The sequence below is a fragment of the Sminthopsis crassicaudata genome, chromosome 2 (genome assembly GCF_048593235.1).
Source record: "Sminthopsis crassicaudata isolate SCR6 chromosome 2, ASM4859323v1, whole genome shotgun sequence".
In the NCBI taxonomy this organism is placed as follows: Eukaryota; Metazoa; Chordata; class Mammalia; order Dasyuromorphia; family Dasyuridae; genus Sminthopsis; species Sminthopsis crassicaudata.
In genome coordinates this window covers 503,173,250-503,424,201 of record NC_133618.1, presented here as the reverse complement: position 1 = coordinate 503,424,201, position 250,952 = coordinate 503,173,250, and the positions used below count along the sequence as shown (strand labels likewise).

Sequence of the window (250,952 nt, the reverse complement as noted above, 5' to 3'; positions counted from 1 at the left end):
CCAAGAGAACATTGTACACAGCAACAAGAAGATTATATGATGATCTACTATGATGGACATGGCTCTTTAACAATGAAGTAATTCAGACCAATTCCAAAAGTGTTGTGATGGAGAGAGCCATCTACATTCATGTGGATCACAATATAATATTTTTACCTTTGGAAAAAACGTATAACAAAGACAAATTTCCACATTAGCTGTTTTTTTTTTAAAGTCTCAAAATCCTTCACCTCTTTATTAGGAGGAAGTCATTTGAAATCCTAATTACTCTGATCAGAGTTTCTAATTATTTCAAAAATCATTATCATATTGTCATTATATAAATTGTTCAGCTTTTGTTTGCTTCTTTCTACATAAATTCATATAAATTTCAGGTTTCTTTGAAACTATCTCCTATCATTTCTTATACCACAATATAGTATTCTTTACCATTTATTTAATATAATTTGTTGAGCCATTCCCCAATTGATTAGTACCCTTTCAGATGACTATTCTTTGCTTCCTGGAAAAAGTTAACAATATTTTTGTGTATCAGTTTTTTGCTTGCACTAATTCCTACTTTAATCTGTTATCATACTAATTACCCTCTCTCCTTTCCTTTTCTCTGTTTTCCTGTTTAGTGAATTGTTTTTATATTCTTAATTTTCTGTGCATGTGTATATTCAAACTTTTAACCACTTTAGATAAAAATGAGGTTGAAGTATCAGCTGCTTCCTCCATCTTGTTTGCAGAGATGTCTACCTGCTCATCCTGATTATGTGAGATAATTTATTTTAACCTTCCTTTCCCTTTTTTCCTTCCGCTTATTTCTCATTTCCTCTTCCAAGTGTTTTGCTCTTTCCATTCTTAATAAGATCATCAAGAAATACCAGATTCATTCACAGGCTTTCTGTCTAATTAGACCCTCTCTCTGATCCATGATGATAATGATGATTTCATTTCCCTATTAGAATATAAACAGTTTATCTTGGTTTAGTATTCCTTAAGATTGCTTGTTCATGGTTACCTTTTTATGTTTCTATTAGGTTGTTTTTGAACTTGAAAGTTTCTGTGCAGTTTCAATCTTTTTGTCAGGAATGCTTAGAAGTACTTTTATTTCATGAAAGATTCATTTTCCCCTCTATAACATACTCAGTTTTTCTGGATAAGTTATTTTTGATTATATGACTATTCCTTTTGAAATGCTGTATTTCAAGCCATCTGCTCCTTTTTGATAGTGATCGTTAAATCATGTGTGATTTTGACTCCTTAACTTCTTTCTAGCTGCTCACAGTGTATTTTCTCTTAGACCTAGAAGCTCTGGATTTTTACTGTAAATGATCCTGGAATTTTTTTTTTTTTTCAGGAGTAAACCAGTGAATTCTTTCCTTTTTGCACTTTATCCTCTACTTTCTCAGATGGGATAATTTTCTTTTCAAGATTTCTTGAAGTAAGATATCGAGGCTCATGTTTTGACCATGGAATGCAGGTTCTCATGATCCTTAAAAGTTTTTTTACTGCATCTTTTTTCCAGATCACTTGTTTTTGTTATGAAATAACCTCAGATTTTCTTCTTCTTCTGCCTTTTTTTTTTTTTTTTTTTCAGTCTTTTGACTTTGTTTTAATATTTCTTGTTTCATGGAGTCATTGATTTATGTTTGATCCATTCCAATTTTAAGGAGTTTGTTTGGGCAAAATTTTGTATCTCTTATACCAAGTTATTATCTCTCTAATTCTTCATTCCTTGGATCTTATTTTCCAATTTTTTCCCTCACTTTCTCTTTTTATTGACAAAAACTTTTTAAAAATTGTTCACTTTTTCCAGGAATTTTAGTTGAAATTTGGTGGCCGCACTGAGACTTTGCTTATAGATGTTTGAGTCATTATCTTCTGGATTTGTGTTTGGAGTATCCCATACCATAATTAGCTCTTTATGGTATAATTCTATTTTTTGTTTGCTCATAGTTCCAGTCTACTTCCTGACTTTGGACTTGATATTAGGAGTGGAATCTATATTTTTATAAATCATCACTTTTACTTCTCAATGTCATCCATGTGACAAAGCAAAACTGACGCTTCAAATAAATCTGAACATATAGTGTTTCATTTCTATAATTTCTTCTGTAAAAGGTAGAAAGGTACATTTTGCTTAACTATAGGACAAAGTTTGACCATTATAATAACATGATGGACCAGGGTTTTAAAAAATATTATTTCTACTTAAACATGAAGTCATTGTGCATAAACATAATTTGTTTAACCATTACCCATGTTGTAGGCCCCTATTTTATTTCCAGTTCTTTGCTATAATAAAATACCATAATACTAATGATGATGTTAATTAGATTTTATATAGCACTAATAGTACTGAAGTGCCTCACAAAATAATTTTTATCCTTACAGCAATCCAGGAGATAGGTACTTTATTATTATTATTATTTTACTTTTTTTGCTGAGGCAATTGGGGTTAAGTGACTTGCCCAGGGTCACACAGCTAGGAAGTGTTAAGTGTCTGAGACCAGCTTTGAACTCAGGTCCTCCTGACTTCAGGGCTCGTGCTCTATCCACTGTGCCACCTAGTTGCCCCAAGACAGGTATTTTATTTGGTTTATGTGCTCTTCCTTGACTATGTTCCAAGTATTTGAATTCCAAGGGTCATGTTTGAACCCTCCAGGTATGGACATTTCTCATTTTTTAAAAAGTACATTTCCAAATTTTTTCTGGACTGGTTGGACCACTTTAAAATTCCACCAGTAGTAATAGTGTTTGTTTTTCCATAGCCTTTCCAACATTATTTCTATATTTAGTCATCATAGTTTACTGGGTCTTGGAGTTGTTAGGATTTCCCTTGTTCATTATTAATTGTAATTTGGAAATCTTTAATATAATTGTTAATATTTTACAATTCTTTTGAGAATTTTTTGTAGATATCCTTTCATTCACTACTTTATTTGGTGGTGTTCTTGATCTTAATGTATTTGTGTTATTTTCCATATCTGTTCTTTACCGAGGTATTTGATATATACTTTTATTCATTATTGCTGCTTTTTTTTTAGTTTCATTGATTTTTGTCAGTGCAAAAGCTTTTCAATTTTATATAATTGAAATTGACTATCTTTTGTCATTACTTTTGCCCCTTTCTCCCTAACCATGGCTTTCATTTAAAAAAAAAAAAAAAAAAAAAAAAAAGTATTTATTTATTGGGTACGTTTTGAGTTCCAAGTTTTCTCCTTCCTTTTGTCCTCCAACCCTGCATTAGAGAAAAATCAATATTTTATAGAGTTATATATGTGAAACTACACTTTGATATTTCAGTTCTTTGTCTGGAGGTGTGGATAGCATTTTCCTTCATAAGTCCTTCCTAATTGCTTTGCCGCCTCATATTACTCAGAATAGCTTAATCATTCAGTTACTCTTTTAACAATATTACTATTACTTTATATACAATGTTCTCTTGGTGGTTCTTGTTTGATTCTACATTACTTCATGCAAGTCTTTCCATGTTTTTCTAAAAACAACTTCTTGCCATTTCTTACAGCTCAGTAATATTCCATCATAACATTGTGATTTTTTACCTAAAATTTTAATAATCAAGAGACTTGAACATTTCATCATACAAAGAAAAACAAAAAAATGGAATATAATATATGAAACTGAACTGTTACATGGTTAGTCTACCTTCTACATACAGCTTTATACATTTATTTTTTAAAAAAGATTAAAAAATATATTTATTTTTGCATTGCCTAAGTTTCCCTTGAATCCTTCTCCTTTCCCCTTTCCTCATCCTTTATAACAAATAATTTTTTTTTTAAAGAGGAAGAAGAGGAAAAAATCCAGCAAAACTGGTCAACACTTCCGAAAAAATCTAACATACGCAATGATTCACACCCTTGGACCACAACCTCTGCAGAGGAGCAGGGGGGCGGGGGAGAGGTATCTATTCATATCTCTTCATTGGAGCCAATCATATTTGTAGTTTCACAACATACATTTTTGATTGTTTTGTGGTTACTGATCTTTCCATTTACTTGGCTGTAGTCATTGTGTGTATTGTTTTTTGACTTTGCTTAATTCACATTATATCATTCAGTCATGAGTTCAGTGCTTCTCTATTATTGTTCATTGTTTCTTTTAGTGCATCTATATTCTGTTCATTCATATAGTGTGATTTGTTTATTCATTACCCAGTTTATAGATGTCCACTTTTTTCAGTTCTTTCCTTACCATGAAAAATTGCTAAATAGTTTCATATGTAAGGTGCCTTTCTTTGTTAATGACTTCCTTGGGACACATGCTTAACAATGGAATCTCTGGTTCTAAAGGTATGGACCTTTCCATCACTTTATCTGCATAATTTCAAATTGCTTTCCAAAGTTGTTGTACCAATTTACAAACTCTACCAGTTATATATAAGAGTACCTGGCTTTCCATAGCTCCTCCAACATTAATTTAGTCTTTTGTTATCTTAGCCAATTTTTTGGGCAGGAGATAAAAATTCGATCATTTTGGTTTTATATTTTTCTTAGAGATTTGAAATATTCTCTGTTATTGTTAATAGTTTGGATTTCTTTTGAGAACTATTTGTTCATTTCTTTTAACCATTTTTCTATAATAGCCTTTAAAACTCAGACATTTATCTTGGATTTAATATAACATAAGGTGTAAAATAGTAATCCAAGCTTAATTTCTGTCAATCTGTTCCTTAGTTTTCCCGGTAGTTTTTTATCAGCTAGGGGATTATTTCTCAAATAATTTGTATTCTTAGTTTATTAAAAATAGAATTATTTAGTCTGTTTCTACTTTTCTTTATCTAGGCTGGTCCTTTTTTTTTTTTTTTCTTTTTCTTTGTTTTTTTTTTTAAACCAATATCAGTTTAAGTTACTGTTTTATCATATAATTTGAGATCTGGAAATTAAACAGTGGAGAACATGAAATTTGCAGTATTGCCTTTAAAAGTAAAACTAGCTATTTTGGCTCCAAGTAGGCAGACTAAGGGATGAAATTTATTTAGAATATAAAATTACAAGTTGTTAATATGTTGATATGGATGAATTTTATGACACTGATTTTCCCTAACCTGCTTTATCATGCTTTTGAAATAGTTAGGAGTACATAAAAGTTTACATTTGTGCCCTAATGTAATTTTAGTCTTGTTAATAAGTCAGTTTCAGATTCTGTAGCTATATTTACCATTGTGGTACCTTCACTTTTTAATTTTTAATTTGTCTTTGAAATTAGTTTCTTTCTGAATTTAAACATCAACTAAGCATTTCCATATACATAGTAGAATTCCCAAACAGATTCCATATGAAATTTAATATATTCCCAATTGTTCCTTTTAAAAAAAAATATTATTCCATATTACATTACTTTCAAAACTGTTCTTAATTGTATTTATTTTCTTCTGTCCAATTAAAAAGAAATCTTACAATAACGTCCCCCCGCCCTTCTTTTTTTTTTTTTTTTTTGCATTATTGTTAATGATTAGTGTCTACCTTCCCTTCCCTATTAAAAACTGAGAAATGAAAGGGGGGAAAAGTTTTGTAACAGATCAGAATAAGTAAAACAAATCAAACCTACACACTTAACATATCCAAAAATCTGTCTCTGGACTTTGTGTCAGTCACCTCTCTATTAGGAAATAGATCATATACTTCATCATTGGTCCTCTAAAAACTGATTTAGTTATTACATTGAGTTCTTCATTATTTCCAACTTGTTTTTCTGTATAATGTTGCTTTCCTTGTAAAAATTATTCAAATTCTTATGTTACTCAGTTCATACAATCCAAGATTTAAAAAAAAATTTTCTCTTTCATCAGTTTCTGTATTCTCCAAAATTGTCTCTTTCATTATTTCTATTTGATGTATTCTAGTTTTAGGAAATTGCATTTATTTTCTTTTTTTTTAAGCTTTTTATTTTCAAAGCATATGCATAGTTTTCAGCATTCAGTCTTGAAAAACCTTGTGTTCCAAATTTTTTTTCTCCAGCCCCCATCCCTTCCCCTAGATAGTAAGTAATCCAATATATATTAAACATGTGAAATTCTTCTATACATATTTCCACAATTATGCTGCATGAGAAAAATCAGATCAAAAAGGAAAAAACATGAGAAGGAAAACAATGCAAGCGAATAACCAAAAAATAAAAATACTTATGTTGTGATCCACACTCGGTCCCCACAGTCCTCTGGGTGCTGGCTCTCTTCATCACAAGACCATTGGAACTGGACTGAATCACCTCATCATACCTAATGTCCATCAGAATTGATCATTGTAAAATCTTGTTGCTGTGTACAATTTCTCTTGGTTCTACTCACTTCACTTAGCATCAGTTCATGTACAGACTTACAGAGGTCTGGAGACCTCTCTGAAATCATCCTGCTGATTGTTTCTTACAAAACAATAATAATTCCATAACATTCATATGCCATAACTTATTCAGCCATTCTCCAACTGATGGGCATCTAGGAGTGTGTATTTCTTGAGTAAAGTTTGACACTTTCTCTTCTAAGCTATTTAGTCTCCTGACTCTTTCTTCCAGCTCTTTTATCTCATAAAAAAAGATTTACTAATTTCTCCTTTGTATTCTTTTCAGAAAATACATCTTTCCCCTTTAACTCTATGTAATGTTATGAAGTTGAGTTGCAGTAGTTTTTGATACTAGTTGATTTTTTATTTACTCACTTATCCACCTTTAGTTTCTGAATTGGTTCAGACTCTAATCCATGCTTCACTTTTGGATAGGGTGTTAATTGATTGATTTTTCTTTGAATTCTTGAATTGGCTTCCTGAATAAGGCTCCCTGAATTCTTGAGGTTCAGAGTGCTAAATCTTCAGGCCCTTTCTATTGTCTTTAAGGGCATTAGGATCATTGGATATAGAGTATCCAATTCTGGAGCAACATACTGGTCAATACTGTCATATTATCTGCTTCTATTCTGTAGGTTTCCAAGAGCCTCACCTTGGGCCTTTCTGGTTATCCCATTACCCAGGAATTTTAACTGGGGAGCCTACTACTCATTCTGTCTCTAACAAGGACTCCTTGCAGCTACATACATATCATTTCTGATTGTTAGAGGGAACTCCCTTTTTTATTCCTATTCCCTTTTTTTTTTTTTTTTTTTTGGCAGGCATGCAGTATTGGACTATAAATCACTATGTAGTTTCTAATTGGATTTTCTTGATCCTTATTCAGTTTGGTGTGAACATTTAGGTTTTGTTGTAGTAGGGAGGAATGGAGATATCTTGGCAGGAAGTTTTGAATTTTAAATAATTTAAACATTTTTGAATTTGAAAGATTAGCTGAATTGAACAATTTAACGTAAAGTAGAGAAAAAGGATTGCATAGGAAACTATAAATCATGCTCCTTCATTAGTCTTCTGGTGTAGTGTTTATTCTGTTCATCAATGAGAAATACTCAGTTGTTTTTATCAAAGTATTAGTCTATGAGTTTTAATTCTGTTTATTTTACTTTGTAGTCATTCATATAACTTCTGACGTTTCTTTATGTATACCTTTTGATATTTCTGATGGCACAATAGTGTTTCACAATTGTCTTTAGTGATAATGTGATTCACTATAACAAATATAAGCATTTATATCATCAATTAATTTAGCGATTGGTTTTGTAAATATATAAAAACCTTTATAGAATTTTTTTCTGATTTTTTTTTAATTAAACTTTTTATTTGTAAAACAATATGCATGGATAATTTTCAACATTCACCTTTGCAAAATCTTGTGTTCCAAAAAAAATCTCTTTTGAAAAAAATTTTTTTCCATGAACAGGGATTTTCTTTTCTTTCTACCTCACTCCCTAATTAGAAATAAAAAAGAAAAAGAAAAAATGGAACCCTCGTAATATGAATAGTTGGGAAAAATAAATTCCCACATTGTCCGTGACTAAAAATGTAATTCTCATTTTTTATCTTGGGTTCATCAAGGTTGTGAAATGAAATCTTAAAAGAATTCTTTTGACTTTTTTTTTCTCTTTTTAAATAATGATTGAGAACAGTATTTCAAATGTTTTAACTTTTTGTTGAGAATTTTTTCTTATCCTTTCCAAATTTGCTTATTCATATTTTTTATATATATCATCCCATTTTCTGATCCTCATTTCCTAGCAAGAATATTAAGAGTAAATTATTTTTATGGACTTCGGTCCCAGGATTCCCTTAAATGTGTATCCTTTTTGTAGCTGCCAAATTATATTTTTTAAAACACTGAAGTGGGAGTATCATGCCTCTGCTTAAGAAATATTTAGTGGATCCTTATTGTCTAAGGGATAAAATATATAATCTTTAACCAGGCATTTAAAAACACCTACAATCTGTCTAATGCATATCTTTCTAGTTTTTCATATTACTTATTTTCATGCATATTTTCAGTTATACTGGCCTGTTAGCTGTTCTGTCCATGAGATTCTATCTTTCAATTATGCCTTATCATTTTCCTTTTTTTCTGGAATGTGTATTACCTCCTATCTCCATCTTGTAAAATTACTAGCTTCATTTAAAGCACAGCTTTTGTTGCCCCTTCCTAAACAAAACTTCAGTCTTCTCTCCCAATCAATGCTTTTTCTTTCTTGAAATGACTTTGTATTTATTGTTTTATTCCCACCTCCATACATTTCTTAATGATATTAAATTAATATACCTTGCACATAGTGGCTTCTCAAGAAATATTTGTTTGAATTTGAGACCTTGTGAGAAAGTCGTTATTAGATAAAATGGCATTTGAAGTGTGCTTTTGAAAAAGTGGGTAGTAGTTTTGGGCTAGGGAGTATTTTCCAGACTCAGGATAGAAAAATATTTTATAGAATAGGGAGATTATAGGGAAGAGTAATTTGAGAAAGCTAAAAAAGTAAGAGTTATCAGTAGATTGAGTAGATCTTTGAATGCTAAATAATTTGAGCTTTATAGAGAATAGAGAACTACTGAAGATTAAAAAAAAGATTTGCATATAAAACTTAGTCACCATTTCCCTAATTTAGATCTAAATCCCTTGAAGGAAAAGATTATATATTGTTCCATGTTGCTTCTAATATTAGCTTTTAGATCAAATATGTAAAATTAAATTTCTTTGAAAGGGGAAAAATAAGCTGCTATATATGTGGTATATCTGTTGTGATGTTTAAAAAGTTCAGGCAACATAATTTGTATAAAATGGGTAATTAATCATTTAAACTTTTTTTATTTTAATAGTTTTTATTTACCAGATATATGCATGGGTAATTTTATAAAATTGACAATTGCCAAACCTTTGGTTCTAATTTTTCCCCTCCTTCTCCCCCCCCCCCCCATGGCAGGTTGACCAATACATGTTAAATATGTTAAAGTATAAATTAAATGCAATATATGTATACATGCCCAAACAGTTGTTTTGCTGTACAAAAAGAATCGGACTTTAAAATAGTGTCCAATTAGCCTGTGAAGGAAATCCAAAATGCAGGAGGACAAAATTAAAGGGATTGGGAATTCTATGTAGTAGTTCATAGTTATCTCCCAGAGTTCTTTCATTGGGTGTAGCTGGTTCAGTTCATTACTGCTCTATTGGAACTGATTTGATTCATCTCATTGTTGAAAATGGCCACATCCATCAGAATTGATCATCATATAGTATTGTTGTTGAGTTATATAATGAGCTCCTGGTCCTGCTCATTTCACTCAGCATCAGTTCATGTAAGTCTCTTCAGGCCTTTTTGAAATCATCCTGCTGGTCATTTCATACAGAACAATAATATTCCATAATATTAATACACCACAATTTAATCAGCATTCTCCAATTGATGGGTATCCACGTGTAATGCTGAAGAAACTGAGGCAAGATAGAGATTAGAGAGTTTTAAATATTTTATTAATTGGAGAGTTTAATTGACTGGACAGAACTCTCGTCTCAGAGCATCCAGTAATGAATGGGGGAATGATAAACCCTTTTATAGCTTTTCAGACAAAGGAAAGGAAGAAGAGCGGGAAAAGTTAGAAGCCTTGGTTCTGTCAGGATGGGAGGGAGGCTGTAAATTCTTGCTAAAAGCCATTGTCAGAATGTTTGAATAACAGAAGTAAAGATGTCAGTGGAGTATCCGAGATAGTCTTATCTTTTGGAATATTTTAGAGGGGCAGTGTCACAAATTCTTGAGGGCAGAAGGAGCTAGGAGCCAGAAAGTCTGACATGCTTCTCATCTCCCATTGACAATTTATAACCTTAGAGCAAATGGTCCTCAGTCTTAATGAACCAGGGGGGTTTTACAACTTAAGGGACTGAGGCAGAACAGTTAAGGAAACTGAAATAGAACAATTCAGGGAAACTCAGGACAATAAGGGAAACTAGTGCAGGGAAACTGAGGTAGAACAGCTCAAGGAGACTGCGGCATAATACATGTAGTTTCCAGTTTCTGGCCACAAAGAGGGCTGCCACAAACATTCTTGCACATACAGGTCCCTTTCCCTTCTTTAAGATCTCTTTGGGATATAAGCCCAGTATTAACACTGCTGGGTCATAGTTTGATAACTTCTTGAGCATAGTTGCAAATTGTTCTCCAGAATGGCTGGATGTAATTTAGTCATTTTATTAATAAAAGAGGTTATTGTCACTCTTAAATTCCCAAAGATCCCTCATCTCATGATGGTGGCCTCTTTGGAAGAGTGGGTGTTCCTGAAGTGGTAATCAACTTTGATTGCTAACAATAAGAAATGGGCTCATTCCGATGAGGGGCTGAGAGGGTGACATTTTGATAGTTTTGGGTAGTGACTGTCTTTATACTCAGCTTATTCCTAGCCTGGGGCAATCTAGACAAAGGAAATTCCCCTACCCAAACTTGCTTGCTTAAGAGGAACACTGTGGGCAAGAATTTACCTTAAATTAGAAATCTGATCTATTTTAGAGTAGCAACCATACCCAGAAATGAGGAGAATGGTGATCCTATCTTTCATAAGCTTTGTCCTTTCGATATTGGGTTTTGGACAAGAAAATAGGATAGGGTCACTCCAATTGTAATAATGGACTTTTAGTATGAGTGAGAAATAATCAGATCTCTCACTATTTGTCTATAAGTCTGTAAATAGATATCAAGAGAAAAAGAGAGCTATAAAGTGAAAAATACTTAATAATCTCATTGGCATAGGTACTGTATTCATGCAGATCATGATTTCTGTGTCTTTAAAAATATTTATAATGATTCCTATCTCCCTATTAGACTGAAGCCTCTCTTGTGGCTAAGAGACACAGTTAGCAATAAATATTCACTGCCAATACTGTGGCTGACAAACTTCACCCTCTTCCTGTCTTAGGAGCTTTGGGTGCTCCAGATTCTTTTCTGTTCTTTTTTCTTTCTGTTGTGCTGCATTGTAGGCTTCAGTTTGGTGAATCCAGAACCTCTCTACACTTCTGGCCCCAATGGGAGATTATTGGGTGGGAGAAGAAAGATAAAGACTTGAGTTAAAGTTTTAAAAAAAGAATTTTGAAGATATAGAGATTTACTCGAGTTTGGAATTGTGAATAAAGCCCAGGATTAAATTTAAGGTGGGGAAATTTGGCACTCTTCCAGGAGAACTGGACCTGAAAGAAAAGGACTTTTAAAGGAGAGAGTTTGGTGTTATTGTAAAATGTTGTTAATGAGGTAAGAATTCTTCAGTATGTAATTGGCTACAATAGTTGGTAGCAAGATCTGTCAGAAAAAAAGGAATAGGAATCTTGGTTTACAGAAAAGGAGAATAGGAGGAAATTCTGTGGTAATCTTCAAAGACTTTACAGTGTTGTCTTTCTGCTATATATTATTATGTGTTGTCAAGGTGCAAATTCATCTCTTTCCCAGAAAAAGGACTTTGAGAAAGGCTTCCCTACTTTTATTATTTATTATTGTTGATTCATTAAAAAAAACTGGAAGGAAAAGGATGTGAAGAGGTAAAAGAGTCCTAAACTGTCAGGGGTTTGAAAGGTGGAAAAATCTAACACAGAGGATTATTGAACATTTGGAGCTAAGTAAAAAAAATTAAAGAACTTCTCTAAGAGAAACAGCTGCTGTTTTATCAAGAGTGATCATGTGAATCCACAAATGCTGTGAAATACAACAATATACAGGTTCTTTGGTGTGAGATAGAAGAGAGTAGTAGTGTGGTGGTTGGTGATTCCCTCTTGAGAGATACTGAAATATAACTATGTTGACTTGATAATAGAAATAAGCTTACTGTCTTCCTGAGCTACATATGGCCTACACATGATGGAGAAATTTTTAGAATTTTTAGGATTTGACAAAGATGATTACTACTATTCATTTCTGATGGTAACCTGAACTCAAATTATATTGCTGAGAGGAATCTGAAAATCATTGCTAAGATTATGAAATTATGGACCAGAAGATCAAAGGAGGACAAAGATTTATCATTTCTGATAATAAGAGGACGAGTGACTCCGAAGATAGTCAGATTTGAAAATGAAAAGTTGATTTAGATGATTTTTTTTTTTTTTTTTAGTAATAGAATTAAAATTTACATTTCTTAAAATATAGAAATATTTTGGTTAGAATGGTAACCTGAAAGGTTGTAGAAAAGCTCAGTTCTCTCATAGAAACCCCATCAAACATATGAAAAGAGCCCCAGAAAAGCTAATGATAATACTTGTTTTTTTGCACAAGGCCATTGTGGGTATTTGTTTTGCTTGATTCTATATTTGTTTCAAGAGTTTTGATAATTCATTTTTAATTGGGGAGGGAACTGGGAGGTTGAGGGGTAGGTTTTTGTTATTTGAAAACAATAAAAGTTAATTTTTAAAACTTACCATAGACAAATTTGAAAAAGAAACAGAAATAAGCTTTACCATCATCTACAATTGTACACTCCGATAGTAGAAGCTGGTAGAAGAGTTAAATCAGAGAAGTCAATGCTAGCTCAGATAAATGTAGAAATAACATTGGCTGTGGGAGGGATCAATCCAGAGAAACCAGCTCAAATTTTGGTAATTGGGCCAAAAACTAACAGAAATGGGGAGAGAAGGTAAGTTAGCCAGACTGTGCTTTGGACAAGGAATCCTAAATCATTGTAGTCCTATTAACAGAGTATTTGGAACTAATCTTGGCTCTTCACTACAGAAGTAGGACAAACTTAGTCCTAGTAGGTCAGTATGCAGGGAGACAGGGCCTAGAAATAGTAGGAGGCAAGACTAACTTAGGTCCTGCACATCAACCCCCAGAGGACTGAGAATAGAAAACTAAGCCCAGTGTGATTTCCAACATTACACTGGTGGTGACTATTAGGGCCACAGCAAAGATGGAACCAATTTGTCATTAAGAAGCCAGGAGAGGAAAGAGGCCAATTGAAATAAATCTTCAGAGGTCCACAAAGAGATTGAGATACAAGTTAGAAATTAAGGCAGAAGATAAAGGCTAATCAAGTTGACTTGTACTTTAGAAAGATCCTAAGTGGGGAAGGACTTGAGTAGGCGACCATCCAGAAGACTATTTCAAGAGTCCCTATAATATGACAAGAATTTAGAAAAGATGTTATAAAGTAAGTTGGTAACTGATTGGGCTTGTAAGAAAATGAAGAGTTGAGAATAATGCCTATAGGGGCTATAATTCTGGGTGTCTAGATGGTGGGAGGTACTCTTTACAGTAAAATGAAAAGTAGGAAAAGAGCATTTTGAAAGAGGAAGAATTCAATTTGGGTTATGTTTAGTTTAAGATGTCTCAAGGACATCCTGTTTGAAATGTCCAATGGTTATTTGGTGACAGAAGGGAAAAAATTGTTGAATGACACAATATAAAATAAGATTAAGGATGCATAACCACCCATTCCAGGCCAGAAACAGCAGTGTCATGTAGAGATAGAACTAATAAGCATGATCTATCTCAGAGTGCCAGAGTGGGGGGATAACCTGAATGCAAAATCCCAATTTAAGATCTGAGGCAAAAAAAAAAGAATAAACAATATTGCAAACACAAGAAATACTGTGGGGTTGGAAAAATGCAAGATAGAAACTGGGAGAAGAAAGTAATTGCACAATTATAAGCTAAATCTCAGAGAAAAAACCGTGGCCACAAAAATTACAAAAGGCTGAAAGAATTGGAGCAAAGGGTAAAACATGCCATTAGGAATAAAGTGACAGCTTTAAATTACTAATAAAAATTAAAATGACAAGAATTCCCAGATTTGCTAAAATGTTAAAAGACAAGAATAGTCAATGTTAGTAGGGTTGTTAAAAATAGCTTCCTGTGAATTGGTACTACTGTTACTGGAAAGCAGTTTGGAATTATGTAAATAAGGTAAGTAAATTTCTATACTCTTTAACTCCGAGATTCTGCTGTTAGGCACAAATTCCAAGGAAGTCATTGATAAAAAAAAGAAAGGCTCTTTGTTCACCAAAATATTTATTGCAACATTTCATAGTATGAAAGAATTGGAAACAAAATACAAGTACATTCATTGGGGAAAGGGAGGTGGCTAAGTAAATGATGATATGTAAATATGTATTACTGTGCTGCAAGAAATATCAAATATGTCGAATTCAGAGATTAATGAAAAGATTTACATGAACTAAAATAATGAAATAAGCAAACCCACCCTCCTCCACCCCATATACAATAACTACAACAATATAACTGGAAAGAACAATAATCATAAACAATTTGAATGTTGCAGAATTGCAGAAAACAAGCATGATTCCAAAGAAGTGGCATTAGTAGATATTTCTTCTCTTTCAGGGAGATGGTGAAATATGTGAATGGAGAAGATTGCATTAATTGTCAGATTTTTTTTTTTTTAAGTTTTTGTTTTTGCTGATTTTTCCTCTCCTTTTTTCATTTTAAAAAAATTCTCTCATAAAAATATTTCTGTGGGAGTGGGAAAGGGGATGGACTTGGAAAAATGTACACAAAAGTTATCAAATTTTTTTGTAATGAATTCAAGAAGAAAAATCAAAAGAAGAGTTCAGAACAGAAGGTGGAAAACTTTGCCAAATAATGGACTCCCTGAAAAAGATAATGGAATAAAGAAAATTTAGATTCCATAAGACAAGAAATATTTGAACAAAGTCAAAGAATTAGGGGGGAATAAAAAAGGAAATATCAAATTTATTGATACCTAACTGTAATGTGTGAGCTAGCTTTCTAGAGAGCTTTGGAACCAGCAACAGAAACAAGTGACCTGGAAAATAGGCTAAGGAGAGGTAATTTAAAAATCATTTGATTCCCTAAAAATTGTGATCAAAAAACCTGAATACTATTTTAGCTAATTATAAAATTGCCCTGTGTTAATACACAGAGGACAGTTAAAATAGAACCTGCTTGTCACCCTCTTGAAAGAAACTCCAGACTGTAAATATTCAGAAATGTTATAGCCAAAATCTAGAGCTTCTAACTTACAACAAAAAAACAAAAACAAAAACCAGTGCTCTAAGCAGTCAGAAACCATAATAAAAAAATTTTGTAAGATGGCATATGATAAAGGATTATACCAAAGAATAATTTACTGCTGTAAAATTTGAGTACAATCCTATGGGGAAAAGACGTATAATAAAACATTTTAAAGCACTTCTAAAAGTGATATGCAAGTCATTTGAAAAAAAAATCTCCAAAAAAAAAAAAAAAATTACATTTGAATCATTGGGAGGAGCTATACAATGTTGAAGTACTTAATTCAAAAAAAATATTAAGTGACTTGCCCAGGGTCACACAGTAAGGAAGTGCTGTGTCTGAGGCCAAATTTGAATTCAGGTCCTCCTGACTTCAGGGCTGGTGCTCTATTCACTGCACTAACTAGCTGCCCCCTAAGTACTTATAGATTTTTTATCTCCAAGACTTGCTGGAACTCTTATCTTCCCAGAAATCAGCAGGAGTCAGGATCACTAAACATCTTTATTCAGGATCTTTACAGTCGCCTCCAACGCCAGGTCAGGAGTGCGAGTGAGCATGAGTTCCACCACCCAAGTTTCTCCTACTCCTCCCACACAAGTTGCTTCCCCCTCTTTGTCTCACCAATCAAGTCATCACAGAACAGCTGGGGAACCTTCAAACAAGTTAATAGGGAACCGTCCAATTGACAATTAGTCTCATGTGCTTCATTATCAAAGTGCATTGCTCAGTTCTAGCCCTTTACAAAGACTCACAAATATAGGGACTGATATGTATTTTTTTGTTGGTTTAAAGTAGAGAAAAGGAAGAGGTAAAGGAATGTACTATGGAAGAAATGAGTTAAGGGAAGGAATTTATTTCTCATAGACTATGAGGCAAAAGTATATACAAGCATGGAGAGGGGGTGAGGGAGAAATAGGAATATCTGGACTAACCAATTGGGATAAAGAATTGAATGAATATACATAGGAAATTAATCCTTTCTGCTCCCTCCTCTTTATTTGATAGTGATGAATCCTTCTCATGCTTTTTCTCTCTCCTTACTGGTGGGTGGTTTAAGGTGTGCTCTTGTCTCTTAGCAAGTCTTTTTTTTTTTTTTCCTCAGCCTCTTTATGGAGATTTAGTCAGGTACATCTTTGTACTGCTATTAATTGGATTTGTTTTTTAAGTTTAGGATAGTGTAATATCAAAGGCATAAAGGTCCTTATTCTCTTTCTCTGCGGATTTTATCAGATGAAAAAGTATTAATATTGCCACAGTAACTTGGAGCACTCAATTAAGAAAATTCTTATCAAGACAGAGGGTTGGTTCTATCCAATTTTTTTTTTTTTTTTTTTTTTTTATCTCTAGTCCAAGCATCAGGTTTTTTATGTTTGAAACAAATGGGTGATGCAGAAAATATTTAGGTTAAAAAAAAAAAAGCATGCAGCACATATTACAATATTGGATAGTTACAGGATTGGGAAGTTGAGGAAAGAATAGACTTTTGGGGTAAGTTCAGACACTAAAAGATTGCTTTCAAAACTAGCTTCAATCCAAAGCCTCTGTTCTAAGATGTATGCAGATGGCCCAACTTGATTTCTGTCATTGTGTTTCTTCTCTTTTCCCTGTTTTTTTTCCCTTCTTCCTCCATATGTCTCTGATTGTTTTTGTGTCAACTCATTAAGTCCAGAATGGGTTTTAGGAGTCCTTCCACAACTGCTGCTACTGCTCAGCTTTTGTTTCTTTTCTCTTCTTTCTTGTGAAGGCTGCAGCTGGGGAAGCTGATTACTATGGTAGTTCTTTGCAAGCTCACACCCAATTTAGGTTTAGTCTTATTCTTGTCTGTTAAGGTTTGTTCTAACTTAATCACATAATACTTCTTAGAAAAGTTAGGCAACCATTTAAGATGTAAAAATTAGTGTAAAAATAAATTTTTGGATTATGTAAGTCCCATAGTATAGATATTAAGGGAAGAGTCTTGTTCTATATTTCAGAATAATAGTAATATGTAATTTTGCATAGTAAAAGCCTTTTTGACTTTGTAAAGAGCAGCTAGGAGAGAGGGAAAAAGCATAGAAGGACATGAGGGAAGGAAATACACCCTTATACTTAAAGGCAGCATAAATGAAGTAATATCAGAACTAGATATGATAGCTCTAGTTAGTATCAGAATAGCTAAGACATTTTATAAAACTATTAAGATCTTTAACATCATACTTTTATCTTTGCTATATATGTTTATCTGAAAGAGGCTTATTGAGACAGCCAAGGATTAGTGTTATTTCTCCCTGTAATTTGATTAATTGTCCCTTCTAGTCTTTAGATACCATATCATTCAGTGCATTTATATGTAATATATACACAAAGTATTGATTCATTATGTTGTTTTTAAGCAAAATATAGTTAATCATACCTATTTTATTAATGCCTTGTCTGAGGTTATGATTACTTCTACTACAAAATAATTTTCACGAAGGATAATAAATTCTGCCCATCCTCTCACTTGAACTGTGTGAGAATGTTTATGCTGCTAGTGTATTTCTAATATATATTATTGGACAATGCATTCAAGTTCATTGTTATTTTCCTCTATTTTATGGATGAATTCATTCCAGTCAAATTGACCGATAGGATCTCTGTGTGTCCCTTTACCTTATCCTTTCTGTTTTAGCCAATGTTTTTGCACAGAATTCAGCATTTTTATTACAGAATATATAAAATATGAGGAAATCTACTTTCCAAGAGACACACAAGAATTGTATGACTAACACTACAAAATCCTCTTTATAGTGATAATTAGAAAATAATTTCTTACAATTTGTCCATGATAATGTAATAAAAACAATATCTTGAGTTAATTTACTGATTCAGTGCCATACCAAACAAACTACCAAAGGATTACATCATAGAATCAGATAGTTTAACAATTCTTCTGAAGAAATAAAAGATCGATTTTAAGGGATATAATGAAAAAGGGGAGAAGAAAAATCTAGGAGTAACTACTACAAAACAATAGTTATTTAAACAATTTGCTGCTGTTACAAGATAATGGTAGTTATAAGAAAATTGATCAGCAAAATTGATTAAGAACATAAGATCTAGATGCAAACAAATAGCTGTGTAGTTTCTATAAATTCAAGTACATATACTCATAAAAATTAAAAAAAACTTTAAAGAAAACAGTCTGGAAAAAATTAGATATAGATATAAATAACAGTCTGGAAAAAATTAGATATAGATATAAATAAAACTTAGATATAAAATGTTATATAAAAATTAGAGAAGACTGAAAGAAGGTATCTTTTACAGCTATAAATAGGCTAAATGTTCTTGGCCAAATAAGCTAGATGAGCATAAGAGACAAAATGGATAGTTTTGGTTACTTAAAATTAAAAGTTTGCATTACCAGAAACTGCAATTAGAATTGAAAGTGAAATGGTTAACGGGGTATGAGGAGGAGCTTTCAAATTTATTTTTTTATTTATTTTTTTTTTTTAATTTTTTATTTTATTTTATAATTATAACATTTTTTGACATCAAATTTATTTACCAAAGAGATGGTTTTCAGGATAGATATGGTAGATAGATTGGAAAAAAAAAGCCATTCCCTAATGGTTAAAATGGTCACCGGATACACATAGGAAGTTCTCAAGGGACGAATTTCAAGCCTTCAACCATATTAAAAAAAAAAAATCTCAATCATAAAAGAATTTCAAATAAAAAATTTTACTTCATAACCATCAAATTGACAATCACTAAAAAGGGAAAGTAATTATTGGAGGACTGTAAAACGACAAACCATTAAGAAATACATTTTTGAAACTGAACTGATCCAGTCACTTAGAATTATATGCAAGAAGTTACTAATTTAATACCCTTTCACCTAGTGGTACCACTACTAGTCGTATTTCTAAGAGATCAAGATAGGAAAATGATCCATACAATATAAAAATGTGTAACAATGTCTTTTGTTGTAGCAGAGATTTGGAAACGAAGTGGGGCATGACTGAAAAAATTATAACTGGATGTGAAATTATTTTTCTATAAGATATGATAAGACAGATTCAGAGAATCCTAGGAAAATGAAGTGAGCAGAACTAGGGAATTATTGGTACATTATTATAGCATTTGTAAAGGACAACAGCTTTGAAAATTTTAAGAATTCTGCTCAATCCACTGGCTAATAACAGCTTCAGAAGACTGATGATGAATATTCCTCTTGCTAGTGAAGTGATGAGCTACATAGGCACACTACAAGATATATGTTCCAGATGTGAGCAATACAACACATGGTTTGCTTGATTATACTTATATCAAAGAAGACCTTTTTTTGGAGTAGGAAACAGTTGGGAAGTATGCTGTAGTGATGTAAAAAAGCAAAGATAATCAGATGTTTTAAAAATATTCAGAGAGCAAAAGGAAGTTTAGAAGGGAACCTAGGCAAAAAGAATATTTCAATGCTATCACATTAAATTTTTATATAATAGATTCACAATTTCATAGGTAATTGTTCTCTGGCCTATGTATGTGGAAATATTCATGACTTTTGCTTTTCTAGGTTTTTTTTGTTTGTTTGCTTTTTTTTTTTTTTTTTTTTTTTTTTTTTTTTTTTAACTAAAACATAGGAATAATAGGTTTTTGGCTTGCACTGGTGTGCTACCAAACAGGCTAGATGATAATGTATTTGTCCAAAGTCCTGCAGATTCTAATCAAAAGAACTTTAAGCTGAAAATGGGAGAGAAAGAAAACTTCAGTCTGATCACCAACCAGAATAATTTGAGTAAATCTGATATAGGAAAAATAGGAGTAGAGATGCCCAGAAATCTAAAAAACAAAATCTAAAATCTAAGAAACAAGAAATATACCTATAAGCTCCAACAAATCTGTACAGAGTGATGATAACAGTGGCAAGCACACTAGATTCTAGGTTATATCATCTGGGTTTGAACCTCTTTTGATCCATAAAGTTAAAGGATCAGATTAGATTTTTTTTTTTTTTAGAGATGAGTACTCAAAAGTTATCTCAATCTATGCTTCCATATTTTTATTTTGTTGTATAAAGCAGACAAAGAACAAAGTGACAAGCAAAATGAACTACAAAACTAACTACAGAGAGGCAAATTTGACGTAATTATCACTGGAGGGTTTTTCACCAACCATGGATAAAATATGACATTGAAAAGATATAATTATTATGTGGGGTGGGATAGGTCTAAAAAAGATGAGGTAGGGAGAGATGATGTGACACAATCCTGTCATCCCTGCTAGTGGGGGAGGCTGAGGCTGATAAACCACTAGAGTCAATTAGATCTATTATCCATGTAAATCCCCAGACCTATGAGAGCCTGGGGAGGCAGGAAAGATAACAGACTGTGTAAATTGGGGTAAACCATTCTTCATTGGAGCCAACCAAACTTGGGACTAGGCTCCTGAGTAGCCACTGAATATCCAGCTAGGTTGAGAGAGGGAAACCCAGCTTTAAATAGGTCTTGAGTAGTAGTATGTGGGGAAGCATGATGAGTTTTTGAGTAAAGATAGGGGAAACTGAAGCGATACTGGATGCAAACAATCTGAATAAGAAAATGCAAAGTGGGGGACTAAAGGAACTTGATCACAAGCTTCATACAAATATATGATGATAGTGATCATTAATGGACTTAAATTTTCTAGAGAATTGTAGGAACTCCATGACTTTGTCTAGAGGTAGAAGAGCCTATGAGAGAAATTTCTATTCTGGAATTGATTCTAATCAAAGAGGAGGACCTACCAGGGTAAATAAATGAATTTACTCCTAAAGATAAAAAAGGAAAGGATCACTAAGCATATAGTTTGGCATCTCCAGTTAATAGTACTCAGCAAATAGTAAGTAGGAACTTTGCTTATTGAATGAACAAATTAATATATCCTAGATGTTGGGGAAGTACCTTTCGAAAAGTTGTAAGAATTAAAATTCTGTAAGGAAGGTCAGGAAAAATAAAAAGCTCTCAAGAATGAAATTCTGAAGAAAAAAAAAATTATTCCAATGAGGAGGAAAAAGAATAAATGAAAACTGCACATCAACTTATATTTTTGATATAGGAAATAAAAGGGCAAATAGAAGGTAAATATGAAAGTGTAGCATAGTCATCTTAGTATCAACAGCACTGATGCTCAGAATGTTGAAACTAATAAGGGAAAAAAAAAACAGGACACCAAAAAGCTCTTTTAGTTAATATTGTAGGAATTATTTTTAGTATGTAAAGAATAGCTAACAGCACCTACTATATAGCAGTGTTAGCCACTGTGCTAAATGCTTTATAATTATTCAATTCTCGCAGTCACCCTAGAAGATAGGTGGTGCTGTCCCTATTTTTGAAGCCAACAGGATTTACCAGGATCACACAGCTAGTAAGTATCTAAGGCTGACTTTGAACTCTTCTTAACTTAGGGCTCTATTCACTATGCCACTTAGAGACTGGTTCTAAGAGGTCTGAATTAAAATGTATAGCTCTTGTTTTAATCATGGTGTTCATAAAGTCTTGTACTTCTTAAATTTCTTCCCTCCATTTATTAGATTAGTTGTCTTTATGTCAGTTAACCAACTAATACACATTATTGTGCTAAGTGATAAATAAAAGTCTCTGTTCTCAAGGAGTTTATAACCAATTGGGGAAGATAAAGCATAAAAGGAAGGTGAAAGGGGAAGGAAAGAAGAAGAGAAGGTGCCTGGCTTGGAGAAGTCCAGAGAAGGGTATCAGGGTGAGACATGAAGTCTGAGTTGCCTTCTTATATGGAGATTCTGAAAGGAAAGGAAGAGGAGTAGAGAAAGTGTGAGTAACAGGGCTGATATGATCTTTCAGGATGAAGTTTCTGGGTGTGCATGATCAAAAAGTCTAATGGAATATAGTTGAGTGGCAAACTTATTATTTTTAGGCAGTTTACTTTGATATTTCCTGTTCAGTAAAATCATTGATTTGTGTTTGGTTTTTCAGGGAATTTGGTGTTTGGGCTAGATTTATTGATGCCTCTTGAGCCAAGTTATTCTGTTCTTTCATAGCTCTATTTCTTTGCCAATTTTTCCTTCAGACTTGCCTTTCACTGACAAACATTTTTTAAAAATTAAATCTTTTCCAGGAATTCTAGTTAAATTTTGGTAGCCACACTGTTTTTCTCTGAGACTTTGCTTATAAAGTTTTGTCATTCTCTTCTGGGTTTGTGTTTGGAGTATCCTTGCTGCCATAATTAGCTCTTTATGGTAGAATTCTTTTTTATTTTGCTCATAATTCTAGCCTACTTTCTGACTTTGCACTTGATATATTTGGAGTGGAATCTATGTACTTCTGGAGGGAAGATCTAGGCTGATCTTGTTGCTGCTTTCTGAGGGTATTAAGTGTTGTGGTATTTATGGATCTCAGGCAGAGGCTGGTGACTTCACCAGCTTTCAGTGCTCCCAAAGAGGTATGATCCACAGTAAAATTTTACAGTTCTCCCCCTGGTCTGAGTTCTGCAAGTTTCTGACTTGAGTTTGGGTTCAAGCAACAGTAGACCATTGCTAGACTCAACCACAATAAGCTCTGGTAGTCTAGAGTGATAGAATTATAGTGTTCCTTTTTTAGTCTGGAGTTCTTGGCCCTAATTATTTCTGTGCAGGCTTCAGATTGGGCTAGAACCTAGAACTGTGACTCTTGCTCTTCTCTTGGGAGTCAAGTTACATGAATGATGCTTGTTTCTGAACCTGCTCCTTTCTTGGTACATAACCAAGAGCTGTACTAGGGAGGGATATGGTGGGGGTAGGCACAGGTGCTCTTCTCACTCTGTCCTGAATTTGTGACTGGAATTGGATACTGGGTGACAAAGTTGCGAGTTGGTACTTGTCCTCTACAAGGTTCCCTCATAAGGGGCCTCTGTTTGATCCAGTATACAGTTTGTTCCTGATCCTCTACAGACCTCTCTGTCTCCTTATGTCAAAGTTGGCTAGAAAAATCACTCTTCGTGATTTTTTTTTCCTTGGATTTCCCTGAGAAATTTTGTTTTCTAAATCTGTTTTATTGGAGTTTTGGGGAGGAACTTTGTATTCCTTCCCTGCTATGTTGGCACTATCTTGGACTGACCTGCAAAAAGCATTTTGAGTACTAAGTTTTGTTTTTATATATCATCACTTTTACTTCTCAGTGTCATCCATGTGACAAAGCAAAAGTAACACTTCAAGAAAGTCTGTGCAATTATTTTAAGAAATTTGAATCGAATTTTGATTCTATTTTTGAATTGATTCTTTCTGTGTTACCATGAATGGATTGTATGACTACCTGAAGTCATGTTCCTTTTTCTTTTAAGTTCAAAAGTTCAAAAATTTAGCTTTCCCACAATGACCAGTTTTTTTCTGAGTTAAGTTTTAAAATTTAACTGTCCTATAAATCACTTTTCTTTTTTTTTAATGCTGAGGCAATTAGGGTTAAGTGACTCGCCCAGGGTCACACAGCTAATAAGTGTTGTGTCTGAGGTTAGATTTTAACTCAGGTCCTTCTGAGTTCAAGGCTGGTGCTCTATCCACTGCGCCACCTAGCTGCCCCCATAAATCACTTCATTTAAAAAACAACACAAAACATTATCTCTGTCACCTGCTTTCCTAGACCAATTATAGGAAATCTGTTCTCTTTTGACCACTAGATTTTTCTGGCATAAATAAAGGATAATGTTATATATCATTAATTGTTTTTATAAGGATCTACATGAACTCAAGTTAATCTGTAATTTCCCAGCAACAAAATAGGAGAGGTGGTTGTTAGCCTCATATTATTGATATCTATCCGATCATACTGGTCCTCACATCTGTGGTGTTTGACTTTGTAACCAATCATTATGTTTTCCATATCTATTATGCTACCTTCTAGTATTTGGATGTTCCACCTCTTGTCTATAAAAGTGGTTTATTAGCCCTCATTTGAAGTCTTTTGACTTGTTGATGTTATCTCTTTTATTGGTAATTACTAACCTTACCAATAAATTGATTGTGCTTAGAACTTTGTACCTCAGTCTATCTTATTTTCAGTTATGACAGTTTTATTTCCTTTATTCTCCACCTTTGCACCAAAAAAAGCTACATTTTCCAAAATTTAGACTTTTGAAGAATTTTCATTCAGGAACAGATTAGATTGTATTACATATGGCAAATGAGTTCCCTTTTTTTCTTCTGAGATTCTATGATTATTTTTCTATTACAGGTTTGAGGTTTTTGGTGGTTCTTTTTTCATGTCTTTTTGTAAATTTTCCAAAAATTTCCTTAGAAGATATATACAGTGGAAACTTTCTGATTCTCTTAATATTTCAGGCATTCTAGTTGGTAGGAGGGCTTCCCCCCCTCCTATCTTTTTACTGTATGATCAGCTTATATGCTTTCACAATCATATGTATCTTATATAAGAATTTCCAGCCAAATAAGTCTTGGGATCATAACAAGTGTTTAATTTCTAAAATCTGATCCAGCCCAATCTCGTCTCTTTTAAATTTGGACCTAACTAGATGAAAGTTGTCGTCTTGTTTGTCTGTTCGCCTGCCTGCTTGCCTTGCCTGCCTGCCTATGTCACTAATTGTGATAATAAATTAATTCATTTGCATGGTGAAAGCTAGAAAATATGCATTTATCATGTACTTTGTTTTTCTAATATGAATGATCTCTGTTAAATGTAGATTTAACTGGGGACGTTTTGGACTGTGTTAGAGTTTGAGGCAGTTTAAAAAGCAACATAGTACAGTCTAAAGAGTATTAGACCCTAAGATTTATGTGATCTGGATTCAAGTTCTGGCTCTACCACTTACTAGCCATATGACTTTGGACAAGCTATTTTACTTCTGAGCCAGTCTCCTCATCTGTAAAATAATAGTAATTTTAAAATCATATAAATATTTATTGTGAATTTCTTACATTTCATATTGACAGAATGCTTTCAATCTTCTATGGTTAGGATCAGGGTTTTCCTTTATGAAGGAATAATACAAGTGTGAAGTTGTAAGACAGGTTTGAATGAGGTTGTTTTTAGAAATGGGGGGAAAACATTTGAAATTAAAGAATTCATGGTGATGTACATTAATATTCACATAAGAAAATAGGTCCTGAATTTTATTTTGTGCTACTTTTTTCTTCAGTATTTATATTTTTTTATTTTTTCCTGAGTTTAGGTACAGAATGAGCACATGTCGCTGGTGTACACCAGGTGGTGAATCCACTGTTGACTTCTTAAAGAGCTACGCTTTGGGGACACTTCCCTGTGAAATTTTCACAGCTAATGAGGATCTCTGTTACTGCTTGGAGTGTGTGGCTGAATACCACAAAGCAAGAGATAAACTACCTTCTTTGCATGAGGTAATCAGAATAAGCTTAGAACATTAACTAAATAAGAACAAAAGCAGATTATTTAGAGCTTGATCATAGGGAAGAGATTGAGTGTGAATTTTATTCACAATTTCCAAACAATTACTAATGCATAATAATTTAGAATCTAAGAACTGGAAAGTCTGAATTTGAAGATTTCTCTGCAACCTATAGGAAAATAAATTAAAATCTGGAGGAGTTTCTTTATGTTTCATTAGTTTAGGATATTGGAATTAAAATCTTATTTAACAAATAAAAACTAACTTGTATTTGAGATATAATTATTTTCTTCTTAAATAATTCTTTTTAAAAAAATTTTGGAAAATCACTTAAACTTCCTAAGATAACAGCATTTTCTCATCAAAGAAAGCTAGTGTATATAATGTAATTTTCAATCCCTAACCTTAAAGTTTTAGATTTGCAGCCAAATGTGCTTAGTAAGAAATGGGAAACTGGCCTGTAAAACATTCAGGGGAGGACAGCAGTGGTAAGACCATCCTTAGAATACTTGTTCTTTATTTATGAAGGGTCCCAGTTTTGGAGCTAACCAACATTTTCAGCGTTAAGAATAATAGCTGACCCTTCTCTGGTGTTCTCCTTTCCCTACAACATGGTGAGTTAGTTAACAAGGATTATTTTCTTGTTTACAAATAAAGTGAGTTCAGAGAGCTGAAGTGCTTTTAAAGCTCAATGATGATACAATAATGTGTGTAAAATTACACACTGGGTTACCCATAAGAATTGAATAAATTCAAGCCAAAGATACAGAATGATTTCTATCAAACTGCAAAAGGGAATTCTGAGAAAAGGAAAAAAAAAAGTATTAATTTTAATTTCTTTTAGCCTTTTCCCAAGTTGACCCTTCTCTGTATAACTTATACTTTGAAACAAAACATCATTGTTTTCTGACCCAGAGATTTCTTTTAAATAGTATGGCAGTAGTCTATTACATAGTTTTTTTTTTTTTAACTTCCAAATTTCTAGTTATTGAAAAGTTCTCTTTAGATCACCATATACAGGATTTTTTTAGAATTAATATCTCTACCTTTTATTTTTTTGGATAGATCTTATGGGAGTTTGAAACCACCCGTCTCATAAATCATTTTGAAAAATCCATGAAAGGTGAAATTGAAGAAGACGATGAATTATTTATAGTGGATGACAATGGCGAAACACAACTATTTGGTTTTACTGGCCAAGACTTTGAAAACAAGCTTCGAGTTCCTCTTCTTGAAATATTGAAATATCCTTATTTGCTCTTACACGAGCATGTCAGTGAGTATCTTAACATCATAGAACCATAACCAGTGAGGGCCAAGAAATTTATTTTCAGTCCAGGAGTAGAAATTCACTCTCTTCTTTCCTTCCCTCCTTCATCCCTCTCTAGTGAAAATGAAACTATTATCCAAGCTAACACTTTAGTATGAGCTACCACGGGAAGATTCATTATCGAGAAGCTTATGGCATTGCATCATCTAGTGGTTTGCAAACAATTTTCTTCTGTGAATTCCAGTGATTCAGATCCAGATAAAGATTCTCTTTCCTTGTTTCTATTTCTTTATCTCGTTTATTTCATCTGTTTTAGCCCTACCCCTCTTGAATTCTGATCTTTTCACCATGCCCTCTGGAATCTCAATTTTATTTATTTAAAAACTACTTTTCAAATTTAAATTTTCTCTTCTCATATTCCTTCCTAAACTAAAACAATTCATATTTTCTTCAAATTCAATTCTCTTTCTTCCCTGTTTCTTTTATCAGTATAACCGTCTTTCAACTATAATCATTATTATCCTTGACTTTGTTTTTTCCCTCAACCATTTTCTCCCTGTTTCTTTCTCTATTCCCCTCATCTTATCAGTTTCCAATGTCAGTTCTACTTTTCATAGCATTTTTCCTATCCATTGGCTTGTCTCTGCTCACAGACCCACCATTTTAGTTCAAGACAGTCTTTTGCCTGGACTATTACAATAGTCTCTTAATTTTGTTTAGATGCTACCTGTGATACTTTCTGCATGGCCTAAGACCTTAGGCAAGTCACTTAACTTTCTTGGGCCTCATCTTAAAATGAGGGCATTGAATCCAGCCTTTCTTTCTAGACTTATTACATGTTATTTCCCTTCATATATATTATATATGTAGTATATATCAGTCAAACTGGCATCTTATTGCTTATGCATAAAAATCATCTTTTATCTAGCTCTTATTGCCTTTGCTGTGCCCTCAGATTACCTTGTACTTATTTTGTATATATTTTTTACATATACAAGAAAGTGTGGCAAAATAAAGAGCTAATCTTGAAGTTGGGAAGACTTGGATTTGAGGCCTGTGATTTAACACTTAGCTTATTACTCTGAGCAAGTTATTTAGTCTCTTGGTCCTTTAGACCATTGGGGTCAAACTTTAAAATGGCAATCATTAAACCATACATAAAAATTACATACTGACTTCGAAAACCACACATGCCATATATTTATTATTTAGTCATTTATTTTGTTAACTATTCCCTAACGACATTTGGGCCATATTTAGGAGTGTTGTGGGATATGTGTTCTATACTTCTGCTCTGGACATTTCTCTCATTCTAAAAGTCAAAAGGTGTCAACCTGCATTGGTAGAGGGGGTATTCTTTCTTTTTTCAATTTTATTTTTATTTTGTTTCAAATTCTTTCCCTTATTCCTCCTTTTCCCCTTCCCATTGAGAAGGCAAAAAATAAGATGCCCATTATATACATATGAAGTCATGCTAAACATATTTCCACATTAGCCTTGCTCCTAAAAATAATTAAACAAATAAATAGGAAAAACACTTTCATCTGTACTCAGTTTAGAGAGAGTTTTCTTGCCTAAGAGTTTTGAATACCAATGAAATCACAAATATAACCATTATTCTTTAATGCTGTGTTATTTATCTCATTATATGCCTGTTATTTTTCTTGACATAATTTAGTAAATCCCTTAAGTAGTTAAGGATTGTTTCATTTTTGTCTTTGTATTTTTAGCACCTCCATACAGTTAGTAGATTTTTACTTGTTTAAGTGTAGTTCTTTGTATTCATGGAAATGTGGCTCTTCTTAGAAGATGCTTTAATAACTTCCATATATAGTACATGTATCTCCTTTCTTGCCCTTCTTATTGGATCAGGATAAGAAATAAGTATGCCTTTTCCTTTCTACTTTTGCTGTCAGGCCCTCCATCTGCTACCATCATTCAGCAATATTCTTTCATTGTTGTACTTCAGAGTTCTTCAGATATCATGTCCTACTGTCTTTTCCTTTGTTTCAGTTTCTAAAGAGGTGGGGTTTTTTGTCTTTGCCAAAGATAATTCTTTTATTTACATATTTGATCTCATTTCTTCTTGTTTCTTCTGAGAGCTTACTCCTTTGATTTCCCCCTCCCCTCCTTAATCTTCATTCTCTTACTGTCATCATCCTCAAAATCTGATTTGTTTCACATCTTTAACCTTTGCTTTGTCTGCTATCCCCTCTAGGTGTCATTCTGCATCTTGCCTTCTCACAGACAAACTCTTGGAAAAATGCAATGTAGTTATTGTGTCTACTTCTCATTTCCCATTCACTTTTCAGACTTTTATAATCTAGCTTTCAAACCTATCATTTAACTGTTTTTCCCAGTGTTTCTAATAATCTTCTACTAAATTCAGTGATCCTTTTTCAGTTTGTCTTTTATCCCTCTTTACAATGTTTGATCTGTCACTTATTATACTCTCTTCTTTCTGGCTTTTCATGATTCTTTCCTGTTTTTCCTCCTACTTGATTATTATTTTTCAGTCTTCTTTGCTGGATTATTATATGTGACCTAGGTTCTATGTTATTGTTTTACCATAAAGTTGTGTTCTGGACTTTATTCTGTTTTCTGTCTTGAATTCTTTTCTCTTGGTGTTGCCATCTCCTCCTGTAAGTTCAGTTATCTTTATTATAGATGATTACCAAAGCTTTGTTTTCTTTCCCTAACTTTCTTCAAGGATAAAGCATCCATCACCTCCTATACAAAGCCTTTCTAGAGTCTCTCCAATTTTTTGTGTTCTATATGACTCAATTACTTATTTTTGTATATACATAACATCTTTATTTGAATACATGATTATTCCTTCCAATAAAATACAGGTTCTTTGAGGGTTTAGAGACTGTTACTTTTATTGTTGTAGCCTCTTGAGATTAGCACAAACTAGATGCTTAGTAACTGAATAAAAAATTACAATGCTAGGATTAGAAAGGATCTTTGACATCATCTGGTTCAGCCTTTTTTTTTTTTTTTTTTTATACAGATGAAGAAAAGTAGACACAGAATATTTAGATGATTTATCAGAGATCATGCACTTGAACTTAAGTCATCTTAGCCTATTTTTCTGTTATATCATGATGCTTTGGGTTGATTTTTCTATTAAAGTGAAAATTATTCATTTGAAGACTTGTTCCCTAAAGTTTTCATGGTAATCTAATGATTCCTTCAAGTTAGTTTTTATTTACCCTTAAAACTATTGAATTGGACAGAATAGGCTACTCGAATTTTAGCTGATATTTGTTTTCATTTTATATTTATTGTGTTTTTCTTTATATTTAGATGAATTATGCGTTGAAGCACTTTGTAGGATGGAGCAAGCTAACTGCTCCTTTCAGGTATTTGACAAACATCCAGGGATCTATTTGTTCTTGGTACATCCCAATGAAATGGTGAGTAATAAACATTATGACTGTACAATAACATTTTTTGCATATTTAGGCTCTTAAACTACATTATTTTTGTCATTGCTAAAGCCTTCTATTAATACTACCTATAATATTTAGTTGAATCAAATTGATATTTTTAGGATGTGATATATTGTTGTGTAAAGAAATTATGAGTCACAATTTACAGCTTACTTTGTGAGAACTGTTTGACTTTCATTTTAAAAATATATTTTACAATTTAAAATATTTTTTAAGATTCCTTCAATTTTAGACTTGAGTTTGCAGGTTTTTGTACAGGTATAAAAATAGGAACCTAGAACCACAGAACGCATTCATTATTATTATATTCCCCCCCCCCCCTTTTTTTTCCTTCTGAGGCTGGGGTTAAGTGACTTGCCCAGGGTTACACAGCTAGGAAGTGTTAAGTGTCTGAGATCAGATTTGAACTCGGGTCCTCCCGAATTCGAGGCTGGTGCTTTATCCACTGTTCCACCTAGCTGCCCCCCTATATTTCCCATTTAAAATAAAATTCATATTAAGCTTTTCTCTGATCTTATTTTAGCCAGGGGTGCTTTAATTTAGAATTAAACTTTGATTTAATTAAATATATCAAGACTCATCATAGTGGTTGTTCTTTTTAATATATTCTTTTTCTTTATTTCATATAGGTTCGACGATGGGCTATTCTGACAGCCAGAAATTTGGGAAAGGTAGACAGAGATGATTATTATGATTTACAGGAAGTATTGACTTGCTTGTTTAGAGTTATTGAATTGGGGCTTTTAGAAAGTCCAGATATTTATACTTCTTCAGAATTCGAGAAGGGTAAACTTGTCCTTTTGCCATCTCATATGTATGACACAAACAACTACAAAAACTACTGGTTAGGTAAGTTTTATTCTTACTATATTGTACAGTACAGGTGTCCTGCATGGGAATAATTCTCCATTTGTCATATGATTACAAGATTATTATCTAATATCTTCCAGGTGCTACATACTTACTATTCTGTCACCAAAATAACTTTGGAAAGCCCTAAATTTTCAACAGTGGTTAAGAGGAGACAAGAACTCTTAAAAGCTATTTCTAAAGTTCAAACCATACCATTACTAAAAGCTCAATTTTTGTAACTAAAATGTTGTCAAACACTAACCAATAGATCTCTTATTATTTAAATATTTGATGTAACAAAATTCTCTTGTCATAGAAGATTTTAAAAAACAGTGGATCTTTAATTTCTTTTTTCTTTTATGAATTTTCTTTTGGGAAAACAAAGGAAAATTATTTTTAAAATTTACATCTGAGATAGATTCATAGTCATTTGAGACATGATTATCTATTTTAACAAGTAGTTTCTCTCTTTTGTCATTAGATCATAGCCCTAAATTTTCAAGTGCCTTTGAAATATTTGAGAAGAATTATGTGGAAATGCCTTTACTTTAGACTTCCAAAAATACTTTTTTGATTGAATATTGTCTAAAGAACTCACAGCTACCATGCATTCATTATTCTTTTAGTCCCTGCTGAATCATTCCTCTGGCCAGCTGTAATGTTGTTATTCTTAATAATTTAGAAAAACATTAAATTACATGTCAGGAATCTATGTTGCCTATCATTTTTGAAGAGCTAATTATTTCAGGGAAATATGAAATTGTCTTTCAGGAATCTGTATGTTGCTAACTATTCTTGAGGAGCAAGCCATGGATTCTTTGTTACTGGGCTCAGACAAGCAAAATGACTTTATGCAGTCAATACTACACACCATGGAAAAACAATCAGATGGTAACAAATTACAACAAATAATGTGATACGGAAACTCTTAAATTGTTAATATCACTGCTAGGATTTGCTTAACTGTGAACAAGTCAAAGATTTGATGACAGTAATCTTGGATAATTGTTGGAAAGATGTTAAAACAATGCCTGATTGATGTGGGAACAGTTTGAGGAGGGTGGGGAAAGAAAAACTTTTATCTTCACTTTTTATTATCCGATACTTGACAAATATTCTTTATACAAAAATAAAACAGCAAGGTTGCACATAAGACACAATGTCCTGCTTAATTGCCTTTTTCTGAACCTCCTGTTCTTTTCAGTGCATCTTTACAATATTAAAATAGCATCAGTCTACTTTGTTGTAACAATTAAAAATAGCCAAGTAAAACATATCTGCACTGAATTATGTCCACAGATGTATGTCTTTCTCTTGAATCTCCCAAGAGAGAAACATTTATAAAAACCTTATTTGTATGCCATCTAGGGACTTTAACAGACCTTCCTTGATTATAAAAACATGGCATCTGTTTCTTTAAAGATGGCTGGTGGGGCAGCTAGGTGGCGCAGTGGATAGAGCACCAGCCTTGAAGTCAGGAGGAGCTGAGTTCAAATGTGGCCTCAGACACTTCCTAGCTGTGTGACCCTGGGCAAGTCACTTAACCCCAACTGTTGCAAAAAATATATATAAATAAATATGGCTGGTATGTTTTGTTTTAAATGTGTTGCTGAACTTTTAATTCTGTATACATTTAACAATGACATGTGGGATAAAAAATGTACCATTATCAGTAGCAATTTTTCTCTAATTCTTTTCTCATCGATCTATTATTAATTTATATTTCAGAGGATAGTGTAGATCCTTTTTGGCCAGCGTTACATTGCTTCATGGTAATTCTGGATCGCCTTGGCTCAAAAGTCTGGGGTCAACTTATTGATCCCATCGAAGCGTTCCAGACCATTATTAACAGTGTGAGCTACAACAAAGAAATTCAAAATATACGCAATAGTTCCACAAGGTTAGTTGCATTAACTTCTGTCCAATATGTAACATATAGGAGGTGTTTAATAAATTCTTGTTGACTGATTTAAAAATATTTTTGTGCTTAGTTTTTTGTGAGTACATAATTTCTTTTGAAGTATGTTTCTCCATTCAAAGTACTTTTATTTATTTCTTTATGTTTTAAGGACAAAGCTAGAACCTGAGTCAGATTTGGAGGAAATGGTGACTTGCAGCCAGATTGTATACAATTTTAATCCCGAAAAGACCAAAAAGGTATAAAAAAATTTATTATTTCTTTTGAAAAAGACTAAAGAAATTGTACTGTCTTTTTATGCTAAAGAAGTTAGGATTACAGTTGAATTATGTTTTTGCATAATAATTTTGCTTACTGCTTTTCTGACTTTACTAACATGCATGTGTGACTTTAAAAATTTGTTTTCAATGAACAAAATCTATTTTCTCTCCCATCTCCCTCCTTTCCCATTGAAAAAAAAAAAAAAAAAGAAAAACAAAACCCTCATAACAAATATGCATAGTCAAGGAAAACAAATCCCACACTGGCCATGTCCAAAAAAAACCTATATCTCATTCTGTACTCTGAGTCCATCACCTCCATCAGAAGGTGGGTAGCATGCTTCATCTGGAATTTTAGTTGGTTATTGTGTTAATCAGATTTAAGTCTTTAAGAATTGTTTGTTTTTGTAATGTTACAAATGTTTAAATTCTAATTCTGCTTATTTCTATACAAGTCTTTCCAGTTTTCTTTGAAAACTTCCCTTCCCTATTTCTTAACTGCATAGTAATATTCCATTTTACACCATAATTTCCAACTTTTTTGTAGAAAAAAATGTACAATTTTAAAATGTACAATTTTTTTGTAGAAAAAATTACAAAAAGGTATTATGAAATATTTTCACACATGCGTGAGTCTTTTTCTCTTTTTAATTTCTTTGCAATATTGGCTTAGAAATGGTGTCTCTGGGTCAAAGAATATGCACAATTTTTTTGAGTTTTTGGATATGATTCCAAATTGCTTCTCAAAATGTCTGGATTAGTTTCATAGATCCACTAACAGTGCATTCATCTATCTGTTTTGTCAGCTTTTGCTGTGTGTGAGATTGAACTTTAGAATTGCTTTAATATCGTATTTCTCTAGTTACTAATGATTTGGTGTATTTTTTTCCCCATATGATTATTAATAGCTTGGATTTCTGCCTTTTGAAGGTGCCTATTTAGATACTTTGACCATATATCATTGGGGAGTGGCTCTTATTCTTAGAAATTTAATTTCTTGTGTATCTTCATCAAAAGAAATTTGCTGCACTCCCTCCAAGAAATCTGCTTCCTTTATAATTTTACCTATTTGGGACTTTTTTGTGTGCAAACCTTTTAAATTTTAGGTAATTAAAGATGTACATTTTGTATTAGAAAATCTTCTTAATTCTGTGTTTTGTAATGAACTATTCCCCTGTCCATACATCTGAAAGTTAATTTCTTCTTTTGCTTCCTTGTTTATAATTTAACTGATGTCTAAATCTTTTCTCCATTTGGATTTTATCTTGCTATATAGGGTCCAATATTGGTTTAAACCTAGTTTCTAACAAACTTTCCAGTTTTCTTTGGAGTTTTTTGTCATCAAATGAATTTTTGCCCTAGATTTCTTTGTGGTGTATTAGTTTGTTTCTGAATGTCATGACCACAAGAGGCCAAGTGAGTGAGTGACCTTTTTTAAATGGTACCAGATGATTTTTCAAATTATTGTTTTGTTATATAGTTGGAAAGATGATGCTTTTAGGCCCCCTCTTTCACATTTTAAAATTTATTTCATTATTTTTTATATGAGATTCTTGACCTTTTATTCCTCAAATAAATTTTATAACTTTTTCTAACTGCAAAATAATCATTTGGTAGTGAGATATGGCACAGCATGAATACTCTAATTTAGCTAGTACTGCTATTTTTATTATATTCATTCATCCTGCTTATTAACAATGAATATTTCTTCAATTGTATAGATGTTTTGATTTGTGATTATGTAGTTCCTAGATGTGTTTTGACAGGTCACGTTTCAAGTAATTTCTATTCTCAAAGAGTTTTTTAAATGAAATTTCCTACCTATCTCTTTCTGCTGGATTTCTTTTTTTTCCCTTTTTTCTTTTTTTTTTTTCTTTTCTCCTTTTTTTTTTCTAATATAGAGAAATACTGATTTTTGTGGGGTTTTATTAATATTCTACAAATTTATTGTACTTAACTGTTTTAATTTTTTAGTTACTTTCTATTTTTAAAGGAAAGCATCATATTGTCCATAAAAAGTAATAATTTTTCTTCCTTTTTGTCTCTGCTTATTCCTTCAATTTCTTTTCCTTGTCTTACTGCTATATAGCTAACATTTCTAGTACTATATCAAGTAATAATGATGATAATTGACATCCTCACTTTAACCCTATCTATTTTATAATATATATTATAATGAAGCTATAATTTATCCTCTTATATAATGCTTATTCTCTTGGTTTTAGATAAATACTCTCCATATTAAGAAAAGATTCATTTATTCCTTTTGTTTTCTAGTGGTTTAGAAAGAAATGAGTGTTTCTTGTCAGGAGCTTTTTATATATTGGTTGCTATATTATTAATGTGGTCTATTATATTGATATTTTTCTAATTCTTTACTTCTGGCATAAATTCAACCTCTTGGAATGTAAAATCTTTTAAATATTGCTATAGTCTAGTTCTTAATCTTCTTTACTTCTTAAACTACTTTGGCAATCTGGTGAAGTTAATGTGCTCACTTTCTCAGAATAATGTTTTTAAAAGCTCAAAGTAAGATATATAGGCTTACAAAGGAAATTATTTGTTTCAGGATTCATTGGGGGTATTAGTATATCATTTTCTTTCTCTGTTTTGATTATCTTTGATTTAGATAGCAAGACAATATTTATATCATATCAGAATTGGGCTCTTCCAAATAGATTATGTAGTATTGTAATTAGTTGTTCTTAGAATATCTGATAACATTTGCTTATAAATCTGTTTCTGAGGTTTCCTCTTTTAGAAGCCTATTTATAACTAGCTTAGTGTTCTCCTCCCCCCCAAAAAATTTGTTTTTTTTAATTCTCTGTTTCCAAGTGTATTCATCTGGTCACTTTGTGTTTTTGTATTTATCTATTTCATTTAAGTTGTTCATTTTATTGGAATGGAAATGGGCCAAATTGTTTCTAATAATTTTCTTTATTTTTTAATTTTAGTAACTGGTAATTTGCTTTTCCTCTTTTTAAAAAATCAAATGAGCTAATGGTATATTTTCTTTGTTTGTTTTTTTTTTTTTCCCTTTACAAAGTCAACTTCTAGTTAGTTAAATTCAGTGGGGTTTTTGTTTTTTCTTTGAATTTTATTATTCTCTTCTTTAGAGTTTAAAATTTCTATTTTAGTTTTTAATTGTGGTTTTAAAAATTTATTAGTTTTCCAATTTTTTATTTGCATGTCCATTTCATTGATTTGTTTGTTCTTTTTTATTGATCAACGTATTTAGAGACATAAACTTTAAGAGACTGCTTATGTTTTATCCCAAATTTTGTTATGTTGTCTGTTTATCATCATGATCTTTAAAAAGAATTGTCTATTGTTTCTGATTTTCTCTTTGACTTAGTAATTCTTTATTATGTTATTTTGTATGCAATTAATGTTTAATCCTTTTTTCCAGCCTTTTGTTAAATATAAGTGAATATATATAATAAAATTTGTTTTGTATTTCTATTTTTATGCCTTTATTTATGAAGTTTTATGCCTTAATATATAGTTGAACTTTGTAAAGGTTCTGTGGATGGCTGAGAAACATGTACATTGCTTTTTTGTTTCCATTCAGTAATCACTAGATTATCAAATCTAACTTTTCTAAAATTCTCTTCAGAGAATTAACTTTATTCTTTTTTTTTTTTTTTGGTTTATTTATTTATTTATTTTCCCCCTGAGGCTGGGGTTAAGTGACTTGCCCAGGGTCACACACCTAGGAAGTATTAAGTGTCTGAGATCAGATTTGAACTCGGGTCCTTCTGAATTCAAAGCTGGTGCTCTATCCACTGTGCCACCTAGCTGCCCCTGGTTTATTTTTTTCATAGGTCTGAAATAGATCAATTTAAGTGTCCAATTATCATAATTTTCCTGATTGTTTCTCTGTCACTTAGTATTTCCTTTATTTCCTTATATGCTAAGCCATTTGGTATTTGTAATAATAAAGTATGATATTAACTTTTTTTGATACTTTTCAATTTAAAACAGTTTCCCCAGTTTTCTCTTTTAATTAAATCATTTTGCTGTTACCTTGCCTGAGATTATGATTGCTATCCCTTTTTTTTGAATTCAGCTAAATAAATAATAGGTTTTGCTGCATCCTTTTATTTTAACTCTAAAATTTTGGTTTTTTCCTCAATAATATTTTGTTTTTCCAAATACATATAAAGATAGTTTTCAACATTCAATTTTTGTAAGATTTTGCATTAGAAATTTTTTCTTCTTCCTTCCTTCCCTTTCCTTCCCCTTCCTCAATACTGTGAGTAATTTAATATAGGTTGGTTATACATGTACAATACTTTTAAACACATTTTCATATTTGTCATGTTGTGCAAGAAAAATCAGTCCAAAGTGGGGAAAAAAACACAAGAAAGAAAAAGCCAACCGAAAAAAAGGTGAAAATAGTATACTTTGATTTACATTCAGTCTTTTTGATATTCTCTCAGGATGCAAATGGCATTTTCTATCCCAAGTCTATTGCAGTTGTCTTGGATAATCACATGAGTAGAGCTAAGTCAGTCATAGGTAATCATCACATAATCTTGCTGTTACTGTGTGCAATGTTCTCCTAGTTCTGCTCATTTCACTCAGTATCAGTTCTTGTAAATCTTTCCAGGCCTCTTTGAAATCATTCTGCTGATCAATTTCTTACATGTTCAAATAGAACAATAATATTCTTTTACCTTTATATATCATAAACTTATTCAGTTTTTCCCAATTTATGGGCATCCACTCAATTTCCAATTACTTGTCACCATAAAAAGAGCCACTACGAACATTTTTGTACATGTGGATCCTTTTCCCTCTTTTATGATCCATTTGTGATACACACCCAGTAGTGAGACTGCTGGATCAAAGAGTATGCTCTTTGGAAATAGTTCCAAACTTACTCTCCAGAATGCATTGGTGTCTCAGCTTTCCCACATTCCCTCTCAACATCAGATGTTCCATATGTCAGTCACAAATTCTTATCCTTTTTTTCCTTTTAAATCCCTTTTTGAGATCCATTTGAAATTTGCCTTCTAGAATAAGCTTTTATGAGTCTCCCTTAATTCTAGTGCTTCCCAATTTATCCTGTATATATCTTGTTTATATATCACTGTTTGCATATTGACTCCCCTGTTACCTTATTTTTTGGGGTGGGGGTGGATATCTCTACTACTTAACACAGGTCCTGACAAACAAGTACTGACTGACTGAATTGAAAAGAGATCTAGAAGAGTCCTTGTGATAAATGGAATTGAGGATCATTTAGAGATTGTAAAACAAATTGCCTTGAGTCATTGAGGGGCCACTTGAAATTAAAATAACATAAATTAGTCATGGACCCAATTAGCAGGTTTCTGTAACTTTACCTATGTTCAGTTGTTTAATAATATCGTATTTTTAAAAATAAATCTTTTACAATTTACAATTCATTTCTCTTTATTTTATTTGATACTCACTACTACTCTTTAGGATATAATTATGATCCTTACTTTACAAATGAGACTACGAAAGTAAATGGAGGTTAAACGATTTGCTTAAGATCAAGCATCTAGTTAGTATCAAAGCCAGGACTAAATCCAGATTTTACAGTCTAATAAAATTTTTATACACCGTGCAGTATCACAAACTGAAGCATTTAGCAGTGCCCTGGCCATTTTTGAGCATACCAAATATACACATGTAGTTGCATGTGTGAACTTTCAGAAGACAAAGTATAGAGTTTTGGGGTGTGGCTAGAAGAAGAGAAGATAGAACCCGACTGAAGGGGAAGCATACACTGAAAAAATTCAGTAGTATTTAATATAGCTGAATTGGGTGCAGAAATGTATCTCTCTGTTACCATAGTACTAAATGGTAACTTGTTTCTACCTTTTTTTTTTTTTTTTTTTTTTTTTTTTTTTGAGGAGGTTGCGTTTTCTTTGGGTTTTGTTTGTGTTTTGTATTTTAAAATAATTTAACAACATAAATATTATAAAAGTTTAGCAATATATCTTGTGTTATACCTTCAGCTTTAATATGTATTTTAAAGCATTTAATCATAGACTAGAAAGGCTATATAAGAAGTAGTTCATTTTTAACGAAATGTTATTTTATTCTTTCACCTTAGGATTCAGGATGGAGATCAGCTATTTGCCCTGATTACTGCCCTAACATGTATGAAGAAATGGAAACATTAGCCAGTGTACTTCAGTCTGATATTGGACAAGACATGCGTGTTCATAACAGCACATTTCTTTGGTTTATTCCTTTTGTTCAGTCCCTCATGGATCTCAAGGATTTGGGTGTAGCTTACATTGTGGAGGTTATTCATCATCTATATTCAGAAGTCAAAGATGTCCTCAACCAAAAAGTAGCAGTGTGTGACACAGTTACAGAATTTTTCCTTCTGATATTGGTGTCAGTAATTGAACTGCATAGAAATAAGAACTGTTTGCATTTGCTATGGGTTAGTTCTCAGCAATGGGTAGAAGCTGTAGTGAAATGTGCTAAACTTCCTACCACAGCATTTGCACGCAGTGCTGAAAAGACATCTGGAAACTATTCAAAAGGGGCAACTGTAATAGCTGCTTTGCCTTTATACTCTGTTCCATCTAATTCTGTACAGTTTGCTTGTGTGCAGCTGATCCGAAGTCTTCTTAGAGAAGGTTGCCAGCTTGGACAACAGACTCTTTGTAAACAATTCTTAGACAAACTCAACTTGTGTCTGAGGGGAAATTTGTCCCTTGGTTGGCATTTAAATAGTCAGGAGACCTTAGAATTACAAACATGTTTGAAACAAATCATTAAAAACAAAAAAGTCAAAGGATTAACATGTAGCACTTTTGCCGATAGGACCGTAGCATGTAAAACTCCGCCTGCAATTTATATTAAAGAAGAAAGTGATGCAACTATGGAGAGATCAAAAAAGGATACATCTTCTCAGGACAGTCCTAGTCCATCATTTTCTAAAGAACCATTGAGAGCTGATGTCTTTCGAGGACAAGAGAGTCCATCTCTAAGAAGAAATTACATTTGGGAGGAAGAAAATAGGCAAACATACTTAAAGGAGTCAAAACTAGATGACCATTTTTCACATAAATCATGCTTAAAGCAGGAAAAAATCCCTGATGCTAATGGATCTCATAATCATGACATTTTAGATATGGAAGACCAGAAGTATACTGAAGAGAACAACTCCACAAATATACAACAGAATTTGGCTTCAAAAGATGATGCAATGGAAGGGCTATATGATAAAACAACAAATATTCAAACAAGTTTAATGACAATTGATTCTAGAGCTGATTCTCCCCAGAATGTATCAAGCTCAAGTGATGATTCCCGTTCAAAGAGTGATTCTGGCTTTAGGAACTCAAAGTTTAGGACAAAGGCACAGAAAGATGAATTATGTGCAAAGTTATTACAGGTAATGAAGGAACACAAAAAAACCACTATGGTCACCTGTGTTGTTAATTTAGAATCAAAACAGAGTTCATCCAATTTGGGGAGTCAGAATCCATGCAGTGATGTGGATGTTCAGAAAGAGTTTGCCTTAGTACAGAAAGCACAGTCAGAGTCTTGTATTACTCCAGAGAATACAACAAATGAAGAGCAAGAATCAAAAAATGATTATTCATTGCTTATTAAGAAAAAATCTGATGATAAACAGCTAGATCCCTTAACATTTCATAAAAAAGATGATCTATCACAGGAAAGTGATAGTAGTGATGATGATGATATGGTTTCACTTAAAACAATTAGAAATACCTTACTGAAAAAGAAATGTCAGCTAATGCATCACACAGACAGACATGAATCAAAGGACAGTAATTGTGAGGAAATTAGTAATGATCATGTTCCACATAATTTGGCAAGAGAGGATGTTCCTCCTCAGAATTTTAAATTTAGCACCTTAACGGATTCTCAAGTAGATAAAGACCTCGATGCAGTCTCTCCCATAGTCCATAGTAGTAGTCTTAATTTCCCTTCAGATTCAGCTCAAGAAAGTTCTTATCAGCTACAGAGAAAAGTGAAAAATGTTATGGATCATTCTGCAGTTAACCAGATTAGTGAATCAACCTCTGTTGTGGAGACTACCAGAAACCAAATTATAATCATTTCAGATGATGATGATGATGATGATGATGATAAAAGATCACCAAATCTTCAGAAACAAATTAAAACAGATAAAGTAGGTATTAAGACAGAGTTTCCAGAAGAGTATCCTTCAACTTCTAATACCATTTTGGAAAAAAAATTAGAAAAAGAAAGAAAAACAAAATCCCCTTTGTTGGATGAGGGATCTGATTCACAGTTTTTTGAATTTGAAACTCCTCATGATGTATTTTCTGTTTGGCAAGATTCTGAATCAGAGTGTAAAAATTCTGTTCAGGATAGTGAAGCAGAACAAGACTCTATTTTGACTTCAACAGGTGAGAGTGCCTTAGATGACCAGACAAATGACTGGGGTTATGATACAGATTATATATCTGATGAAGTAATTCAGAAGGTAGCAGAAAGTCTTGAAGAACATTTAGACTCACAGAGTAGGGTTTCTCCTAATGAGAAATTTGGAATTGGATCAAAGAGTAAGAGCCAGCCATCTAAATCACCAGTGGCTCAAGATCTTTCATTTTGTTTAAAAAATGTAGATAAACCTTATACTTGTATTTCTGGGGATCTTATTGAAGAGCATACTAAAAATGTAAATAAGAGGGAAGATAAAGAATCTACATCTACTCTTTCAGCATCACCTAATTTAAATTTTGAAATTTCCGCTGGAGAATCAGATAAAGTGCGTTCTCCTCAGTCACATAAACGGTTTTCTCCTCAGTCTCTTTCTAGTCCAAAACTCAGCAGAACTTCACTTTCTAAAAATTTGAAGAAAACTGGAATTAATCCTCCCAAAAGGCAGAATAAAAAAATGAACCAAGCTAGTCCCAAAAAGATACTTTGTAGAACCATGCCTGCTGTGATTCCTCCAAAGAAATTTCGCCAGTGTCCTGAACCAACTTCAACTGCTGAAAAACTTGGTTTGAAAAAGGGGCCTCGGAAAGCATTTGACTTATCCCAGAGATCTTTAGATTTTGTGGTAAAGTTACGTGACCATGGAAAAACTGCAGGTGAAGTTGATACTCATCAAAAGAAAAAGACAAAGTTAATTACTCCTCAGGCTCTACTTGTAAAAAATAATAAGAAAATGTTGGCATGTCAAGATCTTCAATTTTTAAGACAGATAAGACCCAAGTCACACAAAAATCAACAAGGACTTAATACTACTCATAGTAAAGAAACTTCTCCAAAGGCAATTACAAAACCATCTCAGAGTTCAGGAGCTATTATTAAGGCATCTCCTGGACCCAGTGACAATTTTAAAGAAAAAAACAAGCTAGCCTCAGACAGTGATAAAAAGCATGCAAGAAAAAGCTCAATTTCTGAAACAGAAACAGTTAAAGTTAAAAGTATATCACAGGCTGCTAATAATAATCCTCTTTCTACCAAACATAGTTGTACAGAATTAAATGTGAGAGCAGAAACAAATGAAGCCATTGTCTCTACTTCAAAGAGTCACTTGTCCAACTCATCTTCTTTTGGAGGTAGCGTGACAGGGATTGTCCAACCCTTGCCTTCTTTTCATTCTGAGAGAACAACTTTCAAAGAGGCAGAATCTGATGTCAATAGTGATACAGAGGAAAATAATTTGTTTTTAACACAGAATGATCCTGTAGATATGGAATTAAGTTCACAGGTAGAGGATTTTCATGATTTTGAAATTTCAATTGGAACAGATACAGTCGAAATGAAGGAAGATCCTAAAAACCTCATTGGGGACAAGACTTTGAGTAATATAAAGTGTAAGCACAAAGATTGTACTGACACTGTGGAAAATCTGAATGAATATTGCTCTGTACATTCTGAAGCTAAAGTATCTGATGACTCTGTTTTTGTTAAACCAGGCTTGCCGCTTTCACTATCTAACAAAACTGTAAAGTCTACTACTAAGATTTTTAGTTCAAGTAGTACTTCACGAAATGCTCATCTTACTAGAGCTATAGAAAATAGTTTGAAACTCCCACCAGCATTAAAAAATCAAAGAAATTTGTTAGCCACACCACCACCAAAAGCAACGCAACTAGTATCTCCATTAGTTCAAAAGTCAGTATTGAATGATGAGGGGAAAAATTTGTCCAATATTCTTCAACCACAGAATATGCAGACCTCTCCAAATTACTTCAACAGACCTGCACCACCAAATCTCCTTGAAAAGAAAAGAACTTTTCAGGCTTCCTCTGCCTCAAATTTTCCTATGAGACAATCTGTATTTGACAGCTTTGTTAAGGAAATCTTAAAATGGAAGTATGAAATGTTTGTAAATTTTGATCAGTTTGGGCCTCCAGCAGATCTTTGCCAGGCCCTCTTAAGACCTGTTCCTGTCACATTTCAGGACTCTGAAGACTATCTAAGTGTTTTTTTCCCTTTGATGATATTGAATACTTTTGAAACAGTAAGTATTTGTCTTTGCCTTTATGAAATTTGCTGTTGTCTTTATTGATTGACATTTTAATGAATAAAAATAGATTTTTTTTTTCTCCTTTCACCCATCTCCAAACTGAGAATGGAAAAAACCAACAAAACTTTTATAACAAATATTCAGTCAGTCAAAATGAATTTCTGTAGTAGCCTTTAAAAAAGTCTTAATTTTGCAATTAGGGTATATTCTCTAGATTCAGATTTTAGATGTAAAATTTAAGATTTTCACCATACTTATTTCTAAGAGGATTCAGCCCTTTATAGATTAAAACATATGGGGCAAAACATGGCTATTTAAAGATAGAACAGACTTTTTGAAGGACAAGATAATTCAGTAGAGAATATAAAACTTTAAAGCTTCATCTAAATGTGAGCTATTTATATATTTTTAGGCACTTAAGTTGAGCAAATGACAGCATTAAGGAATTAATTATTCCTTCATTTTAATTTCATTGACAAATTTTGTTTTAACACAATATAACTTTCCTGTTAGCTTCTCAATAAAGTACATTTGTTATTAATGGAAATGAAAGGATATGTTCCTTCACATGAATAATGTGGTCCTGACTATAAATTTTGCTCTAATTCACTTGTGTTCAGATGTGGATTAAGAATTAATTATGAGGAGCAGCAAGGTGGTGCAGTGGATAGAGCACCAGCCCTGAAGTCAGGAGGACCCGAGTTCAAATCTGGTCTCAGACACTTTTAACATTTCCTAGCTGTGTGACCCTGGGCAAGTCACTTAATCCCAATTGCCTCAGCCCAAAAAAAAAAAAATTATTTATGAAATGTTGCTGAAATGTGATTTTTAAAATTAAGTTTTAAAGAATGACTTCCTAAAATGTTGTAGCTTTCTTAAATTGCCATTTTGTTGCGTGTAGATAGCTCAAGAATGGATTGACAACCCAAAGAAAGAGAATGCTTATGAGCTCCATTTACGAAGCTTCTCTCCTGGTGATATAAACTGTGGACAGTTTGTAGGTAATTAATTTTTTTTTTTAAGATTTTTTTAAAAATAGGTTCTGGTGCTATGGTTTTTTATTAAGAAAGTAAAAATATTTGTCAATTGGATGTGTCTTACTTAAAAGAAAACCTGTTAGGTTGAATTTGTATTTATTTTCAAAAGAATGTTTTTTCAGTACTAATGGCCATTAAGCTTTTTTTTTTTAATATGCCACTTTTTTTTACTTAATTTTTTTTTCTTAATTATAGCTTTTTATATACAAAGCATATGCATGGGTAATTTTTCAACATTGACCCTTGCAAAAACTTATGTTAACTTTTCCCCTCCTCTCCATTCACTCCCCTAGATGGCAGGTAATCTCATTCATGTTAAATATGTTAAATACAATATAAGTATACATATTTATACAGTTATCTTGTTGCACAAGCCATTCAGCTTTAAATAGCAAACATGCATTCACTTAAGGGTGTGATATTTTTATCTGAATAAATTGAGAAAAATCATAGCACAGAAGCTAGGAATGGGAAAAGGGACCAAAGAAAGAATTTTATTGGTTCAGAGCCTATTTAGAAGGACAAGAGATGATAACCACAGGGAAGCTTCCTGTGTTGTTTGTCTTCAGTACTAAGTACCTGAAAGGAGCCTGGTAGACTTTTTATAAAAATATAACATTAAGAATTCAGTGGAGTATCTACTTTTTAAACTGTTTCATTTAAGAAAGAATAAGATTCAATTGATTTTCTTCTTACTTAATAGGATTTATTTTTCCAATTACATGTAAAGATAGTTTTCACCATTCATTTTTGTAATTTTTTGAGTTCCAAATTCCTCCTGAAGATAGCAATCTAATAGGTTATATACAATCATTTTAAACATATTTCTATGTTAGTCATACTGTGAAAGAAAAATCAGAACAAAGGGAAAAATCACAAGAAAGAAAGAACAAACAAAAATAGGTGAAAATAGTATTCTTTGATCCACATTCAGTCTTCATAGTTCTTTCTTTGGATGCGGATGACATTTTCCATCCCAAATCTATTGGAATTGTTTTGGCTCATTGTATTGCTGAAAAGTGCTAAATCTATCAGCTGATGATCACATAATCTTGTTATTGTGTATAGAGTTCAGGTTCTACTTACTTCACTCAGCATCACTTCATGTAAATCTGCTTAGAGTTATCATCACTTTTTATAGAACAGTAGTATTCCATTACATTCATATATCATAACTTATTCAGCCATTCCCTAATTGATGGCCATCCACTCAATTTCTGATTCCTTGTCACTTCAAAAAAGAGCAGCTACATTTTTGCACATGTGAGTCCTTTTCTCTCTTAACTTGATTTTTAAAAAATATATTGAGTTCCCCAAATTAATACAATTATAAGCTAGTTTGCTAATAATACATTAGCATTAGACAATTACCACTCAGTTTTGTGGTATTGATATTCAGCAAAAAAAAAAAAATTTTTTTTTTAATGAAACTAATGATAATATTCAAGATTATACATTACTTCACTTGGTAATTATTAGTATGTTTTTACAATATGAGTGATTGAATATATATTCCATCTATCCTAGTAACAAGATTTGAATTTTGCTAATTTACAATCATTTAAAATATTTCTATTACTACTAGCCTTAGCTTTAGTAACCTTTTTTGGTAATAAATGTGTAATTTTTTTCTGATTTAATTTTTCTATAGTTTGTCTTCAGGAATCTGATATGGCTAAACAATTGCATCCAAAGGAAAATGATTTGGTATTTTTGGTTCCTAAAAAACTACTTGGAAAAAAGAAAGCTTCAGAAGAAAATGAGATAAAGAATCAGCAAGTGTATCATTGTGGTTATGTGTCTCAATTTCGACGCTCTTCAGTCAGTAAGTGAACCAAACACTGCAACCAAAGATAGAAGGAAGCCATAGCTTTTCATTGTTCTTTTAAAGAACTTGTTTCCCTAAACATATTGCTTTGTAGCTTTATCATTCTGTTTACTTGTCATTTTCTGGTTTTCATAGCTAGAAATAATTTCAAAGCTTGACTTTCCTTTTGTGATTCTCTTGTGCTGCTTATTGCTATCTGTCATCTGGAAATTTTTATTTTAAAAATAATAATAATTACATTGTAAATTGATTTCTAGCCTTTCATTAAGTCATATGACTTAGAATTAAGAGATTTCTAAATGCATAATTTAAAATCTGTAAAGTACTTAAAAGTATTTTTGTTTTCTAAATTAGATGTGGTGACACTGACTCCTAGTTATGTATGTTGCTTCCTTAGCTTCTTCTCTTTAAAGATAAGAATTTAGTTTATATCTTCCCATATGCCTTTTCATAGACATGTGGGGCTTTATTTCCTTGAAATGATTACAGGGCTCCATGGTGTAATGGAAAGAGCACTGGATTTGGAGTCAGAAGACCTAGGTTCGTATCCTGGCTCTGCTGCTTACTACCTGTGTAACTGTAGGCAAATCATTTTAATTTTCTGGGCCTCATTTTCCCTGTAAAACAAGGGATTTGGACTGGATGATTATTAAAGGTCCTCATCAATGCTCTAATCTGATCCAATATTTTATCATTTTATAGGTAGTGTGCATTATTAAAATGTATAGAACCTAGGTCCTTAATTCCTTTTTGTAAAAAGCATTTGAAAGAGTTGCAAGAGAAAATAACAAATTTAATTGAAACTGCAAAGCCTTAAGACTGTTTCATTTGATGATTTAAAAAAAAAAATTATTGATATCTTGAGTTTTTACATCATCCTCACTTCCAAATAATATCTTTCCCTGCTCTCTTGTCTGGAGAACTATCTCCAAAGAATACAAAGAATAAAAAACAAAAGAAAGAGGGGGGGAACAATTAAGTGAAATTAACCAGCACGTGAATTGAGTCCGATAGTACATGCAGTGTCCCACATCCATTGTCTCTCACCTCATCTCTTCTTTTGGGGCCAATCTTGATCATCATAATTACACAGCATTCACTTTCTTTTTGTTGTTTCTATTTACATTGCTATTTTCGTGTGTGTTTCTTTACTGGTTTTGCTTACTTCACTATATTATATTCATATAAATCTTCCTGTGCTTCTTTGAATTCCTAATATTCTTTATTTTTCATTTGCCTTTAGAAGCCAAATTAAATTTACTAAACAATATAGCGTTAAGGAATCAAGTCATTTTATTTACTTTTATGTAGAAAGTAAGACAGCATACAGAAAATAATTTCTGTTAAGTTGAATTCTGAAAGCCCCATTTAGTTAGAATGTATCCATTGGTAATACAATATACATTTTCTTTCTCCCAATAATAGGACATAATTCACAATTTGAGGGTTACCTTTCCATCCAGACTCAAGGCAATCTGTCATTCCACATAAATGAGTCAGTAGACTGTATTGTGATCAGTTCTTTGGTGACTACACAACGGAAGTTGAAAGCCTTGTCTCTTTTGGGGCGGAATTCACTGATTCCACTTACCAGGGTAATTCTGAACCCAAGTACTTCAGACTTTTGTCCTCGAGATTCACTGAACACGGCTCCTGAGAAGATTGTGAGTAATATTTATGTGTGTATGCCAAGGAAGGTCAGAATATTATATTTAAATATTCTAAAAACCAATATAAACTATTAAATTATTATTTTAATTAACTAAACTTTCTTGATTCTCTAAACATAAGACCAGGTTAATATCATCATAAACATGGTAGACTTGTTCCAGGGAAAAAAAATGTTTGAGTACAGTAAGGAGAGATGAAAGTAATTTTAAAATAGCAATAAAATATAGCATAATGAATATAGTATCAGACCTGTAGTTAAGATGATGGAGGTTTCAAGCACTGCCAAGTAATTTAATTTTTGGTCCTCATTTTCCTCATATGTAAAACAAGAGGGATAGGCTCAAATGACTTCTGAGATTCTTTGCAGCCCTAAATCTGTAATCCTATAATCATCCCTTTTAAATTTTAAAAAAGGATTAAATTCATCATGGTTTGATGTAAGAATTAGTATAAGATATAGAGTACAGATAGAGAAGAGTACAGTGCAAGTGCCTGAATTAGTACTTTTCTAAGCTATTTTATATCACCATTAATAATGCATCCAGTTTACATAATTATTTGAATGCTCTGAAGAATTAGAAAGAAGCAGTAAAAATTTAGATTATTTTTTGACTGCTTAGGTAATAAAGAGAAAGCCCAAGAATATAGGAAAAAACAAAGATAATTGAACTTTACTAAAAGTTTTGGGGGTTGGTAAAGTCAATAAAAAGTATTAAGAACAACCTAATGTAAGCTTTTCACTTGCCCCAACTTTGATAATAGTTAAACAATACAGAGGTGATGTTGGGATATGAAGCTGACTCATTGATTGAAGGAAATCTTGAAAGTTGCTACTTTCATGATTTTTCAGAACAAAGGGGGAAAGTCATGAGAGAAAAATAAGGAATGAGCATAGCATGTATTGATTTACATTTAATCTCCATAGTTTTCTTTTCTGGATGCAGATGGCATTTTTTATCCAGAGTTTATTGGGATTGCCTTTGATCAATGAATTACTGATAAAGAACCAAGTCTTTCGTAGTTGATCATCGCACATCCTTGCTGTTACTGTATTCCTGGTTTTGCTTGTTTCACTCAGCATCAGTTCATGTAAATCTTTCCAGGCCTTTCTAAAATTAGTTCATCATTTTTTATAGAACAATAATATTCTATTATCTTTATATATTTACTGTCATTTTAAAACTAAATTCTTATTTTCCTTGAACTTTCTTTAGTGCTGGCAGTCTCTTCTTTCTAGACACTCTTTTTTCTCTTATCTTCTGAGGCACTGCTGTTTTTTCTGGTTCTCTTACCTGCCTTTGCTGAATCATGATCCAAATATTCCTTTCTTACAATTGTAACTGTTCTCCATGGACCTCAATTCTAAGACTCCTTTCTGTATACTTTTAACCCTGATGAGTTTCAAATATTTCAGTGGATTTATTTATTACCTTTGCACAGATGACTTTCAAACCTCTACATCCAGTTCAGTTCCCTTTTCGCGAACTTTAAACCTGCTTTGCTAAATGCCTGCTTCATAACTCTACCTGGATGTCCCAAAGAAATCTCTATTTTGGCATGTCCAAAGTAAAATTAGGTATCATCTTTCTTATTTCTAACTCTCCTTCAAATTTCTTTTTTCCTGTTGAGAGTACCACTATCCTTCATTCTGAGTTAATCTGAGTCATAGTCAGAGTTTGCAGTTATCTTTGATTTTTCTTTCTTCTTCATCCTCTATTCTAGTTAGTTGCCAGCTTAGTTGACTAGATTGTTTGGATTTAAATACTCTACATCAGCATACATTATTAAATGGCAATTTTAGTTAATATGTTATCTTGCTTGTCTAATATTTGACCCAGAAGAAACATGATAGCTCTCTTCAAGTATTTGAAAGACTTTGAGATAGATGATGGATTAAATTTGTTCTATTTGACTTCATAAGGGTGGATACAAAAGCAGTGGGTACAAATCAAAAATAGACAAATGTAGGCTTAATATCAGGACAGTTTTCACTTAAGTGGACTGCTCTGTAAGCCACCTCTGCCCTCTGTAGTTCTGTCCTCTTATTCCTAATCCCCTACTCCCTAGCCAGAGTAGCTTCAAGTGCCTGAATTCCTGTAACTAGTGCTGCTTCAGTGCCTATAAGGGAGAACCCCTCACAGGGGGCTGAGGTGCAGTCTGTCATGAAGTGAAATTTGCATAATGTGAACTATATATATTTAGAGATGTCCAGAAGTGGAATGGTTTGTGTTAAGATTTTGTGGGTTCTTCCTCTTTGAAAGTCTTCAAGCTATAGCTGGATGACTACTTGTATATATTATAGAGAGATTCCTTTTCATTTATGAATTGGACCAGATGATCCCCAAATTCCCTTCTAACTCAAGTTCTGTTTCTGTGACTATCTCACAACAGGTTTTTATATCTTTTCCCCTTCTGTACTTATATGGCTACTACCTTGGTACAAGTTTGTTTCTTCTCTTGCTTGAACTATTGTAATAGTAATTGGTAATAGATTTAGTAATTAGTAAGTCCAGTATGTTCTCAACATAATTGCCAAATTGATATTTCCAAAACAAATGTCATTGTTCAGGTAAAAATAATTATTGACTTTCAGCTTGTTTCCTCTAGAATATAAATGCAGCCTCTTTAGCCCAGTGTTTAAGGCCCTGTACAATATGAGCCCTACTTTTTTTAACCTTATTTCACTTTACTTCCCTTTATGCATTTTGCAGCCATACCAGTTTTTCCCTAAATTCTTCATTCCATCTCCAGCAAACTACATGCATTTGTATAAGCTATTCCTCATGCCTATTCTAAATAATTCAACAAACATTTTTAAGTATTTATTATACATCAGGCACTGTGGGACGCTTCAGTGCTACAAAGACAAAAACAAAACAGACCATGATGTCAAATAGCTTACGTTGGTGTAGGGGAGAAGGGGAGAGGATAGAGATGACAAACAACATGTGTACAAAAAAGTGGTATAAAATCTATACAAAATAAATTCAGCTTTTAGTGGAACATAACAATTAGGCATATCAGTATAGGATTGGAGGTGGCACTTGAACTGAGTCTTGACTAGAAGTAGAGTTTGCATTATGAGACGAGAACACATTGTAAACCTGAGGGACAGCCTTTACAAAGGCCTAGAAACAGAAGATAGATTATTGTGTACAGAGAATAACAAGTAAGTCAAGACGTATATAGAGTGCATGAGCGGGAATAGTGAATAATCAAGACTGGAAAGATAAGTCAGAACCAGATTGTGAAGTTTTTTTTTTTGTTTGTTTTTTGTTTTAGTTTTTAATAGTATTTTATTTTCCAAATTCATGTAAAGATAGTTTAGAAACATTTATTTTTGTAAAAATTTTTATTCCAGATTTTTTTTCCCTCCGTTCCTTACCTCCTCCCCCCTCCCTAAGGCAGCAAACGATCTGATAGAGATTAAATACATGCAGTTCTTTTAAACATATTTCATATTTGTCTTGTTGTGCAAGAAAAATCAGACCAAAAGGGAAAAAAAACCATGAGAAAGAAAAAAACAAAAAAGGTAAAAATACTAAGTTTTGATCCACATTCAGTCTCCATAGTTCTTTCTCGCTGAGTGCAGATGTCATTTTCCATCTTGAGTCCATTGGAATTGCCTTGAGTCACTGCATTGCTAAGAAGTATCAAGTCCAACACAGTTGATCATTACAAAGTCTTGTTACTGTGTATAATGGCTTCTTGGTTCTTCTTTGTGAAGTACTTTAAATGCCAGGTAGAAAAATGTTTATTTTATCCAAAGTGTAATGAAATCCACTGAAATTTCTTAAGAAATTAAGAAAGACTTAAAAACTGAAGAAAGAAGTGTTAGGAATGTTACTTTTGCAGTTGTGTGAAGGATAGAGTGGAGAGAGGAGAGGTCAAATAGAATAAAACAAGTTATAAAACTATTACCAGTAGGCTGAATGAGAGTTAATGAGGACCCAAATCAGGATGCTGTTTGAGGTGAAGAGAAGAGAATATGAGAGATGTTGAGAAACTAACAAAACTTGGCAACTGATTAGAATTGGGTTGGAGAGAGGTATTGGAATGAAAAATCAAAGATAATTTCTGGATTGCAAACCTGAGTAATTGAAAGACTTGTGCATGGTGCTCTGACAAAGAGATAAATAAGAGATAAGTTAAAATAGAGATGGTTTAGATAGAAGATAATGAATGTTGAGTTTGAAATGCAGGTAGTTGCAGATACAGGAACAGAGTTCAGAGACATAATAGCTGAATATGTATCTTTGGAAGTTATCTTTATAAGCTATAGTTTAACCTATGTTACTTTATGAAATTATCAAGAAGGGGGGGAGGGAAGGGTTTACATCCACACAGAATATGTATCATGGATAATGATCCATCAGAGGAGATTAAAAGCTATCCAGCAGATAGGAGGAAGAACCATGAATAGAAAAAGTGTCACAAAAATCGAGAGAGGAAAATAGTAAACCTAAAAGGATGGGAGATGCTCTGGTCAGCTGGATCAGAAGTTATGAAAAGATCAAGAAAGGATGGGGAATGAAAAGGGCCATTATTTTATCAATTAAAAATTATTGCTGGCCTTGGAGAAAGCTTTTTCAAACAAGTTTTGAGAGTGGAAGTTAGCTTGTAAGAAGTGGAGAAGCAAGACATCAGAAAGAGAAAAAAAATCACTTTTTTTTTTTTTTTTCTGGAATATGCTCCCCATCTCTGTCCTTTAGAGTCCTTCTAGGTGTGCAGCTCATGTTACCTGGTACACAAACTTTTCCCTTTATCTTTCCCAAAAGACTTTTATCCCTTCTCGCTAACAGTTTTCTCTGTTCTCAATTTATACTCCTAATTATGTACATATAATATACTTTTTCATTTTTGTCTTCATATCTTCAGTGCTATACAGATACTAGGTTTGATAAATGAGTTGAATTGACCTGAAGGAAGTCAGCTAAAATCTAAACATTTATTGTATTTCTTTCAGTGTACTATAAAAGAAAAGGCAACTAACTTAATTTTCACTTTTACATAGCTTGCCTATTTGAAAGACTATAATGAAGATCAGAAAAAAGCAATTGAAGTTGCATATGCCATGGTAAAGCAACCACCATTAATTGCCAAAATTTGTCTGATTCATGGACCCCCTGGAACTGGCAAATCAAGAACTATTGTTGGTCTCTTGTACCGTATTCTGACAGAGGTAGGTTGTTTGTGTGTGATATGAGTTCTATTTTGTAGTATATAACCATTTCTTCTATTAACTTTATTTAGATTATCATCAAGAATTATGTGTTGAATATGTAACAAGCATTGTTCTATCTGCCATCTAGGGAAGGGGATGGGGGGGAAGGGTGGAAAAGTTGGAACAGAAGGTTTTGCAAGGGTCAATGCTGAAAAATTACCCATGCATATATGATGTAAATAAAAAGCTATTTAAAAAGAAAAAAAAAGAATTATGTGTTGACATAGTTTTCATACTTTTACTATATATTATCACAAATTCATATCACATAAAACTTATTGCACAATATTTATTAGAAGAATGGCCATGAAGAAAGGACACTGTTGAGTTGACAAGAATTAAGGTGTTTTTTTTTTTGTTATTGTTTTTGCTAAGGCAATTGGGGTTAAGTCATTTGCCAGGGTCACGCAGCTAGAAAGTGTTGAGTGTCTAAGTCCAGATTTGAACTCAAGTCTTCCTATCTTCAAGGCTGGTACTCTATCCACTGTGCCGCCTAGCTGCCCTAAGGATTGTTTTAATATATCTATGATAACCCCAAGTTTTAGGAACAAAACTGATTTCTCTTCATCTTTTCTGCCTATTTCAATAATTTCTGCCTCTCTCCTATCCTTCTTGGACCTCTTTTTTCATTTTCCCCACAAATAAATTTCTTAGAATATGGATCTGATTGGGTAACTCACCTAATAAACTCCCGAGGTTTCCTATTGTCTCTTGGATCAAATAATAAACTCTTCTATTTGGCTTTTTTTTTTTTTTTTTTTTTTTAATTTATTATAGCTTTTAATTTACAAGTTATATGCATGGGTAATTTTACAGCATTGACAATTGCCAAATCTTTTGTTCCAATTTTTCTCCTCCTTCACCCCACCACCTCCCTCAGATGGCAGGTTGACCAATACATGTTAAATATATTAAAGTATAAATTAAATACAATATTAGTATACATGTCCAAACAGTTATTTTGCTGTTCAAAAAGAATCAGACTTTGAAATAGCGTACCATTAGCCTGTGAAGGAAATAAAAAATGCAGCCGAAAAAGGTAAAGGGATTGGGAATTCTATGTAGTGGTTCAGAGTCATCTCCCAGAGTTCTTTTGCTGGGTGTAGCTAGTTCAGTTCATTACTGCTCTATTGGAGTTGATTTGGTTCATCTCATTGTTGAAGAGGGCCAGGTCTATCAAAATTGATTATCATATTGTATTGTTGTTGAAGTGTATAATGATCTCCTGGTCCTTCTCATTTCACTCAGCATCAGTTCATGTAAGTCTCTCCAGGCCTTTCTGAAATCTTCCTGCTGGTCATTTCTTACTGAACAATAATATTCCATAATATTCATATACCACAATTTATTCAGCCATTCTTCAATTGATGGGCATCCACTCAGTTTGCAGTTTCTGTCCACTACAAAGAGACCAATATCAGACTGAAAAATATTGTTGTTTGTGGCCTTTAATTATGAAATGATAAATGCAATTTGGGCTCAAAGTGGAGCTTAAGAGTTACATTGCAAAATAGAACTTATCTTTTCTTTGGGAATTCTGTAGAAACCAAAGAAAGGAGATTCAGATGAAAACTTGAATGCCAAATTCAAACGAAATCGTGTTCTTGTATGTGCACCTTCTAATGCAGCTGTTGATGAACTTATGAAAAAAATCATACTTGAATTTAAAGAAAAATGCCAAGACAAGAAGAACCCATTGGGTATGGTACTTTTATTATTTTAATTATCTAATGTGGGCACTTTTGAAGAAGAAATGTGAGAATATTTATCAAGTCAGAATTTCAAGTGGGAAAGGAAACAGAATTCTTAAATAATTTATATTTTGTGATCTCCTGTCACACTTCTAAGTGGCTTTCCCCAAATTTTTAATTAATAGCCTAGGAAAAAAAACATAAGAAGATCTCAGGGGAAACCAACCTGGGAGCAAAAATCTTGTTGTGATAATATTTATCCATACTCTTGATGTGGGGTTGCCAGATTAGCAATTAGGAGGTAAAATTATTTAAAAGTAGGAAGTTAACTCTGTATATTTGAGATTGGGAATTCAGTTTAATTTGTCAGATAGATTGGGTTATCTGATATGAATAAAAATATTTTTATAAATCATACTCCTTATAAGTTAAATATCAATCAGTAAGCATACAATTTGAGAATCTACAAAAATCATATTTTCTTTTAATTCTTATTAAAGAAGGGTAGATATTTTACTGTCAGAAATAGGAGAGAAATCAAGGGATTATCAGTTAACAGTTTTTCTCATTGACCTTCTTGTGCACTTTTTATGTACAGGAAATTGTGGAGATATAAATTTAGTGAGACTGGGCCCAGAAAAATCTATTAATAATGAAGTCCTAAAATTCAGCTTGGATAGCCAAGTTAACCACAGAATGAGTAAGTATGAGCTTAGGCTTATATGACTTTACCCACTCATTTTATTATACTCTGAATGATTGGTACTCTCTTGGAATTTTGAGATTACTAGTTAGAATTTTTTTGATTGTTATTTAAACTATAGTAGTTTTCATTGTCTAATTTTTTTCCCCTTGTTTTAGAAAAGGACTTCCCTAATCACATTCAAGAAATGCATGAGAGAAAGGAATATCTGGATGTTAAATTAGACAAGCTTTCTCGTCAGCGGGCTTTGGATCGGTGTGAAAAAGGGCAGAAGGTAGATAGAAATCAGAAAGACAAACTGGTTAAGTGACTGGCATTTCAGATTAGCAAAAATTAAAAGTGTTGGTTCTACTGTAATAAATGGAAAGTTCTGGATTAATTCTGTTAATATTGAATTAAAATTGTTCAATGAATAGAATTGTATTGCTAAAGGATGGGATAGGTTAATAGTGATTCTGATGTGTCTCCCACAGCTTTTACTATATTAAAGTTTAAAATCTGTAGGGAAAGAAAATCCAAATTTTTATCTCATAATCCTTAATTTTAATTTTCTGTTTTTCAGAGATCAAATTTAGATGAGGAAATTGCCCGAATTTCGAAAGAAAGACAGCAACTTGCTTCTAAAATTAAAGAGGTAAAGGACAACCTTCCCTCTGTCAGTTTCTTAATGTCCCCATAATTATAACCAATTTTTATCTTCTTTAAAATCTCTGAATGACTATCATTCCCCAACTAATAGTTCTAAGAAAGGTTAATGAATGTTATCTTTCTTCTTTGCTCTAGGTTTCTAAACTTCTTTGTTAAGTGGACTTTGGGTTCTGTTTAATTCCACAGAATGCTTATGTGAAACAAGTGTTAGTGAAAATAAATAAAATGTACCTATCTTTTTACATTGTAAATAATTTGAATTATATAGTGTGATGTATAGTCTTTTAAAAGTTTTAGTTTTTATTTGAATGCTTTTGTTGGTGATTATATTTTAGAATTTTTAAAACATAGAACAGTGGTTTCTTTTAGTATTTCACACATTTTGAGATATATGTAAGCAGGAATAAAGAAGCAGAAAAGAATAAAAAAAAGAGGGCTATATCCAGTCTTACTATATTGACATGCACTATTATCTGTTTATATGAATGCCTCCATGATGTTAGAGACGTTTTTAGTTTTCTTTGGAAATAAGAGTATTAGAGACTTAAAAGTTGGCAAAAATCATATTGCAGAGATTCTCTGTATAAATCTCTTGAAAGTTAGGTTTGTGACATGAGACAGTTCTAATCAAAGCCAAAAGAGGATTGTATAAATTTATCATAATAATAGGAATTCAAGACTGAGATTTTCTTTAATAAACTTTCAAGTTTTGATATGTTCCTAACATTCCATAGCGGGCACAATTAATAATATTAATTTAACTTAGCTTTCAGTTCTTGTCTATATTTTAATGTAACTGAGAAAAATTTAGATTAAAATTTAAGCTAATTGTGTTCTTGAGAAAAAACTGAATATATGCAGATAATAGTAAACATATCTACAAACATATACACTTAGACAAAGAAAATACAGATGATTGTAAAGATCAGTTCAACCTCTTCAACTTTAAAGTGTTTAATTCCAAACTTAAAAATTTAAACATTTTAATATCAAAAAAGTAGAAACTAAAGATTGTTTGAGACAAAAATGCCAATATTAACAGCTTATTTTTTTAAAGTATGTCATAAATTTAACAGTATAGTTATGCTATACTATTATCAGTTCTAAACTGATTTTACTCAGGCTCTTATCACAAATAGATAAGATCATTTTTAATCTCTAGTTATTTTGACAGAACTTACTCTGAATCAAGCTACAAAAAACGATCCCTTTGTAGTGATCATATTTATATTGCATTTTTGTACTTTGTGATAATCTTTTATTGTTTCTGCTACTTTCAAGATTGGAGATAGGGTTGAACTAAGTATTGGTCAAGGTTGCTGTTTTATTGTTAGGAACAGATACATCTGAAGACGGGAATTAATTGCAACTTTATATTGTCATTTCTCATTGTGATTCAAGGTTCGAGGACGCCCACAGGAAGCTCAGAGTAGCATTATTCTGGAGTCACATGTCATCTGCTGTACACTGAGCACAAGTGGTGGTTTGCTACTAGAATCTGCTTTTCGTAGGCAAGGATGTATCCCCTTCAGTTGTGTCATTGTTGATGAGGTTAGTGAAGCCTAATAAGGCTATACTATTATAACTGTTTTAGTGTCTTGATCAAGAAAACAAAAGATGAAAGAGACTTGCTGAAATGTGGCTAACATGTTTTTTGTCATGCTACTTTTGTGCAGAAAGATGAAAATAATGGTTGTCATGTCCCACACTTTAAATCACTTTCCCAGTAGTTGTGATGAACTTGTTCAGATCCTCCCACATTTTTTTTTTTTTCTGACCCACATTGTTATCAACAACATGTATTTGCATGTTGTTTGGCTAGGGTTGGTGTAGTCTATAGTCATGGAACTAATGAAGTCTTTAAACTAACTGCTTCAAGAGGGGCATTATTGTTTTAATGTCCTGATCTAACTAGACAAAGAGACTTCTTTTTCTTCTGCTCCATGCCAGTTTTTATATATTCCCACACTCTGTGTCTGTTAAGTAGTCCCTGGGTAAGGTAAGGAAGAATATGAATGCTTTTTAGTTCTGTCCAAATAGGCTCCAAGTTTCTAACCTGTAGATAAAGTTGTCTGTTTATCTTTTTGACTATAGTAGCTCTTATAGTTTTATGTTGTCTTCAGCGTAGTAGGCACTTAAATATTTGTTGATTTCAGCCCAGAGAATATTTGTTTTGCTAAATATTAGGCGCAGAAGTGTGAAATTTCTTTTTAGTTAGAATGTTTAGATTTTAAAAGTACATGTAAATAAATTCTTCCCTCTTGGTTGTTATCAAGGCTGGGCAATCTTGTGAGATTGAAACACTTACTCCATTTATCCATCGCTGCAACAAACTTATTCTTGTTGGAGATCCTAAACAGCTCCCTCCCACAGTTATTTCTGTGGTAAGTTTTTCTTATCCATTTGTTTGTTAACATAAAACAGAGTTTTTAAAATGACTATGATAAAATTTGTGGTTATAACTAATCTGATAATATTTCAAAACACTAATTTGGTGAGTGGGTATGGAAGTGATTGGCTTCTCATAGAGAGAAGCAGTATTTGAAAAGATTGGTTTGATTAATGCATCTTAATTAGCTAAAAAGTTGATTTTAATGTGCCTTTTGTGCTAACATTTTAAAATATGAACTTTAATAACTGCCAACTTTATATGCTTAATTTTACCTGGGAAATTAATGGCTTTTTTTCTATACCCCAAATTTCTTTTCTTCTAAAAACTGATATTGGGTTTTTAAAAAATTATTTAACTCTGATTTATTTTTAGTAGTTAAATTTATATAGAAATGTGCCAAGGATTTAAAGCAAAAGGGGTGGTGGTGGTTATATTGAACTCTTTTGAGACCATTTGTTTAACTTAAGACATTTGTGTTTGATAGCATGCCAACAAGGCAATTTTCCACCCTTATAAGAAATTTGCCTCTTTCCTTCCTCTTAAAAGTGAAGGTGATAGATTTTTTTTTAAAAAATAGCAACATTCATTTTGATTGTATACAGTTAGAAATTAATCTGCTCTATTTGTCCCTCACTTCAGAGCAAAATAAAGTTCAGATTCCATATTCTGAAATCAGTAATCATTTGATTTCCCCAGATGAGCTAACATGTCAGTTTCTTTAAGGGTGATTGTAACTTATAAACAGTAATAGTTGTAAGATTAAATTAGTATAGTTAATTTATTTAGTCATTAGTATTAAAGAATTTGTACTTTCAAGTGGGAGTTGAGGTTCACATAATCAATCCCAAATGGCAGAACGTAGCCATTCCTATTTTGTCTACAAATGTCATTAAGCTCTTTTGGTTTTGATTGTGGATTTTCTTTTCATATTCATATATGTCTCAGATTGAGAGTATTGGCATTTCAATGGTACATAACCAGTTTTATAAAGAAGAGGTCTGTAAATTTGCTCATTAGCTAGGGATACTTATGTATTTTTAAATATGTTTCAGGTATTCTTTTGATGAATAATTTCAAGCTTACAGTATTATACTTCCTGAGACTAAAAAAAAATTACATTTTTTGGTTTATCATAAATTTGGGAGAGTTTGTGATCTTTTAGTGCCTACAATTATGCCTTTCATTCCATGTTCCATAGGTATCTAAAACTTAATGGATTCAAAATTTATTTTAGATTCCCAATAAATATTTTTGATACTAGTGAAAAGATATAAACCAATTCTAATGAATTAACTTTTTTTCTCCCTGGCAGAAAGCACAGGAGTATGGCTATGACCAGTCAATGATGGCTCGATTATACAAACACCTGGAAGAACAGGTGAAACAGAATGTGATAAGTAGATCACCTGTTTTGCAGCTGACAGTTCAATATAGGATGCATCCTGATATATGTCTCTTCCCATCTAGTTACATTTATAACAGAACCTTGAAAACAAACAGGTTAGTTCAGTTTCTTAGTGTTGTGGTATTTAATTGTGAGTTTAGATGTTGTGAAAGATTAGAATATTTCAAGTATTTTACTCTTATTTCTGTACAATTTTAGGCCCTTATGAAATTCATAAATTATAAGAATTACCTAAATTGCTATTTTGAGCACTGGTGGAATATAAGGAGGGAGGGATTTTTAATATCTCATATTCCACATTTATAGGAGAAAATTAGTACCCTAAAATCAGTTTTTATAAATGCTAATAGAATGGCATTTTGATGATTATTGATAATGTTCACAGATTGACTGAAGAGAGTCGATGCACATCAGACTGGCCGTTCCAGCCTTACCTTGTATTTGATGTAGGAGATGGTTCAGAGAGACGGGAAAATGAGTAAGTCCTTTTCTTAATCCTCTGATTCAGGATGTGCCTTGAATTGTTTGTTTGTTTTTTTTACCTCAGATTTTATTATATTAAAAATGCCTCCCATAAATGTTATGCACTATGCTGAGACACATTGGGCTTTCAACTATCCCAGTTGATAGATTCTCCATTTTAACTAATATCACATTATGTAGCTTCCACTTCAACATTTTCTTTCCCTTAATTCTAACCACACTTTTAATCGGAATTATTTGCTTAGCTCATGTTAGAGCCTGAAAACAGAAGATTTTCCTGAAGGCCAGTAATAGTAGGAGTGTTGCAACAAGTAAAGTACAGGAAAAAGAGGTAGAAAATTCTTTTACTCAGAATTCCTTCCTCAGGTTGCTTCTTCATCTTTAAGAGGACCTTGTATCTCTGATGCTTTGTAGATAAACCTAGATGCACAACTTTGATAGATTCATTCTTGCTCATGAAACTTGAGGACTTTACACTTGTTCCTTATAAAATGTATATTAAATTTTCTTTTCCTTCTTCACCTCTCTGTACTATTTAACATTGTTTTTTTTGTTGAAGCAATTGAGGTTAATGATTTGCCTAGGGGTCACATAGCTAGGAAGTGCTAAGTGTCTGAGGTCGGATTTGAACTCAGGTCCTCCTGACTTCAGGGCTAGTACTCTATCTACTGCACCATCTATCTGCCCTCAGCATTTTCCATTGTCAAGCATATCTCCTTCCTGGGTTTTTGTGTTGTTGTTGTCTTGTGATTTTCTTCTACCTATGTAACAGATCCTTGTCAGTTCCCTTTGCAGAATCATCATCCATGTCCCTCTGTCTTGCCATGAATGTTACTCTGGGACTTTCAGGGAATTTGGTAGCTTCCATGGGCTCAGCTATTATCTCTCTACAAATGGATCCTAAACCTATTTATCTTGCTCTCTTCTCATTGTCACACAGGTATCTAATTTAACAAACCAAAACTCATTTTCTTTTTCCTAAATCCATTCTTCTTCCCTATTTTCTCCTACATATTACTATTTGACAAATTGTGTGGATTTTAATCTCTTCTGTCTCTTGCATTCATTTCCTTCTCTCCACTCAGACCACCCCTTTCTTTTTTTCTTCTTCTTCTTTTTTCTTTCTTTTTTTAAATTAATTTTATAATTATAATTTTTTTGACAGTACATATGCATGAGTAATTTTTTTATAACATTATCCCTTGTATTCATTTTTCCAAATTTTCCCCTCCCTCCCTTTACTCCCTCCCCTGATGACAGGCAATCCCATACATTTTACATGTGTTACAGTATAACCTAGATACAATATATGTGTGTAAATCCAATTTTCTTGTTGCATGTTAAGTATTGGATTCTGAAGGTATAAGTAACCTGGGTAGATAGACAGTAGTGCTAATATTTTACATTCAATTCCCAGTGTTCCTTCTCTGGGTGTAGTTGTTTCTGTCCATCATTGATCAGCTGGAAATGAGTTGGATCTTCTTTATGTTGAAGATATCCACTTCCATCAGAATACATCTTCATACAACATTGAAGTGTACAGTGATCTTCTGGTTCTGCTCATTTCACTCAGCATCGGTTCATGCATGTCTCTCCAAGCCTTTCTGAATTCATCCTGCTGGTCATTTCTTAAAGAGCAATAATATTCCATAGCCTTCATATACCATAATTTACCCAACCATTCTCCAATTGATGGACATCCATTCATCTTCCAGTTTCTAGCCACTACGAAAAGAGCTGCTACAAACATTTTGGCACATACAGGTCCCTTTCCCCTCTTTAGTATTTCTTTGGGATATAAGCCCAGTAGTAGCGCTGCTGGATCAAAGGGTACACAGTTTGATAACTTTTTGGGCATAGTTCCAAATTGCTCTCCAGAATGGCTGGATTCTTTCACAGCTGCACCAGCAATGTATTAGTGTCCCAGTTTTCCCACATCCCCTCCAACATTCATCATTATTTATTCCTATCATCTTAGCCAATCTGACAGGTGTGTAGTGATATCTCAGAGTTGTCTTAATTTGCATTTCTCTGATCAATAGTGATTTGGAACACTCTTTCATATGAGTGGATATAGTTTCAATTTCATCATCTGAGAATTGTCTGTTCATATTCTTTGACCATTTATCAATTGGAGAATCAGACCACACCTTTCTAATTCAGGTCCTTATTATTTCTCACCTGGACAATTACATTAAGTCTTAATTGATTTGCCTGTTAAATCCTTCTTCCAGGTCATCCTTCCACTGAAAAATTAGTTTTCTAACATTGCAAATGTTCCTTCCTTGCTTAAAAGGCTTCAGTGGCCTTCATTGCCTCTGTGATAAAACATAAACTCCTCTTATTTGGCACTTAAAGCCCTTCATATTCTAGCCACATTGCTACTATTTATACACCATGTTCTAGACAAATAAACCTACTTGTCTTTCTGAATATAGGATATCTATCTTTAGTATCTTTGCTTTTGCACAAGTATCCCCCTTGCTAATAATGCTCTCTTTATTGACTTTTACTTCTATATCTTATGACTTCCAACTGCCTTCAAGGTTCAGTTCAAGTGCCAATTACTATTAAGAAGCTTTTCTATTATCCTTGAAATTACTATGTATTGTATTTTGTATGCATCCTATATTCAGTTATTTGTATACATCATATATACCCATAGTAGAGGTTATACCTTGTAACAGAAACTGTTTCCTTTTTTATCTTTGGATTCTATGATTAGCATAGCAGCTGGCACAAAATAGGTACTTGATAAATACTACTCACTGTACTATTTAGCTGTCACATATGAGTGAAGACAAAACAAAAACTTGATAGTTCCTTGATAGTGCCTGTAATAGAAATATTAGCAATATATGCACATTTCTACTTTCTCACAATATTGTTTAATTATTTCTACTTTTTTTTCCTTCTTTATGACCTTATATTCATCATTATGTATGTCGTATCTCCAGTTCCAAGGTTTCATTGCCAAGGTTTTTTTTTTAAATGCTCTTAAGGAGAGCAGATAGTTTTCAGAAATATTTCTTTCCTAAATCCATAAACAACTCCAACTCAGATAAATCACCACTGATTTAACTGATTATTAGGAAGTCATTATTCAAAGAGCACTTGTGACTCAAGTTGAATTCAGCAAACATTTTTTAATAATCTTCTATATTTCTTACTATGCACCACATGAAGTAATAGGAATAGAAATTCAAAAACAAGAATAATTCCCATTTTCAGGGAGCTCAAATTATATATACCTTGTCCTGGCCTACTTTCCTGGCCTTTTAATTCCTAATAATGTAGAATACAGATATAGTGATGCAACTATAATCTTAATGGTAGGCAAAACTTTCATATTACCTACATAACTCCTCATGAGTAAATAGTTTTATTTTGACCAAGATATGTTTTATTTTATTTTATCTTTTTGAGTCATGTTCTGTCACTTGTAGTTAAATGACTTTTAGTAGACCTTTTTTGAAGAATCAGATTTTCATTAGTTACCTTTTTTTTTTTTAAATCTTATTTTTTTTTAATTTAAGCTTTTTATTTTTCAAAACATATGTGTAGACAATTCTTCAACATTAGCCATTGCAAAACCTTGTGTTCCACTTTTCTCATACACACACATATACACTCTCTCCCTTAGATGGCAAGTAGTTTAATATATGTTAAACAGGTAGAAATTTAATATACTTATCTTGCCACACAACAAAAGTCAAATCAAACCAGTTTAAAAAAGAGAGAAAGAGAAGCAAAATAAAATGTAAGTAAACAACAACAAAGAGTGAAAATGCAATGCTGTGAACCACACTCAATTCCCACAGTTCACTCTTTTGAGTGTAGATGGCTATCTTCATAGCTGAACAATGGTAACTGGTTTGAAACATCTCATTGTTGAAGAGAGCCACAGGACAAAGTTACTTTTTCTAGCTATGTGTTATAAGTTATCAGATTCTAAATGAATTCTGAGGTACATAAGAAATTAAGCATTTTAAAATGGCATTTTACTTAATTTTTATTGACCAAATAAAATTTTGTCCCTTTTTTTTTTTTTTGGGCATCATAGACAATTTTTTGTCAGAGAAGTTGCTGTTGCTATTCTTTAATTGGCTAGTGACTCAATGACTCTTCCATTGATAAATAAATCAGATTTGGTTATTGAATTTCTGTTTACTATTTAATTTCTCCAATACAAATTGATTTTTCATTGTCTTTCATTATATTGTATATATACTGTTATTGAGAAATTTTTGAGACTTTATACTGTCAATATTGAAAGCTTTCGAGATATTTTGCATTTGTAGATCTTAATTTGTACAGTTGAATCATATAACATGTTCAACCCTGGATGATAGCAGGAGACCTTCAAAGGGAAAGGACTGACTTTTATTTTGCATAATAATACTCAGTAATTCAGACTACTAGCACTAATGCTCAGTATTTGTGACTTTTATCAGTAATCATTTCAAACTCATCGAGATACTGGCCACAAGAATATGAAACTATATTAGTTATTATGTAAACTAAACTTAATTGACACTAATCCGTAATTTTTCTATATTATTTTTCTCATTTTATATAGCTCATATGTTAATATTCAAGAAATAAAACTAGTAATGGAATTAATTAAGCTGATCAAAGACAGAAGAAAGGACATCACTATACGTAACATTGGTATAATCACACATTACAAAGCACAAAAGATGATGATTCAGCAGGGAATTGGACAAAGAATTTGAAAAAAACCAGGTAAAGGGGACTTAAGGAGCCAGTAAATATGTACTATTCTTTTTGAGAAAAAATGGACAAAAGAGACAAAAAGGGAAGGCAAGAGAGAAAAAAGTATGGTATCTCAAGAAGGGGTAGTGTACCAGGGGGTTAAGTAGAAGACCCTTTAGAGTTTTTTGATTTTGTTTTTTGTTGTTGTTTGTAGTTTTGGTTGTTTTTAGAGAACTGAATATATAAAGCACAGGGAAGTATCTAAAAATAATTGATAGGACTAGAGGTCCCATATGTAGTGAGATATGGACAGAGTTAGGATCATAGGGAGCAGGATTAACTTTGGTCAGGAGAACAAGGAAACACTTTAGAGGACAAGAATGGAGGAAGAAAGTTGGTAAAAGTTCAGAAAAAATTTTTGAGGTGAAAAAGGAAAGAGTTTTGAAATTGGGACTTCCTGTCAGATGGGCATAATATTGCATAGGTGATGTCATTTGCTAAAACTCAGGGGGGTTGGATTGGACTTAAAGACTCAAGGATAGTGTAGAAGTTTTAGAATAGTAATTATGGGGAATGTAGTAGTTAGCTAGGAAAAAATTAATCCTGCCCCATTTAAACCCCTGAAGCTCTAAATTATTATTTAGGGACTTGTTAAATTTTCTTTACATATAAGCAGAATTGAATAAAAGCTACCTCTGAATTGAATTTAAGAGCTAATTCAACATTAATCTTTGTTAGTAAACTAATGTAATGCTCAGCACGTCATTAATTTTGTTTTTGTTTGGGATCAAAGTTAATGTTCCTAATCAAAAAAAAATTTTTTTTTTTTTTTTTTTTTTTTTTTTTTTTGCAAAATGTTCTAATGCTGATCTATAATGAGATTTTATGTATTTAATCTTTTAAAATGTCTTTTCACACAGATAGGAACTGCCAAATACTGATATCAGTCCATGAGCACATGATTTTAATTGAGCTAAAAGATTTGTTATAATCTTAACTTATTTTCTCTAGATACATTTTTTTGCCTACTGCAATCATATAGTGATTTAATTAGCTTTCTGTTGGTGAATGGTTTTTTTTTCTTTTAAATAATCAATTTGCAATATACTTTGATCACAATTTTATTTTTCTTTTTAATTTTTGTTAAGAAATGTTGTTTTCTTGTCTGTTTAGAATTTTTTGATTTTTCTGACCATTGCTTTCCTCTGAGTTGGGAATATTGCAATGAATACTTAATCTGGATAATGTTGATGTACCTTGTATTCTTTTAGTAAAGCTATGGTATTATTGTATAAAAAACACAATGATTTGCTGTTTGATTCTATAACAATATTTCATATCCCACTGTGCCTTAAAAACAAGACATTTCAAGTCCACTTTTCTCTTTTTGTTTTGATATTATTTAGGTATTTCCAGTGAATACTGGAAACAAATAGAATGTCACAAACAATATAAATACTGGAAATATATATATAAAATAAAATGTTACAATAATATGTAAGGCATTTTGCTCTAGGGTTATAACTGTATCACTACAATGTGTAATGCATTGAGTAGCAGTTTGAAAAGTTGAGAGCTCCATATGTATGGTCTCTGTCTCAACTCAGTTCTGCCTTTTAGTGTAAAAGCAACCAATATGTAAAGCAATGAACATGACAAATGAACAGGCCATACTGCCCAACTTCTACACCAAGAAAGTCAAAAGTCCAAACAAAAACCAAAATACATATATTATTTCATTTGTGCTTGCTTAACAGCATGCCTCAAGGGTAGGTAGAGCAGATCCTATTGTTCCTATCTTACAAATAAGAGAGTTGTTTCAGAGAGATTAAATAATTCATACAGAGCTAGGACTAGAACCCTAAACTTCTAACTTCCTAGTTCAGTGCCTTTCCCTTGTATACATGCTTCTCCATGATGAGATTTTTTTTCCTTCTTAAATAGACCAGGAGAAGTTGACACGGTGGATGCATTCCAAGGCCGTCAGAAGGATTGTATTATTGTTACATGTGTGCGAGCAAATGCTTCACAAGGCTCAATTGGGTATGTCTCCCTTTTATTTTTTTTTTTAATATGTTTTGAAGGTCAATCTTATTTCTGAGTATTAGACTATCATATTAAAAGTTTATCTATCAATGTGTTTAAAAGAAAAACTTGCAAGTACTAAAAATAATTTGTTTGCTTTTATATCATTCTGAAGCTTGTCATGAGAAATGAAAACTTCCTATATAGTATCTGTGTATATTATATGTATATCATATATATAACATATATGTATATATAATATACATCATATTATACTGCTTATTATATTACCTTTTATATTGACACATTTTTCATTATGGATCTGCTCTTTGTGCTTTATTAAGTAAATTTAATATAAACTAAAATAGATTAAGTATTTGCAGTAGAATTGTTACATTTGAGTTAATATGGTTGTTTTTTAACATGCAAGTTCTTTTCTCCTCATTTCTAATTGCCACATCTAGTCAAATGTGATATGTGTATATTTATTGTTAGTCCAGCTATTAAAATGACTTAAGGATTTGATGTGGTAGTGCTTTCTAACATAACTAGATGGTAGTTTTCAATCATCATGAAGACACTTTGATCTAAGGTGGTGGTGGGAAACAGATTTCCATTGCTTCCTTTTTTAGGATTAATAAAAACTGATAATAGAATACTCTTTTCTAGAATATTTGTATGTTATCTAAGCAGCTCCCAAATTATCATTAGAGAAAAGATTTTAAATATATTGGATTTAAAAGTGTATGAATTTTGTGTGTGTGTGTGTCTGTATATATATACACACAGACACTGTGGCTAAGACTCAGTATTCTTTGGTGAAAATATAGTCTCTGGTCTTCTGATTGACTTAGATTTAAGTGTTAGGTGAATTACAATCAGAATTAAGTTGAAAAGCAACAGTAAAAAGTAGAATCAAGTTTTTCTAGATATCTCTTTTATGACAGCAAGCCAAAATGCAGTTTGATCTTTATAGCAAAAAGAGCATCAAAAAAATGTTAATGTGTATTTCTGTGTCTTTGTTTAATAAAAGTTTGCTTCTTTAGAAAGAACATTCTAATTTTTGTGTTATTTATTAGGTTTCTGGCAAGTTTGCAAAGATTGAATGTAAACCATTACTCGAGCCAAGTATAGTCTGTTTTATCCTTGGGACATTTGAGGACATTGATGGTAGGTACATTACTTATATTTTTTTCTTTCTTGCAACTCTGCCAGAATTCTTTTGTATCTTGAGGGTCTGCACAGAATAAAAAGTATTACAGATTTTTTTTCCTTGTTAATTTTAACAAACTGTCATTTCATTTGTTCTTGAAACAAGAAGTGGAACCCCATATTTTAGTTGTATAACCCAAAGGATGCTTCTCTCCTTTGAAATTCCTTCCAGCTCCTGTGAACTTTCTACAAAGCTATCCATCTTTTTCTTTTTTCCACCTGTCCCAATACACATGTTCTATTTTTACTATTGATATTTCCAGCTCAGTCTAAGATAGGGAAGAAGAGGTATGGGGGAAGAAGGAGAAGGTTGTGTGTGTGTTTCTTTTCTTCCCTACTTCATTATTATATTATTATATAGCCTCACTCTGCTGGTGATATTTTTTTCTTAGTTTGAGGTGACAGTGGCAAACTTTCTTTTGATGGTTGTTTTATTTTCTAAATATAATGGCAAGTAGTTGCCTTCAGATAATCAAATCCTCTCATTTTCTTATAAGAATCTAAGTGAATTTGTAGAAATAGTAAAATCTTGGGTTCTAAGGTTTTTATTTCCACTAGAGGGCATCCAAGTACTATTATATTAATTCTTTAATTTAAAAATTGTAGAAAGATAGGATTCACAATTAAGAGACTCCTTTCTCTCTTCTTTTATGAAATCTCTTTTCTCTACCTCCTTTTCTCCTCCTTGTCTCTAATGTTTCTTAATGACCTAACTTTTTAGACTTTGTAGCCAAGTCAAGAAGTGAGAATACTGGGAAAAGAAATTTTTTTTTCTGAATTGGGAACACATTAAGTTCTCTAAAACATCACCTCTCAGCCAAATCATGATCAATCAACTTCATCAGAATTCTTAAACTTTCAAAGTTTTTTATTTACATTATTGTAGTCATTGCATATTATTACATTCTGGTAAAAATTAATTGTATTACAATACATAGCATTCATATTCAAAGATTTATTAAACCATTCCTCATTTGGTGGAATCTCTTTATTTTTTCAATCAGTAGACTTTTGTTTTCTCTTTTTCCTATCTCTTCCTTTCTTTCATGTGAAAAAATAATACTCTCATAACAGATAATATTTACATAGTGTTATATAGCTAACATTTATATAGTGTTTACTGTGTCAATCAATGTTAATAATCGGTTTACAATTATTATCTCATTTGATCTTCACAACAGTTTTGGGAAGTAGGTGCTTTATTATCCAAAAGATGAAGAAACAGAGTCAAATGGGGGTTAAGTGACTTGCCCAGAGTCACACAGCTTGTGAGCGTCTAAAGCCATATTTGAACTAAGGTCTTCCTGACCATAGTCCCTAACACTTTGTCCTCAAGCAAAACAAATTCCCACATTGGCCATGTCTAAATGTCTATCTTATTATGTGACTTAAATCTACTATCTCTTAAGGGGTGGGCAATATATTACCCATGTAATTAATGGGTAATGATTAACATAATCAATATTACATTGATTATATTTCCTAAGTCTTTCAGTTAGTTTTTTTAATGTTACTATTGTTAAAATCGTTCTCCTATTCTGCTCACTCCACTCTGCATTAGTTTATAGAAGCTTTTCAGTTTCTCTGAAACCATTCCTTCCATAATTTTTTATTCATAATAAGTATTCCTTTATATTTGCATATTATAATTTGTTCAGACATTTCCCATTTTATGGGCATGCTCTTTGGATTTTGTTCTTTGCCACTACAAAAATAGCTGCTCTAAATAATTCTGTACCTATAGATTCTGTTCCTTTCTCTTTGATCTCTTTGAAATTTAGATAGAGTATTACTATCACTGGGTCATAGAGTATGCCTAGTTGATAACTCTTAGGTAGTTTTGTTTTCCAGTATGACTGGAATTCACAGCTTAATCAACAGTTCATCAGATGTATCTATTCTCCCTTCAAATCTTCAAAAATTGTTGGAATTAGGTTTTGTTAGCCTAAGGAGGGTAAGGTGTAACCTCAACTGCTTAATTCACATTTTAAAAATTATTAGTGATTAGAATTTTTAATATGTTTTTTATTTTCAAAATACATGCAAAAGATAGTTTTCAACATTCACCCTTGCAAAACATTGTGTTCAAATTTTTCTCCCTCCCTTCCCTCCTCCCCCTCCTAGACAGCAAGTAATCCAATATAGGTTAAACATATGCAGTTCTTCTAAACATATTTCCACATTTATGCACAAGAAAGATCAGATCAAAAAGGGAAAAAATAAGAGGAAAAAGAAAACAAGCAACAACAAAAAAGGTGAAAATACTATGTTGTGATCCATATTCAATCCCCATAGTCCCCTCTCCAGGTGCAGATGGCTCTCTCCATATCAAGTCTATTGGAATTGGCCTAAAAGTGGCTAGAATTTATAGTGAATTTAGTGACTTAGAGAATTTTTTTCATATGATTATTAATTGCTTGCATTTCTTCCTTTGGAAGCTGTTATAGTGGATATCCTTTGGAGAATAACAATCTTAGAAATTTCAATTAGTTCCTTCTGTGTTTTGGAATTTAACTTTTATCAGAAACACTTGTTGCAAAAATGCTTTCACCATTAATTTTACCCGTATTGGGTTTATTTTGTGCAGAAATAAAAATGTGCATTTTATCTTCTGTCTTCTCTTATGTGTACCTCACTTGGCCATGAACTGTTTTCTATATCACTATATATATATATATATATATATATATATATATATATATATATATATATATATTCTCCCCCCCCCCCCCCAGGCTGGGGTTAAGTGACTTGCCCAGGGTCACACAGCTAGGAAGTGTTAAGTGTCTGAGACCAGATTTGAACTCGGGTCCTCCTGAATTCAGGGCTGGTGCTCTATCCACTGCGCCACCTAGCTGCCCCCTGAAAGGTATATTTTCCTTTTATTTATGATCTTTTATGTCTTATGTCACATATCCATTTGGAGTTTATCTTGGCATATATAGTGTGACATTTCCACAAGACTGCTTTCTAATTTTCCCAGTTTTTGATTTGTTATTGTGTGGAATCTTTGGGTTTCTCAAAACTTTTGGCTAATATTTCTTATTTCTTTATGTTCTAAACCTAATCTGTTCTACTATTTAATATCTTTTTCACTCTTTTAAAAAAATTATTAATCTCCATTGACTATACTAACTTTTTCCTTCAGATGAATTTTGCTGTGATTTGCCCCATCTCTACAAACTATCCTTTGGTGATTTGGTATGGCCATTAAATAAGTAAATTAATTTAGATAGCATTGTTATTCTTATATTGACTTGGCTTCTAGTTTATTTCTAATTTTTTGCTAAAGCAAAAAAGTGCTGGTATAAATATTTTTGTACACATGGTTGCTATCTTTGACCTCTTTGAGATATGGACCTAGTTATGGTATTGATAGGTCAAAAAATAGGCAGTTTGCTGACTTTGAAAGCAGAATTCCAAATTAACTTTTCAGGATAATTTATCCAGTGCACAGCCCCACTATTAATGCATTAGTGTGCCTGTCTTCCCACTACCCATCTATCCATTGCCATTTTTCTCTCTCTCTCTTTTTTTTTTTTTTTTTTTTGCTAATGTAATTGCTATGGAGTAAAAATCTCAGTTGTTTTAATTTGCATTTCTTTTACAAGTAATTTGAAGATTTTTTTCATTTAGTCATTGATAGTTTGTCTTTTTTCTTTTTGAGTATTATTTATTCATATCTTGCCCATTTGTCTAATGATTTCCTAGTAATTTTTGTCAAAAGGTAATTATTATCCTAGTATTTGATTTCCTTGGGTCTTTCACTTTGCTACTGTATTTGATTGCTTCTGGATCTTGTTTAATTGATCAGTTTTTCTGGGTTTTTTTTAAAGTGTTATTAAATGATTTTGACATTTATTGCTTTGTAAACAGTTTGAAATCTAATATTGTCCAACTCACAATGACTTGTAGATTTCTTGTTATGTTGTGACTTTATGGTATGCATCAATGGATCAAGAGAGACATGAGTGATAATTCAAGAGTTGCTTTACAATATTTTCTTTCATCCTTGCCTAAATAAAACTATTTTAGAAATATATTTAAATATCTTAAGAAATGGAAGATGTAATCATACACATAGACCATGTTTGGATAGTTTTATTTTATGATCATTGTTGTTCTTTTGTTTCAAGGAAAACCAACATTGGAACCATCTGATTCAAGATGCTCAGAAAAGAGGTGCCATTATTAGGACCTGTGACAAGAATTATAAGTATGATGCGATGAAAATTTTGAAACTCAAATCTATGCCACAACGAAGCCTATCGCACCCTCCCACTGCAGTGCCAGAAACCACTAGATCCCAGAACAGCTTACCATTACCACCCAGCAACAAGCCCAAAGACATGATGAACAAACTTGACAGTGGTATTTCTAAGACCATTTCTGTGGCTTCTCCACGGCGCAACAGCACTTCCTTGTTACCTGCTGAAGTTCAACCCATTAACTGCAGGGAAGCTGTGGTTGTGGCAAAAGCTGCTGAAGTACCTGTTGTTCGGGACCCAAGACTAGCAAAGAGAAATGAGCGTGACGCCACAGAGAAATTCTCAGGTGATACACAACCATCCAGTATCCAGCATCCAAGAGTGACAGTACCTACATATGAACCTAACCTTCCTTTAACTCCCCAGGACTCCAGTAATATCATACAACACCTTTTTCCAAAAGTAACATCCTCCAACAATTGCAACCTGACTGCACAACTTGAAGCTCCCTCTGCAAGTATCTCCATGCACATAAACAAAAGAAAAACCAGTGAAGAAGAAGGATCTGGCTACGGAAGAGAAGTGACGTCATCTGGAGAAGGACAAGAAGAAAAACATGAGTCTAATAAAGACTGTCACTTAGACAGGGACTATTGCTTGGACAGGAGGAGAAAAGAAAACCAAGACAGTCATTCAAAAAGAAGAAAACTTTCATAGCTAAGGTCTTGAGACTCAACGATAGGCAACATTTACCAAAAGGAATATTTATTGTAAGAAATGCAGCTTTGGGTGCTCAGTTAATAAGAATAGAGATGTTAAATTTATTTTTAAATTTGGGGCCATTAATTTCCCCTAGAACTTGGAAGATTGTATACTCTTATTTAAACTTATTTTCTATTGGTAATCTTTACAAATGAGTGTGTTTTTCTGTCTTGAATTTCAGAGGACCTTTGTGCATCAATGATAGTGTCTTTAGAGCCAGATAAATGAAATGTAGTTCTGTTATTCTTCCTTTTTAGAAAAGGAAGCCAGACTTGGACAAATTTTGTAAATGTAGAGATGTACATTTGTATAGCAAACAACAAAATCTTTTTAAGATTTAATCTAGTTGCTATTTTGCCTTTTCTTTCTCCCTGGCTCAAAATGTATGTTCATTTTTCAGCAGAGCAAAGTCATCTTTAAAAGTGGGGGGGGGGTCACTCTAGTGCTATTGTAAGCCTGTTTTCTTTCACAACATAAGTTGTTTGGAAAAAAGCTGAGTTGGTGATAGTGGGTCAGATGTCTGTAGTTCTATTTTAAAAGCTGACTGGCCTCATGGGGAAGCTTTGGTGAAAGCATTTGTTTTAGATAGAATTCTGCTTATCCTTGTACATTTTAAAACAAGGGTTTTTTGCACAAGATGGTTAATTTCTACAAAGGTTCATCTATCTATTTTTACTGAATTCTTAGTTCTCCACTCCAAATTCTCTTTCTTGGCAATATTGTACAACTATCCTAGAAGTAGTGAGATATTATAGATTGAAAGTAATGCTTTGAACAAATACTGAATAGTTGAAGTGGATGATCTCAAAACATCATTAAAAACCACAAGGAAATAAAAAGAAACAGAATACTTCTAATTGGAATAGTTTATAAGGTGATTAGGGTTTGGAAGAACTGGCAGATTTCTCACATTTTTTAGAAACTGTGTAACTTTGATAAAAGTATATTGCTATATTTTGGTAATTGGTACTACAAATAATAGCAAAGCAATAGCAAAGATTTAAATGGATTTCCTTTAAGTGGGTTGATAACTTTTTGCCCCCTCCTAATTTCATTTTCCTCTCTTTCTGCAATAGAAGTTTATTCTAAAGAAAGGCCTATTTATCAAAGTTATGTGAGGAAAAAAAAAATCTATGTTATTTTTATCAGAAGTGTAAAGAGGCACCTTTGTGGGGGGAAAGGCATGGTACAGGGGATGATTCTTTTAAGAAAGCTATCTGATTTTCGCCACAGGTTTACACACACACACACACACACACACGGAACAATTGTTTTAAGTGTTTTTTTTTCACAGAAGTATGTCTAAAAAGAGAGGGGGTATTGAGAGAATTTAGAAAAGAGAGGAATTTTTCAAATTTGTTACATTTGAAATTTTTTCTATTTCCTGTACTTTAAGCAAAAAGAATGAATTCTGTATTTGGGCTTTTTGAAAGATATTCCTGTATAGAATGTTTGCAGTCATCTCATGGGCCATTTAATTCTTAAGCCACTTTTAAATTTTTCCAAAAGTTGACAGTAAGTTTCCTCTAGACAACCATGCATCCTTAACATTGGTTTCCGAACATATAAGTGGCAGAATGAAAATATCTCTTAAAAGTAGCACCTTTTTTGATCTTATGGGGCCTACACATTCAGAATATGTCTTCTTTGTGGATCAAACGAAGAGTGGTAGTAAGTTAGATTTGGGGATTTCATTAGATCATCATTTCATTGTTAGATTTCACTAATTATAACCATTATGTGGGTTTCAAAAGATTAGGTGTCAGCTTTTATTACACATCTTTGTCAGGAAATTGCCCTTTTATGAATATAAATTGTTTTTTTCTAAATGTGAGTTAGTGCTTTCAATTTGGGCTTTTTTCTGCCAGTAAACTTGACTAAGAAAGGATGAAAAGAGGTAATACGAAAGATTTCAGATGAAATAGTTCGTCTTTGTTTTGAATATCTTTGAATCCTCCTCAGTCTATTATGTTCACATGTAGATCGTCAAAGAACTTTACCCTCAGATTTAGGATTTATTATCATATGCTAAATTGGTCTACAAATAGGTGTTTTCAGTTAAGTCTGGGACCCAAGCTCAAACTGATTTATGGTTCCTTTGTTTTCCTGTTAATAACTCCTTCCTAGAGACTAATGAAATAAATATCACAAAAATAATAAAGATATAAGGGGAGGGTTCCATGAGGATTAATGGGAGAACATTAGGAAAAGAGTGATATTAAACAAAAAGGATCCAAAAAATGAAAAATAAAAGTATAACGAGGACATTTGGCCTATAGGATAAATGGTATCTATACTTATTCAAGTAGACTGTTGTAGGTACCATGTTGTAAATCTTAGATCTGTTCTAACTGCTCCCGGTTCACCTGATTATGTTACTACTAGTAGGAGAGATGAAAATGAGCAGCTTGTGCATAATCCTAATGAACAAAATTTTTATACAAAAGCAAATACATCTAGCAAAATAGCACTGTATTAGCTAAGTGAATTAGAATCTTCGTTTGCCTTTCTATGCAGCAAAATGATTTTAAATCACTTTGGTTGGACGTGGCAAGCAGTGAATTATTTTGTTGGATGGTAGCTGGTGAGTTTTTATGTTTAGGTTCTCTTTGCCTTGACATTTATGCACAGTCTCTTCAAGTATCATTTTTGTATTTTTGATAATATTTTTTCATTACTTTTGACTTATCAAGCACAAATACAGTTCGCTAGAACTAGAAGGGAGTTTAAGGATCAAAAACTTTAATTTTCAGAGGATAAAATTGAAGCCGAGAAAGGTTAAATAACTTGCTCAAAGTCACATAATGGAGGCAGCATTTGAATCCAGGTCTCTTGGCTCCAAACCTCTTGTTCTTTCTTTTCTACTTCATTACCATCCTGTTTGTAGAGAAGAACAAAGAAAAAGTATACTTAGAGAAGTTAAATTTCTTTGCATGTACTAAATAGGAACTACACCAACTTAGAGGTATAAAAACAAATTACTCTTAATACTGTGTAAAATTATTGGATCATTTAGGCTTTTTAGCTCCTTTCCACCATTTTACAACAGATACAGTAGAAGATACTTTTCCCTAGGGCAGAAGACCATTTTGTATTTTAATTTGTTTCATGGGTTGTCCTAGTCAATCAACTAATTAGTAACCAGGCAACTTGTGGGAAGGCTTGTTTTTAGCTAGACTGGACAAAATGGACTCAGTGTTGCTAGTACCATATTCAAAGCATTTGTCCCTAGTGGTACAGCGTTTGAGAACTCAGGATACCATCAGCTCCATTCCACTGTGAGACTTTGGAGTTAGATTTTTGAGGATTTGGTTTCATTGAATGCTCAAAGTCAATAAATACTTCATGGGACACAAAATTATCTTGCCTTGTGCTCATGATAAATATACAAAAAAGGACCATCATAAAAGTCATTGCAACTTTTATATTGTTTTGTGCACTGGATGGTAGAGAGAAATTATAACGAATTCAGTAATATTCCCCAAGTCCTTATAACAATTTGAATTCAAAAAGGAATATTGGAAATGGTAGTTCCATATTAGGAAGTGTGAGTCCAAAGGCTATACGGTAACCTCAAGCCTGCTTATCATAAATGGTTTACAAAGAGAATTGGAAATACTAGACATGGTGAACACTAAACATCACAAAAATGTAATTTGGTAGCTTTAATAAGTGAGAGTCAGCAGCATAATTAAAAGAGAGCTGACCTCAAAGCCAGGAAGACATGGTTTTAAGTGTTATTTTACCATACTGACTGTGACTGGGCAAATCACTTAATCACCTGGTACTATAGGCAGATATCTAGGACTAACTTAAAAGGAAGATGCTAATTTTTATTGGTGGAGAAAATTTCTTCATCTGGAAGATTCCCAAACTAATAAAATTATAGAACCACACCCTAGATGTTATCCTTAAAAGACAGGAAATGATTGGTTACTAATATAAAAGTCAATTCCCAATCAGCTTTTTCTTGTGGTCAGACCCTTGTTATCCAGTAAAGATCGAAGTGGACCAAATTAGAAGAAAGGATAAAGATGAGAAGAAAATACTATGTGCCATTACAACATTTTCAACTTGGCCTATTCAAAACAAATCTATTGACTGGTAAAAATGGAAACTGGATAAAGGAAAAGACATTAAGATGAACTCTGACCATTTTCCACGTGAGTTTAACCAGTATCAATGAACTGCCACAACTATGAGGCTAAAAGCACAGAAAACCACCATGGTTAGTAAATACTCCATTTCCTTGCCAAGGAGAGGCATGGTAACTGAGAGAAACAGCAATTTAGGATGTGAATTTATTTTACATAATTTTAAGGAGGAGAGTGGGAGATTTTCAGTGGTATTGACTCAGTAGTATGAAAACACACTTGAAGAAAACTTGGAATGAGACCACATTAAACTAACATATACATATCGTTTCCCCTAATAGAATGTAAGCTCCTCCTGGGCAGGGACTTTTTTTTTTTTTTTTAATTTTTCCAAATACATCTAAAGATAGTGTTTCACATTCATTTTTATAAAACTTTCTCCCTTCTCCTTCCCACTTTCCAAAACAGCAAGCCATCTAATACAGATTAAATATGTGCTATCCTTTAAATATATTTACATATTTGTCATGTGCAAGAAAAATCAGACTACAGAGAGGAGGGAAAAACACGAGAAAAAAACAAAAAGGTGAAAATACTATGCTTTGATCCATATTCATTCTTCATGGTTCTCTGGATATGATTGGCATTTTCCATCCTAGATCTATTGAAATTGTCTTGGATGGCCACATGAATAGAGCTAAATCTGTTGATCATCACGTAATCTTGTTACTAGGTACAGTGTACTACTGATTCTGCTCATTTCACTCAGCATCAGTTCATCTAAGTCTTTCCAGACTTTTCTGAAATTGGCCTGCTTATCATTTCTTATAGAAAAATAATATTCCATAACATTACCATAACTTGTTCAGCCATTCCCCAACTGATGGGTATCCACTCAATTTCCAATTCTTGGCCACTACAAACATTTATGCCCACATGGGTCCTTTTCCCTTTTTTATTATCTCTTTCAGATACAGACCCAGTAGTGTGACTGCTGGATCAAAAGGTGTGTAGTTTTATAGCCCTTTGGTCAGAGTTCCAAATAATTATACAGAATAGTTGGATCATTTCACTACTCCAACAATGTATTTGTGTTCCATTTTTGCCATATCCTCTCCAACATTTTCCTGTCATCTTAACCAATCTGAGAGGTATACCATTGCACCTAATTGTCTTAATTTGCATTTCATCAATAGTGATTTAGAGCATTTTTTCATATGACTAAAATTAAATTTCTTCATCTGAAAATTGTATCCTTTGACTATTTACCAATTGAGGGATGATCTGTATTCTTTTTTTTTTTTTTTTTTTTTTCCCCTGAGGCTGGGGTTAAGTGACTTGTCCAGGCTCACACAGCTAGGAAGTGTTAAGTGTCTGAGACCAGATTTGAACTCGGGTCCTCCTGAATTCAAGGCTGGTGCTCTATCCACTGCACCATCTAGCTGCCCCCATGATCTGTATTCTTAAAAATTTGACTTAATTATTTTAAAATGAGGCCTTTATCAGAAACACTGGCTATAAATTTTTTTTTATCAGCTCTCTGCTTTCCTTCTAATCTTGGCTGTATTTACTTTGTGTAAAATCTTTTCATTTAATGTAATCAAAAGTATCCATTTCGCTTTTCATTTCTGATTCTTTGGCCATAAATTCTCCCTTCTCCACAGATCTGACAGTTTCTAGGCAGGTACTCTTTAATTTCGGTTGTGTTGCCTGTACCACCTTGTCTCATAGTAGTAGGTGCTTAATAAATACTTGATTTGATTTGATTTGATGATCTTGAAGTTATCAGTAGCAGTTACATAAACAGTACAGATATGCTTATCAAAAGTGTTTGCTTCTGGTTTTCCAGAGCAGAATTCAAATATGAAAGAATTTCTTTAAAATGATGAGTCCTCCAGATGTTCTTATAAGTGATATTGTGCTATTTATGCAATATTTTAGAATAGTTCAAAGGTTCATAATGAGATCTATTAAGTGTAAATCCACTAATACCTAAAAGTATTTAGTCTAGGAAAAGTCAAGAGAATAAAGCTTCCTAGCTAATACTACACCATGCTGCTTCTAGTCTTACTCTTTATCCTCTTCCCACTGGAAACCTTGCCTTGAATTCCACTCTTAGATGTTAGTCTCTAATAGATGAGCTTTTGACTAATCCTGCACTAGGTCTCTATCTCCACCATGAGACCAAGTGATAAGGATCTCCAGCTCTCTTGCTGTCTTCCCACTGGGAGCCTTGTCTCAGAACCAAGTATGCCAGACTACTGGGTTCTATTTTCTGCCCTCTAGAGCCTTCTCTGGAGCAACCAACAATGCATCTTATTTAGGAGGTACAGCTTTCATGGTCCTTAGGACAGGCAGACATCACTATCAAGCTGAATCTCCAGAAAGGACTTCAAATAATATAACCTTATACTTCCCTCAACAAAATTCCCTCCAATCGCTAATAATCTACCTGGAATTTATTCAATAGTAAACATTCCCATCTCCTTAATGCTTACTTTTATCTTGGTGGTTCTAAATTCTTATCTGCCCCATTCACCATCCTTGATTCATTCCTGCTTTAGAGCTGCTTACCTTTCCGCTGTGCCTTCTGGAATGCTTAGTCAATAATTAACAAATTTCCTTTTGACGACTACTGCCTATAAACATGCCCATAGCTCCCTCGTTCTAAAAACAAAAATCCATCTCTAACTTGATCCTACCAGCATCACTACTATAATCCTATCTCTCTCCTAGCCTTTTCAGCTGAACAAGAAAAAAATAATTTATATGCAATGCCCCCACCTCCTCAATCACTTCTAAACCTTTTAACTTCCCTTCAAGACTCAAATTACAATCCATTGAGTCTGGGCAACCAGCAAAGATAGTAACTCAATACCAGCTGATTATAAGTGAAGCCCAAGAAATGTAGAATATGAAGCTACTGTAGGTATAAAACATTTTCATCTAGTTTTTTTTTTTTTTTTGAACAGATATAGTTGAACTTAAGAAACTTATATGGGAGTATATGTATGTGTGTGTATATATATATATATTATATATATATATATATATATATATGTATTTGGGTATATACGCATATATTGCATATCTTGAAAAGTCAATGCAGATTGACAATGAAATAGGCCCATAATTAAAAGGAAAAAAAAGTAGATTGGAATTCATTTTGGAAATTGTGCAGTGTTTTTCAATGATTCTAAGCTACTCCTTAAAAAGAAACCTCTGTATTTTACACCAATATTCTTGTGGTGATACTGTGTAACTACAAATCTTGGAACATTATACTTTTCAAGAAATCATTGTTGCTTCTGGTTAAATATGTGCTATCCTTTAAACATATTTACATATTTGCCATGTGCAAGAAAAATCAGACTACAGAGAGGAGGGAAAAACACGAGAAAGAAAAAAACAAAAAGGTGAAAATACTATGCTTTGATCCATATTCATTCTTCATGGTTCTCTGGATGTGATTGGCATTTTCCATCCCAGATCTATTGAAATTGTCTTGGATGGCCACATGAATAGAGCTAAATCTGTTAGTTGATCATCACATAATCTTGTTACTAGGTATAATGCCCCACAAGGCAATGATAATGTATTTGTTGGTTATGAAGATGACAGTGAATAGTCAGAAAATGGCCTATTTATTTGGTAATATCAAAGAGGATTCAACACTACACTGGTTCTTACTTGCTAATTTAATGTTAAAAGACCTAGAGAAAAATCATTATATATTTTGGGTGGATTCTGTATGATATATCAGACTGTTGATAAGTTTTAGATAAGATGGGAAGGCATGAATGAATGGATCATGATCTTTATTGTTAGCACAAGTACTCACAAAGTTGTGATTATAGATCCATTTAAATATTGAAGTATTTAGAAATAACTTTTAAAAGCAAACTAAGAGTGTTCTAAATGATTTCCTTCAATCCTCTCATTTTACCAAATGAGGAAAAAAATTAAGTGACTGGTAAATGACTTGTACAGAGCCATGGATGTAACAAGTGGAAAAAAGGAATGCAAACCTAGCCATTTGACTTTCTTCCACTACATGATGGAGTTTTAAAATGGAAGCCACCCATGAAAATCATCTCTGAAATTATTACATATATGGTGTAGTTTTAACCATTCCTAAGCAAAGGACCATCTACTCTGATTTATGGATCATTTCGTATTAATAGGAAACAGAAAATACCTTTTTTCCCCAGATGGTATTTAAGGGAATTCAAAGAACATTTATGAAGTTCCTAAGAATACAGAGACAAGAAATAGCCTCTGTCTTCAGGGAACTTTTATTCTATTTGTGTAAAAAGAACAGAAACACAAAAATTAAAATATAGTATATACAAAATTAATTTGAGCAAAGGGCCCTAGCAACCAGGCAGAATAGGATAGTCTTTCTTGAGCTATGAGAAAGAAGTGCAGTGGAAACAATTCTTGGCATGTACAGTTTGTGTAAAGGCAAGGAGAAGGGAGAGTCCTATTGAAGAATAGCCTAGGACTTGAGTTGCTCAAAAGTCTGGAGTCAGATTGTAAAGGGCTTTAAAAGCCAAAAAGTGTATTTTGTGTTTTATTCTAGAGGCAATAGGGAACTAATGGAGTGATGGGTCAGACATGCAGTAGTCAGAAGTGTTAAAAGAGACTTGCTCTGTTGGATTTAAATCTTATTGAAGTAAAGCATAAGATGCCTACCAATTTATCTGCTTGATGGGCCATTGTTTTGTGTTTTATGATTTGTTACAAAGGAATATCTGTTTTTATATCTAATAAGGAAAATTCCTTATCCAACTGGTTCTGGTTATTCTCCCTCTTCCCAGTGGTTCTATCAACTATCACCTTTTGGAATTTAAATAAGATAATGAGACTTAGTTTTGGTCAACTATGTAGTATAATTATCCTGTTGAAGAAAATGAATCCTTTCCATTAAGGCTAAGTTAAGGTGGGATAGGAGTGAAAATGAATGGGAACTACTGAAAGAGGGTACTGAGTATAAATGTCCAAGTTGGAGCTAAATTGCCAGTGGTTACAGGAATGGAACGCATTTTATAAAAGCAATAACTTCAGGAAATATAGTCAGATATTGATGTCTGCACTTCTGCCTGTTAAAAGGCACTTGACCTCAGCTTTGGTTTCTCATAATGTACCCAGAGCATGTGCACAAAGTACATAACTTGGCTTGTCTTGCTCATTTGGTATGCACATGCAAATTGCTATGGAAGGGAAGATGATGTATTTATTTGGGAGCTGGAGAGAATAATATATTGAGCAGGTGACCTGACAGGAGTTGATTGCTCTGTTTGGGCCAATTTATTTGCAGGTTTCATTTATAGTAGCATTACACCACCAACCAGAGTCATGATTTTTAAAGTAACTAGACATCATCCCTCCTATCTTTACCAACCTTTCCCAACTCCACTACTCATTATCTGAAAAATGAATAATTCAGAGAGGTAACAAATTTGGCCTTGGCCTAAATTGAATTTATGGTGGCATGCTATAGAAAAGTCTTCTGTCCACAAGGGATTCCTTATCTCATGAAAGATCTCAGTTATGGTCAGACTTTTTGATTGCACCAAAAAAAACAAAAAAACAAAAACAAAAAAAAACCCACCCCAAAATCCATTTACTGCAAAATTAAGTTCTTAAGTGGAATGTGGCTCATGGATATGTTAAGTTCCCAAACTCAGGCTCTTGTACAAGTATAGAATCTCAGAGTTGCAAAAGACTTCAGAGCTCACATTGCCCTACCTGGATCCAAACAAGAGCCCTCTCTTTCTGTAGGTATTGTCACCTGCCAGAAATGAATATATAGGGAAGGGGGAATCTAATACTTCCTCAGGAATCCCATTAGGACAAGACAAATTCTTGGGAAAAAATTCTTTTTGATTCTAAAAAATACTAGAGTTCCCCATTTTCTTCTCCACCTCATTTTAGAGATTAGGAAATGAGGCAAACGGGGTTAAGTGATTTGTCCCATGTCACACAGTAAATTTGTCATTGCTCCTAATTTCCTGTCTTCTGGTGATACTCCCTTTTGCATAAGACAACTACTTGAAAACTGCTGTTAGCACCTCCTGAATCTCTTCTCCAGGATAAACATTCCCAGGCTTTTAACCTTTAAACTCTATAGCCCACATAGTGCATCTGATGAATATTTTCCTTTCACTTTATAACCTTTAGAATTATTTAGAAGTCAAGTCTACAAGAATCTACTCCCTACCATGCACTGTGCTAAGTGTGGGATAAAAGGGAAGATGAAAAATACAAACAAGTCCTTGCTGTCAAGGAGCTCACAGTCTACTGAAGGAGACAACTTGCAAACAAGCTATAGATAATAAGATGGAAGGTGCTAATATTTAAGAGGGACCTGAAAAGCTTTTTACAGAATGTGGGAACTTTATTGAAGCTAGTCAGGGAGGTCTGGAATCAGTGTTCAGTCCAGTGCAAATGCCCAGAGGTGGGAGATGGAGGGTCAGAAACAAAGAGTAGCAAAAGAAGTTCTTGGAGTGCCTGGAGGAGAGTAAGGCATAAGAAGCTTGTGAAGGGCTTTAAAAAGGAGGGGATTTTATAGTTGATTCTGGAGTTAACAGGGAGCTAATCAGTAGTGACTTTGGGGAGTAATCACTCCCCAAATTACCCTTGATGGATAAAGAATCAGCTCTTAAAGCTTGAAAGATGAGGTTCAAATTCTGCCCCGGGTTGTGTCATCTTAAACTATTTTTCAGTGCTTAAGGGCTAGGCAATTCTCTTTGGTTATAAAAAGTTCTAAAGAAGATCCTGACCAGCCTTGGTAGAGGGAATTCCCTCACCTATGACACTACAAAACTAATCTTTAACCCTATTTACAACCCTGTGAGACTAGTAGCATAAGGTATTTTACAGGTGAGGAAATTCATCTTCAACTCTCATGAAGCCTTGTTTACCCCAACCCACAGAAAAATCTTTTCTGAACAACTACTACTCCTTCACTTCCTCTGTATTATTTTATCTGGGTATGTATTCTATTTCTTCAGCCAGAATGAGAGGCAAACACTATTAAGCAACTTGTCTGGGGTCACAGTGTCTGAGGCCACATTTGAACTCAAGAAGATGACACCCTCCTGACTCTTGGCCTGGTACTCTATCCACTTTGCTACCTCACTGCCCACAGTGCATTATATCTGGTCAGTAAGTCAATAAACGATAAGATAAAACTCAATTCCTCTGTAGAAGCAGGGACCAAATTCAAAGCAAGGATACCATGATGGCTCTAATTTGAAGAGGGAGTCTCTGACTATACCTTGCAAAACCCCTCAAAGGGTTTTAGATTATTAGCTTATTTAAAAATAGTAGAAGGAATCAGGGCACCCAGTCTCCAGCACTGGCTTAGCAAGGCACTTCATCTTTTGGAACCTCTCTTTTCCTATGTGCAAAATGGGGGAGATGATCTAGGCAATCTTTTTTTTTAAACTGAGCTTTAAATTCTGTGATCTTAAGACTTTGTATTAGGACCATGCCCTAATCCAATTGTCTCAAGGGTCTGATTTCTGAGGATAATGCCACAGCTTTTTGACCACTTGTTTGAAGATCCTTCCACAGGTAAAATACCTTTCCTATGGTAGTTACAGATTCCAGAGCATGTTAGAAATGGAAGGGGCCCTTATAAATTCTTACAGATTGAAATTATAGTTCACATCTATATCATGCTTTAACTTCGGCAAAACACTTGCTACATTATCTTAACTAACCTGCATAGCAACCCAGATGAGGAAACTAAGACTGAGAAAGTTAAGTGAATAGCCCAGAGTCACACTGTTGCTGGTGTCTATGGAAGCATTTGAACCCACAACTCTCAGACTCCAAATCCAGAGCCCTAAACACTACAATGGTTAATCATTTTTTCAAAAATAACTGGCAGTTTTCTGATGGTTCATTATACTCCTGACTTGCCTCATATTTGCCCTCTGATGGTGGGGAGAAAGTACTGATTTTATCTAAGAGACATCAATGCTTCTTTGTCCCTTTGATGGTACTTAACTAGTATTCTAATGTAATCTGTGACTAATCAGGATAGTAACTGTTCAGCAGTGAAATGATCTGATGGTTGCCTCTCTCTCTCAGGCCCCCACCCTGTACCACCTGAAGCGTTTCACCTGAGGTACCACGAAACTGCCTCTCAGTGGCCATGATAGGCCCTTACCACGATGTGATGAAAAGACCTTCACTGAGCTAGAAAGACTGAACTAAATTGGGATTGCCCAGAGTCCCAAGCACCGGTTGGGGGAGCCTTGACCTGGCAGACAGAGTGTTATCAAAATCTTGACCATGGACAGCCTTAGTATGGTGTAGGGAGAGGACCTGCTGGGTTTAGTTTTAGGCCCTGGATTCCAATCCTGCTCTGTCATTTATTCATCTTGAGCAAAGTCTCTCATACCTTCAAATTCCTAGTCTACAAAAATGGGACTGATCCCATTTACCTTGCCCACATATTTGCATAGAGTGGTTGCTCTTTTTTGGGGGGGGATTGCAAGGCAATTGGAGTTGTGACTTGGCTAGGGTCCCGAAGCTAGTAAATAGTAGTTGCCTTAACACAATGAACACTTTGTAAATTTCGTCAGTGTTAAATCTATGACAACCCCCCCCAAATCTGAAGTAGAAAGGCAACCATATATTTCCCTCTTCACATTTCTTGTGACATTGTCCCCCCATGTCTCTCAGAGGCAGCTGGGTGATTTGCAGATAGGGCTGAGCCTGGGGGCAGGAAGACCTGAATTCAAATTTGGCCTCAGACATTTACTAGCTGTCTCTGCGCAAACTGATTTCTGTTTGCCCTAATCCACTGGAGAAGGAAAACAGCGAACCACTGCAATATTTTTGCCAAGAGGAGCCTACGGACAAAAAGGTACACAGGGTCATAAAGAGTCGGATACTACTGAATGACAGAACAACAACTGACATCTAGTAGGCGCTTAATAAATGCACGTTGACACCTGCAGATTCGGGACGTGGGGCTACTGAGAACTCCAAGCCCGAGGAATCCCGAGTTGAGAGAGCAGGTAATCAGGTTGGAGTCTGCAAGAAGGCGGGGGTGGGGGTGGGGGAAGAGAGGGAGAAATCCACTGTCCATCCGAAGGCATAGGAGCCAGGATCGGAGCTCAGGGCCGAGGAGATCTTGTGGCATAGAGGGACGTTCTCTTAAAAACGCGCCAATCTTTGATATTGTTTCCCCACCAGCAGTTTGGGATCTGAATTCTGGCATTCCTCCTTAGCCAGAAGTGGAGGTGGGGCGGGCTCACCGCTGGAGGGGCTGCAAGCAGAAACGGGGCAAATTCAGGCCCACCTGGCGCCGGGGCTGGTGCTCTGTCCACTGCTCCACACCTCAAAAGTGGCAATTTTCTGGAGAGCAGAACCACAGGTCTACCATAGAGACTCCTTCCACATAGCGGGTCAGTCTCGACAAGCCTTCCTTAACTGGCATTTACAATTCTGGACCCTCGTGGGGCAAGATTTGTCACTCCCTACGCAGAGAAATACTGAGCCCGGCTCACGCCACTACTAAGTGTCAATGGCAAGATGTGAACCGGGGGCCTTCCTGACCGCGACACCCTATATGTCCCACTGTGGATGTCTCCCCGTAGTGGGAAAAACAAAACTAAATAACATACTCTGTTCTAAAAGCAGGCAGGGTGTAGGGACATAATTCATGGCCACAAAAACCCACCAGAGACATCCCCACGAGATAAGAAGGACACTGTCTCTGATGATGTGGGGTGGGGGTCCAAATCCTGGCCTCTAACTGGGAGTAAGTCACACAACCCACCCCGCCTCAATTTTCTCCTAAGTAGAAGCTTGGTTTGGATTAGATGGCCTGAGGTTTGTTCTGTGATTTCTATCCTCTGTTTAGCAGTTACTGAGAAATCCTGCCACCTGCCCACTGACACACCCTGCCTTCAGGTGTGCTCATCCTCCTCTTCTTGTTGCCCAAGCTGTTATTGTACCAACTTGGAGCTCTTGGCAGCCTTCTTGTAGGAAAGGATCTCAGCAACTACACCCCCACTTCCACATCCCCCAGCAGGAGGCTAAGAGCTAGGGAAGAAAGGAAGATCAGCCCACTTCATCTTCTGTCCTCTGTTTTTCGAAAAAGCTCTGCTTTCCTGGTCTGTCTGTACATCCTGCTTCAGGACAGTCATCAAATCTTAGCTGCAGAGAGCTAGAACTGCCTCTTGTACTAGCTCATACAGAAAGCATTCTCTTGTTTTGAAATGTGTGGGGGGAAAAGTTGTGAGGAAAGGGAAACTGGAGCATTGTCACTGACAGGAATACAACTGTGCCTTTACAATGTGCCCAACCCCATGTTTGGTGCTCTGGAGGCTTCAGAGAGGGAAAAGACCCCTGACTGTCCTCTAGGAGCTCATGGTCCACTCAGGGAGAAATGACAGAGATAAAAAAATGAGCCACCAGCCAGATGACACTTAGAGACAACTAAGTTCTTTCGGTGCCTTAGGATGTGGTAGGGCAGCCAGGCAGTCCAATAGATAGAGCATAGGGTCTGAAGCTAGGACGACTCATCTTTCTGAGTTCAAATATGACCTCAGACACTTGCTAGCTTTACGAATCCAGAAAAGTCACTTCACCTTGTTTGCCTCAGTTGTAAACAAAATAACCTTGAGAAGGAAATGGCAAACTACTCCTATATTCTGCCCAAAAAATCCCACAAAACCAACCCAAATGAGGCCATGAAGAATTGAACACAACTGAAATGACTGAACAATACAGGGAACTGATGTGAAGCACCTAAGAGGAAGGGAAAGGAGGAAGGGGAACAGATTCCCCCCTAACCTCATTGTGGGGAAGGGGAATTCCTGTCTCTAGAGCTCAATGGCTAAGGATGAGTTTATCCCCTCTCCTCTTCAGATGAATCAGTCTCATTGCTGTTATTTAGACTCCCTTTTCTTTCCATGACCACCTGGCTGTGTTCCAAGTAACTAACAGTTGTCCAGAACCACAAGATCATAACTAAAGCTAGAAGAGACTGCAGAGGGAATACTAGTTCATACCCCACACCTTACTGATGAGGAAACTGAGGTGTAAGTAGGACAAGGGTGCCCACAGTCACATAGGGAGTAAGCATCAAAGGCACAATTGAACCCAAACAGGCTAGCTCCAAAGCCAGAATTCTTCCTATTGTCACTAGTACTTCCAGTCAGTCCCTAGACAAACTGTTGTGTAACTATTAGGTATTGTTATTTCTATGATTATTTTCAATATTATAACTAACATATTATTAAACTTTCTCTGGCAGGGGCAGAGATAAATGGAAGAAACTGCTCTCTAGAGTTTTATTCCTATACTCTCAAGCATTTTTAGTAGGAATGGATGTTGGATTTTGTCAAATGCTTTTTCTGCATCTATTGAGATGATCATATGGTTTTTGTTCATTTGATTATTAATATGGTCAATTATATGAATAGTTTTCCCAATATTAAACCAGCCCTGCATTCCTGGTATAAATCCCACTTGGTCATAGTGTATTATCCTGGGGATGATTTTCTGAAGTCTTTTTGCTAATATCTTATTTAAGATTTTAGCATCAATATTCATTAAGGAAATTGGTCTATAATTTTCTTTCTCAGTTTTTTATCTACTTGGTTTAGGTGTCAGTACCATGTCTGTGTCATAAAAGGAGTTTGGTAGGACTCCTTCATCCCCTATTTTTTCAAATAGTTTATATAGCATTGGGGCTAATTGTTCTTTAAATGTTTGGTAGAATTCACATGTAAATCCATCTGGTCCTGGGGATTTTTTCCTGGGGAGTTGATTAATAGCTTGTTCTATTTCTTTTTCTAAAATGGGACTATTTAAGCAATTTATCTTCTCCTCTGTTAATCTAGGAAGCCTATATTTTTGAAGGAAGTCATCCATTTCACTTAAGTTATCAAATTTTTTGGCATAAAGTTGGGCAAAGAAACTCCTTATTATTTTTCTAATTTCCTCTTCATTGGTGGAAAGATCCCCCTTTTCATTTGTAAGACTAACAATTTGATTTTCCTCTTTCTTTTTTTCTGATCAGATTTACCAAAGGTTTATCTATTTTATTGGCTTTTTCATAAAACCAACTCTTGGTTTTATTTATTAATTCAATAATTTTTTTTACTTTCAATATTATTGATTTCTCCTTTTAATTTTTGTATTTCAAGTTTGATTTTTGGTTGGGGGTTTTTAATTTGTTTTTTTTCTAGCTTTTTAAGTTGCAGGCCCAATACATTAATCTTCTCTTTCTCTATTTTGTTCAAATAAGCCTCTAAAGATATAAAATTTCTTCTTATTACTGCTTTAGCTGCATCCCACAGATTTTGGTATGATGTATCATCATTGTCATTCTCTTGGGTGAAATTATTAATTGTTTCTCTAATTTGCTGTTTCACCCAGTCATTCTTTAAGATGAGATTATTCAGTTTCCAATTACTTTTTGGTCTATTTACCCCTAACTTCTTATTGAATGTAGTTTTTATTGCATTGTGATCTGAGAAGAAGGCATTTATTAGTTCTGCCTTCCTGCATTTTATTTTGAGATCTTTATGTCCTAATATATGGTCAATTTTTGTATAGGTTCCATGAACTACTGAGAAGAAAGTATATTCCTTTCTATCACCATTCAGTTTTCTCCAAAGGTCTATCATACCTACTTTTTCTAATGTTCTATTTATCTTTTTAATTTCTTTATTTGTTTTGTGGTTTGATTTGTCTAAATCTGAGAGTGCAAGGTTGAGATCTCCCACTATTATAGTTTTACTGTCTATTTCTTCTTGCAATTCTCTTAACTTTTCCTTTAGGAAGTTAGATGCTATACCACTTGGTGCATATATGTTTAGTATTGATATGGCTTCATTGTTTATGCTACCTTTTAGCAGGATATAGTTTCCTTCCTTATCTCTTTTAATTAGATCAATTTCTGCTTTTGCTTGATCTGAGATAAGGATGGCAACCCCTGCTTTTTTGGCTTTACCTGAAGCATAATAGATTCTGCTCCAACCTTTTACCTTTACTCTGTATGTATCTCCCTGCTTTAATTGTGTTTCCTGTAAACAACATATTGTAGGGTTCTGACTCTTGATCCAGTCTGCTATCCGTCTCCGTTTGATGGGAGAGTTCATCCCATTCACATTTACAGTTAAAATTACTAATTCTGTATTTCCTGCCATCATATTATCCCCATATTATGCTTTTTTTCCCTTAAGCCCCCTGAACCCCTTCCCCAATATTAATTTATAGACCCCACTTGTGATGCGCAGCCCTCCTTTTTTAGTATCCATCCCCCCTTCTTTTAAGTCCCTTCCCTTTTCTTGTACCATTTCCTTATTCCTCTTTACCTTTTTCCATTTTCTTCTCCCCCATTTTAATGAGGTGAGAGAGAATTCTCTGAAAAACAAATATGTTAATTATTTACTCTTTGAGCCTACTCTGATGAGAGTAAGATTCACACAATGTTTCTCCCCCTCTCTAAATTCCCTCAGATATGGTAGATTTCCTATGCCTCTTCCTGGGATGTAGTTTCCCTCTTTTTATCACTCCTTCCCCTTTTTCTGATACTGCCCTCTTCACTTTACTACTTCCCTTTTTTAAAAAATATCAGTAAAATCAATTTATCCATGCGGACTTTCTATATATTCACAACAGAGATACAGTTCTCAAGCGTTCTTTTAAACTTTTTCTGCTTCTCTTCAGTCTTGTGGATGTAGAACAATTTTTTTGAAGTCTGGTTTTTTTCTTAGAAACAAATGGAATTCTTCTGTTTCATTAAATGACCATCTTCTTCCATGGAAGAAAATGCTAAACTTAGCTGGGTAGTTTATTCTTGGTTATAATCCTTGATCTTTAGCCTTTCGGAATATCAGGTTCCAGGCCCTTCAATCTTTTAATGTGGAGGCAGCCACATCAATGAGTTACCCTTATTATGGCACCTTGATATTTGAATTGTTTTTTTCTAGCTGCTTGCAATATTTTTTCCTTTGTTTGTTAATTCTGCAGCTTAGCCACAATATTCTGTGGAGTTCTTTTTTTAGGGTCTTTTTCAGAAGGTGTTCGATGAATTCTTTCACTGCCTATTTTCCCTTCTGTTTCTATTATCTCTGGACAGTTCTCTTTGATGATTTCCTATAAAATAGAATCTAGGCTCTTTTTTTTAATCATAGTTTTCGGGAAGTCCACTGATCCTCAGATTATCTCTCCTAGATCTATTTTCCAGGTCTATAGATTTTTCCAGTAAGTATTTGACGTTATTCTCCAGCTTTTCATTTTTTTTTTTTTGTTTTGTTTTGTTTGACTGATTCTTGGATTCTCAATGAATCATCCATTTCTATTTGTTCCATCCTGATTTTTAATGAAATATTTTCTTCATTCACATTTTTTAGTTCTTTTTGTATATGCCCAATTGAGTTTTTGCTCTATTGAATTTTTTTCCATTTCCCTAATTTATTTTTTAGAGAGTTATTTTCTTTTTCCAATTCAGAAATCCCACTTTCCTGTGATATTTTAACCTTTTCTAATTCACAAATTTTATTTCCCTGCACCTCCTGTGAATTCTTTATTTTTTTCCAACTCAAATTTCAGAACGTTGTTATTCTCTATCATAGCTTCTCTTTCCTTTCCCCAATTTTCTTCAAACTCTCAACTTTTTAATAGACTCTTCTAGGAGAGAGTTATGTGATGGGGGCAGGTATCATTCCCTTTTAGGCTGTTATCTGCTGACTCTCTGCAGTTAACTTCCTCAGAGTTGGATACCTGCCCTTTCTCTGTGTAGAAGGTATCAATCATTCTCTTCAGCTTCTTACTCATTGTCAAAAATCTGTTGGGGTCTGCCCTTGGGGTAAGAAGTTTATTTATTTATTTATTTACCAGCTTCCTCCCAGACTGGATGGATGCAGCAGCTCCTGTGCCTGAGCTAAGAGAGAGCTCTGGGAGACAGTTCCCCTGCCCCCTCCCCGTAAATGCCTCACAGGTATTTTGCATGGCTGCACTGTGAGGAGTGCCCAGTGAAGGACCCCGCCCTGAGGTTTAAGGCTGAACAGTGAAGTCACTAACCCCTGCTAATGCCTCCCGTGGGGCGTGGATATCACTAGCTGATGTGAAAAGCCCCTGTGATCAAACTGAAGTATCTGCCCGGAAACCGCAGTCCCTATTTCAAAGGTTCCACTTCTCTGGAAGTTCCCCCTTTCTGGGAATTCCTCAGCTGCTAGAGTTCCACTGCCTCAGGCTGAGCCTGGCACTATGTGGATTAAATGTTGCCTTCGGCTGTGTCCCAGCTGTTCAGGCTCTTAACTACCCCAAGGAGAAGCCCTGGACAACAGAAGGGGGCTACACAGCAGTGCTGAGATCTATTAGGTCACTTCTGGATTTGGGTGGATTAAGGATCTGGCTTTATATTTTAAAGTGGCTTGATTTCTCGTCTGAACTGCTGTTTTATAAGCAGAGAAGAGGTATCAGCCTGTGCCAAATTCCTCTATCTCAGTGGCTTCTCTGATCCCAGAGTTCTCCCCAGCCTGATCGGTGCAGTGTGTTCGCACCTAACCTTGTCTGTGCTGGCCTTTTTTTTTTTTTTTTTCCCCTCCTCTTGGAACCAACCTTTCTGTTGAAATTCCAGATTCTCTTCAGCTGATAAGTTGTGCTTCTAATCTTTGTGGTTTTTATCAGTCCAGCATTATTTTTGAGGCTGATTTAACTAATTGGTAATGAGGGAAGAAGGGAGCTTACAAATTCGTGTGTATCTTCTCCGCCATCTTGACTCCGCCCCCATTAACAATTATCAAATAGGACTTATGGAACAAAAATTTATGAAGTATTAAATAAGTACCTTCGATGTGTGATGAAATTTACAAAGTACTAGATATATCCTGGATCATAATTAAATATGGGAGCCAAAATTTAGGTCAGTGATGGGAGGTGGATGTATTTTTACCTTTTATTTGGCATAGTCCTTGATATTGCCCCCCCATTTCAATTTTCTTCTCTATGCAACCCCTCCTCCTATTTCACTTTAAATAACTATGCCTCTGCATAGACTCTTCTATATTGTAACTCCACACCCGGAATTGCACTAGTGATTTCATATACACTATTTCCCTCTTTGTACACTCAGTCTAGAGTCTAGTTTTGGCTCTCTCAGAATTTGAGGACATTTTATTATTAAGTAAAAACAAAAATATGTAGAATAAGAGATTTATTTTTGCTTCATAACTTGGTTTTGAATTACAAAAAAAATTCTCATCTAGAAGAATTAGCATTTTAAATATTGTAAATAACACTGACACACACGTGAAAGGGACTCAACAGGAATGCAAAGGTACAAGAGATTACTTTTAGACTTCATTCACTAGTCACACCAGGAAAATATATCCAGTGGAATAAAGGCAGCTACTAAAGAGGGCACTAAATAATGCATAATGCTGTCAGATAAGAACAGAAAATGAATGTTATATTCAATAAAATTGTAAAGGAGTTTGAGATAAGCAGAATGGAATTATCCAAATTAGATTTTTTTTTTTTTTTTGGTGGCTTCAGGGTCTTAGTTCTTACTACTTAGTTCCAGAGAACAATGAGAAGTATCTAAATTTAAAATCCTAGTCATCAGACCAGAATAAAATGGAAATTACTTTAGAATGAGGAAAATAGTGAATACTAAAATCATGTTAGTGACTTTTCATTATTAAGAAATAACATGAGGAGAGGCAGCCTTGTGCATTGAATAGAGAGTTATCTTGGACTCATGAAAACTTAGGTTCAGATCATGTCTTTCACACACATTAGTGATATAAACCTAAGAAAAGGCACTTAAATAGTCAATGATTTCAAGGTTCGAGATTGGTAGAGAGCAATTTATTAAAAGAAGTTCCCATCCATCAGAATAAAATAAGATATTAGCTACTTAACAAAAAAAAATCATTAGAATTTTTTGAAGTTAAATTTCTATTTAATTTATAAAGTTAGTGACATGATTATTGCAATTACATTTTACTGTTTATTAACTTATAAATGCATTTTTCTGTGTGATAATAAGGAGTTGCCTAGAAGGGTCTTAGTTCATAACCGTAATTCACCAGCCTTTTTATTTTAGCTAGATGATGCAAATGAGCTGGCCTAGATTTGAGTGAAATGACAAATCATGGTCTTTTAGAATCTTTTAAAATGTCTTCAAGTTTCTCTTTAAAGCAAAGACCTGAGGAGTAGTAAAGACAGTAGAGTGAAAAAATCACACTTTTTCAAGATTACCTCCAAGTCTTGTCCACAATGCCCTACAAAGCACACCAAACCTAATTCTTAATGGGAAGGCCAAAGAAAGTAACTTTCCTCCCAGTCTTGAAATATGAGGTTCAAGCTAGCCAGGAATACAGCACAAGAGCAAGAGTAGCAGAGGAGTAACACATAAAAGTATCACCAGTGTGACACTGGTAAGGAACAATTCAGTGCCTAGTAATGACAAAAATATTGATAACTTAAGCAGGAAAAAAAATCCCCAGAGAATTACTGGAGTAGTTTTTAGCAGCAAGAATGTATGCAACTGGAAGCTCTTTCACTTATTAGTTAGTTCCAGGTCACAGGTCCAGGTAGGAGAAAAGTCCCTGAAGTCATGAAGAAGCAGGAATCTACTTGTTTAATAAGAAGCAGCTTAGGAAGTTCCAGAAATATAGATATATGATTTTGCATTTGAGAGCAAAGAAAGACTCAGTCTTAACATTTAGTCCTATACATAAGCTTGCCTTGAAATAACCAGAGCGAGAAATCAAAATCAAGGAGAGGTACATTTCAGTCATTCTAAAACTGAAGTATATTACAGTGGGCTAATAGTGACTGAGTTCAGCAACGATCTATCGAAACATTGGACAAAAAATTGGACAAAATCAGTAAACTGCATTTTGCTAAAAAAAAAAAAAAAAAAAAAAAAAAAAAAAAGATACCTTAGATATTGAAAGAATTTCAATATTAAATATATTTGTAACAAATTACATATGATATAAATTCTGGAAGGAAAACTTAAATGATTTATAAGAGGAAATAGTCAAACTATAATATTAGGGTTTTAGATTTATAGATGTATTATTTATTTATTACATATTATTTATTTTTTTATTTATTATATATTAAATATAGATTATAGATTTACTATAAATCTAACCATAAGATAAATGGGAAAAACAGTAAGGTGATGAATAGAATTTTATAATCTTTAAACATTAAAGATCTCCAGATAATATTAATTGAAGATAGAAAAAGATTATTCTTATTTAAATTTCCCAGCTTTTGGGAAGGTCACCTTCACAAAAACTGATCATGTATTAAAAGTATTACAAATTCAGGAAAAAATATAAAAAAATATTTTATGATCATAATACATATACACCATGCACAACTTTCCCTGAACTAAAGAACTCTAACAATGAAATAAATAGAAAAGGAGTTAAAGATATGAAAATAATTTTTAAAATTTGACTATTATAGATCTCTGAAAAAAATAGAATGGGAATAAAAAGAGTATACCTTTCTTTTCTCAGGTGAATATGACATTTTCACAAAAATTAGCCATGTATTAAAGAACAAACTCGCAAGTAAATTCAAAAAATCATAAATAGTAAGTGCATCTTTTCCAGACTTGCTTGAAGAGAAATTATGTTTAAAAAAAACTGTCAATGTAGATTAAAATTTAATAGAAAACTATATAATAATATTAAGAATGGTTTGACAAAAAACAAATCATGGAAATAATTTCATTAAAGATGATGATAGCATTGAGATAGCATACCAGAAATTAGTAAGGGAAACTTCATATTTCTAAATGCTTTTATCAACAGAAGAGAAATAATAGATCAAAAATTGGGTATGCAACTAAAAAAAAAGACCTAGAAATATAATTTTAAAAATAACAATTAGATACCAAAATTAAAATCTTGAAAATTAAAGGAGATACTAATAAATTCCAAAGTAAGAAATGAGCTCTGTAATTTTAAAAGTAATAATCTTGGGGAGTAGGAACTAACATGACAGAGTTGTAGCAAGCAGTACTGTGAGATCTCCTCTAAAAGCTTACAATTTTTTTTTAGAAAAATGCAGTAGACCAGATCCTGGTGGGAAAAGACAAAAGTCACAATGAGTTATTTGTTTAGTCAAACTCAGCAGGCTAAGATAAAAAAAGAGAAATTCATGTACAAGAGGGTTGTATTAAAAGAATGAGCAGAGTATGTACAGGATTCCTGAGTAAGCAAGGAAATTCTGTACACCAGGATAACAGGAGATACAATACTCCAATGCAGTACCACTGAACTAATGCTGGTGATAGCTGGCACCTTTGTTTCTTGCTTCAGGTCACAGAAATAGGGCAGATTGAATGATGAGTAGCCTTCATTAATGGGGATATTGAACTATCTATGGAAAAATGAGTGAGTTGAGACGATGTACAGCCTAAGTGATATAATTCAGAACTCATGTTCAAAGTACAATATCACTTCTATCACCTAAGCTAGATTCCAAAGAAAATCCATAAAAATGGGAAAGTCTAGTATTTTTTTTTTTTTTTAGGATACAGTTTTTTTTTTTTTTTTCTTTTTCTGAGGCAATTGGGATTAAGTGACTTGCCCAGGGTCACAGCTAGGAAGTGTTAAGTGTCTGAGGCCACTGTGCCATCTAGCTGTCTGTTTCTTTCTTTCATTCTGAACTATCAGAGCTTTCCAACTGGCTGAGTCCAGTAGCAGCCTATTCTTGCATAGACCTACATGCAGAAAATCTGGAGAGTCTATACTTGAGATGATGAGTAGAGGCAACAGTCTTTGCCTGGATCAGGTGGTTTATGGTGTACTAAAAGCTGGAAGGACCTTAGTCTGTACTTTAGATTTTGGAATAACACGATTCTCAATTCTCTAACAAAGAAGTTTCAGGATTAGCTTAAATCTGATCTCTAGACATTTGGCAGAGCCCATCCATAAGGATCAAGTCTGAAGCTAGGAATTATACTGGAAGAATATGTAAACAAATAAACAAAAATGAACCGTACTATAAATGCTATTATGAAGGCAAATTAATTCTTCAAGTACCTGAAGGCAGGGAAGCTTGAGTTAAAAATATGAGTTCAATTAGTTAGTAGCTTGTAACTCTGGAGAATTCATCTATTCTTTATGTGTCTTAGTTTCCTTATATGTGAAATGGAGATAACAATAGTGCTTATTTCATAAGTTTGTTGTGAAAATTCAATGAGGTCATATTTGAAAAGTTCCTTGAAAACTATAAATCCACATACAAATATGTTGAATATAACTATAGCTAATTAAAAAAATTCTATTATAACAGTCAACTTGTGAAATCTAATTTTCTCCATGAGCACTATCCCTTGGCCATCATTATCAGATTATCACTGGCAGCATCTAAAGCTAATATCAAACTTTACTATGTCAGTGATAAAATCATGACAACAAGAGGAATACGGACCATAGTCCATAGTTAGTTGAAGCAAGATAAGAATTTTTGACTCATAATATATATTAAAGGAAGTTTTATGAAGGGATCCTTCTAGGGGGAAAAAAAGTTGTCTTGCAATAACATTTGTCTAGCTAAAGCCCTGACTCTAAGCCTAACGCCCTACGTCTAGCTAAGGCCCTGACTCTAAGCTTACGCCTAGGTCTATGTCTAGCTAAGCCTGGACTCTAAGCCTACGCCCTACGTCTAGCTAAGTCCGGACTCTAAGCTTACGCCTACGCCCTGCGTCTAGCTAAGCCCGGACTCTACTCCTACGCCTACGCCTACGCCTACGTCTAGCTAAGCCCGGACTCCACTCCTACGCCTACGCCTACGTCTAGCTAAGCCCGGACTCCACTCCTACGCCTACGTCTACGTCTAGCTAAGCCCGGACTCTACTCCTATGCCTACGCCTACGTCTAGCTAAGCCCGGACTCCACTCCTACGCCTACGTCTACGTCTAGCTAAGCCCGGACTCTACTCCTATGCCTACGCCTACGTCTAGCTAAGCCCGGACTCCACTCCTACGCCTACGTCTGCGTCTAGCTAAGCCCGGACTCCGCTCCTACGGCTACGTCTAGCTAAGCTCGGACTCCGCTCCTACGCCTACGTCTAGCTAAGCCCGGACTCCGCTCCTACGGCTACGTCTAGCTAAGCTCGGACTCCGCTCCTACGCCTACGTCTAGCTAAGCCCGGATTCCGCTCCTACGCCTACGTCTGCGTCTAGCTAAGCCCGGACTCTACTCCTACGCCTACGCCTACGTCTAGCTAAGCCCGGACTCCGCTCCTACGCCTACGTCTAGCTAAGCCCGGACTCCACTCCTACGCCTACGTCTAGCTAAGCCCGGACTGCACTCCTACACCTACGTCTAGCTAAGCCCGGACTGCACTCCTACGCCTACGCCTACGTCTAGCTAAGCCCGGACTGCACTCCTACGCCTACGTCTAGCTAAGCCCGGACTGCACTCCTACGCCTACGCCTACGTCTAGCTAAGCCCGGACTGCACTCCTACGCCTACGCCTACGTCTAGCTAAGCCCGGACTCCACTCCTATGCCTACGTCTACGTCTAGCTAAGCCCGGACTCTACGCCTACGCCTACGTCTAGCTAAGCCCGGACTCCACTCCTACGCCTACGTCTGCGTCTAGCTAAGCCCGGACTCCACTCCTACGCCTACGTCTAGCTAAGCCCGGACTCCGCTCCTACGCCTACGTCTAGCTAAGCCCGGACTGCACTCCTACGCCTACGCCTACATCTAGCTAAGCCCGGACTCCGCTCCTACGCCTACGTCTAGCTAAGCCCGGACTCCGCTCCTACGCCTACGTCTAGCTAAGCCCGGACTCCGCTCCTACGCCTACGTCTAGCTAAGCCCGGACTGCACTCCTACGCCTACGCCTACATCTAGCTAAGCCCGGACTCCGCTCCTACGCCTACGTCTAGCTAAGCCCGGACTCCGCTCCTACGCCTACGTCTAGCTAAGCCCGGACTCCGCTCCTACGCCTACGCCTACATCTAGCTAAGCCCGGACTCCGCTCCTACGCCTACGTCTAGCTAAGCCCGGACTCCGCTCCTACGCCTACGTCTAGCTAAGCCCGGACTCCGCTCCTACGCCTACGTCTAGCTAAGCCCGGACTGCACTCCTACGCCTACGCCTAGGTCTAGCTAAGCCCGGACTCCGCTCCTACGCCTACGTCTGCGTCTAGCTAAGCCCGGACTCTACTCCTACGCCTACGCCTAGGTCTAGCTAAGCCCGGACTCTACGCCTACGTCTGCGTCTAGCTAAGCCCGGACTCCACTCCTACGCCTACGTCTAGCTAAGCCCGGACTCCGCTCCTACGCCTACGTCTAGCTAAGCCCGGACTCCGCTCCTACGCCTACGTCTAGCTAAGCCCGGACTGCACTCCTACGCCTACGTCTGCGTCTAGCTAAGCCCGGACTCCGCTCCTACGCCTACGTCTAGCTAAGCCCGGACTCCGCTCCTACGCCTACGTCTAGCTAAGCCCGGACTGCACTCCTACGCCTACGCCTAGGTCTAGCTAAGCCCGGACTCCGCTCCTACGCCTACGTCTGCGTCTAGCTAAGCCCGGACTCTACTCCTACGCCTACGCCTAGGTCTAGCTAAGCCCGGACTCCGCTCCTACGCCTACGTCTGCGTCTAGCTAAGCCCGGACTCTACGCCTACGCCTACGTCTAGCTAAGCCCGGATTCCGCTCCTACGCCTACGTCTGCGTCTAGCTAAGCCCGGACTCTACTCCTACGCCTACGCCTACGTCTAGCTAAGCCCGGACTCCGCTCCTACGCCTACGTCTACGTCTAGCTAAGCCCGGACTCTACTCCTACGCCTACGTCTAGCTAAGCCCGGACTCTACTCCTACGCCTACGTCTAGCTAAGCCCGGACTCCACTCCTATGCCTACGCCTACGTCTAGCTAAGCCCGGACTCCGCTCCTACGCCTACGTCTAGCTAAGCCCGGACTCTACTCCTATGCCTACGCCTACGTCTAGCTAAGCCCAGACTGCACTCCTACGCCTACGTCTGCGTCTAGCTAAGCCCGGATTCCGCTCCTACGCCTACGTCTGCGTCTAGCTAAGCCCGGACTCTACTCCTACGCCTACGCCTACGTCTAGCTAAGCCCGGACTCCGCTCCTACGCCTACGTCTACGTCTAGCTAAGCCCGGACTCTACTCCTACGCCTACGTCTAGCTAAGCCCGGACTCTACTCCTACGCCTACGCCTACGTCTAGCTAAGCCTGGACTCCACTCCTACGCCTACGTCTAGCTAAGCCCGGACTCTACTCCTACGCCTACGCCTACGTCTAGCTAAGCCTGGACTCCACTCCTACGCCTACGTCTAGCTAAGCCCGGACTCCGCTCCTACGCCTACGTCTAGCTAAGCCCGGACTCTACTCCTATGCCTACGCCTACGTCTAGCTAAGCCCGGACTCCGCTCCTACGCCTACGTCTAGCTAAGCCCGGACTCCGCTCCTACGCCTACGTCTAGCTAAGCCCGGACTGCACTCCTACGCCTACGCCTAGGTCTAGCTAAGCCCGGACTCCACTCCTACGCCTACGTCTGCGTCTAGCTAAGCCCGGACTCCGCTCCTACGCCTACGTCTGCGTCTAGCTAAGCCCGGACTCTACTCCTACGCCTACGTCTAGCTAAGCCCGGACTCTACTCCTACCCCTACGCGTACGTCTAGCTAAGCCCGGACTCCACTCCTATGCCTACGTCTACGTCTAGCTAAGCCCGGACTCCACTCCTATGCCTACGTCTAGCTAAGCCCGGACTCTACTCCTACGCCTACGTCTAGCTAAGCCCGGACTGCACTCCTACGCCTACACCTACATCTAGCTAAGCCCGGATTCCGCTCCTACGCCTACGTCTGCGTCTAGCTAAGCCCGGACTCTACTCCTACGCCTACGTCTAGCTAAGCCCGGACTCCGCTCCTACGCCTACGTCTAGCTAAGCCCGGACTCTACTCCTACGCCTACGCCTACGTCTAGCTAAGCCCGGACTCCACTCCTATGCCTACGTCTACGTCTAGCTAAGCCCGGACTCCACTCCTATGCCTACGTCTACGTCTAGCTAAGCCCGGACTCTACTCCTACACCTACGTCTAGCTAAGCCCGGACTCTACTCCTACGCCTACGTCTAGCTAAGCCCGGACTCCGCTCCTACGGCTACGTCTAGCTAAGCCCGGACTCCGCTCCTACGCCTACGTCTAGCTAAGCCCGGACTCTACTCCTACACCTACGTCTAGCTAAGCCCGGACTCTACTCCTACGCCTACGTCTAGCTAAGCCCGGACTCTACTCCTACCCCTACGCGTACGTCTAGCTAAGCCCGGACTCCACTCCTATGCCTACGTCTACGTCTAGCTAAGCCCGGACTCCACTCCTATGCCTACGTCTAGCTAAGCCCGGACTCTACTCCTACGCCTACGTCTAGCTAAGCCCGGACTGCACTCCTACGCCTACACCTACATCTAGCTAAGCCCGGATTCCGCTCCTACGCCTACGTCTGCGTCTAGCTAAGCCCGGACTCTACTCCTACGCCTACGTCTAGCTAAGCCCGGACTCCGCTCCTACGCCTACGTCTAGCTAAGCCCGGACTCTACTCCTACGCCTACGCCTACGTCTAGCTAAGCCCGGACTCCACTCCTATGCCTACGTCTACGTCTAGCTAAGCCCGGACTCCACTCCTATGCCTACGTCTACGTCTAGCTAAGCCCGGACTCTACTCCTACACCTACGTCTAGCTAAGCCCGGACTCTACTCCTACGCCTACGTCTAGCTAAGCCCGGACTCCGCTCCTACGGCTACGTCTAGCTAAGCCCGGACTCCGCTCCTACGCCTACGTCTAGCTAAGCCCGGACTCCGCTCCTACGTCTACGTCTAGCTAAGCCCGGACTCTACTCCTACACCTACGTCTAGCTAAGCCCGGACTCTACTCCTACGCCTACGTCTAGCTAAGCCCGGACTCCGCTCCTACGGCTACGTCTAGCTAAGCTCAGACTCCGCTCCTACGCCTACGTCTAGCTAAGCCCGGACTCCGCTCCTACGCCTACGTCTAGCTAAGCCCGGACTCTACTCCTACGCCTACACCTACGTCTAGCTAAGCCCGGACTCTACTCCTACGCCTACACCTACGTCTAGCTAAGCCCGGACTCTACTCCTACGTCTACGTTTCGCTAAGCCTGACTCTAAACCTACGCCTACCTCTACCTAAGCCTGACTGTACTCCTACGCCTACTTCTAGCTAATTCGGGTTTGCCTGCCTTCATGGTTTAACTGTGCACATTCTGCTCAGAAATCCTTTCTGGATCTTTGAAGCAGTTCCTGATCTATCAGAGGGGACAAGTCGAGCTATGCCAGGCCCCACTCTTTCCCTCCTTTGGAATCCCTGACAGACTTGGAATGTCCCTTCTAGCATGGGGCTGTCTTGAGCACTGCTACTCCCTATATAAGCAGATGCTGAGTTAAGCACACAAATGACTGCAGACCACCTAACACAGTGAACTCTCCTTCTCAGACTGGATTCTCTGGCTGAGATGAGAGCCTTTGTACTGCTGATAACTCTGGGACTGTCAGGAAGAGACTTGCTCTTGCCATAAGTTCTTGCATTTTTTAGTTTTATTTTTGATTTATTTGCTTCACATTGGGTTGGTCAAAATCATAGTACTGAGACCTTCCAGGTATCCAGGGGGAGGTAATTCAATAATTGAAATATTCAGAAGAAGAATATGTAATGTTGTGCCTCATTATGATCTCATAATGAGATTAGAGGTGAAAATATTGTAGAGAGTAACAAGAGCATTTTAAGAGTTTCTTTGCATGAATTAACAATTTTGACTATAATTAATTATTAAGTAACCCAAAAGGACATATAAAATGTTTTCTGTATCAAATGAAATATTTACATACATATGGATATGGATATGGATATATATGTAGATAGATTTTATATATGTATATGTATGTATGTGTTTATGTCTCTTTGCATCTGTTGGCAGTGTAGTGTCTAGTGGGAGGGAAGAAAAAAAAGAAAAAGAAATAAATTCTGCTTGAGACCTTTATTATATATTTAAATGAAATTACAAGTTATTCTTAGGATATTTGCAGTTTCATGTACAATCATCTTTTTTTTCCTAATGCTATATTATGGAATTATTTCATAAATTAAAAACATAAGGTAATTCTGATACATTTTTCATAAATTCATGCTTACTATGTCTCTACTTAAAATTCAGGGAAAATATCAAAAAAATTATCTTGTGTCTTGTTTGCCATTAAGATTCTCATTTATTGATCAACCTCAAATAGAACAAAAAGAGAAATGACCTATTATAGACCAAAAATTATTTTCCTTCAAGAAATTAACATTTTAAAAGGAATAACTAAGAAACTCTAAGTAGTAGTAGTGCATTGTTCAAGTTCGATTAGCCATATTTATGATCATAATAAGGTATCATGTTAATAACCAAGTTCACCTCTTTACTTTTTTCAAATGCACACATATGCAACACAATTTTATCTCTCCCTTTCTCATCCTATGTCTTCTAGTAATGATCAAGGGCGGCAAATGCTTCTTATGTCCCCTATATTAAAAATATTTAGGAAAACGAGTGAAATTCATTTCACTGAAAGCCACATTCCAAGGGACCAAGAAATGAAAAGACCTTGACTTTGCTTTCAGACTGACTGGTCCAGTCCCCAACAGATCTTATGCTGATGTCTGATCTACGGATGACCCAGAATGAAATATGATGATGGATGATAGAGTTCCACCAAGCAAACTCTCCTCTTTGTACATTCTCCAGCTTGGGTCCCAAGTCAAAGTATCTCTATCTAATATGATGTGGTCAGATGTGGGTATCCCAATCCTGTTCTATTTTAAACCCTGTTCTCTTAATCAATTAACAATATTATTTCTTTTCTATTCTAAGGACTTCCACTCAACTTCCTTTTTTTTTCCAATTCCTGTATTATACAAGTTCAGGTAAAAAATCAGAATAATGTGGAGGAAAGATCTACCCTTAATAATGAGAGACTGTGGGTTTCATGATACTTGTTAGGGGTGATAGTTGACAGTTATCATGAATTATTGTTTATTTAGTTTGGGAATCAGCTACAGAAATAAATTTCTATTGGTAACATATTATAGTGTGATAGTCATATGCTTTGACTATATATTAATTATTGTATTGTAAAGAGGGAGATATTGTTTCTTCAAAATAAAGCATGAAAGGAAACAATCATTTATTAAGCAAATACTATGTCCTTAAACAGGACTTTAAAAATACAATCTTACTTGATTCTCACAAGAACTCTAGGAAATAGAAGTTTTTATTATTCCTATTTTACATTTACAAAACTCAGGTAGACAAAGGTTAAGTGACTTGTTTAGAGTTGTAATAGAACTATGTCCCCTGATCTTTGTGGAGGGTAGGCCATCTGGCTTGGGGAAATTCTTAAAAATGATCTCCACCTACTTGAATCTCCCTTGGGAAAGGTACCTGGTTTCCCACAGGAATCACCACCTTCAATTAATCTATGAATCACTTTGGTCTGGGAAACAATCATCACCCCTTATTGATTTGAAAATTAGCCATTAATTACTCCCTAGCCCCAAACCATAGAAGGCTAATAAAAAATTGATTTTCTATCCCAAACCTTTGCTAATTCCTATTTGTAACTAGCCCTCTGGGAAGTTTTTTTCTCAATGTAATAAACCCATTTTTTGCCCAAAACCTCATCGGCAGATCAGGACTGTGAATTCTTTCACAAAAACTTGCAACACTGGCCTGGGGACTCCATCGTTGTTAGGATATCTCTCATCCCTCATTTCTCATACCTCAACATTTGGTGGCCCATATAGGGATACCCAAAATTTTGGCCAAGGTAAGCCTTTTCTTGCTGCCCTTATCTATCTATCTATAGGTGGGACACCCAAATTCCCCGGGGAAGATTTGGGTGGTCAAGTGCTCTATGCTCAGCAGACTTCCTTGACTAGAGACACCTAGACTGGACATTCCTGTGTCTTTTAGCAGAAGTACCCTTAACCAAGGGAACTTCTGTCACTTCTCTCCCTCTCAGGGACGCCTGAGAGGATGGGGCATTATAGGACCCGGAAAATATAAGACTTGTGGCCAAAAAAATGGGACAATCCACCTCTGTCTCTATTCCTAAGGATTTTCCCTTAGACTGTCTCTTAAGAAACAAAGGCCAAATTTGGCCTCAAAGAAAAAAAAAAAAACTTAAATTAAAATAGCACTGCAGGATGCTGCTAAAATTTACTGGAGGGAAATCAAAATTAGATAACCCCCTCCTTTCCACTCCTCTAGGGCACAGGATCCCTCTTCTGTATCCCCATGCAGTACTTCTCTGGAGGCCTGTGAATCCCTTTCAGAACTACCTCCTTATCAAAGACAGACTTTATGTCCAACAATATTTCTTCAATTCTGTCCCCCTCACTTTTGGTATCAGATCCTGAGACTCTCACCTCCACTTCTCAGTTTCCCTTTTTCTCCTCCTCATGCTCCTGATTCAGGCACCCCTTCTAACCTCTGACACCTGAGAGAAGCAGCAAACTCAGGGAAGGACACTCAAAGCAAAGGTGCCTTTTTCAATGTCAAATCTCTCCAGCACTAAGGAAAAACCTGGCTGTTACTGAGGATCCTATCAAGTTTATTGAGGGGCTTAAGGCCAATGCCCTCCAATTTGATCTTCCCCGGGGAGATGTTAATATTAAACAATCTGCCCCAGATATATGGAGGAAGCTGCAGAAGTCAGCCTTTGGGCCCTCAAACTTCTCCATCTTAGCTTTTGGAGTCTTTGATAATAGGGACCAAACTGCAACAGAGGAAAAAGACCAGAGTTAAAGCAAGAAATGAAGAACAGACCCAAATTTTAGCTGCTGCCATATCTGGGGACCAAAGGAGGTAGTGCTTCAGATATAATGGACAAAGCCATTGGCCCGAAACTGTCCTCAGAGGAAACTCCCCAGGAGTTTCCAGGAAGGAACACTGCAACCAGGAGGGCCACTGGAGAGGAGACTGCCCAGAGGGAACAAGGTGCCCCCCAATGCTCTCCTCTCCAGAAGGAGTTTGGGGCTTAGTCAAATTCCCCCTCACTCCACCGCAACAGCTGAACCCCAGGTGGCCAGTAAGAACATTGAAATTCTTTTTCCTATGGGGCCTGTCTTTCTGTCTTGCTTCAATACTCTGGTCTCACCTGCCCTTCCCCCCATTGAAGGGAAACTTAAGAATTGTTTTGAGACTTTCCCTCTGCCTTGCCAGTTTTTTTCTCTCCTGTCCTGCTCCCTTATTGGGGTGTGACTTAATGATAAAATTGGGGACCCAATTTTCTGTTCTCAGATCTCTAAGTGACCTTTTTGTGCTTCTTTCAAAACCTTCTCATATTTCCTCTGAAATCTAGGAGAAAATAGATTCCTCTGTTGGGGACCAAGGAATCCTTTGGTGAGCCACCTACTCCATCCCAGCCTTAGTCAGGCTGCAGGATTCCAGGGTATTCCTCCATAAAAAGCTAGGGAGGGATTGCAACTTCTGATTCAGAAATTCCTTAAGCACAAAATTTTAGCACTGGCTAAAGATTTAAGAGATTTAACAATAGTCTCACCTGGTATGTGGGTGGTATCTTGATGTGCAGCCCCACTAAGAGGTTTCCTTAGATGCAGCCATAAGAACCCTTAATTTTCTGTCCCCTAGGGGTTACAGGATCTCCTTATCCAAAGCCCACATTGCCTGCCAGTCTGTCAAATATTTGGGCCATAACCTAACCCTCATTCAAGGCTCTGATCAGGCCAAGACCAAGCCTACCCTGGATCTGCCTAATTTAGAAAAGCCTTGCACTCTGTATGTAGATGAAAGGTGGGGCCAGGTCCTGGGGGTCTTAATGAGACTTTCATTTAGCAGCGAGAAAAAGATTTTGGTATAAGAAAGTACTATTTCACAAACATTTCTGGGAAAACTGAAAAGGAGTTTGGCAGAAACTAAATGTAGATCAACATCTTATTCCATATCAATATAATATCAAAGTGGGGATGTGATTTAGACATTAAAGGGTGACATCACAAACTAACTAGGGGAGTTTTACTCATTTTACTCATTAGGTTTCTGGATAAGGAAATTTATGACAAAACAAGAGATAGAAAACATTACAAGTTATAAAACAGATAATTGTGATTACATCAAATTATGATTTTGCACAAAACCCAATGAAGCCAAAATTAGAAGGAAGGCAGGAAACTGGGAAACCATTTTAGCAGCAAATTATTCTTGCTGCTAAATGAGGATCTCAGTTATCAAAAATAGAGAACTGAATCACATGTATAAGGATACAAGTCATTTTTCAATTAAGAAATAGTCAAAATATGAATAGACAATTTTCAAAAGCAGAAATCAAAGGTATCTATAGTAATGTAAAATGTTCTAAATCACTTGATTAAAGTAATACCAATTAAAACAACTTTGAGTACCACTTCACATCTTTCTAATTGGTTCACATGATACAAAACTAAAATAACACATGCTAGAAGGGATATGAAAAAGCTGGACACTAATATACTGTTGATGGAGTTATAAATTGATCCAAACATTCTGGAGAACAAATTGGACTATGTTCAAAGGGCTATAAAATTGTGCATGCATTTGTCCCAGAAATACCAAAGTTAGGTCTCTATGCCAAAGAGATTTTTAAAAGAGAAAAGGACCTATTTGTACAAAAAATATTCATAGAACTTTTTTGAGATGGCAAATAACTGGAAATCGTGGAGACATCAATTGATTGGGAGATGGCTGAACAAGTTGTACCATATGATTATGATAGAATTTATCTTCTTGGGCTAAACAAACCAAGCAGGATTCCAGGTATCACTCTTCTTTTTGTTCCTAGAAGTCAACTTAATCTCCATGCTGAGGAAATTAAACTTCATTTTATCCATCTGGATCATCCTCAGTTTCACACTCCCAAGTACTATTTCCACAGTAATATATCATTCCTAGATTTTCTGTAGTCTCCTTTACACATAAAACTTTGGAAAATTTTGTATCAGAAAATAACATTATTTCCTACCCAGGTTGGCTCGGTTCTCCCTCTCTCCTTCTCACTTCTTTGTGACTGCTGGATTCTCCATGCACACAACTGGTTTATGATCACTATATTGCTATTTGTAAACCTCTATAATGTTACCATAGTGCCATGATTTTGAGCCCTGCTGGTGGTAGGAGTGTCCACAATGTTGGAGGGAGGCATTGAGGTTATTAGTCATACAATTTCTCTAGCTAGACTGTTTTCCTGTGGGAAAATTTTTATCCATCATTCCTTCTGTGATGTTCTTCCCTTTTCAGAAGCTCTCCCGATCCAACACCTACATTTATGAGTTTGTTATTTATGAGATTGTTTTTAAAAAGCTGACATGTTCCTTGCTATTTTTAAAATAATAATTATCAGAATAAATAATTGGAGTTAGAGAGTTTGATCACCCTCCCAATATTAAATACTGAAATTCACATATTAAGTCCTTAAGATATACTTTTTGAATTAAATTCAAATTGAATGATATACAAAGTTTTGAAGTAATACAGATGACTTTATTTTCCCCTCTCTATGTTATTCAATATATACTTAAATCAATATGCTTTTTCCTCAAAAGAAAGCAAATTCCTTGAAGACAAGATTTATTTTGTTTTTGTTTTTATCCAGATGCTGGAATAGTAAATAGAGTGCTGAATATGAAATCAGGAAGACCTGACTTCAATTTTGGTCTCCGACGCTAGCTATATGACTTGGGATCTTAATTTTTTAACTTCTGCCCACTACACTTTCTTTAACATTATGGGAATAATAATGACACCTAACTCTCCAGACTGATATGAGGATTAAATAAAATAATATTTGAAAAAAGTTCATAGCACATTGCTTGGCACAGAATAAGTGCCAGAAAATGCTTATTATCTCACTCTTTATATCCTTATTGTCTTCATATATGATGAATATTTGAAAAATCATATTTAATTGAATAAGTTTATCTGAAAAGAAATAGAAGACTTTTTAGTCTTAATAGAAATGGGAGAAAAATACAGAGAGTGAACTTAATGTGAAGGAAAGAATGGAGAGTGTTTAAGGAACAGGAAATATTAAGCATTATAGGAAAACAACCTCAGTTTCTAAGGTGAAGGAAATAAGAACAGTAAAATGAAGAAAGAACCTACAGAAATGTCTAAGAGTATTGGTTTTTTTTTTTCCCCCCCGATTCTAGTCTATTTTCTTCAGGACACTTAACCATGTCCTTAAACCATGTTTAAACAATGCAACGAAGTCTTCTCCCAGTCCCCACCATTCAATAAAGTTTTCTTACAAGTGAGAAATTGGATCAAACTCGTCATTGACTAGACAAAGGACTCAGCTAGCTCCAGAATTGAATCATAATTCCATTCCCACTGCCACTTGTAGTTCTACTTCCTCAGTGTACCTTTTGTTCTTGCCACAGATCTGTCTAAGGAAAGCTCTCTTGGTTTTTGTGGCAAAAGTAAAATTCTTTTGTTATTTCTTTTTTTCTTTTTTTTTTTTTTCCCTGAGGCTGGGGTTAAGTGACTTGCTCAGGGTCACACAGCTAGGAAGTGTTAAGTGTCTGAGATCAGATTTGAATTCAGGTCCTCCTGACTGCAGGATTGGCGTTTTAATCACTATACCAACTAGCTGCCCCTCTTTTGTTTCAATCCATACAGCCTTGACTTGCAGGGATTCAAAAGAATGAATAAAAAAAATATTAAGTACTCGGAATGAATTAAGCCCTAGACTTGAGGATGTAAAGCACAAGTCATGTAATTACAAAGTTAAAACAGTCCTTACTTTCAGGCAGCTTACAATCTACCAGTAGAAGACAATGCATATATGGAAGCCAGTGTTTCAATGCAACAGCTAGCTAGAAATATGCAAGTAGAATGCTAAAATATCTTTTAATATTACATATTATAAATAAAATATTTAACTATATCCTAACTTATTAATTTATTGGATATTTTTAGCTCCTAAAAATTCTTGTCTGACAGCTTTTGGAAATCTCAATTTTTTGAGTTTTGTTAGCATAGTTTTGAGTATGATATTGAGTGGATGGAATTATGTGTTCAAGGAATCTTAAGGAGGCCCATAGTCATTGGATCAAAGAGTGTATGTTAAGACATATGTATAGGAATACTGGAGTTGAAGCATGTTATAAAATATTTTAAATACCAAAAAGAGAACTTTACATATGATTCTGGAAGTGATAGGGAACCAAAAGAATTCGCCTAGTGGGAGAATGATAGTCAGTATTACAAAGTTCACTTTGTCAGTGAGGTGATGGATAAAATGGAGTGGGGATACTTGTGACAGGCAAAACAATGAGCAATGAAGACCACATGAGATGTTAACAGTGTTGGAGAGAGAAAAAGGGATATGTGATAGATACAACAAATGAAAACTCAAAATACATTGACAGAATTTTGGATATATGGATTAAAAACAGAATGAGAATTCAAGGGTAAAACCTAAGTTGTGAGATAGCAGTACTCTTAACTGGAATTTTTTTTTTCCTTTTCATAAAATGGTTCGGAGAAAGGCAATGGATTAAGTTTTAGTCATATTGAATTAAAGATATGTTTTGGATACCAAGTTGAAGATGCATAATATGCAGTTGCAAAGGAAAGAGTGAAGTTCAACAGAAAAATTAGGGTAGATAAATCTTAAAATGATCGACAAAGAAATAATAAAAACTTTTATTTATTCCCCTGAATTCAGTGATTAAGTATTTACATTGAGTGTCAGGAATTATGTGTTTTAGTAGCTGGAGATAAAAGTACAAAAAATGAAATAATCCCTATCTGAAAGCATCTATCTTTGATGTCATAAGTTTCTACTCTAGTAGTGATGACAGTCAATGAGAAAACCTGGTATCTCAGAAAAGTCATGGACAGAGTAGCCAGATTCAAATTCTAATCCTGCTACTTACTACTTGTGTGAAGTCAAATGATTAATTAGCCTCTGGGGACTTCAGTTTCCTCATCTTAAAGATAAGACTGGACTAAATTAGCTTCAGTTTCCTTTCTAAGTCAAAATTTGTGATATTAAAGCCCAATGAAATAAAATTTTTTGAAAATTGTCATTTTCTAAGCCATAATTAATTTTAATGCCTTCTTATAGGAAAAGACTTCTCACACATTAGCACAAATATCTCAGCGTTACCGATCTCCTTCTTAACTTGATTATGTTGCATAAACACAGTCATAAAAACATTTAAGAACAATTAACTTCTCAAAACTCCACTTCCCTTTTTCCTTATTAATATGTGCCTCAATCATTCAGAAACTGTAATTCTGTCCCTCTAGATACCACCCAGTAACTTAGACCAGAGGTAAGTAAAGGTAGCAGCCTCAGAAAATGCAACATGCAGGTGGTATAAAAAACATTTTTTAGAACTACTTTTTATAAAACCAAAATATTTTGATGTCTTTATTTTCTTATTTCATTGGATATCTTCCCCTCCTAAAAACAATTCTATTTTTAAAGATTTTTGTACATCTCTTCTTTGGGTTATTATTCTTATTTTTATAACTTGAGTGTGATGCCAGGTAGATCCTTTCCTAATGTCCTCTTAATGCATCATAATAGTGTGGAGGTGACTGAATATAAGCAGATGTAATGCAAAGTCAGTAATGAGCAGAACTTTAAGCATGAGTCTAATAGCACATTACATATAGTACCTAAGCACCAATTTGTCTAAGTTCAGAGTAGCTCATCACTAAGTTAGAATAGCTACTTGGTACTGCAGATATAATGCTGAATTTGGAGTTAGACAATTGAGTTCAAATCCAGATTTAGATATTTATTATCTGAATGACCCTGCCTAAGTCAATTACCTTATGTCAACCTTGGTTTTATCATCTATAAACAGGGATAATAATAGTACTTGTCTCTGAAGGTTGTTGGGAGGATAAAATGAGAATTTTAAGCACCTTATAAAATACAAAATGATATATAAATGCTAGGTATAATTTTTATTTTTATTGTAAATTTGACAGAATGTATAATTTAATGTATAAAAATTTTAGTGTATAAAAAAACATTTGTGAAAATTATTTCTCAACATGTCAATTAGCCAAAACACATTTATTAAATGTCTGTTATCTGTCAGACACTGTGTTAAGAACTGAGGATACAAAGAAAGGTAAAATAAAGTCCCTGTTTTTGAGGAGTTTAAAAAGAAATGATCTAGACAACCAGCAAATAACTGTACTAACAGTTCATATACAGGAGAAATGCAAGCAGGGGAACCATCAGAGTAAAGGGAATAGAATTATGAAAGACCGGTAACAGCATCCTACAGATGGTGGTGTTTTATCTGAGAGTTGAAATAATTTAGGATATCCAGGAAGTAGAAATTAGGAAGGAGAGCATTTCAGGCATTGTAATACCATGAAAATCAGTCAAGACATGTAGTGTCTTGTTTGAGATACAGAAAGGAAACCAGTGTAGCTGGATCAAAAAGTATGTAGATCTTTGAATACCAAATGGTGAATTACATTTGATCCTGAAGATTACAGGGAATCACTGGAGCTTATGAAGGCCGAGTTATGTGATAAAATCTGTGTTTTCAGAAGCTCACTTTGACAACTGGTTGGACAATGGTCTAGGAGGAAGAAACGTTTAGCAAGCAGAACAAGTAAAGGGCATTTGTAAGAAAAGTTATAAAGTTGTGCTTTGGCAACATAATGGATATGGGAGAGATTGAGGAATCAAGGATAACATTAAGGTTGTCAACTTGGATGACTAGGAGGATAGTGATACCCTCAACAGGAAAAGATGTTCAAAAGAAATGTTGGAGGAAAAATTAATGAGTTCCATATTAGATTTGTTGAATCTAGTGAATATTTAGTTGAAGATGTCTAATTGGCAGTAGGAGATTAGAAGTTGAAAGTCAATAGAAAAATAAAGGCTAGATAAGTAAGTTTGAGAATGATATGTGTAAAGAAATAATTGAATACATTAGAACTGATGATATTAACAAATGAAAGAGTAGAGAGAAAAGTACAGGTTACTTAAAGATTTATAAAAGCGTCTATATCCTTTAATCCAGCAATATTACTGTTAGGTTTAATTACCAAGTTGACTAGGGAAAAAGGAAAATAACCTTTATGTTCTAAAATATTTATAACAGCTCTCATGGGGGCAAAGAAGGTAAAATCGAGAGGATGCCCATCCATAGGGAAATGGAAAAACAAGTTGTGGTTTATAGTTGTGGTGGAATACTACTCCGCTATAAGAAATAAAGAGTATAATGATTTTAGAAAAACATTGAAAGAACAGACTAAAATTAGCAGAAGCAAAAACAATAATATTGTTCAAAGTATAACTTCGAATGACTAAGGTATTCTGAGTATTTTAAATATGAAAAAAATGACAAAGGATTCATGAAGAAAGATGCTATCCAATTCCAGAAAAAAAAATCTGAAAAGTAGAAGCAAGTTTTAGTTTAAATGAACAAATATGTTTAAGTGTGTGCATATGAAATGGTGGCTTTTTCCATTGTGGGGTGGGGAAGAAGGGAAAAAGATTGTTATGTTTTATATGTATATTTTATATTTTTTCATATTTGTTCCATTTTCAGTTATGAACAATTTTTTTAAGATTAGGGGGAAAAGCAAATAAAAAACAGCTAATGACAGCAACAGCATTGATTGGCAATATTTTAGGAATAAATTTACTGTATATATTGAGGAAAATCTTCAATAAAAAAATACTTGGTTCTCAAAAGTTAAGTCATCCAACAGACTTGGGAAGTTTAAAAATTTTAAATTCAGATTCCAGGTTGAGTGTAGGAGCTCTGAGATGATAGTGGCGCAAAACAATAAAATAGTTGGTGATATGTTGATCCTGGCACTGTGGGATGACATATTCTATCACTGCCCTTAATCACTTTTGGAAGCATCAACAAAGAAATTATTAGTAGAATTGGTTCTGGAGGAGACTGTCAATCTGACAATAGCTTCTAGGATAGCTATATCAGGAGCTTCCAGGGGAGGAATGTTAGGCTTAACATTAGCTCAGGCAAAAATTGTCTTGCTGAGTCTCTGTTCTATCTCCTTTATATGCATTGACTGTTCTAGTTACATTGCAAGCTCCTTGGAAGAGACTATTTTACTTTTGTATTTGTATATCAGTGCATTGTGTCCTCTAAAGTAAGTGATTAGAACATGTTAAGTACTAAGTTTATTCTTTTAGTCATCTGCCAGAAATCCTAGAGTTCATTTACTATGAAAAATTGAAGTAGTAAAAGCCATAGGATGTTACATCTGCATTAGAAAAGCCAGGAGAGCTTTCCTGAACCTAGTTTGTGGCAAGAACAAAAGGCAGACAGTGAATGGGGACATATATCCGTCTATAATCCAGGATCATATAAGCTGTAAGCAAGATACGAATATTATATACACAGTTTTGTTTTGTTCTTCTCTTGATTTTAAGCCTTCACAATAAACACTTAACAAAATAAACATTAACACTAAGAGCTGAAATTTTGTCACTAAAATTTAGTTTAAAAACTGATATTGTAAAATATTTTTATTATGCTACCTCTATATTTTTCATGTTCTAAGTATTTATGAAAAGGAAGGTAGAAGCAATAAGTAAGCAGAGCCACTCTTCCATCATTTAAGCAAGGGTTGCAAAAGGAATTTGATTCTACTCTCATCTCTTCAACAAAGCATTAGTGTGTCTTGGGCATCCCTATGTCTCCTCAGTTAACTGCTTTTGAGTTAAAGTTTATGAAATCTGGTTACTCACCTTATTCCTGACAAGATTAGAAGAGTCAGAGACTGATGATGCTTTTCTTCAATTTCTTTTAGTGAGAGAAAATTATATAGGTTATTACTATAGCAGTGGTTAATTGATGGGATTTTGATGATAATGCTTTAAGGGTGGGATTATTTGAATGTTTTTGACAAAATTGTGGATTATTTTAAGACCATAAGAAGGAAAGAAGGTCTCTCTTCAATATCTCAAATGCTACCAGGAACAAGCAGGAATAACAACCTTTTCTCCAAGCTGCATAGTCTAGATGAGGGAGGATTTTTATTTGTCCAACAATTGTTTAAGGGGAAATTTCTCTATAGAAAAGAAAGAATAGATGCTTCTTCAGGATTTCTTCACTCTAGAGGTTGGTGCTTCTGGGAAAAAAGCAATTGCATGGAATATATTTGTTTCTAAATGATGTTATTCCCATGAGAACTTCTAGTAAAGAGAGAAAAACAGAACTTCTCTGATAGTGGGAAGAGGAGTCAAGCTTATTTGTGGTGGTGAAGTTGTGGACTGGTAACACACACACACACATACACACACACACACACAGTCTCTTCCTAGACAGTTTTAAGAGGTCTTCCTCATTGTTCATTGCTTTCCTGATTCTCTTAACTTTAGCATTTGAGAACTTTTTTTCTGCAGAATATATTATCTTCTGTTGCTTAAATCCTTTTCATTCTTTTCTTCACAAAGAAGTTTAACTGTTTGGGTTATAAAAACCTCTAGATAGGACCAATATTTTCTTTTAAATTTGTTCTTTAAATATAATTCAATAAGCATTTACTAAATGTCTACTATGCACCAAGGAATAGGGATATAAAGAAGAGGGTAATAAACATTTGAATAGTAACCACTATGTGCCAGGTGATGTGTTATGCATATTTAATAAATATTATCTTATTTGATTTTCACAACAAATCTGGGAGATAGTTTATGTTATTATTGTTCTTCTCATTTTTTAGCTGAAAAAAAAAAACTGAAGTAGGCAAAGGCTAAGTGATTTCCGCAGGTTGGATTGCTGGGACATGTGTTAGATCAAATTTTAATTTGGGTCTTCCTGATTCCAAACTTAGAATTGTAACTATTGTGCTACCAGCTACAAAGAGGGAAAAAAAAAAAAAAAAAAAAAAGCACTATCTTCAAGGACTTTACTATCTACTCAGAAAAAACTGTGGTCACAGATAAATATATATAAAAAAATTTCCAACAACAAGAACAAAAAAAATTATTCAACACATTGTGACTGTATCACTAAACTGAATTCAACAAACATTCTTAAAGGATTAATATAGGGGCAGCTAGGTGGTGCAGTGGATAGAGCACCAGCCCTGAATTCAGGAGGACCCGAGTTTAAATGTGGTCTCAGACACTTAACACTTCCTAGCTGTGTGACCCTGAGCAAGTCACTTAACCCCAGCCTCAGGGGGAAAAAAATTAATATGCATGAACATACTATTAAATATTATGGTGGGGAATATATTTTTGGTTCAAATAAGTAGAAAAATAGGGAATGGGTCTTTATTTTATAAATCAAATAAATAATTTTATAAATTTTATAAGTCAAATAAATAATTTAACATCATGGTAATGTAATCAGAGAACTTAGAAGGATTATTAAAAGTGATTTTACTATATCTCCAATTTGAAACCAAAGTAGTGATTACCATTTCTATGACAACGTTTGATAATTTGAAGTACAATATGCAAGCTCAATGGTTGCACAATAGGCTACAACTATAACAGTTCAATAGAAGTACAATATGGGCAGTGGAACATGTAGGGAAGAGAAAGTCTTTGGATCTTTTCTTTTGGCCAGAATGAGTAATAGAAATGGAGAATTTGGAAATCAGAGCTAATAAGCACAAATGGACTGATGGCTGAGTAACATGCATTCAAGAAAGCTGTGGTGGACATCAACCACTGATAATGTTTATCAAAATTAGAGAGAAAATGAGAAAAAGGACTTGACCGAGTAAAAAGTGACATAGGTGTTCACCAATACCAAGATGGGGTAAGTGGTTCTAGTCTCAGGGGAACTTCTGGATAATTTGCTTGAGCTGTGAATATCCTGAACTTGTCGATGGTGTTTTTGCGGGAGAAGCGCCAGGTAGCCAGTGGATATGGCCATAAATCCTACATACAGGAAATCAGGAATAGAGAACAAATAGAAGAAAAATGAGTTATGAAGAAAAAAAAAAAAAAAAAGATGAACAATGGAAAAATCATAAAGGTAATAGAAGAATTAGAACAGCTTGGGAATGAACAACTTGGGAACAGCTTTGTTTCCAAACAACAAAATCCCTGAAAATTAGAATGGACCAAATAGAAGCCAATGACTCCATTAAAACAAAGTCAAAAAGCCAAAAGAGAAAAATTAAAGAAAATGTAAGATTTTTTATAGAAAAAATACTGACCTGGAAATTTCCCAGATTTCATAGAACTAGAAGGCAAAGTGGTACTAGAAAAAAAGCAAAATTCACCTCTTAAAAAAAAAAAAAAAACCTCCCAGGAAGACCATAGCTAAAATTCAGTTTCCAGTTCAAAAGAAAGCATATTATATGTATTTGGGGGGAATGGAACCAAATACCAAGGAGCTATAGTCAGGATCACACATGATTTAGCTGTCATTACAAAGAGAACTTGGAGTATGATATTCCAGAAAGAACATGATCTAAACTTATGGTCAAGAATAACTTACCTAACAAAACTGAGCATAATGCTATAGGTGAATGGACCTTTAGTGGAATAGAGGCCTTCAATGCATTCCTGATGAAAAGACCAGAGTTGCATAGAAACCTTGAAGTTTTAAATATAGGAGTTAAGAAAAACATAAAAAAGGAAAAAAAAAGATTAAACAAGGATAACTTGTTTATATCATAATATAGGTAGAATAAATGTATCCTATATGATCTATAGTATCATCAGAGGGAATCTAATTAGACTAGGCCTTGGAGTAGTTCTAGTATGTCTTAGTGACCTTAAGAATGGAAAGATGGGAGAAATACACACATACATGTACATGCACACACAAACACAACTTAACAGTACATTTGGATGGATTTGACACAAATTACATAACAAAATCCAGTGACTGCTGATTAATGGATCAATATCCTTCTAATGGAAGGCCTTAATAAAGTGAAATAAGTCTTGTCCTTAACCCTTATTTTGTTCAATCATTTAAATTATTGACATAAAATGAAAGACTGTAAATATCATGCTTATCAGATTTGTAGATAAACAAGCTAGAATTTCTACTTTTGTTGAATAATAAAAATCAGGACTTTAAAATAATCTCATATTTGAAGAGTATTAGTTTCGAAACCTAGCTCTAACACACGTGTGGTCTTGGACAACCAACCAATGTAATCAATGAGCATTTATCAAGTGCTATGATATACCAGTGTTGTTAAGCCTTGGGCAACGCAGATACAAAGAATAAAATAATCCCTAGTATAAAAGAGTTCACATTTTAACAAATTTCATTCTCTTTAGATCAGTTTCCTTACATATAAAATAAAAAATTTGGACTACATGATGTCTAAGCCCTCTTTTAGCTCTAAATCTATGCTCCTACAGTATACTCAATTATATTATATTTATCCCTATTAAGCTTTAAGTCCTTCTTTTATGTTTTTAAAAAGCCAGAAAAGGACTACGAGATGCCCTTCTGTAATTCTTCATTAGTTTCATTGAAATCTCACTTGTCCTTGCTAAAAGGGGTCACATATAGGGTAGGTAGTTAAAATCCACAGATTATTCCCAAACCTCTAAACCAAGAATTTCAGTTTTCTTTCTCACCAACTTTTTTCCTCTAAAGATGCTGATAAAACACTGAATTTTTGCATTTTCTTCTCAGATTACTCAGGTTATATACTCAGGTTACCTCAGATTCTCAGGTAATATACTACTCAAAACTGACTTAGATAAAAGCCTATAGACACAAGAATGACAAGTAAGAAGTCTGGATAATTTACACAGTAGATAACCAACCTCTAAATAATGACTGCATTAGGCTGAAGTCACCTTGCTCTTCTTAGATGCATGAACAGCCCAGTATCTATTACTATGGTACATTGTCCCTGTAACTAAGCAATAGTTTTGTTTTGAATAATCAAATTCAAACAGATATTTCTTTTCTTAATGCTTTTCTATAAAGTAGGTTCAAATGTAATTGATGAACAATGTCATCCTAGGGAAGGTAAGATCAAAAGTAAAGCTTTTACAAAATTGTTTGCTAACAAAGCCCTTATCTTCTCTTTCTGGGCTCAAGAAGATATTTTTCTGCTTTCCTGTATAAATGGAAATCCAATTGATGGAGTTGTGGGAAAAGACTATATCAGCATAGTCCAAATTAGATGGGTAAAGTAGAGGAAACCTAAGAAAAAAATAATACCTTCAAGATTCAGAAAAGAGATGGAAATCAAAACAATGTTGATATCTAGAGTTTTAGGAAACTTTGAGTCAATTTTTGACATAAAAGGATATCTATGAATATATGATTAAGTAAATTAATTTTTAAAAAGCATCTATTAAGTGTCTAATTTGTATTGTACCAAGCACAATTAAATATCAAATACAATTAAATACAAATTTTAAAATTTAGACAATTTCTGTCTTCAAGGAGTTTATATTTCTAATGAATGAAGACAAGACATGTAATGTTCTGGTTAGCTTTGTGGAGGTCTTGGGACCTCTGTTTTAGCAGAGAAATCACCATGAGAATATCCAGGGATAAAGTCGAAATTCTTTATTATCTCCTTCACAGTCTCCCAGTCTTCAGTTTTCAGAAATCACCAAATTAGAGGGAACCTGACTCCTTGTGAATGGGTTTTTATGCCTGAGGTTTCTGAGGAAGCCTCATCAAGGGAGGCGGGGGCCAATCAGGTCCCCAGAACTTTGTTGCTTATCAGGGAAAATTAATTTGCAGGAAGCTAAAGCATCAAATAATCATCACACATATAAAGTTCCCATACATCCATAACAGCAATAATTGCACAATTTAACAATTTCCATCCCAAACCTTAAATACTCACTTTATCTCTCTATTCCACACAAACCAAAGCAGGGAAGTCCAATAGGAATAAAAAGCCTTACCTGTATGATTCCTTTCCAATGTGCTGGTTTTGTTTCCATCACTCTCTGATCTCAGGAAAGTTGTAGCCATCTCATTTCTAAATATTTGGAGAAATTTTAATTATGGTTCCAGGAAAAACAATGTAGAATCTCATCCATTAATTCAATCTCCTAACTGAAGTGAATAATTTCAGAGGTTAACTGAAAAGAAAACTGCACGTTATTTTAAACTACTTAGGATGTCCCTCACTAAGAAGTGACTTTCTGTTGGAATAGAGGGGAACCACCTGACAGTAACTACTGAAAATCCAACCCAGAATGGATCTCCTCTTGTGAAGGGATGAGACACAGAGACTGAGAGGCCATTGCTGTTCTCTGAACTCTCTTCTGAGAGACCATTGCCTTGTTTGACCTGAATCTCCTCCTCCCTCTGCCTCCAATTTATCTCACTCCCAAACTGCAACACCTGTGTCAGAAAAGGCTGCCTTGCAACTCCTTCAGATGCTATGATCTACAGCTGTGGAGGTTCTCGGAGAATTGACCTGTCTCTTAACAACTTTCCAATTCAAGAGTATCTTTCTTTTTTTTTTTTTTTTTAATTTTTTGACTCTTTTGCATTTTTATTCATTGCATAGTTTCACTATTTTTATTGATTGGTGATGATATACCTATCAAAAATTACTAATTAATAATGATTATGAATTCAAATAATTTTTAAAAATATAGCTGGGAGCTACTTGAGAAACTTTTGCAGGTTACCAAAAATAGAGGGATGTGAAATTTAAACAATATCCTTGGAGGATGGAGATAAGGAAGAACAGCTGAGCACACCATGAAGTTTTTTGTTTTTTTTTTTTTAATTTGGCCTGGATTTTCAAGCTTTGTTCTGGATTTTAACTAAAAAGAATATTTTCTCGTATTCATTTCTTTAGTTTAATCACTGATTAAATCACTTCCTGCATAAAGACAACATTGTTAAATATGTTATATTCTCATGTGTCCATACAACTTAGCAAATTTATAAGTTTTCAAAGCTTCCTCTTCCAATCTCTCTCTTTCTTCTCTCTCTCTCTATTTCTCTCTCCCTTTTTCTCTGTTTCTCACTGTGTTTCTCTCTGTGTCTCTGTCTCTCTCTCTCTCTTACACATACACATATATACACTCACAAAAACCATTAAATACCTACAACAAATTAAGGGGATGAATTGTAGTTGCAGAAGGGAAGAATAGATCCAATCCAACAATAACAAAATTTTTATGAAGAAGTCTTCAATGCAAAGATTCTTGAAATTGGAAGCACTATGTACTAATTCCAACTCTGAAACTTAGTAATTTCATGATCCTGTCTGAGGCAACAAATATGAATATCATTTTTCTTTTTTATAAAATTATTAAAAGAAGGTTGTCTGAGATAGGTCATAATAAAAGCATGGTGAGAAGGTATAAAGTGTTGTTTACAATGAGAATACCTAGGTTCAAATCCTTCTGTTATTTGTAACCTGTGTGACCATTTCTATAGAAGTCAAATTTCTTCATCAGCACACCTAACTCTCTAGATTTTTTCACTTTCTCTATAACTGTTTGGCTCACATTGGTCACCCTCTCCACTTCTTCTTCTAGGGCCTCTTTTATGTTTTGTATTCCTTATGAGAATGTAGTTATCTGAGGCCAGAAATTGCCTCAATGAGGTTTATATAAAAACCTCAGACAGGGCTTTGGCCATGTGATTCTCTTTTTTTTTTTTTTTTTATTTTATAATTATAACATTTTTTGACAGTACATATGCATGGGTAATTTTTTACAACATTATCCCTTGCACTTACTTCTATTCAGATTTTTTCCCTTCCTCCTCCAACCCCCTCCCCCAGATGGCAAGCAGTCTTATATATGTTAAATATATTACAGTATATTCTAGATACAATATATGTGTGTAGAACCGAATTTTTTGTTGCACAGGAAGAATTGGATTCAGAAGGTAAAAATAACAGTTTACATTCATTTCCCAGTGTTCCTTTTCTGGATGTAGCTGGTTCTGTCCATCATTAATAAGTTGGAATTGGATTAGCTCTTCTCTATGTTGAAGAAATCCACTTCCATCAGCATACATCCTCATACAGTATCATTGTTGAAGTGTATAATGATCTTCTGGTTCTGCTCGTTTCACTCAGCATCAGTTGATGTAAGTCTCTCCAAGCCTCTCTGTATTTCTCCTGTTGGTCATTTCTTATAGAACAATAATATTCCATAACATTCATATACCATAGTTTACCCAACCATTCTCTAATTGATGGACATCCATTCATTTTCCAGCTTCTAGCCACTATGAAAAGGGCTGCCACAAACATTTTGGCACATACAGGACCCTTTCCCTTCTCTAGTAGTTCCTTGGGGTATAAGCCCAGTAGTAGTATGGCTGGGTCAAAGGGTATGCACATTTTGATAACTTTTTGGGCATAATTCCAGATTGCTCTCCAGAATGGTTGGATTCTTTCACAACTCCACCAACAATGCATCAGTGTCCCAGTTTTCCCACAGCCCCTCCAACATTCATCGTTATTTGTTCCTGTCATCTTAGCCAATCTGACAGGTGTGTAATGATACCTCAGAGTTGTCTTAATTTGCATTTCGGCCATGTGATTCTCAAAAGTTAAAAACATCTTCCCAATTTGGAAATAAAAGAAACTAACACCAAATCAAATGAGAAAATATTTGCAAAGTACTTAGAATAGTGCTTGCCATATACTTAATGTTACATAAAATCCAATTGTTATTACTGTTCTTATTCTTTTGTGGTTATTAGATAAGTACTCAGGTGGGGAAACTGAAGTCTTGCCTGTTTTTTATAAGGCAGTTGATTTTTGAGGAACTCTCCAGAGAAAATAAAGAAAAGAAAGGGACAGGTAGCAACAGGTTAACTATTAGGCAGTGTCTGAAACATCTACAGTTTCTGTCTTCAAGTTTCTACTCCTAAATGATGAATTCTAGATGTATATGCTTGTAGTAGAAACATGAAAGAAAAAAGACAAGAAGAATGGGCAGCCTTTGTTGTGACCCTGACTTTTGTCTATTTAATTATGGGTGTTTTAATCCTGTTAATATCTGTTTGTAAATTTTCACAAGATCAACACCTGCTACAACCATCCAGAAGTGATAGTGCCTCTTGCGTTCCTCAGTGTGTGGACCATGCTGTGGCGGGCGAGAGGGGAATAACAGCAAAAAAAAAAAAAAAAAAAAAACAAAAAAAAAAACCGGTGAATTGTTAAGGGACAGGTCAATTCCCGAGAGCCTCCCCAGCTGTGGATCATAGCATCTGAAGGAGTTGCTGGGCAAACTTTTCTGACACAGGTGTTGGGGATTCGGAATGAGATAAATTAGAGACAGAGGGAAGAGGAAGGAGGCCTCTCAGTCAAAGATGTCGGAGAACAGCAACTGTCTCAGTCTCCTTGTGTCATCCTTTCACAAGAGGAGATCCATTCTGGGTTGAATCTTCAGCAGCCACTGTCAGGTGCTCCCATGTATTCCAACAGAAAGTCATTTCTTAGTGAGGGACATCCTAAGTAGTTTCAAATAAATGTATGGTTTTCTTTTCAGTTAACCTCTGAAATTATTCACTTCCATTTAGGAGATTGAATTAATGGATGAGATTCTACCTTGTTTCTCCTGGAACCATAATTAAAATTTCTCCAAATGTTTAGAAATGAGATGACTACAACTTTCCTGAGATCAGAGAGAGTGATGGAAACAAAACCAGCACATTGGAGTGGAATCATACAGGTAAGGTTTTTCATTCCTATTGGACTTCCCCGCTTTGGTTTGTGTGCAATAGAGAGATAAGGTGAGTGTTTTAAGATTTGGGATGGAAATTGTTAAATTGTGCAATTGTTGCTGTTATGGATGTATGGGAATTTTATATGTCATGATTATTTGATGCTTTAGCTTAGAAATACATGGCCAATGTGATAATTTGTTTAGTTTGAATGTGTTTATTCATATAAAATATGTGAATATATATTCATATAAATATATATTTATATATATATTCATCTAAAAGTTCTTTTGAAGCAAAGCAATCTTAAGAGTTAGTGATATAGAAAAGAATGTCAACACAACATCTAAAAAGGAAAAAAAAAATCTAACAACCACCAGTTATATTCTAATGCTTGCTTTCAAAACACAAATTTCTTTGCAACCCTTAAGCCACTTCTACAAGCATATTTTAGATTTTTAATCAAAATAAAATACTGTATTTACTGTGTAATTTCTGGTACAATAAAAGGTATAGAAAAAGGAAAGTTGGACCTTATCCATAAACCTCATCCTTCTCCCACTCTTTATTTCCAGCTGTTCTTATCTTTCTAACTTGAGCAGATATTGGGTAATTAAAACTTTGCTAGTTTAGGTCCTGGGTCAAGCAGCATGTAAGGTGACATATTCCCTAAGGTAGTCCCTTCCTGTTCCAAACCTTTAAGCCTATGATAAATTTGGCCAAGCTTCAGCTGTCTTCTCACTCATGATGAAAAATAATTAATTAAAAAATTATTTGTAAAACTGTTTTTATCATCCAATCCATAGTGCTTTTGTATAAGGAAAGCCCTTTTGTAAATTGAAGCATTATGTAATTTGATAGATTATGAATAAAAATAAGTTATTAAAATATAGGATAACATTTTCTGATAGTTTATTGAATAAGTTTTTACTAAGCACTTTACTATATCTTATGTGCAAGATCACCAGAGGTTTGTTGTTGTTTTTTTTTTTTTTTTGTTTTGTTTTTTTCCCTAGTGGAATTAGAGGTGGCATGGCAGGAGGGAAGGGGAGGGAATAATGAGAGAAGGGAATAAAGTAAAAGAAACACAATCTTCTATTTCTAATTTGGATTAAAATAAGCCTATACTGCTATGTCAGCTACTTTTGTGACAGACCCAAGACTGTATCTTTTTAAACTACTATTTTTTTAAGTCACTGAAAAAGTATTCATTGTTCTATGTAGTTGTCATCTATCACAACCTTGTTTTAACAATCACATGTGAAAGGTATGGAAGAAATCACTGAAATATACATTTTTTACAGTTAGAATATTTTTAAGTCACAAGCATTAATTCACTTTATTAGTGATGGGGATGGTACCATCAATGGATGATGTTTGTTCCTTTGTATTCAAAGAAAACCAAAGACATCATGATGTTGAGAAAAAGGTATAGTGTATTTGACAATTGGCCAATATGAGTTCTGAAGGCTCTATCACAAGATCATGTACAAATAGTCCATTTCAATATTTAAAATGGATTCTGAATATCCAGGTATGTATCTATATTTTCCTTGCTGTGTGGTTCTGTGCCATGTCTTCCATGTATCAAAATTGATACTAAAATACTTGAGATGTCTTGAGTGAATGGTTAATGTTGAACATTTTAATTAGCAGTTTTAGACACATAGTAGAATTCAAGAGGAACATTAGAAAAAGTAAACATTTTTTCTTATTTTAAAAAAGGTATTGAATTGCTGAATCTTTGTCAAATTGAAACAGGAGCAGTGCCCTTCATAATATAATTTTAGCACCGTTCATTGTAATTAAGAGTTTCTGGTTATATTGTATAATATTTTATGAAGAAAAAATGCCATTCAGTCAGTGCAGAATGTGCCACCTATTTTCTTGAGTGTGGCACTTCATTTTCACCACTTTCTCAAGTGGGACAGATCATAAATTATGGAGACTTATGCTTCCTATGCACTCTTTGTCTATGTCCTAATAGTTATCCACAGGGGAAATATCAGATATAGTTGATAAAGCTGGAACCAGAATGTAAAAGGCTGAACTTAAATTTCTCTGTTGGAAATTTAAATTTGATTTTAAAGGCAATAAAGAACCCCTGAAACTTCTTGAAAAGAGGAGTAATATAGTCAGACATATGCTGAATGTCAATTTGACTGCTATGTAGAAGATGCATGAGAGAAGAGAGAAAGTAGTAGGGAAACCAATTAGGAGGTTATTAAAATAGTTCAGGTAACTAGTGAATTAAGAATCTGAACAATAGTTTTATCACAACCGTGATAAAGAAAGGAAATTAGATTATGAAATGTAGGTGATTGGAAGGATGATGGTGTTAACAATTTAAGAACATACAGAAGGAGGGTGGGTTGGTAGAAACATATTGATATTGATATTTCTATTATGCATTCAGCTTGACATGTTCAAAAAGCTGTTGATATGTAATTGGCATTCATTTTAATCGGTGGACAAATATTTTAAGTGCTATGTGCCATGCGCTTTTTGGGCCTTGGGAATAGGTACCATTAATGAAATAATCCTTATTCACAAAGTACTAATTATTAGGGGAAGACAATTACACATAAATATTATCTTTAGATAATAAATACAAATACATATTATAGGCATATGCAAATATATATAAAGTAGTTAACTACGAGTCAATTTTTAGGAAGGAAGATGATAGTTTTAGGGTTCAGGAAAAATCTCATGATCTGAGATGCCCCTTTCCTCCTGGGCCTTAGTTTTATGGTGCTTGATACCCCATGAATACAGATAAAGCAAACTAAAAATACAGAATATCATTGGTTTATAAGCAGCTAGCAAGCAGAAAAGGGCCATTTGTTCAAGTGGTCATGGTTATTTTCCCTTGTTGGACAATTGAGGGATGACAAAGCATGACAAAAAATAGGGGATTTTCCATATAATTAAGTCACCTCTGCCATACTGGGTTTGATGAGCATAATAAGGAAAAACTAGGTTGGAGTGCTCTAGATATCTCCTAAATAATTTGCAATCTGTAGTTCATCTTTCTTAGGTCTAATAACAGAATTTATAGTCACTATCTTTTATTATTATTATTATTATTATTATTATTATTATAGCTTTTTATTTACATGTTATGCATGGGTAATTTTACAGCATTGAGAATTGCAAAACCATTTGTTCCAACTTTTCCCCTCCTTGCCCCCCCCCTCTCCCCCAGGTGGCAGGTTGACCAATACATGTTAAATATGTTAAAGCATAAATTAAATACAATATTCATATACATGTCCAAACAGGTATTTGCTGTTTAAAAAGAATCAGACTTTTCCATTAGCCTGTGAAGGAAATAGAAAATGCAGGCAGACAAAGGTAAAGGGATTGGGAATTCTATGTAGTGGTTCATAGTCATCACCCAAAGTTCTTTCACTGGGTGTACCTGGTTCAGTTCATTACTGCTCTATTGGAGCTGATTTGGCTCATCTCATTGTTGAGGGTCAGGTCCATCAGAATTGATCATCATATAATATTGTTGTTGAAGTGTTATAATCACTCTCCTTATGGAATCATTATCAAATTGATTAATACTTTAATTAATCAGCTATCACAGTTCACATTTTTCCCTCAGTTCATTATCTCCCTTTTTTTTTTGAGATCTTGAGAAGCTAGATTTCTAATCTCTAAAAAATATAATGATTGATTTATACATTTAAAACTAGATTATTAAGAAATTAATTGACACATAATGGTTTATAATTAAGCACTTCCATTCTTCTGATGTAGTCAGAACTTTACCAGATATTTCTATATTCCTATATTCTTCTGTATTCCTAGAAGATTAATTAATTGAACATTTTTGTGGGCTGTATCTTTGTCATTTTAAAATTTATATTATTGCCTCTGTTATGGTTAATTTTGTTATCTACATGTAAAAAATAATAGTACTTTCCAGAGAGTTTGATATTAGAGGTTTACTACTTAATAGATAATTCTTTGTCATACCTATAACTAGCATGTCTTATGTCCAGAAAATGTAGGAAATGAACCCTTAATTAAATTCTTAGAGACATTTATTTAGGTGTAATGGTGAAAGAGAACTGGGAAAAGAAAAAAAACTGTCAAAACACAGTTTCATGGGTGAAGGAGGAAGGAAACCCTTGTCATGGGAGGGAAAGGAGTACCAAGGCAGCGCGGCTGGGATGTTGGAAGGTCTTGGGATTTAGCTGGTGCGCATGGTATGTACTTTGTTCTGCTGTTAGTTAACCCCGTTAATTCAGGTTTGTTGTTGGGCTTCAATGAAGCATTCACAAATAATTGCACAATTAAGAACAGGAAGTTTAAATTATACTAACCATTGCAAAAATATACAACAACATTACAGTGGCCCCTCCTTTCCAGCCAATATGGAAACCTATCTGCTAAGCAGGACTGAGTATGATGACTCAGGTGGTTTTTAGAAATCACCAAATTGGAGGGAACCTGACTCCATGTGAATGGGTTTTTATGCCTGAGGTTTCTGAGGAAGCCTCATCAAGGGAGGCAGGGGCCAATCGGGTCCCCAGAACTTTGTTGCTTATCAGGGAAAATTAATTTTCAGGAAAATATGAACCCTGGTTCTATCACATGTGCTGTGGGAGAGCTCCTATTTTAATTTAGACTACTGGATCTGTGGATCAGGCGTTGCTTGGGTAGGTGTCATTGTCTGATACCAGTTACCTTTATCTTCTTTCTACTACTAACTGGGTTCTGCACAGTCAGGTGCAAGTGCACTAAAGGAGGGATGGCTTGTGCCTTTGGTATGCACTCAGTAGCACTTTAAACCACTCAGAGCACACCACAAGGGACCCAGCAGTGAGAAAAGGTGTAGTGATAGTAGTCTCACTCAACAGGTTGCAGCTACATCCTGTCAGACAGCTCATGGCATACTTGGAAAGTCCATAGTGTCACATAGAGTAAGTCAGTCATGACTTGAATGATAGAACAAAAAGCTCAGGAACTGAGGGGTATGGCAGTATGACAGATAAAGGGAGCTATGAGTTATTCATCAGGAGGATAAACAGGCTTACTAGAAGAAGGGAATCAACTCCCTTGGATGTTGATTGCCTACTTGACTTGTCATTTGTTTCTCTCCTGTACCTTTCATGGCCTAGGTAATCTCTAAGGTTCCTTTTAACTCTAATATTCTGGGATACTATTTGACCAGAATTTGTTGGTAATTAATTCCCTGACTGAAGAGTTTCAAGCATTTTATAATATTCAACTAAATAAATATCTGTAATTTTTATGAGAAATGGATTGATAGTCTTTTCTCTGGTTTATAATCTAAAATCTCTGGTAAATTATCTTGGTGGGTCAGAATATAGTAATGAGGAGGATAAAATCATAGATCTGATTCCTCTGCGAACCAGTTTTACACAGACTATACCTCTGACTTTTAGTAATTGTGAACAAATGCTAAGAATTTGTCTGGATCAGTGAAAGCTCTATTCTTATTGTTGCAAAGACTTCAAAGCTCATGCTATATGGATAATGAATAAATAATTCCTTATTTTGGAAGCAAAAGGGTAGTATGACCCAATGGTATTATGCATACACACACACACACACACACACACACACACACGCGCCCGCACACACATATATACAGTTTTTTTTTTTTTTTTCAGATGCTGTTAGTAACCTGGTCCTTTCTACCAACAGTACCAGTCATGACTAAAATGCTATACAGTGGTGTGATGGGATCAGATGCAGGATTACTTACTATGCTATCTTTTGTTGATTTCTTGTATAATAGAATGAAGCTAGCTTTCACTTCATTTGTATTTCAGATAATTTATTATTAAATTCAACTTGCCTAGAAGGATCAGGGAAAGTATGTTCCAATTCATCTTTTTATCTTCCTTTTGTATGTATTTATAACTGAATAGTGTAGATAGGAAGACATAGCATGAAGTCTCAATCACTGAAACACTTAAACCTTTCAGTTAGATTTTTTTTTTTTTGAGGTTGTAAGCATTCTGGTCCATCAGTACATATATCTTAGAAAGATTCTGTCAAAAGATGGAAGGAATATAGCAGGTTTGATTGCCATTGAGCTGAATGAAAAAGTTCCTACTATGTGCCAACTGAAATGGTAAACACTAGAGTTAGAAAGATAAAGACAATTCTTGCTCTCTAGGAACTTGCTCTAATTGGAAGAGAACATATTGTGCAGAATTGTGGCTAAGGAAGCACATTTTTAGTCTGAAAAACTTGGTAGGATGGCGTTAATGGGGCCACAGAAGGAGAGTTGACTTGAATATGGTTCTAGTATTAGAGAATAATAAAGGATACTATGATTAAGACAATGAGACCCCAGATCAGAAGTTGTGGAAATGAAAGGGTTGAAACAAAGCTCAGGTCTATTGGCAAGGTACTTGATGAAAATGAGTAAGTGGGCAGTGCAGTGGTGCAGAGAGTGCTGGACAGGAAGAACTCGAATCTGACCTGAGACATTTATTAGATTTGAGACCTGGGTGAGTGGGTGGGTGAGAGTCAGCCTCAGTTTCTTCATTTAATAACTGAGAATCATAGTATTTATCTCTGTTACATTTGAAAACTCAGGTAAACTGAGGTGTCATGCTATGAGTCTTAACCAATAATTTGGGTTAATGGCCTCTCTAATAGACCTGAGTGAGGACTGACAATCTTATTTTTAGGTGTCTTCTACTGATTAACTCTCCTTGCAAAGGTAAAACAATCCAGATTGGTAGATATTTTAATAAGGAGATGGGTTAAGTCACTTTAGCTGCTTCCCATTACTTCTTTGAAAGATGGGAGTAACCCCTCAAGTGATTGGATTAGTTTTAGACCTGAATAAACAGGTAATCTGTTTCCACTTTGAATCAACTTGAATTTGTATTAAGTGGGTATTGGATGAGACTACCCTAGTGGAGATATCAATTAAAATAATAGAATTGAGACTCAAAAGGACTGGAGGCTACCTTGATAAAGGATAAAAGTAATTACAAAAATAGGTTTGATCTTTAAGCAGTTTTCTCTAGAATATAAGTGAAGAATGCTGTTAAAAGGGTAAGAATTTAGACTGGAGGCATGAGAGAGATTTTAAATCTATGCCAGCTTCATTAAGTCTTAAGTTTTCAATTTTATCCTTTGCATGGTTGTTGTGGTGACAAAATGAGATATTTGCAGAGTGTATTTCAAACCTTAAAGTGCTATATAAATTTAGCTGCTGCTGTTAATCATTATTATATGTTAATCATTATTGTTATGATATAGATGATTAGTGAGAAACCTACTTTAGTGACCCTTGTCTTCTGAACAAGTCCCATCTCTTTAATTTAATAAAAAAATATTTTGTCAGTAATGCCTGTTTTTATGAATCTCTTAATAATACAGTTTTTGAAGAATTAAATATGCACTGGGAAAGTACAGTGGAAACACTCATGCATGAGTAAATTCTATTAAGAACTAGTTGTATAAACTGGTCATGTGTGTATATATACATACATACATATATATATATATATATATTGTATTTAACTTTATCATATTTAACATGTATTGGTCTACCCGCCATCTGGGCGGGTGAAGGAGGGGAAAAATTAGAACAAAAGGTTTGGCAATTGTCAATGTTGTAAAATTTACCCATGCATATATCTGGTAAACAAAAACTATTAAAATTAAAAAAAACTAGTTGTATAACTGTACTAAAGCGTTACAAAAGCTGTCATCAGTAGATGATCTGAAAAGGCAGTAGGCTGATAATGCAATGACAACTTCTGTGCTTCATTAGTATCAATGAAATGTCAGGAAATCTAGCAGAAGGCCCTTTGGATCTCCTTTGGAGCAGTTATTTCATAGACGAGAAGGTATGGATACATTTTTTCTTTATTGTTGGAGAGAGTATCCACATATACATGGAAGTCATCATTCTGGATCTGTATTATTTTTTTCAGGAAAAAATTTGTGTGGATTGTGGATGGTGTGTGAAAAGGTGAAGAATTTACAGATTAAGCACATTGATCAGAGACAGTTAACTAAAGTGAATCAGACCTATAGGCCCCATCACATGATTTTAGAAAAGGCCTAGGCTGTATTCCATTGTCCAAAAAAGGAGTGGCCAAAGAGGCTGTATATCACCTTCTCTACTCCATTCCACTGACCAAATAGGGGAATACAGACTGTGACCAATGACAACATATTGGATTTTGGAGGTTCTTTGTCTGAAATGAATAAAAGCTGTGAACACTTTCAAGGGAGTGGCTCTCTCCTGCTGTGAATTTGGCTCACAGACAAGGATGGGATCCGCTTCTCGAGATTCTAATAAATAATTCTGCTTTCTATGAGGGATCTCTTGAGTAGTCAATTTGGGTAGGTCTTTTTCTCCCAAACAATGGTATCCAGTCATACTTTTTGTTTTTAATCTGAAAAACATTTGACCCATTCCCTGTTAATATGTGATCTGTGGAGATGAATATGTATTTTGTATCTTAACCATTATTTCCCTAAAAGATTATGAATCACTTTTGTGAAACACTACACAGATAAAGAGCATTTGCTAGTCATTTAATGTTTTAATAAAAAATAATTTAAAATATATAATTTTAAAAAATCTGATCTTATGCTTTTCTCTAAGATATAATATTCTTCTGTAGGCGTTTGTATAGTTGCTTCCTTCTGTTTCACAGCTCTGTTACAGTCCTGCCCTCATTCCCATAAAAGATTCAAATAATAAGAATTAAAAAAACGCATTCTGTTGCTTAAACTGGGCCTTCACATCAGTTTCTTACTGACTTAAGACTGACTGCTTAGCTTTATTATTCCATAAGCACTAATTCTTTCCCCCATTATATCACTTCAAGTCAACCCTTAAGAATATTTTTTTTAAAAAATCTCACATGATGTTATTTTCATGTGCTTAGTATTTTCTTTTCTTTTCTTTCCTTTTTTTTTTTTTTTGAGGCTGGGGTTAAGTGACTTGCCCAGGGTCAAACATCTAGGAGGTGTTAAGTGTCTGAGACCAGATTTAAACTCTGGTCCTCCTGAGTGCAAGGCCGGTGCTCTATCAGCTGCATCACCTAGCTGCCACCAATGTGCTTAGTCTTTAAAGAATACTTGGAGATGTTTGGATGAAATCTAGTCTAGAATCATGTTTTTGTTTTCATCATCATGAAATTGAATATTGACTCAGCATGTTTTAGGAAACCCAATCAAAGCATAAAGCTTAGTTTGTATTACCTGTCTTTCAGGTATGGTAGCATTAGTAGAGTTCTACAGGCTAAAATTAAATTACAATTAGCTGACTATGCTCAAAATTACCAACTATAAACTGTAAGATGAAATTTAGCATACTGTCCTATTTCCTTTGAAACATAATTCAATATCTTAATCAAACTCCTTCTATAAAATAAATATCCCAAACTATGGAGGGAAGAAGCAAAATCCTTAGTAAAATTCTAAAAGAGTGAAGAATTAGCAGAGATCATAGTAATATGTTCCCAAGTACTAGGTTGAATTTATATCAGGAAAGAATATTAGGAAATAGGCCATATTTATATAAAAAACTATAACATTATGGCAATAGACTTGGAAACAGTATTTGACAAAAGGTACAGCTTATTTATGTTGTATTAAAAAGCTTAAGTATTAAGTATTTTTAAATATCAAAAAGCTGAAGAGTAAACATGGAAATACTAGAAACTTTTTGAATGAGATCAGAGGTAAACCAGGAGGTTCATTGTAATTAATATCCAAAAATCCTTATTATAGGAAAACAAGGAAAAAAACGGAGGCAATTAATTTGAGGCCAATCAGAAGTGAAGGTACATCACTGTGAATGATATTTTGGTTTGCTCAGAGCAGGAATTCCTAATCAAGACTATTTTGGCAGTTTTAGACAGGTCTCATAGGCTTTCAGTGTTTTATAATGAATGACATAAACAATTCACTTTATATAGTCCTTTAAAGTTTGAAAAATACTTTACATATTAAATGTCTCCATAACAACTCTGTAAGGTAGATGCTATTATTAGCTGTTTTTGCTAAATAAGGAAACTGAAGCAGACAAAGGTTGTCACTTGTCCAGAGTCACACAAATGGTAAATGTCTGAGGCAGGATTTGAATTCAGTTCTTTCAAGTTATAAACTTCTTGTTCTTCCAAATGTATGTATGTTCTAAGCAAAATGATAACATACATTTGGAAGAACAAGAAGTTTATAATGTGGGGGTGGAATGGGGAGAATAGTAATGAAGTAGGCATAGGACTTTCAGATCTCAAGCTCTATTATAAAGCAGTAATTATCCAAGTTATTTGGTTCTGATTAAGAGAATAACAAGTGGTATCCAAGAAATAGACTAAATAAACAAATCAGAATTTAAAGAAAATTCAGTTTTCACATAACCCAAGAACACAGATTATTTGGAGATGAAGTCCCTACATATTCTTATAACAAATTATCTTTTCCTGTTAGGTTGTATAGGAGAGAACTTTTCTTCAGGTCCAGATTTTGGCTTAAAAAATCAGGAGCTATGCATTTTTGTTTTTCTTTCTTTCCATCTTTCCATCTTTCCATCTTTCCATCTTTCCATCTTTCCATCTTTCCATCTTTCCATCTTTCCATCTTTCCATCTTTCCATCTTTCCATCTTTCCATCTTTCCATCTTTCCATCTTTCCATCTTTCCATCTTTCCATCTTTCCATCTTTCCATCTTTCCATCTTTCCATCTTTCCATCTTTCCATCTTTCCATCCTTCCATCCTTCCATCCTTCCATCCTTCCATCCTTCCATCCTTCCATCCTTCCATCCTTCCATCCTTCCATCCTTCCATCCTTCCATCCTTCCATCCTTCCATCCTTCCATCCTTCCATCCTTCCATCCTTCCATCCTTCCATCCTTCCATCCTTCCATCCTTCCATCCTTCCATCCTTCCATCCTTCCATCCTTCCATCCTTCCATCCTTCCATCCTTCCATCCTTCCATCCTTCCATCCTTCCATCCTTCCATCCTTCCATCCTTCCATCCTTCCATCCTTCCATCCTTCCATCCTTCCATCCTTCCATCCTTCCATCCTTCCATCCTTCCATCCTTCCATCCTTCCATCCTTCCATCCTTCCATCCTTCCATCCTTCCATCCTTCATCCTTCCATCCTTCCATCCTTCCATCCTTCCAATCCTTCCATCCTTCCGATTTTTGTTGTACAGCAAGATCATTGTATGGATATGTATACGTACATTGGATTTAACATAGATTTTTTTAACATGTGTTAGAACACCTGCCATCTGGGGGAGATGGGGGAAGGAGGGGAAAATTTGGAACAGGAGGTTTGGCAAGAGTCGTGTTGAAAAATTAGCCATGCACATATTTTGTAAATAAAAGCTATTTTAAAAAAAATAATTAGGAGCTATGGGGCAGCTAGGTGGCACAGTGGATAGAAATCCAGAACCTTAACACTTCCTAACCATGTGACCCTGGGCAAGTGACTCAATCCCAATTGCCTCAGGGGAAAAGTAGTAAGAAATCAGAAACTATGTGAACACACCCATAGAACATGATAAACTCTAAGAATTCTTCATATTACAAAAATAATTCTTAGGAAAACTGGCAACAGGTGAAAGAAAAAACCTATTTAGACTAGAATCTTACACTATATACTACAGTATCCTGATGGATATTCCAAAGATGATAAAAAACAAGGTCTTATATGTACCCAAGTACAGATAGAAGCATTTCTTATGATAGTAAAATAGGTGCCTATTAATTGGGGAGTAGCTAAAATTGTGGTATATGAAAGAAATGTCTTATTAAATTGTAAGACATGATGAATATGAAGAATTCAGAGAAACTTGGCAAGATTTATGAACTAATACAGTGAAGTGAGCAGATAATATATACAATAACTATACCAATGTAATTAAATATATACAATAGAGATAGCAATAAAAATATATATCTATATTTATATTGACCAAGTTTGAAACCAGAGAAGAGAAAGCATCATTTTCTTTTTAAAGGGTCAGAATATTTGGGTATGGGTTGGGAACTTAAATCTGGGCAGGGGACAAATCAAACCAAGGTTTGGGCCTATGGCGGCGAGAACCGAGCTCAAGCTGGGGCCGGTGCTACTCCAGAGGCCGACGTGCTTTGTCAGGGCCGCCCCGGCCTGACGGGCTGGCAGATGGAGTTAGAGGAGGGCAAAGCCGGGAGTGGGCTACGGCAGTATTACCTGTCCAAAATCGAGGAACTGCAGCTGATTGTGAATGACAAGAGCCAAAATCTCCGTCTGCAAGCACAAAGAAATGAGCTAAACGCAAAAGTGCGCCTGCTTCGGGAGGAGGTGCAACTGTTGCAGGAGCAGGGGTCCTATGTGGGGGAAGTGGTCCGGGCTATGGATAAAAAGAAAGTTTTGGTGAAGGTACATCCTGAGGGGAAGTTTGTGGTGGATGTAGATAAGAACATCGACATCAATGATGTGACCTCCAATTGCCGTGTGGCCCTTCGAAATGACAGCTATACCCTGCACAAAATTCTGCCCAACAAAGTAGATCCATTGGTATCTTTAATGATGGTGGGAAAAGTTCCTGATTCAACCTACGAGATGATTGGTGGCCTAGACAAGCAGATTAAGGAGATCAAAGAAGTGACTGAACTGCCTGTTAAGCATCCTGAGCTCTTTGAGGCACTAGGCATTGCACCGCCCAAGGGTGTATTGCTGTATGGACCTCCTGGTACAGGCAAAACTCTTTTGGCTCGGGCTGTGGCTCATCACACTGACTGCACCTTTATTCGTGTCTCGGGCTCAGAATTGGTACAAAAATTCATTGGTGAAGGAGCACGAATGGTACGGGAGTTGTTTGTCATGGCCCGAGAGCATGCCCCCTCCGTCATTTTTATGGATGAGATTGACTCCATTGGTTCCTCATGGCTAGAAGGTGGCTCTGGCCGGGACCGTGAAGTGCAGCGAACAATGCTAGAATTGCTTAACCAACTGGATGGCTTTGAAGCCACTAAGAATATCGAGGTTATCATGGCCACTAACAGAATTGACATCCTGGATTCTGCTCTACTTCGCCCTGGCAGAATTGACAGGAAGATGGAGTTTCCACCCCTAATGAGGAGGCACGATTGGATATTTTGAAGATTCACTCTCAGAAAATGAATCTGACCCGAGGCATCAACCTCCGGAAAATTGCAGAGCTCATGCCTGGGGCATCGGGGGCTGAAGTGAAGGCTGTGTGCACTGAAGCTGGAACGTATGCCCTTCGAGAACGGCGAGTCCATGTCACCCAGGAAGACTTTGAGATGGCAGTAGCCAAGGTCATGCAAAAAGATAGTGAGAAGAACGTGTCCATCAAGAAATTATGGAAGTGAAATGGTCATTTGGAAAGATACAGTTTCTCTGCTCTTAAGGCAAACAATGGAAAAAATAAAATTGAAGGCAGCCTAGCATATTGTAAACTACATGATCGTGCAGTAGTCATCAAAAACTAGTTAGTATTGGTTAAAAAATAGAAAATTGATCAATGGACCAAACTAAGTAAATAAGATCTAAAAGTAGTAGAAAATCTTAATCTAGTATTTGATAAACCCCAAGTATACTAGTCATATATGTTAACTATATACATAATCATATTAACCATAAATAGTAAAGATTTTATATTTGAGGGCTAACTAGCAAACAAGCTGCCAAAACTGGAAAGCAATACATGGCAGACATTATTTTTAAGCCAATACCTTATACTGTATAACATGATAGGCTCCAAATGGTTATTCCCATCTTGCATATGGCAAGGGAAAGAATCCTTAACTTTTGTTCTTTGTTTTTGTTTTGTTTTTTCCTGAGGCTGGGCTTAAATGACTTGCCCAGGGTCACACAGCTAGGAAATGTTAAGTGTCTGAGGCAGATTTGAACTCCGGTCCTCCTGAATTCAAGCCTGGTCCTCTATCCACAGCGCCCACCTAGCTGCCCCGAATCCTTAACTTTTAAAAAGAGAGGGAATCATAAAATTTAAATATACAATTTTGTTGGCATAAACACAATGTAGCTAGATAATTGGGGGAAAATCTCTGATAAATGTCCATGAAACTATATTTAAATGCACACATTTGTGTGTGTGTGTATATTTATATGTATATTTGAATTTTTACAATTAATATGAATAATAGTGTTCTCCAATATATTAGTCATCAAAGAACATGACTATTTTTGAACTAGAGAGGATGTGAGCACCCTTACCAATGGGGGAGTGGCTGAACAAATTATACTATATTAACGTAATGAGATGCTGTTGCATGTTTGAAATGATAAATACCAAAAACTCAAGAGACTTGAGAAGACTTACCAATTGATAATTGATAACATAACAGAACCAAAAGAACAATTTATTCATGATCATAATAATGTAAAATCAAATCAATTAGCATTAATCAAGTATCTGCTATGTGTCAGGCAGTCTGAAGCACTGGGAATAGTGTCTGCTCTCAAGATCTGTTACAATCTAATGAAAGAGATAACATGTAAACCACTATGTAAAAACAGAATAGGATAAATTGGGAATAATTTCAAAGGGAAGTTACTTAGATTAAGGAGGATTCTGAAAGGCTTCTTGTGTAAAATGGAACTTTAGCTGAGAATTGAAGGAAGTTAGAAGATAGAGTTGAAGAACATTCCAATTATTGGGGTAGCAATGAAAATCAGGGAGATAAGTCTCTGATCAAGGAATAGCAAGGAAATTAGTGCCACAGGATCAGAGTATGTGGAAGAAAGGACTGGAAAGATAGGGAGGGTTGAGCTTAGAAACTGTGACTAAAACAAGTGATCAGTTGTGACTTCAGTGAAATGATGGTGAAACATACCTCTTGGCAGAGAGATGGTGGACTACAAGTATAAAATGAAGTAAATATTTTTAATACATGGCCAATGTGATAATTTGTTTAGTTTGATTGTGTTTATTCATATAAAATATGTGAATATATATTCATGTAAATATATATTTATATATATATATATTCATCTAAAAGTTCTTTTGAAGCAAAACAATCTCAAAAGTTAGTGATATAGAAAAGAACATCAACAAAACATCTAAAAAGGAAAAAAAAAATCTAACAACCATCAGTTATATTCTAATGCTTGCTTTCAAAACACAAATGTTTTTGCAACCCTTATACTACTTCTACAAGCATATTTCAGATTTTTAATCAAAATAAAAAAATGTATTTACTGTGTATTTTCTGGTACAATAAATGGTATAGAAAAAGGAAAGTTGGAGCTTATCCATAAACCTCATCCTTCTCCCACTCTTTATTTTCAGCTGTTCTTATCTTTCTAACTTGAGCAGTTATTGGGTAGTTAAAACTTTGCTAGTTTAGGTCCTGGGCCAAGTAGTATGTGAGGTGATATATTCCCTAAGGTAGTCCCTTCCTGTTCCAAACCTTTAAGCCTATGATAAATTTGGCCAAGCTTCAGTTGTCTTCTCACTAATAATGAAAAATAACTAATTGGAAAATTATTTGTAAAACTCTGTTTTTATCATCTAATCCATAGTGCTTTTGTATAAGGAAAGACCTTTTGTAAATAGAAGCATTATGTAATTTGATAGATTATGAATAAAAATAATAATTGTTATTTAAAATATAGGATAACATTTTCTTATAGTTTATTCAATAAGTTTTTACTAAGCACTTTACAATATCTTATATGCAAGATCACCAGAGTTTTTTTTTTTTTTTCCTAGTAGAATTAGAGGTGGTGTGGCAGGAGGGAAGGGGGGGAGGGAGCATAGAGAAGGGAATAAAGTAAAAGAAACAAAATCTTCTATTTCTAAATTGGATTAAAATAAGCCTATACTGTTATGTCATCTACTTTTGTGATAGACCCAAGACTGTTAAAACAAGGTTGTTATAGATGACAAATATATAGAACAATGAATACTTTTTCAGTGACTTAAAAAATAGTAGTTTAAAAAAATGCAATCACATGTGAAAGGTATGGAAGAAAATCACTAAAATAGGCATTTTTTTTTTCATTTAGAATATTTTTTTTATTAAGTCACAAGCATTAATTCACTTGATTAGTGATGGGGATGGTACCATATAGTTTTGACTTTGTGGATGATGTTTGTTCCTTTGTATTCAAAGAAAACCAAGGCCATCATGATGTTGAGAACAAGGTATAGTGTATTTGACAATTGGCCAATATGAGTTCTGAAAGCTCTATCACAAGATCATGTACAAATAGTCCATTTCAATATTTAAAATGGAGTCTGATATTCAGGTGTATCTATATTTTCCTTGCTGTGTGGTTCTGTGCCATGTTTCCATGTCTCAAAATTGATACTAAAATACTTGAGATGTCTTGAGTGTCCTTGTAAGCTTCTGACTTTTGTGTGAACACTTGCCTTGTGTAAAATAATCTTTTAGGTAAACACTTGTTGGCATTCAGGTTATGCGGCCAACCCATTGGAGTTGTGCTCACTGCAGGAGAGTTTGAATGCTTGGCAGTTCAGATTGAGAGAGGCCCTCAAAGTTCTGGATTTTTTCTTGCTAAGTAATCTTCATAATAATAAGAAAATCCAAATGGAATTGGTTTAGATTTCTGGCATGATGCTGGTAGACTGTACAGGTTTCATAGGCATACAACAATGAAGTTGGTAATGTGTTGATTTTAAAATACCTAAGAAGAATGAGCAGCAAAGGCTAAATTTGTGAATTCTTGGGGAAAAATTGATATTAAAAAGCTAATTTTTGTTGGTACCTTTGGGGTATTAAGTGAGTTTTTGATAATGTTTTTAAAAACTCTGGAGTATGCAATCCTTTTACTTCACTGATTAATTCATCAAGAGGTACAATGTGTTCCAATACTGCCTGAGGAGATCGAGAAAATAATAAATTTTTTTCTGGAAGACTTTCTACAAAATAATGATAAAAGCTCTCTGTCACTGGCAACTTTGCAATTTCATTGAGAAGTTTTCTGTTGCATAAAGTGAGTTAGCTTTCCCCGAGGTGACAAACTGAAACAATTATAAAGTATTCCTGGTAGAAGAATATTTTGATTATATAGAATTTGACAGATTATCAATGCTTACAGAAATTCCTCCTTCTGTTGTATTCAATTTCTCACTTAACACTGCTAATTTGGAAGCTGCCAAAAAAAATACAGCAATCATACATTTGGAAAAAGTATTTTCATTTGAATGAAAGCCTTTTCACTTTGTAAGAAACATTTAGAAAGGAATATTGGTGCCTTTTTTGACTTTGAGGCAAATTAAGGATTAAGTAACTGAAATTTCACTTTCTGATTTCTTGTAATAGTATTTTGATATAAGTTGTATTTGTTGAAAAATTCAGTTAAATATATATAGGAAAAAGGAAAAATATAACTTTAATATTTCTGATTAAAACTTTTGATTTGGACATATATAAATTGTGTGTATGTGTGTGTTTGTGAAAAAGCCCAATTTGAACTTTGATTATGATATGTGGAAGAAAAAGATTTATACAATTGAACTATTAAAATAGTTACTTTATTTGATTAACTGGAAAGGAAGAAATGCATCCTGCGAGAAAGTTGTCTAAAATTTGTGATTTAAATAACAAGAGCATATTAGGAAATATCTATCCAAAACCTATAGGCAACTAAAAATTATTCAACTTGGTTTCCTTATTTTTGGTTCAATGCACTATAGTAATAGTATATTTTAAAAATATGATTTCTACAAAGAATAGATTGAGAAGTCACTGAAAATCGGAATTAGTATATTCACTTAAATTCAGGTACCTTGTTAAAAGAAAACATGGATAAGAATGGCTTATGTTTATCTATTAAGATTACTATTTAATGAAAATATAACTACCAAGTATATTTATTTAAGTAATAAATGTTTACATTTCTTAGGAAATAATGAATTATTTAGTCTTTCTGTTGTAGTAACTATTATACATAAAACCATATAAATTAATATCCACGTAGTTTGTATAACTTCCTGGCATTAATATATTAAAATTATGTAATTTCAGAAAACTATATCTTTAGAACTATTTTTGTAATATTCTAATCTTGTAAATAATTAACCTAGAAACTTCTGACTTTTTAGGAATAACTATAGTTAATGGGACCAGGACTTCTGCATTCTGAGAGGCTTTATAAGACAAAGATGCAAAACAACGTTGGCCTCAGATCAAACTTCAACTCTATTTTGTGCTGCTGTTTTTAGTGACTCCTGGACTTTTCCTTCCCTGATTGTTATTTCTAGGCATAGGACAAAAGACGGTATTTGCCCTCAAGAAGCCTCTAATCTAATGGGAGGGCATCAAGCAAACAAAGGAAGAAACAAACAGGTAAGAAAAAAAAATTAATTCAATTTTAATTCAATCCTTCTATTAAACTTGAATTAAAATGGTTGGGAAAGATTTTCTATAGAAGATGGATTATTAGAAGCTACTTGAAGGAATTCAGGGAATCCAGGAGGTAGAGATGAGAAAAGAGGAAATTCCAGGTATTGGGAATATCCAGGAAAAATTATTGGAGCCCAGAGATGAAACTTCTTTTATGGAATCTTCTTGGAGAGTCAAGATGGCATCTTATTCATGGAACTGCCACGAGGTTCACTGTTGATTGGAGGTGTTGCTGATGGAAGACTATATTGCACAACCTTCTTTGATTAACTTTGGAGAAGCACAACAAAGGAAGAGGGCAAGACTTTATGATGAGGTTAGTAGCAATGTGGAGTTGTGAGAATCCCCTTGTGGTCGGTGCATGAAGCCGAAAAAATTCACGAACTGGCAAAAGAAGTTTAATGGCATTGCTTTGCTAGGAGATGGACTTCCTCAGTGGCAAGGTCCTGGCAAGGAAATAAACAGAGGAGTTAACACTGAGAAGAAAATGTCTTCACAACTGGCAGGAATCCTGACAAAATCTATGCCAAGGAGACGTAGGCGTAGCTAGAAGGAGGCACAGGCATAGAAGGAGGCACAGGCATAGAAGGAGGCACAGGCATAGAAGGAGGCACAGGCATAGAAGGAGGCACAGGCATAGAAGGAGGCACAGGCATAGAAGGAGGCACAGGCATAGAAGGAGGCACAGGCATAGAAGGAGGCACAGGCATAGAAGGAGGCACAGGCATAGAAGGAGGCACAGGCATAGAAGGAGGCACAGGCATAGAAGGAGGCACAGGCATAGAAGGAGGCACAGGCATAGAAGGAGGCACAGGCATAGAAGGAGGCACAGGCATAGAAGGAGGCACAGGCATAGAAGGAGGCACAGGCATAGAAGGAGGCACAGGCATAGAAGGAGGCACAGGCATAGAAGGAGGCACAGGCATAGAAGGAGGCACAGGCATAGAAGGAGGCACAGGCATACATAGGGGAGAAGGCTAGCTTAGGTTTGGAGGTAGGGCTTACTTAACTAGACACAGTGCGGCAGGATAGCTTAGATTTAGAGACAGGGCCACAGCCTACCTTAGGTTTGGAGGAAGGGCTTACTTAACTAGACACAGAGCGGCAGGCTAGCTTAGGTATAGATTCAGGGCTTAGCTAGACGCAGGGCAGCAGGTTAGCTCAGGTTTAGAGGCAGGACTTACTTATCTAGACATAGTGCAGCAGGCTAGCTTAGGTTTAGATTCAGGGCTTAGCTAGACACAGGGCAGCAGGCTAGCCCAGGGTTAGAGGCAGGGCTTACTTAGCTAGACGCAGGGCGGCAGGCTAGCTCAGCTAGACGCAGGGCGGCAGGCTAGCTCAGCTAGACGCAGGGCGGCAGGCTAGCTCAGCTAGACGCAGGGCGGCAGGCTAGCTCAGCTAGACGCAGGGCGGCAGGCTAGCTCAGCTAGACGCAGGGCGGCAGGCTAGCTCAGCTAGACGCAGGGCGGCAGGCTAGCTCAGCTAGACGCAGGGCGGCAGGCTAGCTCAGCTAGACGCAGGGCGGCAGGCTAGCTCAGCTAGACGCAGGGCGGCAGGCTAGCTCAGCTAGACGCAGGGCGGCAGGCTAGCTCAGCTAGACGCAGGGCGGCAGGCTAGCTCAGCTAGACGCAGGGCGGCAGGCTAGCTCAGCTAGACGCAGGGCGGCAGGCTAGCTCAGCTAGACGCAGGGCGGCAGGCTAGCTCAGCTAGACGCAGGGCGGCAGGCTAGCTCAGCTAGACGCAGGGCGGCAGGCTAGCTCAGCTAGACGCAGGGCGGCAGGCTAGCTCAGCTAGACGCAGGGCGGCAGGCTAGCTCAGCTAGACGCAGGGCGGCAGGCTAGCTCAGCTAGACGCAGGGCGGCAGGCTAGCTCAGCTAGACGCAGGGCGGCAGGCTAGCTCAGCTAGACGCAGGGCGGCAGGCTAGCTCAGCTAGACGCAGGGCGGCAGGCTAGCTCAGCTAGACGCAGGGCGGCAGGCTAGCTCAGCTAGACGCAGGGCGGCAGGCTAGCTCAGCTAGACGCAGGGCGGCAGGCTAGCTCAGCTAGACGCAGGGCGGCAGGCTAGCTCAGCTAGACGCAGGGCGGCAGGCTAGCTCAGCTAGACGCAGGGCGGCAGGCTAGCTCAGCTAGACGCAGGGCGGCAGGCTAGCTCAGGTTTAGAGGTAGGGCTTAGCTAGAAGTAGGGTGTCTGCCTTGCTTAGGTTTAGAAGCAGGGCTTACTTAGCAAACACAGAGTGGCAGGCTAGCTTAGATATAGATTCAGGGCTTAGACGCAGGGCAGCATGTTAGCTCAGGTTTAGAGGCAGGACTTACTTAGCAAACACAGAGTGGCAGTCTAGATTAGGGATAGAAGCAGGGTTTAACTAGACATAGTGTGGCAGGCTACCTTAGGTTTAGATTCAGAAGTTGGCTAGACACAGGGCAGCAGGCTAGCTCAGGTTTAGAAGCAGGGCTTACTTACCTAGACATAGTGCAGCAGGCTGGCTTAGGTTTAGAGGCAGGGCTTACTTACCTAGACATAGTGCAGCAGGCTGGCTTAGGTTTAGAGGCAGGGCTTAGCTAGACACAGGGCAGCAGGCTAGCTCAGGTTTAGAGGCAGGACTTACTTAGCTAGACACAGAGTGGCAGGCTAGACACAGGGCAGCAGGGTAGCTTAGGTTTAGATTCAGGGTTTAGCTAGACACAGGGCAGCAGGTTAGCTCAGGTTTAGAGGTAGGGCTTACTTAGCTAGACATAGTGCGACAGGATAGATTAGGTTTAGAGGCAGGGCTTTCTTAGCTAGACATAATGCGACAGGATAACTAAGATTTAGAGGTAGGGCTTAGCTAGAAGTAGGGTGTCTGCCTTGCTTAGGTTTAGAAGCAGGGCTTACTTAGCTTGACACAGGGCTGCAGGCTAGCTTTGGTTTAGAGGCAGGGCTTAGCTAGATGCAGGGCAGCAGGATAGCTCAGGGTTAGAGGCAAGGCTCACTTAGGTAGATGTAGGTCGGCAGGCTAGCTTATGTTTAGAGGCAGGGCTTACTTGGCTAGACACAGGGCGGCAGGCTAGCTCAGGCTTAGATGCAGGACTTAGCTAGATTCAGAGTGACTAGACCTTGAATGGAGAGACTAGATGTGCTTCCTGAACAATGGGTTCATTTATATAATCTTCATACAAACTTTTTTAGATCCTAACTTCAGATGTGCTCCTCCTTCTATTTTGACATCCTGGCTTCTGATTTTCTGCTCCCCATTCACCGTTTTCAAGCCCACATCCTCTTCAACCTTCCCTATCTTCCTCCTTGTCACCCAGGCTGTAACTGCTAGACTAATTTCTAGATGCCTTCCTCTCTCTTACTCCTTAGTGTCAGGCAGTCAACAAGTATTTGTTAAGCGTCTATCATGTACCAAACACAATTCTTCACAATATTCATTTATTCATTATTATCATTCTTGCCCAGGAAGTTTATACTTCATCACAAAACTATTGTTGTAGTCCAGACCCTCTGCCTTCCACTAATCTCTTTGGCATACTAAGACTCTCTTTTTCTTTTAGGTTCAATCTCAATGTGTCCCTCTCCTGCCCAGAAAATTCTTGCAGCTTTCAACTTCCTAAAGGCAAAAGTAATGGAATCATAAATAGATTTAGAGAAGGAAAGGGCTTATTTCATAGGTGATGGAACTAAGACCCAGAGAGGTCAAATGCTTTGGTCAAGGTTGCATAGACAGAAAGTAGCAGAACCAGGATTCAAACCCAAGTTTTCAATCCAATTTCCTCTTCACCTGGCTATCTCTCATTCCTTAGCTTGACACTCAAGGCCCAGCAAAAACTTGTACTCTAACTGGACACACCTTATTCTCTGTGCTTATTCTGAATTTACCCCTAAAGTTCTTTTCATGTTGAAGACCTTCCCCCTCTTTTCTGTCTCCAAATCCTCCAAATCCATCTCAAGTCCCCATTCTTCCATGAAGCCTTCTCAAACCCATTCTAACCTATAGCAGCCTCAATCCCCTGGACTCTGGACTTCAACCTCCTTGAACCTCTAGAGCATTTTTTTAATGTAACTTCTGTAAATGGGAACACACAGCCACTCTCCCTGCCCCCTTCATCTGAGTGCAGAGAGAATACTGAGCCATCTGGTGTCCCTGCTTGCTATCATAAGCTCCTAAGAACCTTGCTCCTTGTAGTCACCTCTTCCAGAAGGTAGGGGACAGTGACAAGAAGGAATTGGATGGTGAGGCTTATTTGTGTAGGAGACAGGTGAGAGATAATGTTGGAGAGGTTGACAGGGGCCAAAATGTAGATGGTTTTGAATGCCAAGTTAAGGAATTTGAATTTTCCCTTAAATACTGTGGAGAAGTCACTGAAAAGTTTTGGAGAAGGAAGTGACATGCTAGAAATGATGTTTTATCTAAAAATGGTCCATAGGCTGTGTTGGAAAGGGTAGAATGGGGGCCTGAAGGGAGAGGGTTCACCTATGTTAAGATGATGATCAGACCTGTGTTAGCATAGAGAAAATGAAAGTAGAAAGGAAGATATGGGAGACCTTTGAGGGGGAGAATCTAAAAAAACTTGAAGACTAATTGGATGTGAAATATGAAGGACCCCTAAGGTTTTTTTTTTTTTTGTTTTTTTTTGTTTTTTTTTTTTTTTGCCTGGATGACTGGAAAGATATTGATTGGTGCAATCATCAGTCAAGCTGATGTAGTAGGGACAACAAGGAGTTTCATTTTGGGTATGTCGAGTTTGTGAGGTGTTAGAGGGACACCCAGGAGGGGAAGTGCTGTCCAACCAGCAGTTGGAAATGCATGACTAGTTTATAGGATAGTAAGATTATAGATTTAGAGCTAGGAAGGACTTTCTTATTTGTCATTTATTCATGACCTCTCATTTTACCGATGAAGAAACTGGAAATCAGAGAGTTTAATTGATTTTTACAGATGAAGAAATTGGAAATCAGAAAGTTTAGTTGATTTGTTTAGATCATATCATGGGTCAATTATGTAGATGGGATTTCAATCCAAGTCCTCTGATTCTAAATCCAGCTCACAAGATAAAAGTCAGGGCTGGAAATATTGATGTGATAGTCATCAACTTGAGACAATAGTTGAAAGAGTGGGGAAAAAAGTGTAGGGAAGGCAGATTCTCTTTTTATGGGGGCAAAAGGAGGAAGCACCAGAACAGGAATACTTGAGGGAGGAGAGAATCAGAATGCAGTGCCAAAGAAACCAAAGGAAGAGGAATCTCAGGACAAAAGTGGTCAATTTGACCTTCAGCATGAGCACAATAAGAATCACATTTAGGTGTTCTAGGTAGAACCATGGGGTTAGCAAGGGTAACTGCGGCTTTATTTTAGGCTGTTATAATTGAGAGCACTGATGTCAAAGTAAATAGAATTGGGGGCAGGGTACTAAACCAGTACATTAGACTCTTGTGGATTTCATTTTGATTTAATTTTCAAATGTGATACTTATGTTTTATTGTCTTTTTATTTATTTTATTAAATATTTCCCCAATTACATCTTAATCTGGTTCAGGACCACATGTTTGGTTCCTCCAATTTAAAAGTGCTCACAGCATGTGGAATCCTTTAGCAGACAGAAACAAATGAACTTAGTAAGCAGTTAGCAAAAAAAAGTTAATTGAAATAAGAAGCTTCAAGACTGGGTGCTCCTTCCCTGCTCCCTTCCTTAGGTATCATTTTAGATGAACTTCTTCCCATCCCAATCTCACCTTTTTTCCTCTCTTCCTTGTGGTAGCCTCTCTTCAAGTGGCCTGCTGGTAATCTGGGATCTTGGTCTTCCCCAGTGGGACAGTGCCCTGAACTATTTCCCCCATGGGACCTTGTGTTCCAAAGTCCAAAGTTTCCTCCCCCCACCCTGGACTAGATTTACTTTGGAGGGTACCTTCTTTAATGTTTGATCATGACCTCAGATTGGCCAGTAAAAGTTTGGGTAGAATGTAAGCCCCTTGAGGGCAGAGACTGCTCCATTTTTTTCTTTGTTTCTTTATAAACTAGCACTTGGCATATACCAAATGTCTTAATAAATGTTTTTATTGAATTGTATGGCCACTGGTAACTGTGGAGAAAACAGTGTCAACAGAATGGTGAAAAGGGAGCAAGATTTAAAGGGATAGGAAATGTGTGGGTTAAGAGAAAGTAGCATCATGAATGTAGATCTGTTTTTGACAAATATGATCTTATGCCGGTACATTTAGAGTGGTGGAAAGGAGGGAAATGAATCAATATCTATGATATTCTCGGGAAAAGGGAAGGATTTTTAAGACCTGAGCATATTCCTAGGCCTCAGGGACTATAAAAAGGGGGGGTATGATGTGATCAGTGGAGCAGATGCGCTCACAAATAAGGTAGTGCGTGTGAAAAGTACAAAGTACTCTTACAAATTCAAAAAAATAATTCATTTTCTTTGTCATTTGCATTTCTTAATAGTTCTCCTCCTTAGGGAGCTATGTTCCACTCATTGCTGATACATATCCAGAGAAGCTACCCACCTGAACAATGTCAAGTACAATCTCACAAGGACACATTACGTGACCCGAACTGGCTTTTTGTGTTTTGTTGGACAAAATGCTTAACTGCCTCGGCCTTCAGCTGTAACTTGAGAAAGCTGGACTAGAGAATCTCCAAGGTCCCTTCCAGCCTTGACATTCTGTGATTCTTGGCCTCCTGCCAGTGTCTATGAAGTCCATGTCCTTCATTAAAGGGATTTCTAATTTTGAGAAGACAGAAGATTCAAGTTCCATCTCTCTTAGAGAGAGCAGGGTGAGCCATTAACTCTGTCCCTAGCACAAGGCTTCCCAGTGATTTTGCCCAGGGTCAGGAAGACTTTTTCCTTCACTTTAAAGGACTATTAATAAAATCAATATTGATAAAATCATGAATATTAATAAAATATCTAGAATTTCCATAGCAATTGAAGGTTTACAAAATACTTTATGTTATCTCATTTGACCATCACAACCATCCTGTGAAGTAGCTATTAATTATTATTATTATTTTCATTTTAGAATGAAGGCCAAGAGAGATAATTTATCCAGGATAACTGAGTATACTGAGTATCTGAGGCAGGATTCAAACTCCCCCCCAATACTCTATTCATTGTATCATCTAGCTACATTCATAATAGGAACAACCTTAGAGTATTTGTACAAAATCAGATATAAGATCACAGATCTAGAGCTGGAAGGGGCTTTCAGTTCTACCCTCTCGTTTGACAGATGAAGAAACTGAGACCTAGTGAGTTTGAATTATTTTCAAGGTCCCCACACAAAAGTCAGAGAATAGATCTGAATCCAGGTCTGGGAATCTTGGGAGCAGCTAATTGGATAGTCTGGGGTCAGGAAGACCTGAATTCAGATCAGTTGGATGATGCTGCACAAATTACCTCAGTTTCTCTATATGTAAAATGGAGATAATAACAGTACTTACCTTCCAGGGGTATATTGTGAAGATCAAATGAGATAATATTTTTAAAGTACTTAGCACAGTGCAGTATGTAGCAGGAGCTATATAATTGCTCACTCCTCATTCCTGCCCTCTTTCCTATACTCCAGGGCTAGTATTCTTTCTACTATGCCATAGTACCTCCATCCCTTGTGCTTTATGGTGTCTTCCAGAGTTCTAATAGCATCTCCTCACCCTAATGTCTGCTCCTCCATGTTTTGAATTTTGATGCTTACTCATTACCTTCCCCTTGGGGATGGACAAGCTCAGGACTGACTGTCCAATGACTGTCAGCTATACAGGGTTATACTGACCATCATGTCAGTTTATACACTTAATGCAATAATTTCTTCTGGTCTCTGAATCTTGAAGCAATCTTTCCAGATTGGCTCACTTAAGTGCCAGAGGAAGTTCCTTGAAAGATATTCCCATCCTGCTCTAGTTAGGAACATTTCTGTCCAAAGAACTCAAGAGGCCCAGATGGATAATGACAAAATTTAACTCTCCAAGCTCCCATTTCTGTAGACTCTAAGGGCAGATTTTTGTCCTTTTGATTCCTCTGCCTCCTTCCCTATCACAGCCAGGCACTCTCTCCTAACCTAATATGTCATGTGGTCAGGGATATGCTGGAGCCAGCTTGAACCAGCTCAAAAGAGCCCATTGCTAAATTATCAGTGTAAGCACTGACACCTGGGAAAATGACCAAGGGCTATTACAACCCAGGGCTTGACATTGTTTTGTTACTGTCTAGATTTAAGAAACTGGTGGAGAAAATGCTAATAATGCAAAGTAAACTTAAAAGTAGGTCAAGAATATTTTTCCATTCTTCCCCTTGCCCCAGAGCTGGTTGTTAAACATTTACCCTGTGTGTGATCAATTCTAACCTAAGGACATCTAAGGGGGGCAGCTAGGTGGCACAGTGGATAAAGCACCAGCCCTGAAGTCAGGAACAAGATATGACAATGAAGTTATAGGACTCCTTTGGGAGGGAAGAGTGGGGGGATAGAGGGAGGCCTTGTTAGCTAAGTAGCAAAGAGGAGCCAACAATGGCAGCCTTTTTGGGTTATGCACATGATGACTGGAAAAAGTACCACTTATTTGTTAAATGTAAGTTTTAGCCTCTTTTAATCCAGTATCAGGTGAGCTAGGTGATGTAGTAGATAGAGCTCTGGGCCTGAAATCAGGAAGATTCAAACCTCAGAAAGTTTACTAGTTCTGTGACCCTGGGTAAGTCACTTAAGTCTGTTTGCCTCAGTTTCCTCATCTGCAAAATGAGCCAGAGACCGAAATGTAAACCACTCCAGAATCTTTGCCAAGAAGATCCCCAAAGGGGTCTCAAAAAAGTCAGACATGACTGAACAACAGTCTCATTATAATTATACTCCTCCTTTGCCTCTCAATACTTTAACTTTTCTCTACTTTCAGGAGAGAAATCCAGCCTCAAAAGAAAACATTTATGTAATACTGTCCTTCCCCCCTTGCCCCATCCCAAAATCCTGAGCTTCAGATGGCTGGGGTAGCATCTCTTGTAAGAAGTCTCTCCAGATCTCCAATACCCTCAAACCATTGCTCTTGCTCCCTCATACTTCAGATTGATTTGGTATTCTACTTCTTTGCATCCATGTTGTAGCTCCCCAGTAGAACATAAGCTCTGAGGGCAGAGACAATTTTGATTTTTGTCTTTGTATCCCTAATAGGGAGCCTTGCATGTTTCTTTTTGGTTTTACCTTTCTTGGTGATGAATTCATTTGGGTTGAGAAATCTCTCCCCAGGGTGGGAAATTTCTCTAGGGAGGCAGTTCAACAATTTGTTCATTGTGTATATATTCTGACAACTGCTTGAAGATGGGACCGTTAAGTGACTTGCTAATGGTGAGACAGGAAGGGTCAGAGGCTAGGATGGTAGCCAAGACATCCTGACTCTAAGGCAAATCCTTTAACCACTACCAGATTCCTCTCAGTTCCCACTTTTCTTTTTGTTAGAGAGTTAGGATCACACTGATGCAGGGAAAATCTTGGGAAGAAGGCTCCAGGTACAATCTAGTCTTTGAGAGTTGCCTGGGGTCTCTGAGAAATAAAGTGACTTATCCAGGGTAGCTCTGTCAATATATTTCAGAGGTAGAACTTGAACTCAGCTCTTCTTGCTGTAGAGGCTGAAGTCGTCTCTATCAGTTATGCCAAGTTGATTCTCTAACTGGCTTATAACTAGCATTTAATAAATATTTGTGGAATTGAATGTCATCTCTCCCCCCAACCAGGAGTTTGGGGAGCCAGCTTGAATAAGTTCTCTCAATCCTATTATGCTCTGTGACCCTGTGTGAGCACCTTTTATCTCAAGAAACCAGAAAACACTATAAATCTGGGCTTGATTTATGTTTTTGTTAATTGTCAAGATTTAGAAAGTGTTAACAATAAAGATTAAACTTAAAGGTGTTTTTGGTACATCCCTTAGAGCTGTTTGTTAGTATTTACTAGCGCTGTCCCACTGTCCCATTGTCCCAGAGCCAATTCTACAATTGGGTTACCATTGGGACAGCTGGATTGCTAACAGGAGTAGTTCCTTCCTCTGCCCTATTGTCCCTGCCCACTGTTTGTAGAGTCTCCTCCTATGCCTCCAAGCTGCCCTTTTAGCCTGGCCTTCTTTTGGATGCAGAGATGGTGTTCTCTTTGCTTCCAGAAATGCTTCATCTGTAAGCAGGGCCAGCTGAAATCCACAGAGCCCAGAACATTAAAGGGATTAGTGTATTGAACCACTAGCAATTAATTTTAGAAAGCTGGAGTCAAGCGAACAACAGACCACAAGCTCTGGGCTGGTGGCGGTGGTCAGGAGGGGAAAGTGAGGAAGGGAAGATGTAAAGGGAAGAAAATGTGGTTTCATTAGTTTGCTTCAAAGAATCATTCCCCTCCAGCCCTTTTCCCTCAGCTCCCTTACACTGGCCTAAGGCTGCCAAGAACAGAGAGGCACTTTGTTTTGTGGGTGTCAGAATGATGGCCAAGAGGGGCCCAGGGAATGGAGGAGGAGAGGGAGACAAGTGCTCAGTATCATGGGGCTGAGGTGCCATTTGTTCCCGGTCCCTGCTTGGGTAGAGCAGGGAATAACTGATGGCCATTCCCTGTGCCCCTATAAATGTCTCATAAGAATAATCCATGGCCCCAGAGACCATAAATGCCAACGCAGCAGGCTGGGTTATTTAGAGGGGTTGCAGGGTGATGGGGGGTGGGGAGCGGTGGAAGGTGGAGGGAACAAGCAGAGGCCTATTAGGCTGAACATCAGGGAAACATTTTCCCCTGGCAGTGGGAGACATTTAGATGAGGAATAAGCTTTCAGGGCCAGAGGGCAGCTTCACTTGCAATCTGAAAGTGAGCTAGCTTCCCCAGGGGGACATCCTGGGTATAGGCTGACCTCCTAATCTCTGTTCTTAAGGGATGCTCCAGCTATCTCCAATGATATTGCCAGGATCAAGTTAGGAACCACAAGCTCTAAGGAACCATGTTTTAAGTCTGGTTCTAAGGAGGTAACATAACTGTGGCTCTACCTATTACCAGGTATCACCTAGGGCCTCACTTATGCCAGCCTTAAAATGGGCATATTCCCCACTTTTACTTTGCAGACTGGGGTGGTCAGTATGCAAGAATTTGAGAGGGATATGTGTTTTGTAGGAACAAGAAAATCAGATTTAAGACAAATCACCCAACTAACCAAGATCAGAGTTATAGCTGCTTTATGGTTTAAGGACTATTATTGTATGATCACAGATTGAGAGCTAAAAAGGACTTTGGAAGCTATTGAGTCAAACCCCTCTTTTTATAGTAGAGGAAACTGATTCACAGAGAGGCTGAGAGTTGCCAGATACCACAGCTAGTTGTACTGGAAATAAGATTTGAACTCGGGTATTTTCTTCTTTTAATTATAGAATAATCATAAAATGCCAGAGATGGAAAAAACTTCAGAAAGTATCTCATCCAACACTTAAATTTACAGAGGAGGAAACTGAGGTTTCTCTTTCCTCTCTTTGCTCCCAGAAGATGGCTGAGTTCTCTCTTGAGTATCAGATATCATAGGATTTAGCCCTAGAAGGGACTTAAAAGAATATCTATTCCAGTATACCCATTTTACAGAGAAGGATGATAAGGACATAGACTTTGAGCTGGAAGAGGCCTAATATCATTCCTTAGTTTAGAGATGAGAAAATAGATGTCTTTTATTATTTAGTCATTTTCATTTGTGTCTGATTCTCTGTGACCCCTTTTAGAGTTTCCTTGGCAAAGATACTAGAGAGGTTTGCCATTTGCTTCTCTAGCTCATTTCACAGATGAACAAAAAAAAAAACTGAGGAAAATAGTTTATAACAGACAAGTTAGGTAATAAGTTAATAAGTAGGAGAGTTAGGCCTTGAACCCAGGCTCTCTGGGTCCAAATCCAGAACTCTTTTCAAAAGGTTATGTGACTTTAGAAACAGAGCAAGGCAGTTCAAGTAAGTTGTCCAGGAGAAGAATGGTTTTAGCCTCCAAAAGTGAACTTTCCCCTTATCCTCTGCCCCAGTTTGGGGCCAATTTGTTCATGAAATGAGTCTTTGGGGACTCTGACTTAACAACTGCTTCCCCCCACAGGGGCCCTCGCTGGCACTGAGCCTGTTCCTAATGAGGCTGAGACAGCAGTGCCTTTCAGAGGTCAGTCAAACACAGCAGACAAGAAAGAGCTAAGATACCCTGCTCTCTACCCTGGTGCTCTATGCCTGCCCCATCGGCTTTGCCAGGCAGCACCTGCAATTTAGGGGCCTGTTCTATCCTCTCCTATTCAAAAAACTGCAATGGCTCCCTATTACCTCCAGGACCAAATATAAAGTTCTCTGTTTGACATGTAAAGCTCTTCACACTCTGACCCTTTCCTCCTTTTCCAATCTTTTAGATTTCATTCCCTTTTCAAGCTATGAATTAGCTACACTAGCCTCATCTCCATGCTTTAATATAGGCTGTTCCCTATATCTGAAATGTTTTCTCTCCTCTCCCTGTCTTCATTCAAGGCATCTTGTCAATCTCACCTCCCATAGGAGACTTTCCCTCTGTGCCTGTCTCCAGTTTTTCCGAGACATGTTTTGTTTGTATATGGTTACTTATAGGTTGCTTCCCCATTAGACCATGAACTCTTAAGGTGCAGAGACTGTCTTTGCCTTTCTTTGAATTGCCAGGGCTTAGCATAGAGCCTGGCATGTTGTAAACATTTAATGCTTTTTGATTGGCTGACTGACCACGAACAGGAAAATTCCTTGGTCTAGAGTCAGAGAACAGCTATCCCTCTGTTTCTTTATGAATGTATGAATACAAAAGACATTAAAAAAAAAAACAAAAAAAACCCCAGAATACCTGCACAGAAATGAAAAGAGGGTGGAGAAAAAAGCAGTTAAGAGATCTTTTACTCTGTAGGATTATATGCCATCATCCAAACACCCATGGTGAATGGCTCTTCCCTTCTTGTCCCATTGATATGTGGAACACAATACAAACAAAAATAATTCTCTACAAAACGAAGTACTGATCCCTACATTCTTCAGAGCTTCCCCCATCTCGAGACAATGAAGTCCTCCTCACCTTAACCCCAAGGTTGACCTTGGGGGTCTGGTAAGGTTTGCAAAAGGAAACCAGAGTGAGAATACAAAACATCATAAATTCAGCATGGAGATTTGTAGGCAACTGTAACGCCAGGCTGTCTACCAACTATGGACAGGTGCTTGCGGCCGGTCCTCAGTCAACCAGAAAGACTTGGGAGGGATGCTGTTGTTGCCTTGTCAGAACTTGGGATGTCGATGGGGGGAGTGATCACTGTCCCTCCCTCCCCCCACAAAACCACCCTGGGGAAATGAGAAAACCGGAGGTAAAACCAAAATTGTAAGTAGTTTGCTTTGGCAGGGGGGGGGGGGGAACTGGGTCCCAGGCCCTGAACAATGGCCTACATTGGGGAAAGAGGATGGGTTAAGGAGGACAGAGTCCATGGAAAGAGGGAGAGCAGAGACCTTGCTGAAGAAGCCTCAGAGGGGCTTGACCGGCACCATTCTGGCAAGAAGGGTTAGTGTTCCCAGGCCAGGTCTTCGTGGCTGCTCTTGGTGTTCAGAAGGACATGAGTGACGACGGAATGGAGGTGAACAGTCCTGGTAGTGAGGCAGTCCCTGGGGGTGAAGATGGGGAGGGGGGACCTGCGCCTCGACGGCCCCTCCTTGCCCCCAGCTTTGGGGATGAGGCGGTGTCAGTAACCTAGGCAGCCCCCCAGCCAGAGAAGCAAGCCAGAGCCTAGGAGTGTGGCGAGGTGGGGGCCGGCACAGGAGGCAGGGTCACAGGCTTGGCCATCCTCCCCCTGGCAGAGAGGCTGGTCGCACAACACGCCCTGGTAGCCGCTGGGACAGAGGCAACGCTGGTTCTGGTAGCACGTCCCCCCATTTTGGCAGAGTAAGTATTCATCATCACAGACATTGGCTGGGGAAGGAGAAAGAGAGGGATATGAGGCAGAAAATAAATCCTCCTAAGCCACCGGCTCTCCCAAACCCAGCCCAGAGGCAAAAAAAAGTCTGCCCTCTGAATTCTTTTCTTCCTTTCTTTCATCCTGTTGTTAACTTTTACATTTATTTAACAGTAATTTCTGGAAATTCCCTACTTCCCTCCAGTCTCCTCACTTCTCCCAGGCCTACTCCCACCCTCACACAGACTGAACCTTTATACTTGTAACAAAGAAAAGCAACAAAGTAAAAACTGGACACAGTGATCAGATCTGACAGTGTATACAGTAGCCTGCCCCGGTAGTCTGCCACTCTCTGCTGTGAGGAGCCAAGTGACTTCTATTATCTGTCCTCTGAGGTCCTTATTCCTTTTATGCTATTTCTCCCAAACTCCAGAAAAGTAATTCTCTTGGCCATTTGCTCTCATAGGCTTAAACTGGGAGGATTTTTTTTTTCTCTCTAAGTCAATCAGAATCCCTCTGGCTGTATTCTCAATCTACTTCCTCTGCTTCAGCCCTCTGGAGACTTGTGCTCCTGTCCCTGCAGTATTTTCCCTGTTTGCCAGATTTGGTGTTCAGTCTCCTCACAGCCTTCTCTTCTCCAGGCTAGATAACCCTGATTCCTCTGCTCTTCCCTCAGGAGATCCAGCTTCTAGGGAGCCCAAGGATTGCTCTGGGGTCAGCTGGTGCAAGATGAAATAAGGTCATTGGCAAAATATTTCAAAAGCAAAACCCACCCACGTGAGAGAGAATTAAAACTTGGACTCAGAAGAAGTCAAACCTGGTTCTTGTTAGCATTCTCCACAATCCCGGAAGTGAGAGCATTGAACATGGAAACAATACAGAAAATCCAAAGCCTTTACTCTTTCCCATAGACCAGAGTAGCTGCTAATTGATTGGCCTGATATACATAGCACAGACACCATCACTATCATCACCACTCCCCTCCTGGCAATCTGGTACGGGTTTTTCTCCTTGCCCACCTGCAAGAGGGCAGTAGTAGGGAGGTGAGGTGAGTACAAGGAGAGAGTCTCGAAGAGAGAGAATTGCAGGGCCCTTCCCCAGTGGAGATTGTCCCTCTAGCAGGGATTCTTAAACCATTTTTTTAAATGTCATTGACTCCTTTGGTTGAGTGAAGCTGACGAACCTCTTCTCACGATGTGTTTAAATGCATAAAATAAAACACACAGGATTACAAAGGAAGCCAAAGGTTAGGGAGAAGAAAGATGCATTTTCTTTTCCCATTCATATCCAGGGACCCTGAAATCTATTTACTCATTAAGTATATATTAAGAACCTCCGCACTAGAAAGACACTCCTCCCCAAACAGCTCCACTATTCAATCAGAAAGACACACAGAGACACGCACTCCCTTTAATTTTCCCCACCTCCATCTTTTCCTGTTCCCATATCTCCATTCTATCTCTGTCCACTTCTCTGTTTTCTCTATCTTGTCTTCAATTCCTGATGGGACTTCATCGAGAGATCACTCAGACAAGTGTCCCGAATCTTTCCTGAGGTGGGACCTTACTGTCCACACAGTCTGGACATCCCTGTTTTTGATTCTTTTTGATTTACTCTTGGTCAGCATAGGCTCTCTTAGTCTAAATATATTATCTAGATTGGACCATAGATTTATTGGGCAATTTGGTGACTGGATGGATAGAATGGAGTCAGGAAGACCTGAATGCAAATGCAGCCTAAGACACTTATTAGCTGTGTGACCCTTAATCCTGTTTGCCTCAGTTTTCTCATCTGTAAAATGAGCTAGAGAAAGAAAAATGGCAAACCACTTAGGTATCTACCAAGAAAATCCCAAATAGCACCACAAAGAGTTTTACACTACTGAAATGACTGAACAATACAACAACAGATTTAGAGGTGGAAAAGATCTTAGAAATAACTAAGTCTAACTCCTTCATTTTACAGTAAGATGAGGAAAATGATCCAAAGAGAGAGGCCAGAGAACCAAAGCTAATAAGTGTCTGAATGGGATATACACTAGATTTTTCTGACTCCTGGTCTGGTGCCCTATCTATTAGACCATACTTCTTCCATGATGCTAAACATCTTTGTGTTTATTATCTTCCCAAATTCAATTCTGATGGTTCAAATCCTAGTCATTCTTCAACACCTAATTCAAGCCTTAACCTCTTCCATGACTTTTTCTGATTACTTGAGCCCACACTGATCTCTGTCTCCTCTGCAATCCCATCTTCTTACACTCTCTATCATGCAATCTGGCATTAGCTATAATCTCTAAGTGTCTAATAGCATTCTTTGTTTTGTGCATTTGGGTGCACTTTGCATCCTTACTCAATTTGAGACTCACTGGGATAGGGGCCCTCTCTATAAATATTGTGTTCATTATATATATAGGAGGAATGCTTTACTACCTACTGTGTAAAGTTCAAATCCTTCAGCATGGCATTCAAGGCTTTCCAAAATCTAATGGAAACCTACTTCTCCAGTCTTATCACATATTACCGTCCCTTGAATATGTTCTACTCCAATCAAACTCTCTGCTTTCTGCTCCTACCCCATGCTCTCCAGCCTCCATGCCTTTACTTGGGTTGTTCCTGTTGCCTGAAATGTCCCATCCTCCCTTCTTTTTCTATTTAATTCCTCCCCAGGCTATAAAGCCTAGATCAAATGCCACTTCTTCCAGGAAGCTCCCCCATCCCTAGACATTTCCCACATCCCTCCCTTGAATTTATGTAATACTCTGTTTATTTTGTTGTTATTCAATTGTGTCCAATTCCACTTGGGGTCTTTTTGGCAAAGATATTGGAGGGATCTGCATTTTTCTCCAGCTCATTTTACAGATGGGAAACTGAAGAAGCAATTTTCTTGAGGCAAACAGGGTTAAGTGACTTGCCCAGAGCCATATAACTAGTAAGTGTCTGGGGTTGGATCTGAACTCAAGATAAGTCTTACAGATTCCAGGCTCAGCACTATGGCTGCCTCCACACTTTATTTATTCCTTTCTAATGTACTATCTATGTCTTATGTTGCATTGTAGTTAGTTGTGCCTGTTGTTCCCTTGACCAGGCTATTGGGGGGAGGGAGGCTGGGAAGATGGAAATGGCATCTTAGCTACACTTTGTGAACCTCTACACATGTGGACATGACTAGTAAATATGCTGTGGCCCAGTTTGAAATAAAGACTTTTTGAACTAAATCCCAGAGAAGCAACAGTCTCAGGACCCCATTTCTAATCCACCCCCTGGCTTTCCTTCAGCATCTTTTGAGGTATGAATTCAGAGAAAGGGAGGCCAGGCTTGTGGGTAAACCCCAGCCCCACCAACTTACGAAAGCAGCCCTGGCGCCAGTAGTGACTGGGGAGGCAGTCATCACACTTGGGGCCTGCAGCCCCTTCTCGGCACTCACAGTGACCGGTCTCATTGCACCGGTCATTAATAGATCCTATCTGGTTGCAGTTACATTCTGTGCAGACATAGGACAGAAAAAACAAAACAAAATAAAACTATGGTCAGTTTTACTTATAGCTCTCCCACCATACAAAACCTCTCTCCTTTAGTTCCCTCCCCACCAACTCCCAGCCTCCCATCTCTATTCACTAGAATAGGATCCCAGAAATGTTGCACAGTCTTACCAACCATTTCTCCCTCCCTCTTGTTGTACTTTAGTTCTGTCCAGCTCTCTGTGACCCCATTTAGGATTTTCTTGGCAAAGATACTGGGGTGATTTGCCATTTCCTTCTGCAGCCCATTTTACAGGTAAGGAAACTGAGGCAAACAGGATTAATTGACTTGCTCAGGATCATACAGCTAAGAAGTATCTGGGATTGGGTTTGAACTCATGAAGAAGCATTTTTTTTTGTCCTGGGCTTGGTGCCACCTCATTGCTTATCCCCCTCCCATTTTAGAAGACAGGAACAAGAAGAAAGGCAAGGGAATATACACTTATTGAGTGCTGCCTAACTCTGTGCTAAGTGCTTTGTAATCTCATTTGATCTTCTCAACAACCCCATAAAATAGATGCCATTATGATTCCCATGTTACAGTTGAGGAGCAGAGATTTTCCCCAATGGCGTTTGAAGAATTGGCTGTGGGGTACCCAGAGTGTAGGAGGGGGAAGGGCAAAAGGGTACCAGAGCAGGAAAATCTGAGTTCAAATTCTTAGGTAAGCTCTTCTTCTTCTCTGGGCCTCACTTTCTTTATCTGCAAAATGAGGGGGATTGCACTAGAATGATCTTCGAGTCCCTTCCTGCTCTAAATCCTGTAATCACTAAGCTCCTTTTGAGAGCTTACACTCTCAGAGTCATTGAGGATTCACCCCAATTACTGTCTAGTTCCTAGCTACAGATGCTGCATTGGTCATTTTGATTTTGAGACATTCATACATTCAACTACAAACATTTTCTGCTTATACATTTCCATTCACCCTTAGACCACCTTCCCACTCCACCCCCTGTTATTTCCATTCCACATACTCCTTCCTGACTATCATGCTCCTAGTCTTTCTCCTAATTCTAGTGGAATCCTTCCTTGTCCTTTCCCTCTGATGTCAGCCTGGGTCCTATTAGCTCCATCTTCACCCATTTATATGCAGACACAGACAGACACAGATACACAGACACTCACAGCTGTATTGCATAGGGAAAAGGAAGGGAGGGAGCCCACTATAATCCATCTGGAAGGTTCTAACTGCAGCCTAACTCTGACCCCAGGATGGGGCCAAATACAATTTAGTTTTGATGACCTGAAACCTAAAGGAATTATCTCCTGTACCCTGGGCTACCTAGAGTCTTAATACAGACTGACAGCTCCAGGCCTAGGGCCCAGGAGAGGATGGCAAAAGGATTCCGACTCTCTCCTTGCAAACAGGCTGCAGGCACTAGAAGTGATTCTCCTAGAGGAGAAAGTAGCCAGCCAAAAAGGGCCCAGAGAGCCTAATTGAGAAAAGGTGTGTGCACACGTATTGCTCTGTGTTTAGGAGGAGGGAGAGTGGGACCAGCAGTGCAGAGATCAGCCTTTTTCTTTGGTAGAGGTTAAAAACAAAACAAACAAAAAATGAAGGGCAGGATTCAGGCAGCAGAAACCAGGTGGCTCTACCCAAGACCAAGCTATCCAGACATATTCCTATGAGAAGATTTGGAGCATCTTATCCAAACTGTTCTTTTAGCAGCTCAGAAAACAGGTTTACAAAGGGAAAGTGATTTCCCCCATTCTCTTAAGTATCAGAAACAGGATTTGACTTCAGATCCTCTGGCAGTTTCCAGGGATTCAGTCCCCCTCTCCCCCAGAACAAATCAGCCATTAGCTGACTGTTATTGGTCTTCTGGCAGGAAGGACCCTTCCTAGGAAGAGGCCTCCAACTTCTACTTCCAAGCAAAGAATAGCTTGTTTTCCCTCTGGGCTGGCAGGTATAGAATCATCCATTTGGTGGAGAAGGTTGGAATTTTAAGGAGATTTAGAGAATATTTATAAAAAAGAGAAAGCCAATGAAGAGGCATGAGAGGGGTGCTTTGGATATTAATGAGTATGGCTATCTTATTTTAGAGATAGAGAAACTGAGATCAAAAAAAGGGAAAAGAACTGGTTCAAGGTCATAGAGATGTTTAGGGACACCTGCAGAATTAAAACCCATCTCTAATAGAATGTAAAAACCTCGAAGGCAGGGTTGTTATTGTTAATCTTGGCTTTGGATCCCCAATTTCTGGCATAGTGCTTGGTACACTGTAGGTACTCAATAAATGCCTGAATAAAAGGGCATTATTACATGTCACTAGCATATCATTTGCTTTTTGCTCCCCTTCTTCCCCCCTTTCCTCTGGAGTTCATGTGCCCTTCAAACCCCCTGGCTTGCTCATGATGCGACTGGGAGCCTTCCCAGTCTGTCCATCAACACTAGGCGGGCCCACTCACCAATGCAAACGTTTTCATCGTCCAGCTCAGCGGAGCCATTGCGGTAGTAGCCCAGGCGGCAGTGCTGGCAGTGCTGGCCCCGGGTGTTGTGTTTACAGCTCACACAGGTTACCACATTCAAGAAGTCAATGTAGCTACAGCGATTGGAATGACCATAACACTCGCAGTCTGCCAAGAGGCGAGAAGAAGAATCAGTCCCACATGGGCCTTATAGCCAGGTATGTCACCATGGCTGAAAGGGACTTTGCAGAAGTTTAAAAAAAAATGGAGAAAGGACCCAAAGAATTCAAGTAACTTGCCCAGAGTTATTTAGCAAGTTAAAGGCTCTCCCCTGGAATAAGCATCCAGGTCTCTGTTAGAATTCTCTTGCCCCATAGTTCTCTAGATTTCTTGCTATACATATCTGGTAGTCCAGGGTCAAAGGGCTCCAGAGTGTGGAATAATCATTCTAACTTGCTTCCAAAAATCATAGGTGTCTCTTGGAACTAATGGATAAATCCTCTTTGGGACCAGTTTTGAGGTTGTTTTAAGTCTCTTCTGAAGAAGAATGTTTTCCAGAAAACTTTCCTGTATAACAACAAGCAGTCTTTTGGCCAGCACCAAACATTACACTTAATCTTTGAGGAAGACTCCTGGACCTGGAGATTTGGGGAAATTTTTCATAATCTTCTAGGCTTTGGGGGGAAAGGCTAGGAAATAGATTTTTAGAAAATATGGCCTAAAGCACAGGGTTCAAGAAAGTATCAATCAATTTAGAATTTCCTATGCTGAAGTGGGCCCCTGACTTGCCAATTTCTATGGCAGGGATGGGGGGAACAGTAGAATCCAATGAAGATGAAGAACTAGGGCTTGACAGATGTTAGAAAGAAGTAAGCATGCAAGAAATGGATGGAATGGGCAGATAGCCACAAAAATTGGGGCCGTGAATTAAAATCACATCAAACACAAAAGAACGGACAAGGAGCTTCCCCACCCATGCTGCATTGGAAACAGGAACCTGGAAGCATAAGCTCTCCCCAGAAAGGATAGGAAAAGAAAAAAGAGGCATTAGCCATGTTAGCTAGGACAGGCTTTCCCATTAAGTCTAAGACTTGAATCCCTTACTAATGGGAGACAATTTGGATTAGTCTTTATTCCAGCCTGAGGACAATTATATTTGTTTCATCTTCTTTGTACATCCAGTGTTTAGCATGATGCTTGGCAAATAGTAAGCACTTAGTAAATCATTCTTGCTGGCTCCCTAATGCTTGAGGTATTTTCCTCCCCTTTACCACCCCTCCAATCCTTCCCTTAGAGTTCTGGGAAGTTAAAAAAGAATTTAAGATTAGAATAGATCTGCTAAAAGAGTAAGGCAAATTACATCCAGTCCAGGGACTGGAAGTTTTGGTCATTTCTCTGGTGATGACATCATGAAGGGAAGAGATTTGGGATGGAGAGGATAAGGTGTGAGGAAGAAGAAGCTAGAGCATGTCTCAGGAAACGAGGATCTGCCTTTAGAAACACTGGGCAAAATGTCTAAATATCCTCTGAGATTTACCCATCCTGAGGGAGTTTTACTTCCTACTGAGAAGGGATTACACTATTTATATTGCATAATTACAATAAAAAATCTTTACAAGATATTCTCCCCAAAATAGCTGTATGAAGTACTTAGTATTAAGTATTATTGTCCTCTTCACATGTATAATTAATATCATATTGCTTGCCTTCTCAATGTTTAGGGAAGGACTCATGGAGAGAGAAAATTTAGAACTCAAAACTTTAAAAATGAATGTTAAAAGTGTAATTGTAAATATTTAAAAAAACTATCATTTATGTATCTATCCATTCATCCACCCACCTGCCCATCCATTTATCTATCCATCTATCTATCTATCCACACATTATTATAACTATTCTAAGGATGAGGAAACTGAGCTTCAAATTTGTCCATAGGCATACAGCTTATGAGTGTCAGAGCTGGAATTCACCCCAGATCTCCTGATGCCTCATTCAGGGCTATTTCTACTACTACATCATGTTCTGGTTTATGACAAGGGAAATCCTACTATCTTGAAAATATAAATAACTTTGAAAATACCTCTTCTATCTGAAGAAAAAGAAGATTCATTCTTGATGTCTTGGGGAGTATGGGGTCTCTGGGGTAATAGCCTCTGAGCACTATTCAAGGAGAGACAAAGGATTCCAGCCTCTGCATTCCCAGAGGATGCTTGGCAATGCTCTTTACCTCCAAGAGAGACTGAAAAGATATGACTTTGATCTAGCTCATTACTACAGTATGATTCTGTAGACATGATCTGTGCTAAGAGTCCCATTGTCACCAACCAAGACTACATCATCTTGTATCCAAGATGGTAGCAAGCAGATCCAGTCTCCTCCCTACCACTAAGCCAAGGGGTTCCCAAGCTCCTAATTACTGGAGGAACCCAATAGAAAAGAAATTTCAGGAAAAGATTTCTTCTTTAAGCAGGGCAGTTCAAAGCCTGAGTCCAATTCTGTAGGGTTGGGAGGAACAAAGAGAAAACAAAAACAAAAACAAAAAAAAAAAAAAAAGAAGTTTGACTTTTGCTTAGCCATATAAGTGGATGTCCACAGTCCAGCCCCAGAAATGGCTTTTTGGGACTGTAGTCTCTTCCTCCCATTGGGCTGTTCAGTCTGGCTTCCTAATGGTGCCTCTCCTCTAAGCATCCATCTCTTTCCCCTCTTACCTTTGAATACTTCAATGGGCACCACTTGAGGAGACTTAGGCTTGAGCTGGAAAAGTTTGGAAATCTTGGCAGGGACAGCAACAGTGATGATGGCTTGGAGAAACAAGAGATAAGCTCTTTTTATCACTTCCCCTAAGGTCTCTGGATATAAGCACAGGAAGCCATGAAAAGGCCACTGTTGGCCTTATCAGAGGCTTAGAAGAAGCCATCAAGGCAGAGAGAATTTAAATAATTGGTTGAAGATCAGACAAAGTCAAAGAAGGCTCCAGTTCTGCCTGATCCCCTTTCCAATACATCCTCTATAGATCTGCCAGATTAATCTTCCTAAAACTCTGATTTTAAATGTGCCATTCCTCTAAAACTTTCAGTGGCTTCCCATTTCCCACAGGATAAATTTCAAACTCCTACCTTTGCAATTCAATACTTCTATTAAAGGTAATCAAGCCTCTGTAGTCTTATTTGCTCCTAGTCTCCAATCCAACTGCTTTATTTATTCTTTTCTGAACAAATCAGATTTCTTCCTACTTTGGACCATTTTTTCACACTCTTATCAAGACCTAAGACTGGAATGTCTTCTTCAATTAATTATATGTCCTGTCTTCTATCATTTAAGACTCAGTTCAAAGCATACTTTCGCTCCTACCCAAGGTGAATCCTCTCTCCTTTGCACACATAAGATACTTGATAGATACCATTGAAAAACACAGAATTATGGAATATTAAAGTTGGAAGGAATTAGTGATGATCTAGTTAGTCCACCCTTTTCATTTTAAAGAGCAGAAAAACCACAATCTTTGGAGAGAAAAACATTTGACCAAGGACACACAGCAAAGCAGTGGTTAGACCAAGATGTCTAGAACACTGGGCTTTTGGACCCCAATCCAGTGATTTTTATACTATCTCATGCATTCTATACATTTTTCAGCTGGACTATAAGCTCTTGGAGCACAGGTACCAGGTTCTATTTATCTGTATATTTTCCACAGTGCCTAACATACAATCCATATTTGATAGTACGTTGAACTAAAAGGGATCTTACTGGTCAATTGGCTTTATTACTTTTGTAAAAAACAATGAAAATATTGAGGTTATGAAAAGGAATGCAATCTGTTGAAAGTTAAATAAGTGAGATTCCAAACTAGGTCCTTGGACTTAAAATTATTTCTAAGGATGATGAAAAGGGCTCTAGGACATCAGTTTCTGCTTCCCTTTCAGGTCCCAGATATCCAGCCTCTTTACAATAGGAGAAAAGTCCAAGGCTAGACCATTGGCCCCCATCAAAAATCATACTTTGATCCCCCAGTGTTCTCCAAGCCAAAGCCATTAATTTACCTATGGCTCTCCATCACAGTAATGTCTCATATTGGCATCCAGTTCTGGGAGCTGTTGACCAGCAGAGGGTGCTGAAAGCCTTGATTTATTCTTTGTATTTCCGTAGAAACACAAAGAAACCTCATTTTCTGGCAGGTGGCAGACTCAGTTTGGAAAGACTCCTTTCTTAGAGCTAAAGATGATCATCTTTCTGAGCAGTAGCAGGAATGGCAAGGAGGGAGCAAGACATTTATTAAGAGATGAAAAAGTTAGCCTCCAGTCCTGGTACTGGCTCTGACTCCTTATAGGTAAGTCACTTCCCTTCTTTGGACCTTAGTCTTCTCATTTGTAAGTGGGAGTGATAACCCCTGTCTTCCCCCTTCTCACAGGGTATTATGGTGAAGACAAAATGAGATAATGGATGTGAAAGTGCTTTCAAAACAGTCAATCATGATTTAAAATGTGAAGGTAGGAAAATAAGAATTTACATTGCACCTCCTATGTGCCAGGCACTGTGTTGAGTGCTTTACAAATAGCTCATCTGATCCTACAACAATCTATAAGGTAGGTGATATTATGGCATCCATTTTATAGTTGAGGAAATTGAGGCAAAGTTATATGACTTGCTCGCGGTCATACACCTGCTGTCAGAGGCCAGGTTTGAACTCAGGTATTCCTGAGTCCAGGTCCAGTACTCTCTCCACAATGCTACCCACTGGTGTTTATGTGACCCTGTGACTTAACCTGCTTGGGCCTTTGTCTCCTCATCTATAAAATGAGGGGTCTTGGACTTGATGATTGTGCCTTCTAATTCTGAATCTGAGATTTCCCATTATTACTTAGCACAAAAAGACCAGAGATATGCTCAGTTTACCTGCTCTTCCCCCATGAGAAAGCCAGAAAAATAAATTTTCCACCTGTCTACATGACTCTGTCTTACCTTTTCTCTCTGCATATTTCCTATTGCTACAGGATCTTAGATTTCAAGCCAGAAGGGAGGAAGGTGCTATATTGGGAAGTTCTGGAAGGGACCTTCACACTTCATGGGAAGTGCTTTACCCAGTGTCACACAGGAAGTGCTACAAGTGCCTGGATTCCATCATAAATCTTTTGACTCCAAATCCAAGCATCTTTTGCCCAAAATTCTAAACTCCTTGGCTTTGCATTCTAAGTCCTGGCCTTATTTGGCATCATATCTAAAACAACAACAACAGTAATTCCTATTTCTCCAGTGTTTTCCAGTCTCTAATGCTCTTCTTTCCTAGTAAGTGTGTAAGGAGCAGGCAAGTTTACTCCTCCTTTTCTGGACCTGTTTTCTTTTCTGTACCTGTCCCTTTTTCCCAGAATATTACCCTGTCTGTTCCCCCAAGGTTGGTTTCTTCATTGATTTCCCCTTCGAACAGCAGCTCATTCTTGATCCTGCTACTTCCTAGAAATGAGTAGCTTTCCTTGTTCCTTATCTAACCCCTCCCCATCCTTCAAGGCCCAACTTGTCTTATTGAACTCCTCTGACCCCCTGGATCACTTAGTCTATACCTCATCATCTAGCACTTAGTCTTTGAACACAGCATTCCTTCACTCAAAAGCTTTCCATTATCCTCCCCCCAAGCCTATCATTTCTTAACTAGAGTCATGTAATCCGGGATTAAAGATCTGCTTTTATGTATTTTTGTCTCTAACTCTATCACCTATTATGTGCCTGACACAGAAAAGGCACATGGCAGGTGACACATACTTGTTAAGTGACTTATACTTGCACACATATATGCAAATATATATATATATATATATATATATATATATATATATATATGTCCATGTATAAGGATTATTTTTCCACAATAAGATGTGTGCTTTAATTAAAAGGCACAATGGAAACAAACATTAGCTACAACTCTTATCCATATATATATATATAAAAGGCATTACCTGCCAGGTGAAAGCTGAGGCTAGCTAAGCATGGCTGAGGTCAGGACAGCTGCTGGCTTCTCCCCAGTGATCTCCATCAGCAAGTATTCACTTTTTGTGAAACTAGGTGAACATCATAGCCTTAACTGGTAAGGGGAATAGGTGTGGGAGACATTGGGAGGATCCCTAGGTGATCTCAGGTGTCTCCTGGGAAGAGGAGGTCAGATGCCATAAAAATCTCAGAGTAAGCACCCTATTCTCAGAGATTCTCAGAGCAAGCCTACTGACCTGCTGACTGGTCTTATCCCCAAAACAGGCCAGGCTCATGGGATTAGAATTAGACTATTCTGGTGACCATTGAGCCAGATATATTTCCTTTCCAAAGCAGGGTGAGTAAATCTCTCAGATGCTGGTGTGGGGTGGACAAGTCAGTAGCACATTCTTCCCTGTCTTCCCCAGGGCAATTCAATAATGCAGAGAGCCCTCACTGGCTCTGGTATCTGAGAACCTGGCTTCAAATTTTACCTTTGACACCACATGCTTAACCTCAGATAAATCATTTAATCTCCATAGGCTTTAGGATCCTAAATGAGGGGATTGGATGAGATACTTTGGAGGTTCGTTCCATATCCATGACCCTATGTCTCTAAGCACATGGGATCATATCCCCACAGGAATAACTCCTACCCTAAATTATCTGGGTTACTGTTACAATTCCCTGCCTTTTTCTTAGGGGAAAAGGGAGCTCCATTGTATGTACTCTGAAAGAGACAAGTACTTAATAGTACTCACTGAATGAATGAATGAAGGAACCACAGCATCTCATTCCACCCTTAATGACATAATATCTTACATAAATGTCTTCTCCTCCCCCCTACTCCCTAGGCAGTTCTATTCAATATTAGTCCTCTTCATGAATGCTCACCAATGGCCTTCCCATCTAGAAAGAGTAGATCTCCTTCCATAACTTCTCATTTTAAACTCCATTTCTGATAGCTTTAAGAAGTGACATTTTTGTGTCACTTTCACTTTTGTGAAGCACTTCACATACAAGTCTCATTTGGACCTCACAACTATCCTGTGAAGTAAGAAGACTACTGATAGTAATAAATTTCATCTTATAGATTTAGAAACTGAGGCTGAGAGAAGTCAAACAGCTAGTAAGTGTGTATGGCAGGATTTTAAATCAAGTTTTCCTGATCCCAAGTTCAATGCTCCATCCACTTCACAATGCTGCTGCTCTAACTACAAAGGGAACACTGTAAAGAACACGCTCTCCCCTTCTCTGATCATTAGGAATAGAAACCAAGGTTGGACTAGCTCCACCAGGAGGTTAAAGAATTTTCATGGTGCCCTGGTTAGAGCTCTCACCTGGTAATCTGGATGTTTCAGGAATATCTCTTAGGAAGGTAATAATAATAAAGATAACATGTAAAACCTTGCAAAGATCAACTCATAGGGGAAGAATTTTTTAGGATAGCATTCTGAGCTGAAAGGGGTTTTAGAGGCCATTAGGAAGCTGATGTGAGGTAGAGGGGAGAAAGATAGAGACAGAGATAGAGAAAGATAGAGACACAGAAATCAGCACATAGAGACAGAGATAGTTACAAAGGCAGATAGAGAAGGAAGGGGAAGGGAATAAAAAGGAAAGGAGAGAGGAAGGGAAAAGGAAGGAGAGAGACACAGAGAGAGATAGAGATAGAAACAGAGAAAGATAAAGAAACAGAGAGAGAGGAAGGTTAAATGAAAGGAGGGATGGAGGGAGGGGGAGGAGAGAAAGAGAAAGAGAGAGGGAAGATAGCAAAAAAGGAAGAAAGTGAGAGAGGGAAGGGACAGAGAGACAGACAGAGAAACACACACAGGAAGAAAGCAAGAATGACAGACAAAGACAGAGACAAGAGAGAGAGAAGAAGGTTAAAGGGAGGGAGGGAGGGAGGGAGGGAGGGAGAGAGGGAGAGAGGGAGAGAGAGAGGGAGAGAGAGGGAGAGGGAGAGAGAAAGGGAGAGAGAGGGAGAGAGAGGGAGAGAGAGGGAGAGAGGGGGAGAGAGGGGGAGAGAGGGGGAGAGAGGGGAAGAGAGGGGGAGAGAGGGGGAGAGAGGGGGAGAGAGGGGGAGAGAGGGAGAGAGAGGGGGAGAGAGGGGGAGAGAGGGAGAGAGAGGGGGAGAGAGGGGAAGAGAGGGGGAGAGAGGGGGAGAGAGGGAAGAGAGAAGGGGAGAGAGGGAAGAGAGGGGGGGAGAGGGGGAAAGAGAGGGAGAGAGGGGGACAGAGGGGGAGAGAGGAAGAGAGAAAGAAGAAGAAGAGGAAGAGGAAGAAGGAAGAAGAAAGTGAGCAAGGGAGGGGAAAGAGGGAGAGAAAGAGAGGGAACCAAAAAAGAGAGATACAGAAAGCTAGAGATAGAGAAGGGGAAGAGATAGAGACAGAGAAAGACAGACACACATTGAGAGAGAGAGAGAGAGAGAGAGAGAGAGAGAGAGAGAGAGAGAGAGAGAGAGAGAGAGAGAGAGAGAGAGAGAGAGAGAGAAAGAGAAAGAGAAAGAGAAAGAAAGAAAAACAGTGACCTAGGAGAGACTCCTCCAAGGGCTTTCCCTGACAATTTCTTATTCCTTTAAGGTCCAGTAATAGTACCCGGGGGGATATTGTAATCAGCAATAAATATGTCCCTACCTTCTGTCTTGGTGTTAACCTTGGGCATAGGGGTGCCCATCTGCAGAGGGGCAGCTGTTGAAGAACTGGTCCACTCTCATGTAGAAACAAGAGGAAAGTCCAGTTACAAGGTGGAATAAGGATTAGGACTAGGAGGTCCCAGTGATATACTCAATTGTTCCCTAATAATGGTGTTATGGATTTAATCTCCATATTCCATGTTGTACCAGGAATGGCTGTGTCTACACTGGTTGATTGGATCAAAGTCCAGATGAATGGCACCTACACTACTATAATCTTTGGCCTCATTTGATTTGATGCCATTTGCAATAGGTGCATATTAATATTATCTTCATCTCCTGGATGGGTCTTTTGCTTACTTAGAAGTCCAGATATATAGAACTCTTGGAAGGTTCAATTCAGTTCCTAAATTATCTAATCAATATACAACACAATCTATCTACACTGCCAAATGTAGACCCAGCCACTCTTGGGGAAACATAGCACTAAAAGCAATACCTTTGGCAAACATTTGCTAAAGAGAAAAATTATTCCAATACATATTTCTGTTCCCACATTAGACCTGACTTCTAAGTCACCAAGGAAGGATCTCCATCCCTTTGTCCAAACCTTGAGTTTTCTCAGAAGAAGGTTCAGTTGCATCCAACTCTTCTTGACCTCATTTGGGGTTTGCTTTAGTTTGGTTTTGCAAAGATGGTTTATTTCCATCTCCAGCTCAATTTACATATGAGGAAACTGAGGCAAACAAGAGTAAGTGACTTGGCCAGGATCATACAGCTAGTGAGTGTCTGAGGCTAGATTTGGATTCAGGTGTTACTGACTGCACACTAGGCACTCTATTCATTGAATATGCTATTTATTGAATCCACAGTAAATTGTTATTCATTCATTCATTCATTTGGAAGTATTTCATCACATTTAACCAAAATTTATTTCTCTTCAGAGTCTAATCATTGCATCTAACCTGGCTTTCTGAAGCTAAGCAAGGATATTCTTCCTCTTTTCATATGACAGCTTTTCAATTGCTCGAACATTCCTCTTGCCTACATCCTTATTTCTTCTAGCCAATCCTCATAAAATACAAATGCAAGGCTCTTTATCATCATGGATGTCCTCCAGTCAAACCCCCAAATACTACATTGCTCATTTTGGGGGCTAAATGAAGAATACGATGATGGGAAGATGGAAAGAGGGTGGAGGAGGAGGAGAGAGAAAAAAAAAAGAAAGAGAGAGACAGAGAGAGAAAGGGAGAGGGTGAGAGAGAGAGAGAGAGAGAGAGAGAGAGAGAGAGAGAGAGAGAGAGAGAGAGAGAGAGAGAGATATCTTCTTCGCTCAGTTTCAAAGGATAAACCCAGAGGGACAAGATCGAAATTTGATTTTTCTGCTCTTTCGAGGGATTATAAACAACAGCAACTGGTAGAGTATATAAAAAAGAATCTAATGTCTAAAAAGTACAAGGTACTTTTTAACTGTGAGCTGGAAGCCTTTGGATATCAAATTGATATTAATATGGTGTTCAATGAGGAGAAGAGGCGGCCCTCCTCAAATTGGCAAGGGCTTAATTAGAGTCATAATAAAAACCAGCCCTGAAGGCATTTTGCTTTTTAATCATGCACATATATCACCCCTCCTCCTCCTCCTGCTAAACAAGAAAAAAGGAAGAGCAGTTTCTCAGAGTCCATTCTGACTGGCAATCCTGTCTCTGGTTTCTCGGAGTCCCTGCCTATGGACAGGCTGACAGGCAGAAGGGCAAAGCAGATGATCCAAGTGTTTGGAATTTTCCTCTTTTGTGTCCATAGCACTTAGTACAGTTTTGTCTGTTTGTTTTTTGCACATAGTACATGCTTAACAAATGATTTATCTTTGGTTCATTTGGGGAGTCCCACTTGACTTGGGCCAAAGGGCTGGAATTACATATTTAGAGGTGCTGAGATGGCTCAAGAAATTTTTCTGGCTTTGTATCTGGAGAGAAAAAAAGAATACACACAGAAAATGATATTCAGATTTCCAGGATTCCAGGTTTTTCTGGAAACGATCTCAGGTGCTTCTGAAATGTTCACTCAGGAAACCTGAGTTATATGCCAGGGCCATATGGAGGATGTGATTGTGCCTCCCTTGTTATTTCTCAAGGCGCTGAGGTGCTGAGGGCTCTCCCAAGGAGGGGTGCCAGGAGCAGGGAAGGCCAAGATCCTGGGTATTGGCAGGAACAATAGAGTCACATAACAAGTACTCTAGGATTGTTTGTGGATAATATGAAACTGATGAGTTAGACAGTGGTGAGGATGAAGCTGATAACTGATAAAAACAATGATTCAGAGGAAGATGATTTTGCATGGACTCAGACACCTTATCCTTCAGGACTTGCGCTAACTGAAGTCTAGCTTCGAGACTGGAGTCTTAGCCTTTTTTCTGATGGGATGTAAAGCACTTTATTTTTCTTAGATGCAGTTTCTTCATTTTTAAAATGAGGAAGTTGGACTAGTGCTCAAAGGCTTCTCTTCTAGGTCAAAATCGGTGATTCTCTCCACTATTGACTTCTTCAGGAGAAGAATTTATTTTCCTGCTCTGGAAATTTTTACAATGTTCCCCACATTATCTAACTGTTAGTCCCATCATTTTGAGGGCTTCCTTTAGCTGGATGCACTTGGCTTATCAAAATGCCTCTTTTTCTTGAAGCTCTCCGATTATTCTCTCTACCCCCTAATCAACCCTTGCCTCTGCTCTCTCCCACGAAAAGGTTTTTAACCTTTCTCATGGAAGGGAAGTTCATGGACCCCTTAGGCAGTCTGGTGAAACCTATAGACCTCTTCTCAGAATACATCTTCAAATTCATAAAATAATTATGGGATTACAAAAGAAACCATCTTTTGGAAATAGAGATGTAATTTTTTCTATCCAAATTTCCAGACTTCCAGAAATCTCTCCATGGATTTTGGATTAAGAACCATGTTCTTAGAACTTATTTATGGACAAAGTTCCCAGTACAAGATTCTAAGTTTACTGAAGGTAGAAACTGTGTTTCTGATTTCTTTTCTCTCTTCCAAAGCAAAGAATCCTTTTGCAAGATGTAACACAAACTAGCAACTAGAAGCTTACTACTAAGATCGTACGCTAAATCTCTTGGGCTCTCAGACCCTCTGGAACACTTCACTCACTACAATCAGTGAGGTCCCCAAGGCCAAGAGGCTCCCTTGACATACCTGGACTTCCCTGAGTTCTTCCACCTGTCATGGTAACAGGCTGCCCACTGGGAGTAAACCCTGAGCGCAGAGGAGGCAAGACAGTAGGCAAAAGAACAAAAACCCATCAATCATATTAAACAAAGGACATTATCTCCTAGAGATGAGAGGGATTCTCTTATGGCCTTACCACTCCATCTCTCCCCTACTTTAACCTCGCAAGGCTCACAAGCCAAAAGCAACAGGGAAACTCAACTTAGAGTGATTGCTCTAGCTCTAGCTTTTACTTCTAATCCCCAGAGACAATGCATTCAACCCAAAAAGTTGAGGAGGGTCTGCCTGTTGAGGCTCTTATAAATGGAAGAATGATTGGGACGAGGAGTAGAAATCTGTTTATGTGTCTTGGAGGAAAGTTTCTTGGTTCTTGATTCTTCCATCCCTCCAGGACTGCCACAGAGGAGTATCCTGATCTAGGGACCACCCTCTTAGCATTCTTGTCCCACTTCCCCCTCACTCTAGTTCTATTTTCCTTTTTATGAAGATGCACTTAATCTGTTTCCCCTAGGAAATTTAGAAACAAAAAGAGTGATCTTTCCCCCTGCCCAGTCAATGCATGTTTCTTACTCATCTACCTCAACTCTTAATAACTGAAAAATTCACTTCCTGGAAAACAACATCCCCCCAGGCTTTAGTTACACCACTTTCCATGCTTGGGATCATATTAAATTAGTTCTCCATCTAAATCTTGTGTTTTAAAATGGCAATAGGTCTGAGGGTGCTGGGGACATTGCCCAGCTGGAATAGGAAGAGGAGAAAGCAGGCTAGTCAACTAATGATCCAGTTCCCAACCAGTTAGACTAAAAGAATCCTCCCTTTTCTCAAGTGACCTCCATTCATTTAGTTCTATTGACATGACTTGGGGAAGCCACGTGCCAGGGACCCAGCTCATGTCAACTTTACCAATAAGGTGTCCAGACAATGATGCTTGGCAGGTTTGAGAGAACATCACTTAGTGACTCTTTTCCTTCTCTTTCCCTCCTGAAAATATGGTAAACAATCAAGAAGATAAGGTTTTAAATTCCTGTCCAAACTGGCATTTACAAACAGAGACCTGCTATAGAAGGGCTTTTACCTTTACTGGGTGGGAACTTGGAGTAGATGATCTATAAGGTCTTATTCAATTCCAAAAGCCAATGGTCTAAGAGTCTGTGAATCAATAATCAGAGTAATTTCTTCTCTGGTGTCACAAGGGATACTATGGAGAAAGGCAGGGTAACTATCTAAAATGAGTTAGAGCAGCCAGGATTATTTGCTGAGCACTACTGGGAAATGGGAGTGTCTAATTTCCAATACCTACCTGTGGATTGTTGGGTGCTGGGAAGGGTGAGGGCTTGTGTGGTGGGGGTTGTAGGAGTAGATGTGGTGCTGGCCACCCTGGGAACCATTGTGGTGACAGTGGCCTTGGGGATAGTGACCTTCGGTGGCCGACTGATTCCTGGCAAGACATGGGAAAAACAAGAATGGGGCAGATGGACAAAGGGAATTGGACGGAAAGGGAATGACCATTTCAGAAATACCATCTATTCCTTGTAAGACATTAGGAGAGATCACAAGGCACATGTATTCTATTGGATCCAGGATCATTCTCATGATTTTTTTTTTTTTTACCTTTACCAATAACCCGAGCAAAGAGGGAAGTACGGTAAGTAGTTGCTTAGAACGGAGCCCTGAAGAGTAGGGGTTGGGGCCATGGTATGGTCCCCCATAGCCCATGAAGAAAAAGAAAAAACTTCCACATTACTTCCTCAGAAGGCTTCTTTCAGTTTCCCCATCCTCTGGTCCTGACTATTCTCCCTCAACTGTGACACATGACTAGTTGGAATTTGGATATCAGATAGGTTTTCCTAAGTAGGAGGCTAAAAAAAAATAATCCTTTGCTGAAGCTGGATAAAGAGTTTAGAATTTAAATCTGTCATGGTTAGAAGGAAAATCACTAGCAGTTGAGTCCCTTCTGGGGACCCCTGTCCACCGCCAGTCCAGGTGAGAGGAGAGGTTGGGCAGTAAGAAGAGGGAGAAGTTCACTGGGGGGTCAAGGGGACTTGCAAAAAGTCCAGTTTGTTCCTTTTTTCCAAGGCAGTGCTAATGAAGCTCTAGGGGAGAAACTGAAGAGGCAGTAAGCTGCAAAACAACAAAAAAGAAATCAGAAGAGATTGGGGGAGGGAGGAGGGGGACAGCAAATGAGACACAATTAGAGGAACAAGATGGATGGCTGGCAGGCACAGAAAGAACATTAAAGTCCCTTCTTTTTTTCCCTGTGCAACAGCCTCATGCAATAAGGATATCAACCTTCTTTCCTTTCTCTCCTTTACTTACTGCCAAAGGCGGAGCCTGCAGCCGCACCTGGAAGAGAAAGAAGACAAGGTCAAGTTATGGGGTTAAAGGCAGGGAGGCTACTTTCTGCAAAGGATTTGTGTCTCCTGGGGAGAAAGAGAGATGGTGAAGAGACATCATCTCCAGCTTGAAGATATCCTGACCTTCAAAAGAAAAGGTTGCCAACTAAGTTTGGGGAGCATTTCAGAGGACACAAAGAGAAGGAGGCATCCTTCACTGGGTGTGATGTGGATTAGTAGAGGATTGAATTTTTCTCCCAGAGTTCTGGGGAAATCCATAAATAATATAGCCCAGATCTTGCTCCTACACCATTCCCCTTCCTTCACCCCTCCAAAGTCTATTATTCTCCATTGTGCTAGAAGGAAAAATAAAAACATTTCTTTCTAAGGCTCAGGAACATCTTAGATAACTCTGGGAAAAATCTTGAGAGCTTCTGCAAACATACTGTAGCTACCTGCCATGGTTTTTGCTGGCATGATCCTCCTCTCAAATCCAATGAAGAAATGACCTTACAAAGAGTTCTCCCTTGTGCAGAGATATGTTTCCCTTCACACAGGGGAAGGCAGGAAGGGAGGAAAGGATTAAAATAGTTACCTGGATCTCTCCTTTGCCCTTCTAACTCCACCTCGTATCACAGCTACTTATGTACTCGTCCTTCCCACAATTTAGAAAGTCCTATGAGAGCAGGATTCATGTTTCATGCCTAGCCTTGCAACCTCAGTATTTGATGCGATTGCTTTGCAGATACATTTAGATATTTGTCAAATTGATATGAAGAGAGCAGTTGTACAATAACAGAAAGAACAATGGACTTGGGTTCTGAGAACTGGTTCAAATCCCATCTCAGATACTTAGGGATTCCCGAGATCCTTGGCTTGCCACCTAACTCTCTACATCTCAGTTACTTCACCTGTAAAATAAGGTGGGAGGGAGGAGAGAAGTCAGACTCCATGGCCTCTAAGATTCCTTCCACTTCCAAATTTATGATCCTATGACCTGAATTTGAGTTCCAGCTCTGCCACTTATTAAATATTTGATCTTTAGCAAATCATTCCTCTTCTCTGATTTTCATTTTCTTCAACTAAAAAATGAGAGGGTTGGAGTAATCTCTAAGGCCCTTTTCAACTCTGATATTCCAAAATTCTGAATGTATGAAATGATACAGGATGTGAAATCACCAGGCTACATAGGAAACAACAAAAGGCAGGAGGCTTTCCTTAATCACATAAAGGTTAGGCCATGAGTTGGGGCAAAAAGATCTCATTTTAAAAATCTTTAGGCACTAAGTGAGAATCAGATAAGAAAAGGGAAGGCATCTCGGAATGGGGATGACAAGGAAAGGGTCTCAAAAACATCCTCTACAAGGAGGGAGATACAGCATATGGAGGGAAAGGAAGAGGTAAAGAAAAGGAAGGAGGGAGAGGAAGAGGGAAGAAGAGGAAGAAATGGTCTTAGAAGAAGAGATAGGGATAAAGGGAGAGAGAAGGAAATAGGAAAAGGAGAAGAACAAAGAGGGAGAAAACAGTGAGTGGAATACAAAGGGAAGAAAAGAAGGAATAGAGAGGAGGATGATTTTGAAAGAGTGAGACTGATGAGAGAGACAGACAGAGATAGACAGAGACAAAGCCAGAGTCAGAAAGAGAACCAGACAGAAACAGAGAGAGAGGTAGGAAGGGAAGGAGAGGAAGGAAGAGACAGATTGATAGACAAAGACAGAGACCGAGACCCAGGAAGAGAGAGAGAGACAGAGGGAGACACACACAAAGAGAAAGTGAGATAGTAAGTGAGAATAAAGACTGGGAGACAACCAGAGACAAAGGGAGACTGGGGAGGAGGAGGCAATCATGGAGCTCTTGTCATAGCCCCAGAATGCTCTCCTTGCTCTCAGAGGACCCTCGAGCGCTATCCAGCAGCTGACAAGCTCGTTCTCTTTCAAAGGCTCTGTCGTCTCCCGTCCCTGGCACACACAACATTCCTGTCACGGCCCTCGCAGCCTGTATTTTAGCTTTGATCATCTTAAAGCCACATAAATCTTTCACCCACCGAGAGGAGAAGCAAAAGAGAAAGGCTAAGCCTCCCTTCCCAGGCAAGGCCATTAGAAACCCAAGCAGTGACATTTGCAAGTCTGAGCTGTGTTTAAGGGCTTCAAGTGGGCTCGTGTTCCAGGGTTAGAACAAGAAAGACCAAAGATCTTCCTGCCTCCACAGATGATCTCACCAACTTTGACCTCTCCCTCCCCTCATCACAGGTGGAGTCCCGAGGGACTCACTGCTTTGTGGAGATTTCTGAGACCACCTATGGAAAGACTTCCAGACCCTATCACTGGCCAGCCCTGCTTCTTATAGGGATCATAAGATTTTTACCTAAAAGGGATATTAAAGGTTTTCTAATATAACCTCCTCATTTTAAAGATGGGAAACTGAGGCCTAGAGAGAGATTAAGGATTTGACAAAAGTCACACAGGTAAATGAAACAGCTGCGAATCGAATTCAGCTCCTTTGGCTACAAGCCCAGCTCTCTTTCTACCACACATGCTACTTCCCTCCAGAACTGCCCACCCTACCAAAGAGGCCCTCCCTTAGAAATGACTAAGATTGAAGAGGAACTTCATTGTAATCTTTAAGAACAAAAAATGCTTTCTGAATGATGTTCTGAATTGAGGGAGAGACCAATCACATAGCCTAAGTCTACAGCCACAAGAAAACTCAGAGGATGTCTAGTCTAACCCCTCTCACTTTAATGATAAGGAAACTGAGGCTCATGACTTTGAATGACTTGACTGATGTCACCAAAGACTTGAACTGAGATCTTTTGCCTCCAAAATCATTTTCCTTTGTTGTACCAACTTGCCTCCTGATAGTCAGGAGATTCTGGATTGTAAAATGATGAAAGGTTAGGGAATCTCCATATCATAGTGGATAGAGCACTGTACTTGGTGTCAGAAAGCTGGGAGTTTGAATTCTACCTCAGTCCTACCCATTTGCTGCCGTATAACTCTAAGCAAGTTTCTTAAGCTTTCAGTCTCAGTTTTCCCATCTTTAAAAAAGGTATAACAAAAATAGCTAACTAAATCATAAAGGAGATAACATACATAAAGTGTCTTGAAAATCTTAAATTCTATGTGAATGTTATTATTAAAGATGACTAAAGATGCAGTTTTGCCCAGAGGCAGGGGGATGAACACAATGACCTCCCACAGGCCATTCCCAGTCTTAGGTTAGCTCCTTCCTATACATACATGCATTGGGGGACCCATTAGGGAGGGGCAGGTAGGACCCTGCTCTCCATGAGCGGGTTCGAAAATTCTTCTTGCATTTGCCACAGTCCTGGCCAGTGGTATTGTGTTCACACTCACATTGGAGGCCGCCTTCTTTGTAGGAGCACAGGTTGGCATGGAGGTTGCATTTACACCTGAGAGGACACAAGACAGGAGACATCATGTGAGTCACTAGAGCTCTCTTGAGCTAATTGGACAGAATTTCACTAGAATTCCCTGGGGGCCTCAAGATTAGGGATGCAACCTCAGCCATATGAGTAGAAGGAAATGTTCATGAAGTATTCAGAAAGGTTTGGATGAGAGAGTCCAACAAGTGTTGGAAATTGTCTTATTTGTCTCAAACCATTTCTCTCTAGCTTTCACTATCTGGAAGACAAGGGCTTTCCAATATTTTTTTTCAACTTTTGCCAGATTGGGAATTTTCTGGCTTATTCAGAAGAGAAAGGAATCTCCATCTTTCTCCATCCATCTCTTTACCCATAACTCTACTTCAGTATCTGAACTCTGTTAAAGAAAACATTTGATTGACCAATATGGTCTCATTCCTTTTCCCAATGCCCTCCAATTTGTATGGCTTTTCATTGTTCTTCTCCAATATAATGTAGAGTGTGGTTAGTTCTAGACAGTGATTTTCTTTGTTCTCTAAATTTGCCCTTTTACAAAACAGGGATGTGTTAGCTCAGACCAGTTTTCAAGTGCCATTTATGAAGAGATATGAGAAGACACTCCCAATCTACCCTTGTTGGAAATTCAAATTATATGGGTGTTGCACATTGTACAAGTTTTCTGACATTTTCAATATATTAATTAGTTGTACTGATTTTTTCTTCTTATTTTTCAGTTTTTTTGATCTTTTTAAAAAATACAATCTGTTATATATGATGGCTTTCTGTGAGGCAGGGGGAAGGAAACTAAGGAAAACTATGATAACAAAAAAGAGAAAATATCAATACTTTTTTTTTTTGAAAAAAAGTGTGTCTTTTGTATATTTTTTGTTTCAGAGAGCCAGTTAAACATTTAACACTACAACTGCTGTCCTTTCCCCACTGTTTCTTAGATTCAATCTTTAAAATGTTTAAAAACTCAACTTTATTTAATTTTCAGTTCTGAATTCTCTCTTTCCATCTCTCTCACTCCCTTATCCATTGAGAAGGCAAAAAACCCTCAAAACCTATTACAAATCTGTGGTCTTGTGAAACAAATTCTTACATTAGCCATGTCTCTCCTTCTCTCCCTCCAAAAAGAGACAGAGAAGATATTATGCATCAGGCTATACTGTGAATCCATCCATTCTCTATCTGAAGGAGCACAACATATTTCATCATGAGTCCTTCAGAACTGTGGTTGATCATCATGTATATCAAATTTATTAAGTCTTTCAAAGGTGATTGTCCTTATAATATTGCTATTACTATATAAAGTACAATCCTAGTTCTGCTCACTTCACTTTGCATCAGTTCATACAAGTCTTTCCCAGGTTTTTCTGAAGCTATTCCCCTTATCATTTCTTATAACACAATTGTATTTCATCATATACCACAACCATTTCAATCATTCCTTAATTGATGGTGTTTATCTGCTTTGGATGTTCATTAGACCAGGTCTGTGTCTTTTCCCCCTAACTACCCCCAATCATCCTCCCTCTTCTCACTAGGATGTTCCCTTATACTTTCACCTTCCTAATCAAACACTAACAAAGAAGAACAAGGAAACTAGGCCATTTGGACATAGCTGGAATGACCAATATTCAGTAAGAGGAAGAACATTGGGCTCATGAGGGTTCTCAAACACTTGGAGGTCTTTAAAGATAAGACTTATGGGTCCCAGATGGTTTATGGGACTTCTCGCCAGGAAACAAATGATGGACTAAATGGACCTCTTAAAGGCTCTCCTAGCCTTAAGATTTTATGTATTCTGTCTCTACTATATACTCCCTGGGTGACTTTGGTAAGCCATAGTCTCATTTGGATGTCAGTTTTCTCATATGTAAAATGAGAATAAAGAATAATCTTTATAAGTTCCTTTTAGTTTTAAATTCTGTGATTCTATGATGAATCCTGGGTCTCACTCCTCACTCCTTGGGCATCTTGTGGTTTGGAATCAGTTTTGTATCTTCCCATAGGCGTATCTAAACCCAGTCAATCTCTAACATCACACTTAGGGAATGTACAATTGGCTAAACGGTAATAGCACTAGAAGCCAGGTGCATCAAGTGACACAAAAATTTATGATAATACATTGAAATAAAATATTTTATTCTACCTCTTTATTTTCTTTGCCTGATGGATTTTTAAAAAAAGTCTCATCCTTTAAGGCATTCATAAATTCCAATCTATCCTTAAGACAGCCTGGTGGTCCAGTGGATAGAGTGTTAGACAGAGTCAAGTAGATCTCTGTTAAACTCTGTCTTCAGAACCTTAATAGCTGTGTGACACTGGGTAAGTAAATTTAACCTTTTGCCTCAGTTTCCTCTTCTGTAAAATCATAATAGATCATATTAATCATAAGATCGTAATAGCACTAGTGTTATTTTGAAGATCAAATGAGATAATATTTGTAAAATGCTTAGTAAATCTTAAATCTTAAAGTACTCCACAAATGCTCCCTTATTATTAGATATCATCTTATTATCTTAATAGTTATAGGTCAAACTTATCCCATTGAATAGATCTCAAGATCTCAGAGCCCTTGAGTTTCTCTTGTATGGGCAGGAATATGCCTATCCTCTATGTATGCTTGTGTGTCTACTATCACTTATATTTTTCCCGACATTTAACCAACATTTTTTCCTATTTAATCTGCTTTAAGCTCATCCTTCTCTTCATTGTGATACCCTTTCCATTGCACTGATTCTTCTTTCTCTAACAGGAGGATTTAAAAATATTTGCAGACAGTTATATCTTCCCTTAGCTGTTGCTTATCCACATTCTACATATTTAACTCCCTTAATCTTCCCTCTACTCATAAATCAATCCTGCCAGCCCCTTAATCATTTCTGTTACTCACTTCTCTACTTCCTCTCATTTGTCTCCATCTGCCTAGTAAAGCCAGATCCAGAGATGCACCAAACCTTCCCAGAAAGGTCTGCCATGGGTGTGGAAAGGGGTCAAACATCCTGAATTGGCGCCTGTTCTTCTAGATATTATTTTGTTGTTTGGCTTTGCACAGACAGTAGCTAGTTCTCTCTATTCACTCCGAAGCCTCGTAGGGTATATTCCAATTTAAAGACATCTACCCTACTTACTGGAGTTTTCTTGGACTTTTCCCTCTCCCTCACCTCTCATCTCTAATAGATAAGCACATCCATTTGATTCTATCTTGACAAAATCTCTCATACCTGTCTGTTGCTCTCCCAATATTCTAATACAGGTAATTGCTATCATCAACCTGGACACTTACAACAGCCTCCTAACAGATCTACTCACCTCCTCCCATGCTTGCTTCAGCCCATCCTTCATTTTTCTGCTAGATGTGACCATGGCCCTCCTTTGGTCAATGATCTTAGGTAGTTCATTATTGCCTCCTGAATAAAATTCAAGCTTCCTTGCTTGGCGTTTGGGGACCCCACAATCTGGCCCCAGCTAACCTTCCCAGCTTTATTTAATATCACTTGCTTTTACCTAGTAAGTGCAGTATAGTGGATAGAGAGCTAGTTGGTCTCGTGGCCAGGCTGATCTGAGTTCAAGTGTCACATCCTGGCTGTATGATCCTGGACCTTAAGCAATCTCTTACAGACCACAAGTTGGAGAGAAGGTGTTGACCTGATTGGTAGGAATCTCCTCATCCTGGATTTCCAGATACCAATTAAAGCACAAATCTAGTACAATTTACACCGCAGGCAAATTATCCTATTCTTACGTCTCCTGTGCCATAGTTTGCTCCAGCTATTTCTCGTGCTTGGAATGTACTTTCTTCCTTCATACCTTTTTGTTAAAGACCATTTCAAATTCTAGCTCCTCCAAGGAGCCTTCCCTATTTCCCCAAGGGGGTAACAAACTTGCTCTTTCTACTTTGCTTCACAAATTTAATGCTTCTAGTCTACAGTATTGCATATTACAGTCATCTATGTCTGCAGCTTATCCCCTATTGGGCTGCAAGTGTAATGAAAGCATTAGACATGAAATAAAATGAAAACAAGATCTATGTCTCATCTAAACTTGGTAGCAGCACAGGGCTTTATATGTAGTTTGTACATGTCATTTGAATCTTGTCCCCACCATTAGAATATAAGGCAGGGGCCCTCTTTTGCCTCTTTTTACATCTCCAGTGCTTAGCACTGAGTGTCTGAAACATAACAGGTACTTATTGCTTATTGATTGATTACATAATGCTTATTGATTGATTACATATAGTAGGTATAGAATAATGTTTCTTGAATGAATGAATAAATGTATGATCAGTAAGAGCTAGGGAAGATCATATTAAAGTCTAGCTCTCTTCAAACTCAGCTCAAGGGCTAATTCTTCTATGGAACTTCCAATTCGTTCCATAAATGCCTATTGTCTTGATTGGATGACTTTCTCCAGCTGCTAGTGCCTCTGAAATGAACTGGTATTTACTTTTAATATATTTTACATTTCAGAGAGTTGCCTAGAGTGGTGGGATCAAACTTAAAGAGAAGCAGAACCACTAAGCCCTAAGCTTCCCAATGGGCACATGTTGATTGAGAAAACATGTTAACATTATCTTTGTTCTTCTTTATTTTTATTTGTTTTCTTAAATATTCCCCAATTACAGTTCAATGTGACTCCTAGATGTGTTGTAGACTGCACAGGGTTATGGGTCTCATGTTGGATACCTCCGGCCCAGAGAATAGAGAGATAAAGTCATTGCCCACAGAGATACATCCAGTAGGTGTTAGAGGTACATTTATAAATACATATGTATGTTGTTCCCTCCATAGAATGTAAGCATCTTGAGGGGAAGGAATGTTTCCTTTTTTTTGTCCTTGTCTAGCTCTGTTCCTGGCATACAATCCAGGCTTAATGAATGTATTCTACTTGACTGCTTGAGGTCCCAAAGATCAGGTTACAGAACAACTCTTCTGTAGTCCTTTAAATGGTCCTTTAAAGCACCTAGATGGTATAGTGGATAAAATGTTGGCACTTTGGGTTAGAAAAACCTTAGCTCAATCCAACCTTAGAAACTTAGGAGCTATGGAACCCTGGACAAATCACTTTAGCTGTTTGCCTCAGCTTCCCCAACTGAAAAATGGGGATAATAACAGCATTTATCTCTCAGAGCTGTTGTGAAGGTCAAATAAAGTGGGGGTTTTTTAAGTGCTTTACAAAATTCAAAGCTAACTATGCTATAGTTAGCGTATCTCTTTCCCACTCCATTCTAACCATCCTGATCATTATACCTTATGGATCATACTGAGAAAAAACTCAATAGGACTCAGGAGAGGCCATAGGGAGGATGGGGAAGATTATAATTAACCTGGCTGGTTGCCAAATACCAAGCTAACAAATCTAGATTTACTGACGATCAGAGGCAAAGTTCAACTGCAACTCAGATCCCCAACTCAGCTTGTTCTATGAAACTAATCATTAAGACTCCTATGGAATGTCTTCAGTTTCTCTCTTGTAAACAATTTTCCCTGTTGGAATTACCTGCAGATGTGCAGAGTGTGTGTGTGTGTGTGTGTGTGTTGTGTGTAGCTCTGAAGGCATATATGCGATACATATGCCTGGTGATCTGTAAGGACATACATTTGTATATGCAATGTGAAATACTTGTGTGTGAGATTATGCTCTGTGTATATGTTTGCATGATGTGGATTCTGCCTGTGTATATTCAAGGACAATGTCTTAATGTTTATATATGTGTGCAAAGGTGTTGTTTCTGTGTGTGTGAAAATATATATACACACATACACATATCAATGCAGGGTTAGGCCTTTGTATTATGTAATATTATACATAGATACATACATAATATGTATATGAATATATGCATTGTGTGGGGATCATCATGAGTTGCATGAAACTAAGATGAGGCTCCTGCTGAGCCATTCTCACTGGGGTTTAATGAGGAGAATTTGCATCTCTAAGGAGACTCTCTGCTCTCCTCCAGATGCTCCTGGGCACCCGAGGACAGTGGGGAGCTGGGCTGGACGATAGCTCTTTGATCACTCAGACTTTGTAGGTGACCTCAAACCCCTTCTGCTCCCCAGGGCACTGGGCTGTTCCCGCAGCTCTGGAGCCTCGGTGACCCTCGAGTTGATGTCTTCCTTTCTTCTGCATCCTCTAGTTCCTACCCATAGAAAGCCTTGTATTCTGTCTGTACATTCCTGCCCAGGGAGTGAGACAGAAGGATTTTTTTATGACTTTGTCATTGCCTGAAGAACTTAGGAAGTAAGTTCTCCTCCCTAGGTCTTGGCTTCCTCTTCTATTAAATGAGGGATTTGAACTAGATGAACTTTAATGTCCCACTAGCTCTCACAATCCATGATTCCTAAAGTTCCACTTGCCCAATCTCTCTGATTGCTAGTGAATGCCAGGATGTCTGTTAAACCTTAATTCCTGAGCCCTTGGGGGACTCCTTCCCTTATAGCCATGCCCCAGTCTGGTCCTACTTTGTCTCACCCCTGGCCCTAGTGAGAAGCCCTTTCCAAGAAGGAATTAGCCTAACAAGCCTAATTGGGTTTTTACATTCAGAAAACAGATAGGAATGCATAGGAAGGACAAAAGGCCAGGTTACGGAATGTAGAACCACAGAAAGAAAATCTCCATGTTGGGGCAGTTGGGTGCCGCAGTGTATAGAGCACCAGCCTGAAGTCAGGAGGACCTGAGTTCAAATTTGACCTCAGACATTTAACACTGCCTAGCTGTGTGACCCTGGGCAAGTCACATAACCCCAGTTAGCTCAGGAAAAAAAAATCTCCATGTTGGAAGGAACTGTAGAGCATCATGATCAGCTAGTCTCACCTAACCACCCAATAATGAAAACTTTTCTTCAGCATCTTTTGGGGAAAAAATCTGCTCAAATACCTTAAAGGAACTCATTATTGTTTCAAATCAATTATTGGACAATCTCATTCATAAAAACAAATAACAACAACAACCACAAAAAACCCAAACACCATTCTTATGCTGATTCAAAGTTGACTTCTTTGTAACTGCTTCCCCTTGATCATAGCTTGATCATAGAGCACAGAGCTGCCCTTTAGAATCATACAGACCCACAGGTTCATTTCTTCTCCATGGCAACTCTGCAGATATTTGCAGCATAGCAAGAAGGTTGGATTGGAATACTTCTCATAGAACTGGGCATATGCACTTTGGCTCCAGAGGAGAGAGTAATGGATTTGAGCCCCTTATTAAAGGATATATGAGACCAGAGGTACCTGGTTGACTCCTTGGTGTAACACTCAGATGGACAAAGGGGGTGGGATTTGGGCCAAAGGGTATTAGTAACCAAGCTACAAACTTTGGGAGCCACAAAGAATGAAAAGAGAGGGCCTCCAGTTTCTTTTGAGGTGATCTACCTTCATTGTCTCTTTGGTGCCAAAGAAATCTCTCCCTTAGACTTCTACAGGGGAGGAAGAGATTTCTCTTTGGCTCATCCCTCTCATCATGTATGGTCTTTGCCCAAGGAGACAGTGTATACAACTGCATGGAACGGCTCAATTTTCTCCCCAGCTCCTCATTTCCACGCATAAGTAGCTTGGTACCATCGGAAAGAATCCTGCATATGGAGTTAGATAATCTCTATTCAAATCTTGTCTTGACTACTACTTCCTATATGACTTTATCTATAAAATGGCACCCTTCTAGCTTTAAATCTATGATCCTATATTCATGTTCCTCCTCATCTCCAAGGCAAACCCCAGTTTCTTCAACTGTTTCATATATAAGATGGTTTCTAGACTCCCACTCACTTTTGTGGTCACCCTTCCCCAAATATGTCCTGTAGATTTTCATTGCTCTCTTGAAGTGTGTCCCATGGTGCCAAACTGGACTTTTTAGGAAATGTATATATTTTCAAAAAGGCAGTGCCGCCCACCCACTTCCTAGGCTTCAACAGAAAAAGGAATTTCCCAATAGACTTAAGAATTGAAAAACGAGAGAAAGGACTGTGGACATTGAATGAGGATCGAAGCATACTATTTTCACCTTTTTTTTTTTTTTTTCCTTTTTGGTTTGCTTTTTCTTTCTCATAGTTTTCCCCTTTTGTTCTGATTTTTCTTTCACAACATGACAAATATGGAAAAATGTTTAAAATAACTGTATGCTATTTTTCTCTCCCAACATGATACATATGGAAATATGTAAAAAATGAATATAAGTGCAACAAAAATGTTTTTACATGTAGCTGGGAAAAATTTTAAAAATTTTAAAAGAGAAAAAAATAAAATGACTGTACATTGCTTGCTGTCCTGGAGAAAGAGGAAAATAAAGGAGGGAGGGAGAAAAAATTTGGAACTCAAAATTGTATGAAAATGGATATTGAAAACTATTTTTACAAATAATTAGAAAAATAAAATACTATTGAGAAAAAAAGAAAAGGAATTCTTCAAATCGAAAGAGAATCAGTTTGTCTATTTATCCTCTTCCTCCCCTAATCTTCCTTCCTTCCTCCCTCTTTCTCTCTCCCTTTCCTCCCTCTCCTTCCCTTTTTCCTTTTTCCTCTCCTGTCTTCCATATCTCTCTCTACCCCCTTCTTCCTCCCTCTCTCCTTATCTTTCTCCTCTTCCATTCCTCTCCCCTCTCTTTCCCTCTTCCCTTCTCTCTCTCTCTCTCTCTCTCTCTCTCTCTCTCTCTCTCTCTCTCTCTCTCTCTCTCTCTTCTCTCTCTCTCTCTCTCTCTCTCTCTCTCTCTCTCTCTCTCTCTCTCTCTCTCTCTCTCTCCTCTCTCTCTCCTTTCCCTCTCTTTTCTGTCTTTCCTCTATTCTCTCTCCTCCTCCTCCTTCCCTCTCTTTCCTTCCTGCCCTCCCCCACCCATGTTCTAGTCCTTTTGTCCCAAGCTAAGTCAGTGGCTGGGGCTTCCTGATCTCTTGACCCTCAGTGGAACATGCTCCTTGATTTATCTAAGTGGTCAGGATTTGCTAGGTCTACTCAGTATATTCTTTTCTCCCAAAGAGGGAAAGAAATATGGAAAGTGAAGAAGAGGACACCCTCCCTGATGCTTTCCTCAACAGCAGAGGATGAAGGCAGGACTGAAGTGCTAAGCTCACTTCTGGCTTGTAAGCTACCACTTAGTTCTCCCAAGTGACCCAACCTGGGGTGAAATCCAGGATCACCACGCCCTTGGCACAAGGCTTCTGTGACTGCTGGGAAGATGGGTGAAGGGATGACTCTCCATGCTTCTCTCTAGGAGTTCAGCTCCCATTGCTTACTGGAGAGGCACTATTGTGTCATGAACTTACCAGCTGTGTGAGAACCTCTGCCTGCCTCATTTTCATTTGGAAAACAAGGGAGCTGAATGATAACCTCAGAGATCCCTTCCAACCCTACATCTGTCATCTGCCTTCCTAGGAGACATTCAGGCTACTGTCCTCTCTCAAGTGGGATAAACTGAGGTCCAGAGATCTCCCAGGATTGGGCAACAATTACACAGAAAAGCAAATTCACTGAAGAAAGAACTTAGACATGCTGCCTTCTGGAGTCCAGCACATTCTTGATTACACTCCCCACCTAACTTCTTTATCGCAGAACTCAACATTAAAGAAATACATAGAAAATCTTGCATGCTGGCTTTGGATTCAGGAGACCTGGGTCTGAAATCTGATTCTGCCATATACTACAGGTGGGATTATGGACCAGTCACGCTCATAACCTCAGTTTTCTCCTCTGTAAGATGGGGATAAAAACATAGAGGAGGAAATTGAGGCAGAGGATAAGCAACTTTCCCAGTCACACAGTTAGTAAATGTCTGCATTTGAACTCAGGTCTTCCTGACTCCAGGTTTAGGCCCTATTCATTATGTGACTTAGTTGCCACAGACTCATTGTGATGAAAGCCTTTTGTAAAACATATTACAGGTATAGGACTGGAATTAGAGTTAAGAAGTCTAGATTTCAAAAGTAGCATCTGGTATTAGCTGTGTGGCCTTGGGCAATCATTTAACCTCCCTGAACCTCAGTTTCCTCATCTATAAAATGGGGGCAAAAAGGGAGAAAAGCAATATAAAGTGCTTTACACACTTCCAAGTGTCCTGCAAACATCAGTTTGACTGTGTGACACTGAGCAAATCATTTATCCTCATGGTCCCCCAGGCAACTCTAAAATGATACATGATACATTTAGAGACAGGTGCTGCTGACCTGTATGAATAGAAGCAATTTCTTCTCCCAGAGTTCTTCATACAGAAACTTACTAAGTCTTAAAATGCTACAGAAATGTTAGCTCACCCCTGCATGGCGGCTTCCCTCCTCATACATATATCCCTTTATTTTTGATTTCCAAGGTCCTATTTAACTTTCTTTCATTTCATCTATAGGAATTGAAAAAGGAGAGGTGACAAAAGGGATAAGATTAAAAGAAATAACTCTTCTCTTCCGCCACCCCTTCCCCCTTAGAGAAATACTTTTTTTTAATGATAAAGTTAATTATGTCCTTTTAAGGTTAGAAATTTTTAGGGTTAGAAAGGATTTGAGAATCTATCTTAAGTCTGAACTGAAGCAAGATCCCCACCTATAATAATATCCCTGACAAATGAGAGAGGAGAGATCGAGAGAGAGAGGCTAGAAACTCATTTCCTTCTCTCTCTCTCTCTCTCTCTCTCTCTCTCTTGGAGTTAAGTGACTTGCCCAGGATCACACAGCCCAGGAATTGGTAAGTGTCTGAGACTAGATTAAACTTATAGACTCTCTTTGAATATCTATATTGACAAGCAACTCATTACTCTCTTGATTTTTAAAAATTCTTAACTTTACAAACATCAGATTAAATGAGCATTTATATAGTACAGAAGGAGGACCTGAACACGAATCTGCAAATCTCTATTATTTAGAGCTTGCTTTCCTTTTAAAGTACAGAATAAATTCACAAGTAACTTTGGAAGCTTCCCTACTTGTCAATGATCCGTTGACCTCACTTCTCCAGGCAGTCCATTTCTCTCTGGGAAAGCTCTATTTGTTTGGCAGTTTTTCCTTATGTCGAGTTGAAATCAGCTAATACATCCTCGCCAGGCAAAGAGGTCTAATCTCTTAACCTCTATCTGCCTCAGTTTTTACAAATGCAAAGTACACAAAATAATAGCACCTACCTCAAAGGGTTGTTGAGAGACCAAATGAGATGATGTTTGTAAAAAGCACTAAGTGTGGTAGCTGGTACCTAGTAGGTGCTATATCAGTGCCTATTTTTTTTCCCTTTCACCTCTCCTTTCCATGTCAGCTCCTAAAATAATTTAAGACAGTGATTGCATCTTCTTGAAATCTTCCTTCATGAGCTTGGACAGACTTTGGGAGAGAGTGATGGACAGAAGGGTCTGACATGCTATATAGTTCATGGAGGTCACCAAGAATCAGATGTGACTTAAACTAAATACATTTAGTTCCTTCCATTTTACCTTAATGTGTCACAGTCTTTGCCTTCACTACTCTGATGGCCCTCCTCTGGATCTCCTCCACCTTGCCAATGTCTGTTATAAAACGTCAGCCCGGAATTCTCTTTTGAGAAGTTGGGAATTTCACAGTTTTCACTGGAGCTAGCAACTGAATTCTGAGTTCCGCCTGTTTCCTTTTTCAAACTCCATCAAAAGCATGAACACAATAGAAGGACTATGACATATAGAGTGGCTCTCAGTCACAGAAATGCCATTCTAAATTTCAAAGCAACAGAGAAGGACTGCTTTACAAAGATCAGGATGGAATCTCTTCAATACTCTATCACCCAATTGATGAAGTATGATCAGACAGCCCTCCAATGTGATTCTAGAGTTTAGACAGTGACATAGGGAAGAAGCAGCGTGGGAAAAGGGAAACTGAAGCTTTGTAAACTGGGGTTTACAATCCCATCTCTGAAATTTCCTAGTTTGTTGTGGGATTCAATCTCTTTCATCTGTAGAAGGATAATAATATCATTAATATTTACTTCCTAGGGTAGTTATAGAGATCAAGTGAGACAAAAATGTTCTTGTGCTTAGCAAACCTTAAAGAACTAAATAAATGTCATTTTAAAATTGTTAATCAGCATAACTGATAGAACCCCAGATTTGGAATTAAGAAGAGTTCAATTCAAATTCTCTTTCAGATTGTTCTCTCTCAACCTCAGTTTCCTCATCTGTAAAGCAGGGATAAAAATAGAGCCTTCTTCTGAAGTGTGCTGTGACAATCTCATCAGCTTTGCAAAGCTTAAAGAGCTTCATAAATATTACATTATTGCTGTTATTGTTGCTATCTGCCAGCTAGTGCTAAGAAAAAAAAAGATACAAGACTCCATTGGTAGAATGTAGGTTCCTAGCGGTCACCATTTTGTTTTAGTACCCCCAATACCTAGTGCAATGCTTGACATATAATAAATGTTGATTGATTGATATATGTACAACTAGTCCTTCCTTTCCTTACGATCTTTACAAGGTTATTGGAGGTCTGAAGAACTTGCCAAGTATGTAATAGAAGGAACATTATGCTTCAAGTGGCAGCCTGGGGAATTCCTAGAGAGATAAAATTGTTGTTGTCCATTTGTTTTTCAGTAGTGTCTGACTGTGACCCCATGTGGGGTTTTCTTAACAAAGATGCAGGAGTGGTTTGCCATTTCCTTCTCCAACTCATTTTATAGATAAGGAAACTGAGGCAGACAAGGTTAAGGGACTTATTCAGCCATACAACTATTAAGTGTCTGAGGCTGGATTTGAACTCAGGTGCTCCTGATTCCAGGCCTGATGCCATATCTAGCAGCTTATGAGAAGTAAAGTAATTTAGATGAAAGAGAACAGACTTGAACCAGAAAATGGGATCATAGATTTTAAAATGATGGTGGGCAAGAGGGATGAAATAGAAGAGTACAGGTGTTTGTTATATATCTACTATGTGCCAGGTCCTACTTTACAAATATTGTCTCATTTGATCCACAAAAAACCCTGTGATGAGGGTGCTAAATCATCTTGCCCAGGGTCACAAGTATGTGAAGTCATTTAAACTCAAATCTTCCTGACTCCAAGTAGAGAGCTCTATCTACTATCCACAGCCTCCTAGCTGTCTCTCTTATTAACAATTTTAAAATGACATTTATTTCATGCTTAAGGTTTGCAAGGTCATCTGATTCAATTCTTTCACTTTACAATTGAGGAAAGTCTTGGAGAATTTAGGAGATTTCCCGAAGGTCATATCTGCCAGTTTTCTTTCTGCTATCCCACACTGTCTCAACAACTCCAGCTCTGCTAGTAAGTAGTGATGTGATCTTGAGCAATTAATTTAACTTTCTGATCTTCATCTTCAAAATAAGAGCATTGGACTAGATGATCTCTACGGTCCTTTTCAGTCTAAATCTTATGATCTGAGATCTCTCCCAGTTCAGTGATTTTATGATTCTAAATGAGCCCTTTCACAATGCTGCCTGATTCCTGTGACATCTTTCTTTTTCTAAGCATCCTCTCACAGGTATTTATACTTAGTTTTCATCAGTATAACTATAGTGGGGAAAGGGATTGATTGCACAGGATGATTTCTCTGGCTATGGACACTACTGAGCTCCAACCTACAGCCTTGTACCTGATTTAATTCCTCCATTTTCTCCTAGGGACCAGCTTCCTCCTTCTTCTTCTTTCCTTCCCCAAGGTTAACGCTTCCAGTTTTGTTTTCTCTCCTGTCCAAATACTTTCCCTGTGTCCACAGGCTCAATTTTTTCAAGGAATAGCTTCCTCAATTTGACCTTCGAGAATCATCAATCTCACCAGAAAATGCTAACCCGAGCCACCTGACCCCACAACACAGCATTTTTCAGACCAATCCATCAGGATGCATTATTTAATAATGAGCAAAGGAACAATTTAGGATTGGTCAGGCCACCTGGCTGCCACAGTACAAATTCCTAGCCCATCACTGTTCACCTTTCTCTCCCTGACACATGGCCACAAGGTTCCACTGCTTTAATGCTCTGGGATTAGTTCCAATGGAAAGGGTACCATACCATGTGCCATGGCCAAGAATGACCCCAATCAGCTTTCGGGCCAAGAGTAGATGTAATGGATTAGTGGAAAGGGTTCTGTATTTATAGTCCAAGCTCCTGGGTTTGAACGTTAGCCATGCTATAGAGTTAACTGTGATCTCTAGCAGTAGCAACTATTCTCTGGGCATCAGTTTACTCATTTGTAAAATGAGGAGGGATTGAACTAGATGATCCTGAAATCCAATAAATGCATTGTTTGACCTTAAGCAATTCTTACATTTCTCACCATTTATGCCAATTCTGCCCCCTGTGTCTTTTACAAGAGGCAATGAGATGTACTTGACAATTGGCCTTGAAGTGAGGAAGACAAAGATTCAAATCTCTGCCTCTGACAGATCTGGCTATATAATCCTAGGCAAGACATCTGACTTCCCAGTCAGTGTCTCAAGCAACTCTGGATAAATTGCAGAGCAAATGTCAATCTGCTTTTAATAGAGGGTGTTCCCTCCACCAACAAAATCACATCTACAAAAAACAAACAAACAAAAAAACAAATCCCCAGAGATCCAAAACCCTTCCTTCAGAGAAACAGTATAAGGGCAAGTGTGAGCTCACAGAGATACTCTGCATCCTTACTCTAGAAAGCAAAGTCACCTGAATAATGAACTGGTTCTACTAAGCATATTTTCATATTACCATTTGTTCCATGGGCATAGCCATGGCCAAGGTCACTGTAGTTTCCAAAGGTCATTTTCAGTCCAGGTGTACAGGGAATTTTGACTCACTCAGGAGAGTAAACAGAGAGTTCTTTGGAAAGGTCTTTAGAGAAATTCCAGGAAGCAGCATTAATTATCATGACTATTAAAATAAACTTTTACAGTACTGATGAATTTCATCTTAACTCATTATAACAGCATGGGGTCCTATGGGCCATATTTATTCCAAAGATCACTTATTCAACAATCATTTGTTGGGCACTTACTGTGCACAGAGTATCTGGCATTGGAGAAGGGAAGGAATTGAACAAAAATGAAAAACAAGATATGTTCTTGATTCTGGTGGAATCAATCAACAGACGTTGTAGTGTATTCTGTGTACCTGATACTATGTTAAAGTTTAAAGATACAAAAACAAAAGTCAAGCTGTCCCTACCCCTAAAGAGCTTATATTCTATTGGGAGAGATAATAAATAGGTACATTCAAGGTGCATACAAAACTTAACCTTAGAGAGAAAGGCACTAACAGCTGGGGGATTGGGAAAGGCATCCTATAGAAGTTATCATGAAACTTGAGTCTTGAGGAAAGAAAGTAATTAAAAGAGGTTGAGATGAAGAGGGGTACATTGTAGGAAAAGCATGGACTCTTGGACCACAGAAGGGAATAATGAGTAAGAAGACTAGAAAGATGGAAGGAGCTGGTTTAGGAAGAGCTTTAAATACCAAACAGATCTGAGAGATAATAAGGATACAGTGGAGTTTATTGAGGAGGGGACATGACTACGTCTCTGCTTTAGGAAAATCAGGTTGGCAATTGTATGAAAGATGAATTGGAGAAGGGAGAGAATGGACACAAGGAGACCAATTTGAAGGATAATGTAATAGTCCAAATGACAAACTATGAAGTTTGAACTAGGTGGAGGCTGTGTGAATGTAGAGAAAGGCAGATATAAGAGAGATACTATGGAGATAGAAATATAACAGGATTCAACTGTGAACTCCTTGAGAACAGAAGTTGCCTTTTGTCTTTCTTTATGTCTCTAATGCTTATCATGGTGACTGGCACATAGTAGGCAATTTAAAATGCTAATTTATAGATTGATTCTTTTGTGCTGTGCTGAAGACCTAAGTTTAAATCTAACAACAGACATTTATTAGCTATGTAACACTGGGCAAGTCACAACTTTTGCTGTTATTTAGTCATTTTCCTTAGAGTTTGACTCTTCATGCTCCTATTTGGAGTTTTCTAAGCAAAGATACTGAAGTAGTTTGCCATTTCCTTCTCCAGTTCATTTTATGGATACAGAAACCGAGGATTAAGTGACTTACTTGGGATCACACAGCTAGTTAAGTGTCTAAACTTGGATTTGAAATTCAGGTCTTCTTAATACCAGACCTTGTGCTGTATCCACTATGCCACCTTGCTTTTCCCAAACTTTTGGCATTGTGTGAATCATTTTAGTCATGTCAAACTTTTTGTGACCCCATTTGGGTTTTCTTGGCAAAGATACTGGAATATTTGTCATTTATTTCTCCAGCATCTCAACCATAAATGGGTTAAATAATAACACCAACCTCCCAGAATTGTTGTAGGGATCAAATAAAATATTATTTGTAATACACTTAGTACTGTGCCTGAAACAAAGTAGGTGCTTAGTAAAATGTTTCCCCTTCCTTCCAATGGATAGAGTTTACAATTCTAGACATTATCTGGAGATGTGAAAAATGTTTAGAAATACCACCTTCAGAATAAATGCTTGCCAAGTCTATAAAAACTATGATTCTGTGCACCAGGACCTTTTGCTGCTGCTGAGACAATGGTCTTTAACTTTAGTTTAGTTCTGCTGGGGTCTACACTCATATATTTCTTCTTCTTTTTTTTTTTTTTTTTCTGTAGAAGCATTTGCAATATTTCCCCTGAGTAATACAACTCTAGGGAGAAAAGAGCACTGAACTCATTTGCAGTCAAGAGTTCTGGGTTCAAATTTAGTACTAGAAGGGATCTTGGAGATTTTTCTGTCCAATCTTTTTATTTCATGACAGAGAAAATGAAGTTCATACAGAGGAAACTAGAGGGCAAAAAACTTGCTGAATGTCACACAGCAAATTATAGTTTTTAGCCAGAACTAGAAACCAGGATGTGCTGGCAATCTAAAAACAGAAGGCAAATCTGTTGAGAGACCTGGGTCTTTTAGGAAAAGGGTCATAGCATCCTAGATTTAGGCTGGGAGAGACCTGAAATTCTCTAGTCCAGCCCTGTCATCTTGCAGCTGAACAAGATTCCACATTATTAAATGGTTCAACTAGTCTTTGAATCTGGTTTCTTTGACCCCTAAATGTAGCACTTGCTTCTGTACCACTCAAAGGACATTTTCAAGGCTCTTCTGTGTGGAAGAAGAATAATACAAGGTCATTGTGCCATCATTTGGCCTCTGGGAGCTCTTGTGTGGATTCTTTTTCCTCTCTGGGTTTCAGGTTTTTCTGTTTTGTTCTGTTTTCTATGTTAAAAGCCAGAGTTGAGTTAGAGGACCTCCAGTGGCCTAGCCATGAGGATATTTGCTGGCTCACATTAGAGAGAGAGACTTTGGAAACAAGGGGCCCATCTGAACACTGCCTGTGACCTTGGTCATCCTCTGTCTTTTCTCTCCAGGCAGCCCTCTGGCTCTTTCCTGGCTCTTGAGAACCACTTTTCCCCCTCAGACATGACAGGCTTTTGGAGCTTTCCTCTCCTTTGGCCACAGAGGGATGATGGTTCTTACCAGCTCAGAAAAAGGCTCTTGTCTGGGTCTGCACCTGGGACAGCTGTGATCCTGTCTTAGAACTGGGCTCAGCATTCACAGCTCTCTTAAGCCAAATGCTCCCTGGAGCAGACGGTGACCTACACTATCTCAAGGCCTTGATGGCCTGAGGCTAAGGGCCTGCATGCCATCTGGAATCTTATTCTCCCCCTGTTTTCCTTGCCTGGGCTGTCCAACTGTGTCTCCTGAGGCTCCCTCCCACCCAGGCTACCCAGGAGTGGACGCAGATCCTGGTTCTGAGGGGTAACTCGTTCCTTTTGCCATTGTCCATGAACTCTGCGCCCTGTTGGCCCAGCAGGAATTCTGCTGCTGCCCAACCTCCAGAGAAGCTAATCGGTTTGACTTTCTAGTGGAATTGTTATTGATGAGTGTCTAACCAGCCCCAGGAGACCAGGTTGGTTTGAAGGGAGCTCTCTGCTTCTGTTCCTAAGGAAGTCCCCTTCTCAGTTGTTCTGAAATATGAATGAACTCAGGCTTCCTCCCAGTCCAGTGTCTATCTGGCACACTAGTTTAACCCCCTCCTGGCTGTGGGACTGGCACTTTGGTCAGGGGTAGCTAGCAGTAGCATGAAACAAGCTGCAGGATCTGTGGGACTCTGGCCCCACAGGGAGGAGCGGGCAGTGTCCAGGAGCTGCTGGGGGCACTCTGTGTAGGCACTGGGCCTGCAGCAGAGTCTTGGTGGAGAATCGTGAGCTGGGGCCTTTCTTCCTCTCTGGGAGAGGAGCTGGATGCTTGGAGTCCCTCCCAGATACAGACGGCAGTATAAATGTAGGTCAATTCCTAGCTGCCTAAAATAGTGATGTCATCTGCTCCCCGGGGGAGGCGGGAGGAAGTGGTAAGTTTGGGAGGAAGGGTGAGGATCTTGGCACTGGCACTGGGATGCTTTAGGTCTGCCCATCTTTGAAGTTCAAAAGAAAGAAAACTATTTGGAAAGCTGTCCTGGGGCTTGAAATGGAGGGGGAACCCCACTCCAGGGCCTTTGTAAACACTTAGAGGCTCTCAGGGCTGTGTATGGAGGATCTGAGAATTTAGAACCAGAAAAAGGCCTTAGAGAGAATCTAGTCCATCCCCCTCATTTTACAGATGGGGAAGCTTAGGTTTACGGATGTATCACAGCTCTCAAAAGAATCAAATCCATTTTCATCACCCAGTCTCTCTTTGGACTTCTAAAAAAAACCAAAACAAAAAAAAACCTAGCTATGTGATTTCATGGATGAAGGGAACACCTAGTGTAGAAACTCCATCTATTTATGCTGACTGGTAATTCATCTGTAATTTATGGGGCTGCTTGGTTGGCACAGTGAATAGGCAGCTGGGCACAGAGCCCGAGTTCAAATGTGACTTCCCATACTTTCTAGCTCTGTGACTCTCTGCAAGTCACTTAACTTCTTGTTTCCTCAGTTTCCTCATCTGTAAAATGGGAATAACATTAATAATATTTATCTCCCAGGGTTATTGTGATGATCAAAAGAGTTAATATTTGTAAAGCATTTAGAACAATGTCTAGCACATAGTAAGCACAATATAAATGTTGGCTATTTATTATTTTTACTATTAATTTATAGTCCCCGGAAGTTGCCTGGCAAAATGAGGGGTTATGTGATTTAACCTCATGGTCACAATTTAGTATATGTCTGAGGTAGGACTAGAATCCTGGTCTTTCTGAATCCAGGACTAGTCTACTCTTGGCCACATTGCACCACAACTGACTTTTTTTTTTTTTGGTAATAAATAATTATACCTATGTTTCTATTTTGCTTTAACAGTGCAAGTGTTACTAGTTCCATTTTTGCTGTTGTTGAGTCATTTCTACTTTCTGTGACCCCATTTGGGGTTTCCTAAGCAAAGATACTGTAGCAGTTTGTCAATTCCTTCTCCAGTTCATTTTACAGATGAGGAAACTGAAGTCAACAGGGTCAAGTGACTTCCCCAGAATCACAAAGTTATTAAGTATCTGAGGCTGGATTTGAATCTAGATTCCTGGCTGCAGGACCAGTCTTCCATCCATTGCATCCCCAGCTGCCAGTGTTCCATCTATTGCGTCCTCCAGCTGCCGGTGTTCTATCCACTGCACCACCTCACTGTCCTGGTTGCAATTTACAAATGTGAAAACTGAGATTCAGATAAAGGAAATAACTCATTCAGAGTTCCATACCCAATAAATGCCTGAGGCAGAATTCAAACCCAGTCTCCAGACTTCAAATTTAGCACTTTCCCCACCATATTATACTTAAGTCACCAGCAATAAAAGAAGTTAATTCCTTTCTCTTCTTGTTGGGAGGGGGATGCAATGACGGGAATGGGGGTATTCTAGATGTTTTCTAAGGCCTCCAGTTTGAAATCCTATGTCTTGTGAACTTGGATGATGAGAAAGGGGTAACGAGAGAGTATACTGAAAGCAAGCAGGGGACCAGAGGGTCCAGGTCTCGCTGCAATAATCCAAGTGTTGCCTGGTAATGTGTATAAATGCTGGCCAGCTTTCCTCCAGGAACACAGCCGTGCCGACAATTGAGTTCATTGGCCAAATCGAATTTGGGGCTTCTGTACGAAGTTCTTTTCTATTAAGTGCTTTAACATACATCACCTCCCTCAGTCTATTGATGAAATCCTATTATCCGCTTAGAGCTGGAGGCAGCTTCCTCAGCAACCTTCCACCCGCCAGCCCTGTGAGAGGTGAGGGTGATCAAGAGGCTGGGGGGTGGGTCAGTACCAGGAGAACCCATGAAGCAGCATAGATTGTGGATATGAATGGGGGCAGGACAGAACCTCGACTTCTTAAAGCTTGAGGCTGAGAAGGAAGTTCATTTTTGCTCCAGAACCTCCAGAGGGAGCAAACTAGGGACTTAGCCACCCTCACTCCTGCAGAAGAGGCAAAATTCTAACCATCTTTTGGGCTGACTCAAGCTTTAGGCACTCATTGTACCATACATGCCAGGATGGCACTGGGGATGATACCAGGATTTGAAAATTGTGGGTGGGGAAAGGACTGTCTGCAAGAGTGGTGGGTGTCCCATATATACCAAAATATTCATAGCGACACTCTGTGGCAACAAAAAAGTAGAAACAAAGTGGGTGGTCATTGATTGTGGAATGGTTGAGCGAACTGTGGTAAATGAATGAAATGAATACTATCATGTTATGAGAAATGAGGAATCTGAGGAACTTGGAGAAACATGGGAAGAGTTATATGAATTGGTGCAGGGCAAACAAAGAAAAACAAGAACATTTATTACAGTCATATAAACAAAAGCAATATTAAAAAGTGGCCAGGCTTAGTTAAATTGCAGTGACCCAGAAAAGTTGATCCCAGAAAACTCAAGAGGGAACACGCTTTTCTACCTTTGACAAGACTATGGAACTAGAATGCTATATTTTACTCATCAGTTTTCCAAACTTTTCCTTTGTTACAAAGGGAAATTCATCAGGGAATCAGGGCACATAGAAAGTGACTATAGCATATATATATAAAATGTGTGTGTGTGTATTTAAAGAAAGCATTAAAATTGTTTAATATTTGCATTAAGGTGGATGGTGATGGAAAGGGATTAAAAAACAAGATGGTGAGTCATCCTGCCCCATCTCTTTCTCCCAGTTTTGTTTCCAGGATCCTTTTCCTACCAAAAAAATATCCATTCTGTAATATGCTAGTCTATTTCATCCCATTCAGCTAGGAATTACAGGAGGAGAAGTTCGGGCGGAAAAAATATATTTCACTTCCCCTTGTGGGCTCAGAGAAATCAGAACAATGCATGTATTTTGAGGGGGAGCATCTAGATGGTGCAGTGGATAGAGCACCAGCCCTGGAGTCAGGAGGACCTGAGTTCAGATTCAGCCTCAGACACTTAACACTTTCTAGCTGTGTGACCCTGGACAAGTCACTTAACCCCAATTGCCTCAACAAAACAAAAATCATATATAATATATATTTTTAAAAGAATTTAATGGGGAACTTATAGGGTAGCAATCTCTAAATAATTGCTGAGCCCCTGTGGTCCCCAAATCGAGGGCTGATTGAATTTGGAGTATGACAAAGATGATTTTGCTGGGCTCAATGTTTAAGAACTCAGGGTTGGTAAGCCCATGTATATGAATGAGTATGTATGTCTGTGCGTGGATATATGTACGCGAATAGTTTCGGGTGGTGTCTCACATCTATAATCTCTCTTAGCTATAATCTATAATCTCACATCTATAATTACAATAAGCTGGGGGAAGCTGAGGCTGGAATTAAAGCTGATTCAGAGTTTACACTAAGTTTAGCCCCAATAACAGCACCTATCTCTAAGGGTTTTGTGAGGATTAAAGCACTTAGCACAGTTCCTAGCATCCAGCAGACATTTAATAAATTCTTGTTTCTATCCTATATCTATGTCTATGTATCTGAGTTAAGTATATATGGGTGCCAGACTACACGTATGAATGAATATGTATAAATGTATAGGCTTATGTATGTATATGTACAATAAGTTATATAGATATATGTGTGAGTGTACATGTAAAGCAAGACACACATAAGTGTGTTGTAATGTATGATTATTTATTTGTATGGCCAAATTCTAAGCATATGAAGAGTATATATATACATATACACACACATATATATGTATGTGTGTGTGTAAATGGATATATGAACATAAGCATTTATATTTATGCAATTATGTGTGATTTGTATGTACGTATAAAAGCGGTATGGGGATATGGGTGGATATGTACATGATTAGACACATAAGCCTATTTAATATATCTGTTACTTTTCAAATGACACACGTCAGAGCTCTCTCAGTGCCTGTGTACAAGGATGGCATCATGGGGTGGGAGAGGAAGAAAATTCCTGTTAATTAGCCTGGAATCGATCTGTATCCTTCCAAATTTGATTTTCCTTAAGCAGTCCCGTCTGTCCTGTCCATGGCCAATTAGCTTCAATTACAGCCTGTTAGTCAATGTGATGAAAAAGACTTAGGGAGTTCCAGTGGCTAGAAGCGGAGCCTGGTACAGAGAGAGGAATAAGAACAATAGATATTGGGCTGCAGCCTCTTGGATGCAGGAGATCAGAGGATCCATTATCTGATTTCAGATTGAGCTGTTTTATTTTATTTTGTTTTTTTTTTCTTTTTGTTTTGTTTTGTTTTGTTTTTGATGATGGAGGCAAGAGTAGAGAGAGAATCTGGTAGCAGATACACCTTTCTCATTCTTTTTGGTCCAGTCTAATATTAAAATGAATTTCCTTTCTCTGAGCTCATACTGACAATGAGGGGCTAGATCTAAAAACAAACAAACAAACAAACAATCTGAAACATTTTCTTCAGATCCTCTCTCAAGAAGAGTAATCCACTGTGCTATGTTGTGCTTATAGGGACATGTGTGTATACTCATTACAATTATACCTCTATTAATGAAGAGGGTACACACCCACAACCACTTTGTTGGCAGAAATGTTACCAGAGGTAGAAATAATGCAGGACAGAGATACCAGAAAGGAGAATTTATAGTATGAAAATATCATTAAATATTCACTAAATAACATCAGTGCAAGATAACAGGTTGGCCAAGCCTCATTCATAATCAAGAGTAATCAATAATAGCAGCTTATGTTTATAGGCCCTTTATTATCATGTGAGGTATTTCTACCCATATTCTCTCTTTTCATCCTCAACGGCCTATGAGGCAATACAAATGCTATTATTTCCATTTTACAGAAGAGAAAATTGAGATTTAAGAACATCAAGGTCACATAACTAGCAAATCACAGATTTGCTATGCAGATATGAATGAAATTTAGACATTTTCAGATCTAAACCAGCTTTCTATTATACCACATTTCCTCTCAGCCTGTGATTGATTCAAGAGCCTTTCCAGTTTTGGGGGGAAGAAAACTAGGTAGAAGGTATATAGTAAACACTTAAAACCAGAGGCCAGGTTCTCTGGATGAGATAAAATCAGAACCGAAATCAGTTGGAGCACTAGAAGACAAATGTCCCTGGCTTCATAGTTTGGCTGTGGGCCTGCCCATTTACCTTCCTATGGGTGCAGGCTGATGAGAACTGTGCATGGAAGTATTTTTGTCTTAGTGGGAACACTGCTGCTGGGTGTTATGACAGAAGCCAACACTGCTATGTAGGAATCAAGATTTTCGCTTAAAAAAAAAAAAAAGAAAACAAAGAGAACTTTGAAAAGAGCTGTGCTTATGTTTAGGGGGAGGCAGGAAGGAGAGAAAATAGGATTTTTTTGGCTAATTGAAAAAAAGTTAATTTAATTAAAAAAAAACAAGAGTTAAGTTTTCAGGGGGAAACCCTGGGACTCTCTAATCAAGGTATTGTTGTATAAATACTAGCATTTATATATCATTTTAAGGTTTGCAAAGCCCTTTATAAATATCTCATTTGATCCTCACAACAACCTTGGGAAGTATGTGCTATTATTATCCCCTTTTTATTGATGAAGAAACTGAGGCAGGCAGAGGTTAAGTAGCTTGCCCAAGTTCTCAAAGACAATAAGGATCTGAGGCTAGATTTGCACTCAGAACTTCCTGACTCCAGGTCCAGAGTTCTAATAATCATTGTACCACCTAACTGTCTATTGGTCTGCCTTCCTCATCTTTCCAATAGATGGGAAGCACACTGAAGAGCCATATGTAAAATGGTTCTGGGGCAAGGTAGCATTTTCTACTGGAAGAAATTTTAGTCTTAGCAGGACTCAGAAAACTCGACTTCTGGTCCTGGTGTTACCTGCTGTTTTCTTGTGTGATTTAGTTTAAGTTTAACCTCTCCAAGCCTCAGTCTGCCTCATCTGTTATTTGTGAAGAATAAAACTTGCCCTTAGTCACCTTGCCTATTTCTTGTAAGGATAAAATAAAGGCATACTATCATGGTTCAGAGCCAAGAAGGGCTTTAAAAATCATTTTGCTAACTCCCTCATTTTCTAGATGAAAATTAGATTGAGGTTCAAGGTCACGAGGTTTAAATAGACTATTTGTGCCTGATCCAGGACAGAACCTTCTGCACTCATCACTGATGACTGATCAATTTGATCAATCACAGGTGAACACACAGTACCCTGACCCCACCATTGTAATATCATTGTCCTCTTCCAGTATGAAGGACAAATAATAACTTATGAGGTGCTTTATTCTGGTCCCCTCCCCTTTCAGTATCTTTATATATGTTATTTTCCCAATTAGAATTTAAGCTACTTGAGAGCAGAAACTGTCCCAGCTCCAAATCTGTCATTCAATGAATTCTATTAAACTTTTAGGTGCCGTAACTCCTAAAGATCATCTGCCAAGGCATGGATGAGTTGTATCAGCATGGGTGGAACATGTGCTCATGTGAATAAAATCATGAATTCTTGCAAAGTAAGTGCTGCTATTATATCTACGCCAAATACCTCTCAGAGACTTAGCATCTCATTTTGGTTCAGCAGCCTTGTAGGACTATAGCCAACCAATCGCCACTGCCTCTCCTCCCCAGGGCAAGGATTAGGAATGACTAGGGCTCTAGGGATCAGAGAATCAGAAATTTAGGGATGAAAGGCAACTTAGACAGCACTTACTCCAACCCCTTCATTTTACAAATAAGGAAACTCAGATAAAGCTCCAAAAAGAAGTGATCTCCCCAAGATCACAGGGATGGTAAGTAGCAGAAATGAGCCTTCATCCTAGAGTCTCTGACTATAAATCCAGTGTTCTTTCTATTGCACCGAAAGGAATAGTCAGGTAAGGACAATTCAAAAGGCCATTCTTCCAAATATATCCTTTTATCTTTGGGACTTTCTATCCTGACCAAGACAAGTCAAGCAAGCTAGATAGTTGCCATATGAACCTGTGTACATTTTAAGCCTTCTCCTTCCCCACTCCCACTCCCAAGGCTTGATCCTCAATTGTGTTCAGTCCTATCTATTTATGAATTCTGTTTGGAGCTTTCTTGGCAAAGATAGTAGAATGGTTTGCTATTCCCTTTTCCAGCTCATTTTACAGATGAGGAAACTGAGGTAAACAGGATTAAGTTAGTAAGTGTGTGAGCCCAGGTTTGAACTTATATCTATGTTCCTGACTCCAGGTCTGGCACTCTATCCCCTCTGGCACTCTTTGAGCAAAAATAATGCATCTTCCTAGTACAGTACCTGACACATATTCAGCATTCAAATTTGCACTACTAACCTACAAAACTATTAGCTCCTTGAGAGCAGGGGCCATTCATCTTCACATCTCCCACACAATACCTAGCACCATGATTTGCACATAATAGACACTGAATTTAATATTTGCTTCATTGATTTTAATTTCTTGAGCTGAATTGAACTAAAGGTTATTTTTCACTCTGCATAACTTGTCCCTTTGGGTGGACTGCCACTGTCAGTAGCAACAGTCCTGAAATTCTGAAGGCTGGACAAGAGTAAGAGGTGTGAACAGTGTTTGCAGAAAATCAATAGAGAAGTGTTACCTATGAGATAGCAATTTTTTACATTAGGGTGAGGTTGGAGGAGAGAGGTAGGGACTGTATGCTGCAGAGCCACCTTGGCTATGGTGCTCCAGGAACAGTATCAATAAATGCTTCCTTCCATTCTCTTAGCTGTAAAGTACTTGTGTAAAGGGGCAGGGAGTCTGCCCATAAGTACAGTAAGCAGAAAGGGTTCTGTCTCCCCACTGCCTACTCTATTCCCTCCCACATTGACATGCACAAACCAAGGATTCTTTCCCCCCGGCTGTTTCTATTCTCAGCCCTAGTTCCGTCCATCTCCAATTACCCAGCCGATCAATAGAAATAGTACGTTTATGGAAAATGAAGAAAAGAATGCAGAAGACAGACAGATTAAGAGTGACACACAGACAGGGAGAGACACAGATAGAAAGATAGACACAAGACACAGAGAGAGAGAGGCAGAGAGACAGAGACAGAAAAAGATACAGAGAGATGCATAGGAGAGAGACAAAGAAACACAAAGAGACAGAGACAGAAAGACAGATGGGACACGGGGAAGAGAAAGAGAGACACAGAGACAGAAACAGAGGAGAGAAACAGAAAGACAGGTAAAAACAGTGAAATGCACATAGAGAGACAAAGAGATGCAAAGAGAGACAGAGACCAACAAAGACAAAAAAGACAGATAGGACACAGGGAAGAGAGAGACAGAGAGAGGAAGACAGAGAGGGAGAGAGAAACAGAGGAGAGAGAGAGAGAGAAAAAGACAGGTAAAGTCAGTGAGATGCACAGAGACAGACAAAGAGATGCAAAGAGAGGCAGAGACCAACAAAGACAGAAAGATAGATGAGACATGGGGTGGGGGGAGAGAAACAGACAGAGAGACACAGAAACACAAAGAGAGGAAAGAGGAGAGACAGAGAAAAAGGTACACAGAGAGACATTCAGAGAGGGACAGATTTACAGAGAAAGAAAGCCATGTAATGAGGGGAGAGAAAGACAGACAGGGACAGGGAGAGAGAGATAGAGGAAGAGACACAGAGAGAGAGACAGAGAAAGGAAAGAGAGAGGAGAAAGAGAGAGACAGAGACAGAGAGACAGGGATAGAGACAGACAGACGGACACAAGACAGAGGAACACACAAACAGAGACACTCAGAGTAAGAGTCAAAAGAGAGAAAAAACTAAGGGGGGTGGGTGCCAGCAACAAGTGAGGGGTGTGTGCAGAAGAAGTGATAGGAAGTGAGAAAGCAAGGGCAAAACAAGGGGCAAAGATGCGAATAGCTTATCTCTTTTTCTTCTCCACTTGTAAAGTGACTCTGGCTCAAAACTTTTCTAAAGAAGACAAGGCAAACATCCATGCTTCCAGACTTCTGCTATGGTCTTACCAACTCCCCCCACGTTCACTCTAAGTTCCCTGAGATTTTCTGATAGCAGAAACAGGCACTGGATTTGGGAGTCAGGAGAACTGGCTTTTAGGTCTAGGCCTATAATTGACTGGGTGAACTTGGACAGTCACTATTGATCTAAGGTCAAAACTCAGACTGATTTTTAAGAGACAACTCTTTCATTCAGTATTAGAGCTTACTGACATAGACAGTAAATAACAGGGAAGGATTTGAACCCATGGCCTCAAAATCAAAATGTAGGGTTCTTTCCATTCATATTTTGCTGCCTCCTTTTTTCTCTCTGAGTCCCTGAAAGCATGTTGAAGACTAAGGTATTGTCTCTATGTTCTAAAAGCTTATACTGGGGGTAGGTAGATGACAGGGGAGTTCAAGGGCTACAAATATGGATAGCTTCAACACAAATATTACAGGCAAAGCACCACTTCTGACTCACGCTGATTGTGTAATCTAAGACAATTTACTTTAACCTCTCAGTGTTTCAGGCAGCTCAGAAGCTGCAAGATGAAGAACTGGTATCAACATGCATTTGCTAAGAGGAAGACTCCTCCCTGAAGAGAAACTTTTATACCAATGACCAAAACAAGAATAACTAAAAAAAAACTACAACAAACAAAAGAAAAAACCAAAAACTATGAAATCAAATAGGGAAAACCATTACCCACATCAGGATATGAAGAAAGGCTTCATGGAGGAAGTAGCATTTGATTTTACCTTTAAAGGACAGGTAGGGATTTGGTAGTTCAAGAGAAGGAAGTAGGGCATTCTAGGCAGAAAAGCACTGAGTATGCAAGGAAGGGAAGGGGGGGGGGGCAGAGAGCAGTCCAGTCTGGCTGGAATGAAGAATGCAAGGACAGGAGTAATATGAGATGGGGCTAGAAAGGTAGGATGGCGCCAGATTGTGGAAGGCCTTGAATATCAGGTAGAGGAATCTGAGCAAGTCTGATATTCTATAAGATGCTTTGAGCAGAGGTTATTTTTTCTTGTACTCTGGAGAGCACAGTTTCCTGGAACTGAATCATGCAGAGTGGACACCTAAACTGGGCAGAATTTATAAGGGCTTGGGTCCCCGCTCTTCCTTTTTTTCTGAGAAAAGAAGTCACAGTAGCATGAAGTGTCCAGTAGATACTTTGTACAGCTGAGTGGATAGGAAGGAGGGAATTGCTAAAGGTCTAAACCTAAGAACGTATTCATTATGCTTACTTTGGCACTAGATTTGGAGTCAGGAGCACCCAGGTTCAAATTTCACCTTAGATACTTACTTAACCTCTTTGTGCCTCTATTTCCTCATGTGCAAAATAGGAAAACTGGACTTGATTCTTCTTTCTAAAAGGAAGTGTTGAATATCATCAGCACCTTACTGCTGGTTGTATCAGCTATTTTCTCCCTCGAGTTTTTGCCTTTAGTTCAACAAATATGAGTTAAGTATCTACTATGTATATCTCAAGGGTGATCAGAGGTATCCCTGATTTGTTGGATTGTGGTACCTTCCATGAGTCTGGGCATATGCTCTGGCTCCTTGCTGAAGGATGTTCACTTTTTCTCCCAACAAATCAGGAATTATCTTGGTTATTCCCATTACATGAAGGTATAAAGTATTACATTTATCAAGAGAAAACTGTCCCATGGAACTCTGACTCAGCTTAGATTTCTTCCCAAATCATCATTTCACTCCTAGATGTGTTCAGTAGCTCAAAGCCACTGACTTCTCCACTCTGAGCTTGAGTTTCACTATCAGCACAACAAAGAAAAACAATCCCTGTATCTTCTCTTGCCCTTCCTAAGGATGTGATCAGGTGAATGATTTGAGAACCAACAGTATGAAATATAATTGCATTATCAAGTGCCAAGAAGGTGCTTGCTTTATTTTAGTCTCCTATCCAGGCTCCTTCCTTCTTTCAGCTCAGTTGGTCTGGGGCCTTTCTTCACTCCCTTTCTGCCTTTTCCTCTTGCTACTTCCCTGCACAGAGCATCAAGCTTTGATTTGCACTGATTCCCTACTCCTGCTGCCCCTGGCCCCTCTCCATCTCATCTGGGCACCTGGGGGCAGCTCATTCCCCCTAAGCAGCCTCCATAATTAGCTTCTCAACAGAACAGGAGCTATTTCCAGCTGCAGCCTTCGGTCTTCGGCCAGGCCTGTAGGGCATGTGGGTGAGGGGAAAATACGAAATTATTCTTGGTGCTTGCATCAGTTTTTCTCCCCTCCTCTTTTCCCCTCTACACCTTTTCCCATCACAACTCCTAGTTGGTTCCCTTGCCAAGGCACCTACACTTTCTCCAAATCAGATACATCCTCATCAAGTGGGCACCTAAAGATTGATTCTTTTTGCCAACTTAAATTTTTGGCCTAGTCATCAAGTCATAGGATATTAGAATAAGCATACTATGACTCATAGGAGGTCAAGACTGGCAAGAACCTGAGGACAAAGGATCATAGATTTAAAACTAGAAGGAACTTTGAAATTCATCTAATCCCATGCCCTCAAGGTCAAATAGTTCACTAATAGCAGAACCAGGTCCTAGGTTTCCTAACTCCCAATCCAGTATTCTGACTATTATATACCCTGGTAGACAAGAGCAAGCCTGAGTCCAGATTCTTTCTGTTGCCAAAGGTTTCAACACCAGAGAAAGAAATCAGCACAACAGAGAAAGAGGATGAGCTAGAAGGCTCATACTCTTGGGGACAGTTTCTGGTCTTGCATTTTCTCCACTGGTTGTGGATGTCCTAGCATATGATGCTAGAAGATGGGGTGGCTGGTGTGGTCATGGATAAAACCTAACTGAGCAGGTATCACCCCTAGGGTTAGCAGGGTTTATATATTTGTTTTTTAAGTTCAAAGGTTTCTTCTGAGCTCCCTCAATCGTTTGACTGAAAGTACTCTTGTTTTAAATGCCTATTGTCTGCCTTGGGGATGGAAGATAGATTGGATATGTGAGGCTAATATTTAATTGGAAAGGCTGGGAAATACCTTTCTTTAGAAATATTTTGGCACGATCATGCTCTGACTGTCCATCCTTAAGAACAGGATGTTACTCCTGACTGTGGAGGAGAGTACAGTCTCTGCCATTCACATCTAATATTTCCCTTTGTTTTATCTTGTTCCTGGCTGTCAGGGCAGTTATCTTATTGGAGAAATAGAACCACCAAATCCTAGTCCCAGGTGATCTTATTGAGGTTATTGAGAACTAGGATCTAGCCCTACTGACCAAAGTTGGTATTGCCCAGCCAAAGAGGAAACTACCAATACTGAAGTGAAGCTGACTTCTTGTCATTGTCTTTCTTCATTCCACTGTGGCCATTAAGCTTATGATGACAGAAGGAGGTCTATGTATTCAAGAAGGAGGGGGAAATCAACCCTCAAAACTCCCTGACTAAAACTCTAGGGAATTTATCCTTTGAATAGATTGCATTTGAAAATCCTCTCAGCTATACCACATCACTGTATGTGCACACCCCAAAATTTAAGTAACATTAACCCCAATCAGCACCACTAACTTTCAATGGTCATAGACAATCAGTCATTCAATAAGCATTTATTAGGAGTATATTATGTATCAGGCTCTTTGCTAAGCACTAGGGATACAAAGAAAAGCAAAAAATAATGGGGTCCAGCATCTCACATCCTAATGGGAAAGGCAATATATAATTAATTGTATAGACCACCAATATATACATTGCAAATGGAAGGTAATGTAAGAGAAAGTCACTAGCAGTAGAAGGGGAAAGGGATGAGATGGGGAAAGATCTCTTGTAGAACATGAGATTTGAGCTGCAACTTGGAAGTCAGGAGGTAGAGGTGAGGAGGGAGGGTATTCTAGGCAGAGGAGACACAGTAATGGGAAGGAGTTGGAAAATGAAGTGGCATGTAAAGCACACTCATTTTGTCCCCCTCACCAAGTCTCTCACAATAATGGTGTTTCCTCCAGACTCTGCTCATTTAAAATTCTGAATTGCTATACTCAATTAGAAACCACTGGGGGAAGAGTAGACAGGAGACTGGGGCTCTGGGTACATTTCTCTGCTCTGATGAAGGGGTTTCAGCTATAACTCTTGCCTGGCACTGACTCTCCATCAGTATAGACTTTATGGGGCTGCTGACCATGGAATATAGAATGCTGGCAATATAATGGAGTATAGAATGCTGGGAATGTCCTGGCAAAAAATACTGCATCTGGAGTTAGAGGTCTTGGGCTTAAATCCCATTTCTTTCACTAATCTGTTACTTCAATTACTTTCTTTGGGCTTCAGTTTCTTCAAGTATAAAATGAAAAGACTGGGCTAGATAGTCCTAAGTGCCTTTTAATTCTAACTTATGAATGATATTTTAAAAAAATAAATAATATGATATTAGAGTTTGGAGTGATTTTAGAGTGCACCAGATTTTACTGATGAGGATACTGAGACAGAGAGATGAAGTGAAATGCTTAAAACGATATAATTTGGGACAGAGGTGGAATTTGAGTTGTCTGATTCCAGATCCAGTGCTCTCATTATTATTTTTTATTTATTTAGTTATTTAGTTATTTTTTTCCCCCAAGGTAACTGGGGTGGAATGACTTCCCCAGGGTCACACAGCTAGTAAGTGTTAGGTGTCTGAGGCTGAATTTGAACTCAGGTCCTCTTGACTTCAGGACCAATGCTTCATCTATTGGACCATCTAGCTGCCTGCAGACGAAGGACTCTTCCCATCCTTACTTGAACAAGTAATTAGCTGAAGATCACACAGGTAAATTAGGACCTAAGTTGGAGCAAAAACACAGTCTCCTTGTCTACATTGATCAGATGCTACAAAATGTATCCAAACCAGCTTCGGGGCATGGGCATCTGTGAATAGAATACATCTATTCTCAGAAATACCTGGGAATATCTGGTCCTGGCCCAATCAGACTTTGTATGGGACATGACTCAAAGTGGCTCTGGGAAAGGATCAAGTATATAGTATGTTTATAGAAGATCCAATTCTATCTTTTTCACCTTATTTTTCTAAGCTTAACATTTCTATGTCTTCCTGATGCCATCAAGACCCCAAATATCAACTAGAATAGTGGTGATTTCCTTACCAGAACTGGGATAAAAAACAAAAGCAGGGAAAATCACAATCTTATGCTGAACTATCTAATCAGACCTAATTAATCAATACACCAAGCTACAATCTGTCCTGCCAACTAGCCACTGGAAGAGTACTTAACTTTATCTGTGAATTGATTGCTGTAGTTTTGCCACCACTACTGCTAATATGAGCTGCCCACAGGGGTCTTCATGCCAAGTTCGAGATGAGAACCTCCAAGTCCAGGTGAGGTAGGTGGGGGCAGTGGGGGAGCAGGGAAGGTTCTACTAGCCTAACAAGGTTATCACAGAATTTCTAGAAGTAGAATGAATCTTGAAAACCATGTTGCCTAACTCCTTTATTTTACAAACAGGTAACAATTTCAAAGAGATGGGATCTGTCCAAAGTTAAAGGCAGGGGAAGGGGAGCTGGAACATAATGTTAGAGGATTTGGCCCATTTTTCTTTATAACTAGACGTCACATCACTTTCCCTTCCCCATCTCCATCCTTCCATATGGATACTGGTCTTTATCCTAATTCTTCTCTTCTGGGTTCTGTAGTGTGTATAGACTACCAATGATTTCTGTCCAAGGTACTGAACCACTTCACTCACTGTGTGTGCCTGTCTGGTGTAGATCCCAGCTTAACCTCAAGACAGGAATTCTGTTTCTTCCATCTTAGTTCACTTCCTCTTCCTACAATTCTAACCATGGACCAATCTTCTGCGTGGTATAAAATGTCTTCCATTAGACTCACCTCTCTGGGTTAACTATTAAAGGGGGTGGTATTATTTGTGGAAAGGCCTTCTTTAAATCCATGTGTTATCTTGGAGGATAATACATATAACAAATAGAGTCCTATGGGATGGTGTCCTCTAGTCCTGTCCCATTAGCATGATTACATTTCTCAGATGAGTGATTTGTCATCCTGAATGGCAGAGAGAACTTGGTCCTGAGGGGTTTTGATACAAAATGGAGGAATTTCATTATCTTTGTGAGGGAAAAGGAGACATCCTAATAAGACTCTGTTGCTCTGGATGGGAACAACAAATAATGCCAAGCTAGGGAGGATGGGTTGCAAGTTATGTAGTTTCAATCTAAGAATTTGCTGAAAGGGGAAAAGGCCATGAATGAACTTTTGTCTAGTTCATACTTTTACTTGGATAGAGTTTCTAATTAAGCAACTTTGGTCAAGTGGCCTAGGGAAGGAAAAATTTACTCCAATAACTCTTAATTTGTTTAAGCTTTCATGCAGATGTTCAAATCACCATAAGCCCATTTTCCTTGGGCAAGAAACTAACTATGCTGACTGAATGTTAAAGTATGTCAATTTAATTTCTCCTGTGACTATAAAAACTAATTAGTCAACCTAGAAAAGAGATGAAAAAATGATGCGCTCATTTTAGAAGTGGGGGACTGTGGGTGTGGAATATTTAATATATTGTCAAACTCAGTTGATGTGTTAATTAATTTCTCCCTTTCTCTTTTATTCTTTGTTGAAAGAATTTTCCTGCCATGTAGTGAAAAGAAATGAAGGATTGGGCTATATTTCAAAGTGCAAAAAATCTGAAAGGGGCATGCCCTTATATTTCATTTACTCTGTTACCTGCTCCTTAAATTCTGAAATTTCACAAAATAGGCTGGGGAAATTCAGTTGATTGGAGGATTTCCTGAGCAATCCACTGCTATATTAAAACTACTGTAGAACAACCAACCACCATACAATTAACCTTATTTAGTCTTTCTTGTAAGGGTTTTTTCTTTTTCTTTTTTCTTTTTTTTGAGAAATGGAGTCATTAAAAATGGCAATCCTACATTTATGTATATTGGAACCATGATCCTTTAATGAAATATGTCAATATTCTAGACATTGTTAGCTTCCTAGATTAATGACTCACATCCCAGGAGTAGAGCTGGCCTCTATTGAGACCATATTGACATATACCTTGCATAATCTCTCAATATGCTAGAATAGAAAGTCATTTGGCACCAGACCAATTAAAAACAGTTGACATCTCTTTCAGGTGCCATTCAGTTGCTAAGTAAAAGTTCAATATGATGTGGAATGAGATTCCACTTCTCAAAATTACAATTCTATTTATATTGGAGAGCCCTTAAATCAAGTATTTGTTTTCACTGTTTGGAATAGCCCCCCCTTCCCTCCCACAGCTCCCTCAGTCCCGGGCTTTACCTGCCAATGACCTCGATGTTGGAGATGGCATAGAAGTATTTGTAGAGGTTCTCTCGCTGAACGTAGGTGCCACCCAAAGCAGGCCGGAGCAGTTTCATGCGCAGGTCAGTGGCGGTGAAAAACTCCTTGAGTCCCTTGGCACTCTCCAGCCTGGTGTAGAGGTTGTCCAGGTTGCGGAGATCCTGGCCAGCAAAGATGGCAAAGCGGTCTCGTACCTCAAAGCGCACGTGCTTCTCCTTCTTGGAGCCAGCCCACCGGGAATACTCCTCTGTGCAGACCACCCGATTGGCGCTTGTAGAGGACAAGTCACGGACCCTGCGGGGAGGCATGTTGAAGGCTTCCATGCAGTCTTCGGCGTAATACTGATAGGGATGCCATGTCCGCCCATTGTCCAGTGACTTCTCCAGCATCATGATAGTAGGACGACCGTATTCAAAGGTCACCACTATGTCATCAGTCAGCTCAATGCTCTTGTTCCAGGAAAGGGTGATATTGGCTTCCAGTGGACTTGGGTACCGGCTCCATGTCACACTCTGCCAGTAAGTGGCTAGCCCCTCATCCTCCTTGTCAAACATGAGCCGAGGTGGGTGGGCCAGGTCTGGATTTGAAGCATCACACTCATCACTGCATAAGTATGGGTTTTCCTGGGGGAGGGGGGAAAGGAAAGGGGAAGGGCAGCTGTTGGCTTGTTAGCAGGGACCCCCTTAAAACAGAACAAGCATCCCCCTCCCTTCTATCCCAGCAGCTGTCTCCAGTATCTATGGCTCTAATGTATGATTGTTCTCAAGGCTACCAGAAAATGTTTTCCCCAACAAAGGGGACAGAAAGTGCTTGAGAACACCAAATAAATGAGTGGAACAGCCTCAGTCTGTAGGTTGGGGAAAATTTCCAAGATACCAGATAATTGGGCAGAGTTTCCAGAGTTGGCAGGTCAACATCAGTCCCTCTACTTCCCTCTTAAAGTGTAATAATGCAGGTTACTGCATAAAAGCTCTAGCAAATATCCCATTGCTCTAGCTCCAGGCACTTACTGAGAAAAAAACTTCACCTTCTAGCTCCTTTTGTTTTCATCTTGTCTCTTAGGTTGCTTCTAAAACCATATCTCAGCATATGGAAGTTTGCAGTATTATAGACTTCCTGGGAAGCAAAGGCTGCATATTTCTAATATGACAATGGTCCCAGGTAATATGTTTCCTCTTTAGATTATTCCTGACCCCTATTGTTGCCATTTAAATCTATTTTCTCTTATTTGCTTTTTATATGTGAACTCACACTAGAATCCTCAAAAGGTTACTCATGAAATTCTGACTCCCCAGGCCATTTTCAGTCCTATTTGATGAATATTTCAAATCCTTCATTTGGTCAGAAGCAAAACAGCTAGAATCCTCGCATTAAAACTTCTTGCTGCTTCTTCATATGGGGGCAAGAGGTGCTCATTAACTCCTGAGATGGAGAATCAGCATGGGACCCAGTGTCTAGATGGGATAGAGGCAAGATGCCAAAGGTAAATCCCCAATTTCTATAGCCAGGCATAGGTAGCCCAGGAGGGCTTTTATTTGCTCTTAAGCCTGATGATAGCTCATCCCTCTCTCAGTTCTAATGCTTTAAAGGGCACCCCAAAGCCCCCTTGTCCAAAAATAGTCCTTCTCCAATCCCTTTCCTTCTAACCAACCTGAAATTCAGAGACTCAGAGGATCGAACAACTACCAGAGTGGGAAGGACTCTTAGTTCAACCCTGACATTTTAGAGATAAGGAAAGCAAAGGCCAGAGAAGGAATGTGAATTGACTATAGTCATACAGTGAGTAAGTGATAGAGACGAGGACCAGAAGCCACATCCTAACTATAGAGTCCATAATGTATTAAGCAACAAAAGATATCTCCATCTCTAGATGTTCATTATCAACCTTCTCTAACTTTCTCTTATTAACATAGATGAATTTATGAGATTAATATGCTATTACTCTAGGTCCAGAGGATATCAGATAGTCTTTCCAGCACTGCTTCCTACTTTCCAACCCTCCCCTCTTTTTAAACGAGCTCTTCTGATCCAGTGGAAGGAGTACTGGTTTTGGAATCAGAGGAAATGGAGGCAAATCTTACATCTGTCACTTGTGTGACCTTGGGCAAGTTACAGCCTCTTAAGGTCTCAGCTCCTCACTGTAAAATGAAAGGACTTAGACTAAGTAGCCTCCCAAGATCCTATCCATCTCTAAATATATGATTTGTCATTTTCTTCCTTATTTTGGGCTTTTCTGAAAAGGCATGTAAGGTTAGGGAAGGGTGGGAGGCAATGGCTTTAAAGAACAATGTTTCATTTGGGATAATTTCCCCAGAAGACTTATCTGGAACACTTTCCCACGATCTGAAAATATTAATGCCCTACCCATTGATAATTAGCCTAATGGCAACCTGTTAATAAGCATTAATAAGCATAATACAAATTATACTGCACAGATTGTATCAAGGGCAGGAACTATCCATTTTCCTACGTCCTCGGACACTCTCTCAAAATCCAACCCAAGACTGACCACAATGGACTCCTGATCGGTACCGCTAGCAGGGGAAAGGAGGTTGCCTGATCAGATTCTCATTCTGAGTGTCTTCTTTCATTCTCTCTCACCCAGACCTCAAAGAATAGTATCCTGGGACAAGGATTCAAAAGATGTCATAGCTGACACCCCCTCTCCCTCTTTACTGTCTGTCCATCATTAGAAAACTGAAACCCTGTTACCACTGAGATCCAACCCCTCTGCCAAACACCGTCCTGCCCTAACCTGGGGAGTCAAAGCGCAGCCCCCTGCTCCTGGCTCTGAGAAGCAGATGGCCAGAAATGCTAATGAATCAGCCTGTGTATTTACCAGGCTGCTCCTGCTGTGGAGAGAGTTTAATAAACAGCAAGTACAATAAATAAATCTAGAAGCTGAACCAGACTGATATTCTCCCATTATCCATTCATTCTCTCTCTCTCTCTCCTCTCTCTCTCTCTCTCTCTCTCTCTCTCTCTCTCTCTCTCTCTCTCTCTCTCTCTCTCTCTCTCTCTCTCTGTTTTCCATACACATTTGACTATTTGAGCTTTAATTTTTTTAAGTAGCAAGCTATCCTGTTGGCATAGACCAAGTCTTGCCAAAGCTGAAGTCCCAAATACACAATTGTTTTATTATATCTGACACCTCCCCCCCCACCTTTCCTTTCTGCTTAAGGAAATTTGGAAAATTAATTGAACTGCTAGAAGCATGGTCACCCCTAATACTCCCACCAACCCAAATGCCCTGGAACACAGCAGATTAAATTGTGTGTGAATAATGGGAATTTAGAACCAATCTCTATGAAGGGCAACTGTGGTTCACCCTTGTCTGTTGCTCCTTTGCTGCTTCCCACTTATTTTCATTAGACATGGCTGAATAATAAGATAAATGATGATGATGATAATGAGATATAATATGAAAAAGAAGGATTACATCAGGATTATGTTCCTAACCTTTTAAGATGACAGAATCATAGCCTAAAAGGCTGGAAGGTACTTTAGAGATAATCTAGTTCATATAAGTATAGAGTTAGAGATGGAAGAGATTTTAGAAGTTGTCTAACCCCTTCCTTTCACAGATGAGGAAACTGAGGACAGGATAGAACAAGTGAGTTGCCTGAATTAGAAAATTGGCAGAACTGGAATCCAAACTGAAAATCCATTACACCCTAGGGATAGAATCAAGAAACATGGCTTATCTGTGTGACCTCATATAAGTCAATCTGCCTGTCTCTCAGACGTCTTAATCTGTAAATTGGGGATAATCATATTTACACTACCTGTCCTACAGGGTTGTCTGAGGCTAGCATATTGTAAACTTTAAAATGCTCCAAAAAACATGAGCTACTATTGTGACAAAGGAGGAAACTAAGGCTGAGGTAGAGGAAGTTCCAGCTCAAGGTCATGCAGTGAATGAGTGGAAGAGTTAAGACTAGAACCCAGGGCTCCAGACTCTGTGCAAAGTCCTTTTTGTTACACAGGGACAATTATTAGAATGGGAGATCTTAGCCAAGTGGTGACTCAGAGCCCCTCTCCCAACTGCAGTCATATCCAGTCTTGAAAAAAGCCAAAAGCTACACAACAGCAAAAGTTAGTCAGGAGGCAGCTAGGTGGCTCAGTGGTTAGAGCACCAGCCCTGAAGTCAGGAGGACCTGAGTTCAAATCTGATCTCAGACACTTAACACTTCCTAGCTGTGTGACCCTGGGCAAGTCACTTAACCCTAGCCTCAGGGGGGAAAAAAAGGAAGAAAGGTTAATTGTTAGGTTAATTAGAAAGAAAGTATAAACTGGTGGGGATGAGAGGGTAAGTGATGCAAGGGAAGATGGGTAGGGAGTGGTGAGAGAATATAGCTGATAGTCTAGACCAACAGAACCAAAGAGACTCAATAACCAGAAGTTCCTCAAAACCCCAGAGATGGGGGATGCCGGGGAGGTTGAAAGAATAATCTCAGATTCCACCCAGATCAAATTCCAGTCCCTCCCTGAGGATACCATTCCATTGGTGCAGCCTGACACAGACAGGGGAGAGGGGTCATGTCTGACTGCTCTCAGTGAAGAATGGTGTAGGCTAGAACCCTTATTCCATAACCTGTTCAGTGCTCCCTTCTCTGTGAACCAATAGTGAGCAAAACCTGCACCCAAAAGCTACTCAGAACCAGGAGATCCAATGAAGGTTTCTCTCCCTTCCCAGCTGTGAACTCCCCAAAAGACATGAAGTATGTCTCTCTATCAATTCACATGGATATATGGATATATGGATATATGTATAAACATGGGGAGTATGACTATAACAATGAGAATATTCCGGTCTTAATGCAATAGCAGAGAATCTATTCACCCAGTGAATTCTGTCCCTTAAAGTTGGATTTTGGAATGATGTCACATTTATTCCAATAATGTTTCCATTACTTAAGATATTTTGAATTTTACTCAGAATTGAGTATTTCATTTTTTCAATCAGTTACCATAAATAAGAATTCACCTAAAGGGAGACTGAGAGGGAGAGTTGACATGATATTGTGTAAGAATTTCTGGAAGGAAATTGGGGTATCAAACCTAGGAAAGAGGAAATTTAAGGGAGATGACTATTGTCTTCTAATATTCACATGGATGTTTTTGGAAGGGAGAATTAATCTAATTTCTCCTGTAAGATTACATAAGAAAGAAATTCTAGACTTGTAGTTTAATACAAAAAGCACTATTCTTGGAGGCAGCGAACCTAAGTTTAAACCAAACATTCTTGATCTATCTCTGTCCCTCCTCTTCTTTTCTTTCTGTCTAAAGGAACTGAAGGATTAATTGAATTGTTAGAATGCTGGTCATCCCTAAAACTTTAGCAACACCAAGTTCTCTGGATCACAGATAATTACGTGGTGTGGCAGTGATGGGATCTCAGGCAAGTTTTTTTTTCAGGCAACTCACTTTCCTGAGTTCCAGTTTTCTCAATTGAAGAAAATGAAGAGGTTGAATTAGATGGCCTTTGGGATCCCCTCATATTCTAGTTCTATGTTCTTTACAAAAACAAACGTCATATTTGAAAATTATAATGATATCCTTTGATATCTGAGAGGTATCATAGTATAATGGATGCATTCCATAAATTGATTGGAAGATCCCAGGCAAGATATTTAACCTCAAACTCTTAAGAGTTAAGTTGTGGGGCAGCTGGATGATGCAGTCCATATAGCACCAGCCCTGGAGTCAGGAGGACCTGAGTTCAAATCCAACCTCAGATACTTAATACTTCCTAGTTGTGTGATCCTGGGCAAGTCACATAATACTTCCTAGCTGTATGACCCTGGACAAGTCACTTAATCCCAATTGCCTCATCAAGAAAAATTTTTTTTAAAAATTTAAATTGCAGAGAAGGCTGAGGACTTTTCCTTACTAGGAGCTCCCTACACTCCAATGAAATCATAGCAATCATAGCACCAGTTTAAAAAAAAAAAAAAAGATACCATGTTGTTTGGCTGTCTGGCTTCCTGGACCTGATTTCAAATTCTTTCTCCAACTCACCCTCTCTGATCATCAGTTTCCTCATCTATAAAATGGAGATAATAAAACCTACAGTAACTATCTTTCAAGGTTGTTATCAGGTTCCAATTAGATAATGTATGTAAGCATTTTGCCAATCTTATAATGACATGTAAATGTTAGCTATTTTTTATTATATTCATCCAACAACCTTTTGAAATAGGAAGGACAGATATTATTTTTACTTTACAAATAAAGAACAACGAGTCTCAGAAAAGTAAGTGACTGGCTTTTCTGTCACAATCAATCATTAAAATGAAAAAACTAGGGTTAGAGCTCAAGGCTTCTGACTTCTCGTTTGGTGCTCTGTCTACCAAACTATGTTCTGAAGCTTTGCCTAAAAAAGTATCTATCACCCATCCAAATTAGTTCAGGCCTGAAGTATGAACAAAATTAGTCTAGGCGTAAAAGAAAGCTGCAAAAAATCTCCAGTTTAGTTTTTTTTTAAAAGGGAAAATATAGTCCCACAGTCTTTCTGCTATGCTTTTTCACCAAGCCTCACTCCTACTGCCAGACACCCTACTGCTCTGACATGGGGGAGTATGGTCAGGGCCAAGGAACATCTTAGCAGCTAACAGATTTTTTTTAACCTGTCTACCGACTTGCCAACAAAACCCTGTCTCATCTTCAATGCTGCCAACCTCAACTGGGTGCTGAGAAGCAGATGTTGGCAGAGTCTAAGGTGGGTGGCAAGTAGTTGCCAAGGACAAGCCCTGAGGGTGGCAGTGGGGAGGGAGGAAGGGAGGACAATCAGGAGAAAATGAGGATCAATAAAAAAATCATCTGGGCCTCATGTAGCCCTGCAGGATGGAGGAAAGAGAACCTAAGATCACCAACCCTTGTCAATATAAAGCAGGACTTGGGATGGACAGGGAAAACATGCAGGCAAAGAGGTGAATAGAGGAAGCTACCCAAATGTTTCTCCTGCCTTAACATTCTTCTCTTTCATTTTGTTCTTCTGAGGAGAGGTTTGAAAGACTGTGGGGGTCTTCTATTCAGGGAGAAAAGGGTAGGGAAAAATTCTTCCTAAGAAGCCATTTCCTATTTATTGATAAGAAAAGTTGGAGCTGGAATAAATTATTAACACAATGGAAATGGAGCCTTTCTACTGAGGAGTTTCTAATTCTAGCACATGAAATCTCTCTCTTTCTCTCTTTCTCTCTCTCTCTCCTCACTTCCCTCTTTTCCCCTTTCTTTCCCTTCTTCTTTCCTCTCTATTTTCCTTTTTTCCTTCTCTCTCTCTATCTTCTCTCTGTCTCTTTCTCTCTTGACTTCTGATTCCTTTTCTCCTCTTCCTCTAATCCTTCTCCCTTCTTTTCCTTTCTCCTTCTTCTCTCTCTCCCCCTTACTCTTTTTCTGTCTCTTCCTTTCATTCTCCCTCCTCTTTTTCTCTTTTCCCACTTATTTCTCCCAAATCCCTTTTTTCCCTTTCCTTTCCCCTCTCTCCTCTCTGGTATATTGATTCTTCTTTCCACCCCACTTTCCCTTCACTTCTTCATCCTTCACCTCCTTGCCTCACAGTTCCCATCTTTTCAGTTTCTCTTAAAGAAGAAGGAACATTAGGGCAAGGTGACCCCCTCAGCCAGAATGACAGAAAACTGTGTGTTCCATTCAAGATCCCGTGAATCAGCAGAAACTGACCCTTCCCTGTCTCACAGAGCAGTCCTTAGTAATCACAAGTCAGGATCTGGGGAGGTAGGGGGTGAGGTGGGACATGCCTTTTGTTTTTATGAAATTCTTCCCTTGGATTGAAGCAATTACTTAAGCCAAGCAAGAAGAGCCAGGTAAGGTATGCTTCTTTCCCTAGAGCCCTGCCTATTGTGGAAGCCATCCAAGAGATGCCAACTCACTTGTTTCTCACCCTGAACCTTGCCCCTGAGACAACCAGTCTGTGCCCAAGAAAGGGAATACTGCCTCAGCATACAGAATGAAATAGCATTTTGGAGGTCAAAGGGATCTTAGAAACCATTTAATCCAAACCCTTCATTTTATACAGAAAGAAACTGAGTCTTAGATAGGAATTGGGGGAAATGACCTGTCCTGGACCACAGTGATAAGATTAAGACTAGACTCCGGTGTCTTTATTCCCAGCTCAGAACTTTTTTCCCATTATAGTATCCTACTTCCTTCTTAATTCCCAGAGAGCCCTATAGTGCACTTACTATGGGGCTGAGGTATTCCGAGCCCACAGTATGGTTAGGTGGGAATGCACTCACACCAGCAGCACACTCATATATTGCATTTTCATTATATAAGCCCTTTAATCATCCAGAGAGTTCAGCCCCTAAGCTTACTTGGCCCAGCAAGCCATAATTCAAGCAATTATGTCAATTAAGGAAGCTGAACTAGACGATCTCTCAGGTCCCTTCCAGCCCTAACATTCTATGTTCCAAAGTCCCTAATAATAGCACCTACTTCACTGCACTGTTATGAGGATCAAATGAGTTAATATATATAAAGAACTTTTCACCCCTTAAAGAGATATATTCCCTAAGTGTGTGTATACATATTTTATTTTGCTCTAAAGTTCTATGTCCTAAAATTCTTTCCAATACTGACTTTCTATGGTCTAAGGTTCTAATTTTCTATGTTCTAATTTACTCTGACATCCTGTAAAGTAAGCAGTGATACCCTATGATTCAGTGGACTGGGAGTACCCACAGGGTAGTGATATTTAGGGGTATGTAAAGTAAAAGATAAAGAATAGATTCAAGACCCTTATCCTTGAAAGCTTAACCATTTTTAAAAACTACTCACTCAGACCCTAGTTCTTTCTCAGTCCCTAACAACTAGGGACCCTTGACTTCATGGCTTTCTCAGGTAACCTTATTTTCTTCAAAGAATTTTCCAAGGCTGGGTAGAGGGGAGTAATGGAAGGCCCTCTCTGGAAATGAATGGATATTGGCAGGGTCTGGGATTCTCTGAAGGAAAGGGGATATGGGTCTCTGAATCTGCTGCCATTGATGTCCCTGATGGAGCGAAAGGATCCTCAGGGCTAACCATAACCAGCATATGTCTCTTTGGTTATTGTGTCCCTTCCTCCCTTGGCCTTAATCCATCAGAGAATAGATTCTTTATGCTTCCCTAGGAGAAGGCAGAACACATAGAAGGCAGTGCAGATTGCCAGTACATAATGATAGCTCACAATACCACTGATCCTTCCCTTCCATTATAATGTATTGCAAACTGAGTCCAAACTCCAGGATTTATTCACTGTGTTGTATCATAGATCCCTTTGACAGTCTCATGAGTTTTACGGACCCTTTCACAAAATAAAAGTATCTTTTTTAAATTCAGAATGAAAGGAGAAATGCTAAATTAAAGGTTACTATAAATAAAATTGTAATTTTTTTTCCTATCCAAGTTTATGGGATCATGTTAAAACTCCCCAATTCTATGCACAGCTATGATATTCATTCTGATGCAGGGTTCAGTGGTTCTTTCATGTCTAGATTAAAGTAACTGAGGGGCATATATGTCTATCCCAGCAATAATCTGGAATCTAGGATCCATAAGGAACTAGGGTATACATATCCATGAGCATACAACATATAAATATACCCAGCACAGACAGAGATCCTTGAAATACCAACCAGACTTTCTTCTTCTACCATTTATTGAATCTGTTTGCTAGCAAGTGTTTGCCTTTCTAGGACCTGGCATAAACTGTGACACAGCTGAAAAGACATCAGGTGTTGAGGTCCCAAAGAAATCAAGAGACAGATGAGGAAAATTTTCAATAAACATTGTTTCTTCTCCCACTATTAACTCCTTCCTTTTTAAAATCTTTTTCCTTCTCTTCTCTACAACTGAACACCCCTTGAAAAAATCCCAACCAAATATGTGATGAGGTGTGTGTATGTGTCAACAGTAAGATAATCATATATATGAGTAGAATTGTAAATTTAAATTTTATGCCTCAAAGTACAAAACCTTATTCTGTTAAATGCAAAATAAATATCTGTAGAGAGAAGCTCATTTTATTCTATCCCTTCTCATTCCTAAAAATTCAGGGATTTCTTGGGCAGTAGTGATAACCACCCATATAAAACCACCTTTAAGAATGCTTGGCTACTGATATCTAGCAAAAGTCTCTCAAATTAGTGTCTCAAGAAGCTAGGAGGAAGTGGGACTGGGTGAAGCATCATTAAAAATTAAGCATAGGTCAGTAGCCTTGTACACACTATCTGCAAGATTTCAGTAAATCAAAAAAAATTTTTTTAATTATAAATAAAATTAAAAAAAAAAGATTTCAGTAAATCCTTGCAGGATCTTACTACTTGAGATGCAGTGATGTCCTGGGAAGATCTGATTTACTGGAGTACAATGCACCAGGATGAGGCGTGTCTCAATGGACCCAGCAGTTCTAATGTGCTCTACTTGCCTTTTTTCCCTCTGTGTTTGTGGGCAGGAATGACATTGTCCTGCTCCCAGGAAGCTAATTAATGGCCCAACTTCATATACCAGTTTTGAGTAGGTAAGCCCAACATTTTATTTTATTTTTTTTACCATCATGCAAGGTTCCTTTAAGATACCAAATCAACCAACCCCAAAGACTGGCAGTCAATCCTTTTCTAAAAGGCTATGTCATGTACCAACTAGAGCAGAAGTTTTAAATATAGGGTTCACAGAGCCCTTTCCTCAGGGACATAGATAAATTTCAGGGATTCAAGGGAACTTGGATGAGAACAGAATGCATTTTTATTTTCACCAACTAAAATGTAGAATTTCCTACAACTAGAAATTTAAAAAAAAAACAAAAAAAAACAAACTCATTAGCCTGAAAAGGGTTCATAGGCTTTCCCAAAGATTACATGACATAAAAAAAGTTAAGAACCTTGAAACTATAGGAATATGGCTGTGATTGAGGCACAGTTCCTGGGAAAGAGGGAGATGAAAGAGGAGGTTCCAGCGGAGGAATGAGGGCAACCAGGAGCAGCACCAAATGCCAACTCCAGAATTGCCTTCTATTCGAATGCCTACTCCTTCCCACCACAGTAACTGGCATTAGATTCAGAATTGCCTGATTCTTCCTCCTCCCTCCACCCCTTATTCCCAGCATTGCAATCTGCCTGAGATCTGCTTCCGGAGTCCTGGCACGGAAGAGTTAATCTCTATAGAAGCTAAAAATTCTATTCTTAAAGTGATAATCTCTGCTTTGCCCCAGGGCACATACAATTCGTCCTCAGTCCCCTTTTCTATGTAATAATTTCCAAACGACTCCTTCTTTGGGGTTGATAATCCCATCACCAGCTGATACTGCACCTGCCCTGTTCCCTATGGCCTCCCTCAGCCCCCACCTTACCAAAGACCAATGTAAGTCTACTGTCGAGCAACTCTCCTCTCCTCTCCCCTCCTCTCCTCTCCTCTCCTCTCCTCTCCTCTCCTCTCCTCTCCTCTCCTCTCCTCTCCCCTCCCCTCCTCTTCTCTCCTCTCCCCTCTTTTCCTCTCCTCTTTTTTCCTCTCCTCTCCTCTCCCCTTCTCTCCTCTCCTCTCTTTTCCTCTCCTCTCCCCTCCTCTCCTTTCTCCTCCTCTCCTCTCCCCTCTTTTCCTCTCCTCTCTTTTCCTCTCCTCTCCTCTTCTCTCCCCTCCTCTCCTTTCCTCTCTTTTCCTCTCCTCTCCTCTCTTTTCCTCTCCTCTCCTCTCCTCTCTTTTCTCTTCTTGCTTTCTTCTCTCCTCTCCTCTTCTTTCTTCCTCCTCTCTCTCTCTTTGTCTTTCTCTTTGTCTCTGTCTCTCTCAATCTTTGTTTTTCGTTTTTCTGTCTCTGTCTCCTCTCTCTGTGTTTTTATACTTCTGTTTCTGTCTCTGGTCCTCCTTTTACAAGCTAAAGGTTCAAGGAATACAATGTAAAGTTAATTCCTTGGCCCACAAACTCGTACAATATTAGAACCCCCTCTACCTTTGAGATCATTTAATCTAATTCATTTCATACATGAGAAAGTATAGATCAGAGTACTAGAACTAGAGTCAGAAGACCTGAATTCAAATCCTGACTCTGCTACTTACTATTCTTGTGATCTTGGGCAAAGTCCCTTATTCTTTCTGGGCCTATTTAAATCTTATATATCCTTTAAGGGTCGATCACACCCTACTCCTTTATCCTTGACCTTGATGCCTCCAGCTTCTGATCATACTCCCCTTTTCTGAATTTCTGCAGAACTGAGTATGAACCACATTTTGTTAGTTTATTTTTAAACCACATTAAATTATTCTCTGGTCTATTTTTCAATGGCAGGAATCAGTATCTCAGATATCTCTTAAACTCCATCATTGGACAACTACCTACCAGGTCTTTCTTAAAATGATGCTTTGATATCTTTATGTTTTCTTTCTAATGCTTCTAGTATTAGCTTGTACTTGTTTATACTTGCTCTTGCATTAGAATGCTAAATATCTTGAGGACAAGAACTGCTTCATTTATGTCTTTGTTTCCTCAGTGCTTGGCACAATACTTGGAAGATTGTTGATTAACCAATTTCCCACAGAATCTAGCACAATGCTAAGGACCTCACAGAAGCTATAAATACTTGTTGGTTTGATTTTTATGACAGTCCCTAGCTTATCAGTTTGATAAATTGGATTTGGGGACACTGCTTTTTAAAATGAAAATATACCCATCCTAAATACTGTGGTAACATGTACAAAAATCCCTCCCTGAAAGGCATTTATAATCTAGTTTAAGAGACACCAATGCAGCTTTAGGAGAATGACTTAATGACATTTATAGAATAACATATTGGGAATTCAATTCAAATTTGTAACAGCATGAACAAGAAATAAAGGGTGGGACAAAAAAGAAGCCATTCTCACAGTTCTACTGAATCAGAGTTCACCTTTATAAAGCACGTGTAAGATTTATATAATGATGACATTACAAGCAAGATGACCAAAAGAGTTACCTAAGGTTACACAACTATGAAATGTCAGAGACCAGAGTTTTAATTCACATTTCTGGGCACCTAGGTAGTGTAGTAGATTGAGTATTGGACTTTGGGCTTAGAGTCCAGAAGATTTGAGCTCAAATCCAGTCTCAAATACTTATTAGCTTGGACAAGTCACTTATCTATTTTCAGCCTCATTTCCCCCCCCTAAGATAGGGATCATAATTACACTGACTTTCCAAAGTTATTATGACATTTAAAATGAGACAATATTTATAAAGTGTTTTGCAAACAAAAGCAGCTATTTTATTATTATTCTAATTCCAAAACCAGTATTCTTTTTGCTACATCAAATAGACTCTTAGAAACAATGGTTCCTGAGAGATTATCTAATTCAACTTCCTGCCTTTTAGAAGAATCTCTTCCCTAGTATCCCTGGAAGAGATGGCTTCTGCTTAAATACTTGTAATAATGAGAAGCTCAGTTCCTCTCAAAGTAGCCTATTTCCATCAACAGATCACTCTTATTGTTAGAAAATTTTTCTTTCTTTGTTATAGCTTGTGTTTATTATATGCTTTTTTATTACTTCCAGCTTCCATCATGCTTTCTCCTTGTTTTATATTGCAAATGCTTCCAACTGAGCAAGAGAAGGAGAAAACAGTGCTGAAGTTAACTTAAGCACCATCTCTCTCTGGGACACTAATAAGACTTCACATTTATATAAATAGCACTTTGTAGTGTAGAAAGCACTTTCCTTACAACAATACAATGAAATATATGGCCAAAATTAGCATCCCCATTGCACAGAGGAGAACAACTGAGGTTCAGATTGATAAATTTGAATTGTCCAGTTCCTCAGATAGTTAAGAGTAGGACCTCAAGGCCAATTATCTGACTCTAGAACCAGACTGATTTCCACTATTACATCCTGGGTTCTCAGACAGCTGGTGCCTCTCCCTCTCTACTTTGGTCAATAGGGAATTCCCATAACTGATTCTTCCCCTCCTTCGCCTCAATGGCAGACACACTCAACCTGTTCATCACCAGAGCCCAGAATCTTGGCAGCTGCCCCACTCTTTGCTCCTTCCTCACCGCCTCCCCTCTCCACTTGGATTCAGGACCTGGGACTCACCTCCCAAATGGCTCCACCATTTTTATTTAATAATTTTTAAAAACTGAAATGCGGGGGTGAGGGCAAGGAGGGGGAAGGACACAAGGTGTTGAAACAGGAGAGAAGCAGCGCAGTAAACAGTATTCAGAGAGCATCCAGTAAAGTGCATTATTGATTCCGCACTAAGAAAATGCTTAGAGAGTAGGAAAAACGTCCTGCTCTTTAAAAGCCTGGGCGAAGAATAAGCTGGGTACATGCAGCCTTTGCAAAGAGGGACTGCTCTGCTGACATGAATATTTTATTATGTTAAAAAAAAAAAAAAAAAAAACGTTTGGATGATTTAAAGGGGGAGGGGCAAGGAGCGACTCGGGGTGAAGGGTTCCGTTCAGAAAAGGAAAAGGCGGGGGAATAGTCCTTTCTCCTTCTCCAGCATGGGAAGTCCTCCTAAGTCACACCCCTAAGATCAAGAAAACCAAAGGAGGCTGGCACCTGGCAGTGCCTTCTTTCAGCTGCGACCTCCCTCCTTGGGAACAGATAGCAAGAACTCTGAAATGGGAAAGAGTCACCCCTCCCTTCTCCTGCCTTTCTTTAACCCCTTGTCTCAGGAGAAGAAGGGAAACAAGGGATAGAACTAAAAGATTTCCTTTTCCCCACAGAACAATGGGGAAAGTGCTAGATTTGGAGTCAGAGGACTGATTCTCTGCTATTTGCTCCTTATGTACTTTGGAGCAATTCTGTAACCTTTCTGTACCTTAGTTTCCCTAAAAATAAAATGAGGTCCCTTCCAGCTCTCAATCCTATAATCCATAATCTTATGATCTATTGTTTCCTAAATAGCCTACCACCTCCTAGAAAGGCATAAATGACAGGCATAAATAGCAAAGGACCTAAGCTCTGGACTCTGTGATCTATGATCTAAGACAGTTAGCAGCCCTCCGTTATTATCTTTGGATGAGACCAGTCAGGTCACATAATATTTCACTCATTCCTTTGTTTGATAAATATGTTTTAGGACTTGCCAGGAGCTAGGTAGTGCAGTGGATAAAGTGCTAGATCTGCAGTCAGGAAGACCTGAGTTCAAATACAGCCTCAGATATTTACTAGCAGTGTAACCCTGGGTAAGTCACTTCATCCTGTCTGCCTCAGTTTCCTCCTCTGTCAAATGAGCTAGAGAAGAAAATGGCAAACCAGGCTAGTATTTTTTTTTAACCAAGAAAACGCCAAATGGGATCATGAAGAGTTGGACATGACTGAAACAACAACAGAAAGAAAGCTCCTTGAAGACAGGGGCTGTGTTTGGGGTGTTTAGATAGTACAGTGGATAGAGTGCTGGGCCTGCAGTCAGGATGACCTGAATTCAAATTTGATCTTAGACACTCCCTGTGTGACCCCCCCCAGTCACTTACTCCTGTTTGCCTCGGTTTCCCCATCTGAAAAATGATCTGAAGAAGAAAATGGTAAGCTATTTCAGTGTCTTTGCCAAGAAAACCCCAAATGGGGTCACAAGAAGGCACTGTGCTGGGTCACTGGGTGGGAGACAGACTCATCTGGGATAGTCCCAGACCTCAGGGAACTTAACAGTCCAACAAAGGAATTAGAACGGGAGCACAGATTGCCATCTTACAGAGCAGGGAGTTGTAGAGGCAGATGACTGGCCCACAGTAAGGGCGGGAAGCATTGGAGTAGATGTTTGTCAGCTTGTCCCTTCCAAGGAGAGCTCCTGTCTCCCAAGGGTTGGACCAGTGGGGTGGGGGTAGGGATGGGGTGGGCCAGGAGAGCACAACCCAGATGGGAGGGAAGCACAAGGCTGGTTCTGGGAACAAGGAGCCTGGTTTGGCTGGAGCTGTGTGAAGGGGAGCTCGGGGAGATCAGGCTGGAGAGGTAAGCCAGGACCAGATGGTGGAGAGCCTTGACATTTAGCAACTCCAGGGACAAACACAGGCTTCTCATCACCAGACCAGCCTCCCTTCACGAGGAAAGGTTAAAGGGACGGTGATTAATCCATCTAGAGAGGAGGATATTGAAGGGTGACAAACCAGGAAGGGGAACCCTCAGCCAGTGCTATCTGGCCCAGGGGACCCAAAACAAAATGAAACCCTAAGGAGAGAGATTGGGGCTGGACATGAAGCAATTCCCAGGACTGGAGACTATACAAACTTCTTGGAAGGATCCCTCCTTTCGGAGTTAGAAAATCTGAGTTCAAATCCTGGTTCTTTTTCTTCCCTGTGTAACCTCCTACACAATCATTTTTACATCTCTGACCCTCAGCTTACTCATATGTACATTAGAATGTTGGGCTAGTGAATTATCAGAACCCTTCTAGCTTTAAATCAATAAGCCTGTGAACCTTTCTGAATAGTTGCTATTTTTTTAAAGACACAATGGCTGGCCAGGCAAAGGGGTGGGGGGGGGAGGGGGAGAGTAGGGGTTGGCCAGGCCACCCAAATGGACACGCAGACAGGGGCTGCAGGGATGGGAGTGCGGCATGGGGTGTGTGTCTGAGCTGATAATGTGGTGGCTGACAAGGCAGGATGGCTTGGGGTTGCCTGGGCCCCCCACTTCCAGGTGCCCCTCCCCCAGGGCATAGAAATATATATAAAGCCATAAAAATTGGTGTGAGGATGGGGCATCCTTTTTATTTTAAGAAAATCACTTTTGGGACAGCAGTCCTTGATGCTGGGGGCATTGCGCCCCTGCCCCTCTTTTTTCTCCCCCACCCCCACCTCCTCAGAGGCTGCCTGGAAAGGGAAAAGGGTGGGGGGGGACAGTGCCTGTAATTACCAAACACAAATTCAATAAAAAACAAACAAAAAGACAGTGACAAAAATCTAGTCCTCAGTTTGTCCATCTATAAAATGTCCTCTCATTTTATACCTGCTAAGAATTCCCAGCTTAGACAGTCTATAGCTTGAAGTCTGAGATGATTGAAAGCAGGAAAATGAGCCAAATGATGCTTTTAAGGTCTCCTAATCAGGTAGGTTTCTAATCATGACTCAGCCCTTTAAGATTTGCTTGGATAGAGAATAGAAAGCTGGTCTCCAAGGAGGAAAACCTGTATTTAAATCCTGCCTTTGACGTGTGCTAACTCTGTGACTTCCCAGTGCTCCAGGCAGTTCCAAAGTGAACTGTGAATGTGAATCTTCATAACCTACAGTGGTGGAAGAAGTTCTTCTGGGAGGACCCTTTACCAATGAAAGCTAGCTCCTGTACACTTCTTTTCTAACCAGTAAGGCAGGTAGAAGAAGTTCTATTATTTTATTAAGGAAAAAACTTATGGGAGAAGTAACTTGTTCAAGATCAAATAAGTGTAAGATGGATGACATCACAAAAGCCAAATTTCCCTTCTTGGCAAAAGCACCAAGATCCGCTGAATAAAAGCTCTTTGATGGTGATAAGGAGAAAGAAGAGGAAGAGAACTGTAACAGAAAGGAAGAACAAGACAGTGGAGGCACAGCACCTTTGTGCAGCTAGATCTGGAAGTCCCCAGAATTCCCAAGAATCCTGCAAGCTCACTACTTCCCAGAGATCCTCCACAGACTGGGACTCAGCCAGGCTCTCAAGCTCCCTCCATGTAGAGGGAGGGCTCCTTCCCCACCAGGCAGACAGCCCTGGAGCCAAATGCCTTCTACTTCTTCAGAGACTTTTAAAGACAAGGGGCTAATTTGAAAGCAGACTCGACACATTCCTTCTTCCAACCTGGCCCTACTCCCCCTCCCATACTGACCCCCACTCTATTCTTAGTTCTAGTACTGTTGTCTACTTTGGGAATATCCATATGCATATATATATACATATACATATAAATAAATACACACACATATATATGTGAATATATATATATAAATAAAATCCCCTCCCATTTCCCCTAAAAACAGATCAAGTTCCTCCCAACATAACCATCTCACTTCCTTTAGGGCTGGTGCGTGGGAGAGCTCCCTCTGCCAAACAGACATGAAATAAATGAATTATCAAATAAGTAGATTAGCAAACTCAGTGATATTGCAAAGGGCAGCAGGGGAGTGGTGTGGGGGTGGATAACTCCAAGACTGCTCCCCTTCCAATCTTCCTTTTCTGAACCAAGGTGTGTGTGTGTGTGTGTGCGTGTGTGTGTGTTTATTGAGAGGGAAGGAAGGAAGCTGATAAAGACAGCATGCTCAATCAGCTATGCACACACATACATAATGATGACAAATAATGCCCTGAATTTATCGGGCACCTTCTGAGAGGCTCAGAGTATTTGTTCCACATCAATTTGTCCCATTCATCCTAGAAACCCCCGAGTGACAGGACCAGTTTATTAAACAAATGGAATACAAGCTACAGCTGGTTCTGAGACCATTCGCTCCTAAAGGGCAAGACCCCTCTAGATTTTACTATCTAATAATCGACTAGTCCACATTTTGCCACATGCCTGCTCTTTCATGGCTTTCTGAACATGGCGGTCTGTCTTAAATGAGGCACTCCTTAGAGAGCAGGGGCCACAGTTCATCTGGATCCCAGAACTGAGAACGACTTTAGAAATCACTATAAAATGATATCTGCTTGCCTTCTTGAGGAGGGGACAGGGAGATAATTTGGAACTCAAAATTATTTTTTAAATAATTGTTAAAAATTCTTTTACATGATGTATGGGATTGCCTGTTATAAAGGGGAGGGAGTAGAGGCAGGGGGGGATAATTTGGAAAAATGAATACAAGGGATAATATAAAAAAATTACTCATGCATATGTACTGTGGAAAAAAATTCTAAATAAAATTTAAAAAAGAAAAAATTCTTTTACATGTATTTGGGAAATATTTAATGAAATAAATAAAAAAAAAATTTTAAAATCAGTTTAGGTCAACTCTTTTTTTTTTTTTTACATTTAAGATGTAAACATCTTTCCCATCTCTGCTTCCCATTACACTGTTCCCTATACTTCAAATGTCTTCCCAAGTGTCCACCAGAAGAAACCTTATCCATTCTTCAAGGCTTTTCTTAAACAATTGTTCCATAAAGCTTTCTCTAATCACCTCTCTCACTAGCCCTTTTAAAAATGAAATCTGACTCTGAGAAGTCCTAATACTTTGTATCTTTAATCCTTTCATATTATTTTTATTTATGTACTTATGGGGCAGCTTGGTGGTATAGTAGATATAGTGCTGGGCCTAGAGTCCAGAGGACTCAAGATCAAATTAATTCAATTTCAAAATAAGGATTTATCTTTAGACACTTATTACCTGTATGACTCTGTGAAAGTTATTTAACCATGTTTGCTTCAGTTTCCTCATCTGTAAAATGAGCTAAAGGAAGAAATGTCAAACTACTCTAATATTTTTGCCAAGAAAATCCCAAATGAAGAATCAGGCATGACTAATCAACAAATATAAAACAAATCTTGTCTTATTTCCCTATCTTAATCCCCTTACTAGATAGCAAGCTTCTGGAGGTCAGGGACAATTTTCTTTACAAATTACATTTAGTGGAATAATCATGGATTTGGAGCTAGAAGGGACCGTAGAGGTCAATGAGTACAAATCCTTCTTTTTATAACTGATGAAACTGAAGAAGAGAGAGTGACCTGTTCGAATCACACCAATAATAAATGGCAATAATGGAATTTGAACATATCCAGGGCTATATTCAAAGTGCTTGCCTCGGTATCACATCACCCAGCAAAGGGACTTGCAAACATTCTTGTTAGATTCTTATCACATGCCTGATAAAATTTTCAAAAGAGAAAACAGGCTAAAAAGAAAAAGCAGCCTGCCCAAAGTCACAGAAACAATCAGTGGCCAGAAAAAGGACCAAAATTTCCTGACTCACCCAAGTAAGGTTCTTTCCCCTACATAGCATGTGGCTTGACACCACATCAAACACCAAGCTGCTTAATAAAGGCTCTTTGATGGTGGCCATGGGGGAAGGGAAAAAGATTGATTACAAAATAAATGAGACATGTGACAATGAGAACGTAGACATCTCTATACTTTTCAAGGATGCCTCCACCCTGATTTACCAGGGAAGGTGAACAGGCTCTTTTTTAGCTGGAGTTCTCCTTTCCCTCTTAATTACCCACCAAACGTTTCTCTCCAACAGAGGTCAGGGGAAGGATAGGAATAGTCAGGAACTTTAAATCCTGCAAATGTTGCTCCTTGTTCAATCTTAGATGGGGTTAGTGACAAGGAGGTTGAAGCTCTTGGCTAAAATGAGATTTGGAGATAATCTACAGATTCTATTTTCTACGTTCTCTTTTTTTACCCATTAGCACAGATAACCCACCAGAGGATTTCCTTCCTGCCTCTTTCCTCTCCAAACCTTTCACTGGAGCTCCACACAGTAAAGAAATGGATTGGCGTGTTTGTTATCTCCTCTGATTTCCCCTGCCAACCTTTTGTAATCAAATAGCCAAAAGGCAGAGATAATAGGAAGGTTGGAGAATAAAGTAAATGGCCTGAGTCTTCCATTCACTAGTCCCTGGATCACTTAGTATGGATGTTTGAGATGGAGAATGTCAGTTTATTGAAGGCAAGGTCTGAATCTCTTATGTATTCAGTACAATCACAAAGTGTCAGAGCTGGAGGGACCTTAGAAGTCACCTGGGCAGAACTCCTTTCTCCCCTCCTACAACTTTGTCCTTAAACATTCCTGGTTTTGACTCTGCCCTTTCCTTTCAGCTCGGATACTTTATGATTGGAAATCGAGTTCATCTGGTGTGTGGTGTGTGTGTGTGTGTGTGTGTGTGTGTGTGAGAGAGAGAGAGACAGAGAGACAGAGAAAGACAGAGACAGACAGAGAGAGAGAGAGAGAGAGAGAGAGAGAGAGAGAGAGAGAGAGAGAGAGAGAGAGAGAGAGAGAGAGAGAGAATGAATATCCCCACGACAATAATATCAGGAGTCTCCAAATTTCAGTTATTTTCTCCACAGCTCCCACCTCCCTTACCTAGTAAGCATCCCTAGAGAAGGATCTTCCATCAAGATTGTACCAAAGGAATCCATCGGAGTACACCCCAGTTCACAGGTTAGCCTTCCTCAATACCCTTTCTATTCAGTGGGATCTCACTGGTGTCAAAGTTAGAAGGTAACACATACTTAACAACCGAATTTAATTATTATGACCACGATTTGGCCATGCCTTGACCTGAAAGTTACTATCACCCAGTGGGGTTAAGAGCTAACTGGTCTCAGAGTTCAACGTCTTCCTTTGATTGATACATACTGGCTCAGATCTATAACTAGGAAATTCATTTAATCTTGATCAGTTATTGTTTTCCTGATTTGTTAAAGAAGGATGATAAAACACCTATTTCCCAGGGTTGTTGTGTAGATCAGGTGAGTTAATATATGTAAATTACTTTGTAAAACTTCACGTTCTAAATGAGTGATAGCTGCTGTTAACCACTAAGTGTCCAATCACTTTAAATTAGGAAGGGAGGACTGAACTCTAGTTCTGATGTTTAATAAATGTGTGATCCTGGGCATGGCATGTCACTTCCCTAAGTCTCAATTTTCTCATCTGTAAAATGGGACCAATAACACCTTCACTCCTGACCCCATATAGCTATTTCGAGGACAATTTATTATGGTTGTTGTGGTTGTTGTGGTGGTGGTTGTTACCACAGTCTCTCCCATCCCTCACTTTTTTCAGTGGTACCCTGTGCTCACTACTATTACTCCAGTTCATGCCAGCTAAGGAGGTCATCATCCCCTCTGTCCTCTCCATGCCCAGAGAAAACTTGAGATGTGGGGTGAGCCATTGAAGCAGAACTGAGTTACCACTGTAGCTTTGCTACATGTGTGAGAGAACGCCCAAAATAGGTCAAAAGGAGAATTCATTAACCTCAGAGTCTCTGTGGTCAGCAGGAGGTTGTTACCTGGCTCGAGGTGATTTGACAACTGGTGGAACCTCCCTCACTTCTGTAGGCTGGTGTCAAGGATCAGACTCTCTCACCACATGGCCCGTGATGCTTCAGCCCAAGGCCAAGCTGGATGAAACACCAGGTGTCATACCAATAAAACATTTTCTAAGTTCTCATCATCCATTCTTCCCTTTTAGAAAGAACATCGGGCTTAGAATCCAGAGACCAGTGTCCTAGTCTTGATTCTTCAAGGCAGATCATTTCTCCTCATTTGAGACTCTTTCCCCATATGTAAAATTAGAGTCACACTAGATCAAGTCTAAAGTCCATCTTCACTCTGAAGCTCTATGCTTAATATGTGTTGAACAGACTTAAACTACTCACTGATAGGTGATTGCGATGAGTAGGATGAGAAGATATCTCCCTATTGAGTGACATCTCTTTCATTAGGAATAGAGAATGAAAAGACTTCCCAAACAAGAGGAATCAGTTTGAAAAAGTACAAGTTTGTGATAATGCTCAAGAAATGAAAGTGAAAAACAAAGGCTTTAAAAAATCCCAGAGTTGGAGCATCTGGGTGACATAATGGACTCAGGGGTACCAGAATTCAAATTGGACTTCATTCACTTACTAACTATATAGTCCTAGGCAAGTTGTTTAATCTTAATTGCCTCAAAAAAAATCCCAAAGTGACCAGAAAATAGGTAATTGAAGGAATGAAAAGGTGTTTCACAAAATTGGACCAAATCTTGGGAAGTAAAAAGGGAGATATGACTGAAATAATGGACCTAGAGATGGACTTCTAATTCAAGATGGGACAGCAATATGAGTTTATTGTTTGTGTTGCTGCAACATGATGACTTTGTGTAAATTTTGAAAAATAAGATACTATGGACAATAAGCAAGTAAACATTTATTAAGCACCTACTTCTTGCTAAACAGGGTGCTATCTGCTTTCTAGTAGATACAATGAGGAAAATACAATAGTTCCTATTTTCTAGGGGAATAATTTATTATTTTTTTTACTATTTCTATAATAAACAAATAAAACCACCCATAAATGAACAAATAAATAAATAAATAAATGACTAAATCACTCTCCTTCAAAAAGCCATATGGACCTTAGACCTCATTTTGCTGGTACCTCTTTTATGTACTTAGAAAATGTATTATATTCCTACTATGTATTACTTTGAATTACAGTTTTCTAATTCCTTACTGGGGCAGTTTGTTTGTGCAGTGGATAGAGTGTTGGACCTAGAGTCAGGAAAATTCATTTTCATGAGTTCAAATCTGGCCTCAGATATTTCCTACTATATGGCCCTGGGCAAGTCACTTAATCCTGTTTGCCTCAGTTTCCTCATCTGTAAAATGGGCTGGAGTAAGAAATAGCAAACCACTCCAGCATCTCTGCTCAAGAAAACCCCATATGGGGCCATGAAGAGTTGAACATGACTAAAAATGACTGAAGAATAACAACCACATCCTTATTAAATTGTAAAGTCCATGAGAGGAGGGACCCTGACTTTTTCAAGCTTTGAATCTCTCAGCACCTAGCATAGTAAGGCATTGTTCACACAGCAGGTACTTACTATGCTTTTGCCAAATTGAATTGAATCACATGTTTATTGAATGCCTCCTATGGTTAGGGTGCTCCTTTCTGAGATCAGCTATAGTGTAGTGCTGCATTTGAAACCACAGGACTTGGGTTCAAATCCTAGTTTTGCCATTTATTCTATATATCACAATATCTCTATGAAACCTCAGCTTCCTCAGTTGAGACTGGACTAGATTGTTTAAGATTCCTTTTGCCTCTAGTTCTAGACTTTTAGGGTCACAACAGTCAGATCCAAATTGGAAAATAACGAAGCAGAGACTAGAAAGGAAAAATCTGGGGACCAGATGTACTCTCACTACTTCTGGTCCTTTGAAGAGTTAATGGCAACATCACATTAAAAATAATATGAGAGGAGAAAATGGCCTTTGACTTCCTTTTCAATCCCATTTCTCACTGCAGTGAGAGAGATTGGTACTTATCAAATAAGATAATATTTATAAAAAAGCACTTAGCACAGAACATGGCAGTTAGGAGGTATTGTAGAAATGTTTATTCTCTCTCCTTCCCACCTCCCACAATGGCATGGACTAATGGACAGAGTTGAGATAAGGTCTTGGAGTCAGGAAGGGTCAAGCCCTGTCCCTAGAATATATAAGCTGTGGCCAAAGCCAATCACTTGATCTCTCAGTGATTCAGGCAACTCTAAAATTATAAGGGTCAGATGAATTGTAAATCTTCATTAAAAAATTCACAGAGCAGAACCAGAAGAACATGGTACACAGTAATAACAATATTGTACAATGATCAGCTGTGAATAATTTAGCTACTCTCAGCAATACAATGATCCAAGGAAATTCCAAAGAATTCATGATGAAAAATGCTATCTACCTCCTAAGAAATAACTGATGAAAGCTGAATGAAGATTAAAGCAGGCTGAGGTGGTTTTTTTTTTTTAATTTTATTTTTCTTCGGTTTTCTTGTCTGTTTTCTTTCACGATATGAATAATATGGAAATATGTTTTGCATGACTGCACAAGTATAACTTATTGCTTGCCTTCTCAATGATAAGGGAAGGTAGGGAAGGAGGGAGAGAATTTGGAACTCAAAATTGTAAAGAAATGAAGGTTAAAAATTGTTTTTACATGTAATTGAGGAAAAAATAAAATATTAAAAAGGGGGGAAAATCACGGACTGGCCCAAGCAAAAAAAGAAACATTATCCATTGCTAATAACAGCTTAGGATGCCTACTCTATAACCTCTCTCCCTCTCAACACACACACACAAATCATGCATTGAAATTTATACTGTGGTGATCTCCCCCAAAATACTATTAAATATTAGAATTGGCAAGCCATCAGAACTAGAAGGGATCATCTGGCTCAATCCCCACTTCCTTTCTCCTTCTCCTTCTTCTTCTTCTTCTTCTTTTTTTTTTTTTTTTTTTTTTTGACAGATTGAAGAAACTAAGGCTTGAGGGTTAGGGGTGAGAAAGAAGTGAAGGCAACATGATATACTAGAAAGAGCACTGGCTCAGCCAAGTTCAAATCCTGCCTGGTATACGAGGGCAACCTTCTTGGGTCTCAATTTTTTCATCTGTAAAATGAAGGGTTGGAACAACCACTATGATCTTTTCCAGGTCTAGATCTATGATCTTGAGTGATTTGTTCAAGATCACACAACTGATTGGTATAAAAAATGGAACTAGAGGTTAGATTTCTCAGCCCCATCTACTATAATGCTCTTGGATCCCCTGGCGTGCTACTGTCTACTAGAAATTTGGGTGTACCAAGGGAATAGAAACCAGTTTTAATATGTGTAAATGATTTGGCTTTGGGGCAGGCAGGTGGGGTGGGGACGGGATTGAACAATACAAACCAGAGAGAGATGATTGAAGTTACCTGCTTTTTCCTATGCTTTGCATCCCTGCTCCTTTCCAACTGCACAGATAATCGAGGCTGGATTGTGTGAGCTGACCAGCAAGAATGCAGGCAGCAGGCGCCTCTATAGTATACCCATGTGGAGAATCCCAGCAATGCATCTTCCCAGTAAAGCAGCTTCAATTTACTACCTTCTCCCCTCACCTCCCACAATCAAATCAATTCATCCTTGAGAATGGAGCTAGCCTTATGGGAGTATTCTAACCAGCCCCATCCCTTGGCAATCTTGACTGTGGGCAGGTTATGTCTCAGGGCTGCAGCCTCTGCTTGCTCTTGATGCCCTCATGTTCTGCTGCCCCTCTTCCCCAGCCCCTAAAAAATTTGCTCCCTTCCACTAAAAAAAATCTAGAAGCAGAGAACTTTGGAACTAGATACGTGCTAGAAACCAGTTGGCTAGCCTTATTTTTTTGGCAGAGAAGGAAACAGAAGGAAGAGAATAAATGTTACCGTTCCCTCTGTTCTCCTAAAGCCGCCTTGACCTCTCCCAAACATGGCTACCTATACTATTTATCTAACCTTTCTATTTCTGAGAAGGAATCCTTCTCTCCAGCCAGGATGCTTTGGTTTCCCCTCAGCCGTACCCTACTCTGTTGGTAGTGTAGGGAGGGGATGCGAGGGGTCAATGATGTTGAAAGATAACACTTCTTCCTCCTCTCTGCCTGTATGAATCTCATCTAAACCTTCAGGATGGGGGCCTCTAGATGGCACAGTGGGTAGAACACTGGCCCTGAAGAAAGGAGAACCTGAGTTCAAATTCAGCCTCAGACACTTAACACTTAATAGCTGGGTAAGTCACTTAACTTCAATTGCCAAGACAAAAAAAACCTCTTTAAGTTCTGACCAAAGACAGTGGTTCAGTGTGAAGTATCCTGATGCAGGAGTCAGAGGACTTTGATTCAAAGCCTGCCTTTTTTTGTTTAATATGTCAAATCGCTTCACTTCCTGGAGCCTCAGTTCCATCATCTGTAAAATAAAAGGGATGGACTAGAAGTTCCTGCCAGTTCTAAATCTATGATTCTATTCTTCCCCATGAAGCTTTCCATTACAACCATATCCATAGGGACCTCTGTCCTCTAAATGTCCTTGCAGGGGCACTTGATATCCATCTCTTTGCAAGGACTCCTACAAGTCAACTCACAGAATATAAGCCTGCAGGAGGGCCAAGTTCTTTTATTATCTTAGTATCCTTCTCAACCTCCAGTATTCGGCTTTGCACATTAAAGGCATGCAATAAATATTTGCAGATCGATTGCCTGCCTTGAGTATAAGTGGCTGTGATCCCTAATCCCTCCTCTCCAGAGGGGCCAAATCATTCCTGTTTTTTTACTGGATCACATCTTTTCTCTCTGCCTTCTTCTTTTTCATTATCATAATTAAACTTTCTGCCACTAACTAGGTCTATGACTTTGGGCAAGTAACTTAAACCCTGTGGCCATAAGTGGCTTAGAAAAAAAGTCCATTCTTGGAAGATGGAGGACTCCACTTTGAGAGCTGGCTCTGCCAATTTTGTTTGCTGTTTGACCTTGGGAGCTTCTTAAAGACATCAGTTTCCTCCTCTAACAAGCAAGAGAATTGGACTGAATGACTTTTAAGGTGCTCCGATGCTAACTCTCAGTTCATCCTCACTTAAAACCAACTCCCTCCATTGCTATGGCATCATCTCCCTGAAACCATGGTCCTCTTAAAGATGAAGGGCAAACAACAACAGCTCTAACTAATTCTGTAATTCTCTGATCTGCTGTTTTATTTTAAAAATAAGAAAATATGCTTTGCCTTCCTAAAGGAATCAGTTTAGACTAGAAAAGCTCTTCTATCTCATATAGGTTTAACATCTATGACACACTAGGGGAGGGAAGTGAGGGGAAGAGAGGGAGGAAAATTTGGAACACAAGGTTTTGCAAGGGTGAATGTTGAAAATTATCTTTGCATGTATTTTGAAAATATAAAGCTGTTATTATTAAAAATAAAATAAGAAACAAATTTTTAAAAATCTATGATTCAGTGATCCCTCTTCCAAAGACTTTCTATTCTCCTTTACCCCCAGCTACATCCCTTAACACAAATGAACATCTGTCTACTACTACAGTGTCCCTTGCTATCTATCTAAATATCTATCTATCTATGTATCTATCTATCATCTATCTATATGTATATATAGTATGTGCATATGTTTGTGTGTGTATATTTTTTTAGGGATTTTTTTCTATTAAGTGTGGGACACCTACTGATTTCCTCCAAGGTGTGTCAGGAAATATTTAGAAATTGACAAGTACTCCACACATGCAAGACGTCAGGAAGCCCTGCTGTAGAGAATTTTTCCCTTCTGTTTCTCCACAGGCCAGCACCTCTCTGACAGGCCTCTTGGACCAAGGCAAGCTGCTGCCCCAGTTCTCTCGGTTCTCTGCTCCCCAGGAAGGAGATTTCACTGTATAACAAGATGTCATCAAACAGAACTATTCTTATCCTAGGCAGGGTCCTGCCTCGGGCATTTAAATAGATCATTGAACTGTTTTAACTAAAGTGACTGGGTGAAACTCAATCTCCGAAGTGGCTTCTAACTGAGGGTCAGAGATGCATCTGACTTCCAGAGCCTCCCTGAGTTGGTTGTTTTGTTTTTTGTTTTTTTTTCCTGATCTGTTGGCCTTTCAAATCCCACAAGACTTGGAGATTCACCAGAGAAGAAAATTGGGGGCAAAGGGTGGCTGGCTTAGGGGGGGTTACACATGCTCTTTCCCCTCTTCTCCCTTTTCATTTCCTTTTCATGTTTTAGAGTGTAGCTTAAATCCCTGATAATACAGTAAAAGAGCAATGAATTTGAAGCAAGGGTCCTGTGTTCAAATCCTAATTTGGATACTTACTGGTTTCCCTATGAGCAAATCAATTAAACCTTTATGGGCTGTTATTTTCTCACTGTAAAATGAGAGGGTTGGGTGAAGCGGCTTTTAAAATCCCTTTCAGCCTGAGACATAGATCCCAAACCTATATGAGATAAAAGAGTTTTTCTAGTGTAACCTGCTTCCTTTAGAAAGGAGAAGAATATTTTTTCTGTTTTTAAGATAAAGGAACAAATCAGAGAATTAACAGAATTAGTAAGAGCTGTTGTTTGTCCTTCATTCTTGAGGAGGACCATGACATCAGGGAGGTGATGCCATGACACAGAAGGGAGTTGGTTTTAAGTGTAGGTGCACAAAGAGACAATCGGACATAGGTTTAGAACTGGAGGCACCTTTCAGTCCCCTTTGAGTCCAAGTCTCTCATCCTACCATGAGCTTCCTCCTGGCCACACCAAAATACCAAAATGGCTCCCTCCCCTGATCTCCCGTAACACTGACTATCTGTACCCCTAGACTGCTGATTAAGCAGCTACTGCTTTATCACATTTTCTACACTATTTATTAGATACTAGTTATCTTTCATATCTCTGTGTGTTTACTACGTCTCTTAGTCCACTAGATTGTAAGTTTTTGAAGGGAAAGTCATGGAATCATAGTTTTAGATCTGGAAAGTTTTGGAAACTAATAATTCAATGCTTTCATCTTTTAGATGAAGAAACCCAAACCCAGAAAAGTGAAACAAATTGCTGGGAGTTTCACAGACAGTTACGTGTCAAAGTCAGAATCTGAAGCCAGGTCTTCTGATTCCAAATTCCAGATGGACTTTTCTTACTGCACCAAGAATCCTTGTCTTTTTCCTTCCTTTCTATTCCCTTAATGCCCAATAGAGAGACTTTGCACATTAGTTAGTACTCAGTAAATGTTTGTTTAGTGATTGAGTTCTTGTATATTCATACTCATTTGTTGGGCTTAAGGGGAAAGAATTCAGTGAGTAAAAAAGACCTGAGTCAGCCAGCATGGCAGCTTTGCATCCCATAAGTGGAAACTTTTCCATAAATATTGAGTTCTGGCGAGAGGCACGGAGTCTCTGACCTTAATTTTGCATGCAATGTTCAATGTCAAACATTTATCGATGTGAAGGAGGAGAGATCTGGGGAGCACTGAGATTACTTCTGGCTCCCATCAGTTAATTTGTGTTGTAGCCCTGACAATATAAGCTTTGCAGGTAGGTAAACTGAGGCACAGAGCTGTTAAAATCAAATAATCTGGTCCTTCTCTGTCCCTGACTACTGAGTACTAGGATGACTACACTACTTTTGTGACACACAACTTTGATACAAGCTTAACGTTTGGAAAATAAGAGGTTTTGTCCATGTTAACCTAGAGACATTTGACCTTCAACTTCCCATCTGGCTCTAAATTTTAAGATTCTACAATCAAGAAAATGAAAGCCCTGTGGTACCTTTGAGCAACCTCAGGAGAAAGAAGCTGCTCCAGGTCCTAGGAAAGCACTGTGATGCCTCAGAAATCATGAAATCTTAGTGTTAGTGTTGGGAAGGTCCTCAGACGTGCACTAATTCAGTGGTGTCCAAGTTAATAGAAATGAGGGCCACTAAACCACATATGAGGATCCCTGTGGGCACACGATGACTTAGAAAACTACATATTAGTAATAGCTACATTTTGTTGTATTTTTAACTTTTTTTTTTTTTTACAATTCCCATTTTAATCTAGTTTGGCCACACTCAAGCATATTTTAGCCTGTGATGTGGGGGAACACGTTTGGTACCTCTGCTCTAATCCCAGAGGCTTATTCATCAAGAGACAGAAGACAGCCTGCTCAAGTTTACATGGCTGTTAAGTGGCAGAAACAGAATCAGAACCCAACTTTTCTTTCCACACTGAATTTGCGTGACAATAGATAGACAGGGATGTAGATATAGCTAGAAAAAAAATACATACACATGTGGGGTTGTGTGCATAGGGGCAGCTGAATGGCACAATGGAAGGAGGGCCAGGTCTGGAATCAGGTCACCATTTTCTTGAGTTCAAATCTAGTATCAGGCATTTACTAGCTTTCCCCTGTTTCCTCATCTGTAAAATGATCTGGACAAGGAAATGGCAAACTGCTTCAGTATCTTTATCAAGAAATCCCCAATAGAGTCAGGAAGAATTGGATACAGCTGAAAAATAGACTGAACAACTGAAACACATGTATGTACATATATAGCCTATATACATCTCTGTGTACATATGTAGTACCAACACATATACCCTATATATCATGTATACATATGATACCTACATAGGAGATATTTGCCTGACATATGCATGAATGTACACCTCATCAAACATATTCTATATACATATGATCTCTTCAAATCCTTCCAAATATCTTAACTTGCTACTATCAAATGAGAGAAATGGATTTGCCGCCCTATCACCTCACTCCAGCCTTGCAATATTCATAAATAATAATAGCTTATATTTATATGGCATTGTAAGGTTTGCAAAGCACTATCCATATATTGTCTCATTTGATCCTCTTGATACCCCCTGTGACAGATGCTATTATTACACCCATTTTGTAGATGAAGAAATTGCGAACAAGAGAAGCGCCTAAGCAGAAATCACACAGCCATTTGGGGCCAGAGGGGTTATTTGAACTGGGGTCTTCCTAAGTCAAGGTTCAGTTTTCTACTTACCACGCTGAACTGCCCCTCAGAAACGGAGGTAATAAGGATACCGACCAAAAAACATAAAGTTTGATTCTGGCCACTGGCTTTTACCTTCTTTCCACTACTCCTCTCCTCAGGTTGGCTATTGTCTCCAAGACACAAAGAAAGTTTTTTTCCTCCTCTTTTATAAGCAGCACAGGTAGCTGGCTGGCAACCTTTCTCCCTTGCAGAGAACTGCCTAATTACTTACTATGCCAAGCCATCCCCGCCCTCCGCAAAGGGAGACTGAAAGTGCAGTGGTGTCTATGGGTGACATCCACGCCCCCTCCTTATCCCCTCCCCAGTCCATAGACCAGAACAGTGCGCTTCCTCCAAGCTGAGAAGGTGGCAAGCTAACCGCTCTGAAGCTCTGCAGCTCTCATTCAAATTTCACCCTTGCTCAAGCATCCTTGGTTGAGAGCTCTTCCCTATTAATTCTCATTGTGCATTTAGAACCATCCAGGTTTTTATTTATTCATTTATCTTGTCTATCTCCCCCTCCCCTTCCTCGCTAGAGTGAAATTTACAATTCATTTCTCAGGTGGCCTTGCCAGAAGGGCGTAGATGTGAACAATAAGGAGAGAGGCAGCCGGAGAGGAAGAATTCTCACCGAGACCCCCGAGAAAGCCTCCTCTGTGTCCCTCTTTGCTTGCCTTAGTCTCCCTTCCTGTAGCAGGCTCGGGGACTCGGAGTTCTGGCCATGTAACTCGATTTGTGGGAGCGTAATAGCAGAGGATGGATGGTCTCTTTTCATATCATGGGGACAGACTGGCTTTGGATCAAGAGAAGATAAGGCTTTCCTGTTTTCAAAATTGCAGAGGGTGTAGCTGGACAAGGTCCACTGTTGTTAGAGAGCAGCTTTGACCCTTATTTAGGGAGACTTTGTTGGTAAGATTGAACATGAACCTGCATGCTCCGCTGTTTATTTTCAACTTTAAGTAAGAAATGGTACTGTGTAGTACATGAAGCACTGTGTTTAAAAGAAGAAAGGCCTGGATTTAACCCATCTCAGACACTTATTAGGTGTGCAACCTACCATCTCTGAACTTCAGTCTCCTCATTTTACAAATGAGGAGAATGTTAACTATATTCCCCTTTGCCATTGTTGTAAGGCTCAAATGAACTAATATATATATATATGTAATACATACACATATTTTGCGCATATATATATATAATGCTTTGTAAATCTTAAAGGGCATGCAGATCACATCCATGGCAGTTAGCATTAGCAGCTTTAGTAGGAATATCATTAGATTTGAAGTCTGAAAATATGGCTTAAAGAGTCCCTTCACTCCTGGGGAAGTCAAGCCCTCAAAGGGTGGTCTCCACCACCTCAAAGCTACCCTCTCCACCAAACCAGAAAGTCTCACTCTTGTAGGCTGCGCATTTGTAATCCCAGGGCAGGGCCAGAACGCTGGCCCATGATAGAGTGTTTAAGGCAACCCAACAGGTGGAGATGTGCTAGAATGCCGCTGCAGCAATAGAAACCTTAGAAATGCTTCCAGGTTACTGTACCTACCACCTGTCCTCACTCCCCATGGGTGGGGCGTAGGGAAGAGGAGAGGGGATGCTAATGAAGATGAGTTTGGGGGAAGGGAATAGGAGAGAGAAGGAGACTCTGTCAAGTCCCAAATTTAGCCTATTACAGCCAGTGGCTGGTAATACCTGGCTCAGGATCTGCCATTCTCAGGGCAAGGGCTCCATCAAAGGGAAGGAAGGAGGCATGCTGTCAGGGGAGAAGGAGGTTATTATTCTGAACTGGATATAGATGGGGAGGGCCTCTGACCTGGCTTTTATGGTTGTCTCTGACCCCTGAAGCTCTTTAAACAAAAGTGAGTCTTTTGAATTATGAATCAGCCATTTCCCCTCCCCCACCAAAACAAGCCTTGCGGTATGCCAAATAAAAGGCAATGATTAATATTTAAAAGAAAAAAAAAATACATTCAAGGTTTTAAATACAAGAGCTAGTGGCTGTCTTTCATTTTGGAGGGTGAAGAGTAGTTCTCACATGCTAGGAAGAGGGATGCTACCTCTAAGGCGCTCTCACTGGATTTTCTCTTCCCCCTCCTGCTCTGAAAAAGCCTGGACACCAAGGCCTTCATCAACATTGCCCTGAAAGCACTGCCCCCTCTCCCCACCCTTGGGCTCTCAGGTGACCTTCTCAGTCACCTTCAGACCTGGAGGGCTTCCCTGCATCCATGGGCCCCCTTGGATGAATCTCTATATGCCAGAAATTAAAACAGCCACATGTAACTGTACATGTATGTGTGTGGACCAGTAAAAGCATCTCTATTTTCAATGAATAAACTGAACGACCTTTACAAGGTCACAAAGGATTTGCATCAAAATTTATGGAAGAAACTCAAATATGCCTGAGTCTATTGCTTGATTTCGTATAGAATCAGATATGGAGGAAACAGCATTTTATCAGGAGTCAAAAATACTTGGATTTTTATTCCTGCTTCTACCACTTACTAATCATGTGGTAATACATAGAAATTTAATTTCTTAAGCTTTAGTTTTCTCACTGACAAAGGGACATAATAATCCTGCCATCTCTTATCTCACTGGATCATTGGGAGAGCCAATGAGAAAGTGATGATGGAGTACCATACAGATGTAAGGTTATTATTATTGTTCATAATTTTCTCAGGCTCTTCTTCATTAGTAAAAGGCTGTTTAAAGTAGTTGAATGAAATCCTAAGGACCTGAGTTCAAGTCTTCCTCAGTAATCCTAATTACATGATTACCCTGAACAAGTAACTTAATATTTCAGTATCCCTGGCAACTCTCTAAGACTACAATTTGAAGTATTTTAACATAATAGAAGGATCATTAGATTAGAAGGGACCTTAAGGCCATTAAGTCCAACTCTGATTTTGCAGATAAGGAAACTGAGGTACAGCCTCAGGATAATACAGTTAGGAAATGTCTGAGGCAGGATATGAACAAGTCCAAGTCTTTATGATTCCACATTCAGTTGCCTTATTTATTACGCCCAGTTTCCTCATTTGAAGTTCATACAAAAGGAATTGTGGATTTGAAAAACAAAACAAAACAAAAATATTTCTCATTAGTATCTAGTAAAAAGCAGCATTACCATTCCCATTTATTCTGATTATTGTATGGAATTATGAAAGAGAGCTGGATTTAGAATCTTTAGATCTGAGTTTCAATTACAGTTCCACTTCTGACTACCTGTGTGTTCTTGAACAAATAACATAACCATTCTGGCTTCATTTTCTTCAATTGAAAAATGAAAAAAGGTTAAGCTAGTGAATTCCCTTTCTACTTGACATCTAAGATCCTATGATTCCAAAAGGGAATGAGTCAGTAGCTGGTTAGCTGGGTCACCTGGACCCACCAGAGTTGCCCTGCACAGGAGGCGTTCTCTAGGCCACCATGGGAGCACATGGACGAAGGAGCCCAGGACAGTTTCCTGAATCTTGCAGATAGATTCTTGCCTATTCGCTCTAGAACAATGCCTTAAGCCAGAGGAGCATACTAAAGTCAAATTAAGTAAGCAAAAAAGCCATACCCCAAGGAAAGGGTGGGGAGGGAAGAAGAACAAGGAGTAGGGATGATTACAATTGGGGATTAAGGAGTGAGAGTGCCCTGGATCAAGATCCAGTTTTCATTTTGTTATCTTTATCCTGTGTTTTATGGTCTGGTGAGTAACCTGCACTTTTGCACATATTCAGGGGTGAGGGTGAAGAAGGGCAGAGAAGGAAAAGGACAATAGTGAACTGATAACCTGGAAACTCCCCAGGAGCATCACCTGTCTTGGTGGCTGGTCCCACCTAGCCATCCACCCCCAGGTTTTTATTTCAAATGAGCCGACAGGGAAGAGCCATCCACTTACATGAGTGCAGAATCTCTCTGGGGGATCTCCACAAGTGATCCCAGCGGGCTCCACCTTCACCGTGACATAGTCCTTCATGCTCATGGCCTTGGGCTGGCAGGCATAGAACTCCCAGGATGGGCCCTCGTCCGTGGTCACCCAGGATTTGCAAATGTCGTAGTCCCCCATGGCCAAAGGGAGGCAGTGCAACAGAAGGGATGCCAGGAGCAGCATGACAGCAGGTGGAGGCGGTGGACTCTGGGCCCCAAGAGGCCCTGGAAAGGCAGCGTCTGGGTCAGGAGTAAATGATGGGCTCCACATGAAGCCACCACATCTACCAAACAGGAGTGGCCAGGGGCATGCCAGAGACCCGAGGGCCAATGGTCTGTAGGCAAGCAGGAACTGCTAGGTCCAGAAGGCAAATCTGGCCAGCCAAGATGGAGAATTCAGAGCCAGTGCTTCTCACACCGTCGGCCGGCAGACCACAAAGTTGTCCATAACTTCACACACCCCTGTTCCTGGCATAACAAGGTGGGTGGGTGACTTCTCCTAGAGGTGACAGAGGTGAAGCTGATGAAATCGGGCACACTCTCAAATGGTGACAGGGTTTTGAAATGGGATAGGGAGAAAATCCACAGGGATCCCTCATGAGGCTGGATCAGATTGCTTTTAATTTTTATTCTTCCAATCAATGAAGGGTTTAAAGCGTCCTTAAAGTGTGGTGTGCTGGAAAGAACTTAGAATGAACCCCCCAGGCCTGAATTAGAACAAAAATAAAATAAAATCAGGTAGTATACATGTTAGCTGGAAACATATTCCTCTTTGGGACTGAATGTAATGTTTTGAACCAAAAAAATAGAAAGACCCCCCAGGCCTGAATTAGAACAAAAATAAGCTTGTCTTTCATTGTAAGAAGGGAGGAGAGAGTGCTCATTAGCAACCACACCTGCAAGAAATTAAAGAGAGAGAGAGAGAGAGAGAGAGAGAGAGAGAGAGAGAGAGAGAGAGAGAGAGAGAGAGAGAGAGAGATAAATTTACAAGAACAAAAGCTCTCTGACCAAATGTGAAAAAAAAAAAAACAACACATCAGTGCACTATCTATTAAGGTCTCCTGAGAAATGTGAGTTATTTTTATTAATGTTGAAATTGTGCATCTGGAAAAAGCACATCATTTAAAAAGGTGCTGGGTTTTCTCATCATTTTTAGTGGTGGGGATTAAACCATCAATAGCTCTCTCCATCCTGGGGGTGGAG

The 250,952-nt window shown here is 37.7% G+C and overlaps 2 protein-coding genes, 2 long non-coding RNA genes and 1 pseudogene across 6 annotated transcripts; 3 read left to right on the top strand and 2 right to left on the bottom strand.

The window, feature by feature from the left end:
• The first annotated feature begins 3,629 nt into the window (after nt 1-3,629).
• Nucleotides 3,630-79,751, top strand: SETX (senataxin). Of its 2 annotated transcripts, XM_074293939.1 has the most exons (26): nt 3,632-3,647; nt 3,797-3,915; nt 25,466-25,649; nt 26,723-26,933; nt 30,237-30,346; nt 31,012-31,231; nt 32,006-32,125; nt 32,963-33,134; nt 33,304-33,391; nt 39,504-43,880; nt 44,788-44,887; nt 46,575-46,748; nt 48,177-48,415; nt 53,437-53,604; nt 55,190-55,346; nt 55,936-56,037; nt 56,199-56,314; nt 56,603-56,674; nt 58,090-58,239; nt 58,965-59,072; nt 60,393-60,580; nt 60,871-60,963; nt 65,548-65,714; nt 67,629-67,727; nt 68,789-68,879; nt 73,058-79,751. In XM_074293939.1, the coding sequence occupies exons 1-23, from the start codon at nt 3,645-3,647 to the stop codon at nt 65,702-65,704; spliced, it is 7,428 nt and encodes a 2,475-aa protein (XP_074150040.1). In that variant the 5' UTR covers nt 3,632-3,644; the 3' UTR covers nt 65,705-65,714; nt 67,629-67,727; nt 68,789-68,879; nt 73,058-79,751. The 2 variants fall into 2 exon arrangements, with proteins under 2 accessions (XP_074150042.1, XP_074150040.1); XM_074293941.1 differs by lacking the exons at nt 56,199-56,314; nt 58,965-59,072; nt 60,393-60,580; ... (3 more) ...; nt 68,789-68,879; nt 73,058-79,751 and having other exon boundaries at nt 3,630-3,647; nt 58,090-58,225.
• A 37,836-nt stretch (nt 79,752-117,587) lies between these two features.
• On the bottom strand, nt 117,588-121,024 carry LOC141553645 (uncharacterized). Its single transcript, XR_012485570.1, has 3 exons — nt 120,912-121,024; nt 118,513-118,610; nt 117,588-117,947 (listed from the first exon to the last, which is right to left on the bottom strand). It is a non-coding gene; the product is annotated as an uncharacterized LOC141553645 (long non-coding RNA).
• A 3,282-nt stretch (nt 121,025-124,306) lies between these two features.
• LOC141557765 (uncharacterized) lies at nt 124,307-149,846 on the top strand. Its single transcript, XR_012486893.1, has 4 exons — nt 124,307-124,395; nt 124,513-124,664; nt 142,894-142,978; nt 149,466-149,846. It is a non-coding gene; the product is annotated as an uncharacterized LOC141557765 (long non-coding RNA).
• Nucleotides 136,821-138,015, top strand: LOC141557762 (26S proteasome regulatory subunit 8 pseudogene; annotated as a pseudogene).
• A 3,789-nt stretch (nt 149,847-153,635) lies between the features above and the next one.
• Nucleotides 153,636-250,558, bottom strand: NTNG2 (netrin G2). Of its 2 annotated transcripts, XM_074293937.1 has the most exons (11): nt 249,721-250,558; nt 214,923-215,566; nt 180,256-180,428; nt 177,000-177,026; nt 175,984-176,121; nt 174,648-174,707; nt 171,448-171,522; nt 165,565-165,657; nt 162,857-163,024; nt 160,278-160,412; nt 153,636-156,946 (listed from the first exon to the last, which is right to left on the bottom strand). In XM_074293937.1, exons 1-11 carry the CDS (start codon nt 250,018-250,020, stop codon nt 156,720-156,722), a joined length of 2,040 nt encoding a protein of 679 aa, XP_074150038.1. In that variant the 5' UTR covers nt 250,021-250,558; the 3' UTR covers nt 153,636-156,719. The 2 variants fall into 2 exon arrangements, with proteins under 2 accessions (XP_074150038.1, XP_074150039.1); XM_074293938.1 differs by lacking the exons at nt 165,565-165,657; nt 171,448-171,522; nt 174,648-174,707; nt 175,984-176,121 and having other exon boundaries at nt 153,637-156,946.
• Nucleotides 250,559-250,952: the final 394 nt, after the last annotated feature.

What these genes read in the sequence shown, in the direction of transcription:
- SETX (XM_074293939.1), top strand. An exon ending in CTACAAAAACTACTGGTTAG is followed by an intron (nt 31,232 to 32,005) that starts GTAAGTTTTATT and finishes ATTGTCTTTCAG; the next exon opens with GAATCTGTATGTTGCTAACT. An exon ending in TGTACCGTATTCTGACAGAG is followed by an intron (nt 53,605 to 55,189) that starts GTAGGTTGTTTG and finishes GGAATTCTGTAG; the next exon opens with AAACCAAAGAAAGGAGATTC.
- NTNG2 (XM_074293937.1), bottom strand. Translation starts at nt 250,020, where the DNA reads ATGTGGAGCCCATCATTTACTCCTGACCCAGACGCTGCCTTTCCAGGG. An exon ending in GGTTAACACCAAGACAGAAG is followed by an intron (nt 165,658 to 171,447) that starts GTAGGGACATAT and finishes TGTTTCTCCAAG; the next exon opens with CCATCATCACTGTTGCTGTC. An exon ending in CTGGCGCCAGGGCTGCTTTC is followed by an intron (nt 156,947 to 160,277) that starts GTAAGTTGGTGG and finishes CTCCTTCCCCAG; the next exon opens with CCAATGTCTGTGATGATGAA.